The sequence below is a fragment of the Camarhynchus parvulus genome, chromosome 4A (genome assembly GCF_901933205.1).
Source record: "Camarhynchus parvulus chromosome 4A, STF_HiC, whole genome shotgun sequence".
NCBI classification, from domain to species: domain Eukaryota; kingdom Metazoa; phylum Chordata; class Aves; order Passeriformes; family Thraupidae; genus Camarhynchus; species Camarhynchus parvulus.
In genome coordinates this window covers 709,727-930,759 of record NC_044600.1, presented here as the reverse complement: position 1 = coordinate 930,759, position 221,033 = coordinate 709,727, and the positions used below count along the sequence as shown (strand labels likewise).

At 55.3% G+C, this 221,033-nt stretch overlaps 12 protein-coding genes across 18 annotated transcripts; 6 read left to right on the top strand and 6 right to left on the bottom strand.

Moving 5' to 3' along the window:
* Positions 1-18,715: 18,715 nt before the first annotated feature.
* Positions 18,716-27,781, top strand: TNMD (tenomodulin). The gene is made up of 7 exons (XM_030967734.1): positions 18,716-18,805; positions 18,926-19,060; positions 22,541-22,681; positions 23,476-23,577; positions 25,276-25,429; positions 26,633-26,805; positions 27,165-27,781. The coding sequence occupies exons 1-7, from the start codon at positions 18,758-18,760 to the stop codon at positions 27,372-27,374; spliced, it is 963 nt and encodes a 320-aa protein (XP_030823594.1). The 5' UTR covers positions 18,716-18,757; the 3' UTR covers positions 27,375-27,781.
* A 2,119-nt stretch (positions 27,782-29,900) lies between these two features.
* TSPAN6 (tetraspanin 6) lies at positions 29,901-37,230 on the bottom strand. Its single transcript, XM_030967878.1, has 9 exons — positions 37,129-37,230; positions 35,905-36,006; positions 35,622-35,810; positions 35,264-35,338; positions 33,907-34,005; positions 33,446-33,601; positions 32,729-32,812; positions 30,927-31,026; positions 29,901-30,546 (listed from the first exon to the last, which is right to left on the bottom strand). Exons 2-8 carry the CDS (start codon positions 35,989-35,991, stop codon positions 30,958-30,960), a joined length of 759 nt encoding a protein of 252 aa, XP_030823738.1. The 5' UTR covers positions 35,992-36,006; positions 37,129-37,230; the 3' UTR covers positions 29,901-30,546; positions 30,927-30,957.
* Positions 37,231-37,349: 119 nt separating this feature from the next.
* Positions 37,350-42,878, top strand: SRPX2 (sushi repeat containing protein X-linked 2). 2 transcript variants are annotated; one of them, XM_030967877.1, is made up of 11 exons: positions 37,350-37,731; positions 37,847-37,959; positions 39,632-39,715; positions 39,802-39,993; positions 40,105-40,281; positions 40,833-40,959; positions 41,047-41,168; positions 41,275-41,454; positions 41,569-41,702; positions 41,772-41,893; positions 42,177-42,878. In XM_030967877.1, exons 1-11 carry the CDS (start codon positions 37,703-37,705, stop codon positions 42,355-42,357), a joined length of 1,461 nt encoding a protein of 486 aa, XP_030823737.1. In that variant the 5' UTR covers positions 37,350-37,702; the 3' UTR covers positions 42,358-42,878. The 2 variants fall into 2 exon arrangements, with proteins under 2 accessions (XP_030823737.1, XP_030823734.1); XM_030967874.1 differs by lacking the exons at positions 37,350-37,731; positions 37,847-37,959 and adding an exon at positions 39,014-39,236.
* A 427-nt stretch (positions 42,879-43,305) lies between these two features.
* On the bottom strand, positions 43,306-50,928 carry SYTL4 (synaptotagmin like 4). Its single transcript, XM_030967580.1, has 18 exons — positions 50,890-50,928; positions 50,069-50,216; positions 49,724-49,939; positions 49,098-49,207; positions 48,814-48,928; positions 48,547-48,653; positions 48,420-48,423; positions 48,195-48,309; positions 47,998-48,088; positions 47,743-47,846; positions 47,551-47,637; positions 47,050-47,228; positions 46,761-46,863; positions 45,760-45,921; positions 45,243-45,348; positions 44,779-44,878; positions 44,338-44,546; positions 43,306-43,567 (listed from the first exon to the last, which is right to left on the bottom strand). Exons 2-18 carry the CDS (start codon positions 50,176-50,178, stop codon positions 43,425-43,427), a joined length of 2,061 nt encoding a protein of 686 aa, XP_030823440.1. The 5' UTR covers positions 50,179-50,216; positions 50,890-50,928; the 3' UTR covers positions 43,306-43,424.
* An 801-nt stretch (positions 50,929-51,729) lies between these two features.
* Positions 51,730-55,355, bottom strand: TRMT12 (tRNA methyltransferase 12 homolog). Its single transcript, XM_030967822.1, has 7 exons — positions 55,050-55,355; positions 54,819-54,966; positions 54,556-54,745; positions 53,657-53,807; positions 53,477-53,586; positions 52,703-52,860; positions 51,730-52,617 (listed from the first exon to the last, which is right to left on the bottom strand). The coding sequence occupies exons 1-7, from the start codon at positions 55,130-55,132 to the stop codon at positions 52,177-52,179; spliced, it is 1,281 nt and encodes a 426-aa protein (XP_030823682.1). The 5' UTR covers positions 55,133-55,355; the 3' UTR covers positions 51,730-52,176.
* A 40-nt stretch (positions 55,356-55,395) lies between these two features.
* CSTF2 (cleavage stimulation factor subunit 2) lies at positions 55,396-62,904 on the top strand. Its single transcript, XM_030967821.1, is given in 16 exon segments — positions 55,396-55,494; positions 55,637-55,715; positions 56,995-57,164; positions 57,636-57,772; positions 57,887-58,006; positions 58,107-58,262; positions 58,377-58,500; positions 58,808-58,870; positions 59,963-60,022; positions 60,632-60,682; positions 60,685-60,772; positions 61,138-61,289; positions 61,586-61,848; positions 62,206-62,331; positions 62,470-62,595; positions 62,721-62,904. Coding segments are annotated over 15 exon segments (1,770 nt in total). The 5' UTR covers positions 55,396-55,436; the 3' UTR covers positions 62,593-62,595; positions 62,721-62,904.
* Positions 62,905-63,580: 676 nt separating this feature from the next.
* NOX1 (NADPH oxidase 1) lies at positions 63,581-69,401 on the bottom strand. Its single transcript, XM_030967554.1, has 13 exons — positions 69,310-69,401; positions 67,016-67,111; positions 66,518-66,628; positions 66,313-66,397; positions 66,095-66,237; positions 65,836-66,017; positions 65,499-65,637; positions 65,319-65,411; positions 64,933-65,159; positions 64,692-64,854; positions 64,459-64,605; positions 64,143-64,267; positions 63,581-63,965 (listed from the first exon to the last, which is right to left on the bottom strand). Exons 1-13 carry the CDS (start codon positions 69,310-69,312, stop codon positions 63,839-63,841), a joined length of 1,641 nt encoding a protein of 546 aa, XP_030823414.1. The 5' UTR covers positions 69,313-69,401; the 3' UTR covers positions 63,581-63,838.
* Positions 69,402-69,528: 127 nt separating this feature from the next.
* XKRX (XK related X-linked) lies at positions 69,529-75,007 on the bottom strand. Its single transcript, XM_030967555.1, has 3 exons — positions 74,700-75,007; positions 72,137-72,396; positions 69,529-70,575 (listed from the first exon to the last, which is right to left on the bottom strand). Exons 1-3 carry the CDS (start codon positions 74,990-74,992, stop codon positions 69,830-69,832), a joined length of 1,299 nt encoding a protein of 432 aa, XP_030823415.1. The 5' UTR covers positions 74,993-75,007; the 3' UTR covers positions 69,529-69,829.
* Positions 75,008-83,334: 8,327 nt separating this feature from the next.
* ARL13A (ADP ribosylation factor like GTPase 13A) lies at positions 83,335-86,999 on the top strand. Its single transcript, XM_030967883.1, has 8 exons — positions 83,335-83,393; positions 84,398-84,468; positions 84,676-84,925; positions 85,198-85,303; positions 85,596-85,760; positions 86,008-86,200; positions 86,509-86,610; positions 86,923-86,999. The coding sequence occupies exons 1-8, from the start codon at positions 83,335-83,337 to the stop codon at positions 86,997-86,999; spliced, it is 1,023 nt and encodes a 340-aa protein (XP_030823743.1).
* An 8,801-nt stretch (positions 87,000-95,800) lies between these two features.
* On the top strand, positions 95,801-149,076 carry ATP11C (ATPase phospholipid transporting 11C). 6 transcript variants are annotated; one of them, XM_030967392.1, is made up of 31 exons: positions 95,801-95,971; positions 113,010-113,129; positions 114,827-114,916; positions 118,031-118,111; positions 119,059-119,166; positions 119,751-119,879; positions 122,166-122,269; positions 122,897-122,947; positions 123,702-123,766; positions 124,305-124,386; positions 124,758-124,908; positions 125,702-125,899; positions 126,739-126,900; positions 126,995-127,152; positions 128,027-128,098; positions 128,955-129,028; positions 129,661-129,764; positions 130,274-130,455; positions 130,988-131,251; positions 131,568-131,742; positions 132,396-132,498; positions 133,757-133,902; positions 134,273-134,332; positions 135,350-135,477; positions 137,750-137,885; positions 139,774-139,839; positions 140,622-140,725; positions 141,903-142,056; positions 143,663-143,728; positions 144,557-144,652; positions 145,773-145,905. In XM_030967392.1, exons 1-30 carry the CDS (start codon positions 95,945-95,947, stop codon positions 144,647-144,649), a joined length of 3,453 nt encoding a protein of 1,150 aa, XP_030823252.1. In that variant the 5' UTR covers positions 95,801-95,944; the 3' UTR covers positions 144,650-144,652; positions 145,773-145,905. The 6 variants fall into 6 exon arrangements, with proteins under 6 accessions (XP_030823252.1, XP_030823254.1, XP_030823251.1 ...); XM_030967394.1 differs by lacking the exon at positions 143,663-143,728 and having other exon boundaries at positions 145,773-149,076; XM_030967391.1 differs by lacking the exon at positions 144,557-144,652 and having other exon boundaries at positions 145,773-149,076.
* A 4,729-nt stretch (positions 149,077-153,805) lies between these two features.
* MCF2 (MCF.2 cell line derived transforming sequence) lies at positions 153,806-206,787 on the top strand. The gene is given in 31 exon segments (XM_030967467.1): positions 153,806-153,936; positions 164,857-164,925; positions 165,419-165,533; positions 171,119-171,209; positions 178,118-178,237; positions 178,943-179,059; positions 179,700-179,849; positions 182,592-182,636; positions 182,638-182,717; positions 183,170-183,284; positions 183,643-183,762; positions 185,598-185,789; positions 187,812-188,003; positions 188,223-188,394; positions 191,875-191,963; positions 192,560-192,648; positions 192,875-192,941; positions 193,549-193,664; positions 193,761-193,830; positions 194,127-194,219; positions 194,542-194,634; positions 195,594-195,719; positions 196,446-196,667; positions 198,357-198,449; positions 198,712-198,790; positions 199,315-199,381; positions 199,770-199,861; positions 199,934-200,046; positions 200,296-200,408; positions 201,821-201,921; positions 206,578-206,787. Coding segments are annotated over 31 exon segments (3,360 nt in total). The 5' UTR covers positions 153,806-153,818; the 3' UTR covers positions 206,619-206,787.
* Positions 206,788-209,326: 2,539 nt separating this feature from the next.
* On the bottom strand, positions 209,327-220,100 carry F9 (coagulation factor IX). Its single transcript, XM_030967716.1, has 8 exons — positions 220,034-220,100; positions 218,506-218,669; positions 218,154-218,178; positions 216,311-216,424; positions 214,008-214,136; positions 212,169-212,425; positions 211,550-211,673; positions 209,327-209,874 (listed from the first exon to the last, which is right to left on the bottom strand). Exons 1-8 carry the CDS (start codon positions 220,098-220,100, stop codon positions 209,327-209,329), a joined length of 1,428 nt encoding a protein of 475 aa, XP_030823576.1.
* Positions 220,101-221,033: the final 933 nt, after the last annotated feature.

The window sequence follows — 221,033 nt, the reverse complement described above, 5'->3', positions numbered from 1 at the left end:
TGCTGAATAATCATGAAGCACATAATGCAGAGCCAGACAGGCAGCCATAATCAGATTTAAAGCCTATATTATAAAAGTGACAGGTGCAGGGCTAATTCTCTGCTCCAACACTGGTGTCAGTCCAGAGGAAGCCCGCTGGACCCACTCCCAATTCACACAGCCTGCCTGGCAGCACAGCGTGGGGAAAGGGGAGAAATAATCGTGGGGAAAGGGGAGAAATAATCAGCTGGGGCTTTCTGAAGGTGCCTGAGGAGCCAGGCAGGCCCGTCCTGTGTGACAAAAGCAGCACAGGGCACAGTGAGGAGCTGGGAGGGAGCTGCCTCTCACCAGGCTGCACGGGGCAAGAGCAAGGCAAGGGCAGCCAGCATCACAGAACGGGGTGGCTTGGAAGGGACCTGAAGGATCTTCTAGTTCCAGACCTTCTCACAGCCAGGGACACCTTCCACCATCCCAGGCTGCTCCAAGCCCTGTCCAAGCTGTCCTTGAACACTCACAGAGATGGGGTATCCATGGCTTCTCTGGGCACCCTGTGCCAGGGCCCCTCCACTCTCACAGGGAAGAATTTCTTTCTAAATATCTAACCTAAATTTACCCTCTGCCAGTGTGAAGCCATTTCCCCTTGCTCTGTCATTCCATGCCCTTGTTCAAATCCCTCTCCAGCTCTCCTGCAGCCCCTTTAGGTACTGCAAGGGGCTCTAAGGCCTCCCTGGACCTGAGGCACGAAGCAAAGAATGCTGCATGGTTCAGGGGGCTGCAATAAGTGATGCAGCCTTTTCCCCCACCTCCCTGGGCTGTGTCCCGCTGGCTGCTGCAGGATCACACAAAAAACTGCAGCTTGCTTGATTCAATCCCATATCCTGCAAGAAAAGATGACCTGAAGGCCTGGAGGGGGCTGCTGCTCACCCCCTGAGTGGCTCCCCACAGTGCAGTAGCTCACCTGCACCTGGCAGCCTGCGGGGAGACACACATTCCAGCCATGCTGGCTAAATATTTCCCATGCAATCAATTCCAGGGTATAAAACCATCAAACAGGATAACCTTGTGATCAAATGGCCAACAGAGAGAAGTGCTTAATATTCCCCACTCCAGGTAATGAGCCGTATTTCCAGCCCGGGCCCCAAACACACATCACGGCGCGCTAACTGCCCTGCGCTCGCCTGCACAACAAGTTCGGCAGAGATTAAAAGCGAGGAGGAGAGGGGAGGGAGGGCAGAAGGCGAAGCTCAGGGAGGCTGGGATGTGTGCCATCGGCACGTGCAGGAGGCGAGACAGGAGCGGCCCCCGGGGCAGGGACAAGGGCAGGAGCGGCCCCCGGGGCAGGGACAAGGGCAGGAGCGGCCCCCGGGGCAGGGACAAGGGCAGGAGCGGCCCCCGGGGCAGGGACAAGGGCAGGAGCGGGAGCGGCCCTCGGGGCAGGGACAAGGGGCAGGAGCGGCCCCCGGGGCAGGGACAAGGGCAGGAGCGGGAGCGGCCCTCGGGGCAGGGACAAGGGCAGGAGCGGCCCCCGGGGCAGGAGGAGGAGCGGGAGCGGCCCCCGGGGCAGGAGCGGCCCCCGGGGCAGGAGGAGGAGCGGGAGCGGCCCCCGGGGCAGGAGCGGCCCCCGGGGCAGGAGGAGGAGCGGGAGCGGCTCCCGGGGCAGAGCTGCAGAGCTGCCCCGCACAGCGCACAGGCCCCGCACAGCGCACAGACCCGCTGCTGGCCCCGCAGGTGAGCGACAGACGGCCCCGGGCTCCGCACGGATGGATTAAGAGGCAGCCAAGCTCTCTGTCCCTGCAGGAGATCCGCCTGCTGGTGAAGGTTATCCCAGGTGATGGGACAATCTCTGCTCTCTGTGCCCTGCTTACAAACAGCACATCTTAATTCAGGCTCCGGGTCCCCGCATGGACAAACAGATTGTGAAGGTCGGGGAATAAAGACACCTGGGGAAAGACAGTGATTTAGTGGAACAGAGCAGTGCAGTGTCTCGAGTCTGAGCGGCTCCGCAGATAACAGAGAGAGCTCAGCCAACTCCGACAGCCGCTCCAGCAACACCCAGCCCATCTTTCAATACACTCATGAACAGAGCTAAATCACTTGTTCTGCATTTCTTTCTGCTTTCCTCTCCCTTTACTCCTGCATGCTACTTAATCTGCGGCTGACCCCATGCAAGGGGTCAGAGACACTTCAATTCTTCCATCTTCCAGCACAAACCATATCCCTGGCACTGGCAGAGCACTGACAGCTCCCAAGCATTCATCTGCCTTCACCCCAGAGCCACGAGGCTCCTTCCCAGCACACCAACAGGCAGGATTCATTTCTGGGATGTGCAGCCTCCTGCTGCAGCACCGAGCGTCAGCTGGGGGCTTTCAGCAGCATTCCTCAGCTGCTGCAATTTGTCCTGGCTCCAGAGCTGCCGACGGAGATCCAGCACCAGCTGAGAAGCAGCCACGGGGCTGAGAGCAGGCTCCAGCTCCATCCCACCACGGTGCCCACATCAGGGAATCTGGCTCTGGCTCCTCCCTGGTTTTGACTTTGGCATTTCAACGCTGCCTGCCCACATCCCACACCTAGCAGCTGGCAGCCAGGCACCAGTCCCGGTGCACTTCCCTCCTCCCTGGCATCCCCGCCACTCTTGCAACTACAGACCCAGGGAAACTGCAGAATGCCCCCATCAAAGCCCCAGCTCTCCCCCAGCACTGCCATGTGGGTCATTTCTACCCATCAAACTGAGATTGGCAGGTTGTGGCTCCCCACCTGCACTGTCTGCAGCGAGCCTGATGTTCCTGCCCCACAGCACAGCTGGGTGAGCAGTGGTGTTTGAGCTGGGGAGGTCAGGGAAAGGGATTCCTCACATAACATTACCTGTGAGAGCAGGCAGGAAAAGCTAGAAAAATGCCTAACAATTGCTGTAATTATGTCCTCTTGAAATGGCTACACGATGTCAGACAAGGGCTGGCATATCTTAGCACAACTGAACCTGAGTGGATGCTGTTCCAAGCCAGTGATTAACAGTCTGCAAGGATTTGTTTTGGCAAGGTGGAAAAAAATGAGTGCAGTGTCTCAAAAAGCTGCCGGATGGAGCAGAGCCCCCCAGCCTGCCTCCAGCACGCTGCAGAGCAAGGCCTTGCTCCTTGTTTGTGGGGTAAGAGCATCCTGGCAGGGAGCAGCTCCTGCTGCTGTCCCAGCACCCCTCGAGCTGCTCCCAGTGCCTGGCACAGCAGGGGAATGCTGAATACAAGGGCAGCGTGCAGGCAGGGGGCTGGCTCTGCCTCCTGCAGCACAGGCATGGGGAGGCAGCCATGTCACCATCCCTGCAGCAGCTGCACCTCCACAACAAAGTCCCTGGGCCTCATTTCCACCAGGAGTGCCCTGACCAAGCCTTCCTTCTGCAGCCCAGGCTGCTCTTCCTCCCCTGGCCCAGCAGGCAGCACTCCCTCATTTGCCCTGGGATGGTGAGACATCCCCATGTGGGCACCCAAAGCAGCAGCAGCTGCTGCTCCAGCAGGGCAAAGGCACAAAGCAGTGTCCCTCGAGGCCACCCAGCTGCCCTGGAGCAGGGGCACGGGGTGCCCAGCCTGGGGAGGATCTGCCCTCTCGCCCCCAGAGCCCTGGGACAAGGTGCCACCACGCCAGCACGGAGCCTGTCCTTCAGAGAAGGACGTGCTAGGGAGGTGGCAGCAGAACCCGTCCAGCATCACTCATCCCTTTGGAAAGGAAGAGGCAGAGCTTGGCTCTCTGTGCCATCAGGTACCAGTCTCTCAGTGTCTGCTGATGCCAACATATCCTGATTGTGAGGCTCAGGATAAAAGTGAGCCCAGCTGGGCCACAAGATATATTGTTTGGATCAGGCTGAGAATCACTTATGCAGTGTTTTATTAACCATAATGGATAGCTGTGCCTGGTGAAATGAGTAATAATCTTGTTTAAGGGCTCGCTCCTGAATCACACAGTGTTGTTGCCAATGCTACAAACTTTCCTCGCTGCTCTGCAGGCCAAATTCTGTCCTGGAGCAAGCAATACCCTGGACAGAAGACCACAAATCAGACAGAAATAGCTTTCTGCCTTTTTTTCATAAGAAATAGAGATAATATGACATGTAGCATCTTCCATCTCCCAGTCCCTCTGATTTTCACACTCCATCTCATCACAGTCCATCAGCAGTGCTATCTTATCCAGCACTTACCCAGCCTGCTGCTCCACATCCAGCTTGGTGTTTCCCTGGCACAGAGCTCTGCCTGGGGTAAATGGTTGGTGGCTAATGGAAGGAAATAGAGGAAAAGATAATTTACATCAGCTAAGCATTCTGTACGCTGTTATTTTGTGATCATCTATAATTTTGATCTATTAACAGTAAAAGGTGCATCTGTTCCCTGGGTTCATCTTGTTTACAGGTGATGTAAACAAGACCCAGGGACGGGTGTGCTTTTTGAGGGAGATTTTGTATTTCTGCAGACAGGAGTCACCCCTGAAAGCCAGGGCGGCGCGTGGGGAGGGACAGCACCCGCCTGATGGAGGAGCTGCCTTTAGAGCAAGACCTGCTGCAGTGTGGGACACCTCAGGAGTGCCACGAGGAGCCAGGAGGGGCAGGGAGACATCACAGCCATCACCCAGCTCTGGGCAAGGAGCAGCAGGAGGGACAGACAGCCAGGCACTGCACAGAGCTGGCACCAGAGACCCAGCCCTGCCACCAAAGGGGGACACTGCAGGGTCCCAGAGGAGGAAAGATTTAGGTCAGATATAAGGAGGAATTTCTTTATTCACAGGGTGGGGAGGCCCTGGCACAGGCTGCCCAGAGAAGCTGTGGCCTCCCCATCCCTGGAATCATCCAAGAGCTGGATGGAAGTGGCTGTGGGCAGCATGCTGCAGGGGAAGGTGTCCCTGCCCATGGCAGGGGGTTGGATGACAGCAGCTTTAAGGTCCTTTCCAACCTTTCGAGCCTTTCTGTGACTCCCTGGCTCTCCACAGCAGCCAGGACCCTCCTGTGGCCGAGCCGTGGCTGCCACCCAGGGCACCGAGCTCTCCTGCAGCCGGGGAACAAAGGACCATTAAAGTTCCGAGGGAAAAGCAGCAATTACAGCGAGAGCCTGCGTCAGAGCTGCGGGTTACACTGCAAACACACCCTTCATGGCAGGGCTAACCATACCTGCCGTCAGCATTTGCCTTCATTAGCCAGCTCGTCAGCTGTTGGAGCCAGGGATGGCCCTGGGTGACAGCTGAGGGTCCCACAGGGGACCCCACCAGCCAGAGACCCTCGCAGGGCACCGCCAGCCAGGGTTATGCTCAGCTCAGAGGGTGCAGGTGGGGCTCAGCTGTCCGTCCCTGTCCGTCTGTCCATGGGGAAGGCCTGAGCAGCCAGCCCGTGACCAGGATCAGATTTCCAGCGCTGAGGAACGGAAAGGCAGCTGGCTGAAATGCCGCTGAGCAGAGCAGGGGTGTCCCCCCACACACCAGGCAGAGCACACAGAGCCAGGAGAGCGCTGCTCAGCCTCGGGGACAGCAAGGCACACCAGCACTCACCAGGTCTTCTGCAGCAAGGGCCATGGCGACCAGCCTCCTTGATGCGAGCAGGTTGCCTGCTGCAGACATCTTTTATGGAAAATCCTTTCCTTGGGATTTTTCCTCCTGAGAAGCTGAGAGGCCTCAGGAACAAAATGTAAACAATGATTATCTGCTGCTGTGGAATTCAACAGGTGCATCTGTGATTGGCCCATCTTGGATGTTTATAATTAATGGCCAATCACAGCCCAGCTGGCTCGGACAGAGAGTCCAAGACACAAACCTTTGTTATCATTCCTTTCTATTCTATTCTTAGCTAGCCTCCTGATGAAACCTTTCCTTCTATTCTTTTAGTATAGTTTTAATGTAATATATATCCTAAAATAATAAATCAAGCCTTCTGAAACCTGGAGTCAGATCCTCATCTCCTCCCTCATCCTGGGACCCCTGTGAACACCATCGCAGTTGCCCACCCCTCCGGGAGCCTCCTTTAAGCTGCTTTCTCCCAAGCCCAGCAGCACAGGCCCTGTCCCCTGCTGCCCTCCCCGAGGGATGTTCCTGCCCACACCAGGCGTGGAACAGTCTCCCTGGGATTGTCAATAAAACCCCATCTCCCTGGGATTGTCAATAAAACCCCATCTCCAGAAGTCACAGCCACCACCAGCAGCTCTGCCCAGCGGGCTCTGGCTGCTCCTGTCATTCCAGCACTGAGAATTTCCTGCCTCTGGGCTCTGCAGAACCTGAGCTGCAATGGACAGAGCTGGTTTAGGTATCCAGCAAATTTGCAGCAAACTGCTTATTGGAAACATTTAGCCCTCTTTCTGTTCATTAACGAAGTTCAAACATACTCTGATTTTCTTCATATTTGCTCATTACTGGGAATTGCAGAGGGATGCTTTAACGGGGACGCTCCAGAGGGGACAGGCTGCCCGTTGTTCCAGCAGCCCCAGCACGTCCCTGCTGAGCCCTGACACGCTCTGCAGGATGGAAACCTGGCAGGGATTCAGGCTCCTTCCAGCGCCCCCAGCCCTCCCTTCCACAGGCTCTGCTGCGAGCAGACTTTGCTCCAGACGCCGAGAGCAATTTGAAAGGGTTTGCAAACAGCAGCATGGCTCTTATTGAAACAAATCTCCACCAGCCTGCGTCACCACGCGAGAGCAGCAGCTCTGGGAGCCATCCCGTGCCCCAGCTGCCTTGGAGCATCCTGGCCACAGGCAGCCTCCTGCCAGCCCTGCCGTGCCACAGGGGAATGAACACCCCATGGCCAAAGTGTTCCCATGGTGGGAGCACCCCAGCCCAGGCAGAGGGCCAAGCACACATTCTCCACCCCCACAACAATTCCTGCCTGGATAACAAAGCTCCAGGAGCATGAGGCTCCCACATGGGCGAGGAAAGGCAGAGCAGGGCCATGAGATATCTCCTTCCCCTGCTGCTTCAGCCCCTGTGACCTGGGCCAGGAGGTCTGGGTGACCCCGGCTGGGGTAATCGGACTGAGAGCTGTGGGTAGGACACAATGCCTTCGTTTATCCCGTAACACCAAGGAGTGTTGGAGCCACTGCCACATCTGCAGACTGCAGAGGGTCTCAGCAGACCCAGCAGAGCTGCCCTGCCCCAGCTGTGGGACCAGCAGCCACCACAGGGACTTCCCAAACGAGGGGCCCACACTGACCAGCAAAAGGGTTTTGTGTGAATGCTCCCAAAGGCCACCAAACCTCCTGCAGGCCGAATATTCCAGACCTGCTGTCACATCCGGGTTACTTCACATATTGTGTTGCACAATCCCAGTTTATTTTGGGAATTACATGGTGATGGATAGCTAGATGGAAGGAAAGGCCATTATATGCTATAAAAAGCTGCAGAGTCTTCCTGACTGCTCTGTGACAAACCATCTGCTTCTCCTGCACCTCCCTTTGTTTATCCTGCTCAGCTCAGCTGAAATTAAAATTGACAAAAGCAATTTCTCCCGATCAAGTTAGGAAGATAAGGAGAGAGGCTGCTGCACGCAGTGCCATAGAAACCTGGGCCACTCCAGCCCTTCCTCCTCCTCCTGCTGCTCCCTGGGCAGCAGCTCAGCCTCGGAGGGAAGTGCCCAGCTGCAGGGGGAGATCCCCCACTCCTGCCAAAGGAGAAACACAGATGGATTCAGCCACGGGAGATCCGTCTCACAAAGGCAGCGCTGAGAAGGAGTTTTGTTTTAGTCCTGCTCCCATCCCCTCCCCTTGGATTCAGGCGCACAAAGTGGCCCCTTTGATTAGAAAAGCACATTTGGATGAGGTTGGAATTATTTCCCCTTCAAGGGAAAGGAAGGGGAGAGGCAACATATTTTCTTGGAGAATATTTCTGGGGCATTTGAGAACCTTCTAGGTTATATTTGCACTGCTAAAGCACTTTTCAGATCAAAGCACTCTGAAAATATGTGTCCAGGCTGCAGACACAGCTGCGGCTCAGCTCTGGCACCAAGCCCCCAGGACTCAGTGGCACAGGCTCTCACAACACACCTGGCAGGGGGGTTCAGAAGCTCCAGGATGGAAGAGAGCCCCTCATCACCCCCTGGCACCTCTCCTCGAAGGGCTGGGGTTCAGCATTGCCCCTTTCAGCCCAGCAGGGTCATCTCCTGGAACCCTTTTGCATCCCCCAGCACTGCTCAGGCAGAAGCCAGAGCCCGAGGCAGGGAGTGCAGCTCTTAAAGGATGAGGGACCTTCATATTTCTACATCCAATTTCTTTAGACACATTAATAGCACGAGGCCTTTTTTCTCTGAGATGCAGGAGCAGCTGCTCAAGTCTCCACTGAATTAAGCTAAGGGCAAGTTTTACGTTTTGAAGAGAGATTTTTTTTGGGTCTGGTATTTTTCTTTCAAACCTGAGAGCAAAGAAAGACATCACAAAAACATCAAGCTGCAAGACATGCCATTTTCCCTGGGCTGGTATAAGTCAGGAATCGCTGAACAAAACCACAGCCCATGTTCCTGACAAATTCCCCAGTGGGCTGGGTAAAGGCTGGAGAAATTCCACCCCAGAAGGTAATTACTTTCTCTTTCTTTTCCTTCCTGAAGGTATTAGAGTTGCAGGAAGGCCTTGCAGCAGAAGCACCTTGGATCACAGGAGCAGCAGCCCGGTGTGTGCTGGAGCTCTCTGCACGGGCTGCAGGTGCCACCCTTTGCAGGGCAGTGCAGCAAAGAGAGGGGACTGTCAGCTGTCACAGCCCTTCTATTAATTAATTCTGCTGGTGGAAACCTCCAGGGCCAAAGAGGAGGCCAGAGAGCACGCTAGTGGGAGCGGGAGCCTCACTGACACAGACTGCACCTTCTGCAGGCCCCCATGGCCACTGTCCCAGCACAGGACACCTGCCTGAGCTCAGCTGAGAGGGAGCAGGGGTGCCCCGGTTCCCAGCCAGCACTGACCTCCTCCTCTATTGCCCTGCACTGCCTGGGAGCACTCACACAGCTGCAGCAGGGCTGCTGGCACTCACTGCCAGCACTTCATCACCGTTCATCCACGGCTTTGATTGCATTACACATCGAGGGGCAGATAATGCCAATAAACCCCTCTGCAGAGGCCACAGCAGGGCCACAGCTAGCACATCAACAGAGCCACTCTGGATTTGCATGGGATGCATTACCCTGGGATCTGCATCTGCTCCTGGGCTTGTCCAGGATAAGCAAGATTAGATCTGGATCAATCCCAGCCTTAGTGGGGCTCAGCAAGATTAGACCACAATCAGCCTAGGTATTGATCCCGTAATTTGTCACTCCTGTGCTTGGGGAAAGCATTTCCCCTGCACAGGACAGAGCCTGCCCTGGCACAGGGGGTGGCAGTGCCAGCCCCGCTGCCCTCGCTGTGCTCGTTGGATGTGCCACTCACTCAGCACTGCCATTGTTCTCTGCGACCATGTGCTTAAAATTCAGCACTGCACTCGTCCCCACATTTACATGGGAACAGGGATTTACTCCAGGACATGTATTTTGAATTAAAACAGTATTTTAAGGGCTGGAGTAAGGATTCACCTGGCTCCTCATTTATCTGCAGCTAATGAATCTCCACCGAGCAGCAGCCCTGGAATGCTCAGGCCAGAGCGTGGCACAGGCAGAGGAGCAGCGTGAAGCCTGGGAGGGAAGGCTGGAGAGAAGGCACACAAAGAGAATGGGGAATGACCCACAGCACCACAGCCTGGCAGCCTGTGCTGGCACCAGCCAGGGCCAGGTGACGTTTTGGTGCCTGGGAAAGGGACCTGACTCCATCCAGACCTTGCTAAGTTCCCCAGGATTTTGAAGGGTTTGATGATTATAATAACTGGTTGGGTTTTTTGTTGGTTTTTTTGTGGGTTTTTTTGCATCAGCTGCTTTTTATGCATCCCTGACTGTAGGAGTTAGAAGGATTCAAAGACTTTCAAACCTTCTGTCAGCTCTGGGGCCCACTGCAAGCAGGGAGGAGAGGGAAGAGCTCTCCTGGCCTCTGAAGTCTGCTTCTCCTCAGGGAGCACTGGGAAGTTATTTCTGCAATATTGCAGCTGGATCAGCCGAGGAGGAGATGACACGAGATGAATGAAATAATCGTGCTCTGTGGGCTGAGCAGGGAGCAGGGCAGGATATTGCCCTGGCAGTGCTCCTGGCAGCCAGCTGAGCAAGGCAGGGAAGCTACAGGCCAAACTTTCTGCCTCCAGCAGCAAAAACTTCTTCTATCTGCACCTTTCCTCTGCCTTGTCCCCTCCTGTGCAAGACAGGGTCATTCCCAGGTGCAGAGACAAGTTACTGTGATCAGGAGCACTGAACCCAGCTTGATTTGTCCAGTGTGACGAGTCCAGTGCTTGGTTTTTATCTACCCAAGCACACACCGCCTAAGGTGTCCCTGTCCTGCTCTTTTGGAAGCGTCACCTGCTAGTGACAAGCATTTTTGTAAGTGTGGCAGGTGGCACCAATAAATCCCTGGGTCCCACTGCTGCCAGGGAGCCCCTGATGGGCCACCTCGTTTGTGGCCCTCTCAACCCCCATTTTCCTTTTCCACACCAGGGTCTTGCTCTGTTGTGTGCTGGGAGTCCCTGGAGGGTTCAGACCCATCTGCAGACTCCAGTTGCTGCAAACAGCCCCTGCGCAGGCTTTTCCCCCTGCTTATCCCAGTAAATATGTTTCACTTAATCCAATTTGCTCTTGCATTGAGTCACATCAAACACAGTGGCTGCCAAGCAAATATTCAAAAAAAGCAGCTCCAGGCCCTTGCTGGTGGTTTGGGAGAGGAGGCTTCGTGTGGGCATCACCCACGGAGAGGGCAAACAGCTCCCTGGGACACAGCTGGGGTCACCAGTGACCAGCAGCGAGTAACATGGGGCAGAAAGGACTAAATCACATTTGTACAGCCTCCTCCAGCGTGTTTCCCTGCATTATTTAAGAGAAAACATGTTCTCTTCTAGTCGTTATTCTTTCCCTTTTGCACTCAATCCCTGCTGTGGGCCAGTGAATTAAATCAAGCGCTCCAAGCCCAGGTTTTGTGAAGCCTCTCTGATCACACTCTGGGTGTAGTGTAGGCCTAGAAAGGCATCCCTGTTCCTGCAGCAGGACAGAGCCAGCCCTGGGCTCAGCAGCCCTGGGCTTGGAGCACTTGATTTAATTCAATGGCCAATCACAGTCCAGCTGTCCAGACTGTCTTGGTCAGTCACAAGCCTTTGTTATCTTTCTTTTTCTATTCTTAGCTAGCCTTCTGATGAAATCCTTTCTTTTAGTATAGTTTTAATATAATATATATCATAAAATAATAAATCAAGCCTTCTGAAACTTGGAGTCAACATTCTCATCTCGTCCATGTTGGGGGTGCCTGCAAAAGTCCCACATCCCCCAGACCCCCCACCCCTGCACCACGCAGGGCCCTGCAGGAGCAGCAGGAGATTTCACTGCAGGGCCCCAGGGGCAGGAAGGGCTGGGGGACAGAGGGCAGCCCCTCCACAGCCGTGCAAAGGCAGGGGGGCTGCTCCCCCTGCTTGGCAGGAGGGGAGCCTGACCCCCAAGGGCACCCATGAGGCTGGAGCAGGCACTAGCATCTCTGTGGATAACCCACCCTGCAGGGCAAAACTGATTTTTTGGAGTTAATCTATTTACAGAGCTGGAGTTGAGCTAGCTTTAGGTGCTGTTTAAGCTGCTTTCCCTGTGCCTCACGTTCAGCATTGGCGTGGTGGGATTAAATCACATGGGGGAGCAGGAGCAGAGGTACAAGCACCTCTGGGTGTCTGAAATCTGCACACCCAGGGCAGGGTCTGAACCTCCTCAGAGCCCTCCATCCTGCCTGCCTAAAGCATCCCCCATGGGGCAGCAGCAAAGGAGCCCCAAAGGCTTCAGGATGCAGCATTGGGGGGTCAGACCCCAGCAGCCTGAGGAGCTGCAGCCCAGCAGGACCCTCAGCACCCTCCAGCAGAGATCCTTCATGCTTTGGAAAAAAGCTTAGCGAGGAGGATTTCTGCTCTCTGTCATTAACCTGACATAATGTCTTTCCTGCTGGCAGCTTTCAGGCTCAGCAGGTTTGTTATAAAATTCATTATCAGATATTGCAATCACAGTCACCTTTATTGGGCTCTGCATTTACAATAATTAGGCCAATAAACACTGATTTATAAAAATGACAAACAGGAACTCCCAGTAAGCAAGAAAAATGTGCTTTCTTTCGCAAGCAGTTTCTCGCAGGGTGAAAAAAAACTTGTAGAAAGGTAGGAACCAATCACTGTAGGTGACAGCAAAGTAAAGCAGATTCTCCTGGGAATTTCCACATCCCAGCCAAGCCATCAGCAGGGACAGAGGCAGGGTCCCTTCCCAAGGGCTGCAGAAGCAGGGAGCAGGGCAGATGCAATGGGAAGAGAAGACCACAGCAGGTGGCACAGAGAGGGGAAGAGCAGGGAGGAGGCAGCAGGAACCAGGAGGGAGAGTGGGCACAAAGCAACAGCAGAGACAGAAATCCAACAGAAGGGAAGAACCTTGGCAGGGAGGGAGGGAAAAAAAGAACCTGCCAGGTATAGCAAGGGGAGAGCAGAGCAGTAGAAGAGAAAGAGCATGAGATGGAGCTTCAGGCCTTAACGTCAAGGAAAGAATGAGGGAGGGAGGTGTTATCTGAGAGAGGGCACTGCAGGTGCTCTCTGCATTGCCAGCCTGCTCCAAAGGCACAGGGGCTGTGCCCAGGGGCACAGAAAGGACAGCCAGCTGGACCCCCAGAGCCTTCCCACGGGCTGGCCAGTGCCCACCTCACTGCCCTGCCCCACAGCTCCCCCCTCCCCTGCGTGCACCAGAACCTCCTCCCACCTGTCTTTCCTACCTTTTTGGTCTGTTCCTCTGGCTGGTGCTCAGCTCCCAGCACACCGGGAGCCTGCAGCCCCACTGTGCCAGCCCAGGGCACCCCCCAAAGCCCATCCCATACATACCCTCCCCGGCAGCTGAGCAGCGTTGGCTCCAAGCACCTCTGCTCATGAGGAACACCTGATGGCCCAGGGAGGAGCTGGGCTGTCAGGAGTGCCCCCACTCCATCCGGGCACCCCAGGGCCCCCAGCTGCCAGGGAACACCCAGAGGGGAGCCAGCATCAGCTGATGGACCCCAAAACCCACGGCGCTACGGAGCCTTCCAGCACTGTGCCCTGTTTGAGGCAGACGTGGGCAATCATGCTGACTTTGTTTCATTTTATTTATTTTATTGATTTTTAAAATAGCTGCTTTTTTCCAAAAGCACCCTGGGGCTGTGAACAGCTTGATGTACATGTGAGAGCAGGGAAAGAGGCAGAGCTGGAGGTGCAGGAAACAGGTGAGGCTGCATGGAGACTCCACAGAGAAGAACCAGGCGAAGCCCTGAGCCTCAGAATCTCAGCAGGAACCTCAGTGCACCCAGGAGACCTGGGGAATTCACCCTCCCTGCACTGGGCTGCAGCTGCCTGTGCTCTCAAAGGACCAGGGAAAATGGTGTTTGAATCATCACTGGGCAATTCATGGTAAAAGCCATCAATGGGAGATTTAATGACATTAAAAGAGAAATTAACTGTGTTAAAATTCTTCAGTTTAATGGATCCTTTCTTGATTAGTAGCATGTGAGAGTAATCTCAGCTCTTTCTTTACTTGCTTTAGAGTAAACAACATTAATGCATGTATCAGGTGACTGTAAAATAGGGCAGGAGACATTGTGGTGCTGCACTGATTCAGTAGGAAATGTTCAATATGTTAAACACTTTAGGTTTGCTCAGCAGTGATAAATGCTGGTTATTCTCCTCACACAATCCCAGAGCAATGCAGTCCCTTTCACCAAAATTTTTCTTCTCCCTGTGGGTTTCCCCCTGCCAAGTTCTCAGTTGAGGTAAGAGACTGGCCTGGCAGCTCCTCAGAAGGGACCCTGGTGCTTCTCCACGTGCTGATGAGTTCATTGCTGGTACCCAGAGCATCCCTGCATCCTGCACAGCACCCCACACCTGCACCCCACATCTCACCCCACACCTGCACCCCACACCTGCACCCCCACATCTCACCCCACACCTGCACCCCACACCTGCACCCCCACAGCTGCACCCCCACATCTCACCCCACACCTGCAGCCCACACCTGCCCCTCTGCAGGTGAGCAGGCCGGCCTCACCCACCTCCTGCCCCTCAGACACAGCCACCACCAAGCTGCCTGCTGCTAACGAGGCAGGCTGGCAATGAACTGCAGCCAGCAGAGCGCTGGCATCGCTCCTGAGCTGGAGCCCAGTGAGAGCCCCGGTGGTTGTGAGGGGCAGATGCTGCAGGGCAGGGCAGGGGAAGACACCAACCCATCGCTCCCAGGGCATCCTCTTCTTGCTCTGCTTTCCTGCACATCCCAGAGGAGCTGCAGACCATTCCTCAACAAGCCCCAAACTATTTTTAATAAAAGGCTTTTCGGTGTGGCACCAACACACACGGAGCTCTCAATTACATTTTAGCTGTCCCAGAAGGAAGCAGCTCTTTATTGGGAAAAGTGACTGAGGCTGGTGCAGGATTATGGGTTTGCTCTTTGCATTACAGGTATTCAAAGCCTGCTGAAAATAAAAACTGCTCAGCACACATCCCATAGCTGAGCTAAGCCTCGTGCATGGGGAAGCATTTCGGGAGAAGTTAAGTGTTTGAAGTAAAACTGTGCAGTCATGTGGTAGAACAGAGACATGAAATTGTCATTTATCAAGATGAAACTGGCATTTGGATAAAATTCTCCGGCGCTGTTAATAACTTCTGTTGACGAGGGAGCTGCGAGAGCAGCGCTGAGGCAGCTGTCCCCAGAGCTCACAGGAGTGGGATTTTTCATGGGCTGTGAGCAAGGCAAGCGTGTGCCTGCTGTAATAACTTTCTGGGCGCCTCTGTCACAACGGCCACCACGAATTTATCTTTTTCTGCTCTCTCCCAAAGCTTTGTCAGTTTTGAGTAATTTGCTGTGAGTAGCAGCTGCTGGAGTGCCACATGGCCACGTGCGCATCCGACATGAACTCCAGCTCCCTGAGCAGTTTTATCATCATGATTAAGTTTCTTAACTTGAATCAAGGATGTCTCTGGAGTTCCCTACAACGATGTGAACTTAAGATAAACAATGAATGATGAATAGGCCAATTACTGAAGCCTCCCTCACTGAAACCCTCGGCTGAGGCTGGCTGATAAGAGGAGGCGCACGTCCTCTCATCTGGCAAATGTGACCAAAGACTGGACAGTTTGAAGTGAAGACAGTCCTGGGTAATCAGGTGCTGGCTAATGAGCACTGTCTTTTATGTGTGATTTTTCCCTTTCTCTCTTTGCTGTCCATAATGCTGGAAGTGGAGAGGAGCCCTCAGCCTGAGCCACGTGCTGCCAGTGCTGCACCACGGTACAAATCCCTGCCCTCGGCCCCACGTGCATCCCAGCACAAGGCACAAAAGCAGCAGCAGGCAGTCGAGGGCTGTCTGGTGGTCCTGCACATCTTCTGGGCTAAGGAAGCCTTTCCTGAGAGACGCACCCAACAGAGGAGCAGCCATTCCCAAAGCAAAGGGATACAGACAGCGCGGCTGAGGATGGAGGGGAACGCACCTTGGAGCAGGGCTGCAGCACTTCAGCCATGCTGTCAGCCAGCATTCAGCATTTTGGGGCTGAAGCTCCAAAAAGAGCAAAGCAAGAGGCATTTCCCCCACTGAGGGATGTGCCAGTGGCAGACAAGGCCAAGGGCTGCAGTGCAGGTGGGCACAGGGGGTCCCTGGGGTGCTGTGGCTCTGTGCTGCTCCTCTGGCCCCATCCAGGAGCAGGTGTCACCACTGCCAGCAGCAAGAGCTGCCTGGCACCACGTGCCACAGCAAATGATATGATTTACTTACTACCTATGGAATTGCCCAATTAATTCACTATCCACATTAATATTATGGCTCATTTTTAACTTTACTGTCTCCATCGTTCCAATTTAGTGCTGCTCAGAGATGCCGCCACTGACCTTAATGGGTTTTTCATTATAACAAAGAGCACGATATTAATCACGAGGGGCTTTCAGCTGGAGGCTGCTGCCCAAGCCCCACTGCTTTGAGGAGCTGCTTTTTAGTGGTTTGGGGACCTGTTTTATTTCTGCCAGGCTGCTCACCCCCGCTCACATCGTGTACAATCCTTTGTGCTGTCCAGGAGGAATTTCTTGGTGTAACATTTCCAGGCACAGAGATTTTATGCGGCAGTCAAGCTACACTGCAGATATGATAGATTTTTCTGGGCAAATTGGAACGCGGAGTAGAAAACTGAAAGGATGCACCAGTCATAGCCAATGAGCCTCTTATTGTCCTGAATAAAAATCAAATGCCTTTTAATCATTTCAAATGTTCTTCTGGGTATCAATTAGTCACACATTAATATCAGTATTGCTTCTCTTCCTCAGCTCACATCAGATTAAATTCTCCCCTGTCATATACACTCGCTCTCATTAGCTTCATGGAAAATTAGTAATTGTTCCCTCTCCATTGGCATTGATGGGAGATCTTCATCAGAACTGCTTTTTATACAGAGGACCTGCTTGTCATCCTAAGGACATTAAGAGGTTTTTCCCCAAAATTATTGTCTTTTCATAAAAAATACTTTTTTTTTTTCACTCTGAAACCCTGAAGTCTGAGCCAGAGCATTAGGGAATGGGGGGAAAAACCCCAACATTTTCACGAGTGTCATCCTGCAGTTTGTGCCCCTCTCTGCATCCCAACCATGTGTCTCCCTGTCAGGATCCAGTGACTGGAGCACAGCCACAGGTGCAGAGGGGGGACACCAGGGGATGCCCAGGGGTTTGCTGCTCTCAGACCCCCAGTGCCAGGCTGGCTGTTCAGAACACTCTGTGTGCAGAGCAGCAGTGGGGAGGGCTCTGATCCTGCTCCCTGCCTGCCGTGGGGCCGGCCATCCCCAGCACTGCCAGTGCTGCGAGGGGCCTGTGATATTTATTGAGCTTTATTAACTCCCAGCCCTGCGAGCTCCTCACCTCTTGCAGCTAATTCAGACACCCGACTCCTGATGGAGTTCCAGTGATTGCCATTAAAAAGCTTGACATTTACCTTACAACAGTAATAAAATAATAATGCCTAATTTGGTTTATGAGTGGTATTTGCAGTGTTTCCTGTGCCTTGAGTGGGGGATATGGTGAAGATCTGCTGATCAATTATGTCTGCTAAGCAGCACTGCTGTAATTCTTTCCTGTAATCAGAACCATCTTTCAGTAGAGCTGCTCCAAAGTTTTCCTCTGAAACTCTAATTTTGACAAGAAAAGAAAATGTTTTCAAATACTTGAGTTTCCAGTGAATAACAAAAGCTTCCGAGATGGAACTTTCTGGTGGGAAGTGGAGACAGACAAGCCTGGTGTCTGCACAGATTTGCTGCATTTAGATTTCCAGAACCCCTCAGATGTTTTCAAAGGCTGCCTGTGATTGCTTTCCATTAAAAAGGGGTTTTTTTCTCTCCTCCAAATAACCTTGTCAGTATGATTCCCTTCTCTTATAGCCATCTCAATTATTAACCCATCCAGTGTGTTTTACACCCCTGCGCTGCTGAGGGGCTCTGGGGTGAGGAGCTCCTGCTGCTCTGGGGCCAGGGAGCCCAAACCCCTTTGCAGGGAGCAGACACACACCAGGGCACACCCCCAGCACACCCACATGCACAGCGCTCTCCCCAGGCTATCCACATTCTCCACTCCTGTCCCTCCAGGGTTTACCCCTGGTTGCAGGCAGCAACATCCCAGTGCTCACAAAGCCAGTGCCAGACCTGCTAAAAGCAATTTCTTTCTCCATTTCTCATCCTGAGCAAAATTCGATGTGGATTTTCTTTTTTCAGTGCAATTTTAATTAGTGCATGATGCACTTTGGGTTTTTATTAGAGTAAACAGCTTGGAAAAAAAGTCCATGCCAGCTCTTCTACACCAGGGAGCCTCATCCTGTTCAGACCAGAAACCTCACGCTGGATTTCTGAAAGCCTTTCTTAAGATGGGTTCATTTCCATGAAGAAACGCTACGATTTCAACAAATGGAAATTTTTGAACGTAGAAAAAAAGGAAAAAAAATTAGTCAGGAAATTCCTGGCTAGGCTGACTTTGGGGTAGGGCTGTGCATGAGGGGGAGAGCTGAGGCCTCACCCCACACACAGCTGCACAGGTGGGCACAGTGCATGGCCAGGCACACCCTGCACAGGTGGGCACAGTGCATGGCCAGGCACACCCTGCTCAGGTGGCTGCACATATTACACACACACACCTGTGTGCACACACTGTCACCTGCCGTGCCCATGCTCCCCTGCCTGCACATATCTGCAACATACTTGTGTCCCCTGCCACCGGTGCCCCCTGCTGTGTCTGTATCCCCTGCCATCCCACATCCCCTGCCATGCTTGTGTCCCCCTGCCATGCCAGTGTCCCCTGCTATATCTGTGTCCCCTGCCATGCCCATGTCCCATGCCATGCTGTGTCCCCTGCCATCCCATGTCCCCTGCCATGCCCGTGTCCCCTGCCATGCAGGGACCCCGCTGGCATCTCCCGGGCTGTTCCCGCTCACTCAAGGACAGTGCAGCAGAGTCGCTGTCCCCAAGCTCATGAGGCGCTGTCAGTCTGGGCACCTCCAGCCGCTGGCACAAGGGCCCAGGCTGGGGCAGCCGCCGAGCCCAGAGAGAAGCGCGGCCCTGGCCGTGTGACAGCCAGCACACCGCGATGCCAGCGGCGCTGGGGACAGCTGTCTGTCCCTGCGTGGGGGTGGCCGTGGCCCTGCCTCCCCCCGCGTGTGCAGCCGGAGGGAGCTCCGTGACTCCACCTCGAGCGGGCTGGCTGCTCGCACACGGAGCGCACGGACAGACCATGGGAGGGACGGCGGGGCGCAGCCCGGAGCGCTGCCGCTTTCTGGACGTGAGTTCAGGGCTGGCCTGGCCCCCCGGTGCCCGCGGGGCCAGCAGGGTCCGAGGCGTGCTGTCCCCTCCTGCTGGGACCCTCGGCACAGCCCGGCCATCGCTGCTCTCTCCTCAACAGGCAGAAGCGGCCAAGCCGCGGGAGAAGAGCTGCCCCCGGTACCAGCTCTGCGGACTGCTCTTCAGCCTGCTGCTCCTCTCCCTTATCCTGATATTTTTTGGTGTCAGATACCTCTGGAACCCAGCACCCAGAAAAGTAAGTAAAAACTCTTTGATCCGGCGTTTCGGAGCGTTGCTTCCCCAGACAGAGCTGTCCCCTTCCCCTTGGCTCGCTGAAACTTTTAACAACTCTCCAAAACCCAGGCAACTTCACAAAATGCATTTTCTCAGACCACAGGTATTCATGGGACTTTTAAAAATCTTTGTATTATTCATAACTAGCTTTTACTTTGTGCAGGCTGGTTTTTTCCCCCGTCACCGCGCTCTTTCCCCAGTTGACAATTACAGGGGATGGGAGCTACGCCATGAAGAGTTAAAGTTTCTCTTATTTCACCGGCAGCAAATTTTATGACAAGTAAGAAAATATTTTCCATTTCATTTCAATTATCTTGCCAGAAACCGGTGGAAAAGTCATTATGCCACCGCATAAAGAGGAGAGAAAGCCAGGACGCAGCGGTGATTGATTGTCATGGATTATATTTCTTACTTTAATGTGTCTGCAATGTGAGGGACGGTGAGACGGATTAGCTTCTGCAGGAGCCTCTGCTAACAGGATTGGGCTCCTTTATTCCCAGCTGCAGCCCAGCACTGCTGTGAGTGCCATGTCGGGGCGGCAGCAGGGCTGTGCCTCCCCAGCCGTCTCTGCCCGCTGCTGCCCAGCATCCTGACAGTGCTGCCCAAACCCTTTCATCCCACACCCCAAGGGAATCGTTTCACCTTGAAACCCGCAGCCTGCCTGCTGCCCCTCATCCTCCCTTCCTTCGAATTTCCATGCTCATCCAGGAGGCCCCGCTTTGCGCCCCATCACCAGTGGGCTTTGCTGGCTCTCAAGAACATCTCTAAATTCCTGTGCACAGCCAAGGCAGCCTCTTTCCCACACTGGCATCTCCAGTGCTCCCTGCACTGTCCTGGAGCTGCTCCAGCCGGGCCAGGCCGCCCTCCTGCCGGGCAGAGGAAGCACCCTGCTCACTGGAAACTTTATCTTCTTATCAGCAAATAGAAATAAATACCCCCTGAAATAAAAGAAAAAACAATAAAAGCCATATGTTCCTCCAGAATCCTGCCAAGACGATTATAAAGTCTCTACTGTTCCTAGAAAAACAGGGGTCATGCCAGCCATGAGAGGAAGAGGCTGTTAACCCCTGGAGGGGCGGTTTTCTCCAAGCAGGCAGTGCAGAGACAATGCCACAGCCTCAGGAGGGACATCCAGAGCCCTGGGTGTCCTCACTAGGGGAGGCTGCAGTCCATGCAGCACCCCCCAACACCTGATGGGCAGGGAAGCAGGTGCGAGGTCAGGAGAAAGCAGAGCTGTTCCTGCAGCAGAGATGCACACAGCCACTCCCAGAGCCCAGCACTGCCCCATCCCTGTGGCCATGGGGCTTCTCCAGCTGGCCCAGGAGTCCTCAGGACAAACAGGCTGGAGGGGGCTGGAAGTTGGTAATGCTCAAAGATATCAGCCAAGGGGAATTAAACTCTTTAAAGAACATGAAACCCTTCAAGCTTCCTTCATGTAACTGGAGAGTGGAAAAAAACTTGAAAGAAGAGTTGCTCCTCTGAGGGGTGGCCTTGGACACGGCTCTGCCCTCTGCACAGCAGCCTCCTCGCCAGCCAGCACAGCTGATGATTCAGCTAACGAGGGGCTCATCACAGCCTCGCAGAGGGACATATTTCAACCGTTCACCAGCAAGTGTCATTTTTAGCCCTATAAAACATCTCATAGCTCTCTGAGCAGCACAGAGCTGGCAAAGCCCAAGTGGGTTAGCTGGCTGCTGTGCTGGCCAAAGTCATTCTCTGTCAATGGAGAGGCACTTGAAGGTAAGGTGCCACCCGGGATCCTGCCCTCCTTGAAATGATTTATGGCACTGTGTGCATTTTGTCAGTCAAAACCAGCAGCCTTCCACCCATTTTAGGCTTCAGACTGTTTTACCATATCATGAAATCCATGGAGAGCTGTATATCTTTACAAAGTCTTCCTGCAGACCATCAGGAGATGTCCGTGGCTGCCAAGGCACACATCACTCCTCTAACCTTTGAGCAGGGGTGAATGTTCCCATCAGTTCCTGTCTGCACAGGCAGTTCTGCACCCAGGTGGGTGCCAAACAGGGGATGCCAATGCTGGGAGCACTGCTCAGAGGCTCTGAACCCCCGAGGGGAGAATGTGCAGGAGCCAGGGGACTGTGAACGGGGGTTTGGGCTGGCACTAAGGGCTGAGCTCCTGCCCCTCACCAGTGCGGCCAGCATGCTCCTGCCCTGGTTTATGGCCATGCCGTGGGATGAACGGGGCTCTCCCATCACTGTGTCTCCATCTCCTGCCCTGGTTCATGGCCGTGCCATGGGATGAACGGGGCTCTCCCATCACTGTGTCTCCATCTCCTGCCCTGGTTCATGGCCATGCCGTGGGATGAACAGGGCTCTCCCATCGCTGTGTCTCCATCTCCTGCCCTGGTTTATGGCCATGCCGTGGGATGAACAGGGCTCTCCCATCGCTGTGTCTCCATCTCCTGCCCTGGTTCATGGCCGTGCCATGGGATGAACAGGGCTCTCCCATCACTGTGTCTCCATCTCCTGCCCTGGTTCATGGCCATGCCATGGGATGAACGGGGCTCTCCCATCACTGTGTCTCCATCTCTGCTCCCTGCCCCACGGCCTTGAGGGGATTTGCAGAATCCCTTTTACTTCCACGCGGCACTGTTCGATCTGGGAAACGAGGCTCCCCAGGGCCAGCAGGATTGTTTTTGTGCTTCAAAGAGCGTCTGCCACTACTCATCCTGGAAGGGTCAGGCATCCGCAGGGACCGAGGGCTGCCGGAGTGTGAGCGGGAGAGGGAGAGCGCTGCTGCTGCTGCTGCTGCCAGTGCTGCTGCTGCCAGTGCTGCTCCCCGGGGATGGGCCCGCCGGGAAGCCGGCTGCTAACGCCCCGGAGCTCTGCAGCAGCCCTCGAGGAGGTCTTTGATCCGCAGGCAATCCTTGATCTCCTCCAGGCAGAGAGAGGCTCTTCCCTCTGCCTTTCAGGAGAAACAGAAGGCACAGAGATGGAGCGAGTAAGCTGGGGAGGACGCGGTGCAGCAGGTGAGCCAGGGACACCGTGATGGAGCAAAGCAGCCAGGGATGCAGGGTGCAACAAGCAGACCAGGCAGAAGGGAAAGTAAAGTACCTGTGGATTCAGGAATTCAGTCCAGCCTGGGCTCTAACCAGGCTCACGCCACAGAAAGCACCAGCAAAGGCTGAGCTGGGGCAAAGCTCCTGCTGCAGGTGTGTGAGGAGCATCTCCTCCCAGGTTTGACACACATTACCCCTTGTCCTGACTGCGGCCTGCCCTTTCACCCAGCCCAGGCTCCTGCCTGGGAGCTGCCTCCCCTCGTGCTGTCCTGGCGATTGCTCTGGCTCACAGCTGGGCTTCAGGGAGCAGCCAGAGCCATGGCAGGGTCCCCAGCAGTGCTGGTCACACACCCAGCACAGCCTGTTCACCCACTGGACAGCCTGTGAAACCAGACCCCTGTATGACTTTGGCCTCCCAGGTTTATGACATGGAGCACACGTTCTTCAGCAATGGTGAGAAGAAGAAGATTGTGATGGAGATTGACCCCCTGGCCAGGACAGAGACCTTCAGCAGCGGGAATGGCAGTGAGGAGATCCTGGAGATCCATGATTTCAAAAACGTGAGTGTGGCAGCTTGTCCCTGAGACCCTGCAGTCCTGCAGCAGGACTGATGGGTCCTGCAGGACACGGTGAAGCCCCTGGAGCAAGTCCCAGGACTATTTATTCCTGCATCAGGGACAGCAAGACCCAGACACACTGGGGATGCTCTTAAAGGAAAGGAGATGTGCTATCTACATGAGCTTCCACCTGTATTTAATAGTGGCGTGGTTCACTTCCAATGAAATACATCTTGGAAGGCAGAGCTAGTTATTGGATTTACCCTTGGAAAGGAAGGCAATGATCATCAGTCTATCTGAGCCCAGTGCATTTGTCTGTCTGGAGAGCATTAAAACCTCATGACACTGAAGAAGGCTCTCTATGAAACCTAATTAAAATTTGTAGGGAAATACCCTGTGCAGTGACATATGGCAAAATTTTGAGCTAATAACCTAGCAGGAACTGGGGGCTGAATGTTCATATAACCATAACGGTCAGATGCTATTCTGCATATTTTTATTTATTATAATGAGAGCTCATGATAGTTATCAGGAGAAGAGGAGCAGAGTAAAATTTTACGACTACTTGCCTTAAAATATTTGTAAAAAGCCCAGTTCTCCCAAACCATAAGATGCAATATCCCTGATGAGAACCTGTTAGTACATCTTAGCACCGCTGCTGAACGGAACTGGCACAAAAATAGCAACAGGAGAAATATGACTAAACCTTCCTCCTCCAGCTGTACCCTGCCTCCAGTGGGTTATTCATCCTCCTCTCTGCCCTGACTGCTTTTTGGGTGTTTGCTTTGATCCTGTAGGGAATAACCGGCATCTTCTTTGTGGGACTTCAAAAATGTTTCATCAAAAGTCAGACCAAAGTCTTGCCTGAGACGACAGAGGCCAAGATCCCTGAGCTTGAGGTAGGTGAATAGAGCGGGGCTCCCCTCTGCCCTGTGGAACCCACTGCTCTCCCTGGCACTGGGGCTGCCATTCCTGCCACCTTCCCAGAGATGTGCAATAAAGAAATAATGAGTTGTGATCGCTTCATAAACTGATCTTATTTCAGAGGATTGCTTATGAAAACAAGTGAAAAGAGACGGGATTAGAAAGCAACAGACAAAAGCCTCTCAGCACAATACCAGAGATCAAGAACAATAATCCTGTTGTAGTCAAAAGGTCGTAAGGCAGCTCAGGATTAGCAGGCACCAAAAAGTCAATCAAATTGTTTTCTCCAAGATTTGAGCCTCATGTTTTCAAACAGAATGAGGCAGAAATAAGGGATTTAAAAGAGCAGCCATGTTTAAGAAATGCAAATTGAGAAAATTCTTGGCATGCAGACCTGAGAGGTGGGAAGCACCAGGCTGGGGCCATTTCCTTGTCCTGCATGGACCTCTGTCCCACTGATGTGCCTGATTGCTTCCTGCACCCGTTTAACTGCCCTGCATGCTGCTGCAAGGAGCCTTGCATGCTGCATGGAAAAGAGTGTGGGCTCCATGATCGACCCCCTCCCTGACAGTGTGACCTGCAGTGACAGCTCAGTCCCGTGACAGCAGTGCTCCTTTGTCCCTGTCCCTGTCCCCAGGCCCTGGTGGTGGCACAGCCCTCCTGCCTCCCCATTTGCAGATTGAATCCCCCCAGGGAAGCTGCTGCAGATAAAACGCCAGCAGGACACGTGTTTGAAATGAAGCGTGGGCAGAAACATTTCCCTGAATCATGACCCAAATTCCCAGACACCGATTCTTTGATTATGCCCTAAGAAGCTCATAGATCTTTCCAGCTACCGTCGTAAAAGGGATATAACTTCCCAGGCTTTAGCAGAACATTGCCCCGGGTAGGGAGCTGAGATGTAAAACCCAGTGAGATAAATGCAGATTTAAGCTCCAGTCATGTCTTCTTGGAGCCTGCACGCTGCCAGGTCCTGCAGGCAGCACCTCCCTGACCCCGCAGTTTCCACCAGAGACTCCAAAAATGACCCAGACTGGGTCAGGTTGTGTTGGCTCCTTCCTGTGACTTCCCAAAGCCGTAAGGAAAAACTCTATAAAAGAGATATACAGCTCTAGATGTCTTCTGGAGAGAAAAACGCTTTTTGCCAGCTTGCTCTGTGGGCTACCACCACCGACACAGACAACGCTGCCTTGGCAAGGAGCTCAGCGCAGACCCATCCCATAATCTTTATATATCTCCCTCCCTAAGTGCCTGCCAAAACACACCATGGACTAATGCAACGGCAGAGACATGCGGTATAAATTACAGAACACAGCCGTGCAAAGAATTTCTGTGAGGAGTAAATTAAAGTGTTCGATCAAAAAATCAGCAGCAGAAGGAGAGAGGAATTAAATCCTAGGAGCAAAGTAGAGCAGAGGTGGTTTTATCTTGTGTTTTAAATGACTAAGGGGGCTCCAGAAGGTTCTTCCAGATAGTGGGGACTGGGCTGGAAAAGGGTCTTGGGTGATGAACTAAGAGAGAGGAGGGCAGGGTGGTGAGGGCTGTTGGGGTGTTGTGTGTGCATCCCATGAGCACCACGAGCCAAGGCAGGTGAGTCCAGCTGCTCTCTGGGAGGGCAGAGGTGGGAACAGGGGGTCTCACCACACCAGGATAATGTCTTGCTCTTCTTCCAGGGACAGGAAATCACCACCACCTACTTTGAGCAGTCTGTGGTCTGGGTGCCTGGGGAAAAGCCCATTCAGAACAAGGAGTTCCTGAGGAGCTCCAAAATTTTTGACATCTGCAAAAATGTGACCATCTTCTGGATCCACCCCACGCCAATAGCAGGTACAAGGAGCCATCTCCTCCCCAAGGGGCTCATGAGCCCTCTCACTGGGAGCAGCCCTGTCACACACCTGTGGCCTCTGCCGTGTCCCCCTCTGTGCCATGCTGGGAACCCACTTTCACAGCCTCGTGTACCTCTCAGGCATGAACACCGTGTTGCCCATGAGCACAGGAGATCCTGGCCAATGTAATAGCAGGGGCTGAAGATTCTCTCTACAAAGCACTTGTTTCTGCCAGCTCCCCGCCGCCCTGCACTTTGCAGAGTGGCCACCCTCCTCATAACAAGGGGGAAAAAAAATAATCCCTTGTACCTGCAAAGAAAGCAGCGCTGCTGGAAACTGGGACGCCTAAATCCTTGTCACCACATGAACATCAGAGTGTGAGCAGACATCTGCATCTAAATCACACGGCGGGGTTGCCACCTCCAGCTGCTCACTACACAGCCCTCGCAGAGGTTGTGGCCTCTGAGATGTGCTGCTGTAATTACCTGCTCTCTCTAACCCACTTCCAGCCGAATGAGGCAGTTTAAAAATCCCTGCTGAGCAAACTCCCTCTGCTCTGCAGCCCCGGAGGCACATGGCATCCTCTCAGGTACTGGCCAGCTCACCTGTGCTCTGCAGGGCAGGTGGGCACCAGAGCTCCCTGGTGCAGAGGGAGGCTGGTGTCCCCGACTGCTGTCCCCTTTCTGCTTCCTTGTCCCTGCTCTTAGACCCACCTGCAGCAGTGTCCTGGCTCAGTGGGTCCAGCTGGGCCACCAAGGTGCATCCAAAGCCTTTGCCAGGACAGCGGTGCCCCAAGGCTTGTCCGGCACCTTCCCTAGCAAAGGAAATTATCGCTGCTGTGGTTCTTTCCTAAGCTAAGAGAACTGAAACTGGGCATAATCTGCCCCAAATCAGGTTGCTTTGATGAGGCTCTACAAACCCACCCCCCAGCAGCAGAGCCCAGCAGGAGGATGTGCTTCTGCACACCCACAGCCCCACGCAGGAGATGCCAGCAACACCCAAGGGCATGGGGATGGAACGGGCCATTGTCTCCCTCAGCCCTGCCCCAGGCTGGGTGAGGGCAGGAGGCAATGGAGCACTGGCTTGCAGTGGTGGGCTTTTCGTGTACCCTGGCACCAAATTCTGGTAGTGACATTCATTCTTGCTGCTGCATTTGTCCCCTGCTCCCTGGTTATTGACAGCAACATTTGGACTCTCCCTGTAGCTCCTGAGCTGGCCAACCTTGAAGGGGCAGAAGAAGAAGAGCCTGAGCTGCAGATGGACAGCCAGAGTTGGCTGGACGAGGGGAACGAACACGAGCTGGAGGAGGACACACGGGCGGGGCCCAAGCGTCGGGCACGGCAGCTCACCGAGGAGGAGCTGCCTGTCAACGACTACGTGAGTGAGAGAATTCCACCCTGGGCTGCCCTGCCCTACGTGAGTGAGGGACCCACCCTGGGCTGCCCTGCCTGAGTGAGGGACCCACCCTGGGCTGCCCTGCCCTACATTAGTGAGGGACCCACCCTGGGCTGCCCTGCCTGAGTGAGAGACCCACCCTGGGCTGCCCTGCCCACCGTGTGCCTCAGCTTGTGCTCCTTGGGATGATGATGCCCTGTGAATGCCCTGGGGGTGTCTCCATGGCCCCGGGGAGCTCTGCTCCTCCCCTGGGGTGCCCAGAGTGCCCTCCCAGGCTGTCCTGTCCCGCTCCCGGGTGCCTCAGCCACGCAGCCCCCTCTGACTGCGTCTCTTGCCGGCAGTCGGAGAACGGGCTGGAGTTCCACCCTCTGTGGGATGAGCGAGGCTACTGCTGCGCCCAGTGCCGCCGTGCCCACCGCTACTGCCGGCGGGTGTGCGAGCCGCTGCTGGGCTACCACCCCTACCCGTACTGCTACCAGGGCGGCAGGGTCATCTGCCGCGTCATCATGCCCTGCAACTGGTGGATCGCGCGGATGCTGGGCAGGGTGTAGCGGGGCCGTGCCCGCTGCCCGCCTCCAGGAGCCCGCTGGCACACCGACAGCGCCGCGGGACACTGCCCGGTGCCCGGTGATCCCGCACCCTGCCTGGCCGGTGATCCCATATCCCTACCCGGCCGGTGCCCGGTGATCCCATATCCCTGCCCGGCCGGTGCCCGGTGTGCCCGCACCCTGCCCGGCCGGTGATCCCATATCCCTGCCCGGCCGGTGCCCGGTGTGCCCGCACCCTGCCCGGCCGGTGATCCCATATCCCTGCCCGGCCGGTGCCCGGTGTGCCCGCAGCCCTGCCCGGCCGCGGCCCCACCCGGGCTGTGACCCCGCACCCGGCGCTGCCCCCGCGGGGCTGCGGGAGCCAGGCTGAGCAGCAAGAGGCGAACAATAAACGTCCTGTATGAGCGATTGCAAAGAGAACGGAAAGTCCTTTGGTGTCAGTCTGGTGCTCAGTGGGTCTGCGAGGGGATCTGATTGCGCGGCTGCCTCCAGGAGCATCCATAGAGGGCCCTGCTGCTGCCGGGGGCTGCAGGAGCTGTGGCAGCACAGGCGCAGGGAGCAGGCACAAGGAGCTCCCCGAGGAACCGAGCAGCCAAAGCCACAGGGAGTCCACTCCACTGAAGGACCCCAGGGGCCACCAGCTGTCCCCAGCCCTGTCACCAACAAATGGGAGAAGCCTGAGCTGCAGGAGGGAAGAAGGAAGTCCTGAGCACTGCAGCTGCCCCGAGCAGGACAGTGCCTGCCACAGGGCTGAAGGCTTTCACCAAAATCCCTGTGCACACTTCTGCCCCCATGACCTTGGGCTCATGCCAAAGCCAGGTCCCAGATTTCATCCCAGGGAGCCAGCTGCTGCTGAGCAGCTCTGACATCCTGCAGGTGTCACCTGGCAAAACCCTCAGTGTCACCAGGGGAGCACGCTGCCATGGCTGGAATGTACAGACAGAGCAGGGAACAGAGACAGGTGCCAGGTGTGGCATCCCCAGGGCTGCCAGAGCCCCCTCACCTGCCCGCAGCTCCCATGGGGATGTGAGCAGGGCAGTTCCCTTCCTCCCTGTTCACAGCTGCACTGACAAAGTGGTTAAAACACTGGGAAAGCCCCACGTGGCATCCCAAGGGACACCAGCCAGCCTTGGGGACACCAAGCCTTGCTGACAAGTGCCCCGAGACATTTCTCCCGCTGAGAGGGGAGGTGCAAACACAGCAGGGGATGTGTGAAACACACCCAGCCACAGCTGCTGAGCAACCAGAGCCCTGGGGCCAGCCTGCAATGCTTCTGTCCCTGCTCAGGGTGTCCAGGCAGGGGACCAGGGTGCGCCCAATGCCTTTGCCAGGACATCCAGAGCACCTCTCCAAATTCAAGTGAGCTGTCTACATCAGTGCTATTTAACCAGGTAAGATCACACCCTCTGATGGCTGCAGTGCTTCTGCTGCCTGTGGGGATGAGCAGGCTTGCACAAGCCTCCAGAACCCATGCTGGTTTTCCTGCAGCTGCCTGGAAACCTCTGGGCTCCCTGTGCCAGCCTCTGCCAGAACCATCCCCATCCATGTGGCATCACCTCCCCTGGGTGCCCAGGAAGGGATCTGCCTGCAGGGGCACAGAGCAGGGCAGGGTCCTTCCCTCTGGGCAGCATTTATGACAGTGGGTTTATCCAAATCCACTCCTGCACCTCACGTGTCCCTGCCCTGTCCCCATCCATGCACTCACTGCCCTCAGCCAGTCTCCAGCCCAGCTCTGACACATTCTGCCTCACCATCCCGAGCCAGGGGGCTCAGCCAGCCAGGAGCTCACACCAGCCTCATTTACTCACCTGGGCTAAAGGCAACACGGGCATGTGGGGCGTTTCCCTGCCTCAGCAGCCAGGCTGGCCCGTACCAGGCCATTGTGGGCTGGGGCAGCTTTGGCCAGAGGGGAGACACTGACAAAGGGCCACCACTGCTGGTGGTGGCTTCACTGCTCTGCTTACACCTGCCTCCTCCCTAGGAGCAGGACAGCAGCCCCACATCCAGCCAGACACAGCTCAGCTCGTTTGAGTTCAGTGCCTGAGACCCAAAAATCCCCCAAGCTTGGCAGAGGGGTGCTTCACTGCTTCACTGCAGCACCAGGCTCACAAAGGCAGAGGCTTGCAGACACAACAGCCCAAAAATGAGCAGTAACAGATGAATTGAAAAGCTAAATGCATGTTTCTTGCCCTGGGGAGCAGCTGGGGCCTGGCACTGCCCTGCTCTTTGCTCCAAGCAGGCCAAGGATGGCTCACACTGGGCTGAAGTTACTCACCCTGCTCCTGGGCTGGGGTGCTCCAGGCCCTCTGCTCCAGCACTGTTACACAACCGCTGTTATGAAGAAAATTCAATTACAGAAGTTATTTGCAGGCAGAAGTGCACCAGTGCACACTGGAGGAATGCAAACTGCCATGGCCAGAGGTTCCTGGCTGGCCCAGAGTGAGCAGATCAGCCCCGGAGGGACTCGCTGCTCTTCAAGCAGAGGCATTTCCAGGATGTGAAAAGAAAAGTCAAGGAGGTTTCATAGAGTAAAATATCTTAATATTTATTGTGTCTCGGGACAAAAAGAATTCTACTCAATACATAAAATGAGTTGAAGCAGCATATAATACTGACAATCAAGTCACAGCTGAATCGGTGCAAGGACACCTACCAAGGTAAAGGCACCAGGAGCTACATCACCAAACCTCACTACAGCTTAAAAGAACCACTACAGCCCGTCCTTACAGAAGTACAACTATAAAAAAGTATATAAAACCCAGGGGAGGGAGGAGACAGCTTGGCAACGACCTTGCTGAGCCAAGGCTTCAGGCAGGCAGGACTGAGGTTAACAGCCCTGTCTCAAGAACAACTGTGTCTGGAGAGTGAGGGGATGTCCAGGGGCTGCCCAAGGCAAGGGGAAGCATCTCTTTCCCAGTGGAGGCACTGAAGGTGAGCACTGGGACACCCAGGAGCACAGCCAGCTCAGCACAGGGTGGCACTCGGGGCTGCAGCCACCACAGCCACAGCAGTTATCATCCCAGCAGTGGCACAGCAGAGCAGTGTCAGGACAAGTCCCTGAGTGCAGCAGGACAGCTGCTGCACTCCTTTCTATGAGCTAGTTGAGAAGAGGATCAGTCAGTTCAAAGCAAGATTTCACAACGTGGCATCCAGAGGCATCCTCCCCAGCCATTCCCTGCAACGCACAGAGAGTGTCAGCAGGCAGGATGGATTTATATGGGTTATACACAGGCTGAAATGGCACGGGGTAAAATGGCACGGGGTAAAACGGCACGGGGTAAAATGGCACGGGATAAAACGGCACGGGGTAAAATGGCACGGGGTAAAATGACAGAATAAAACGGCACGGGATAAAACGGCATGGGGTAAAATGGCACGGGGTAAAATGGCACGGGGTAAAATGACAGAATAAAACGGCACGGGGTAAAACGGCATGGCAGACCTGGTCTTGCAGGTGCCCCCTAACCCTAAACCCCCCAGATGTGGGACCCCCACCCCATGGGTGAGCAGCAGCAGCCAGGGGGCAGAGGCAGCCCCCCAGGCTTACAGACATACCCAGCCACAGGCACAGAGTGCTGGGGGCCAGCTACACCATCTCGTACTGATTGTTGGTGATGTACCGGGACAGGCAGCAGGACAGGATGATGCCAATCAACTGAAAAAGAGAAAAAACAAACCCCATGTGTCAGAGGCAGCCAAACCAGGGAAAGGTGTTTTCAGGAGAAAACCTGACAGATTGATCCAGGGTTTTATGAAATCCAAGGATGGACAGTGGGGTTTACAAACCACAACAAGGGCTGCTGCACCCTGCTTCAGAATCACTGAAAGTGGCTGAAGCACAGGATCCTGGCAGCACCAACTAAACAAGCTCCTCACAAGAGATGCCCCAGGTCCCATCCCATTACAAGTTGCTTTGTGAAGCATTGACTGTTTTATGGTAATTGCAGAGATTACACAGGTACCAGGAGTGTCACAGCCAATTACACAGCCACTGGAGAATGGCAGCACCTCTCCCTGCTGCAAGGACACTGGGGAAGCAAGGCTGCTGCCCTCACATCAGGAAGGTACTGCTATCACACATGCTCTGTTATCACAACACAGCCTCCCAGCACCTGTGCAGACTCCAGGGCCAGATCCTGCACGACTCTGGGCTCCACAAGCCAGGTTAGAGGCACATGAGCACAACAGCTCCCTGTCGGAGGCGTGACCCAGCCAAGCTTGTGGAAGGGGCAATAAAAGCCAGGAACTGGTTACAATGCCCAAGCCTGCCATCAGCTGAGATAATGCTGCAGCTGGAGTGTGTGTGCAGTTCAGCACGGGTGTATCAGGCACATCTCAGTGAGCCCAGCCCAGCCCAGCCCAGCCTGGGAGGAGCGGGGAGAGCAGCGGGCACAGCGGAGCAGCTCCGGCTCTCGGGCTCTCCCGAAGCACTCAGCACCACGAGCTGCAGGCTCCCACCTCTCCCCAGTTCAGTCCATCTGTACAGAAAACACACAGTGACAAGCCCATACAGCTGAGTATCTCACAGGTTCCTGCTCCCCAGCCTGCAGTCCCAGCCAGCAGCACCGTGATGCTCCCACCACAGCCGCTGGGTGCTGGGCCAAGGGAGGCAGAGTCTGAGCCCCTCCGAAGCGAGGGCTGGCTGCTCAGCCCCAGAGCCCGGCAAGCTGGCCCAGCGCAGCTGGAGCAGGGCCAGCTGCACATCCTGCAGCCGTCGGAAAGGCCTCGGCACCTCGGGAAAGCCCCGGCTGGGGGCAGGGGCCTCCCGCTTCCTGCCGGGATAGAGCTCTGGAGCTGGGGCTGGCCAGCACGCTGCTGCTGCTGCTGCTGCTGCTGCTGCTGCTGCTGCTGCTGCTGCTGCTGCTGCTGCTGCACGATAAAGTGAAGGGGACATTGCAGGAGAGGACACAGGGCAGGGTAGGGTGGTCACCAGCACAAGTGGTGTCACACAGGCACCCACAGCGACCCCACCACACAGGAGCAATGCCAAACACCCCCCAATAACAGTGTGGGTGGGTAGGAAAAGGAAGGGCACAGATCTGATCCCTGCCAACAGCAGGCGCAGAGAGTTCGTCCATCTCTGTTTGTTTTTTCTGGGAGTCTGTTGTTTCAGAGAGGAGACCTTCCCAAATAAAGCTGGGCTCAAGGAAACAGAGCTGGGGCTTCAGCCCTGGGTGTAAGAGACTGGGGCCTGCACAGCAGTCAGGCTGAATCCAAGGGGAATCCACAGAGTGGCTGCTCCTCCCTGACTGAAACCAACCTTTTGTTCACACCAGACTTTGCACTGAAATTAAATCCCTCTGGAGATGTGCTGGCTTCACTCTGCCCTCCACCCGAGCCAGACAAGGGAGATTTACCTGGAAACACGCGATGCCAAAGGAGATTCCGGCCACAACGCTCATCTTGGACTCCATTGTTGACGTTACCAGGAAAAAACAACCCTGCAGAGGAAGCCAAGCAAGCACGTGGATCCAGTGCCTTGCACCCCAGGAGCACAGAGCAGCTCCTGCCCAGAGCACCCACAGCTCCAGGGGAAGACGCTCCTGTGCAGGCAGCAGGGGGGCCCCGGCTGCCCCCTCCTGCCAGGCCTCAGCAAAGCCATTTCCAGTGTCCCAGCCCAGATGCCTTATCAAGGGCAGCACTGCCCTTGGGCTGCTCCCAGCCCGCCAGGTGACTCATCAGAGGAACCCTTGCATCACCAACCATCCCCGTGGATGAGGTCACACGCCCTCAGCACCGGCCCAGGACTTTGCACCCAAGGGAGACGTCAGCACTGCTGAAACAAACTTTACTGGGAAGCTGCTTCCTTACTCACCTGTTCTTCAGAACACACATCCCCAAAGGCCAGAGCTTGGGTCTGGCTGGGCCCTGACCCTGAAGGAAGGAGCGAGGGAACCGCAGACAGAAGGGAGGATTCCATACCCTTACCCACTGCAGGGGCCACTGAACATCAGCATCAATAGGACAGTGCTCCTTTCCAGCCTGCCAGGGACAGACTTGCCCTCCTGCACACACCCATCCCTGCCCTTCCCACCTCTAGAACCAGCAGGAAGATTTTTCTGAGCTTAACTTACGTTCACAAACACTTTCAGCCGGGCCTTGTTTGGGTCTTTCAGATCTTGCTCTGAGCAGTCGTTCTGGTTCTTGCAGCAGCTGCGGGGGATGCCCCTCTGGCTGAAGTACTCAGTCCTCTCCCAGTCAGAATAGTTCTGCACTCCACAGCAGTGCAGCTGGAGTGGGAAGGACATTTGGGGAGCCTGGTCATACCAGGGAACTGACCCCTGCTCCCCCACCACTGCCACGGCTCCCCCCATCTCACCCAGCATCTGCCAAATTCCAAAGCCTGTGATGGGGATGCTGGTGCCACAGAGGCCAGAGGGACTCCCTGGGCCAGGGCAGCATTCCTGCCTGCTGCCAGCCTGGGGCTCTCGCCCATTCCCAGCCCGGGGCCCTCAGTCATCCCCACCTGGGGCTCTCAGCCATCCCCGTGCTGTCCCACCTGGGGCTCTCAGCCATCCCCACCTGGGGCTCTCACCGTTCTCTGGATGGTGTCCACAGCCTCGCTGTGTGGATCTGCAGTCACGTTGTAGTCCTTCAAGGCCAGTTCCAGGTTGCTCTCAAAGCTGGTTTTTATCTGTAGGACAGAGGTGTCAGGGCCGTGCTGTCCCTCCTGCCCTGCCCTGCTGTCCCTCCTGCCCTGCTGTCCCTCCTGCCCTGTCCTGCTGTCCCTCCTGCCCTGCTGTCCCTCCTGCCCTGCTGTCCCTCCTGCCCTGTCCTGCTGTCCCTCCTGCCCTGCTGTCCCTCCTGCCCTGCCCTGCTGTCCCTCCTGCCCTGCTGTCCCTCCTGCCCTGCCCTGCTGTCCCTCCAGCCTCGCCCTGCTGTCCCTCCTGCCCTGCCCTGCTGTCCCTCCTGCCCTGCCCTGCTGTCCCTCCTGCCCTGCCCTGCTGTCCCTCCAGCCTTGCCCTGCTGTCCCTCCTGCCCTGCCCTGCTGTCCCTCCCGCCCTGCCCTGCTGTCCCTCCTGCCCTGCCCTGCTGTCCCTCCCACCCTGCTGTCCCTCCTGCCCTGCCCTGCTGTCCCTCCTGCCCTGCTGTCCCTCCTGCCCTGCCCTGCTGTCCCTCCTGCCCTGTCCTGCTGTCCCTCCTGTCCTGCTGTCCCTCCTGCCCTGCTGTCCCTCCTGCCCTGTCCTGCTGTCCCTCCCCTGCCCTGCCCTGCTGTCCCTCCTGCCCTGTCCTGCTGTCCCTCCTGCCCTGCCCTGCTGTCCCTCCCGCCCTGCTGTCCCTCCTGCCCTGCCCTGCTGTCCCTCCCGCCCTGCCCTGCTGTCCCTCCTGCCCTGTCCTGCTGTCCCTCCTGTCCTGCTGTCCCTCCTGCCCTGCCCTGCCCTGCTGTCCCTCCTGTCCCGCGTTAGTCACCGCTCGGGATGGCAGCAGTGACTCCGGCTGTGGCCAGCAGACATTTCCCAGCACCAGGCAATTAGAGGCTGTATTAGAGGGCAGGCTGGATGCACTGTGGCAGCAGGGAGGCTGTCTGTAATAACAAGGAGCTGCACCAGCTCCCTCCCAAGCAGGCACAGAAACCCTCCCAGGAGCTTTCATTACTGAAATTACTGCAGAAGATAGACCAAAGCCAGAATTACAGTCCAGGGCTACTCTGCCTGTTCTGATGGAGGGACAACGTGCTGTGCTGGACTGACCCTGCACCCAGGCTGCTCCTTCTGGGTCCTTACAGGGACCAAGCTGCTCTTTGTGCTGGTTTAACCCTAGCTTTGCCAAACTAAGCACCGCTGCCAGGCAGGCCCCCTGTGCCTCGGTGACATCTGCGACTGCACTGGGGTAAAAGCATCATCAAACTCACTCTGCAGCACTGGGAGACGGCAGTGGCCACCCAGACTCACCTCGTGCCTGAAGACGAACCCCACGATGGCGGCCACCAGGACGATGAGGAAGATGAGGGACAGGAGCATGGCATACTGCGGGCAGAAAGGATGGGATGGGAGGGGATGGGGCAGGACAGGATGGGATGGGATGGGATGGGATGGGACGGGAGGAGAGGGTGGGACAGTGCAGGAGAGGATGGGGTAGGACAGGAGGGGAGAGTGGAGGAGGAGAGGATGGGGCAGGATAGGAGGGGACGGGGTAGGGTAGGGATGGGACCAGACAGGAATCGGATGGGGTGTTCGGGGATGGATCAGGACGGGTCGGGACGGATCAGGAGAGGAGGGGCTCCATCCCGCCCTGTCCCAGGCCACCCACCAGCTTGAGCATCCAGGTGCTGCCGCGGCAGGTGGCGAAGCAGCCGAAGGTGCCCAGGAGGACAACGACGGTGCCAGCGCCCACCAGCACGAACGGGACATTGGTGGCTTTCTCGTCCAGCAGTGAGAAGTAGACGGCCAGGCTCACCCTACCCCAGATGCCCACGGCCAGCAGCACAATGCCCGACACCTGGTGGGGAGAGGGGAAAGCCGCGGTGGCTCGCGACTATCGCGACAGGGCGGTGCAGCCGCGGCGTGCGGCGGGGGAAGGGGCGGGCGCTCACCCAGAAGACGAAGGTGTAGGTGAGCAGGACGCTCTTGAGGCAGGTGATCACCGGCTTGGTCTGCAGCCGCCGCGACGGGGACGCCATGGCCGACACGGGCGGCTGCGGACGGGCGGGGCGGGGCCTCGCGACACGCCCCGGACACGCCCCGGACACGCCCCGGACACGCCCCGGACACGCCCCGGACACGCCCCCCGCGCGGCCGAGCCCGCCCCCCGCCGGAGGGACCCGAGCGCTCACGGAAACGGCCGAGCTCGCCGGCGGCGCCGTGCTCTGCGCCCCTCCGCCCGCAGAGGGCGCCCCAGCCACCCCTGTCCGGGGCCACCTCCTGTCCTGTGACACCTCTGTCCTGTGACACCCCCTGTCCGGGGCCACCCCCTGTCCCCTGTCACTCCCTGTCCTGTAACATCCCCTACCCACTGTCACCCCCTGTCCCCTGTCACTCCCTGTCCTGTGACACATCTGTCTTGTGACACTGCCTGTCCCGGGCCACCCTCGGTCCTGTAACACCCCCTATCCGTTGTCACCCCCTATCCGGAGCGACCCTCTGTCCTCTGACACCCCCTTGTCTGTTGTCGCCTCCTGCCTGTCCCCTGTCACAACCTGCCCGGTATCATCTGCGGCCTAGCCCGTGCCACCCCGTACCTATCTCTGCTACCTACTGTCCAGTGCCACCCACTGCCTCCCCCGTGTCACCGCCTGCCGGTGTCACCCCATTTGCCTCATGCCACCTCCTACCTGCTTGGCGCCACCCGCTGCCACCTCCCACCTGTCCCATGCCACCCTGTGCCACCCCTTTCCCGACCCATGCCATCATTCCCTGCCTCCCCGGTGCCACCCCCTGCCTGTCCCGTGCCCGTGCCACCTCCTGCGCGGTGCCAGCCAGCGCCAGTCCCTGCTCTCCGGCTGCAGCCCTGCCGCACCCCGTGTCCAGGTGTCCAGCGGGACAGCCATCCCGCCCCGGCACACGGCGCTACCCGCACCCTGGGCTTCCTGCGCTCCGCGGGCTGAGCCCTGCCGGGGGTGTCCCGGGTGTCCCCGGCCTGCGGGGGCTGCGGGGCGCTGCGGGCTCCCCACCCCGGCAGCAGCAGCCCCTCCCGGCTGCCCTCTCCTGCCCGGGACAGGCATTAATTAGCGCGCTCGCAGCCTGGCCGCCACATAATTAATTAGCCCATTGAGAGAGCAGCGCGTCCCCCCCGGGCACGTCCCACGGAGCGCTCCTACCTGTCCGTGCCAGCCGCGAGGGATGCCTCGCTTCTCCCTGCCCCGCGGAGCCCCGGCCCCGGCTCCTGCCCTGTCCGACCCCAGCGGCCCCGGCTCCTGCCCTGCCCTGTCCGACCCCAGCGGCCCCGGCTCCTGCCCTGCCCGACCCCAGCGGCCCTGCCAAAGGCGCTGCGGTCCCTGTGCCTCGGGGGCCGGGCTGCGACAGGGAACAGACCCCAGCTGGAAGCGCTTTTCTCGGCAGCGGGCTCGGAGCCTTCCTTCTGCAGCGGGGTCTCTCCTCCCTCCCTCCCTCCGTCCCTCCCTCTGGCAGGAGGTGGGAAAGGGGACCTGGCTCCTCCGGTTTGGTGCTCGCCCCTGCAGGCCCCGCGTTCCCGGAGCCCGTCAGGGCTGGCACGGGCTCGGCTTGGCTCTCTCCTGTGTCCAAACAGGCTCCTGGCTCTCCTGCTCGCAGAAGAAAGCCTCTTACAACTTTTTAAAGCCCCGGAGAAGCAGGAGGCGCGTCGGAAAACGGGCGATCCTGGGATTTATTATTTTTTACAATCTCATCATTTTGGGCCTGACTCACGGCTTTTGAATGTTTGGGATGGGCAGCCAAGGGGGAAAGTAAGTTTGCTCAGCAGAAGCGGAGCGGCCAGGCAGGAGCGACAGACATCTGTGCGGTGACAAGGCGGCAGAGGGGGCCGTCAGCCTGCCTCCAGCTCCTCTCCATCCTCGGCAGGGCCCGCGGCTGCTCCCGGCCCCAGCACGGCGGGAGGGCTGCCCGGAACGGCATGGCAGCCCCCGTGCTGCTGCTGCTCCTCGCCAGGCTGGTGGCATCCACGTGGCACGAAGGTGAGTGCGGGCTGTGCGGGCACCGCGGGCTCCCGGGGGTGGCGGCGTGCGCGGTTCTGCTCCTGCTGAGGGCTGGGAAGGGATGGAGGGAGCCCGGGAACGGCGATGCCGGGAGAGCATCGGTGCCTGAGGAGCGGGGTGGCTGCGCGGGTGAGCTGTGGGCACGGAGGAACGGAGGGGATGCTGGCAGGCACCCAGCGAGGAGCAGAAAGCCAGCCTGCCTTCCTCACACCCCCGCCCGCGGGAGCGCCGCTTGCCGCTGGCTCCCTGCTCCCGCGGGGCCGCGGATGTGCGCGGGAGCGACCCACGCTCCAGACAGCCCCATGGCTGGGCGAGCGGGTCACGGGCCTTGCTTGGGGGGATTCCCCCTCGCTGCTCCCATCCCCTCCCCGGGCCATGCTGCCAGCACGGCTGGGGATGCTCCTGCCCAGCGCAGCCGGGCTGAGCCGGCCCCAGGTGAGAAGGAAAAGGCAGCACTGGCAGAGGAAGGGAACATCACCATTAAATGGCACATCTGCTGCGGGGACACGCTGCACTCTGTCCCCAGGGCCCCGGCGGGAGTCTTGGCAGCCTCCCCGCAAACAGCTTCGTTCCCCAGGTCACGGATACACCCCCACGGTGCCGTCCCTCCCCTCTGCTCCCCGAGGATCCACGGCAGTGTGAGAGGGCAGCTGGATAAACGCGCTGTGGAACGGGCGGGCCCGTGGGGAGCTGCTCCACAGTAAAGTTCACTTTGGGAAGATCTGTAATGGAGTTTCCTCCCCGTGACGGCGGGGCTGCTGCTCGGACTGGCCCCGGCGGATGTCCCCTTCCCAAAACGGGGCAGGGACGGGGGGACACGGTGCAGGCGCGGCGGGGCTGCCGCCTTTGGGGGTGCCCAGGCCGAGCATCCCCCCGTGGCCAGGGGAGCGCGGTGCGCTGGGCGGGCGGCGAGGAGGGGGCAGCGCCGGCGGGGGCCAGCGGAAACGCGGCGGAAACGTGAGCTCAGTGCTGGGGAATGCCGCGGCCGCCGAGGCACCGAGGGCCGCGAGCAAGGACGGCAGCCTCTCCCCTGCACGGCCCCCTCCCCACGGCGAGCACCGTGCCCATGAAGGCACAGGCCGGCCCGCAAGGATGGCACGGGGCTGTCCTCAGCCCATCCCCGGGCCCTCTGCGCGGCACGGCTGGCCAGGGGCCAGCATCTCCGGCCGAGCCCCTCCAGCAGCTCCATCCTTTCCTGGACCATGGGCACCCCCAGCAGCCCCCGGCCGGGCAGCGGGCTCGCCATCCCTTCCTGGGTGAGGGGACGGGCAGGAAAGGGCAGGTAAAGGCAGGAAAGGGCAAGAAAGAGCAGCTTTCTTCCTTCCCTGGGATGCCCCGTGGCAGTGGCAGTGCCATGGGAGCGGGTGGAAGGGCTGCCCGGCAGCACGAAGCTGGGGGTCGGTGCCAGCCCACTCCGCGCCAGCGCCCGTTTCCTGCCACAACCGCGGCTGCCGCTGCCGCTGTTTAGTCTGCGGCTGGTGCCAGCGCCCTCCGTGCCCCCGGGGACTGGGCTCCCGTCTGCCCGCTTTAACCCTTGACAGCAGCCCCAAGGACAGGCTCTGCCCGGGGCTGGGATCGCTCCTTGGCAGCTGCGGGACGTTTTGCAGCCATGAGCTGCCCTGCAGCCTGCTCGTCTCTTCCTTCCTCCCAGGCTCTGGCTACTACCTGGAGAGTCACACCAACGAAGTGTACGCAGAAGAACCCCCGCCTGAGCCCGCCCTGGATTACCGCCGAGGTAACAGCCCCCAACCCATTCTCTGCGTCCTCGTGGGGAAACCGAGGCACGGCAGATTGCTCCGTCAGCTCCCTGCTCTCCCGCAGTGCCCCAGTGGTGCGCCACGCTCAGCATCCACCGCGGAGAGGCCACCTGCTACTCGCCGCGGGGCAGCTCGTACCGCAGCAGCCTGGGGACACGCTGCGAGCTGAGCTGCGCCCGCGGCTACCGCCTGCTGGGTCCCAGCGCCGTGCGGTGCCTGCCCAGCCGCCACTGGTCGGGGATGGCGTACTGCCGACGTGAGTGTCCCCGGCCCTGCCCTGCCCTACCCACACGGCCGGCCCTGGGGGCTCTGCCCACCCGCACGGCCGGCAGCCGCTGCCCTGCCCTCTCTGCTCTCTCCATCCCAGAAATCCGGTGCCACGTGCTGCCCGCGGTGCTGCGGGGCTCCTACGTGTGCTCCGCAGGCGTGCAGATGGATTCCCGCTGCGACTACACCTGCCAGCCCGGCTACCAGCTGGAGGGCGACCGGAGCCGCATCTGCATGGAGGATGGGCGCTGGAGCGGCAGCGAGCCAGTCTGTGTAGGTAAATTCTCCCCCTGTGGAGGTGATTTCTGACCCTGTGGAGGTGAATTCTGACCCTGTGGAGGTGAATTCTCCCCCTGTGGAGGTGAATTCTGACCCTGTGGAGGTGAATTCTGACCCTGTGGAGGTGAATTCTCCCCCTGTAGAGGTCAATTCTCACCCTGTGTAGGTGAATTCTGACCCTGTGTAGGTGAATTCTCCCCGTGTAGGTGAATTCTGACCCTGTGTAGGTGAATTCTGACCCTGTGTAGGTGAATTCTTCCCCGCGCTGCTGGGCATGCAGGGGCTCATCACCCGCGCCTGGGGTGCCTGCAGGTGTCACCCCACGGCCAACCCGGGCATTTCCTGCGCCTCCCTCCCTCGGGACCCCTGTCCCTGTCCCCGCAGTGCCAATAGCCCCGAAGCACAGGCACCAGCCCGGGATTGGGGCACTCAGCGCTGCTTTTACAGCAGCTCGGGTGGCTCCGAGGTGCCTGGGGTGGTTCAACACCGCTCTCACGGCTCAGCCAAGGCACCCACAAGTCCCACGAATCCCTCTCCTCCCTCTGGCAGATCTGGAGCCTCCCAAGATCCGCTGTCCAGACTCCCGGGAGCGCATAGCAGAGCCGGGCAAGCTGACAGCCACCGTGTACTGGGACCCTCCCCGCGTGAGGGACTCTGCTGACGGAGTCATCAAGAGGTGAGGGCCGAGGTGCTGCGGGCACTGCCAGCGGGGGCTGGGGGCCGTGCCCGGGCTGCCGACGGACAAACCCGTCTGTCGGGTCAGGGTGATGCTGCGGGGCCCGGAGCCCGGCTCGGAGTTCCCCGAAGGAGAGCATGTGATCCGCTACACCGCCCACGACCAGGCTTACAACCGCGCCAGCTGCAAGTTCAGCATCCGCGTCCGCGGTGAGAGCGCTGCCGGGGGCCCTCGCTGCCGGCCCAGCCGCAGCCCGCTCAGCCCTCGCCGCTGGGCACCCAGCACCCAGCCCTCAGGCTCCTTCTCCCTCCGCAGTGAGGCGCTGCCCTGTCCTCAAGCCCCCGCAGAACGGGTACATCTCCTGCACCTCCGACGGCAACAACTACGGCGCCACCTGCGAGTACCTGTGCGACGGGGGCTACGAGCGGCAGGGCACCTCGCTGCGGGTGTGCCAGTCCAGCCAGCACTGGACGGGCTCCCAGCCCCTCTGTGCTCGTAAGTGCCGCGGGCAGGGCAGGACTCGCCCAGAGCCTCGGGGGTGCTGCCCTGTGGGTCCGAGGGGTGACGGGGGGCACCCTGGCACCTCCCCACGCTCGTGTCGTGCCCCAGCCATGCAGATCAACACGGACGTGAGCTCGGCCGCCAGCCTGCTGGATCAGTTCCACGAGAAGCGCCGCCTCTTGGTCATCTCGGCCCCCGACCCCTCGAACCGCTACTACAAGATGCAGATCTCCATGCTGCAGGTGAGCAGAGCCTCCTGCCGCCCCCCGGCCCAGCTGCACACCCGCACCCCCTCACTGCCCCCTCCACAGCAAGCTGCCTGCGGGCTGGACCTGCGGCACGTCACCACCGTGGAGCTGCTGGGGCAGCCCCCGCACGAGCTGGGGCGCATCCGGGAGCACCGGCTGTCCCTGGGCATCATCGAGGAGCTCAGGTAGGACAGGCGGGGCCGTCCTGCACAGCCAGGCGGCTATTCCAGGGGGCGGGGAACGGGAATTCCTCTAGCGATGGCAAAGCATGAGGTGGCAGCTGGGTTCATGAACGGCCCCTTTCTGCTGCACCGGAGGGTTCATGCAGCGGGGCAACCCCTGCAAGTCTGAGTGCAGTGGCGCCAGAGCTTCCCAGAGCTCGCAGCCCCCGCTGCAGGAGGACCTGAGCGTGGCCGCAGGAGGCGGGCAGGCTCGGCCCCCTGAGCAGCGACCCCCTTGCACCTGCAGGCGCTACCTGCACCTCACACGCTCGCACTTCAACGCGGTGCTGCTGGACAAGGCGGGCACGGACCGCGAGCGCTACATCGCCCCGGTCAGCCCCGACGAGCTGTTCGTCTTCATCGACACCTACCTGCTGAGCGAGCGAGAGGCGGCACGGCGGGCACAGAGCGGGGACCCCTGCGAGTGACCCGCCCTGCCCTCCGGGCACGACACCGCCCTCTCTGCTTTCCTAGTCGGCCGCTGTAGAGCAGGAGCAGGGTGCCAGGAGCTCCGGGGAAGGGGAGCCCTCCCTGGCTGCTCCGGCACACAGAACACGGGTGAGCAGGGGCTGTGTGCCAGCAGTGTGTGCCCAGAGCCAGGAGCTGTTTCCAGCTGGGGCATGGCTCAGCCCAGCCAGGACCCTGGTGGGAGACACTGGAGGGCCCCTGCTCCAATCCAGGGCAGGGGGGAACCAGAGGAGAGTGGCAGGGCAGGGAGGGCAGGCCGGCCAGCAGTGTGACAGCCTCGAGCACAGCAGCTTCAGCCTCCCCACAGCTCACCCTGTGCACGGCCTGGACCCAATGCCTCCCACTCTGAAAGCCCTGATTAAAAGCCAATGGCCCCACGCTCAGCAGAGCCCATAGCAGCAGCCAGCGTGCAGTCCACCCTAAAGGGCTTGCCATCTCCCCTGGCACTCACTCCTCTGCCACCACCCACGGGGAACCCTTTCTGGGAACTGCTTTGGCAGTAGAATATTAAGTTGAAATAAATAGATTTGTATAAAAAGTCAGTGCTGGCACATGTGTCACAGAGAGGCCTGGGAAACAAATGTTTCCTGGAGACCACAATCCCCAAACCCCCCAGGCTGACCCCACACAGCTCCATCCATCCATCCAGTGCTGCAGCTGGGGCTGGGCTGTGTATGGGGAACAGGGCGGAGAGGACAAGGAGAGAGCAGACTCTGGGACAGGGTGGGAGGAAAAAGAATGGGAAGAAATAAAAACACAATGACATTTAAAAGCATTTTGCCTGGGGGAGAAGAAGGGAGGGTTCACACGAACTGCAGTTCAGCCTGAAATCTGGTACAAGGCTTATGACAAGAGGAAAATGAAGCTTCAAATGAAGCTAGGCCAAGTAGACTTTCTGCCCAAGCCTGTTTAGAGAAGGTCATGTTTATTAAAGTATAAGAAAAAAGCCCAACACAGGTTTGGCTGCTTTGCCAGGCTGTGCAGTGAGTGTGGCTCCCAACAGCAGCGCCAGCCCTGGTGCCACAGCCTAGGGCCCCAGCCTGGCCATGGTGGAGCGGAGCTGGAGGGTCCCCTCTGCCCAGGAGCCCGGGTACTGGCACATCTTCTGCCACAGGTTCAGCTCCTCGCCCGTGGAGTCCATCCAGTCCACAGCCTGCCCGTTGCTCATGCCTGGGGAAGGGAGGGCACAAGGGACTGCTGGGGCAGCCTGGTGCCCGCAGCACAGCTGCCCAGCAAGGCTGCTGCTGTGCCCGGGGTGTGAGGGGCCCTCACCAGTGCCCACCCCCAGGCTGCTGTGCCCGGGGTGTGAGGGGCCCTCACCAGTGCCCACCCCCAGGCTGCTGTGCCCGGGGTGTGAGGGGCCCTCACCAGTGCCCACCCCCAGGCTGCTGTGCCCAGGATGTGAGGGGCCCTCACCAGTGCCCACCCCCAGGCTGCTGTGCCCGGGGTGTGAGGGGCCCTCACCAGTGCCCGCCCCCAGGCTGCTGTGCCCGGGGTGTGAGGGGCCCTCACCAGTGCCCCCCGGCGGTGGCGCGGGGGGCACCTCCCATGCCCCCCCCAGGCTGCTGTGCCCAGGATGTGAGGGGGCCCTCACCAGTGCCCACCCCCAGGCTGCTGTGCCCAGGATGTGAGGGGCCCTCACCAGTGCCCGCCCCCAGGCTGCTGTGCCCGGGGTGTGAGGGGCCCTCACCAGTGCCCACCCCCAGGCTGCTGTGCCCGGGGTGTGAGGGGCTCTCACCAGTGCCCACCCCCAGGCTGCTGTGCCCGGGGTGTGAGGGGTGCAGCTCTCACCAGTGCCCACCCCCAGGCTGCTGTGCCCAGGGTGTGAGGGGCCCTCACCAGTGCCCGCCCCCAGGCTGCTGTGCCCGGGGTGTGAGGGGCTCTCACCAGTGCCCGCCCCCAGGCTGCTGTGCCCGGGGTGTGAGGGGTGCAGCTCTCACCAGTGCCCACCCCCAGGCGCACTCCCCCCAGGAAGTCGTTGCTGGACAGCGGCTCCCAGTCCCAGACCGTCAGCTCCAGGCACAGGTGCTGCAGCTCCTCGGCCTTGATGCCGTTGTAGACAAAGGTGTGGTTGTAGTGAGGGTTCAGGGTCTTCTTCACCACAGGCGTCTTCCTCTTGGAGGCTTTGTTTTTGTGTGGCAGGAGGTAGCTGGGGGAGCAGCCCTTGGGTTAGCAGCACACGGGCACCTGCCTCCTGCTCGGGGGGCTGGGGCACCCCAGCACCCCAGGACCTGGAGCCCCTTCCTGCCTGTCCTGGCACGGCTCAGCAAGAAGGACATGGCACCCTGCAAGGGGCCTCCTCCAGGTCCCCCAGCAGCTTTGGGAATACAGCCAGGGAGGACAGTGCCCTCCTCGCCCCCTGCCCCAGGACCCTCACTCACCCCTTGACAAAGCTGTCTGAGGTCCCTCCAGACTTGGCTGCTGTCAGGTTCTTGGCTTCTTTGATCCAGACCTGGAGCTCACCACCTTCCCCTGTTTTGCCTAGGAAAAACCCAACACAGTAGAAATTAATCAAATTTCATTTCTAGCACTGCAAACTTCTGGAAAGTGCCTGCTGAGCACCCTTCATCCCAGAGGTAGGTGCAGAGCCTGGACTGGCATCTCCTCTTGCCTTTTCCTGTATTGGCCCTGCCTGCTGAGGGCAAAGGCAGACAAAATTGCTCCATGCAGGGCCCAATGGTCCAGCCCCAGGGAAGTACGGAGATGGTTCAGGCAGCCTGAGGACAGCCAGAGCAGCTTTGCAGAGAAGGCTGCGGTGACACCACCCAAAACCCCCATCCAGAGCCAGCCTGCATGGCCAGGAGCAGACCCTGCAGGGCGCTGATCCCAGAGCTTCAGCACTCACCTTTCCTGCCATTCCCAGCCCCAGGCTGCTTGGCAGATGGGATGTACTTCATGGAGACAACCAGCTCCCCCTTGTACTGGTGGAGACCAGCAGCATCTGCCCCAATCTGCCAAGAGGTGAGAATTACCAACCCCTGCAGAGAAGCCATGGCACACACAGTGACAGCCTGGTGTGCAGCACCTCCCCAGGCTGGGACAAAGGATTTGGCCTCTCCTAGATGTGGCTGAGCTGGCACAATTGCCTGCCAACTCTCCCCAGCATGACCAGTGCAGCCCAGCTCCTCTGGGACCTTATTTTGGCCCAATCACCGGACAAAGAGAGGGAAGCCAGGCTCAAGGCAGAAGGTCTGCCCTTTTTTACTACAACAGCACTGCTGTCTGCATCTAGGTTTTTCATTCCTCCAAATACTGGATTTGGCACAAGCCTTTTGGCAATGCTCGTTTGAGGTCTCCACACCCCTCTGCCCACCGAGGGCTAAACCCCCAGGCAAGGGGGGCTGTGAGCAGCAGGGGCACACCTTGCCATGCAGGGGCAGGAACTCCTCCAGGTGGCTCTCGAAGTTCCAGGCCCCCAGAGGCACCTCTGCCTCCCCCAGGAAGGTGTTGCGGCCGAAGCGGTCGTGGTGCCACACCGAGAACTGCAGCGTCCTCGCCAGCAGCAGGGACTTGCTAATCTCATACTGGGGAGAGAGAGAGAGAGAGAGAGAAAACACTGGTGAGCAGGCAGCACAGGACAGGGCAGGCCTGGCAAACTCCATCAGCTACAGCTCACGAGCATGAGAGGAGACTGAGCAGCAATGGATGTGCGCAGGAGCCTGTTCCTGTTTCCTTCCATGCCTGCCAGAACCTCAGAGTCCCAGGGCAGAGGTGCAGGAGCCTGTGCTCCCCCAGCAGGTGGCCCTTGGAGCCAGGACTCACAGCACCCAGCCATGCCACCAGCAGCAGAGCTCTGCCAGACCACACAGCCTCAGGTGGTCAGAGCACAAGACCTCAGCAAACCTGGCTGTGGGAGCCTGAAAACCAAACCACAGCTCTCACTTCCTGCTGTGCAAGAGTGCCTGGCCTCAGAGGCACACTGCCGGACTCGGGGACAGTCAGCCAGCAGGGATGGTGAAGGGCAGTGCCAAGGTGTTCTGCCCTGGGGCCCAGAACTTATCTCTGCTCCTGTGGCTGCTGCCCTCCCTCCTGCCACTGTAACATGCCTCCAGGGGCCAGGAAGCCCTTGGAAGGAAATATCCAGGGTAAGCAGGATGCCTCTGGCCTGGGAATGCCACAGGAACCAGAGACATGTCCTGTGACACAGTCACACCTGCAGCTGTGCCTCCACCCACCGTGGCACTGGGGCCTGGCAGCACAGCCAGGGCACAGCTGGCAGTGCAGGCATTTTGCAGCTCTCAGGGTGCAGTCTCTGAACACGGGTCCTCTGCAGAGACCCACTGCAGGGTTAGGAGCTCACCCCTCCCCTTGCTTGTTCCAGCAGCATCCCTGAGCAGCTGCAGCCCAGCCCAGCCCCTCTCACCTTCAGCAGCTCGTTGTACAGGGGGTTGATGGTGTTGCGTTTGATGGTCGTCTTGCGCTTCCCTTGCCGGGATTTGTCAGGCAGGAGGTAGGTCTTCACATAGCTGAGGGGAGAACAGGCAGCCCTTCAGCAAGGCCCCCCACAATTCATCCTCCCAGCTCCCCAGGGCAGCCCCAGACCTTCTGCCTCACCAGGACCCTCCCACTTACAGCTCCCATCTCTGGTGGGCACCCACCACCCAGCCGGGCACCCCCAGTGGTGCCAGCAGCCATCGCCCCCTGGCTCTCACGGGTTGGAGCGCTTCCTGCCCTCGTCCCCAAAGGCCAGCTGGCGACACTCCTTCACGTGGATGAACAAGGTCTGCGTCTTCTGCTCGTAGCTCAGGGAGAAGGAGATGCCCCCGGTGACAGCCACGCTGCCGAAGTCGCCAGCCTCGCTGTAAATGCTGACCATGCTCCCCAGTGTGCTCTGCAGGACAAGGCAGGGCTGGGCTGGCACAGCATCACCTGACAGTCCCTCCTCACCCTCAGCAAGGTTATTCCCTGCGCCTCCTCTGCACGGCCCCCCTCACCTCCCCATGGCTGGGGATGGCCATGCAACGCTGCCTGGAAGAGAGCTGAGTCTCTGCATTTGGATTCCTTTCTGGGGCAAGAAGCCCCCACACACAGGCCCTTACCCCTTCCCTCCAGGAGTGCCTGCCCTGCCTCCCTCCCAGCCCAAGCCTTTGGCACTGCCTCTCTCCATCCCTCCTCCCTGAGCAGAGCAGAGCAGGGCCGGGCCCCGGGCTCACCGAGGAGGTGCCGCTGCGCATGCTGCCCCGGGCCACGCGCTGCCGGTGGATCTCCACCAGGTTATCGATGTCCTCCTCCTCCTCCTCCTGCAAGGACAGGGACAAGCCGCCAGTGAGGGGAGCGTTCAGGCACAGCCAGCCGACACCCGGCTCCCCCAGCTGGCAGCCATCCTGTGGCACTCAGGGTCTCACCAGCTCCGTGTTGAGGCCAGGCACTGACTTGCTCCTGTCCCCCAGAGAGCCACCTTCCCCCACCAGGTCCTCGGGGCGCAGGTCGATCACGGACTTGGTGTAGTCTGCATGAGAGGGGGTGAGCAGTGCCACAGAGCAGGATGGGCAGAGCCCAGGGGGCTGCCCCAGGCTCTCCCAGCTGCACTGAAAGCCCTTCCCAGCCCAGGGAGGAGGAGCTGCCCACCCTGGCCGTGTGAGCACCCGCGCATCTCTCACCCGCAGGCCTCACCACCCGCCGGGGGTTCTTCTTGAATATCGTTTCATGCTCGTCCACCAAGGTGCTGCTGCGGGTCCCCCCGGCGGCATCCTGGGCAGGAAGAGTGCCCTCAGAGCCGGGCAGGGCCGGGAGCCCTGTGTGTGCCCAGCCCCACGCCCCAGGACAGGGCTGAGGCTGCCGGAGCAGCGTCACGCACCCGTCCGTCAGAGAACGCCTTCTTGGAGCGCAGAGGGAGGGTCAGGCTGGAGGAAGCAGGTCCTGCTGGCCCAACAACCTGTTTTCCAGGGATGGCTCTCTCCAGGGAGTTCCTCCTGTGGCAGACACAGAAAGGTCTGTCCCAGGCCACAAGCACGGCTGGCAGAGACAGTGCTGACCAGGAAATGCCACTTGAGCTGCCTGCAGCAGCCTGGGAGCAGAGGACCTTCCTGCCCAGGGACAGGCTTCAGCCAGCCTGAGGAGCCAGCTTCCCCTCACTAGACTGAGAAAAACACACTTCAGATGAAGGTCCCATCCTCTGCCAAGGACAACCCAGCCTGGGATCCTCTCACCTGCCCCCACATCAGCAGGACTAGGTCTGTAGCTGTCCAGGCTCATGTTTTCCATGGACTCTGTGTCGCTTTTGCCATCCCGAGGCTCTGAGGCATCTGGAAACAAACTGCAGACAAGCAAAACCACAGGTATGTCCTGTTTGGCAAGGAGGTCGGTCTGAGAGAGCTTCTGTGCCACCGATGATCCACATGGGGCAGCAGATTGCTCTCAAACCTGCAGCAGATGAGAGCTGCTGCTGGAGCACGGGGGACAGCAGGGATTCTTACCTGGACCCCTCCCGGGGTGCAGGGGGGCTCGGCTGCCGGGCTGCAGAGGAGCTCTTAGGCTCACTGAGCTGGGCTTTCTGGAGCAGGGTTTGTCCCACAGTCTCTCTTTTGCTGGCTGGAAGCAGAGAGGCATCAGGAGGAACACTGCTCCAAGCTCACTCATTGAGTGAGCGGGAGCAGGAGGTGCTCCCATTCAGCTCCACGCTGGGCAGAGGTGCACTGGGGGAAGCTGGAGCATCCCAGCAGGCTGGGCTGTGGGAGAGGGCTTTGCTGTGGCAGCCTACCTGCTGGCCTGTGCCGCAGGGACAGCCGCACCATGTCGCTGCCCAGGTGGTTGGCGAAGCGGTTCACCCTCTGGTCATAGAACCAGTCACCCGTTGTCTTCTTCAGCTCACTGCAGGGCAGGCGTGGTGGGGGCAGTCAGGGGCAGGGGGGGCTGTCTGCTGTGCCCCAACCCACCCTCAGTGCTGCCACAACCCAGGAACACAATGGGCAAAATCAGCAGCTGACTGGGCAGGGACCATTCACCGGGCAGCTGACAGGCTCAGCTACATCCTCAGCAAACACGGGAGCAAGCCAAGGTTTGTAGGACAGGGGAGGCCAAACAGGAGGAAACCTGGGATGCTTGAGACACAGGCTGTGCGGGGGGCACAGGGGGATGCTGCAGTCAGCTCAGGGGGTGAAGGAGCAGGACATGAAGGAGACACAAGAGTGAGGTATGACCCATTTCTCCATCACCCAAACATGGGAACCTTCTCCAGGAGTGACAGCAGAGCAAGCTGCCCCGCACTGGGGAGGACCAGCCAGGCTAGGAAAGGCTGGCCATGGGCATCAAGTTGAGGCAACTGAGAGGAGGAAGGGAACAGGAGGGATGTACAGAACATCCCTGCCGCTTGTCCAAGCTACTCACGCCTCCTTGGTGCAGACTTTGCAGTGCCAGGAGCCGCTGGGGCTGTAGGAGCGGCAGTCCCGACACACCAAGTGGTTGCAGCCCCGGCAGGTGTTGGCCTTGGGGCTGAGGCGGCCCAGGCTCTGTTGGCAGCGGGCGCAGGTCCGCTCGCTGTAGCGCTGGCTGCCCCGCTTGGCTCCCCTGCGCCGGATCTCCAGCAGCTCATTCTTCAGGCGCCTGCTCAGAGCCGACACCAGGAGCGGTCAGAGGCACCCGGGGACACCCATCACCCACACTGTCACTCATCGCCCGCTTCCAGAGCAAAGCGGGGAAGCAGCTCCTGCCCAGCTCCGGCCGCGTTCGCACCTGATCCTCCTCTCCTCTGCCTTGCGGAGCTCCTCGTCGCGCTGCAGGACCTGCAGGATCAGATCTCTCTCCACGTCCGACAGGAAGGACAGGTCCACAGCCTCCGACATCGCTCCACCCGGGCTGGCTGGCCCTCACCGGCTGCCAGCTAGGGACGTGCCAGCTGCTGAGGTGCCCCGCGCCCGCTGCCGGGGCTGGACGGGACACCCGGGACAGCGGCCCGCCCGCCGTCCCACCGCCCTGCCCCGGGCCGGGCTCGGGCCGCCTGCCAGCCCCGCCGCCCCGGTGACCTCAGCCGGCTCCGTGGGACCGCGCTGACGCCCAGCACCCGCGGCAGCCCCGGCAGGAAGGAGCCGCCCCGGGCTGCCCCTCCCACGAGCGCGCCGGGGCTCGGAGCTGCCCGAGGAGCCGCCGGCAGCGGGCGCGCACCGGGACCCGCGGGAGGGACCGGATCCGGCTGCAGCGGCGGCACCGGGACGGAGCCGCAGCGCTCGCTCGGGGGCTGCAGCCGCTCCCCGCTCCCGCCCGGCTCGGCGGAACCGGCGGGAGGGACCTCCCCGTCCCCGCAGCCGTGTCCCTCACGGAGGAGGGGGCGGCGGGACCGACCCCAGGCTCCTCTGTCGGGGAAAGGGGGTCCGGGACCGGGAGCACCGCGTTCCCAGCGCGGCCACCGGGGCTGGGAACTGCCCCCGCCCCGGGACACCGCGGCTCGACCCCCGGACCACAGAGGGACCCCTGGCTCCCCCGACTCCCCAGCAGCCGAGGGAACCCCCGATACCCCGCCAGGGGAGCGCCGCCCGACCCCCCGATCCTCCCGGTACCTGCAGCGGCTCCGGCCGGCGCCTCCCGGCAGCGGGAGGGGGAGCCGGGAGGGGAGGGCGGTGCCGGTGCCTTAAAGGAGCCGCGGCGGCCGCACCTGCGGCACCGACGGGGCGGCCCGCGCGGGAGGCGGTGCCCGCTGCCTCAGCCCCTTCCCCACCCGATCACCCCCGGCAGAGCCGCGGCTCCAGCGCCGCGGGCCCTTTCCCCGGTGCCCCATGGCCCTGGCTGGATGGGCGGCCTCTCCCGGAGAGCACAGAGCGCGCCGACACCCGAACTGCGGGGGACCCCCGGCAGCCCCAAGGAGGAGCCCAGGCGCGGCCGCGGTGTCCCCGCCGCAAGGCTCCAGCCGCTGCCCTTGTCCTTGGCGGCAGAGATACGGTCCCCGCAGGGCTCCTCGTCCCTGCCCCCTGCACAGGCACCGGGGACGCCGAGCACACGCGGCTGGCCGAGCCGCGGGGCTCCACCCGAGGGGAGGCGGCGGCTTCTCGCCACGCAGGACAGCGGGGGAGGCCACCTGGGTGCAGCCCCGAGGCAAACGAGAGGACGCGGCTCTGCCCACACTTTCGGCCGCACCCCAGGGATGGGAAGCGATGCGACACCTACACTGGAAAAAACCGCGGAGACATCAAAGGGCCAGCGGGAGCTTCCTCATGGGGCAGGGGTTTGCTCCATTGGGAGTACACAATACATATGTAGAGGGCTTTGGACTAGCAGGCAGACAATGTCACAGAGGCTTTGCTCCCCTCCACACACCACCCTAGGACTCAAAGTCCCCAGGCCAGACCCCCACACTTGCACCAGTGTTCACGTTTTAACCGGACACCAACAAGAAGCGGTGAGAAACATCTTTATTTCTGAAAAAAAATAGGAAGGAAACAAGATGAACAGACTTGCTTCCAATACATTAAAAAAGCATGCTGGTAAATACAAGCACAAAGCTTGTCCCTGACCTGTTGAAATGAACCCAGCAGGAACCCAAGGCTTCTCAGTACTGTGGCTCTCTCCAGTGTGAAAATGGGGCTCAAGGTGTCCAAGACCTGGGCAGCGACTAGCAGAGCCAGGGCAGAACACTGTCACTCTGAGCCCCAGCTTTCTCCATCCTTGCCTGGATCCTGATGGGATCTGCGGTAGGGAGCACAGCCCTGGGTGCCCCGGGCACGGGGAGGCACTGCTGGGCAGTGCTGCCGCCTGAGAACTAGGGGACACAAGGCACATCCAGGCTGGCTGCAGGACACTGCTGCCCACCCTTCCAAGGGAGCTGGAGCCCCAGCCGTGCCTGTGCCCCACTAAACGGGCAGCACAGGCCGGCACTCGAGGTCCAGCACGAGGTGATGCACGTGTGGCGCGTAGGACTTCACCGGCTCGATGTGCAGGACGCTGCTGCGCCACGGCCGCCCGTGCAGCTGTGCCAGCAGCCCCTGGATGCGTGCAGCTGTGCCTTCAGCCCAGCTCTGCCACTCGGGCCTGAGCCTGGCCCCCAGAGTCTCCTCCCCACCGTGCTGTGCCAGGTGCTGTGCCTCTCCCCCGGGGCTGGCTGCCTCTGCAGAGCCCCGCTCAGCCAGCAGCACAGCGCTCTGCGGCAGCGCCGGCCGAGTCTCCACGTTGTGGTGGATGTGGAGAACCCCACCTGTGGCCTTCTTCAGGACGCGGCAGGCCACCGGCCAGCCCTCCTCGGAGCTGGGGATCAGCCCCAGGTTCACCCTGTCCGCCACGTCCCGCAGCTGCAGCTGGGGGCAGAGCGGAGGTGAGGGGATGCCGGCAGTGAGGGGACGCCCGCGGGAGCGGCCCCGCCCGGCCCGGCACCGCGCTCACCTGCCGGCTGTCCCCGCTGTGGATGTGGCAGCGATCCCGCACCCCGTTCAGCACCAGGCTCCTGTGCAGGGCCTCCACGGCGTGGCTGTTCCACTCACAGGCATGGACAAAGGCGGCTCCGGCGTGCACCAGGAACGGCAGTGTGAAATAGCCGATGCCTGCAGGCAGGAGGTGGCAGTGGCCGAGGGCAGGGACCTCCAGAGATCCACGCTCCTCCTTGAGGGCAGGGCAGGATGCACACTGCCACCCTGCCTGCCTCTCCAAGTCTGCTTTGCTCTGGGTTGGGAAAAAGCCCAAACACTGGAAAAATGGAAATTTATCCCTCCCTCTTCTGCAAAAGCAAAATCTGCCTTGAAAAATGTTTAGAGGAGTTTATTTTACCTTCAGTCTTTGGCCATCAGGTTGAGACCTGCCTGGCTCTGCAGAAGTGTCCAGATTACCATTTAGTTTGATTAATCTAAAGCAGTTTTGTGGGTGCCATGTCCTTTCAGTGTGGCACAAATTGGAAGCACTAATTTCCTTAAGCACAAGCAGTGGCAAATCTCTCCCCTGGATCCAAGTGATTCCCCAAAGCAGCTCTAGGCACAGAGCCTGAGCACAGGACATCCTCAGTGTCCAGGGGCTGCAGGGACACAGGCAGGACAGCAGTGCCAGCATAGCTGAAGGGCTCACGGACAAGACAGGAGCTCTAAGCCTGACTATTTTTCATTCCAAGCTGGAAATGACATTTCATGTCTACCTGGATGCCATCAGCACCTCCTCCATCCCCATTACCTGCATAGAGATCCACCACGACCTCCCCGGAGCAGGGCAGTGAGGCCACACGCAGCTTCTCGGTGATGTTTCCCGGGGAGAACATGCACTTGGTCACGTCGAAGGTGTACCTGGAAGACCCGGCCCAGACGGTGAGGGCAGTCCCTTCCCCGCCAGCCGCAGCCCGCAGCTCCTGCCCACCTGATGCCGTTGTCCACGTGCTCCACCCAGCCGTGCTGGCCCAGCAGCAGGGTGACCCTGGGGCTGCGCATCCCGTCCGGCATCACCCGTCCTCGCCTGGCCACCCGCCGGGCCCCCAAAGCCGCGGCGACCGTCTCCCAGAGCGCCGAGCCTGCAACACAGCACGTGGGAGATGTGCACAGTGTGGGCCGGGCCGGGCTGGGGCAGGCTGCCCTGCTGGCCTTACCCAGCCTCTGCCGGGACAGGCAGGCTGCCCTGTTTGCCTTACCCAGCCTCTGCCGGGACAGGCAGGCTGCCCTGTTTGCCTTACCCAGCCTCTCCCGGGACAGGCAGGCTCTGCTGGCCTTACCCAGCCTCTCCCGGGACAGGCAGGCTGCCCTGTTTGCCTTACCCAGCCTCTCCCGGGACAGGCAGGCTCTGCTGGCCTTACCCAGCCTCTCCCGGGACAGGTTTTGCTCTCCTTACCCAGCCTCTGCCGGGACAGGCAGGCTGCCCTGCTCTCCTTACCCAGCCTCTCCCGGGACAGGCAGGCTGCCCTGTTTGCCTTACCCAGCCTCTCCCGGGACAGGCTGCCCTGCTCTCCTTACCCAGCCTCTCCCGGGACAGGCTCTGCTGGCCTTACCCAGCCTCTCCGCTTCAGCCTCTCGGGACTTTTACCCAGCCTCTCGGGACAGCTGCTCCTTACCAGCCTCTCCGGGACAGCTCTGCTGGCCTTACCCAGCCTCTCCCGGGACAGGCTCTGCTGGCCTTACCCAGCCTCTCCCGGGACAGGCTGCCCTGTTTGCCTTACCCAGCCTCTCCCGGGACAGGCTCTGCTCTCCTTACCCAGCCTCTCCCGGGACAGGCAGGCTCTGCTCTCCTTACCCAGCCTCTCCCGGGACAGGTTCTGCTCTCCTTACCCAGCCTCTCCCAGGGCTCAGCCCTGAAGCTGTCCTCGCTCAGCAGCACCAGGTCCCCGTGCCTCTGCCAGGCGTGCGGCACGTCCCGCTGCAGCTCCCCGGACCAGCCGGCCCCCAGCAGCCGCCGCAGCTCCTCCCGCAGCCTCTGGGCCGGCGAGCGCCGGCGGGCGGCCCTGGAGGGGACAGGGTCCTGCGGCAGGGCCGTGCCAAGGGCTGGGCGCCACCGCCGCCCGCGGGGCTCGGGGCTGGGCGGCTGTGCTCACCTGGATCCCGAGCAGCTCACACGGCACCTCCGCGGGCAGGCAGAGCTGGGAGAGCTTCTCCGGCAGCAGCGGCACGGCCACGCGGCCCCCCGGCACCCGCTGCAGCCCGTAGCGCCCGTCCAGGAGCCGCTCCTGTTCCAGACACTGCCTGCACGGCCAGGCGCGCTCAGCCCGCCAGCCCCAGAGCCTCCGGCTGGCCCGGCACAGGGCTGCCATCCCCACTGCTCTCACCTGAGGCGCTGGGCGAACCTCGGCTCTGTGGCCAGCGCGGGGACACCCGTGGGGACAGCCACGGGGACCTCCGTGCCCTCCATCCTGCCGGGCCCCGGGCGGTGTTAGGCTCGCCAGGGGCTGTGCCTCGGGGCCGGTGCCTGAAGCGGCATCCCTGAGGCTGCGGGGCCGCCCGGAGGCTCCCGGTGCCGGGCGATCCCCGAGGCCGCGGCCGCCCCGTCCGGGGGTCCCGGGGAGTCCCGGCACTCCCGCCCCGCTGCCGCCGGTGCCGCGTTTCCCGCCGGAGCGCTTTTTGAAAGCGCCGCTGCCGAGCTGTTGCGGGCGGAAGCGGAAGCGGAAGCGGGGGGGGCGGCTGTGGCGCGGACCGGAAGCGGCGCGGGCGGCGCGATGGCGGGGCTGTCGGTGCGGGACCCCGCCGTGGATCGGTCCCTGCGCTCCGTGTTCGGTGAGGCCGCGGGGCGGGACCGCGACCTGCAAGGGGAAAGGGGCACGGACGGGCAGGGGCAGGCGGGGGGCCGGCGGGTTTCCCCCCTCGCCGTCGGGGCCGGTACCCGCCCGCTGACCGGCGGCACCGTCTGTCTCCGCAGTGGGGAACATCCCGTATGAGGCCACGGAGGAACAGCTGAAGGACATTTTCTCGGAGGTTGGGCCCGTGGTCAGCTTTAGGTGAGAGCGGCCGCAGGCCTCCCCGGGTCCCCGTGCTCGGCGCAGACCGAGCCCCGCGGCCCTGGAACCGTGGAACCGCAAATCCGTAACGTTGGGAAAGGCCTCTAAAACCCTGCAGCCCAACCGTTCCCCCAGCACTGCCCAGCCCACCGTGTCCCCAAATGCACACACACCTTTTGGCCACTTCCAGGGACGGTGGCTCGGCCGCTGCCTCGGGCTGCCTGCTCTGGTGCTTGGCAGCCGCTTTGCCTGACAGCCCGTGTAAACCTCCCGGCCCCCCCCCAGGCTGGCTCCTCACACAGAGCAGCAGCTGCGGGGGCTGTGCCAGCTGTGCTCAGGGCAGAGGGGCCCGGTGGCTGTGCCAGGGTCACCTGGACATGGAGCACGGTGTCCCCAGCACAGCAGGTGGGTGTGGAGCCACCGTGCTGTGGCTGATGGGAGCTCCGTGCTGGTCAGGCTCTGTGCTCCTCACTGCCATCCCTGTGCCTCCCACTGGTGTTTTCCAGGCTGGACACCAGGCCCTGGTGCTCTCAGTTCAGGTTTTGGGAGTTCTGGGAGCAGCCAGTCCTATCCTGTCCCTCGTGGGGTCACGGGAGGCACACAGCTGGCACAGGTGGGCATCCTGCCACCACAGCCTTGGGAGCAGTCGTGTCAGGAGACAGCAGGTCCTTTGGCTTGGGCATGGGCCCAACTGCTGTGTGCCTTGGGGAGCCCTCCCTGTGCTGCCAGCACTGCTGGGGCTCTGTCCCTGTGCCCCCTGAGTTCTCACTGTGCCCCCAGCACTGCTGGGGCTCTGTCCCTGTGTCCCCTGAGCTCTCCCCTTGCTCCCAGCGCTGCTGGGGCTCTGTCCCCCTGAGCTCTGCGGGGCTCTCCCGTGTCCCCTGGAGCTCTGTCCCTGTGTCCCCTGAGCTCTCCCGTGCTCCCAGCGCTGCTGGGGCTCTGTCCCTGTGTCCCCTGAGCTCTCCCCGTGCTCCCAGCGCTGCTGGGGCTCTGTCCCTGTGTCCCCTGAGCTCTCCCCGTGCTCCCAGCGCTGCTGGGGCTCTGTCCCTGTTGGGCTCTCCCGTGCTCCCAGCGCTGCTGGGGCTCTGTCCCTGTGTCCCCTGAGCTCTCCCCGTGCTCCCAGCGCTGCTGGGGCTCTGTCCCTGTGTCCCCTGAGCTCTCCCCGTGCTCCCAGCGCTGCTGGGGCTCTGTCGCCATCTCCCCCCGAGCTGCTGGAGCCGTGGGCACAGCGAGACGCCCACACCACCCTCAGCAGCAGCATGTCTCTGCTCCCTGGCAGGCTGGTGTACGACAGGGAGACGGGCAAGCCCAAGGGCTATGGCTTCTGCGAGTACCAGGACCAGGAGACGGCGCTCAGCGCCATGCGCAACCTCAACGGGCGCGAGTTCAGCGGCAGGGCCCTGCGCGTGGACAACGCCGCCAGCGAGAAGAACAAGGAGGAGCTCAAGAGTGAGTCAGCCAGCATTCTGGGGGCTCCCTCACGCTGGGCCCGGCCTTGGCAGCTGCAGGGCAGGACGGGTCTCTTCTGCCAGGCTGGCCGAGCTGACCTGCTCTGAGAGGGGCTGTGAGTACTGCCCCAGAGGGATGCATGGGCTCAGCTCTGGGATTCCACTCCCAGATGATCACAGAATCACAGAATTACTTAGGTTGGGAAAGGTTTGTAAAGATCATGGTCCAGCCTTTGACCAAACACACTGCATCAACTAGATTGGGACACTAAATGCCACTTCCAGTCTTTACTTAAATGCTTCCAGGAGCAGTGACTCCACAACCTCCCTGAGCAGCCTGTTCCAATACCTAATCACCCCTTCTGGGAAGAAATTCCTCCTAAGGTCTCCCTCATTTTGCTGCCTCCCTTTCCCCCTGGTGGGCTGGTGCTCCCCTCCTGATGAGCCTGTTCCTGTGCTATTCATGTTGCAGGCTTGGGCACAGGTGCACCCATCATAGAGTCACCCTATGGGGACCCTGTCAACCCAGAGGACGCCCCCGAGTCCATCAGCCGGGCTGTGGCCAGCCTGCCCCCCGAGCAGATGTTTGAGCTGATGAAGCAGATGAAGGTGAGTGCAGGAGGGCCGTGCTCCCTGTGTGAGCACAGCTCCTCCCACCACTGCCTGCACCCTCCCACCCATGTCACACCTTGGCAGAGCTCTGATCAGTGCCTGTCTCCTCAGCTGTGTGTCCAGAACAGCCCCCAGGAAGCCAGGAACATGCTGCTCCAGAACCCCCAGCTGGCTTATGCACTGCTGCAGGCCCAGGTGGTCATGAGGATCGTTGACCCGGAGATCGCGCTGGTTTGTCCCTTGTTGCTTGTCCAGGGTTGGGAGGGTATTGGTGGGAGCCTTTGTGGAGTTGCAGTGGAAATGAACTCCTTTCTCCTTCTTTCTCCCCTAGAAAATCCTGCACCGCCAGACCAGTGTTCCTCCTCTGATCCCAGGCAACCAGCAGGCAGTGCCAGGCCCGGGGCCTGGGCCAGGACCAGGGCCTGGGCCAGGGCCCAACGCACAGCTGAACCCCCAGAACACCCCATCATCCCAGCCACAGGCCATAGTAAGAGCCTGCACAACACATGAGCTGTGCAGGAGCAGGGGCAGTGCCAGCTCTCCAGCTGGGGCACGTGCCCGGGTGTCAGGGTGTCCCTGAGACCCAGTGTCTCTCCTGCAGGGCGGGATGCACGTCAACGGCGCTCCTCCTCTGATGCAGCCACCCATGCAGGGGGGAGTGCCTGCCCCAGGACAGATGGCAGCCCCTGTGCAGGGCCCAGGCCCTGGCCCCATGGCTCCAGGAGGTGAGTTTGGGCTGAGCTGCCCCACCGTGAGCGCACGGGTCCTGCAAACACCCTTCTCTGCTTTTCCCCTAACCAGAGGGCTGGGCCCTGTGAGAGCATACGTAATCCTGTGCTGTACATTGTGGTTGTGCTGCTGCCAGAGGCGGGCTGCAAAGTTGGATTATCCCTGGGGGGAGCCAACACCAAGGGAATAAACCTCCAGGTGCTCCCCCAGGGGCTGGGAGCGAGAAGGTATTTGGGACCAAGGAACAGGTTAGTCATGAGGGATGGCTGAGGAGGGGTCTGATCTCTGCCTGTCCCCTCTCAGGTGGGATGCAGCCACAGGTTGGGATGCCAGGTGCAGGGCCAGTCCCCTTGGAGCGTGGACAAGGTAAAACAGACGTGTGTAGTGCTGTGTGTGGTGTGAGCCTGGCTCCAGCGAGCAGTGCTGTGTCCCAGCTGTCTGCAGCCTGGCTGTGCCCAGCCCCGGGGCTGTGCCCGGTTTGTTCACAGAGGCTAAGGCTGTGGTAGCAGCTCCCTGGTTCCCAGGGCTCAGCCCATGCCCAGTTTGGCTCCCAGCTCGTTCTGCACCCTGTTGTGCGGTCGTGCCCTGGCAGCCAGGAGAGCTGCCTGTCCCCACCGACGGGATGTGTCTGTGTTTTCCACCTCTGCGAGCCCATGTCTGTCCCTGTGCTTGTGCGGGCAGGCAGAGCTTGCTCCTCTCTGGTCCTTGTCCTGCTCCTTCTCTGCCTGGGTGCTGGGGAGCAGCTGGTGCGGCCCCGCGTCCTCCCGCGCCGTGCCCAGCAGAGGGAGCTGGGCCTCCGTTTGGCTTGAGGCTTGGCAGGCGCTTCCCGGAGGGTGACGGCTCGGCTTTCCCTCCGCAGGCACGGTCTGTCCGGCCCAGCCCTGGGCCCCGATTCCTTACGGTTCACACGTGTCCATGTGTAGGTTAGTACGGCCCCGGTGTTCTGTTCTCCCAGGAGCAGCACACGCAGACACCTGTCACCGCTGTTGCCTTGACTTCTATCCTAGGCCTTGTTTCAGCAACATGGCAAACCTAGTCTGACATCCTGTGGCCTTAGGGTCAGCTGACTCCCATTTTCTTTGGGGTGGGCACTGTCTTCCTGAAAGCTGTCTGGTAGTTCTTGGCACCCAAAGGGTTTTGGAGAGCAGAAGCTGGTGTGCGTTGTGGGGCCGGCGTGGCCCCATGGAACGCTGTGTCTCTTGGCAGGGTGTCTTCTGTGCCTGCCTCTCTCCCTGAGTGAGGGAAGGACTGTGCCACGCTGCCTGTCCTGCCTGTGCTGACAAAGGGGGTGTGAACAAACAGGCTGATAAAGCCACACTTGGAACATTTTCTCTGTAGGTTTTTCTGGGGACTTCAGGGTGTGTGATCCTGCAGGCAGCACTGTCCCCAGAGCCGGTGCATGCGTGCATACACTATTTACGTGTCTGCTCTTTCCCTCTTTTCCTGCTGCTTGCCCAGGGAACCTGCAGCTCTCGCCCGTGGGACCTGCCAGGCCTGCGTCTATCGAACGCGTTCAAGGTACCCCGGCACCAGCTCCCTCTTCCCGTGGAGCTCCTTGTGGAGTGTGCAGAGAGCAGCTCTCACCCTGCTGTTCTCAGGACCAGGGACTGGCATGTCACTCCTTGTAGCCTGACAGCAGTAAGAGGAGAGGAAGGAGGCAGGATTTCTTCTAGGGCTACAGGAGAGAACAGGCTAGAACCATGCCTGGAGCCTCCAGTGGAAAAGGAGAGCCTGTTTGGAAAGGGCTTTTGCCTCAGATCCAGCCCTCTTTGACACTGTGCTTCCAGGAGCCTTCCAGGTCTTGCTTTGCTCCTGGCCCCACGTCACCGGGTGTTGATGCCCGCACTTGTAGGGATTGCCGTGGGGGCACCGATGCTTGGTTTGGCCCCTGGTGCCATAAGGAACCTTAAATAAAACCCGAAAAGAAAAGGAGAGGAATAGAATTGGCAGCCAGGGAAGGAGCTTTGGTGTGCTCCAGCCTCGTGTGTGGGGCTGTGTCCCCAGCAGACAGCACAGCTCAGGGGAGCAGCGAGGCTGCCCCACACCCGGCCTGAGAGCACCGGGGACAGTCTTGGCACGGCACCGGTCATGCAGATCCTCACGAGCTCTTGTGTGTCTCCCTGGCAGTGCCCATGCCAGACCCGAGGGCCCCTATGCAGCGTGGACCTCTACCTGCTAGTGGCCCGCCACCCGAGGCCTTTTGGGAGATGCCCCGAATGACCCTCGCGGAGGGACCCTGCTCTCAGTCACTGGAGAAGTGGAGCCCAGGTGAGGGGAGAGGGAAGGAGAGGAGCCCTTGGCACTGTCCCCTGCCCAAGGGTAGCCTCTCGCTGAGGACAGGGATGGCACCAGCCTTCCGGGAGTCACTGCTGCCTGGTCGGAGGCCTGTGTGCTGCCAACCGTGGGGGCCGGCCCGTTTCCCCGGGGAAGGGATCTCCCCGGGGTGATGGCAGCTGCCCTGTGGCATGGGGCCACCAGCACCCATCCCTGTGCCAGCCTCACCCTCCTCCCCTGCGGCCGGCTTCGGGGGCAATCCCAGCGCTCTGCCCAGACCGTGCCAAGCCAGTGTCTGATTCACACTCTCTCGCTTTTTCTCCTCCTCCTGCTTTGCTCTCCTCGTCTCTCTGCGTCAGAGGTTACCTTGGGCCGCCCCACCAGGGAGCCCCTATGCACCATATGCCTGGTCATGACAGCCGTGGCCCCCCCCATGAGATGAGGGGGGGACCCATGGGAGAACCCCGACCACTGATGGGAGAGCCGCGGGGGCCCTTGATGGATGCTCGAGGTGAGAGAGGGGGCATGAAATACGGGTGGCTTGGATTGTGCAGGCAGGAAGTCAGAGCGGAGCTGGCTGCCCCGACACAAGGCATAGGAAGGGGGTTTGGGCAGTGAAATGACTGACTCCAGGCGAGGAGGGACGGTCCCAGGGTGCAAGGGACTTTCTCCAGGCATGTCCCCTCTGCCCCCACCCTGCACTTCTTGGGTGTTTGCTGGCCCCCAGACAAAGGAGGCAGCAGGCTCTCTCCCACACTCCTTGCAGCGCTGCTTCCTTCAGGAGCTGACCTTGTGTTTCCTCCGCAGTCGGAAGAGATCCCCGGGGGCTGGAGCCGCGAGGGCTGGAGCCGCGCGTGATGGAAGCGCGGGCACTGGAGGCGCGAGGCCTGGAGCCGCGGGTGCTGGAGCCACGAGTGCTGGAAGCCAGGGCCATGGAGGCCAGGGTCCTGGAGCCCCGGGGCCTGGAGCCCCGAGGGCCTGGTCCCAACCCGCGTGGCCCGATGCCTGGTGGGATACAGGGTCCTGGGCCACTTAACATGGGAGCCAGTGGCCCGCAGGGGCCCCGCCAGGTACACACGGCTCTGCTCAGCCGCTCGGGCACCGACGGCGTCCTGTAGGCTGGGGCTGGGTGGGGGTGTGGCAAGCACCAGGCTTTGGTCACTGAGGGGTCAGGGCATCTGTCCCATTTCCCCAGGCACTGCCCATCAGCTGGGGACAGGACAAGGCTCAGGCCTCTTTCCACCTCTTCCTGAGCCACAGAAAGGAGCACAGGAGTTGGGAGGGGAAAGCACATAAAATGCACTCTCTCTTCGTGCTCAGGCATCTACAAGCAGTCTGTGAGGGCATCCATCTGATCATCTCTTTTACCTTCCTGACTTTGTAGGGCTGAGTCTAGAAACCCCCTAACCCCTGTCTTACTCCCCCAGGTTCCTAACATGGCTGGGGCAGGCATGCAGGGAGGAGGCATACCTGGGGCAGGAGTCCAAGGAGCTGGTCAGCCTGGAGGCTTTAGCCCTGGACAGAGCCAGGTCACCCCCCAGGATCACGAGAAGGTGAGAGAACAAAAGGGAAAGGGTGAGACAGTAGGAGCAGCACTTCCTGTGTGCCTTTCTGTGGCGGGGTCAGCCCCTCCCTGGCTCTGGTATGCTGTGGCTGCTCTGGGCATGTCTCTGACCCCTCTTTCCCCACAGGCAGCACTGATCATGCAGGTCCTGCAGCTGACAGCAGACCAGATCGCCATGCTGCCCCCAGAACAGCGGCAGAGCATCCTCATTCTGAAGGAGCAAATCCAGAAATCCACAGGGGCACCCTGACAGGTGATGTCCTTAACCTGGTCTCACCCTATGCTTGTTCCCCTCCAGTAAAACAGAGCTGCCTAGAATGGGACTCTGCCCTGCTTCCCTCTGTGCCAGGCTCACCCTCCTCTCCTTCTTTCTGGCAGGCACAAGATGGAAATGCCATGTGCCTGGATAGAGGTGATGCTCCATGGCAGCTGCTTCCCATTGCTACCTGAGCTGATGGTGCATTTTAGGAGAGGTTATGTCACCCTCAAGAGGTTTTTTCCTCCAGTTCATCCTTTTTTTTTTTTTCTGTGTATATTTTATGGTGTTTGAAATAAAGTGGGAGGAGGGTTTGAGTAATTCCATGTCCCTGGCTGCCTTGTTTGGTCTCTCATGGAGGCCAGGGTGGGAGTGTTGGGTTCTGGGAGCAGTCCAAACCACTTGCCATCCTCCCTCCTCCCCACACCAGGGCAAGAATTAATAATGGAATTTCTTGTAGTGTGCTGTTTACAGGGGTCTAGGGGAAGGGCAGGACAGAGAGCTTGGCTTTCTATCCCTGCTGGCAGGGCAGGAAGGGCTCTGGATCCAATTGCAGTATCACTTTCCACGCCAGCCTGCGCAGGGAGCGGGGTTTCCCTCTCTGCATACGCTGGAGCAGAACGTGCTGGGAGCTGCAGTGGGAGCTGAGCTGTGTGCTGGGTGCAGGCTGGCTCTGGGGTGGCAGTGAGCCCTTGCAGAGGGGTGTCTGATCCTGCACCCCAGAGGGTTTGCTATCCACCAGCTCTTCTATTGCAGCCCTGCAAGGGGCAGAGCATGGGCTCCTTGTACCTGCACAGCTGAGGCACCACAGAGGCTTTCGTTACAAAGAAAAGGAAGTTTAATTTATTCTTATACAAAAGAGTGTTTAAACCATGAGGGGCACGTTTGGCCCCTGACACCTGCATGGATGGCCATGTCCCATACCCATCCAGTGGTTCTGCCCAACCTGCTGGGCTCCCACGGCTTCCTGCTTCTCCAGCAGCATCACAGAACGTGGCTCTGGTTTCCAGTGAGGGGCTGGGTGGAGCTACAGGCCCACTTGCTCCATGAGGACCCCTTGTACACCAGGACAGGCAGGCAGCAGTCTTTGAACCTGGAGTTTCTCATGGAGACAGAGTACCTTGCTGTGTCCAGCTTGGCTTCAGTGCATGCACAGATGTTTATCCCTGGCCTTGCTTTGGAAAGGCTTGAGGCAGTACAGTCAGGGTCCTGCCCGCTGGGGCACCAGCCTCGCTGCCACTTAAAAGTTTTCCTTGTTGAAGTAGAATTTGACCTTTCTGGGGTCCAGGCTGGAGTGTTGGTGACAAGACTTCTGCAGGCTCTTTGCCAAGGCCTCCGGCCCACAGAGGAACACACCAACCACTGACCTGCAAACAGCACAGGCATGTCAGTGCCAGGGGGCAACTCGGGGAAAAGGGATTGAGAAGCTTTGTGGGCTCCCTGCCCGGGATAGCACCCCTCTCCCAAAGCAGCCCAGTGCTGAGTGCCAGGGTAGAGGGCATGCCTCTGACTCCAGCATCCTGAATTCCCTGCTCAGCTCTCACCTGGGGTGGGCTGCAGCCACCGCTGCAAACTCCGTGTTCCACATGGGCCGCCCAAAGATGGTTTTGTGCCTGAGGCCCGTCACTGTGTCCGTAGCAGTGTCGAAGTGGAGTGCCACGTTGTTGGCCTGGGCAGGCAGGGATGGTGAGAACCCATGAGCCCCCCTCCAGTCCCTCACCACAGAGGAGCATCCATTGCTGATCCCACCAAACACTGTGCCTCGGCTTGGATCCTAAAAGCTGTTGTCATGCTTGCCCTGCCCTTGCTGCCCACCCTGTGTCCCCCTCTTGCAGCCACGCCAGCCTGTGGTTGACTCACAATGCTGGTGTCCCAGCCAGTGAGGAAGAGACGGTAGGTGAGGAAGTCTGCCTTGCCCGACTCAGCCATCTTCTGCTCCAGGGAGCCAAGCAGGTCGTTGAACCAGGCAAAGGCTCCTGTGTCCCGGCACAGCCAGTAGAAATAGATCTGGCATGCAGGGGGAGAGAGATTGCTCAGGGTGGAGCAGAGCCAGAGGAAGAAACCCACAGCTGGTGCCATGGGGCGCTCCGTACCTTCTTGGTCTTGAGGGTCTGGTCACCCTGCTGGAACTTGTACCAGATGGACTTGAGGATGGAGGCGAAGGGGGTGACACCAATGCCTGCTCCAACCAGCATGGCCACCTCGTACTGGAACACATCTTCACTGGCTGTGCCAAAGGGACCATCCACCTCGACCCTGGCCAGAGCAGGGCCTGGGTGAGAGCTACGGCCTCCCCAGATCCCTGGCATGACTGTTGAGCACTGCCCAGCCTACCTGGGCGTTTCCAGCTGGAAAGTGTCGATGAGACGCTCTGTCCAGTCGCCGGCTGCCCGGATGTGGATGGAGAAGAAGTCCTCCTCGGGTGCAGAGGTGAGGGTGAAGGGGTGCCACTCCAGCGCGGATATGGCGGGGCAGTTGACGAAGATGTACTGCCCCACCTCCATGCGGAAGCCCTTCTTCTGCATCTGCAGCTCCAGCACGCGGGCAGGGTGCATGACCACCTGGGGGCACGGGCAGGGCTCAGCCTGGCCCCTGTCCCTAGGAAGGGGCTGTGCCTGTGACCCCTGCCCGCCTCCCCATGGCCACCACGGCGAGGGGCTGTGGCACAGGTGACTCCAAGGGGAGGAGCTGGCAGAGGAGCAGGCTCCTGCACCACCCACCTTTTTGACAACCACCTTCTGCTGAGCACGCCAGACCCGCAGGAGCCGCTCAAAGACATAGAGGATGATGGGGGCAAGAACCCACTTCCAGGACTGTGAGGATGGAGGAGAGCAAAGGATTGGGCAGGGCCAGGGCAAGGGAAGAGCTTCTCCCCCGGAGCCACCCCACCACTGCCCTACCTCGGCAGGGATGCTCCCAAACTCGGGGTCTTTGCAGCAGCTGTGGGTGCAGTTCTGCTCCCGCTGTGTGAGGTACTTGGCGCAGTCATAGGGGTGCACCTCTGCCATGCTCTGCTCCGTCTGCCCACGCACCAGCCCACTGCAGGGAGGTGAGGGATGAGCCCAGGGGCAAGCTCTGCCCCCAGCCAGGGCTGAGCCACACTGTGAGAGGCCAGCTGGGCTAGCCCGCCCTGGGAATGGCAGGTCACAGCCCCACTGGACTGTCACAGCTGCCCCACCAGGGGGGTGTGTGCACTGCCCCTCGCCGTCCTGCCCCGGCAGAGCTGAGGAGCCTTACGCGATGCCGTGGATGACGAGGCCAGCGAAGTAGACGAGGAAGAGGTGGTGTGTGTACCAGAAGAGCTCAAAGTAGTTCCTGCGGATGAACTCGGTGGAGGACGTGACCATGAGGATGAGTGCCAGCGTGATGATCACCCCCGTGAGCCCCGGGATGGTCGTGAAAGCCACGTACTCGACGGTCTGCAGGGGCAGCAGGGAGGGTCAGGGGAGCAGGGGACACGTCATGGCGGGTTGCTGGATGCCAAGGCCACACTCACCGTCTGGCTGGAGTGGATGGGGTTCAGCCACTCGCTGCCCTGCAGGTGCATCTTGGAGAGGACAGCAGCGAGGCTGCCATCAGTGGCTTGTTGGCTCTGGTTGTAGCGCTCCAGGTTGAAGAGGTGGGCGATGGTGTGCACAGCTGGACAGGGCACAGGCAGTCACCACCAGGCAGCTCCCAGTCCCCACTGTCACCCCATCCTAGTCCAGGGGGTACCTGTGAGCAGGGCCAGTGCATAGGCCACCAGCTTGTGGAAGGTGAGGTTGTGGTCCAGCTGCTTCCGCAAGGTCCGCCTGCAGCACTGCAGGGAGAGGCAGCAGGATGGTCAGGATGGGAGAGGGATGTCAGGATGGGACAGGTATGTCAGGATGGGACAGGGATAGGGACAGCCACGCTGGCTGTGCCACCACGGGACACTCACCGAGCAGGTCCCACGGAGGAAGGACAGCAGGTTGCGGCAGACGGGCAGCAGGATCAGCATGCTGTTGAAGTTGAGGCACTTGGCTGATGCTCGAGCCCATGCCAAGGCAGACTGGGGAGGAGAGAGGGGTGAGCACCACTGTCCTGTCGTGCTGTGCCAGGACTGGGTCAGGATGGGGCCAGTCAGTGCTGAGCTGGGCTGGGAACTGGGATGGAGAGGTGCTGGGCTGCCATGGGGACTGGGAGGGGTGAGCTAGGAGAGGACTGGGAGGGGGAGATGCTGGGCTGGGCTGGGATGCTGCTGGGCTGAGAGCAGACAGGGATCAAGACAGGGACTAGCATGGTGCAATGCCAGGCTGTGGAGTGGGACAGAATTATGGTGGACTGGAAGAGAACAGAACATGAAAGGGGTGTGGGATTTGCAGCCCCCACCCCACTGCAGCAGGGCCCAAGGGGCTCCTCTGCCTGGGCAGGCAGGGTGCTGGGGGGAACACCTTACCCCAAGGATGGCCCTGGTGTAGAAATACCGCTCGTCCCGGTCAAAAAACAGAAAGTAGTAGGTGAAGAGGAAGATGTTGATGCCCAGCCAGGCTGCCTGCAGGGGAAAGTCACAGCCTCGTGAGGGACCCTGTCCTGGGAGCCTCCCACGCTGCAGCACTGAGGGCTGGGTGCAGCCAGAGGGTGTCAGGACAGACAGCAGAGAGTATCCATCCTGTTTCCTTGTGAGCTGCCCTGTCACACACAGGGCTGGGACACAGGGTCAAAGGTGGGGAGAGGTGTGGAACCATTGCAGAATTGCTGTGCTGTCACACACTGCCCTGTGCATCACCGCACATGAGGAAGGACGAAAGGCAGGAGCGGCCAACATCCGTGTAACGGGAGGGAAAGCAGATCCAGAGGGTGGTCAGGGCTGTGTGGGAAAGATTCTGGGAGAAGGAAGTTTCACAGGGAGCTGGCTCACCTGGCCCACAGTGCTGCTGTCCCCTGCCTAACCCCACTGCATCCCACACTGCCGCCTCTCACAGCCACTGAATTTTTGCATAGGTCCCAAAAAAAACCCCAAAAAATTACACCCTGCCGTGTATTTGGTTTTTGGCTGGTTTTTTTTTTTTCCTTTTTAAGTAACTTAAAAAATTAAAATAGCCCAACTGTCAGTAAACCCCATGTTCCCATGCATCCACAGCTCCTCACACAGTGCTGAGCAGCTGATGGGTGCTGGCCAGGCAAGCTCTGTTACACCAGAGATGCTGCAGCACAGCAGATGGTCCCTATGGTGCCAACTCCTCACCCTGCCACGAGTTCTCACAGCATCCTCCTCCTCTCACAAGGGGAGAAGAGGCACGTGGCAGGCCCCCACCCAAAGTGGCCAGGCAAAGCAGCAGCATCTTTAAGTTTTCCAGGACCCCCTTTCCCATGAGCTGTGTTTTCCCCAAGACTTCATGTTTCCAGAGCCCATCCCTCCCCTGGCTGCCGGAGTACGTAGGTTGGGGAGCAGAGGGGATGCTTGTCTCTGCCCACAGCCCAGCTCCCCATCTCCCCCATGAGCCCCCAGGGTCCCCCAGCACACCCAGCACCCTGCAGAGCCCCCAGCCCCAGAGACTCACGAGGACAGCAGCTGAGAACCAGTGGTTGACCAGCCAGTTGCCCATGGCGCGCTGTGCCCGCGCCTGCTGCTGCTGCCCGGTTTTATGGAGCAGCAGGAGGTGAGACAGCCCCGGCCCGGGAACGGCACCCGGGGACTTTCCCCTGAGAGCACTTTAAGGAAATGCCGGTGCTTTCAAAGGCTCCTTCCAGGAAGGCAGGGCTGACCCAATTGGCCAACACCAGAACGAGCCCCTTGTGCTGGCCGGGGATGGCCCCTGCTGAGAGATCCCCCGTGCCCCACGGCTGGGTCACACAGGGTGTCTGCCCGCTCCTCCCGGGGTTTTGCAACCTCTGAGGACAAAAACGGCCTTTTTTTGCAAGGCAGGAATTTCCTGGGAAGAAGTTGTGGAGGATCCATCCTGTGCCTGGCTCAACAGCTCTGTTTTCCCTGGCCTCCCTCCCCAGCCTGCACTGCCCACCTTCCAGGGAAACCACCAAAGGAAGAGAAGCCTCCTGGGGTCACGGTGCTGCCCTGGTGCCAGGATCCAGCCCGGGCATCCATTACAGGGCAGGTGATTTAAGACCAAGCACCAGTGGTGCTGCACCTCCATGGGCCCCCAGGGCTGATGAGCATGCTCAGTCCAGCACCCAAACTGAGCTACCCCAAAAATGGGTGCTGGGGTGGGCGGTGTCACACTGCTGGTTTGGGGCCAAGATAGCTGGGTCCCATCAGTACCCATTGCCACTGCTGTGCCAGGCACCCTTCCCCTCCTGCCTGCCCTCCACTGCAGGGCCCCGAGCCCTGGGGTGTCCAGTGCTCCAGCTGGGAACAGCAGCCTGTTCTGGGCCCCTGAGCCTGGAGGAACAGGTCAGACAGGCTTGCTCCTTGCTGGCATGCAGCTCTCTGCTGGCCTGCAGCCACGGCCATGCTGACAGAAGCACAGGACGAGGCCAGCCCCATCCCGCCGTGCTCCTGAACCTCCACAGAGGGGCTCCCCCATCCCCACTTCCCGCTGGCACAGCCCCATTTCCGTGCCTGTCAAGGAGTTTTACGTGGACAGCAGGTGTGTGCACCCGTGCCAGCCCCTGGGACGGTCCCCACCCTCCGTGTGAGTCACTGCCAGCACCCAGACTCGCAGTCACAGCAAAGTTTCTTTACTGCTTACAACAGTCCCAGCGGCACCCGTGGCCCGAGGTCACCGTATGCACCATAGCAGCAGTGGGGGTGTCGGGGCACCCGGGGGCTCTGCACCATGTGGCAGCCAGCTGGCACGGGCAACTGGTTGGGGCACCCCATAAGCCATAGAACTGTCGAATTGTAGAATAGTTTGGGTTGGAAGGGACCTCTAAAGGCCATCTGGTTACACTCCAGAGGTGGGCAGGGACATCTTCAACTAGACCAGGTTGCTCAGAGCCCAGCCAACCTGGCCTTGAATGTTTTCAGGGACGGCACATCCACCATCTCTCTGGGCAACATGTGCCAGTCCCTCACCACTCTCCTTGCGAAAAACTTCCTTATGTCCAATCCAAATCAACCCTCCTTCATGTTCACGAGTGGTCCTGAGCAGGCAAGCACACTCCTGTCCCCCTGGCCCCGAGGGGATGCACTGGGACCTGCTGCCATCGCAGCCCAGGCAGCACTCAGCCTGTGCCACGGGCATCCTCCAGCTGCTGGCACAGCCCTGCGCTGCCCATGCCCAGTCCGAGGCTGGCTGGAGGAGCCGGCTGCTCAGACAATGCTGTGCCTCACGCCGGGCTCCAGGGGCGCCTCGAGGCACAGCGGGGTCCCCGCGGGGCGCCGGCGGCAGCACACGCAGTGCAGGAAGTCAGCCACGTTGTGCCTGAAGAGCTGGCGGCAGGGGTGCAGGTACTGGAAGAAGAGCAGCATGAAGTAGATGCCCAGGCAGTAGCCCAGGAGCAGCTGCAGCACCAGCAGCGCGGTGCAGACGTTCTCATAGACGTCAGTCTTGAAGAAGTACCAGAGGATGACGAGGGCCGTGTTCTCAGCCAGCCGGGCCACGTAGTACACGGCCAGGCGGCCCCAGTTCTGAGACTTGTCGATGAGGTCCCGGTCAGCCAGCTTGAGCTGCACGGCCGACCAGCAGAACATGTTGATGCTGGAGTACAGCAGGGTGAAGGCGCACAGCACCACCACCGTGCCCAGGCGGCTGAAGTTCTTCTCGATGTTGTCGGGCAGGCGGCTGCCGCTGCGCCAGAACTGCACCCAGGGCAAGAAGAAAACCACCAGGAGGTTGGCCAGGGCGATGGGGATGATCCAGTGCTTGAAGACGGTGCTGAAGAGCACGAGGACGGCGATGCGCGTGGAGATCTCCAGGCTGCGCCACAGCACGATGCACAGGAAGGCCAGCGGGCGCAGCTGCACCTTGTAGTCGTCGTACTTGACCTGGATGGCCAGGATGTTGCAGACCAGGGCCCCGTATGTGACTGACACCAGGCAGATGGCCATGAGCACGGCTGCAGAGGGACAGAGCAGGCCAGTCAGGCAGCGCAGGGGTCCAGGCTGTGTCCAGCCTCTCCACTGCCTGGGTGCAGAGTGTGGGGTGACAGCTCCAGGTGGGAAACCTGGGGTGCCAGTCCTGGGTGAGAAGCCCAACACCTGGGCTCACAGCAGAAGGCTCAGTGTGAGCACTGCCGGAACAGCTCAGGCACGGTGGTGACAGCCCCCATGATGAGGCGGCTGCTGGCAGCAGGAGGCTCAGAACCCAAAGGTTCTCCCTACACCAATAAAACACAAGCCTTGGCCAGACCAGAGCCATTTCTGTGCTTGGACCATGCCCCAGCCCCCTGCCCTGTGCAGGAAATGCTGCTCAAGGGTGAGCAGGGCACACTCGGGGCTGCGAGGGCCCCTCTGCCTTCATCCCAGCCAAGAGCTGCAGCACTGTAGCCCCAGAGGCATCCCAAGAGCCAGCCCCATCCGAGGGCTGCAGAGCCAAGGTCGTTTGTAGGGAATGCCAGCAGCTGCTCACATTCAGCACAGCCAGGAATACCATGGAGAGAAATAGAAGAATGCAGCTGGTCCCATCCACGGTGGCTGCCAGCTGCAGGGCTGAGCTGGCACTCCAGCTGCGAGGGAATCACCCAGAACACATCATTTGGTATTTACTTCCTGCATCTACTGCTAGAGCAGCCCTGGCACTCATTCTTCCTGTGCATCTGCAACTCCCCAAAATGCCTCTGCAGAGGGCTGTGGCAAATTAGGGGGTTTCTATGGGGCATCTCCCGTGCTTCCCTTTTCATGCACCTGCTGTGGGCACAGATGAGAAGGTCTGGGCTCCCAGCACTGCTGGGTGAGGGCAGCTCCTTCAGCCAGCACTGTAATTGGAATGGTGCAGGAGCACACCTGCGTGCCCAGCTCAGTGCCAAAATGGGAGTTAAAAGTTTGCTCTGGCATATCCACCCCCAAGCACATAAACATCCTGGGAGCAGGCGAGGGAGCCTTGGAGTGGGAGTGCTGGGCTGGGAGCTCTGGCTGCTGGAAAATGTGCAGAAATAGATACAGTGGGGGGACTTGAGGGAAGCCAGAGCCTGTATCTAGATGGAAAAAAATGAATGGAGACTGGAGCAGGCTAGGACAGGGACCTGACCCTCTTATGAGACTGGCACTGGGTGGATGGCTTGGCTCTGGAGGGCAGATATGAGCACAGGGCTGGGAGCAGAGCCTGGCACCTCAGCCATGCCTGCCCTTTCCCACTGGATGGGAGCAGAGCCTGGCACCTCAGCCATGCCTGCTCTTTCCCACTGGATGGGAGCAGAGCCTGGCACCTCAGCCATGCCTGCCCTTTCCCACTGGATGGGAGCAGAGCCTGGCACCTCAGCCATGCCTGCCCTTTCCCACTTTGCACCACTGCAAGCAGGAAAGCAGAGAGCTGATGAGTGCCCAACATCTGTGGGTCATGCTCCACATTTCAGGGAGCCCAGAGGAAGCTGTGTGCCCAGGACTTTTTGGATTGCCTGGATGTCCCATGAGCACAAGCAGCTGGGGAGCTGCCCCGGTGCCCTGGTGGGGAGCCCTTACCTCGGGCAGCAGGGACGTACTTCTCGAGCACGCTGATGTAGAGCTGCAGGGTGAGCTGCGGCGTGGAGCCCAGGAAGGCCTGGATGACGGCCATGCGCTTGAAGGCGTTGCGGTGCGTGGCCAGGCGCCGCTCCGAGTGCCCCACCTCCTGCTCCAGCTCCAGCTCGTAGCCGTGCCGCAGCCGCCGCTTGCGGGTGATGGTCACGTAGGGCTCCTCCTCCCTTCCCGACCAGCAGTACACCACCAGGGCCTCCACACACCTGTGGGGACACGGCAGCTGTCACCCCAGCCCTGCTGCTGTCCCGCTCCAGCGCCTCCAGCCCAGCTGTGTGGTGCTGCCCAGACCCCACTCCTGAGTGCAGCCCGACTGCTCTGGGCAACTGCCCAAAGTGCTGTGGGCACACCAGGACCGTGGGGATGGCTGTGGCTGCTCCTCTGCTCCAGCATTCAGGGTGATCATGAGCACCAGGGGGGCAACAACTGCTCCAGCGAGCTGCTGGAAGAGGTGCAGCATCCCGGGTACAAAGCAGCGACCCCGCGCAGAGCTGCAGCTGCAGGAAGGTGTTAATCACCCTTGGGCTCTGTTTTCCCAACCGGCAGAAACCTCTTCCTCTGAGCAGAGGCAACAGAAACTCTGAAATATCAGAGCTGAATATCAGAGTTCTCTTTGATCTCTCCTCTTGAGCAGAAGAAGGCTTCCACACTTCCTGCCTGCTGGGGACAGCAGGAAGGAGGGCGCAGGGTGAAGCCGTGCATGGCGTGGGCAGATAAGGGAGAGTTTCCTCAGCCCCTTCTCTGCAGGCCTCGCTGTGGGCAGGGCTGGGACTCTCTGCCCTGCCTGCAGGGACACGGGACCCCCAGCCCCACCACACAGCCATGGGGGTGTGCATGGCCACAGGGGAGCAGCTGGGCTCTGCCTGGGGAGCAGCTGGCTCTGGGACCAACAGGACACCATTGTTCATGGTGCTTATCAGGACAGCACAAATTGCTGTGTACCAAACCCAAGAGGAGGGAGGGCTTAGGATAAATTCTCTCGACAGCACTCATGGCTCATTGCAAACTCTAACAGGAAAACAGTTTCATCCCAAAGGCCCAGCTTGAAGGGGAGTCCCAGCTGGCTCCCCGTGCCCTACCAGACCTTCTCAGCAGGCTGGGCTCCAGCTCCAGCCCGAGCAGCCTGCCCCGGGCAGCCCCAGCTGGCTCCTCCAGCAGCTGGGCAGCACCCAGCCAGCTCAGCCAGCCTCGCTGGGGCGGTGGGAGTCCCAGCACTGCTGGGGGCCAGCACAGGAGGCTCTGAAGTTAAGCCATGGTGACAGGGACACATCTGGTGCGCTGCTTGTTTCCGGTGGCAGAGGAAGTGCGGAGCAGCCGCGGTGGTTTGGGAGCCTGTGGTACAGCGAGGCCAAAGTGTGGTTGCTGGGCTGCCCTTGGGAAGGAGCCTTGGAGATGGTGGCTGTGCCGTGCCTCCTGCATGCCAGGCTGTGCCATGCCTCCTGCGTGCCAGGCTGTGCCATGCCTCCTGCCTGCCATGGCTGTGCCATGCCTCCTGCATGCCAGGCTGTGCCATGCCTCCTGCGTGCCAGGCTGTGCCATGCCTCCTGCCTGCCATGGCTGTGCCATGGCTGTGCCATGCCTCCTCATGCCAGGCTGTGCCCTGCCTCCTGCAGTGCCTCCTCATGGAGCAGGCTGCCCGGGTGATGACAGCCCGGGAGGCACCGCAGCATTCCCAAGGAATGAAGGATCAGCTTGTGCAACATCCATCCACCCCCTCACCGTCCTCCTCCCAGCACAGCCCAGTGCCCCACAGCTCCCATACCAGCCCCAGTCCCGCACCCAGCTCTGCTCCATGTCCCATAACCCCACTGAGTCCCACTCCTGGCCCTATGCAGGACACCCCCAGAATCCCACTATGTGCCCAAGAGCATTGTGCAAAGGTTTGTTGAACTCAGACAGGCCAGGTGCTGTGACCGCTTCCCTGGGGAGCCTGTTTGAGAGCTGCACCACCCTCTCTCTGGGTGTAAAAGCTTTTCCTGATATCTAATGTAAACTTCCCCTTACTCAGCCCCATCTCAGCCCCATACCATGTCAGTATTCACCCCGGAGCACCCGCCGGGGATTCCCACCTGCGCTCCCAGCACAAGCACAGCCAAATGATGGCAAAACCAAGAGCCTGAGTGAATCGCTGGCTACCTCCGGGACCTCGGGCAGAGCTTTCCCAGCAGCTGGGACGCAACAGGCTGGCAGAGCCGCCTCCTGCCCGGAGCGGGCTCCAGCAGCGGGAGCGCCCGCGGCACCAGCGGCGGGCAAGGGGAGCAGCAGAGCCGGGGCGGAGGGACGGGGAGGCGGCAGGAGCGGCTCCGGGCAGGCGGCCGCTGACACACGGACCCGGAGCGCCCGTCCTGCCGGCACCGCTCCCTGCCCTCACCCGCTGCCCGCGCCCCTGCCGGGCTCCGCGCATTGCTGCCGGGGGTGCCGGGGGTACCGGGAGTGCCCGGGGGTGTTCGGGGGTTCCTCGGGGGTTCCCAGGGGTGCCGGGGGTGCCCGGGGTCCCCGCCGCGCTCACCTGATGATGGGCCCGAGCTGCAGCAGGTGCATGAGCAGGACGAGCGGGCGGTCGCGGCTGAGGTCGCGGTGCACGAAGATGAGGGTGAGCTGCACCAGGACGGAGGGGCAGAGCACGAAGAAGACGGTGAGCGCCAGCCAGAAGCGGTCGTCGGAGTGGCCGTAGGAGAGGCAGAGCACGGCGGCCGCCGCCCCCTCGCCGCAGAACAGCGCCGTCGAGAAGACGATGCCGAGCGGCAGCTTCGCCCGCGACGGGGCGGCGGCGGGCGGGCAGCCCCCGCTCGGAGCGTCCATGGCGGCCCCGGCCCGGCCCGGCCCGGCCCGGCCGCTCAGCCCCGCCGCGGCGCCATCCCGGGCTGCAGCGGAGAGAGAGAGAGCCGCGCTGCGGGCGGGACGGCCGGGGCGGGGCTCGCCCGCCGCACCGGGCCCCGACGGCCGGCCCCGATCCGGGACCGCTCCGGAGCGCTCCGGTACCGCCCCGAGCCCCGCGGCACCGGCACCGCACCGGGACCGATCCGGGACCGCTCCGGAGCGCTCCGGTACCGCCCCGAGCCCCGCGGCACCGGCCCTGCACCGGGACCGATCCGGGACCGCTCCGGAGCGCTCCGGTACCGCCCCGAGCCCCGCGGCACCGGCACCGATCCGGGACCGTTCCGGTACCGCTCCGGAGCGCTCCGGTACCGCCCCGAGCCCCGCGGCACCGGCCCTGCACCGGGACCGATCCGGGACCGCTCCGGAGCGCTCCGGTACCGCCCCGAGCCCCGCGGCACCGGCACCGCACCGAGACCGCTCCGGTACCGCCCCGAGCCCCGCGGCACCGGCCCCGCACCGGGACCGATCCGGGACCGCTCCGGAGCGCTTCGGTACCGCTCTGGTACCGCCCCGAGCCCCGCGGCACCGGCCCCGCACCGGGACCGCTCCGGCACAGCCCCGAGCCCTCGGCCCGGGCTGCACCGGCCGGGCATCCCGTCTGGGTCCATACCTCCAGCCCGGGCCCCTCGCCTCCCGGTGCCGCTGCCCCGCCCTGGCCACCACCCTCCTGCTCCGGGACCCCCTCGCTGCTGTGCCCTGTCCCCACCAGGTGTGGAGGTCCCTGCCCCAGCACAGCCCCTCCTGCCCCTCTGCCCCCACACCCCTGTCTCGGACCGGCGCCTTCTGCCGAGGGCTCCCCATCTCTGCAGGGAAGAGCTCCATGGCCAGGACCCAGAGCCCAGAGCCCCCCAGAACCCGCCTCGGGACACCCCCTCCCCAGATACAGCGGGACAATCCCCCTGGTACCCCTTGAGACTTTGGAACCCTCCCCAGGGCCCCCCTGTCAAGTCGACGCCCAGTCAGTTCCTGGAAATTTCCAACACCCCAAGGTGCAGCAGCACATGGAGGGTCCCTCCGGGGCAGAACTGTCAGGTAGCCCCAGGGACACAGGGGTCCCACTGTGGGGCAGGAAGGATGCCAGTGTGGGTGCCAGGCTTGCCTGAATCCACAGCTGCCAGAGAGCTGCCTGCAGCCTGCAGCACCTCAGATCCGGGGCCTGACCCCAGCTCCAGACCCAGAAATTGCACCGCATGGCCCAGAAATGGCACCACATGGCCCTGTGCTCGATGGGCAGCGTGTGGAGGGAGGCTGTTGTCAGGGCAGGAACATTCTGGTATCTGGCAAGACAAGCTGTGTCAGGGACACGCTCCAGGCGCAGTGCCTGGTGTGTGTATGGAGATTTGGGAACGTTGTTACACGGGAGATGTGTCCTGTAGCTTGGATGTTCCTGCCTCCAGCTGTGACCTTGTGCTACAGCTGAGTGAGAGCGCTTTTCCCTTCACCTTCACCCTGGAGATAAAGGGATATGTGGGCTCACTGACAGAGCAAAACCTCCCAGCTCTCAGCCCCCTTCCTCCTGTCTGTCCCCCTTGTTCCCCTGCCCACAGTGGGAACACAAGGCTGGCCGGGCTGTCACCATGGGGTCCCTGCTGTGCCCGGCTCACGCTGCCCCCAGCTCCAGCCCTGCCCACCTTTCCCCAGGAGCGCTGGGGTGGGCACAGGGGGATGAGCACACGCTGAGCACCCACTGCCGGGCAGATCCCTCGGTCAGCCTGGGCACACGCTGCCTGGCTGGGGCACATGGGACAAGGCAAAGAATATTTGACGCTGGTCAGTTTTCCCCAGTTCAGGCAGAGCACAAATTTTTAGGTAACTTGTAAAAGGCTCCCAGTGCTCAGCCCTCAGCCTCTAGGCCAGCTCACAGGGAGGTGCCCACGTTAGGAACAGAGACTCTGCCCGCTCACCTGCCCCACACCAGCCAAAAGCACAAAACTTCCCAAACCACATGCACCAGATTTTCCCCATTTCACCAGGCTGGAAGCATTTCCAGGGCTATCAGGCTTATCAGCAGGAGAGCTGAGAATAAAACTGCCTGAGACTTTGGAGGCCATACCTCCCCCAGCAACAGCTCCCACACAGAAGCAATCCCTGTCCCTGCAGCTGCTCAGAGCTGTTCCTTCCAAGCTGAACAGCTGCTTTGGGAAACCACAAACCCCATGAGCTCATGGGGACTGGCCTGACTGGCAGGGATGGGAGATCTGTGTGTGACCACTCTGCTCTGGTATGACAGTTACATATTTTCAAGCTGTTTTTGGAAAACAGCCTTTCCAAAAAAAAACCTCTGGCAGGGCAGAGGGTGAAGGCAGCAGTGTCCAGGCCGAGTGGTGACGGTGGCCAGCCGGGGTGGGAGCTGTGCACAGGAGCAGCTGTGCCTGGCTGGGTGCTCAGCCAGCGACAACACATCCTGTGGCACTGCCAACTGCACCCACGGCTCTGTGTGAGCAGCAAGAGCAGCATGCCGTTTGTACCATTTATGCAACTTCCACTTATCCAAATTAAAAGCATTCCCCAGGAGTCTGGCAGGTCACCAAGCCCTCAGCTGAGCAATGCCTGGGTTTCGACTCATCATATTTTTAATTTCAGCTTCCCCTGCTTTGTGACGAAATATTTAAGAGCAACTGTTTAAGCAAGCAAGAATTCCAGTCCTGTATCCGTAAGCCCCAGCAGCCACCAGGAGGAATGGAGAGACAAAGCCTCACAGCGTTTTCCACACCAGTTATTATCCCATTTTCTGTCCCAAGCACTGAGCAGCAGGAGCTGTTCCCGCTGTGAGTCACCTCTAGAGCCTGACCCCACCTGTCCTCTGTGCTGTAAACAGCAGACAGACCATAAAAGTGATGTGGGTCACAGATAGCATCAGCCAGAGCTCCTGTCCCACTGCCACTCCCTGTCCCTGCCAGCCCCACACCCACACCTCTGCCTGCCAGCCCAGCACAGCTGGGGCTGCACAGCCACCCTGGGACACCCTGCCACAGAAACTGCCTGAGCCAGGGCTGCACAGCCACCCTGGGACAGCACTCACTGCCACAGAGACACTGCCTGAGCCAGGGCTGCCCCAGGCCAGCATGGCTGGGCCACGCACTGGGACATCCTACCCAGGTGTCCCCTCTCTACAGTGGCTGCACTCTGGAGCAGCAGAGCTGGTGCCTGCTGACTGACTGGCCCTCCCTCTGGAACCTCCCAGATGCAGAACAGCCCCTGGGCTGGTGGATGTGAAGTGGCATGGAATCACAGAATCACAGAATAACAGAATCATGGAATCACAGAATCACAGAATACCAGAATCATGGAATTACAGATTCACAGAATCACAGAATCACAGAATCCCAGAATCTCCTGAGCTGGAAGGGACGCACGAGGATCATTGGGGATGCCCAAGGCACCAGCCTGAGTCTCACTACCACGTGCAAATGTCAATTTTCCTGTCTCCACAAATGCCTGCCCTACCCTGGACAGCATCCCAGCTTCATTAATTTCTTAATCCCAGCCTCCATAATTTTTTTTTTAATCCCAGTGTTCACAGAGCACACCTTGCACCGAGGGCAGTGATGGTGCTGGCTGCCCACTGTGTGAAACCTCAGGGTTTGCTGTGCAGCTTTCCCAGCCCCTTGGATGTGCCAGGGCACTTGTGTGTGGGAGCCTGGGCTGTACGTGGGGTGGGAGCAGCTTCCTCACCGGCTCTCAGTCTCAAAATAACCCTGTCTGCTTTACACATGCCTGCCTGGCGGCTCAGCTCCTGTAAAAGGAGAAGAGAAAATTGTTTGGAAAAGACAGGGAGCTCTCTGAGCCAGGCTCTTAAAGGGCCCAGGTGGGGAGAGCTGCCAGCGTGCTCCCCCAGCTCTCCTCTCTAGGAGCCAGAGCAGACACCACTCCCAGGCTGCTCGTTGGAACATGCCCAGCACTCTGCTGCCTTCCCAAATATAGCCCTGCCCGCGGAGGTGGAGGCAGCAGCAGGGTGTGGGGATGGCCGGGCTGCCTCAGACCTGGGAGCTGCTCAGGACCCCGAGCCCAGCTGGTGCCAGGCAGTGACAGTGGGCACGTGTGGCTGGGCCCCTGGGCTGGGGGAAGTGGCCATCACAAAGTGTCCCCCAGCCTGATGGGTGTGTGAGAAGGGGACACGCTTTTGTCCCCCCAGCGCGGCCACGCTGCCCTCCCGGCAGGGCTGGGAGCTTCCCAGCAATCTGTGAGCTGGGAATTTTTGACTTAGTTTGGAAATAGCTTTGCAAATGACTGGTTTCCACAGCCTAAACTGTTTGGATTTTGCATTGCTTTCACAGCAACTCGGCTGTATTTTTCCCTGCCCCAGCAGTCTGTGGAATAGTTTCTGGTTGGGGAAATATTTATTCCATTTGCTTCATCATGCGGCTGCTTTCAGCACTCCAGCTCCTCATGCAGCCCCACTCTGACCCTGCTGGGAGGGAATCTGGGGTCTGTGCTGAGCACCTCATCCCTCTAAAGCTCCCTGGAGGGTGTGCTGAGCCCACTGGATCCGGGCACGGGCTCAGTGCTGCCGGAGGATGCTCGCAGGCACAGCACAGGCGGCGTCAGCTGCCTCACGCTTCAATTTAACAGGAAAGCAGAGTTACCTTTGGGTGCATTTACAGATCGTTGTGATAATTACACATTTTGAAGTCATGCCTCCTTGGCTACGGTCCCAGCACAGGCAGTGGGTGATGCTGTAACACTAAACCAGGCAGGAAGGGTTAAAATTACCTTTAATTAACTGATTCCCCTGGTCCCTGCTGTAAGAGTATACAGCCCTGGCACAGTGCTAACCCCGCCAGGCTGCGCCTACGTGTGCCCTGGGCATCCTGGCAGCAGGAGGAACGGTTTATACTCTCCTCTCCCCCACGCAGGAAGGCAGCAGGAGCACCAGGATGCTCCCAACAAAACCAGGACAGGAGCCTGGGTAGGGCCTGTGGCCATGGCAGGGGCTCCCAGAGCTGTGGCCCGGGGCAGGGAACAAGGAGGCAGCTCGTCCTGCAGCAGGGAGCAGAGCAAACAGAGCGTCAGATCCCAGCCTCTCCCAGAAATGTGTGTGTGCTCTGGCTGGGGAGCTCCTGCCAGGAACGGGGTGAAAAGCAAACAGCTCCCTGCATGCTTCCTGCCTGCTCCTGCAAAGAGCACTCTGCAGAAACCATGTCCCTTACCCAAAAGAGCTCGGGGAACGGCTGCCCGCAGGGTTTGCATGGCAGTGGGGTGCAAAGCATCCCCTGTCCCCGGTGCCCTGCCAGCAAACCTGCGCGGTGCCCCAGTGCCTCAGCAAGAGGTCTCGGTGTCACAGGCTGTAAATATCCTGCGTTCCCAGCCTGACTGCGGGGCGTGTGCCTGTAATTAGCTCCTGGGATTTGGGAGCTGCTGTGATCCGGGGTTATCGTTAGCCACCAGCGCTGTGCTGGGATTTAAAGGGACAATGTGGCTGTTTGCATACCGGCCAGCTCAGAGCTGTCATATCACACATTAAACAGAGATGAGTCTCCCCTCAAAGCCTGTGTGTGTCCTTGCCCACCACAGGTCCCTTTTTGGGCAGGGTTGATGCGGTTCCAAGCAAAGCAGAACAGCTTGCTAATATTTCAGCCAGGACCTTTTGGTCTCTGCCCTCACCTTGGCTCTGGTGCCAGCTCAGCTCAAGGCTCTCCAGGCTGCAGCAGCCCCTGTTGCTCTGCCCTCCGTGTTCCCTTGCAAACCCTCATTGCCCAGGTCCCAGCTCCCCAGCCATCCCCCAGCCCCGCTGCTTGCCCGGGGTGCCAGGGGGGTTCCCTTTTCCCCATGTGCCCCATGTACTCACGGGCTCTAGTGGAGCCAAGGCAGGGCAGCCCGCCAGCCCGCGGCCATCTGCGCCTCTCCGTGCCGCCTGACTCCCTCTCGTGCGGCTCTCAGCGGGCAGGAGCAGCCCCAGAGCACGTGCTGCCTTCTGGGCAGCGATGCCAGGGCAGCACTGCCCTCCCCGGGGGCTGCTGGCAGCTCTAGAGGGTCCAGCCCGGCCCGGGGCACGGGCTGCTCACAGCTCCGGTGGGGAACATCCTCATTCATCGGCCAAGAGAATCAGTTCTGCCTCAGAGTTTCTCACCTGGCAACAGTCACCAAGGGAACCAGAATGGCTGCGGCTGGTCCCCGCTGGCACCGCCCGGGGAGGCCCAGTGGGCCTGGCAGGGCTGTGTGTGGCTGCACCCTGGGTGGGTGGGTGGGTGGGCACAGGGCCAGCTGCCCACTCCAAACCTGAGCTCAGCCCCAGCAGAGCTCACATCGATGTGGGCTTGGCCCTCGTGCCGCTTCCCTGGAGCTGGGTGTGGGTTTCGCCAGATTTGGGGTGGATTTTGAGGTTTTCTTGGCTGTTGATCCTGGTGTGTGCATTGGGAGGCGTGACCTGGAGCTGCCTCTGGCTCCTGGGGGGTTTTCCTGTCCTCAGCTCCGGTCTCACCAGGGGTTTTGGACGCTTGTTTTAAAAGCAGTGGCACCCCAAGTGTTCAGAGATGTCTGGCAATCCACTGGTGCCAGAGGGAGAGCAGATCCTGCTGCCCCTCAGGGCTGCCTGACACATGGCACTCCCCTATTTATAGCCCCTGTGGTCATGTTATAGCACACTCCTGTCCCTGCTGGGCTGTCCCCTGCAGCGCCACCCCTGAACACAGAGGCAAGAGCTGACACTTGGAGCAGATCATTTCAGCCCTCATACAGCTAATTCTGCAAAAAACATCGCAGCCCCTGCTGGGTGTGCACCTGCCCTGCCCACTGCTCCCCAGTGCAGGCTGCTGGCACAGGGACAGACAAACTGGGAAAGGCCACCAGGATGGGCACAGGGAGGTGCTGCCACTGCCCTGCCATCAGCAGCACAGGGGTGACCAGTCACCCCAAATATGGCACCTGGCTGTGATACCAGAACAGCAACTTCATCAACCATTAACCATGCATGGCTGCCTGCCCATGGCATGGAACTGGGGCCCCTCCCTTGCCCAGGACAGGTGCTGAGCTCCCAGCAGTGTGTGGGGCTGGGGAGAAGGGCTGGGGCTGGAGGGGAGGGCCTGGGGCCGTGCCCATCCTGGGCTGGCACCTCCGGGGCCAGGGCAGTGTCTCAGCATCTTTGGCTCGTGGTCGGTGCCCAGGTGGTCGAGGTGGTGCTGCTGGTGCTGGGTGCTTTGGCACAGCTGATGTGAGGCAGCAGGCTCCCTGTTTGCTCCTGGGCATGGCTCTTGAAGGATCTTTGTCCCCTGGACTCCACTTCCCCCTCCCAGAGCTCCTGCAGCTCGGACATCCCAGTGTGACTTCTCCACACACATCAGTGGCAGCAAGCCAGGGAGGGCAGCTCTGGCTGGGAGAAGAAGCAGGAAACCTGAGAAGCAAGATAAGAGCTTCAGAGATGAAGATCGAGGAGCTGGCCCGTTTTTTCCCTCCACTCTCTGCCCTGTGGTCTGAGGGTCTCCACCACTTCCCTGCTCCCAGCCAGGCTCCTGTTTCCACCCCTGGGAGCACAGGGCCTGCTGCCACTCAGTGCCCTTGCTAGGGCACAAAACCCAGGCAGTGAGCAGTGATGTCCCCAGCCCGGCTCAGAGGGGACCCTGGTGAGCAGCAGAGCTGTGCACACACCCCTGTGAAGGGGCTGCAGACAAACATCCCCTCGGGGAGCAGGCAGGGGGAAGGCAGAGATGCTGCTCCCCAGAGGAGCCCCTGGCTCAGCCCACGTGGCTGTCAGGCAGTGTCCCCACCACAGGGCACGTCCAGCAGCCATGGGGACACGGGGCTGCAGTGGGTGCGTGGGTCAGTGGGGTGGGTGGGTCACCCCAGCAGCCATGGGGACACGGGGCTGCAGTGGGTGCGTGGGTCAGTGCCACCCAGCGTGGCAGTGCCACCACAGCCGTGTCCCTGCAGCCACTGGCCTGGCCCGACCCGCCCGGATTAAGGAGCCTGCAGGAGTAAGTAATTTAAATCCAGATTAGGTTTAAGCAGCTGCTATGCAAAGGGCATGTGAGCAGAGGCTGTGCAGTGGGGATGAGCAGGTGAGAGTCTGAGTGGCACCCCTGACGTGAGGGGCACTGAGAACAGGGTCGGTGCCCATGGGGGATTGCCCAGGACGGGTTTTTCTCCAGGCTTGGCTTGTGCACAGCAGACAGAAGGCAGCAGTGCTGTCCATGGGACAGGGCACTCCGGATGAGATGTTCCCTGCCGTGAAGAGAGAGCCCGGAGGAGGATGAAGCACAGGGACACGCTGGGCTGCTCGCTTCGTGGGTGCTGCAGAGAGGCCACCCCTCCGTGCAGGGCTGCACACCATGTTCCACCTCTTCTCCCACTGCTGGTCGTGGCTGCAGGCCATACAGGAGCCCGTCAGGTAGGTCCCTGTGCCCACTCCGGGGCTCCAGGGGTGACAGTATTTACCCGTGTGTTTTGAGTGTCATCAGGGTGGTGACAGGGGAAGACAGGTACCCAAACTGTCCCCAGACTGCTGAGCAGGGCACACAGGTGTCCTCGCTGCCCCCGCAGCAGGCAGGGAAGCAGGCTGGGCAGGGATGCAATGCAGGGATGGCTCCATGGGGATCCCAGCTCTGCACAGTCAGCAGCTCCCCAGGAAAGCTGGGGAGGATGAACTGAAACACCTGCCTTGTTTGCATGTGTCAGGACACCCAGGCTAATTCCCTGGGACAGCACTGCAAGGAGGTTTATGCTCCTCTCCCTCCAGAGAGGACGCCTTTCCTTCCCTGCTGTAATTCTGCAGGTGGAGCCGTGCCACCTCCACTGCCAGGCAGCCCGCTCTATGTTTAGGGAAGAAAATGGTATTGCAAATAGCTGTAGTGACTTGTCAGTGGCAGAGAAAGTGTTGCCTGTGTGGCTCTGGTGGATCACATTGCTGGAGAGTGGATAGGACTGTTCAGCCACAGGGAAAACACCTGAGTCCAGGCAGAAGCTCATAAAATCATCCTTGCAACCTTTCCCTACCTGTGTGTACTCAAAATGTACTATGTACTGCAAGGAAGGTGTAATCATTGACTGCATATAGGGAAGAATCATGCTGGCCTGTGCATATAATTGCTGAATCCTGTATGCTGTGAAAATTAATCCGTGCCATAGGAAGCACCCAGCAGGCTCTGCAGCGTGGCTGTCCCATGGTGTTGGGGTGGCTCCAGGCACTTGTGCCTGTCCTCACCCTCTCCCTTGCACCAGGGATTGTCCCTGCACTTGTCCACAGCTGAGACAGAGCCCGTGTCACTGTCCTGCCCCTCTCCTGCTGGAATGTAGTGCCATGGGCAGGGTCCCCTGCCTGGGGCCAGCGGTGGTCACTCTCCCCAGGGAGCACAGCCTTTCCTGGGCCGCTCAGCTGCTGCTGTTGCTCCCCAGGAAGGTGACCCTCCTTGTCATGGGGCTGGACAATGCGGGGAAAACCTCCGTCATCGCGGACATAGAGAGAGGTGAGGAGCGGCACGGAGCCAGCCCAGACGGGGGCAGCAGCTCTGTGGTCCTGTGAAACCGAAGGACCAAACCCCTGAGCTCCGGGGCAGTTCTGGGTGCAGGGCCCGGCGTGTCCCGGCGGGAGCGGGGATGTGGCCGGGCAGGGCAGGAGGGGCACAGGCACAGGGGTGCTCCCGTGCCAGCTCTGCGCGCTCTCCCCACCCCAGCGCTGGCCGGGGAGGTGCTGCCCGGGGCGCAGCCCGGCCAGAGCCGCCTGCGGGTGGACAGGTTCGAGGTGACGCTGCGGGACCTGCCCGGCGCTCAGCGCTCCCGCAGCGCCTGGCGCAGCCACTACAGCGAGGCGCACGGGCTGCTCTTCGTGCTGGACTCCGCGGACCTGGCACGGGTGGAGGAGGCCCGCAAGGTGCTGAGCCGCGTCCTGAGCCACCCTGATGTGTCCGGGAAGCCGCTCTTGCTGTAAGATTGGGATGCAAGCTGTGAGCTGGGGGTGAGGGGCGGAGCGGGACCCTGCGGCGGGGGCTGCGGGATGTGCTGCCCCGGGGACATGAGCACCCCAGCAGTGCCTGGGAGATCGGAGCATCCGCGGGGAGGAGGTGAGGTGAGGAGGGGGCTGCGGTGCCGGGTGAGGCTGGGGCAGTGCTCCACCTGAGCCCGGGATAAAGCACACAGCCTCCCGGGCGAGGCGCGGGGCCGAGGCGGCGGTGACGGCCGCTCCTGCCGTGCCCCAGGCTGGCCAACAAGCAGGACGCGCCGGCCGCGCTGCTGCCCTGCGAGCTGATCGAGCGGCTGTGCCTGGAGCGCCTGGTCAACGAGAACCGCTCTCCGTGCCGCATCGTGAGTGCGGGCCCGGCTCCGCTCCTGTTCCCCGTTCCCGCTCCCGTTCCCTCTCCTGTTCCCCGTTCCCTCTCCCGCTGCGCTCCCGCTCCCGTTCCCGCTTCCGTTCCCTCTCCCGTTCCCGTTCCCGCTCCCCATTCCCGCTCCCGCTCCTCGGTCCCGCTCCCTCTCCCGTTCCCTCTCCCGCTCCCGCTCCCTGGTCCCGCTCCCATTCCCGGCTCCGCTCCCGCTCCCGCTCCCTCTCCCGCCCGGCGCTCCCCGCGCTGATCCCCGCTCTCCCGTCCCCCCGCAGGAGCCCTGTGTCGCCAAGCGGGTCCCCCCCGCCGGCCCGGCCCGCAGCACCCTGCAGGGGCTGCGCTGGCTCCTCCCGCGCCGCCGCCGCCGCCCCGGCCCCGCCGGCCGCCGCCCCGGTGCCTGCCGCCCCTCGGGCCGCCCGCGGCCGCCCGCCCGCCCGCAGGTGGGTGCGGGCTCCGAGAGCCTGTCCCGGTCCCTGCTGCCCCCGCGGCGCTCGGCCTCACCCCGCTGTGCTCCTCCCGCAGGGACCGGCCGCTCCCCGGGGAGGATGCTCGGGAGAACGGGGAGCCCCGGGCGGTGCGCCCCGGCTGCCGCCTCCTGCCCCTGGTGAGCGAGGGACGGGTGGGACCGGGATGGACGGGGTGCGAGAGGGGCTCTGCCACTTCTCCTCATCCCCCTTCCCTGCCCAGGAGGAGAGCGCCAAGGGCCCCAGGAGGAGGAAGAGGAAGGTGAAGGTGAAGGTGAAGAAGAAGGGCTTGGGGCAGCCAGGCCCAGCCGAAGAGCCGGAGGGGCCGGGAGTAGGGGCTGCCGGGGGGCTGCTGCTGCCCAACAGAGTCGGGCAGGAGGAGCCCACAGCCAGCGGGACGGCCATCCTACACCCAGGTGAGAGGGGACGGTGGGGGCTGCCAGCCCTGCAGGACCCCAGAGCCACCCCACAGCGAGGTGGCCAGGCCTGGCAATGTGACCAAATATTGCACCACTGGTGGCCGCCACCTCCTTCAGCTCTGCTTGCAGACCAGCTGAGTGCAGAGCCGGGTCACAGGGATCAGAGGGGAAGAGGAGACACTCCACAGGGGATGATGCAATGGAGAACTGCACTCCTGCCACCAGCAGTGCTCTCAGCTGGTTTGGTGACAAAGGCACCCTTGCTCAGGTGTGTGGTGCCTGAAATTTTGTATTTCTCTATTCAGCACAGGGTATGAAAAAGAAAAAAAAGAAGAAACTCAAGAATAAAATCAAGTCACGGGAACCTTCTCTGGAGCAGCAGCGTGAGGAGGTGTCAAGCACCTTTGGTTGGTATTTCTCAGGACAGATTTTGCTGAAAGCATCAGGGGTCTGGCCTGCTGGCAGCCGGCTGTGCGCTGTGCAGGGACACTTGGCCATGGGGGGCTTGGTGTGGGGACACGGGCACAGACAAGTGCTGCTGCAGGGCTGGGGCGCTGCTGTGGGGGCAGATGCTGCTGCCTCTGCTCTGGGGTGGGATGCAGGAAGGCTGCACAAGTGCCTGTGCTGGGGGCTGCGCTGTCCCTGCAGCCCTCACTCAGCACAGGCTGCCAGCCATGGAGCTGGTCCAGCTCAGGGCCTGACTGCCCCCTTGTTCGCAGATTTGTACCGCCGGGCGATGCTGGCTCTGAAGATGAGGCAGGAGCAGAGGAAGCAGCCGTCGGCCATCGCCCCCTGAGCAGGAGGCACCGAGCACGGGCTGTGGTCCCGAGGAGCCGGGCTGCAGGGGCACAGCAGAGCTGTAGGTGCTTGCCCAGGGCTGGCAGAGCTGGGAGATGGGTCCTGGGGCATAAACTGCATCTTTGTCCTCTGAGTGGCTTGAAAACCAGGGATCCACAGGGACGAGCCTAAAGTCCCTTTGTTAGACACCTCTGGCAGCCGGGCTGCAAACCCGAGTGAAAAGGGACCAGCCGGCCCCTTGCTGCCCCCTGTTAGTATTCCCTGGAAGACTCCGTCTGAACCCCGATTGGTCTGTGTGGAGAGGAAGATCCGAGCAAACACCAGGGGAAAGCTTGTCCCTTCTATTGCCCTGTGCCCAGGGAAAGCTTGTCCCTTCTACTGCCCTGTGCCCGGGGAAAGCTTGTCCCTTTTATTGCCCTGTGCCCAGGAAATCTTGTCCCTTCTATTGCCCTGTGCCCAGGGAAAGCTCGTCCCTTCTATTGCCCTGTGCCCAGGGAAAGCTCGTCCCTTCTATTGCCCTGTGCCCAGGAAATCTCGTCCCTTCTATTGCCCTGTGCCCAGGAAATCTTGTCCCTTCTATTGCCCTGTGCCCAGGAAATCTCATCCCTTCTATTGCCCTGTGCCCAGGGAAAGCTCGTCCCTTCTATTGCCCTGTGCCCAGGAAATCTCGTCCCTTCTATTGCCCTGTGCCCAGGAAATCTTGTCCCTTCTATTGCCCTGTGCCCAGGAAAGCTCGTCCCTTCTATTGCCCTGTGCCCAGGAAAGCTCGTCCCTTCTATTGCCCTGTGCCCAGGGAAAGCTGTGTTCGCAGGTCAGGGCTGACCTGGCCCGGCACTCCCTGCCTGCTGCCCAGAACGGTCTCGTTCCCTGCTGGTGATGGAGGGAGGGCAGCCCTGGGCAGTCTGCAGAGGAGCTCCACATCTGGCAGGGCTCAGGACCCGCGTCCCACACTGCAGGAAGGTGATGCCCGTGTTTGTGCACCCTGCAGCCCGTCAGTGAACATTTGCGTTCAAAGGCAGCTGGTGGCAGAGGCTCCATCCCCAGGAGTGTTCCTCCTGACCCTGCCCTCAGCCCTGGAAACACTTCACCTGGAGTCCCGGGTTGGTGTTTTTCTCGTGGCACCTGCAGCAAGCAGCGTTGGAAGCTGGGCTGTGCGTTAGTCACCTCTGCTCCCATGTTACTCATTAACAGGCACTGCCTCTGTGGTCCAGGACAAGGCAAATCAAGGAAGCCCTTCCCTTGGCAGGCCTGGAAAGGGAAAGGAAGAGAAATTGGCTGCTCTGCCGTGCCAGCCTGCCATAAAGCTCTGTCTGACTCTGCCGTGTTCAACCGTTGGTGACTACAGGGGTTATTTGTAAATAAACTGTAAATAGCAGCAGCAGAAGTTCATACTGTCCCTAAATACAGCACTTTCAGTAACTCCTGTCTCAGTCTGGTGGAGTTCCCTGGGGTGTGGGTGCTGGGGGTACAGGGCAAAGTGGGGACCAAAAAGGAGATGGTGGTGAGGGGTACCCTGCCATGGATTTGGGGTTTTTTGGAAAATGCTGGAGGCCAAACGTGCAGGAAGCAGGAAGCCGTGCCTCAGCAGCTGCTCTGGAGAGACACATTTTATATCTCTTGTGCATAGCATCAACAGCACTTTCTACAGGGAGCCAGCTGGGTGACACAGCCCTGCTTTGCATTTCAGCACTTGGATATTATCTAGCACACCCTTCTTCTCCAGTTTCCAGCAAAGCTGACTCAGGAGCACCAGGGTAGGTAAAATATTGTGCCTGGTGCCACCAGCCTGGGCTGTGGCTGCATTGCTGTAAAGTGGTGTGTGAGTTCTGCATTTCTGCAGCTCTTGGTGCTGCTCCCTCAGAGACCCACGTGTGCCAGCAGGGTCACCGGCAGCTCTGTCCACAGCTGGGCCCTTCTGAGCCTGAAGGATGGAGAGAGAGGCCTGCAGGAGAGCCTGGAACATGGGCCCATGTGCTGAGGCTGCTGAGGCTGTCAGCCCCTCTAGTTCCGCCCATGGCCCTGCTGTGCTTTCTCCAGTGTCATTACATTTCACTTTCTGCACGCTGGCTGGGCTTAGCCAGCAGCTACAATTTGTGTTACAGCCCCCCAGAAGAGGATGGGGGTGATGCTGACTCTGAAGCCTCCTCTGAGAGCCCTTGGTTTGCCCCACACACATGGGCAGGGCAGCAGGTTCCCCCTGCAAGCTCTGGTTGGGAGTACAGGCACATCTGCTGCTCTACATCCACTGCTGTGTTAACAAAAACTAAACCCTGTGGCTTTTCCCATATACATTAGAGTTTCCAGGGGAGTGGGAACCGTTGTGGATCTCATCATCATTTCCAGGATTCTGATGGGGACACCCTTTGGGGATCAGCCTTGCTGGCAGCTGCAGTGAGGATGCCCCGCGCCCGAGGGGCAGGGCAGGGAAGGAGAGCCTGCTCCACACATCAGGGGGTGTGGGGTGGCAAACCCACCAGCAACCAGGCCTGACAAAGGAAAACAACTGAAACAAGGGACGGAGATTTGTATGTGTGAAAAACGTGGCAGTTCTTTGTTCTTCACTAACCCAAATTTACAGAAGGAGCCAGCAGCGGTTTTTGAGAGCATCTCAGACACTGGAATGTGGACAGTGATTTAGGGCAGTAAAGGGAATTAGTTACAAGTGATCCAGGTTCATGTGTGTTTGGAAAGGCAAACGGAATGGATCACATCCTGTGGGGTGCCTGCAGGTGACTCTCATTCCCCACTGCAAACCTGTCAATCCCATCACCTGTCCTGGGGCACATAAGCAGCCACACAAAGGGGAGGGGATTCCTGGGCACAGAGCCTGGGGTTTGGGCTGGTGAGGGGCTTTCCCATGGAGCTCTGCCCTCCCTGCTTTGTGAAGAAGGTATAAAAATGAATTAAAATAAATCCCTGAGCCCAGCAGAGCAGCGGCTGTGGGGGAAGGTGAGCAGCCCTTGGCTTTGCTGTGGGAGGCACTGCTGAGGTGTGGGCTCTGACCTGTGTTCCGCTGTTGGCTGAAAGCTGCTGTAGTATGTACAGACCTAAATAAACATATGTAAAGCAGGTAGGTGGATTTTAAACCTTGGAATGGGTGTTAGGGTTGATAAAAGCCTGGGGTGGGTGTTTTTTGTACTTGAGAAGCTGGTTGCTATGTACACTTTCTCCTGCTTGCAGGTCCTACCCTCTGACTAACTTGGGTGGGCTGGGTGCCAGCATGCTCTTGTGGAAGCTTCCTGGTGAAAAAACGAGTGTTGAGAAGTGGCTTGGCTTTTTCAGATGAGTTTCTTTTGGATGTTTTGTTACCTGTTGTAGACCCTCTGTTGTGTTATGCTAAAAATGAGATCTGGAGTGTTTGCTATCATGTGTGCTGAGAAAACAAGGCTGAATTCACTGACAATAACCCCCTAAGCTTCTTTTGATGGCCAGAAGGAGGCTATTCATGCTTTGTAAGGAGGGAGAGGATAAAGGACTGGAAAATGAGAAACTATGAAAACTTTCCCTTTCTAGGTTAAAGGAGCCTTGTTGGAGACATTGATGCTGGCAGAAGGAAGAAGGATATAATCAAATTTATTTAGTAGATAGGTTTGTCTTGGGGCACCAGGAAATGTGCTGGAGTGTGAGGTACATAAATTTGTCACATCATGTACCAAATATATTTGTTGGGTTTCCCCTCCTCTGACAAAGGAAGTCTTGTTTTTAAAAGGGGGAATTTTGTTAACTAAAACTTGTATTCTTTCATAAATTGTCACCCTCTAAGTTGCTGCATATTTGAACAGGTTATTTCACACTATAAGGACAAGGTGCCTCTTGAAGAAGCCCATCAGTGTATTAATTAGGGCTTCTGCTGCAGGATTTCTCTGGATGTGGGATCAAGAGCCAATTTATTAACCAAATTTTTTCATTTGAAAGTCAGCTGCAGCAATCAGAGCTCAGGCCTTGTCTGTAAGAGATCTTTCACCTCCCTAACTGCACTTTCATTTCAGTGCAGCCGAGTTTAGCAAGACTCTACCCAAATACCTGACCCGCATAAATCCTGCCTGCTACCCAAGCTCTCATCTTCTTAGACCTTACACCCCACCTTCCTTGCACAGTGCAGCTCTAGGAGAGGTTTGGGGGGGACTTTGTGGGGTTTTTCTGCGCTTATTTTTTGGGCCAGCCTTGTGTTCGTATATTGCAGGTACAATTGCTGCAGAGACATGCAGCAACCAGCATCTGAGCTCTGTGCTCAGCAAAGAGAGCTGCAGGTGGAGTGATGAACTGATTGAAGATGCACCTGAGGGGTGGAGAAAAGCACGTGCAGGTCCCTTTGTGTGATGGACACTGCGGTGTGGGGTCAGTGCTGAGTCAGTGCTCAGTGCTGGCCCTGAACTTGCCTCTTCCTTCCTTTTCCAGGAAGGCTGGGGAAGGCCCAGGAGAGCTCCCCAGAAGTCCCTGCTGCAGGTTATGGCAGCACAGGGGCAGTCCTGAACCTGAAGCCGATGTTTGGGCACAGGTGTGGGGCAGGACTGGGGAGCTGGTGCTGGGTGCTGTGCCCAGCTGGTGCTGGCCAGCCCTGCAGCTGCAGGGGATGGGATGGGATGGGATGGGCTGCATGCACACCCTCTGCAGACAGCTCCTCCTCCCTCGTGGTGTTTGCCAGAGCGATGCAATCCCTCCTGGAGCACACTCAGCCTCGCTGGTTTTCCCAGGCGGATGGGCACGAGGGGAGCATGGCATGGGCACCCTGCCCTGCTGAGGGGCAGTGAGCACTGCCAGAGGTGGCAGCAGCTCCAGGCCATCGGTAGGACTCAGCAGACACAGAGTTTGGGTGGCTTTGGCTGCTTTCACACAGTGAGCTCCTGGTCCTGCGCCTGCTGGTCGCCCCGTGCTGACAGGGTAGGTTTGGGGGTCTCAGGTGTGCACAGACAAGAATTCTCTGCTGGAATCCGCTGGCAAAAATGCTCTCGTTTCTTATAAAACCTCTTTCCCCAAATCAGTGAAGGATTTGTTCCATTCAGGAGAAGCGAAGGAAAAACTGGTGTCAGCTTCTCCTTGGTATGCCCGTGGTGATCCTGGCACGCTGTGATGAACCTGGGGCTCACAACAGAGCCCTGCCTCTCTCCAGACAAACAATTCCGGTCCCACTGTGCTGGGACCGAGCAGCCCTGAGCATGAGCTCCCCTCCCCAGCTGCAGACGGCCCTGCAGTGGCTGTCAGGGGGTCAGGGTGCCTCACAAGCAGGTGGCACTCAGCAGCGAGTGCCTTCTCCCGGGGCTCCTGCCCGGTGTGAAGACAGCAAGTCAATGGGCAGGTGCTGCCCTGGCAGTAAATTAGCTGCCAACCCACACGCTTGGATTAACGAGACCTACTTGAAGCTAAAGAGAAACCTGTAGCACCCGTCCGGCCGTGGGAAGGACTTGGTGAGAATTAATGAATCTCCATTGACTTCATACGACATCGGATATTATAAAATCCATACGATATTTGAAGACGCGGAAAGCAGATTGCTTGTTTTACTGACAGCGCTTTATCCTCCAACTGGCCACACGATGGCAGAAGAAGCAAACACTGCAATAATAAATGTTTAAAGAAAAAAACCACAACGATGTTAGAGCGCGTCCCGAGGCCGGAGGGAGCCCGGCGCTGCCTGCTGTGGTACCGGCCAGGGACTGAACTCCGACACCCCCATCGCCCAGAACAGCCAAGACAAGGCCAGGAGAAGGATGTTGTGGGAGGATTTAATGGATTCGCCCACGCTGTGAGGCTCTGGGTCGCTCCGTCCATGCCCTGGTTGCGGTCTGCCCAGGCTCGGCTGATGCCCCGGATTGTTTTGTGCTCATTTTTGTGCTAATCGAAGTGGCCATGGACTCCAACCAGGCTGTGTGGCGCTAAATTGCCCCTGGCGGTCCCTGCCATGGGCAGGGCATGCCCGCACTGGCAGGAGTGGGTGCAGGAGCTTCGGGCACAGCTCCGCCCGTGCGCGGCTGGAAAAGGCGCATTAACGCAGATTTCCCTTCTGTAGACCCGTGAGCCGATAGAATTGCCACCAGATCAGCGGTGGAAGCGTGCAGGCGGTTCCAGGCTGTGGAAAAGCCCAGCCAGGGCTGTTTGCTTCCTCTCTGCTGTTTTGCTGAGCTGGGCTTTGCTGCCCCGCAGCCCTGTGTCAGCAGCAGGGGTGGCAGCTGCCCGGGGCTCTCAGTGAAACCCTGCCTGCGGCTCTTCGGGGTCAAGTAAGGAGATGGATGGATGGATCTAAACAATCTGGCTCACTGCAGGACACTGTGGCTCTGCTCTGGCCGAGTTTGGGAGACCAGGCACCCACCTGTGGCTCTTCCCGGCTGTGCTTGCACTTATTTCATCCTGGAGCTCCCTGGAAAAGGGCCTCTGTCCCTGGTGGCAGTGCATTAAAGCTAATTATCTAGTCTTTAATTCTGTATCATAGTCCAAGTCTTGCGTTTTGCTTCTAATCCTAGTAAACTTAACAAAAATTAAAACATCATCATTTCAAACTAAACTGGGTAGGGGCTGCAATTTGTATGGCACAGGAGCTGTAAGGACAAGTGCAGCCGGATGGTTTCTTCTGCTGGTAAGACCAACTCTCCTGATCAATTAATTCAGGTGAAAGCTGAGGAGCAGCTCTACCTGTAGCAATATATTGAGGAGAAGAATAGAGCTGTTTTTCTGTGGGCCAGGTAAGCCAGATTGCCTTGGCCTTTGGAGACATGCAGGGGTCAAACCCCAATGGCTGAGCTCTGGCTGGTCTGTTCAGCACCTACCACAGAGCCCTGCCACAGGAAAAGTGTCTGAGAACAGCTCCCTCTTCCAGCCAACACAAACAGGCTAGAAAAACATCAGGAAAGTACCCAAAAAGCCAGGCAGAAGCTGCAGGGTGGTGTTGGTCTGACTTCAGCGCTCTGTTGCTTTGTGGGGGAGGGAACTCTACAGCCAAACTGGTTAGGCGTTATATAGAGATGTTTAACAATTGCCATTCATTATTTTAAAGTGGCCGGCATTGTTTTCTGGTTTCCTCTGTTGTGGTGTGAGGCCTTTGTGTGGAAAGGTGAGTAAGAGCCCAGCTGCACAGGGAGGGCTGCCCGTGGGATGCAGATCGGTGCTGGCTGTGCCTCACAACGCTGCCCTGCTCTGCAGGGATGTGGAGCCCTCCCTGATCCCTCTGCTTGCTGCCTGGGGAGAGCTGGGGTTAAAAACCCCCAAAGCTCCTGCCTGCCTGACACCTGACTTCTATTTTGGTGCTGGGGCAGGCCTGGATGGATCACACTGTGTGGAACTGCCAGACAGTGGGTGCTTCTGCAGAGCAAATGTGGCTGGGTTTAGCTTTAGTAAATCAATGTGATGCTATTTTCACTTTGGAAATGCAAAGTGAAAAATCTGTGTTTTCCAGGCCTCTGGAAGCTGCCAGCTGCTTTCTAGGCCCAGTTGTGGTGCCACAAGGTGAGTTTGCTCTGTTTCCAGGAAGAAGCTGGCTTTGAAACAGGAGCAATGCAAGCTGCTGGAGTGGCAGTGGCACCTGGGCGCTGGGCTCAAGGAACCTGCCCATCCTGGAGGTGCTCAGAGCTGTCAGCCAGGGACAGCCCAGGGAAACTCCCTGCCCTGATGCAGAGGCTATTGCTCCAGAAAAGGCTGTTTTATTGCCAGGCAATAATGATGTTGAAAACAATAATAAAAACATGTAGGTTTTGTTAGGTTACAGCTCGTCTTTTTCAACTTGATGTTGAAAACATAACAAAAACATATAGATTATGTTAGGTCGCCTGTAGTCTTTTTCAGTTTTGGTGGCTTACATTAATATTCTCATGCTCTGTGCCTGCTCGAGTAGGGAGAAGGTTCCTGGGGGAAGCATTTCAGGTGAGTTTTGCTCCCCCCTTGCCCTGTCCCTGCCCTGGGCTGCACCACCAGGTGAGGGAAGGGTTCTGCCCCTTATTCTGCTCCTGAGATCCCTGCCCTCGGTGCCATGGGGACCTGTTGGAGCGAGTTCAGAGGAGGCCACGAAGATGCTCTAAGAGCTGGAGCATCTCTGCCATGGTGACAGGCTGAGAGCTGGGGGTGTTAGATTGTGGAAGAGAAGGCTCTGAAGAGGCTTTGGAGTCCCTTCCGGTGCCTAAAGTGGGTGCAAGATTGCTGGACAGGGAATTTAATGGGGCATGTAGTTGTAAGGCCGGGGGAATGAGGCTTTGAGCAGGTCACACAAAGAATAACTGAAAAGGGGGCAGGTTTTGATTAATATTAGGAAGAAATTCTTCCCCCGAGTGTGTTCTGGCAGGGGTTGTCCAGAAGAGGTGTGGATGCTCAAGGGCAGGTGTCCGTCCGGGCCGTCCGCTGTCCCCGCGGTCCGGCCGGGCTGTCCCCGCGTGTCCCCTGTCCCCGCGTGTCCCCTGTCCCCGCGGTCCGGCCGGGCTGTCCCTCCCCTGTCCCCGCGTGTCCCCTGTCCCCGCGGTCCGGCCGGGCTGTCCCCGCGTGTCCCCTGTCCCCGCGGTCCGGCCGGGTTGTCCCCGCGTGTGCCCTGTCCCCGCGGTCCGGCCGGGTTGTCCCCGCGTGTGCCCTGTCCCCGCGTGTGCCCTGTCCCCGCGGTCCGGCCGGGCTGTCCCCGCGGTCCGGCCGGGCTGTCCCCGCGGTCCGGCCGGGCTGTCCCCGCGTGTCCCCTGTCCCCCCGCCCCTGTCCCCGGCTGTCCCCGTCCCGCGTGTCCCCGCCCGGGCTCGGTGGCTCCCCCTGGCGGCGGCGGCGGGGCTCGCCCTGCTCCCAGGCTGCTCCGGGGCGGCGGCGGCGCCGCCTCCAGCGCGGCGGGACAAAGCGGGGCCGAGCGGAGCGGGGCCGGGCCGGCGGCATGGAGCGCGGAGCAGAGCGGGGGCCGGCGGCGCGGCCCGCAGCCCCTCTAGGAGCGGAGCCGGACCGGGCCGGGCGATGCGGCGGTGAGCGCGGCGGGGCCGGGCGCCGCCGCGATGCTCCGCCGCAGCCTCAGCCGCCTGGTGAGTGCGGGGCCGGGGCGGCGGGCGGGCAAAGTTCGCTGGTTTTCTCTCTGTGCCGTGTGCTGGGGCCGTTCTCCCGCGCGGCTCCCGCATCCCACTCCCCGCGGGGTCCGCCCGCGGCCCCGGCCCCGCCGCGGCGCCTCCGTCCGACCCTGCGAGCCCTCCAGAAGTTGCCTTTGCTGCCAGAGCCCAAACGTTGTTTTTTCCTCCCAGACCTGTCGGAGGGCGCTTCCCCGGCCGGCAGCGCTCCCCGGACCGCGTGGCTCTTCCTGCCCGGGGCGGGATGCGGCTCTGCCCCCGCCGGCTCCATCCCGATCCCTTCCCGCTGCCACATAGGCTGCTCGGAGATTTCAGCGTGACCTCACTGCTTGGCCTGAGCTCTGTAATTACTCATTTTTTCCTTTTCCGCAGCAAATGTGCGAAAAGCGATGTTTTACCGTCGTTCCGGGCGCTGCTGTTTGTTCAGCAGTGTCATTGATTGCGCAGTGCGTAGTTAGCGAAGTTCCTGGAGTTGGGGCGGTGTGTGTGCTGTGACACAGCCCGAGCACCGTGCCATGGAGCTGGGTGTGCTGTGACACAACCCGAGCACCCTGCGATGGAGCTGGGGCTCTGTGTGTGTGCTGTGACACAGCCCGAGCACCGTGCCATGGAGCTGGGTGTGCTGTGACACAGCCAGGGCACCCTGCGATGGAGCTGGGGCTGTGTGTGTGTGCTGTGACACAGCCCGAGCACCGTGCCATGGAGCTGGGTGTGCTGTGACACAGCCAGGGCACCCTGCGATGGAGCTGGGCAGCTCTGGGCCAAGAGGCTGGAAAGCTGCCCTGGGAATAGGCTGGGCTGGCTGAGCCACAGCCCGAGCACCGTGCGAGGCTCGGGGCCGCGGTCCCGGGGCGCTCCCCGTTACCTGCCGCGGTCCCGGGCTCTGCCCGCCAGGCCCGAGCCGCGCTCTCCTGTTCGCTTTTGCTTTGGAGCGAGATATTTGTGCCCGCTCTTCCAGGCTTGGGGCACAAGGGACTCTGAGTCGCCTTGTTGAGTCTCTGGAGGTAGCTGTGCCTGGGAGGGAAGGGTTTGATTTTTGGGTTGGTTTTCTGTTTGTAGGCGGTGTTTCTGTGCCAGGCTCTGGGTTAGCCCTGTGGAGAACACACCTACCTCAACCATTGTTTTGCAGCCTCAGGGACAGATAGATGAGATGGAAATTCAGTGCTGTGACTCTCTGGCTTTGATACCTTTTGAGTTCAGCTCTGCCCTGAGTGCTTCCTACGCCAGCGGCAGTTTTTGTGCCACTCGTGTCAGAGGCGTTTGTGGTTTGAGGCATCTCCACCGAGTTCCGTGCGAAGCTTTTCTGGGTGGCTGCTTGCTGTGAGTGGGTACGGGAGGTGCCTGCCTGGCTCCTGGACCCAGCACCCTCCTGGCTGGTGAGGAGCAGTCCCTGCCCTGCCCGGGGTCCCACGCAGTCTGTGTCACCTCTGAGTCCCTTGGTGTGGGGAGGGGACGTTCAGTGCTGCTGGGGTGTCATGTCCTCTGAGGTGCAGAGAAACCATCCCTGCACAGCCCGGGTATTTCCAAAGGCTCTGTGCAGGGCCGGGCTGTGGCAGCAGCCCTTTGGAAGGGTAGGTGCTGTTCTGGCTGGACGAGCAGCTCTGTTCAGGGCCCAGGACAGAGAGCCAGGTCAGCTGCAGGGTTGGTGTGGGGTTTAGACACTGTTTGCACCTCCTGGCTTTGCCAGCAGCATTTCAGCAGCAAGGAGCAGTTTATCAGGCTGGTTCAAGTGGTGTGGGTCCCCCCATATCAGCCTTGGCTGATAGAGCAGCTCGTGCTGTGCTGCTGCAGCTCTGCCCTGTCCCAGCCCTGCAGGCTGCCGCGGTAGCCTCGGGCCAGTCCTCTCCCTCCTGCTCCCTGGGAGAGCAGGGCAGCCTGTGCCAGGCTCTGTGAGCCATCCTGAGGTGCTGCCTGGATGGGCAGTGCTGTTCAAGGGATGCTCATCCCGTGGCCGTGGCATTGCGGGAGTTCACTGCAGTTATTAAAGGCTGCAGATTTTCTGGCACTTAGGATCCCACAGGGCTGCTCAGACAACCACTGTAACCTCTCCACTGTGTGGTCTCTGCCTGAGGCTCATAAATACCACCAGATAGTAAAAATCCTGTTTTCAGTTGTAACTCACAGCTTAGGCACAATGGAGGTGACTTGCCCTGTCAGCACGACTGTTTGTGGCTCTGTTTTTCCCTCCTATAAACTCTTATCCTGCATAGGGTATGAAATGGGATGGTAAGAAGAGCAGGAAGGGTTGAGTGGTGCATGTAGGTCTGCACAGCTACCTGGGGGTGCAGACTGATGCTCTCAGAAACAAATTGGATTCTGAACTTTGATTTGCACCACCGAAATAATCCTTGTCAAAGGAAGAGTGGGGCTGGGATCACTGCGGGGAGGTGGGATTGGATTGCCATGGTTAATCCACTTTTAGGAGATACTGTCAACTTGAAATGTAACTTTAATTCTTTTTTGGAAGCAGATTCTAGCACTGGAGTCTTATTTTTAGTCTCCTGCTGCTTGTACGGCTGCTGTGGGAGGGTGCAGGAGTGGGGTGGGGAAGTGGGGGGTGTCTGGGGGAGGTTTGGGGTCACTCTGCTGGCCTGGGCTCCTCAGGGGCTGGGTGAGCACTGTCCACTCCAGCTGGCTGGGCAGTGCTGCTCCCTGTGTCTGCATCACAGACAGTGGGCTTCTTCTCACCTATTGCTCTCCTGTTCTTCGCTGTACCCCGGGGCCACAGCTCTGCCAGGGCTGGGGGCAGTGCCCACTCGGGCTGGGGGAGAGGGAAGGGAGGAATGCAGAAAGAGAACTTACTGATGCCTTAGTTACTTGCACTTTTCCTCCCAGTTTGCCTTTATTTAAGGCCAGTCTGGAAGCGAGCCCTGGCAGCTGTGACGCTGCTCGTGGGGCAGGAAGGCTGGGCTGGTGGGTGAAGCACCCCAGGGTGCTCTCCCTCCTCTTGGGGTGCCTGCTGCTGGCTGAGCCCCTGGGCTGGTGCTCTGTGCTGGGTCTCTCTGCAGTCAGTGCAGCTCCTTGCTCTGGCACTCTCCTGTTTGTGTTCAAACCCAGGATAAGTGAGAAAACAACAAACAGTCTGTAATTGGGAGCAAAATTCTTCTGTTGGGGTGTTTGTGCTGAGTGTAACAATAGGACCTTAGTTGTGTTTTTCCAATTAATTAAATACCTTGGGGCCTGATCCTCTTTGCAGCCCGTGTGCTGGTAAATCCCTGGGCTCCTTGTGAGCTGCTGGCTCTCAGCACGGTGTGCCTGGTGTTGGGAACAAGGTGCCCCTTGGGTGGGTGTGCAGGGCTGTCCCTGGGCTGCACCGTGTGGCTCTGTGCCCTGTCACAGGCTGCGCTGATGTTCCCTTGCTGCTCCTTCCGGGGTCTGCATCCCTCAGTCCTGTGCCAGCAGTGGGTACCCAGCCTGGGCATCCCTCAGTCCTGTGCCAGCAGTGGGTACCCAGCCTGGGCATCCCTCAGTCCTGTGCCAGCAGTGGGTACCCCCAGCCTGGGCATCCCTCAGTCCTGTGCCAGCAGTGGGTACCCAGCCTGGGCATCCCTCAGTCCTGTGCCAGCAGTGGGTACCCAGCCTGGGCATGGGGCCCTGTGGGTCAGATCCTACCTGAAGACACCCACCCCACTGAGACCCATTCAGGTGACTGAAACAAGGACATGGCCCGAAGTCAGTCTTTAGATGGGAAGTAAATTCCCCACTGGCGCTGGGAATAGGTGAGAAGGAGCAGGGCTGGCTGGGGAGAGCCCCTGGGGTGCCCTGGGCACTGTGGGGCTGTCCCTGCCCACTCAGGGGGTGTGGAAGGCGTCCCAGGCTGTGGTGGAGGAAGCTGATTTACATTCCCATCTTTAGGATGTGCAGCAAGTGTGCTCTGTGTGCAAAAATAGACTTTATTACACATCTGTGATTTTCGTTCACACTTGTTTTTTTTCCCATGGAGTGTGAACCAAACATTAGTGTGTGATTGCAGTTCCTATTCTAATAATAAAGATGATTACAGTTAGGAGTTGGAAGCTGTAGGAGTTGTCTTTTCCTCCCAGTCCAGCCCTGTTAGCACCTGGAGAGTGAGGCTGCATGTCAGACACCTGATGCCAGCTTCTGCAGGAAGTGTTTTGCTTTCACTGGTGTGATGAAAACCTGCGAGCAGCAAAGGTTGGGGCTGGGGTGTCTCTGTGACACCAGGTGGCAGTTCTGCTGGGAGAAATCCCGCACTTCAAAAGAGTGTGGATTTCAATGAAGCCACTGAAATTTTCATGAAAGTTGCGGGAATTTTATTTTGTAAGATGTGTTTAGCATGACAGCAGCGTTCCACGTGCTCAGGCAGTTCCCCTGTAGCAGCCACAGGGCAGCCCATGCTTGACCACAGAGAAGTCAAGGGAGGCTCAAATAGGGAAGCTGGGGCTGCAAAAAGCTTAGGGCTGCAAACCCCATTGCTGCCCCTTCCCTGGAGAAGGGGGACACGGGAGTTTGTCAGGTTCTGGGGGACACAGGGGTTTGTGAAATTCCTGTAACGGTTTCCTCTTTAACTGTCTCCGAACTGTAGCCTTATTCCCAGAAATAGCTTGGCCATTTGGCTAAAAATAAATAAAAATCAAACAAAAAGCTGGACCTGGGATAAACAGCTGCATGTGTTCAGTTAAAGTTTGGGAAGTTGGGAATTGCTCCAGGGAGGGCTGGAAAGCACCGGTCAAACATTAATGATAAGTGATGCTTCTAATTAAACCTGGGGCATGCTGAAGCTTTTCTGTGGAGAATAATGAGTCTTGGCTGTATTTTCTTCTTCCCTCCATGCCACTTTTGTGGTATTTTGCTAGGAGTAATGATGATTGTCTGGGCTGTGCAGAAGAGGTTTGGAGCTGAGCTGACTGGAGCTGCAGCTGAAGACATGGCAATTTGCTTTTAATAATAAAATTTGTAAAAGCAAACGGGACATCTATTAATAACAAGCTTTTCAGCCTTGCCTTTAATTTCATCCTGTTGCCTTTGGTTTATGTGTTTCCTTTCTGATTAAAACTGCTGTGTTCTGGCTGTAGCTGTCTCTCGTGGAGAGATTTATTTTTTAAGTGTTAGTTAAGAGCAGAGCTGATGGAGAGCATCCTTGGTGTCTGTAAGTCAGATGAAACCTTCACACCCAAATCAGCTGTCTGCCTGTGATCATGTTTTTAGCAGTGCTGGTTTGGTCCCTGTGAGCATCTTCCTCCCATGGCACCATGCTTGCATCTCTTGTCCCAGGTGTGTAATTCCTGGCATTGTGGGACTGTGCTCCTTGCAAATAGGTAACAAGGACACTGCTGATGATGGTAAGCCATTTCTGATATTATTATTGAAGTGATTGTGCAGTAATCTTGTGTAGTTTGGCTCCCTGCACCTGTTCACAGGCTGGCTCCATGGCCAGCTGCAGCCCCTGCTGCCCTGGTGTACCCAGCACGCTGCACTTTGCTGAGCTCCTTCAATTATCCAACGTGCCACCAGTGCCTTGTTCACTGGGCCTGCCTGAACTGGCCAGTGTTTGATTTGGGCAGTCAGTATTTTGCTTTTTTGCAATAAGCTTGACTCCAAGACTTGATCACGGAGCTGTTCTGTGGAGTGCCTGAGCCCTGCTGTGGGAGGAGGGCCAGGCTGCTGTGTTCTGCAGGGGATGGCAGTGAGTGGCAAACTGCTTTAAAGCTTGATTTACTAACTTGTAGCCTGGGGAAACTGAAACTTGCCTCTTTGAAAAGGTCTCCTCTTTCCTGCCCTCACCCTGGCAGCAGCGGCACGGCTGCTGGGTCAGGAAAAGCCTGTTCTGCCCAAGGCTGCAGTGACTTCAGTAGCTGTGTGAGCATTAAATATACATGCTTGCAATATATGCACATTAAATATGCATTTAAGCACTAAACAGAGATGCATTAAATATATATATTTATTTTTGCTTATGGGCTGTTTCTCAGGCTGGGCCAAACCCCGGGGAGCTGCTGGGCAGTGATTGGCACAGGGCACTGTCCTGATGGCTGCAAAGTGCGTTTGGGTCCTGAGCCCCCCATGGGACAGTGGTGGGGGGAGAGGAGCTGAGGCTCCCTGGTGGCAGGAAAGCTGCTCTGGGCTTTGCTCCTCCTCCCCTCCATCGATTTCTGTGCTCTCACAGGGATGCTCACTGCCACAGGTGCTGTCAGAACCAATGCTCTCTAAAGTGTTTAGCCCCTTGTGCAGCCCCTTCTGCCCGCGCTGTGGGCACCTCCTGCTGGCTCCAGTGGCTTTTGCCCCAAACCTCAGTGGTGTTGTTGGGATGGAATTCCAGCTGAAGCCCAGTGAGTCTAAAAGCACGTCTCCTCTGGCCACCCAGCCTCATTGATAGCGCTTCAGAGACGTTTGTCCTGCCCTCCTTGATGAGAGCTCAGGGCACGGTCCGTTGTTTGTAAAGAGCTGTTTGTTTGCCTCCTGCAGCAGAAGGAGGGGTAGGCTCCTGCAAAGCTGTTCTAGCTGGGTATTTTGCTCTCAAATCAGGCTTTTCTTTTCTATTTCCCATTTTGAACAAGATTGCTGTTAAACTCCATTGTGGCCTTTGCTGAGTAATGCTTTGCTGCAGGCCTTTTGCTCTTGTTTTCAGCTGAATTTCAGGATCTGTAGGTGAAAGGACCCCAGCCTTGTTTTTGGAGGGCTTGGTAATTTTTTGCTTGTGTTTTCAGAGAATCTCTTCTTCTGGCATGTCCTAAAGTATGCTGTGTACCTTAACAAGATCTGTGAGATGATTGAAATGGGAAACAGAGGCATTGCTCACTTGGTCAGTGTAATATGTTTGCACTGTTGTGACAAATTTGCAGACCAGAGGGATCCTCTGTTTCTTGTGCTGTAAAGGACCTAGAAAAGCTGAGTAAGATGTGCAACAGGCAAGGCCAGACAATTTGAAGCGCTTCTTTGGTGCTGCCATCCAAGATCTCTTCAGCAGTAATACAAATTAAATACTGCTTGACTGCAGCGACGCTGTGCTCTGCTGCTGGAGTCTCAATTGGCTTAAGAGGGGAAAAAAATAAAAAAAATAAATCTCACTGCCGGGAAATTAAATGCAGGGAGAAAAAAAAAAATCCACTTTTGTGAGCAGCCCTTCCATCTTTTATTATGATTTCTGTGTAATTCCTCCCCAGCATTCATGCAAAGCCAAGCAGCTGCTATCTGTAGGGACTCAGACTGCACTCAGGGGGCTGAAAGCCAGCCTTGAAATGCAGTATTAATGAATTTTTTTTCTGTTTGCTTTGGGTGGTGTTTTGCATGCCACTTCTGTTTGGTCTGAGTTGTGGAAGGTTTTTATTCTTCTTGTTTTTTCCTCCTTCCTTACAGCTCACCTTTTCTTACACTGTTTGCTCAGGGAGGGAGTGCACTAAAATGAGCTGTGATGCCCTGAGGGCTCTTGTCCTCATATCAGCCAAATTGATATTGTGGAGCACAGAATTTCCATGGGGGAATTGATATTGTGGAGCACAGAATTTCCATGGGAGGATTGATATTGTGGAGCACAGAATTTCCATGGGGGAATTGATATTGTGGAGCACAGAATTTCCATGGGGGAATTGATATTGTGGAGCACAGAATTTCCATGGGAGGATTGATTTGTGGAGCACAGAATTTCCGTGGGGGAATTGATATTGTGGAGCACAGAATTTCCGTGGGGGAATTGATATTGTGGAGCACAGAATTTCCGTGGGGGGGTTTCTCTGGGGCAGTTGACTGGATGGAAGTGGGGCTTCCCAGTTGACAGGTACCACTGCAGTGAGTGCAGGGTGGGCAGCAGGCAGGCAGAGAGGAAGCCTTGGCTGAAGGAGCTGCTGTTGGTGACAGTGAGAGCAGGAAGGCCCTTGTCCTGGTGCCTGGCTAGGGAGGAGACTGATGGGCTGGAGATGGCCGAGTCATCCCCAGGGATGCTCTGCAGCTGCTGCTGCTGGGGTGCAGCACGGGGGAACCCCCAGGCTGCAAGGCTGAGGGTCAGTGACCCTCAGCTCTGTGTGCCTGTGTCTGCAGCTCACCTGGCTGCTCTGCTGGGCGCTGCTCACTCTGCCCTGCTGCCTTCCCCAGCTCTGCTCTGCTGGGCGCTGCTCACTCTGCCCTGCTGCCTTCCCCAGCTCTGCTCTGCTGGGCACTGCTCACTCTGCCCTGCTTCTTCCTTCCCCAGGCTGACCAGAGCAGGAGCCAGAGGATTTCCTGCAGATAAACAGTTCTAGGCCCCATGGTGAGGATTTCTGTCCTGGCTGGGCGGATTTCACCGATCCAGTGTCCTGCTATGGCTGTGCCTGCCAGCCCCAAGGATCAGTCTTTTGCTCACTGTGGTACCCAGAGATGAAAATATTCCCAGTGTGGTCTGGGTCACGTGGAGCTGATTTTGGCTGTGGAGCAAGGGGTGAAGTGGGTGATTTCTATCTCTTTTCCCTCTTATCTCCTGCTGCTTCTGTGGAACCATTTGTCTGTAGTACAGCAAGGGGCAGAGTTAGAAAACCACAGTTTTCATGGGTTTGGGAGTTGAAAAGCTTGATCTGAACCCATGAGTGAGGAGCACGGGAGGTGCTGGGACCTTGGGTACCATCGTGGGGTTGAGGCACCCCGGGATGCTGGGGCAGGACTCTGCAGGATGGACCTGCCCTCCCCTCCCTCCTGGGAGCTGCGTTTGGGGGACAGAACAGCTTCCCTTGGGGCAGGCTTGGTCTGGGTGCCAGCCCTGGTTTCTGGGTGCTGGGGTGAAGCACATCCTGGCAGGGCAGCCTGCAGCCTCTGCCCTGGAGCGTGCTCAGCCAGGCAAGGCTTGCTTCCCAGGGGAAAGGCAAGAAACTGCCCTGGGAAATGGGCTTCTCGCCAGTCAGCTGGCAGCCTGGCTCTGAAATGCTGGGAAAACTTAAAAAGGGGCAAAATGTTTGTAGGCGGCAGAGGTTAGAGTCACGTCTGGCCGAGCTGGGATACATAACACAGTATTTAGGGGTTTTTTGTTTCCATAACTGGAGAGCTCAGGCTTTCAGAGGACCAGAAAACAACAAATTATGGGAAAACCAACAAATTATGGCTCTGCCGGGTGGTGCAAGCACTGACAGTTGCAAACTGGGAGGTGTTTTCCATTTTGCTCTTATTTCAGTTTTTGCCAGGCCAAATCACTGCTCTGGAGAGCTTGCTGCCCTGCTAAAATAGCTGCTGATGAACAGACATATGTGCACAGCTTGAGCCGGGGAGAGGAGGGAGGAAGAGTTTTGAAGACAGGAAGACCTCGTTGTATTTGCTTTGTGACCTCTGCAAAACATTTGGCTCTTACTCAAAGTCCTTTTTCTGTTCTCAAGCCTGAAGTGTTCCTATGAGCCTGGATTTTATATGCTGGTGGCATGCTGGTCGAACTTTTCTTTTGGGCTGCCAAAAATAAAGATCTGCTGCCTGTATTTCAAGATGAGCAATGGTTTCATAACCCTGGCTGCCAGCAGGGCAGGGAAAAGAAGAATTGAGATGCTGAAAACTTCCGAGGGTCGGTGGTTGTGTTTGAGCAGGAGCAACAGATTTTGCACCAGCAGCAGCAGCACTGGAGTGATGCTGCCCCAGCTGATCCCTTCTGGGTTTGGCTTCCTGCATCACTGGTGGAGCTGACTCTGTGCAGAGTGCTGCTGAACAGGAGCTGTGGTTGCAGCCGTTGTGGCATGCTTGCTGGCAAGATGCAGTGCTGCCTGCTTTGAGGGTAGGCTGCCTCCAGAAGGAAAAACAAAATCCCTGCCAAAAAAGGTCTTTTCAGCTGTCACCCCTGTCCACAGCACTCCTCAAGTCCAGGATGGGGCTGGGCTCTCCTTTAAATTTATTACATATGGAAAAAAACTTCTGTATTTCCTCTCTCCACCCTCATGAAGTCTTTCAAGTAGCCTTTTCCCCTGTTCTCTCCACCCAGCCATGTCTCTGTTGGTTGTTATCAGTGGCTCTGTTGGCCAAGTCAGCTTTTGCAGGAAGTGCAGCCTGGCTGGGCTCTGTGTTCCCCAGCCCCTGTCCTTGCTGAAGGTGACCTCCCTCTGCCATAGGGTGAGGCAGCAGCTCTGGGGACCGAGGGACATGGGGTGGGCTCTGGCTGGTGCCCCTCACTTGGCTGCAGTCCCCTGGCTTGAAGGGTGGTGTGCTGTGGTTGTGGCTGTGCTGGGCTCACCCGTACTGCTGTGTCATCCCCAGGGCTGTGTGCTGAGCCCCACCACGTGCTGACTGCTGTAAAAACCCCCCGGCCCTTTTCCCAACGCTCCTCTCCTGCTCTTGCCTTTTCTGTGGGTCTGGGGGCTCTCATGGCTGCCCCCCACCCTGGCTGGAGCTGGCTTGACCCAGCGGTCACTCCTTGGTGGTCGTGCCCTGTCCCTGGCTGAAATACCAGTGGGAGCTCCAGCCTCGGCACAGGAGAAGGGATCCTGGTTTAAATTTCAACCTGCTGTTTTCCCGAGGTCCCAGCCTTGCCATCCTGCCCAGGAGCGAGCAGCAGAGTCCCATCCAGTGGGAAATGAGGTCGGGCAGTGTGTGCCTTCAGCCCTTCCCCTGGGCCTATGAGCTGTCAGTGTTTCAGCTGCACTGCTGGCTGGTTGTGTTCCCAAGGTCTGTGCGTGTTATTGACCCTCTCATGCGGGCACGGGGAGCCTGTGGGGTCGGTTCTGATCCATGGAGCTCTCTCTGTAAATCGGGAGATCTGCTGGAAGATGTGCTCGGTGTGGGTAAGCACAGCCTGAGCTGCTGAATTATTGAGGGTGTTCTCAAAGCATGGCTTGTGTCCTCACAGGAGTGGCTGAGGACAAAGAGTCATAGGAAAATTGGCAAGGAGAAATCTCAATTAAAAATACATCGGCTGGGCAGTGAGGCTGATGGCTGTTTTGGGGAGGTTACCATAAATTTATGGAGGCTTTTTAAAATTGTGGCTGTGTTTTCCTTTGTTCTTCTGAGGCTAAGTGAAACAGGAGCTAGAACAGGCTGTTTTGGGAGGTGCTGTTATCTTTGCAAGCTTTTTTTGTAAATCAGGTCGCCTTCTCTACAACTTTTATGATAAATGGAACAATACAGGAGCAATTAGACTTTAAACTATTCATGAGATTGAAGCCAAGTAATGTGATTTAATCTTTCTTTTGCATCTATTTAATATAAGCTGTGATTTCATTCAAGTGTTTGAGCTTTGTAGTTGTGCTGGTTTAGCAGATGATTTTTTTAAATGCCTGTGGTTTTTATTAGATCTGTCTTCTATGAGTTATTTGTGTTTACGTTGTGGCTTACAGTTATCTTCAGCAAACATGAAAGGAGAAGTTTTTTTTACTAGTTAGTTCTGGTTTTGGTGCTTTCTGGAGCTGTAGTAAATCAAATGCTGGTAGTTTTTTGGTTTTACTTCTGCTGCTGGTTTTTTTCTGGAAACAGGGCCAGAAGGTAGCACAGACACTTGCTTTCCATATGGGGGATATAATTAAAGACTCTGTTTGCAGCTGCCCTAGAAATAGTCCTCTCGAAGTGGCTCCTTGTCAGCAGTGACTGCAGGGCACAGGTTCACCTCTCCCGTTGGACTCGGTCTAAGTCCATTAATTTTTACCCAGGTTTGCTAATTTTTACCCAGGTTTGCTAATTTTTACCCAAGTTTGCAGCTTTTATCCGGTGCCATCTGGGCGCTATGCATGGTGCTGTGCTGGATTCCCAGAGAGTGGGGAGGGGTCCTGAGGAGGGACATAGGTAGGTGGGAGGTTGTGCTGGAGAGGGACATTGCTGTGGGAGGGGGCACAGATGGAAAAAGGGGAAGGGGGCACAAAGGGACAGTTGCCTAAACTCAGGGAATTTGGGGGCTGCTGTGGGCTGCAAATGTAATTGTGCCATCTGTATGTAACGCTCCAGCAGCTTGAAGTCATCAGTATGTTGGGTTATTAGTTGCATCCATGGGCATTTTTACCTTCAAATCATACCTGTTCTTGTCTCCACAAAGAAAAATTTATAGCGGAATGCTAAGCCTCAGGTGACCTTCCCTGGGCACATAGATGGGCTTTCTGAGTTTGGGCAATGTAAGAAAACAGCCATTATCCCCCCTAATGCCTTGATTTCAGAACTGCTGCTTCTGGCAGAACGTGGGCTTTACGGAAGGTGCAGGGATGGGAAGGCTGGGTTGCACCAAAGCATTTTCCAGAGCACATTCATGTGTGAGTTTCTCACTGCAGAGAATGGTGCTGCAGCAGCAGCCCTGTGTGCCATGCTGGGCCGCTGGGCATCTGGACCTGCCCCGGGGCAAAGGCAGGGTGGGCAGCAGCTGCCAGCCTGGGGGATGCTCCTGCCAGGGCAGCCTCCCTTGCCTCACCTTCACCTGCTGGGGTTTGTGTCTGGCTCTCTGGCTGTTGGCTTCAGGAGAAACCTGGTTTGGATGCCCTGCCGAAGGATTGACTCGCTGGTAGGCTTGGTCAGGCACACAGGGAGTGGAACAGGAGCTCTGAACTGAAGCTTGAAGCATTGCAGGAGGCTCCTGCATCTTTGGGGCTGGTCCTCAGGCGGTGCAGACAGGATGGTGGCTCTGCTCAGAAACGCCTCCTTCCCTCCCTCCTCGCAGTTCCTGGTGGCTGCAGGGTCCCCCTGGTGCTGCTGTGATGTCTGCCAGCTGCAGGGAGCTCCTCTGGCTGGCAGGGACAGGTACGGCAGTGGCTCTGTGCTCACCTGCTGCATCCCCACGTCCTCCAGGCTTGGTGGGGGAACACAGGGTGGCTTCCCTGGCACTGTCCCCACACCGTGCCCAGTCTGGCGCTGCTGATCCCTACAGACAGCTCTGCTTCCCCCAGTGCTCACACAAGCACCTCTGGCCCAGGGAGGTGAGAAAGTGCCTAGGAAGGGAATTCAGTTGTTTATTTTTTGAATAATCCTTTTGGCAGGCTTGGCTGTAAACAGCAGGAGAATCTCTGGCTTTTGCTTGCACCCGCTCACTCCAGCACTGTGAACTGTGGGCTGTGTAGGGCCCCACCAGGCAGTAAGGCAGCTGCTTGAATTGCATCCAAGTAATAATTTCTTTTTTTTTTTTTTTGCCATCAGAATGAAAATTTTTCATGAAAGGCAGTCGGAAAAAGTCGTGTAAATCCTCTCCCTGCTAATCTGCATATTTTATAATTTCCCCAAAAGCTTGGCAGTTATTCCCTAAATCTGCCTCTAAGTCTCTGTTGAGAGCTGTTATTAAGACGTAGCAATCTATTAAAGACCCACGAGGGCCGGGCTGGGCTCCTCCGAGGGAGAGCCTTGGGTGGCTGAGCTCAGCCAGCCCCTCCTGCTGCAGCCTGGGCTCTGCTCACCTGCTGGGGCTGCGCAGGATGGGCTGGGAACCTTCCAGCTCCTGCTCTGGGCAGCTGTGACACCGTGGGGAGCTGAATCAGGAATGGGAGTGAAATGCTGTGAGTGCGGGGAGCCTGGTTAGCCCAGGAGGGAGGGCTGGCATGCACCATGGGGTTACAGTGCCACTGTCACCCTGGCACTGCACTCAGTGTGGAGGTGATGCTGCAGGTGAACAACAGGGGGTTGGAGGGTGAAATCCCCCCTAGGAGCTGCTGCTGAACTCGCTGTGGCTTGGTCAGCCCACACAGCACACCTGGATCTGGGCTCTCCTCTGCTCTGAGGCTTCGCATGCACCCCGTGGCTAGTCGGGAGGTCCTAGGGAACGCTTTTGGAGGTCCTAGGGAACGCTTTTGGAGGTCCTAGGGAACGCTTTTGGAGGTCCTAGGGAACGCTTTTGGAGATCCTAGTGAACGCTTTTGGAGATCCTAGTGAACGCTTTTGGAGATCCTAGTGAACGCTTTTGGAGATCCTAGTGAACACTTTTGGAGATCCTAGTGAATACTTTTGGAGATCCTAGTGAACACTTTCCCAGCAGTGCTTTAAGCAGAACTCGGTGGTTTCGGTGCCAGGGTGTGAGTGGCAGACCCTGACCCTGCTCCTCCCCAGCTCCGTGCCAGCGGGCAGGGGAAGCTGTTCCTTCCTCCCTGAGCTGCAGGGATGCTCAGCAGGCACACCTGGCTCCAGAGCCTGCTCAGGGACACAGTGGGACCAGTGTGGGGACGTCTGTCTCAGCTGCACTGCTGTGGCGTGGATGGATGGCTCTGCCTCCTGCTCCTGGGGCTCAGGTTGGGCAGACCGTGGCTGGCACCTCCATAATGCAGCAGGTACATCAGGGAACCTTTTTTGGGTCTGGTTTGTGGTTTGAAGAGGTGCAGTTTGCTGCTGCCGTGGTGCTGGTGTGGCTGGGAGCACGGTGGCATTCCCCAGTCTGGGGGCTGTGTGCCAGCCCTGCCCGGTTTGGGGGCTGGTAGGGGTGCTCACTGCTGGGTGCTGGTGGCTGCTGCTGGCTCTGTCACGGTGCAGGGCCATCGTGTGGGGCATGAGGATCCTCCTGCTCTGAGCATCAGCCACTGGAGCTGTGAGCATGGCTGTGCTGAGAGCGGTCAGCACACCTCCCCAGGTATAGGCATGGTGTAAAAATCCTTCTTTAGTTACAGGTGTGCAGGCATGGGTGGGAAACAGAGGCAGGGAAGAGCTGCTGCTTCCTTTGGGCAGATCCTGCTCCTGGTGCAGCAGGATCCATTCAGTTGTTGCTGCTCCAGGTCCACCGGTTTTAACTTTAAATTTTTTGTTTTGACGCTTTCCCCAGCAGCAGTTAGTCCCAAGCCTTCTGTCTTAGCATGTTTTTCTTCAGAGCACCTTTTCTCTAGCTGGGTTTTGTTTGCACCTTGCAGGGCTGCCTGTGACGAGCCCTTTGGGTGAGGGATGCTGAGCTGGATCCAGGGCACTCCTGGAGCATCCATCTGCAGAGGCTGAGCCCGTGCTGGGCAGCTGACTTGGGACAGGCATTCGGCAGTTCTGACACCTGCTCTGGGGGGGTTTCAAAGCAGGCAAGTGTAGGGTTGAGCATTAGTGTGGCTAAGTGGAGTATGAAGAGTGTCTGCTGGTGTTTCAGCAGCCCTGCTGCCTGATAGTGCCCTCGAGCCATAGACTGTGACCAATGTCTTCCCTGTTCATGTTTTGAAATTTGAGAACTGAACTCTAAGGAAATCTTACCCTGGTGTAATGCCACTCTTTCCCCCTCACCCCTCTTCCCCCATTTGCTCTTAGTGGGCATTTTAATTTCTCTGTGTAATTTTAAGTTCAGCATCACAAAATGCTTCCTGGTGCCCGCCAGGTCTTCTCCCTTGGCTGTGAGCATCTGTGGCAAGGACACTTTGTTAAATGAAAGGGGGAACCTGGACAGAATGAAAAGCTGATTTTTAAACTGTTGCACAGTTCTGTTGTTTTTGAAAATAAAGTTTCCTGGTTCACTGAGAAACTTGGGTGTGCTGGGCTGGCCAGAGCTGGAGGCTGATGGGGACAGAGCTGGAGGCTGATGGGGACAGAGCTGGAGGCTGATGGGGACAGAGCTCACAGCCCCTGAGAGCTGCAGGGACCTGCCTGGCCTCACCCTTGTCACAGGCTGGGAAAGGCTTTAAAAGAAGTTGGAAATGTTGAAGGGTTACATTGGAATAGAGGAGCTCTGGTGCTTTTGGTGCATTCAGGTACCTTGTTCACTATGTGTTAACATCCTCTCTCTGGCTGGGGGGTCTGTCTGTGCTTTGCAGGTGCTGTCACTGCCCGAGGGGTGGCTGGGCTCTGCTGGAGCCCCGTGCTGCTGCTCCCAGGTGCCTTTGGCCTGGTGAGGGGCTGTGCTCGCCTGCAGTCGGCCCTGCTTCCCTGCTGGGGTTATTCTGCTGCAGCTCCCTCATCCTGCTGCTGAGCGCTGGGGCTGTCAGCAGGCCCCCATGACGTGAGGCTGACATTCACTTGTGACATCTCATTCTGCTTTAAATTAGACCCCCAGCAGGCCCAGCTGGCTTCCCAGCACCATGTGTGTCATCTCGAGGAGTTTGTGCTGTGAAGCTGTCTGCTTCATCATTTGTGATTTTAGCTGAGATTTTTAAATAGCAGAAGCAGACCCTTTTGGTTTTTTGAGCTGAGCACTAAATCTGTGTGTGCCAGTGTGGTGGTGAGACATCCTGCATGGGTTTGAGGGTTGGACAGAAGAGTGAGTGTAAGGGAAGGTGCACTTGGCATCTTCCTCATGCAATGAATAAACCCAGAGCTGAAGGATTCTCCAGGTCAGGACTAGGAAGAGATGTATAGATGCTAAATTACATTCCCAATTCCTGTAATCCTTAATTCTCACGCTTGCCTTGAAGTGCTTGATAAAGACACGTTCTCCTTCAAGAAGGAAGAATAACCTGGCACAGGCTGCAGATGCAGGCAGCAGCTGTCCTGCACAGGGCAGCAGTGCAGTGACCTGTCCTGGTGGGGTGCAGGCTGGGCTGTGCTCCTGGGCTGAGGGCTGAGCAAAGGTGTGTTCAGGCTCAGCATGTCCTTGGTTTTGGTAAATGACCTTTGTATTCTCCATCCTCTGTGCTTTGGCTGGGGCAGTGAGGTGAATTTTTGAGTTCCAGCTGCCTTATTTCCAGCGAGCAGTGCAGAGTGCTGAGGAGCTGGAAGCTGTGAATGCAGATATTGGGATTCTTTGGGGCTCACAGCTGTCTCCCTTTGCTGCCTGCAGTGTGCTGGGGAGGAGAAGCTGGTTTTACACAGGTATTTGGGTTCTTTGGGGCTCACAGCTGTCTCTCCCTTTGCCTGCAGTGTGCTGGGGAGGAGAAGCTGGTTTTACACAGGTATTTGGGTTCTTTGGGGCTCACAGCTGTCTCTCCCTTTGCCTGCAGTGTGCTGGGGAGGAGAAGGTGGTTTTACACAGGTATTTGGGTTCTTTGGGGCTCACAGCTGTCTCCCTTTGCTGCCTGCAGTGGGCTGGGGAGGAGAAGCTGTGAATGCAGATGTTTGGGGCTAGCAGCTGTCTCTCCCTTTGCTGCCCGCAGTGTGCTGGGGAGGACAAGCTGGTTTTACACAGGTGTTTGGGTTCTTTGGGGCTCACAGCTGTCTCCCTTTGCCCACAGTGTGCTGGGGAGGACACGCTGGTTTTACACAGGTATTTGGGTTCTTTGGGCTCACAGCTGTCTCTCTTTGCCCACAGTGTGCTGGGGAGGAGAAGCGGGTGGGCACGCGCACCGTGCTGGTCGGGCACCGGCCCGTGGCGGACACCGAGGCGTACGTGGCACAGAAGTTCTGTGACAACAGGATTGTCTCCTCCAAGGTGAGCCCCCTGCCCGCCCAGGGCATCCTCACTCAGCCTGGGTGCTCCCCCTGGTTTGCCCTGGTGCTGGGTTTGCAAACTGGGAGAGCCCGAGTTCCTCAAGGATGGAGGCAAAGGTGCCTCTGCAGGTGGAGCAGCCTGGCACAGCCCTGGCACACAGCTCCAGCTCTCTCTGGGGAATTTCTTTGTCAGTGGGGATGTGGACAAGCTCCTTTCTTGTAGGCTGGATGAGAGCAAAGTGTGTGGACACATTGGTTTTGTGGGGTTGGGGATTTTTTTTTGGTGTGTTTTTTAAAGTTTTCTCGCATCCCCTTTGGGAAGAAAAGACAGGTGTATAATACAGCATGAGATAGCAGCAGCTCAAATTGGCAAAAGGGAGTGGCATTATTTTATAAAGGGACATAAAAGTATGATTCCCTCTTTTTTTTGTTTTATTCTGTGGGATTTTTCTTTCTTGAGATTGGACAAAAATAACCGTGCTCTGTTTATCCCTTTGGATGAAAGGGGGGGAAACTTTCACATGGTATTAATGCAGCTTTTGTTTATGGTGGAAAACTGTGATGACACCCATCTGCCTTCTGCTTCGCTTTTCTCCATGACATTCATGAAGCTATTTCAAAAGATTTGGAGCCAATTCGAGCAAAATATCAAACAAGTGGCATTCCATATTGTCAACACAGCTGGATACGTATGCCAGTGCTCAGCATTGCTGATGCTCAGCATGCACTTAGGCTTCAGTTTCGGTGTACTTGAGCTGCAGAGGGGTTTTTCCCTCTCCTTTGTTTCTTTGTACATCTTGGATCTTATCTGTTTTTGTATGTCAGGGTTTATTTTTGGGAAAAGCTTTCAGTCTGTTTAGCTGGTGTATCATTCCCATTGATGTTTCCCTGGCACGCAGGAGGGGCCTCAGTGAGGACACCTTCCCCCAGCTCAGTTCCCTCACTGACAAATGCCTTGCTTTAGCACTACTTTTAGTTCTTCCTTGATTTATTTTTGAATGTTATGTCCTTGCTCTTTTTTCCTTTTATATTTGCTAGGCCTGGGACCTGTCCAGTCTCTTTTATAATTAGGTGGACATTAGTCTTGAGACTTGACTGTTTGTTTTTTTTATTCCAGACAGACTGAAAGATGGATATGAGACTCATTATTTTCCATGTTGTTCTTAAATTCCACATGCTCCCCAAAGTAAATGATTCAGCAGCCTTCTTAAAATTATAATGAAGCACAACCTAATACTGAAATTGTATGGGCAAGCATGGCTATTTTTTTTCCTTTTTTTTTAACAAAAGCAGCTCTAAGATGATTTTGGGAATTTGGAAAAAATGTATCCACTGTGGGCTATGTTGCAATGAAATCACCTGTGTACAAATGCCTTTTCAGAAGTTGTCTCGCTGTGAGACACCTCTGACTGTTCAGTGCTCCAGCAGAGAGAGCTGGAGCTGGAGTTTGGAGCAGGAATTTGGTGGGATCTCAGCCCCAATTTGGTGGGATCTCAGCCCCAGCTGCCTTGAGGCAGTTGTGGAATTTGGGGGGATCTCCCAGCTGCATTCTGCTGCTGGGTTTGGCTCTGGAGCCCTGCAGGCTGCTCAGGCCCCTGGCTGTGCTTGCCCTGCCGTGTCAGAGCAGAGCTGCTCTCCCCGCCGTGGCTCTGCTCCCTGCCAGCCTGCCTCTGTCTCAGTGCCCCTCTCTCCCCACAGTACACCCTCTGGAACTTCCTGCCCAAGAACCTTTTCGAGCAGTTCCGAAGAATTGCCAACTTCTACTTCCTCATCATCTTCCTCGTGCAGGTAAGAGCTTTGAGGCTGAGCGTGAGTTTGGTTTAGGCTTAACTGATGTTAAACACGGCTTGAACAAGAGCTGAGCTTTAGAACTGCTTGTGCTTATAGAAGTTTGGAGATTTTTAAGTTGGAGGCTGTGTTATAATTCTGCCACACCATCCAAGGCATCAAAATAATTAAAATATCTGTCTGAGGTGGGGTTAGAGTGACTGCTGAAACACTGAAAAACCATCTTAATTCTAACTGTTAAGATCATTCAACTGCTGAAAATGCACTTGATGCTACACAAATAAGATCTGTTTTTTGTCACCATTACTACTTTTGTTTCTTATCTCTATATTTCCCCAAGTGACACGATATTTTATGTCTCAGACATCATGAGTTTCAAGGCAAGCAGGAGAGATAGGATGTACTCAGTAAAATTCAGAAAATGCATAGGATGACTTTTGGAAACTGAAGCTTGAGGAAGTTGCTCTGCATGGGCAAACAGCAAATTTATTACAGGCACAGGGATGAGTGCTGGAATGCTCTGCCTGTGCAGTGAGGGGCTCTGGTTTCCAGTGCCCGGGCTGTGCAGGAGCAGGGAGCCCGAGCCATGGCTGCGTGTGGCTCTCCTGGCAGTGTGACATGAAAGGCCAATTTGCTCTGCCGTCAGCTGGCTTGCCTCCATCTCTTCATTTCGCTGGCGTTGCTCCATTTTGTCAGACCCAATTTGTAATTTGCCTTGAACTGAAGCGATACCCTGGAGTCAGGATGTCCTTTTTGTGTAGCTGGCCACTTAGTGATGTGCTATTACATTTTGTCTATTGACCCTCTGGCTGTGGAGAATGTGGAATATTCCTGATTATAGCCACAAACTGGGCTTGTCCCGCTGCTTGCCCATTTTAGGCACAGGTGAGAGAAGAGCCTGGCTGCTCCTCCTTGCCTTTATTCTGTGAGCACCTCTAAAATCAGGAAGCAGCCCTCGTGGTGAATTAGAGAGCAAACAAACGCAGCTGAGCAGAGCCCAGCCCTGATCCTGGCCTGCGTACAGAGCAGCCCCTGCCCCAGGTGCTTGTCATGCTGAGACATCACCTGCCTCAAAAAGGCACTCGGGGCCACTCTGTTCCTGTGCAGTACCAAGGGTTGTACCTTGGAAAATGCCACCTTTGTCTTGGGTGTTCGTGCTTCTGTTTAAATGTCTGTAAGTTACTGGCGTTGTCCCCCATGAGTGCTGCATGAGGAGTGAGGTGTCACAGTGCTGGAGGAATTGCCTGGGGCACCTGCCCTGCCTGTTGTGAAACATTTAATCAAACCTTCTGTTTCTCTGTGGCTGCAGGTCCAGCTCTCTGTGAGACAGAGAAGGTGCATTCAGCATAAAACACTGCCCACAAACAGTACAAACCTCTTTGGTTCATCTGTTGCAGCTCTCTCAGGAACCTGCAGGGAATCCCCTGGCAGAAGGGGCTGGCCTGGAGTGAGCACAGCCCAAGTGTGTTTGTAGGCAGACCAAGCTGGTGGCAATAAGCTGTTCTAGGAACCTGCAGAGAGTCTCTTTGAGGAGGAAAGTGGAGATAACTTTTGGAGTGTGGTCCTTAGTGTCCTAAGGAATCTCCTAAGCAGAAACTATTAAGTAACAAGAGGACTTTGTCCCTTTTAAGTGGATTTAAATTAAGTTTTTGAAGTCCTAAACCAGTCCAAAAATAGTTTCAGGGGAGTCCGCCTTTCTCCTGGCTTGTTGCTTGTGTGTCCCTCAGCTTTTCATCAGCCACAAAGGGGAAGAGTGGAGAGTGGTGTCCAGCCACACAGGAAGTCCAAACTCTAAATACATATATGAGTTATTCCAGGCATTTAATCTGATATTGTGCTCCTATATCTGTGTGGACAAATTGTGCTTTTTAATATAAATACCTACAACTATAGCTTGTCCAGTGCAGGGAGCTCTCCTGCTGGGCAGCAGGAGGTCCTCCACTTTGCCCTTCTCAGCAGAAAGCCAAAGTTCTTCTTGGATTCCCAAGGCCTGTCCAGTTTTTGCAGGATAACTTTTGGCTAACGGGCCTAAGCTCCATGGTACTGCCCTGGTGAGTGGCCATCACATGTGCTGTGTGCAGTGTCTGTGTGACACTTGGCACTGTCCTCACTCAGAGCTGTTCCTCCAAAGTGGGGCTTCCACCAGACTTTCTGCTTGGGAACACTTTACACCCATTTGAGTGAGCCAGGGCTTTGTGTGCCTGGAAATACTTTTGGTGTTTATCTTGGTTTACCCTCCTGCTACTTAACTCCTCTGCCATTTATCTGGCTGCTTCTTGTGGTGTCTCTCTTCCACTTCAGAATCTTCTGGCTTTTCTCTCTGGGTTCCGTAGGGCAGGGTAATATTGCAGTGCACAGCATTTCATAGTCAAAAATGTCCATGTAGCTGACAAGAGGAGTCCTGTCCTTAACACAGCTTTTCCCAGGCAGCCTGGAACAATAAATATCCAAATGCTGCTGTTATGTGAGCGTGCTGGGGAAGCACAAACAAGAGACAGAGTCCCTTTGTGGGGACACAAAGCCTTTCTGCTGAGCTCCCCTGTCCCTTTCATCAGAGCCACTGGTGCTCCCAGTCTCTCGGGAGCAGCAGGGAAATGACCAGGTTGTGGTGTATGGGGAAGGTGGGAAGTGCTCCCTGCCCCTTAGGAACCTGCCCTGCCATTCCTACTCTTTGGGCCACGTCAGAGGAGCAGCAGTTTCCCACAGCCTGGAGGTTTCACTGGTGATCAGAGGTTTGGTCTGTACTTGGTGCTGGCTGCAGTGAGCTCAGCGAGGAGCCAGCTGTGCCCAGGGCCCCTCTGCAGCCATGGTGCCTCCAGCATGCTCTGAGCTCCAGGCTTGAGAGCTTAAAGACAAAGCCTGGATTTCTGTTTTGCTTAAATATTCATGTTCTGTTCTGCAGTGTATTTCATAGGTAATTTGGGCTGAGGGCTGTTATTTTTAGCCTCCCAATGTCAGTGGTTCAAGATGACTGGTCCTGCTCTTCCTTCCCTTTCTCCTCTGCTAGGCTCTGACCTGCCCTCGGGGGGATAGCCCCCTTTCCCCCATAACCAAAGGTTTGCCTTTATCTGCTGCCTGACACCCATGGCTCAGCAGTCCGTTTTTCTCCTGCAGGTGATAGTGGACACCCCAACCAGCCCGGTGACCAGTGGCCTCCCGCTCTTCTTTGTCATCACTGTCACAGCTATCAAACAGGTACAGCTGGCACGGTGCGGGGAGATGCTCTTTGGGGCAGGTACAGAAACAGAAGCACCACCGTGTGCTGGTAGGTTTGATGCCTCCTCTTAGAGGGTGAGACAGGCACTGGTGCTTTTCAGGAGAGGCTGCACTTAGGGTGTGGGGTCGGTGTCTCCTGTTCTGGCAATGGAAAGCATCCCTGTGCTGTTGAAAGCAGGCCACGAGGGTCAGTGAAGCTTTCTGCTGTAGGTCTGGTGTTGCATGAATGTTTTTCCTCTTCTTGGAAACACTCCCCGAGTCCTTGCAGAGACGTGCTCCAAATACACCCACGCTCTGCTCCCGTGGTGCTAGGTGGGAAGGACAGGTTCTGCTCACCACTCAGCTGGTCCTGGAAACGTGTACTGCTCATCTCCTTGCGGTGCTGAAAGACCTTTTGCCTCCCATCACAGGCACACGTGCCATTTAAAATTTCCTGAGTGAATAATAAAAAAAGGAGTTTCATCTACGGGGGCTGGAAAGGGAGAGCTAGAATAAAATCTCTCTGCTTCAGATCTCAATGCTCATTCCTCCTGTGAAGGCTGAGGAGGAAGAGTCTCCTCCTGCGTTACCATAGGAAGGAGTTGCAGGCTGCTGAGTGTATTATTCATATTGTCAGTCTGTTCTTACCACAGCTGAGAATAATGGAAATGTGTTACAGTAGTTTAGCTGCTTGTTGCATGCCCCGCATATAGATTATTTTTGTGTTATTTTAATCTGTTCTGAATCTGTCAAATATGCATATGGAGGTTTTCTAAATGAATTGATTCAGTCTGAGCTACTCTGGTTGATGTTTTGTCAGGCATGAAGGAGGTCTGAGGACGGTTGCCTTATTCATTGTTTCCATGTGTCCCTGTGATCCTCACTCCTCCTTTTCATTAGTTTACTCACTTTGTAAGGGGTTTGTGCTGCCTGTGTCTGTGCCTTAGGGGTACGAGGACTGGCTGAGGCACAGAGCTGACAACGAGGTGAACAAAAGCAACGTCTTTGTTGTGGAAAATGCAAAGCAAGTGCGGAAGGAGAGTGAAAAAATCAAGGTAACTGTTAACTGAGAGCCTGCATGTGGCTCTCACTGCGGCTGATGGGAACACAGCTGTGTGCTGAGGGCACAGGGCAGGGGAGGAGGGCTGTCCTGGGTCAGAGCTGCCCCAGCTTGCTCACTTTCAGCTGAGATGCTCCAGAGCTGTTCCCAGTGAAGGAGTGAAGCTGCCTTTGATTTCTTTTGAAAAGCTGTCTCACAAAAGCTGTACCGGGGATGACAGGTGACACATCTGTCAGCATTTTGCACTTCTCCAGGACAGGCAGTCCTCTTCTATTTCCTACTCTCCCAAGGACACCAGGAAAGTACACTTGGCTTTGATGTTAATTTATCACACCGCACTTCAGGCAAGTACAGTCTCTTGCTCCATCAGGGTTTAGCAGAGGAATAAACACTGGCTGTGCCCTGTGGGTGCTCTGAGTCAGTGCAGGGCTGGATCACCCATCAGGCTCTGGAGTGATGGTCAGGGATCTGTGCCCCTCCTGGACCCCAGCTCGCCTCCTAGGCTTTGAGAGAAGCTGAATCATACTCACCTAAAAACAACCGAGAGGGCTCTTCATGTGGGTGTTTCCTTTCTCCTAGGTTGGGGACATAGTAGAAGTGAAAGCAGATGAGACCTTCCCCTGTGACCTGATATTTCTGGCCTCCAGCAGCACTGATGGCACCTGCTATGTCACCACAGCGAGCCTTGACGGCGAGTCCAACTTCAAGGTCAGGGGCTGGCTGGGGCAGCTGGTGCTGGGTACCTGGGCACTGCCCTGCTTGTGTGGCTGGGCTGTGCTGGCCTGGAGGCTGCTGCCATGGAGCCCACCCCTGTGGCTGCTTGGCTCTTGGGCAGCTCCTGCTCTTGTGTGCCTCCAGTGAGTCAGCAGTGAGCCCTGGGGCATGGCTTGTGCTCTGTTTGTCTCCAGGGGCTGTTTCTGCTGGCCCTTGGCCAGTCCAGCCCTGCTGCCCACCACAGGCAGCGTCTCTGTGCTCCCTGCTGCAGCCACACTGGGGCCCTGCTGTGTCAGGGGAGCAGTGCCTGCAGCTCTCCAGCCCCTTTCCAGGCCCTGCCAACACTCCTGGTACTTACCAAAAGGGACTTCTTTGAGGCAACATGTCCAGATTCATCTGGGGAATTTTTTACCAGTGTGAGAAAAGCATCACTTCTGGGATTTTCCTTCCCTTTCCCTGGAGCAAGCAGTGAAACTTAATACTAGTCCTGCTCAGGATGAGTATCTCCAGCTTATTTTCTTTCTTTCTCTATGTCCCCTTCTCTAAACTAAGGAAAGAAGCAACAACAAAGAGCTTATATATGTCAGAAGACATGAACGTTTGGTTTTACTTGAGTTTGATAAATATTTGTATAAGTATAATACAGACTATAATAATATTATAACAATATAATAAGTATATGATAAATATACAGATACTAGCAGCTGCAGCAGTAGGACTGGAAGATACTTTACCATGACATGATTGATTCCAGCACACTCTGAAGTCAGTGGGAATGCCACTGTGGATCTGATGTGCTGTTCTGGGATTTGTGGCTCGTCTCCATGGGTTTGCTGGTGCTGGATAACCTCAGTGGGAGCTGGTGGCACCGTGCTGGTTCCACTAGTTGGAGGAGGAGTTGGAGCTTTGAAGTGGCTTGAGGCTGAAAATAGCTAACCATGTTAAAAGGCTATTGCTTATTTGTGTCAGGTGTGATATATGCATGAGTTCACATTACTTTTGCACAGTCTTGGCTCTTACTAACTTGTGAGTTGGAGATGTGATGCTGAGTTTCTATATCAAGCACTGTGGTGGTTTTTTCTTGGTTGGTGGATTCCTGTAGGTGACTGGGAGCTGTCTCCTGTTTCATGAGGAGGTGAAGATGAGTTTGAAGGGGGAGAGGGAATAGAAAAGCCAGCTCTGTTTGGGGAAACAGATCTAACATTAGGAACCAGGGTTTGCTGCAAGAGAGGTGAGGGAAGCACATTTGGGTAATCACCAAACCTCATCTGCAGGGGTATCTGCTGCCTTCCTGCTGGGGATTTTTCTGGTATTTGGAGTATGTCAGGTTGGGCTATGGGAAAGGTGCCTGATGAGCGAAACTTGAATAGAAATGTAAAAGAGATTTTGCCAGGGCTCTGTCTTTGAAGCGCAAATCTTTGGCCATACGTTAGCTAACAGAACATGTGTTTTCTAAATGCACTAAAGGATGTAAAGATCCTGGAATTGATTGGGAGGTGGCTTTGAAGTATCACTCAGTAATTGCACAGTGTCTGCTGATGGGAGCATTGCAAACTCCCACAAGGGCTGGCTTTGGGCACTGCAGGAGCAGTTCTGACAAAAGCTGTGATGTGTCCGTGTGTGCTGGGGAGGCAGGCAGGTCAGCAGAGCACACGGAGGAGGGGATGTCTCACGCCATGGCTGCAGTGTGTGTAACTCCTGGGCTGCGCAGGGAAGGGATGCGCACGTCAGGAGCGGAGGAAGCGCTTTAATGAATTTGTTTATGAAGATGGATTGAGGCAGCCTGCCGTGAGCCCGCCGTGACTTGGAGCTCTGAGCAGCTCCTATAAATAGAGCCTGAAAGGCAGCGAGCAGATCCTTTGTGGGCTTTTCAGTTAATTATGAGAGATGAACCTTTGCAGCAGCAGCTGCTAAAAATAGCTGGGAGTGTGCCAGGGCTCTGCCTGGTCCCTGCTGCTGGAGCTGCCGTGTGCTCACCGTCAGGAGCCAGGGCAGGTGGTCAGCTCCTCCTTCACGGGGCCACCTGCAGCCTCCCCTCCGCCCCAGCCAGGGCAGGTCCCCTGGGAAGAGCCAAGGATGCTCTGCTTTTGGTGGATGCCTTGCTGAGACACCCAGCAGCTGCTTGCTGCTGTGGTTTCTCTCAGCACTGGTGACTTCATTCCTTCTCTGAGAGATGCTTCAGCTGCTTGGTGGGAGCGTGGTGAGGGCTCTGGGGAGCTGAGTGATGGGGTGGGATTGCTGCTGGGGCCCGTGGTGACCCTGCCTGTGCTCCTGTGGCAGACTCACTACGCCGTGCGGGACACCACCGTGCTCTGCACTGACGAAGCCATCGACACCCTCACGGCCACCATCGAGTGTGAGCAGCCCCAGCCCGACCTCTACAAGTGAGTCTGGCCCTCCTGCCTCCTCCCCTGCCTGTGCTGCCCTGCAGCTGCCTGGGGTCATCCCCGGCAGACACCTCAGCACCATCACTCGGGGCATCTGCAGCTCAGCAAAGCACAGTTCATCTCCTTTGTGGCAGAGACCAAAAGGTGGCTCACTGGTAAACTGCTGGGCCTCCTTGTATGAGCATGGCAAAGTCTTCAAAGCTCAGTGTCTTTGCAGAAACGCCTCCCCTGTGCAGCTGTTTTTGTGGTACAATGAGCTGGTTTTTGTCAGCTCAGCAGCAGGGATGATCCCTGTACCTGTTCTTAGGCCGCTCTTACCTTCCCAGTAAGGTGCATTGGGCTGAATGACTTCCAGGAGTCAGTTCTCTATGTTTTTAGATCCCTAGAGAGGTTTTCTGGTGTGTTGCAGTCTGTAATGGGGCTGTGCTGGGCTGTGTGAGCACCCCTGAGCACAGGGACTGTGTGGCTTCTCCCTGTCCTGAGCACAGCCCCCCTCTGAAGCATTAAACTCTCAAATTCGCTTGTTTCTGGATTTGCTTCCATTTCCTGTCAGTGACTTTTCTTTGTTAGTTTGTAGTGTCTATAATGTGTCTGTAATGCAAGTTTCTTGTATTTTTATCACAGATTTGTTGGAAGGATTATCATCTATGGAAGTAACCAAGATCCTGTAGCCAGGTTGGTCCTGTAGCTGCCTGTTGGCCCTCCTCAGAGGGGCTGGGCATCTACAGAGAATTTCAGAGATCTGAGCTTGTCCTGCCATCATTTGGGAATTTTTTTTCTTTAACCGTTCCAAAGACTTAATTCTAAAAGGAGACCTCCCTTCTGCCATCCTGTGGTTTGTTTGAGCCCCTTTTGGGGGAGCAGTGCAGGACCACCTGGTAATGTCCTGCCCTGCTGATGGGGCACAAATTTATCAGGCAATGGCAAAGTATTGTCATTGGAAGGTAAGTAAGAACTCAAACATCAATCAGAGCGTTCCATGGAAAGAATGAGCAGGTGATGTTCATAAGCCATCCAAAACACTGGCTCTCAGAGCATGCTGGATGGGTTTTGTGCCCTGGTGGGACTGTTCATACCCTGGGAGCAGCAGAGAAACTGGGGGTTTCAAAGAGAAATAAAAACACAATGGGGCTGCCAGCGTTGACTGACTGGGCTGGAACGGACAGGGTCTGATGATTTTAACATTGCATTTTTGTATAAATCCCCCAATAAGGGTGGAATCTTGCGTCAGGGGTAGTATTTGTAAGATGAAATGGAAATGTAATTACATAAAGAGGAAAACTTGGGCAAGGCCCCAGTTTAACATACAAATCATGTAATCAGACGTAAGGAAACTTTGTTTATCTTTGTGTTCTATTTCTAATTTTAATTTATAAAGTACCTTGGATGTTCTTTGAGTGATGTAATGTTATATTTCTTTTATGTTTAGGTCTTTGGGTCCTGAAAACCTGTTGTTGAAAGGTGCTACCCTCAAAAATACCAAGAAGATTTATGGTGAAGTTATTTTTGTTTGTTTATTTAAATCGTTCTGATAAGTAATGACAAATGTAGATGTTCCCTACTGAATCTGGAGAGGGAACATACTTCTCTGCAGCTTGTCTACCTGGGCTGTACAGTTTCCATGCAAGCTGGTTGCAAAGTGGCCAGGTGAAATTAGGGGGCACTGATTCCATGTGCAGGGCTGCCCAGGTGTGTTAATTCACCAGAGCAAGCTTTCCTTTTGCCTGGGACACGAAGAGCTGTGCCCAGATCCTCTCTGGAAGCTGACACAGGTGGTGGAGGTGGGGGCTGTGGTGGGAGGCTGCTGCTTCTCCTGGCTCTGTGTGCTCCATGGGCTCCTGCTCGTGCTCTGGGATGCGGCAGTGGCGCTCCTTGGCAGCCTCGGAGCTTTCTGGGGCTGAGCAGCCCTTGGGTGATGCCTCCTCCTCCAGCTGGGACGGGGTTTGCTGTAAGCACCGGTGCCCCGATGGCCCAGTGCCAGTGGCTCCCTGCAGGCTCCTGTCCCTTATGAGCCCTGCTTTGGTTCCTGCAGGAGTTGCAGTCTATACTGGCATGGAGACAAAAATGGCTCTCAACTACCAAGGGAAATCTCAGAAACGCTCTGCAGTAGAGAAGTGAGTATTTGTGTTCAGGAAAAAGTCAGTGAAACCTGTTGGGTTTGGGTTTGTTTTTAATGGATGGCTTGTACAGAAGGAATCCCCTAATCACTGCCTTTTGTTTCAGATGCTCTCTGATTGCATAGAAAAATCTGGGTATTTGATAAGGCATGTCTTGCAAGAAGCAGCATCATTTAGTAGCTTTTTTATTTAAAAGCAAAATTAAGAAATGTTTAAATATATGAACTTGACCTTGAATATCAGCAGTGTCAAAAGCAAATGTTTGGTAATTCTCTTCTTGAAAGTGGGGAAGTCTTGTTCTTGTCTATTTACATGTTTTTCTCTATAAAAATAGCTGCAAGAATTTAAAAAAGAAACCTGTTTTTCAGATCCATCAACGCTTTCTTGATAGTGTATTTATGCATCTTATTGGGCAAGGCCACTGTGTGCACAACTCTGAAATATGTCTGGCAGAGTAATCCATTTAATGATGAGCCTTGGTACAACGAAAAGACTAAAAAAGAGAGGGACACGTTCAAGGTGAGTGGATTTGTATTTCAGCACCTCCTCCAGCTTTACTTACTCTGGCTGTTTAGTTTAATCTGATAGTGCCTGCTGCCAGCCCTGGGAGTCCTGTTTGCTCACACAAAGTGCTGTTGTTTCCTTTGGTCTCTCCTGCTGTTTGTGCTTCTTTTGTGCCTCTCTCGTGCTTGTGCACAGTGATGTTTGTGTGGAACAGGGGCAGAGCATAAATAAATACTGTATAATATAGAAACACAGCTGATGTAACCTGGGTCCTTATCTGAACTCGAGATATCTTTCAGCTCTGAATAGGTAAACCTAAATTGAGGCCATGTCAACCAGTTTGTTAAACTTGCCCAGACGTGGGCAGTCAAGCCTGAGAGTGAGTGTGAGTGTGCAGGGATCTTCACTGGATGGGTTATTGAGTTGATGGGTTATGTACAGGGATGTCACTGCACACTGGTACCCCTGCCACAGCCTGACTGGTCTCAAGCCACCTGCTCCGTTTCTCTGGTTACCTGGGGTCAGGATGAGCCTGTAGCTGTGTATTCTTGAGAGGAGTATGCTTATGGAACACTGTTTTGGTCACTGTGGAGCAGTGAGATGTACTGCTGTTCCTGCAGAAGACAGTGGGATTTTCTGTGCCAAAGGAAATGGAATTTAGCTCTGTATCTCAGCTGTATTCATTTTCATGTTGTTTTTTCCTATTTAACCTTCTCTGAGAAGCTGTTTAGAATCCCTGAGGTGTTGCTGCAAACTGCCCCTGTGCCCTGAGAGCCGCCAGCTGCATCTTCTCCTCTTCCCTGCGCAGGTCCTGCGGATGTTCACGGACTTCCTGTCGTTCATGGTCCTCTTCAATTTCATTATCCCTGTCTCCATGTACGTTACAGTGGAGATGCAGAAGTTCTTGGGCTCCTTCTTCATCTCCTGGGACAAGGAGATGTATGATGAAGAAATCCAGGAGGGAGCACTGGTGAACACCTCGGACCTGAATGAAGAGCTGGGGCAGGTCAGGTCGTGCTGTGCTTGCAGGATCTGTCGGGATGCGAGTGGGGATGAAAGTGCCCTCCCTGCGGGGAGCCCTTGCTGTGGCAATCCCTGGCAGTCCCCTGGGCCACAGCTTCACCCAGGGCTGTGGTGGCACTTTCCATGGGATGTGATTCCACTGGCTCTCAGATGAGGTTATAAATAGTGCATGAAAGAGCAGGAACTGGGTCTCGCCAATTGTTTCCATTTTGGGGAAGATCAGGCGCAGCGCTCTGCGTGTCCGGGTGCTTTGCTTTCACTGCTTCAATTAAAAATTAAAAACCCTCTGTCTCTGTGAGGATTAGTGAAGATGTCTGCCCAGTCATCTCCCTGGGCGTGCAGAGCACGTGCTGTGCTCAGGCTTCCCTTCCTGATCTGCAGCAGGAGACATGAGTGCAGGGCATCTGAGTGCCTCCTGCTTTTGATTTTGCTTTAAAAACAAGAATAAAAATACACTTGGAGTAGCAATTAGCTAATTGAAATACAGCTCCAAGATGAAAATCCCCAAAGGAGGCGGCAGACCTGCAGCAGCAGTTCTGCAAGCACTAGGGCTATAGCAGAGGACCCAGGAAATGAATGAGGGGAAAGTGAAGAGCCTGGAGACAGATTGTAAGTCTTCAGAAGCTGCCTCCTGCCACCTATGCAGCAGGCTGAGAAACAAAGGAGCAGAGCTGCAGAGGGGTGCAGAGGGCACCTGTGTCTGTTTGCAGTCGGGTTGGGATAGCCAGGTGCCCTCCACAGTGGCACAGATGCCCTGAGATGCCCCAGGCTCTGTTCTGGGGGCTCCTTGCCCAGCCCTGTGGCAGCTGCCTGGTGTTGCAGGTGGAGTACGTGTTCACAGACAAGACAGGCACCCTGACAGAGAACAGCATGGAGTTCATCGAGTGCTGCATTGATGGGCACAAGTACAAGGACTGCATGGCAGAGGTGGATGGCTTCTCCCAGCCTGATGGACCCCTCAAGTACTATGGCAAGGCTGAGAAGGTAAGGGATATGTGTGATGGCTGTAGGGCTTTGGTGGCAGCTCCTGGCTGGGTGTTCAGCTGGTGACAGCCCTCCCTCCCTGTGTCCTGCCCAGAGCCGTGAGGAGCTGTTCCTGAGAGCCCTGTGCCTGTGCCACACGGTTCAGATCAAGGAGGCAGACCAGGTGGATGGGCTGGTGGCACACCCAGAACGCAAATGCACCTACATCTCCTCCTCCCCAGATGAAATCGCTCTGGTGAAAGGCGCAGAAAAGTAAGGATGTGAAGATGTTGGCTCTTTCATTCCCTCTCTCTGGTGGGAAGGAGGGAGGTGTGGGTGATCTGGAGATGACAGATCCCTTTCCACGATCTCTCTGGGAAGCATGTTGTGATAGCATTGCTGAGCCTGCAGTGCTGTGAGCCTGTGGGTTCGAGTGAGCTCTGTGGTGAAGGGATGCTCTGTAAAGGATCTTCCCTGGGAGCCCATGGTTCACGTTCACTGAGAGAGCCCCAAGGTGCTGCAGTGCCCAGCTGTGGCAGGGGCATCTTTGCTGGAGCCCACGTGGCCTTGTGCTTTAATGCCCTAGAAACAGAGACCAGTTGCCATGTGCATATTGCCGTGAAACTTTTTCCTTGCCGTGCAGTGGCAAAATAATAGGATGGTTGCTGCTGTCAATTCCACATTTGAGTCCTGCCAGAGATGCTCGAGGGCAGGCTGGGTGGGGCTTGGAGCAGCCTCTGGAGAAAGGTGTCCCTGCCCCTGGCAGGGGTTTGGGACTGGGTGATCTCTCCAGCCCAAACCCTTCAGTGATTCTGTGCTCTTGCCAGCCCCTCGGTTTACATGGAGGCTGTTGCAGCTGTGTGCACTTGCTCGTGGCTTGTAAAGCTGCCAGAGAGCCAGTGGAGCGTGTCCAGAGGCTCTGTGTGTCTGTGTGCTCCAGTGCCCAGGCTCTCCAGGGGATGGGAGCAGTGCCAGGACATCACAGCAGGATGTCTCTGCATGGAGCACACAAACATCCAGCCCTGCTCCTCCGCTCGGGCTCTCGAGCTCTCCTCTGCAGCGCAGGGGGTGAAACGAGAGCATTGTTAGGTGTGATATGTGCCAATGGGTGTTTTCAATGCTCTTCTGTCCTTTTGTTTATTGACAGGTATGGTTTCACTTTTCTAGGACTTGAAAACAATTTCATGAAAATACGAAACCAAAAGAATGAAACTGAGATGTAAGTGCTGCTGGGGCTGCTCTTCTGCTCCACTCCCACCCAGCTGATGGAGTTTGACCTTGCCAGGCTGACCAGAGCTGTTCCTTGAGGGCAGCCAGACCGTGCTGACCTGCCCCAAGACTCCTGTCCCGTTTACAAAGCACAGCACATCAAGGCATAGGCAAAAAGAGTCACTGGCAAAAATCCACGGGTGGTTTTCTGATGTCTAAATTCGGGTCCCTCAAGAGTCTGCAGTCCTTTGTGTGTATCCTTCATCTGCACCAGCTTGTGCAGGTGGCTCCTGGGATTCACGAGGTGGCTGCTGACCTTATGGGCCGTGCCTGGGGCTCACAGCAGGACACTGTGAGCCTAAACTCGTGACACAGCTCCATTCCTTGTAACCTTTTCTTCCCCTCCCAAGCTGAAAATAGTTAGATTTTTACCCTGTGCTCACAGCTTGGTGGACATCTGTGAGTCACTGACCCAATCCCTGCAGTCCCTGAGAACTTGCCTTCACAAGCAAGTTTCACTTCTTCCCTCATGAAGAAACTTCTTATTTAACTGTGAGACTCAGTGTAACTGCTTGTGGCACGTGGTGCCCCATTCCCTGCTGAGCCCCTGCCCAGCCTGGGGGCTTGGTGCCCTGGTGGGTACCCACACCCTCAGTCCCATGCTCAGAGCACCACAGGATTACTGCAGTTTGGGTTTTTCCCTCCATTTTCTTGTGCAGTAGCTGTAAAATTCATTCCCAGGTGGCTGATGCCACTTTGTAGGGTGTATTGATTTCTGCAGCTCATTGTTAGTGATTTTCTGTCTCCAGCAGTTATTTTTCTATTTTTCCTTTACTGAGTCAAAGCTTTTTTCCCTTTCTCTAAAGGTACCAACTCCTGCACGTGTTGAACTTCGACCCTGTCCGGCGCCGCATGAGTGTCATTGTGAGAACCAGCACAGGTACAGACACAGAGCCTCTGTGGGCTCTGAACCTGTGTGCACAGCTGTGAAACACATCCTCCTCCTTCCTGTCACCCACACAGCCTGAGCTCCTAGGTCTGACTCGGCTCTGTCCTGGGACTGGCTGCTGCAGAGTTAATTTGCCTTCATGGCAGCTCTTTGGGACAACAGCAGATCGGGGGATGAGCACAGTGACCCATGGAGAGCTCCCTGCCTGCCGTGTTGCAGGCTGGAACAGGCACAGGGAGGACGTGAGAATGTCCCCTGGGCGGGATGGGGTTTCATGGGAATAACAGACAACAATTCAGAGGTCACCATCCTTCTCAAGTGTCAGTCCTGCAAGGTTTGAGATGCTGCTCTTACCCTCCCTGGAAAGCTTGCCAAGGCTTACAGATACAGTGTCCAGCCTGATGCAGAAAACTTGCTCAGAGGCAGGTAGGGACATGCAGGGCCTCAGCCAGAGGAGTTTCACAGGCTGGTCCAAGGCCATTTTTGGTAGGCAGTTGGGTTTCTGGCAGTTCCCTCTTTAGTCCTCCCAGATTTCCTCCCTCTGCATCACTTGCTTGCTGTTGGCATTGTTAACTCCTTCTGCAGCTTGTGAGTGCTATAAACTGTTTATCATTTGCTTTTAGGAAAGTTGCTTCTCTTCTGTAAAGGAGCAGACTCCTCTATTTTTCCGAGGGTGCAGCAAGAAGAAATCCAGCAAACAAAAGTCCACGTGGACCGCAATGCCATGGTGAGCACACGGGTGGAATTTGGCTGGCTCCTGGGGTCAGGAAGGCCTTGTTCCAAACATAGGGATGTGACTTTGCTTTGGAGTGAAGTGTTGAAAATGTGAGTGTCACTTCACATTGTTTTGATGTCAGGTTTCTTTCCTTTTCTGTTTGGTTGGCTTCCACCTTGATTTGATATACTTATATGGTCTCCATCACAGTTTGTCCAAGCATCTCCCAGGCAAGTTAAAAATAGAAGTAACATCAGCAGCCTGGTCCCAGTGTGGTGGCACCCAGTGCTGCTCTCCCTGCTGGCTGCATGCTCCCAGTCCTGCTCCTTCTCTTGGTTTCTTTCTGCACATAAGAAGCAGAACCACAATTACTCTGTACAAACACAGAAAATTGCTCTTTTGACACAAGCCAACAAATCATCCTTGTCCAGTACTGCCAGAAGCAGTTATGGTAGACAAAAGCACCAACCCTAAAGCAAGGAGCTGTAAAAAATCTTTGTTTTCTTTCCCTCCCCTGCCAGGATGGCTACCGAACGCTCTGTGTGGCCTTCAAGGAGCTGACTGAAAAGGAGTATGACAAAATTGACAGGCAGCTCAACGAAGCCAAGATGGCTCTGCAGGACAGGGAGGAGAAGATGGCCAAGGTTTTTGATGACACAGAGGCAGACATGCACCTGATTGGGGCTACTGCTGTAGAAGACAGGTAAGGAGGTGACTGTGGTGCCTGTGGTTCCTCTGTGACGTGGCCTTGTGGCCGGGACTCGCTGTGGTGGAGCTGAACAGCCAGGGACATGCTGGCAGTGTCCAGGACAATTAATTACACCATGGCACAACCCATTTCACAGTGCCCTACTTGCTTAAATTGGCTGGTGTAGTAGGAATTGGGATTTATTAATGAAACTACAGAAATACTTGCACTTCTGGAGAGTGAATTAAGCACACAGCATTAATTTGCACATCAAAACAAATTCAATTCCACATTCAGTTATAGTAACTGCAAGTGTAAATTAAACTCTTACTGCGAGGCCTAAGAGTCAAGGGTATAAAGCAGCGATTTCTCTTTTTGTCTGCAAATAAAAATTGGGTATTGCTGACTTGTAATCCTTATTCCTGTGGCAGTGGTCTCCCCAGCATGGGAAAAGTCAATTTATGTCTCTTGAGCTGGTGTTTTTGGGTGCAGAACCAGGCTCGGGGCTGTGTGACAAGGTGAAGTGATGCTTTGCTTCTGCTGGCAGGCTGCAGGAGCAGCTGGCAGAGACCATTGAAGCCCTGCACGCAGCTGGCATGAAGGTCTGGGTGCTGACAGGAGACAAGATGGAGACGGCCAAGTCCACCTGCTACGCCTGCAGGCTGTTCCAGACCAGCACGGAGCTGCTGGAGCTGACGGCCAGGACGGTGGGCGAGAGCGACAGGAAGGAGGATCGGCTCCATGAGCTGCTGCTGGAGTACCACAAAAAGCTGATCCAGGACCTGCCCAAAACCAGGGGCGGCCTGAAGAGGTGAGTGAGCACAGGACCCAGCCGTGCCCGTTTCAGATGCAGAGGTAGGACCATGCTGGGGCCCTGGAGACTGGGTACTTGCAGACACTGTGAGTGGTTCCTTTGCTTTGCTCATCAGCTCTGCGATTAGTTGGCTTTGAACTTCATTGCACTGTTCCTTTAGTGAGGGCATGTGCTAAGCCTAAGCTTTTTAAAATTGCTAAGCCCCAAAAAATGGATGGGAAGAGGATTAACCCAAAGCCAGGGGGTTTTTTCAACCAGCAGCTAGGTTGAGTTAGTCTGATGAAGTTTCAAACGTGTTCCTTGTTGTGCCCAGAAGCTGGACGTTGAGTCAGGAGTATGGACTGATTATAGATGGCTCCACGCTGTCGCTGATACTCAACCCCTCTCAGGACTGTGGCTCCAGCAATTACAAAAGCATATTCCTGCAGATCTGCCTGAAGTGCACTGCAGTGCTCTGCTGCCGGATGGCTCCTCTGCAGAAAGCACAGGTATTTATTTACCTCTCGCTGTGACACACGCTGAATTCATCAGCTGGGACTTCACCTGAGCAGGTTAGGCAGTCCTAACCAAGCAGGACTTCTCCAGGCTGTGTGTAAGCCTCATCTGAGCTTCAGAGCAGGATGAAAATGCACCGTTCTTTCAAATCTGAATGCAAACCCTTTGTGTAATATGCTGGCAGGAACCCATAAACCCAGGCCAATTAGAAATAAACAAAACCTCCCAGTTTGCTCTTTTTTTTTTTCCTTGCCAAATTTGTCAAGTGGAGTTGGTGACTTCCTCACTGCAGCAGATGATGTCCCAGCCTGATAAGTGATGTGTTTCTGCTCCCTGGGGTGCGTGACAGAGCCCACCCTTGGGAGAGCAGGGTCTGGCACAAGGGAAGAGCAGGATGTTGCTGCTGGGGTTTGTTTTTAAATCCTGTCCTTCAGCCCTGCCCAGCTGGGTTGGGCTTTTGCTCTGGTTGTGACCGCACAGCAAGTAAAGAGGGCTTTTATTAACCTGAGCTCTCCAGGTGTTATAGTGCTGCTGTAAAAGCCTGATTGCTTGTCCTGGGGGGAGCAGTGGGAAGGTCTCTGGAGGCTTTTTCACTGAATTTTGGGTTCTGCTGCTGTTTTTTGATTTTTTTTTTTCAATCTTTTAGATTGTGCGAATGGTGAAGAACACAAAAGGAAGCCCGATAACCCTGTCGATAGGGGATGGTGCAAATGATGTCAGCATGATTCTGGAAGCACATGTTGGAATAGGTAAGAGTCCCTGGAACACCCATCTCACAGCCCAGACCTGTCTGCTCTGGCTGGGGCTCCCCTCTGAGGTGCAGTTGTGTTTCTGATTGAACGTGGCTAAACCAATCCCACTGAAAAATGTGGCGACTCTGCTCTTGCTTTCCTTGGAGGCAGAGTTTAACTCCAGATTAATGCTTGAGATCACAGAATCGTGGAATAGTGTGGGTTGGAAGGGGCCTTTAAAGGGTCCAACCCCTGTAGTGAGCAGGGAGATCTGCAGCTCCATCCAGTTCCTCAGAGCTGTGTACAGCCTGACCTTGAATGTTCCCAGGAATGGGGCACCCACAGCCTCTCTGGGCAGCCTGTGCCAATGTTTTACCATCCCCAGTGTGGAAGAGAGAGGTGAGATTCTCATCTGCTGCTCACCTGTGCTGGCACCATTCTCTGTGTCAGTGATACGCTGCAGGTTATGTTCCAAATCTCTGTGACCAAAGTGGTGGTGGTGATTGCTTGGGGCTCAGGGAGAAGGGGCACAAGCGGCAAACAGACGGTGATTAGTGACAGGACCAGACTCCAGTGCCAGCTGGTGGCAGCAGCTCAGCACAGCACCCACAGGGCTTTGTGGGGCTGGTGCCCGGGTGTGTTGTGCCCGCGCTGTCCCTGTTGTGCCCGCGCTGTCCCTGTTGTGCCCGCGCTGTCCCTGTTGTGCCCGCGCTGTCCCTGTGACTGACAGCAGCTGGAGACTCCTCCTGTCTGCAGGCTGGTGTCTGAAATTCGGGAGCCTCCTGTAGTACCACTGAGGAAGGGTCAGTGGGAGAGGAAAGGCACATTCTACATTTGGGGCTGTTGGAAATGCTGTGGTGCCCTCTAATGCAGGGAATCCAGTGCAGTCCATCTGGATGTGGCTTTTGTGAGCAGAACAGCTCTGGGGATGTCTCAGGAGGCTGAGCAGCTGCAGGGGAATAACTGAGCTGTGAGAGAGGCAGGCCAGCCCAGGGGAGCCAATTCCTTATCGTCCATCAGGTTTGCCTAGGCACCCTTCACCAGGCTCTTACAGGAAATCACAGAGCAGCCTAAATATAGCTTAAAAGCTCCAGAGGCAGGTCTGAGTGTTGTGGAGCCAAAGCCACGCCAAGTACTCATGTTTGGTCTCCTGGGGCTCTCAGGAGGGAAGCTCAGCCTTTGTCCCTTTGAGGCACTGAGTGATGTGAGCAAACCCAGGGGCAGCATCCAGGTTCCAGCCCTTTGGCATTAACCCTTGCCGTGCTTCTGTCTGCAGGGATAAAGGGCAAAGAAGGACGCCAGGCCTCCAGAAACAGCGACTATGCTGTGCCAAAGTTTAAACACTTAAGAAAACTGCTACTAGCACATGGGCATTTATATTATGTGAGAATAGCACACCTTGTACAGTATTTCTTCTATAAGGTAAGGGGCAGTGTGCAGCTGATCTCTTTGTTTATCCTGTGCATTTCTTTGGCAATAGAATAAATCAATAAACAGGAAAAACATGTGGGGGATATTCTGTAGCTCTGTTTTCCCTCCCTGGGACAGGCTGTGTCTGCCATGTGCCTGTCCATTGCAAACAGTGCTTCCAGGGCAATGTGAGCATTCTTCTAGTGTCTCCTGCAGATACTAACTGCTCACAGGATTGCTTTTGTGCTTGATTGAACAAGTGCCCTGCCTTGTCTGATGTTGTAATGTCAGACACCAATGTCTGATAACAGGAAAAACTGCTTGGGTGTAGACTGAGAAGTCAAGTGCTTCCCTGCTGACCATTTGTCTTTTGTTTTCCCAGAACCTTTGCTTCATTTTACCACAGTTTTTATACCAGTTCTTTTGTGGATTCTCACAGCAGGTAACTTCCACTAATTTGTCTATGAAGGCAGGATAAAAAGCAAGTGGCAGAATGAGGCCTCCTAGCAGAGACGTGGCTTTTGGCATCCTGTCCCTTCCCCACCTTGCTCCAGAGGACAGTAGGAGCTGGCCTTGTTGCTCAGCACCAAATCTGGAACATAATATTTTGAGGCCATAACTGAAAAGAAAGGAATCTGCTTTCTTTCCTTTCCCATCCACCAGCCATAAACACAGGTGGACACCTTCCTGAAGTAGTGAGAGAAGGGTTTGGCTGGTTTGTCAGCACCTGATTTTGCTACTTCTGCTTTTCTTACAAGAACAAGTTTTGAATGGTTTCCTGATCTCATCTCCTCTGCTGCATTTCACTGCATTAAAAATGTCACTCAGAAGTAAGAATGGTTCATTCTTTTATGTCTTTTAAAAAAAGACACACAATGAGTGTTACCAGAGCTTTGTTTAATCCAGGTAAACATCAGAGGGGCAGATCCATGTGTGAGTGGGTTCAAGTGCTTGGAGACAAGAGCTTTGGCTTTCATGTCAACTTAAGGGGCTTTTGTGTCTATTTGGGCTCAAAAGTAACAGGAAGAGTCAATGGTGAGAGAGAATTCTCTGCTTGTTTTGGCAGAAACACTTGCCTTTTTTTAAAAAAAGAAGCTCTAGTTCCTTTAAAACAGTCTAGTCTTTAGAGAGCCACAGGAGGCATCAGATGTATTAATAGAAAGGGCAGCACAGGAGCAGCAAGAGGAAAGCTGTGATAGGGGCTGTTCAGTCATGTTTTTTGGGGGATAAGCTGGAGATGAGACCAGCCAGTTACAAAACTTCCTGTCAGTGGGGGCAGGTTCCTGGGCACTGCAGGTGCCTTGTTCCCCTTGCACTGCATGCAGCACAGCTCCATCCAGTGAGGCTGTGCTGGGTGACAGAGGGGTGGATCTGTAGGAGCTGGTAATTTATGGTTTCATTTCTTTGTGGAGAGGCCTTTTCCTGTCTGTCTCATGTAACCCTTTGTTCCTCCTCGAAGCCGCTGTATGATGCTGCTTATCTGACCATGTACAACATCTGCTTCACGTCGCTGCCTATCCTGGCTTACAGCCTCCTGGAGCAGCACATCAGCATTGACACTCTGACCTCGGACCCTCAGCTCTACATGTGAGTACTGCTGGGCTGGACAGGCCTCTGCACACCTCTGGTACCCAGGGTTTGGGTTTTCTGGGTGCAGGAGGGTGAGCAGGTGCCCCTGTCCTGTGTCAGGGATGGCATCACCACCAAGTGCAGAAAAAGCCATTTCTGTCCCTCCAGCTCAGCTGTTCCTGCAGTCAAGCTGAGCAGCCTTGTGTTTACTGCCTATTGCTGCTTGTTTATGCTCTCTGACAGTGTCTGGTCTAGCAAACTGCACTGCTGTATCTCTGCGAAGGGTAAACTGTAGGTGGAATTCATCCAGAAGAGAAATGGAGCTGTGAGTGTGGCCGGACCATTCCTTCACGTTACCTTTGAGCCCAGCACGTGATGGAGCGTGCAATGCAGGCAGGGGAGGTGCAGCCTTCAGGAGGAAAACAGATCCATTCATTTTCAGGGAGATGAATGTTTCTGAAGCCCAGCTCAGGCAGGTGGTTTCTCAGCCTGTCTAAATGGATGTGGTCCCCCAGGCTTCCCCTCCACAGGCCAGGTCCCTTATCAGACCCCAGGGAGCTCTGCTCATCAATCCACACTCTGTGTTCTGCCATGTTGCCGGGAAAAGGACAGCTTAGACCGTCTCCCTCTGCTTTGCTTGTTTTCTCTCCTTGGTTGCAGCAGGGAGAGGCTCCAGTCTTGCCCAGGAACAGAGATGCTTTCCATCTTCCTCCCAGCCCTGCGCACACACGTGCTTGGGGCAGCCTTTCAGCAGAGACTAAGGAGGGTGTTTTCTGGAGGAAGCCCCTCTCCGTGCATCCCTGTTGCCAGCTCCCCAGCCTGGCAGTCAGCTCAGCCCTGGGGCAGAAGCCAGGTCAGGGCTGCTTTGGGCAGTGGCCCGTGCCAGCCCTGGCACTGGTGTGATGCTCCTCAGCAGTGGAGGAGCCGTGTGTGCTCGAGCCAAGGGTGATCTCTGTGCAGACAGCAAAGGGAATTATCAGGTGCCTGAAATACTGTGTGAGCATTGCCTTAGGTATAGAAACAGCAGTGAATGCAGCAAGAGCTGTAAGGCTGGGAAGGGGCTTGGGTGGTTTGAAGTGAACACTCAGAGCCATGATTGATTAGAGCTCTGTATTCCCTCACTCCGTGGCAAAATGCCGCCGTCTGGATTTTTAAATAGCTTGGTAATTGAATATTGTGCGACAGAGAGCAGGAACTGCAGGCCCCTGTGCCTTCCCCTGGTGGGCTCTGTGCTCTCTGGGGTCTGTGTGTGCAGGGGAACAGCCGTGGCTGGAATGTTCATGACTGTGCATGTGCTGCTGGGTGCAGAGCGCCCGCTGCGCTGCTGCTGGAGGGAGTGCTGAGCTGCTGCAGTGCAGATCCTGACTCTGGAAAAAGCTGTTTACCACCAGCCCTGCAGGGCAGAAATGGGAATGCAAAGCAGAGCTCGCAGGGAGGAAGCTGCTTGTGTTTTCTCTCCTTGCAGTACCCCACACTTCCAGTCTGGTTTATCCTTGCTCGTTTCTCAGACCCAAGTTGTGACACGTTAGAATGTGGGCACAGCATCATCCTGTGTGTGTTCCAATAGGATCTCATTTCAGAAACTGCAGTTACAGGGGCCCAGCACCACGCAGGTTTGCAGAGTGCCTCTTGCTGAAAGTGGATGTATTGCTTTAGGAGTTAAGGAGAATAATGCAGAAAAGGTGGGGAGCTTTGTTCATAGCCCATCCATTTGCTTGTGCTGCCTCCATGCCAGATCTCATCCTGTATTCAGCCAAGAGCCTCCTGCTACAACCCCTGTGATAAAAACACCCACCATACAATTCAGGAGGTTATTTTCAGCCTGTGCAGAAAAACACCACTTCAGGGAACAGGACTTGCAGAGCTTTTCTCAAAAAAGGACTTTGTGCTTTCAACAAAAAGAAGGAAACAAACCGTGGATTTCATGCATCCCATACAGCTGCTCTTTAGCCTTACCCTGCTTTTAAAATTTAGCAGAAAATGTCAGATACCATGGGCAGCACAGGGGCTGCAGGAGAAGTTTAGGACATCCTCTATTCACTTTGTGCTTTTTTCATCCAAGTTTTACCTAGAGAAGAAAGACAAAACAATTCATATGCTGAACCTCTTGTGATTTCTCATGATGTGCAGCTGATATTGGAAGTGTTCTTTGTGTCCTGACAGGTGTTTCTGTGGTTTCCCCTTGGCTCCTCCTGCAAGGGCTTGCTCCAGGCGCCCAGCCCTGCCTGAGGGAGCTCTGCAGCACTGCCTGACCTGCTGCTGATGGTGCTGTTACTCCATCTCTTGGCAGGAAGGTGTCAGACAATGCCATGCTGCAGTGGAGGCCCTTCCTGTACTGGACCTTTCTGGGCGCCTTTGAAGGACTCGTGTTTTTCTTTGGGGTTTACTTTCTTTTCCAAAACTCATCCTTGGAAGATAACGGCAAGGTAATGGCCCCAAAAGAGAGGGAGATGAGTGTTTGTGTTGTGTGCTGCCTCTGATGTGCTGGCAGGGAATATCTGCTTGAGCTGTGCACTGTGTCTCCAGTCTTGTCCAACAGTGGAGCCTTGCTTATGGTGTGATCCTGCAGCAAATGCTTGAAATAAAACATTTCCAGATCGCCATGGAAACGGGGCAGAGCTGGTTACACTCACTAGGTAAAAGGACTAGTCTCACACACAGCCCTGTTCAGCGCAGTGGGCTCTGCACAGTGCTCTCCCCTCCTCTGTGTGACCCCAGGCACTGGCCCAGGGCAGGGCAGTGTCTGTCCTTCCCACCAGGGACAGCCCAAAATTCACTGTGTGCTGGGCTGGTTGTGAGCAGCTGAACCTCGATGAGATGGTGCTCCTTAGGGCTGCCTGTGTGCTGGGCCTGCCTGGGGCTCTGCTTTCAGCCTCTTTGCCCCGGCCAGGGCTGGGCTGGCCTTTGCTCCTGTTCTGGAGCCAGCACAAGTCCCCAGCGCTGGTGGCAGCGGGACGTTGTCCCCAGCGCTGGTGGCAGCGGGACGTTGTCCCCAGCGCTGGTGGCAGCAGGACGTTGTCCCCACTGCTGGTGGCAGCGGGACGTTGTCCCCAGCGCTGGTGGCAGCGGGACGTTGTCCCCAGCGCTGGTGGCAGCAGGACGTTGTCCCAGCTGCTTGCTCGTGCCTCTGCTGTGGGGAGGAGCACTTGCATTGCTATGGGAGCTGCTGGGGTTAATTTGCACAGGAAGAGGAGGAAAAAAGATGGAGGGCTTTTTTATTTTTCCTTTTTTTCTCATTTTTTCTTATTTTGCTGGTTAACTGAGTACAGAGCAAAGCATTAGTGTAGGACAGCTGCTCAGATGGCCTGAGTGGTTTCAGGACCCTTTCCCCAAGGGAATGTGCAGCATGTTATTAGGTCTTGGCTGATAGGAAACCTCTTTACACCATCACTTGTGGCCCTTGAAAACACCAAAACTCTTTTTAGTGGCTAACACTTGAAGAAAAGCTGATGAAATGTATGTGTGTATATCCATACACTGCATCAATGCCAGCATTTCTGGCCCCAGCTATGTGCAGCCAAGCCCCTGTATTGTCAGATCAGTGCTCTGCTGTATCTGTAGCCATTCTGGTTGGATTGGAAGGAAACATGAAGCACTGATGTGTTCTGCAAATGCCTTCAGGCGTCAAATCTATGTGGCACTACAATGAGATCTGTGGTTATGTCCTGTTCTGTAAACACTTATGCCTGTAAGAACTGCTACCAGCAATTGTTCATAATATCCATGTATGTTTGATTGACTCTTTTTTCACTCCTATTGACTTTAATTTTTTTGCATTTTTTGGAAACTTTTACATTTCACTTTCTGTTTTAATGTATGCATTCAGAACTTGACAGCCTTTGGTAAGCATCTCTCCCATTCATTGCCATCACTGGATTTATAGACAGTATCTGCTTTCCTTTGTGTGCATAGTCCCTAGCTCCCACAAACCAACCAGCTGGGACAGCACAGTACCCACTGGTGCCTTCTGCGAGGGGACTGCAGAGACATGATGAGGATGATGATGGGTGTGATGAGAAAGCAGAATCTGAGTAAATTGCCAAGAAACCCTGAGCTGCAGGTGGCGCAGTGACTTGTGTCCTCATTGACATTGCTGTTAGTAGGAGGCTGTCCCTGTCACATCCCAGCTCTGTCACCTGTCTGTGTGTGGCACTGCATGGCTCAGGGTGGCGCGTGCCGGGAGCTGCCCCAATGTCCCTGTCCCGTGGCTCTGTGGCTCTGTCCCTGCCCTCCCCTGCTCCCTGCTTGCCCCTGTCCCTGCGCTGTGCCTCCCCAGAGGGCCAGGACGCCGTGGCAGTGCCGTGTGTTTTGCAGGTGTTTGGGAACTGGACCTTTGGGACGATTGTCTTCACCGTGCTGGTGTTCACCGTCACTCTCAAGGTCAGCACCCCCCTTCCCTTTCAGGCACTCCCTGCAGGCCTTTCCAAGGCTGGTGTGCACTGTGAAATCATGGGCTGAATGTGCTCAAGGTGAACTGTCTGAGTATTTCCCACCACACTTAAATCTTCTCCTGTAGAGGCAGAACCTGCTTACTTTCCTTTGTGTAGTCTGTGATATTTAAGTGTGCGTTCTGTTTGAATTATTTTTCTATTTTTCCCCTCTTTTGAGGACTCCAGTTGGTTATGGTTGACTCTTCCCCACGCTTTCACCTCTTGATGTTCAGTTCCAGCAAGAGGAGAGGAGCAATAGAGAATTTGGGTTTGTCCACCTTGTTTCAGACAAGGCTGAGTGCCAAAGTGATCACAAAAGAACATGTGTCAAATAACAATAGCAAATCTATTTTGTTTCATGGAGCTTTCCAGAACAAACTGTTTGCATAAGACCTTACAAAAGGTCTTTTGTGTTTGGTTCAGGACAGCAGGTGGTGACAAGAGGCAATTACAGTCCCTGTAACCTTTAGATGTTTCTTTCCTGTAGGATCAGGGGTTGCATCAAATTTACTCCATTTAAAAGTGTCAGTTACAATTAGAATGCCACTGTTTCCCTGCTACCATTGTGCCAGACTGTGGACATTGGAAATGTTTTTCCTGGTGCCCATATGCACAGAGGTGGCTGTTTAGAGAACCTTCAAGGTTAATGTGAAACCAGTCTGAAATGTCACATAAATCCAATGCAATGCACTGTGCACCTAAAGCCTGTTTTGTCTCTCTTTGTTCCCACAGCTAGCGTTAGATACCCGATTCTGGACGTGGATGAACCACTTTGTGATTTGGGGCTCCCTTGCTTTCTATGTGTTTTTCTCATTCTTTTGGGGAGGAGTCATTTGGCAAGTATCGTTTTCTTCCCCCTGCCCTCTGTCAGGGCAGTGCCCAGTGCTGGCTCTGGCAGTGCAGCACCCCCTCCTTTTCTGCTGCTTGAGGCTCTTGTCTTTATTGGGAGGTTCTAGAGTAAACCTTTTAGGGTCTGTTTGTGCATGTGGAGGAGAGAGACAAAGAACTTGTGCTGGAAAGAAACAGAAGGAACAGGTGAGGCAGGTGCAGAGCAAGGGGACCTGGCCCTCTGGGACAGAGGGAAAAATAAGCAGGAGAAAGCCAGGTCCTGGTGTTGAAATGATGGATCTGAGTAGGAGAAATTCTCATTGATTTGAGTGCACCCAGGACTGTAGGTTTAATGTGTTGCAAAAGCAGGCAGGTATTAGTACATTTTAAACATCTCAGTTTTGTATTTCCTGTGCTGCAGTAAATGTTCAGTGGACACTCGCAGCATCTCTGTTTTACACCTTTGCTTTGCCATGGGATATTGGCTCGGTCCCTGATCCAGCAACCTGCTAACAAGGATGTGGAACAGATTTCATTATTTTGTGTGGGGGTCACAAGCTTTAGCTCTTCAGTTAACTCTTGCTGACCAGCAGATCCAGATGTGCAATCTAGCCACGTCTCTATGCTCAGTGTGAGTTTTCTACTGAAAACTCTTTCTACTGTTTAACTTGCATAGCTCAATATTTTTCACCTAACAGTAAGCAAAACCAGGATCCTTGTCATTAGTTATTGATGAGGTGTTTTTCACAAGCAGCTGTTGGTTGCTCTCCCTCATCAAGGAAAGGAGGAAGGGGCAAATAACCTGTTGTGATTGAGAGACTCTGGATTTCCACTATCAAACCAAACCAGAAGCTATAGCAAAGCCTGACACTGAAATAAAATGACCTGGTTTGTGATGAGGTGAATTATTTACCAGTGATGGTGGCTAAATTCAAACCCCTTCCCACCCTGAAAAGAAACACACGTGGAAGATGCAAAATGGATCATGACACTCTTCCAGAAATAGTGCAGCTGGAGGCAGGAGATGTGTTAGGGGAGGGATGGACAGTGTGTTTCTGTGCTGTATCCATCTCTGTCTGAAAGGGAGGCAGAACTGCTAATAGCTTTACCTGAAGTCTCCTTTGAGTCTGATCTTCTTGGAAAACCAATGTTAACCAGAATTTATTTCTATCCTTTCTTTTTCAGGCCTTTCTTGAAGCAGCAAAGAATGTATTTTGTATTTGCTCATATGCTGACTTCTGTTTCCACATGGCTGGCAATAATTCTCCTGATCTTTATCAGCCTTTTCCCAGAAATTCTTCTAATAGTTTTAAAAAATATAAAAGAGAAAAATCATCAGGTAAGGAACGAGGTGATGTATCACACTGTGTTTTTGGGAAGACTGTTCTCACCCTTAGGCACCAGATGAACCTTTAACAATACCACGTACCACTCACGTCTCAAGGAAGGCTTTCTAGAGCCTTGTCTTGCTCTTTCACATGTCAGAAAGGTCAAGAAGTTATTCTAAAAATACTGCCTAGCTCTGCAGCAGGGAGAGAGTCAACCTGTGCCTTCCCCGGGTGGGAGTGTGGTGTCTCCTAGGGAAGAGCATAACCCTTGTCCAGCCTGAACTGACCACCAAACACACTTTATCTTGTCCTGAGACAACTGCTTGTTTTCATGTCAGCAAAGCAGGCTGCTCCCCTGGCTGTGTCCCCAGGTGCTGTGCAGTGGGAGCAGGGTCAGGTCTGGTCACACCTGGGGTTTTTCTGTGCCAGGGCTGCACAGCTGGAGGGACATGGGCTGGGCTCAGTCAGGTAACCCCCAGCCCTGGTCATTGAAGGGGTCACAGGAAGGTTTGGGTTGGAAGGCTCCCTAAAATCACCCGGTTCCAGCCCCCTGCCAGGGCAGGGATGCCATTCCCTAGATCAGGCTGCCCAGGGCCCCATCCTGCCTGGCCTTGGACGCTCCCAGGGATGGGGCATCACTGAAGGTGAAAGCAGGAGAGCTGGTCAGAGAGCTGTGGTTGTGTTTTGTGAGGATCCATGTAACTTCCATTTGGGTATGATTTAATAGTTTCTAGCTGGACACCCCTGTTGAATAGGCTGGGAGTGAGTTGTTCTCAGCTGCAGGCATAGGAGAGCTTGGGGACAGTGGCCTGGAAGGGTGACCTGGGGATTTCTGAGCCCCAGCTCAGCTCACCTGGGAGGTGACCCATTTTTGCCTTCAGCTGCTGAGCAAAGATCTGTCCCCTCTTGCAATTCTTACTTTCAAGGGTGCTTTTTATTCATGTAACAAAGGCTCTTGTGAAATCACTTAGCAAAGCAAAGTGAGTGTCAACTAGAAAAGTCTCTTCAGATGTGCATCCCAAGCTAAACACAGGCTGAGCCATATTTAAATGTACATTTTGAGTAAGAGCTTTATTGTAAGTGCCTGAAGGAGGTACCAGCTCTGGATATCTGTGCCAGCCATCAGACACCAGAGTCAGCTGCCTGATTGGTAAAGGCATCTAGGACCAGGTTTCAAACCAAAACCCTTGTTAAGAATCCTGACCTTAATATTGAAATAAAATAAAGATCAGTGTCCCAAGGGAAGCATACAGTGAAAAACAAAATTAGGGACATTTGTGTAGGAGCCTGAACCACAGCTGGGTGGCCAAGGGTCCCTTCTGGAAGGGGAGGACAGACTTAGGCCAGGTTGTTGGGCATTTGCCCTTGATCCCAGTCAGGGACAGGGTTTCACCCCCAGTTTCCTATAACACAGCACATCAGCTCTGCTCAGCCTTTATTAAATTTTCTGTGTGGTAATGTGGTGGTTGTTTTTATTTTGTTTTGGTTCTGTTTGTTTTTTTAACTGCAAGGCGCATTTGTGTTTTCCTTGGTTTCTGCCTTTCTCTTTCTTGTACTGCAATTTTTCTGTCTTTTGTGCTGTTGTGAACTAGGTAACGAAGCGCCTTCCTTCCTCAGGAACATCCACTATCTTCATGCTTTCTCAAACTTCCAGCAATCACAGCTTTTCTTGGAGTGAATAAGGTGATTTCCTTTCTGAGTCGCAATGTGTTGCTTGCTCAACTGCTTTTTTCTTCCTTCTAATGCCTAGCTCCTGAAAACCCACCCTTAGATGTGCTCACACAGCAGAACCTCGCTTTCCCCCACCTTTGCCTTAATTTAAATCTTCTGCTTACATATTTCATCTGTCTCTTGCCCTTGGGTCTCTTGCTGCCCCTCAGGTGGGTGAGCTGGTCGTGCTCAGGGTGTCCAGGTGAGGTGGACACAAAGCTGGTTACACTCTCCTTCCTTGCTGTAGTTTTGTCTTGGCGGACCAGACAGGAGTGGGACGAGGTGGAGTTGATGTTGGTTGTCCTCTGGGTGAATTGTCAAAGGGCTCAGGCTTGTCTGGCCTGGGAGGAGCTTCCCCAGTCCATGCCATTGTCAGTGCTGCTGCTGTTCTTTGTGTGGGTGATGAAGCCACAGCCCTCAAGCCCCACATCAAGGGGTGCTCCTGGACCTGCTGACCGTGGGGCTGGCAGGGTCACCCGCAGCAAAGCACCCCGATTGCACGTCCCTGGTGCCTGGGTTCACTGCAGCTCTCCACCATTACTGGCTGCTCTAAAATACCAGTTGTGTGGAGATCAGAGATGTCTTCTGCCCCCTAGAAGCACCTGCAGCGTGAATCTCCAAACACTGTGAGGAGCGGGGCAGTTTCTGAGCACCTGCCATGCCTGTGGCACTGCAGACCCAGCAGTGCTGTCACGGTGTGTTGCCCCATCCTCTGTGGAACGGGGGAGCTGTGAGAGGGGCTGTGTGACCCAGCGGGCTCAGGGCTCGTGTGCTATGTGTCTCTTTGCCTCGCTGTTGCAGAGCAGCAGGAAGGCACCTGATTCATTGTCGGCCAGACCTTCTGTCAGACCTCTTCTTTTAAGAACATTCTCAGATGAGTCTAATGTGTTGTAACAGGTACCCTGTCCTGAGGATTGGGATGGTTTTAAAGGCATTGATTAACCAAATGTAACCCCCTCCAAATCAATTAAACCATGGTTCTTGTAATCCTCTTGGCTCTCGGTGTGGGGCACCTGTCCTTGTGGAATGGAGATGCAATGCTTGGGATGCATTTTAATTTGGGGATGTTGTACTATACAGCTTCTTCAGAATCCCATGTCTGTACAGATCATTTCAAGTATTTGGCAATATGTAAACAAATCTTTCAATCTAACTGCTACTTCAGTCTGATATTAGCACAAAATTTAATGTGAGAGTCCAGCCTGAATTGTGCTAACACTTGTAATAAAAGCTGATACGTTTACAGAGAAGGATGGAAATCTCAGTTGTTAAAATGATTCCAGTATTGCATCTGAATGGTACCAAAATCCCTTTCTCTAGGGTGCATGCTGTTCTGTCAGATAGAAATAAGTATGTTTTAATTCATCTGCACAGATGGGAACTAAACACATGTACTTGTCTGTGTGTGTCAGCACATGGGACGTGTCTCGGTGTCCGTGTGTCTGCACACACACAGAGCATCCTCCTACGAGTTGATTTTAAACTCTGTAGTTAGCCAATAGCAGAATAAAAACAATAAAAGTGCCTAATTGAATTCACAATTCTGCATTAGGGGAGATGTTATGTGCGGTGAGCTGCAAACATAAGCCTGCAGTCTATGACCCTCTCGCACCTCTGTGCCCACAGCTGCTGCTGAAGCAATCAGATTTGTGGGCATGGCAGGGCCAGCAGCCAGCCTTGCCAGCCTCCGTGCAGCCAGGCCTTCCCACTGACGTTAGGTGGTGCTCTCCACCACCACATTCTGGTGCAGACTGCTGTGGAGGCGGCTGGACCAGCACAGGGGCTGCAGGGCACAGTGGGGCAGATGCCACTTTAAGACTTCATGCAGCATTTTGCAAATTGTGAAAATTTATTTGTCATCTGATTACTTGGTTGTGAATGATATTTGGCACTTTTATCATGGGCTAATCATTCTTCTCCTTTATATATATACTTTTTTTATAACCCAGGGAAAGGTTTATGGCTTTGGGAATGTAACAGTTGCAATACATGTTTGTTTTCCTTCTGATTTTTGCAGGCTGGCCCCTTTGATCTGCCTGTGTTAGTGTCATACAAACGTATAGAGAATGGTTATGTGAAGGCTGAAGATGCTGTTACTCATTTGGCAGAAAGATATCCTCTCAGGATACCTTAAAGTGCTCCACACAAACATTGTCATGCTGTAGGAAACCCATGGTTTTAACCTGGCAGTGACCTTTGATAGTACCAAGGACTGCAAGCAGCCGTGCTGGGAGAGCAGCCAGGGCACTGGCCCCACGTTAGTCTTTGGTCTTGAGGCTTCCCTGCCCTCCCAGAAAAACCAGTTCTGCCAAATCCTACATCACTGGAGGCTGAGACAGCATCGTTAGGAGTTCACCCCAAACAGCACGGATCAAAGTGCAAGAGTGCAGTGCCAGCCCCATCCCACGCGGGGCTTCTGTGCCCGCTGCAGATCTGCCCGAGAGCAGCAGGGCTGCTCAAGCTCCTGCTCTGCCTGACCAAAGAAGTAGCACAGACTTCAACCCCGTAACATTCCCCTGCAGCCCCCCGAAGGCGCTGGGAAGAGGCTGCTGCCCTCACAGGAGGTGGATGCAGCCCTGGAGCCCCTCTCCTGGTGCTGGGGCTGTGCTGCCTCGGCTGGCTGCTGCCCCCTCCCAGCCACAGGTTCCCAGATGGACACTGCAGGATCAATGAAAATCCGGGAGAAATCTTTGCCCTTCTCTCCTCCAGGTGGAGCTGGAACAGTCTGTGGTCTGTCCACAGCAGTGGTGTCCCTGTGAAGACCTGCAGTGCTGGAAGTGCCAGAGCATCCTCCCCCAGCCGGTTTGCTGCTGGGTTTATTCCTGCTGGAGAGCGAAGAAAAGGTTGTTCTGTGGCTGTTTGTGATGGAAAGAAGCTTTGTGGGGGAGAAAGGAATCCCAGAAGCTGGGCTGTGCCAGGCTGTGAGCCCCAGTGCCCAGGCTCCTCTGCTGTGCTTACATTACTGCACTGTGCACTGGCTCCAACACTTTAAAGGGTGAGGGACAGTGTGGGCCTTGGCTGATCCCAGGGACATGGGCTGTGCCTGTCAACCCGCAGGTGTATGAAACTGCATCTTGAGTTATTTGCACTAAGAAAAAAGAAGACAGTTTAAAATTCAATACATGAACCTGATTTCATTTTACATTTTGTTTTTTAAATTGGCATGTTCTTTTCAAATCTACCTGTACCATGGTAGTAGGAACTTTCCTCTTTAGGTTCTGCACAGCAAAGGTGAGATGCCTGACTCTCAATATTTTTTTTCTCTCTGATACTTCATGTGTGGCAAGAGCAGCTTCTTTTGTTGTGTTAAGTCACGAGCAGTGGCAGAGCAGGCTGTGTGCCCCTGCTGGGTGGTGTGGCAGTCCTGCCTCGTGCTGATGTCCCCCAGAGGAGCAGCTGGGAGAAGCTTGGGGGCTCCTTTCAGAAGCAGCAAGCTCTGCACTGCTGCTGAGTTTGGCTCCTGCTCGCTCAGCTTTGTGTCAACAGAACAATTTGGGACAGACAGAACATTCCCCTCACCAAATTTTGTGGAACTGCAGACTGTTAATTGTTGGAAGAGTCGAGCTTTGCTCTCTGGCTGCCATGCCTGCGGTTCGTCTGCGGCTGGTGTGGATCAGCTGCTGGCAAATCCTCTCATGCATCCTGCAGACGTTGGATGGCCTTACCTGAGTGGGAGAGGGGAGTGCACAGTCCCTGGGGCTGCTGTGCCCTCGCCCAGCACGGGAGGGGACGGACGGACAGGAGCACTGTATCATACACTCTGCACCGGCCTCAGCACGAGCGGCGTCCGCGCTCGGCTCCTGCTGCATGCAGGGCAGGAGCTGCACTGCCAGCATGTGCCCGTGGGCAAAGCTCTCATTTCCTGCTTCTGTTTGGTTTTCCCATTCTCCCAGCTCATTTCACAGACCTGAAACTCAACTTGCAGACCTTGTCCCGTGCTCAGCTTTCCTTGCAGAAATGTGGTGCCTACAGATCAAGTACGTGATGGATACAATGAAGATGTGCTCTATATGCCAAATCTAACCATTCTCCTTAAATACACGGTTGCTGACTTGTGTTTACATAACCTCTGAAAAATGGGCACGAAAATGCCTAATTCCTGTGATTCAGAACCATTCCAAGCCCGAATGGTCCCAAGCTTGACACCTTGCTTCTCAGTTTGTTTTGTGTCATGCTCTACTCCAGGGGTCAGTCTGTTCCCCTGGGATCCATGGTGGTGTCAGTGGGAGCAGTGGAACCTGACATGTGTGTGAACTGTTCAAATTGTCACGTAACCAGGATAATTTTGCTGCCTGTCTCAAGACAGAGCCTTCTGAGAACCAAATCTTTCTCTTGGCCTTTCCAAGTGTCCTGTCTCCAGCTGGAACAAGCCATTGCAATAGCTGTACGTTCAAACCCAAGGCGTGCGGGGTGGAATTAATGTGGAATGTCCTCAATACAGCTCTTTTGGGGAAAATGCAGTGTTTCTTGGGCTTGGATCTTCAGGTAGTGCACTGGTGTAGGGCTGGGTGCCAGGACAGCCAGGCTGCCCTGGTCCTGCAGGAGAGCTGATCCTCGTCACTCAGCAGTGACAAAACCAGAATTCTGGTGGTTGTGGGTGACTCAGGGCAAACAGGAGCCCCTTCTGAGGCTAGAGAGGGGCAGAAGTGCTCATCAGGGCTGTGAGGTGTGAGGCAGCAGGGCTGGAGGGGCAGCAGTGGGACAGGGATGCTGTGCTGGGTTCCCTGGTGCCCTCAGGTACACTAAAGGTCAGTACAGGCTTTTCGGTGGAGAAACTTGAAGGAAAAAAGGCTGGGGTTTTCTCATCATAATTTGTTGAGGTTTTATCACTGACTAGTGACACTGAAAGATAAGGAAAGTAATTAAGATTCCCTCTAAAACTCTTATGTGATAACAGTGGAGCTTGGTGTAGTCATAGCGACTTTTCAAAAACTAATCCTAATCATTATGAGAATATTATAAATGACTTGGAATTGCATAAAAGCTTCAAATTGAATTTGTATACACACAGTTGAAAAACTTTCCTAATACTGCACCATTTATCCAATTTCCCAGCTATAAATTTTTTTAAAAAACCATGTAGTGTATAGAAAATGTAAATTATATACAGGCAATGAGCAGATACATTTTCAGCTTCTTGCAAAGAAAAAGGACTGCAACCTTACATTTTTTTCACTTAAATGCAATTTTATACATTTATGTTGCTTTATATCAAGGAAATTGAATGTGAATGTTACCTTTTATGAATGCAACTTGCTCTTTTTTCATTACAGAAACTTTTGTTTGAAGTAATCAATAAACTTTGGTATGTTGTTCTGATTAATATATATTTGTTGTCTCTCTGATCTCCTTGGATACTCCTAGGGGTAGTTGATTTTGTGGCTTTTTCCAGGGCAGGACTAGGGGCACAAGCAGCATTTTCACAGTGGGATAGGTGCCAGCAAGGCCATGCTTGGTTGTCTGACGTGGAGCAGCGTTTGCCTAAGGAAACACTGCTTGCTTCTCATACATTTTTATTTTTCCAGCAGTGTATTAGCAGTTGTGGGTATCAGCTGCTGCACATAGCTGGCCTGTGTGCTCTCAGCTAATTTCCCTCAAAATGGATGTTTAATTGTGAAAGTGAGTCCTGTGAATTAAGTGAATAAATTGATTTAACTTTCTAGGATAGGTGAACCCAGGGCTTCAGCTGACATTTAGGAACTGATGTAGGTCCATGTGCCTGATTTCCAATCACAAAGTGTTTTCCTTGCTGCTGTTTTGGTTCTTGGTTCTGTGTCATGGCTGCCTGTAAGAAGTAATTTTTAGTTCAAAGCCTCAAAATACACAAATGAGGTTTGCAAAGTGCCTGGTGCTGGTGAGGTTCAGGCCCAATATTTGCATTGATGAAATTCCAACAGCACAAGGAAACTGCTAAAGCACGACTCACGGTGTTTGTATAATGCACAAGAAATATATAGGCGTAACTTTCATTTTAAGGACACGGGTCTGTTTCAAGCTGAAGTGTTTGTAAGGAGAAACTGACAGTTTGAAAAATTCTGTTTGGGCTGCTTGGATGCCTGCAGCTCCCATCAGGCACCGCAGGACAGATGGCTGAGCTATTTAAAACAAACTAACCTTTCCTGAGTACTATTGGAAACCAGATACACGCATTGAGAGTCTGAATAGTGATAGTGAAAATGTCTGCAGGGTGGAGAGGGTCTCGCTCTGAGCTGGCTGGCCAGGCTGGCAGGACAGGAGCTGTGAATGGGAGCGATGGGAGCTGACCGCAGGTCACCAGTGCTTCAGAAAGCACCAAAATTAGCGTTTCAGACACCCGTGCAGCCCTTCTGGTTAGAAAGGAGAAGCAGTGTCGTGCTGTGAGGTGATTTTTAACAAGGACAGCAGTTGTTTGAAGGTCGGGCTGTGGCGTGTGAGGGCTCTTGGCACGTGGAGGGGTCACGGTGTCCCTGTCCCTCTGTCCCCTGCAGCTGGTGCAGGACATGCAGCAGCAGCGTTCTCACTGCTGGCATGGGGCTTTGCTTTACGTTCTCACACGTCTGGATAACCTGCTAAGCTGGAAAATAGGCAGTGGCCTGGAGAAAGGGCGTGTGTGTGCACCTGTGAGTGTTCCTTTCCAAAAGCAGGAGCTGTGACAACAAAGAAGGCAGCTCTGACTGACACAGGGGAAGGTGGGAGTGGGGGAACAGAGTGGAGCCCTTTGTTTTTATTTCACATTCAAGTAAAGGACATAAAATTCCTCCTCCTGATTAAACCTGGGCAGGTGTGGCTGGTTTCAGCGGGGCCAGGATTTCTGCCAGGCTATGGAGGGTCTGCTCAGCCTGGGCCAGCTTGGGAAGAGCCTCAGTGGGCAGTGCCCCTGCAGTGGGTGATGCTGCAGTCTGCACAAGAAATCCTCCTAAAACCCCTGCTCATGAAAACCAGCCCGAGGTTAATTACTCTTCTGCACAAGTGGTTTGCTGTGGCTGTGCTTTCTCCAGAGCTGAGCAATTCCCTTGGACATCACTTTGACTCTAACCTGTGTTTAGCCAGCTCTGTTTTTCCAGCTCTCAGCACTTGACTGAACAGGTATTTTTGAAGGGTGATTTCTCAAATCCAAATAATGGCTCCAGTCTCAACCCAACCTTCTAGCCTTAATGTGGGAAAGGGAGAAAAAAGTTTTTTTTTTTTTAATTCAAGAGCTTTAGAATTTTGTGTGAGTGGGTTTTTTCAGCCCCTGATCTGGAATTAATGAAATTAGTTGGAATTCTTCCTACACCTTCTCCCTAAGATTAGATTTAAGGATGAGGCATTGCACCCACATGAAATAAATCTCTGCAAACAGGTGCTGTCAAGATTTTCCACAGCTTTAAAGGGCCCTTGCCCCTCACACACCAGTTTGTATGAGCCGCCCTCAGAGTGCTGAACATTGCTATGGGGCCTGGACAGGAGATCCCTGAAAAAGAAACAGCCAAGTTTCTGGCTGTCATTGTTTCCTTTTTAATCTGTCTCCTTGCTGCTGCTCTCTCAGTTTAGCAGCTCCTGGGCAGGCAGAGGTAACACCTGGCTCTGGAGGAGCCAAGGGCTGCGGGCAGTGTAGAATGGGGGCGGCTGGAGGATGCAGAGTGCCTTGCTGGGACAGCTGGGCATTGGTAGGGAAATGGCCCAAAGTGAGCAGCCAGGGTTCCAAACTGTGAATCTCAGTGGCCATAAGGAGAAGCCACGAGCAATTGCCCCATAAGGGAAAGCCATGAACGATTGTCCCATAAGGGAAAGCCATGAGCAATTGTCCCATAAGGGAAAGCCATGAACGATTGTCCCATAAGGGAAAGCCATGAGCAATTGTCCCATAAGGGAAAGCCATGAGCAGTTGCCCTCCAGTCTGAGCTAGCCCAGCTTTTCCAGCTGTGAGCTGCCCGAGGATGCCTGTGTCAGCTGAGCTGGCTGCAGCAGTGCAGCTCTGGCTGTGCTGGGTTCCTGCAGCAGTGCAGCTCTGGCTGGCTGTGCTGGGTTCCTGCAGCAGTGCAGCTCTGGCTGGCTGTGCAGGGTTCCTGCAGCAGTGCAGCTCTGGCTGTGCGGGATTCCTGCCTGCACTGGGGCCAGCCCAGCCCACTGGGACTCGAGCAGGGGCTGGGCTGCAGAGACCTCATCCGGATCCTGTCTGGATGACATTGCCTTCATCCAGAGAGCAAGAAATGGATTGACTGTGAAACCCTGGGGGTGACAGCTGCATCTTCTCCGGCGTGGCTTCATTCTCCCCAGTCCCTGTGTCAGAGGCGGGTGTGTGGGGCTGAGTCCCAGCCCCAGCAGAGCATCCCCTGCACAGAGCTGGGGCAGAACAGGGGCTTTGAGCACCTGGATGGGTCCCATCCTCCCTGGGCCGGGGCACTTTGGGACAAACAGCATTCCGGTGATAAGAACTCAGCAGGAATGTGGCAAGGCTCTTTCTTGGCTTGTCGCCTTGTGTATCAGACTGATTTTTTCATGAGTACCTGCACAGGAACTGTCCCTGTCACACAAGGAGTGCTTTATGACCAGACCGAAAGTCATCTGTCCAAACTGTTTGGTGGTGAGAACCTGCTGTGTCACCCACGAGGAGCACTGGCTGATTGGGTTGTTTTTCCTTGAAAAATTCTGTGTCAGTGTAAGAAGGACCTACCAAAAGATGCTGGGGTTTATATTACCTCTGTTAGACCATGGCTCTTTAATTAATAGCCCTGACTGCTGAAGTGTTGGAAAAAGGCTGCTATTATAGTAAAGAGCATAATTAAAAGGTTGTTTTGGAAAAACAGGAACATCTACTTCTCCATGCTGCCTCCCTGGGCAGCTCAGGCTCCTGAGAGAATGAGCTGGCATCGTTGGAGCCTCAGCATCAGGAAAAGTGAGACTGATGGGTCAGCCCCGTGCTGTGCTCGGAGCTCTGGCCAGCACTGGCTGTGGTACAGTTTAATGTAGTGCTCATAAATTGTTCAAGGAATTTGCTAGAATGCTGCTTGCAGAGGATGGAAATGCCTTTTTTTTTCTCCTACAGAAGTGGTGTAAGGCAGGGAGTAAATGCAGCTGCAGGGTGGTTTGCTGGGGGGCACTGGGTATAGTGGTGAATTAAAGAAAAAAAGGAATAAAAGGGAAAGGAGGAGAGAAAGGAAAGGAAGGGGAAAAGGGAGAGGAAGGAAGAATGGGGGAGAAGGAAGAAAGCAAAAGAGGGAACGGAAGGAAATACTGGAAAAAAGACTAAAAAGAAGGGGCAAAAGAGGAAAAATAGGGGAATGGAAAAAAAGGGGGAAGGGGGAAAAGAAAAAGAGAAAAAAGGGAAAAGGGAGGAGAAAGGGGGGAAGGGACTAAACTAAAGCAATAGAAAAAAAGGGCGAAAGGAAAAAAGGGGAAAAGAGAAAAAGAAATAAAGAGGAAAAAAAGGGGGGAAAAGAGGTAAGGGCGGAAGAGGGAAAAAACGGCAGAAAAGGGAAACAAACAACCAAATAAACAAACAAACCAGAAAGGAAAAAGCGGGGGAAGAAGCTAAAAAAAAGGGAAAGAAATGCCCGGGGGCGGCGGTGCCGGGGCGGTGCCGGTGCCGGGGCGGTGCCGGAGGCGGGGCGGTGCCGGTACCGGTACTGGGGGCAGTGCCAGTACCTGACCGGGGCGGTGCCAGGGCGGAGGCGGTGCCAGTGCCGGTCCCGGGGCGGTGCCGGGCGCGGACAGAGGCGGTGCCGGTGCCGGTACCGGGGTGGTGTCAGTACCGGACCGGTCCCGGGGCGGTGCCAGGGCGGAGGCGGTGCCAGTGCCGGTCCCGGGGCGGTGCCGGGCGCGGACAGAGGCGGTGCCGGTGCCGGTACCGGGGTGGTGTCAGTACCGGACCGGTCCCGGGGCGGTACCAGGGCGGAGGCGGTGCCAGTACCGGTCCCGGGGCGGTGCCAGTACCGGTCCCGGGGCGGTGCCAGGGGCGGTGCCAGTACCGGTCCCGGGGCGGTGCCAGGGGCGGTGCCAGTGCCGGTCCCGGGGCGGTGCCGGGGCGGGCAGAGGCGGCGGCCCCGCCCGGCGGGCCCGGGGCGCGGAGCGGGCGCTGCGGGCGGGGAGCGCTGCCCGCGGCATGGCCCTGGCCCCGGCCCCGGCCCCGGGCGGGCCCCCGCCGGGCAGCACCTCGGCGGGGGACATGGAGCGCTACTACCGCCTGCTCCGCGCCGCCGCGCTGCTGGAGGCCGCCGCCGGTGAGTGCGGGCGGCCGGGCCGCGGGGCTCGCAGCTGTCCGGGCGGCGGGGGGACAGCGGCTCTCCCGGACACCGCGGGGCAGCGGCACCGCGGGCGGGTGCGCCGGGGGTGCCCCGTGCCTCCCGCCCTATCCCTTCCCGGGGCCGGTGCCGGGCGCGTTCTGCGCGCTCGGTGCCGCTGCCCGCGGGAGCCTCGGCAGCGTCCGTCGCTCGCGGGTGGCCGAGGGTTCGAGATACCGTTCTGTTATTCATTCACGGACGGCACGGTGGGTGCGAACGGCCCCAGGGGCTCAGCAGAGACTTGGCTCTGCGCTGCCGGAGGTCCCGGTGTCACCGGGTGCGTGCCCGGAGTGCCCGAAGTGCGCGGGGTGCCCGGAGTGTCCGGTGTCCCCGAGTGCGTGTCCGGAGTGCCCGGGGTGCTCGAAGTGCCCGGGGTGCCCGGTGCGGGCGGCAGGCGCTGCCGGGGCACGGGGATGGATGTTCCCCAGTGCGAGCCCCGGCGCGGCTCCCGCGCCACAGCTGAAGAACTCTTCCCGGGGAAGCTGTAGCTCCGCTCTGGCCGTGGCTGCCCGTCCCGGGTGGAAGCGGGGGAGCAGGAGATAGGTGTGTGTGAGGTGTGCTCCTCTGTCAGACCCCTCGGCACCCCCCGTGTCCCGTGTCCCCGAGCACCCCCGAGCGCCCGGCTGTGTCGGGAATGCAGCACTGTACTGAAGCCGCTGTGCTTCTGTGCCCGCACACCCTGAACGTGAGAAGCACATGCAATCTGATCCCTTATCTCAGGCCGTAGCTGCCTCTGCGATGTTTCCTTTGGTGGACGGTGATCTGCTCAGAAATTGTGTGGAGTTCTCACTTTTTCATTATTTTCCTGTTTTCCCAAGGGGAGTTACAGGTGTTTTTGTGGTGAGGGGAGTTACAGGTGTTTTTGCAGCAAGGGGAGTTACAGGTGTTTTTGCGGTGAGGGGAGTTACAGGTGTTTTTGCGGTGAGGGCAGTTACAGGTGTTTTTGCGGTGAGGGCAGTTACAGGTGTTTTTGCGGTGAGGGCAGTTACAGGTGTTTTTGCGGTGAGGGCAGTTACAGGTGTTTTTGCGGTGAGGGCAGTTACAGGTGTTTTTGCGGTGAGGGCAGTTACAGGTGTTTTTGCGGTGAGGGCAGTTACAGGTGTTTTTGCGGTGAGGGCAGTTACAGGTGTTTTTGCGGTGAGGGCAGTTACAGGTGTGTTTGCAGTGAGGGCAGTTACAGGTGTTTTTGTGGTGAGGGGAGTTACAGGTGTGTTTGCGGTGAGGGCAGTTACAGGTGTGTTTGCGGTGAGGGCAGTTACAGGTGTGTTTGCAGTGAGGGCAGTTACAGGTGTTTTTGCGGTGAGGGCAGTTACAGGTGTGTTTGCAGTGAGGGCAGTTACAGGTGTGTTTGCGGTGAGGGCAGTTACAGGTGTGTTTGCGGTGAGGGCAGCAGTTACAGGTGTTTTTGCAGTGAGGGGAGTTACAGGTGTTTTTGCGGTGAGGGCAGTTACAGGTGTTTTTGTGGTGAGGGCAGTTACAGGTGTTTTTGCAGTGAGGGGAGTTACAGGTGTGTTTGCAGTGAGGGCAGTTACAGGTGTTTTTGCAGTGAGGGCAGTTACAGGTGTTTTTGCAGTGAGGGCAGTTACAGGTGTGTTTGCGGTGAGGGCAGTTACAGGTGTGTTTGCGGTGAGGGCAGCAGTTACAGGTGTGTTTTGCGGTGAGGCCTTTTCCGAACCAGGAGGGGAAGGGGCCCTCGGGTGGCTCCAGGCTCACTGGAGGATGCCCACCTTGGCAGGAGTGGGAGCAGGCAGAGCCAGCACTCCTCGTTGGTGTGCAGCTGGTGGAGTGCTTGCAGCTGTGCTGGGCACAGAAAAGACACACTGACCCAAAAAAGGCTCCCTGTCTAGTGCCAGCCTTCTTGACATCTTTGCAAGGCACAGCTGTGGTGCAGGAGGAATCTGCCAGGGGTGGGTCACAGGTGAGGGCTGTACCAACGGCCCAGAGCTGCTGTGTCCGTGTCCCTCTGGGGTGCTGCCGCAGCACCTGCTGCTCTGCCTGCCCTGCCCACCTGACCTGCTCCTCTCCCTGCACCCTGAAATGGGGCAGGTACTGCAGGCAGGGCTGTCATGGTCGGTTAGCAAAGGGTGCTGCTTGAATGGATGTGGTTAAATGCTCCTTGTGCTGCTCTTGGCAGGGAACAGCCCCGCTGCTGGAGCAGGAGCTGGTGCCATGGTTTGCTGCGAGCTGTGCACTGGGAACCAGGTGAGGGCAGGCTGTAGGTTTCTTCTGAGCATGAGCCCTCTCTCCCAGCCGGCTTTTGGCAGATGACCTTTGTGTAATGGTCATACAGAGCCAAAATACCCCCACAAAGGCACATTTGTGTGGTTATAGCTGCAGGATCTGGACCCATGATTTGGCATCCACACAGGTTCTGAAAATAAAATGTTGACAAAGAGGCAAAGTTGAGTAAGGCTCTCCAAATCATGAGATTAAAAATAAATCAGAAGCTTTTTTCCCTTATTGCCAATTTGTGAGCGTTCAGCCTGATCTGGGACCATGTTTTAACCATTTCCCTACATGCAGCAGTACTGGAAACTTGTTGGTTGTTTCTAGTAGAAACCCGTACCTGCCTCAGACTGAGATAAAAGCCAGTAAAAATCCCAAGCCCTTTATGGCCATTCCCATCTCTCAGATGGCTTGGGCTCCCCCAGAGCATGGCAGAACCATGGCAGCCCCCAGCAGCCCTGTGCTGGCATCAGCCAGGCCCTCGGGTGGCCCGCGGAGCAGGAGTAGTCTGGAGCACTCAGTAGTACGTGGGCTGTGCTTCCTCTCCCCACAGCACATTTGCTACAACCACTTCAATGGTTATCATTCATGTACCAGGACAAAAGTGAAGTGACAGCAGGGCTGTGTGGGAGCGCACAACTGAGGTGTAAAACATGGTGAGGGAAAGAAAGAGTTTCCCAGAGAGCTCTCTTTGCCACCGAACGAGAGGATGCTCAGAGACACAGGGTGCCTGGGATGGGGGTTAGAGCTGGGACACTGCCCTGCTTGTGCTGCCGTGGGAGCCTTTGTTAGTGTTGGTTTTGGCAGGTGGGATTGCAGGGGAGTGCTGGAGCCACAGACCAACCACAGGCCAGCCCCAGAGCAGCCCCAGAGCAGCCCCAAGGCTCTGTGCACAGCCATGTGTCGCTGTGACAGGGGCTTTGGGGACATGTGCTGAGCACGGGGCAGGGCCTGCTCAGCCTGCTCTGTGCCAGCCTCCCTCACGCTGGGCAGTGCCAGGCCAGTGGGAAATGGGTGGGCAGGGGAGCTGCAGTGTGAGGCGTGCTGGTGGCAGTGCTGGCTTGTTTTCTGCATGCCTTTTTCCTCCCAGGCCGTGCTGGGCTTGGTTTTAGGGCAGGGATGGGTCAGGATGTCCTGGGCAGAGCTGTTCCCTAGCTCAGCACAGTTATCCTGCTGCTCTGGGGGTGTCTGTCAGGGCAAACAGGGGCTGACACAGCCAGCAAGCACCAGCAGTGTCCTCCCCACCTCCCTTGCCATCGCACAGGCCTGCTCTGCTGCAGGAGCAGCTCAGCTGGGTCTGGAAATGTGCTTTTGCTCAGTGGGGGAATGCCAGAGTTGGGCATTTCCACTTTCAGTTCAGGAAAAATGGTGTTTGCTTTCCCTTGCTTTACAGTAGAGTTTCCAGGTGATGCCATTGGGGGATCCTGGCTGCATAGTTTAGTTCCCTGGCTGTGTCAGCTGTGAAAGAAATTGTTCCAGTGTCCTCAGTGAACTTCATTCCAGCTTCTCCAGGCAGCCAGTGAGGCCCCAGGATTTACTGCTGAAATATCTCCCAGGAGTTGCTTTGTGCTGGAATTTCTCTTTGAAAAATCAGCGTTTGCATGGTGCTGAATGATGATGGGAAAGTTACTGATGTCTGTATATTTTTATTGGGTTTTGGAAGTGTTTTGTGCTGAGTGGCTCTGGTTTAGGGGCTGTCAGGACTGGGAAGATGTGTGGCGGGGGTGCCCTGGTGCTGGTGGGCAAGCACATGGACTGCTCTCTTCAGTAAGGGAGGAGCGACTCAAACTGGAAAAAGGAGAAAACTAAAGTACAGTGGAGCTCCTACATGTTAGCAATGCAGGAAACTAGATTTTCTCAACTCCCACACTGAGGTTGAATCCAAAAGAGGGGGTGTTGGGGATCTTTTATTACATTTCTCGCAACTGACGTGAATTCATGTATGGTGGAGCTTTTATCATTCCCAATTTGTGCTTACTTTGGTGTGATATGAGAGTGGGGTTTCTCTGATTGGACACGAAAACATCACAGCATAGCAGGAGGCAGCAGCTAAGCCTTGGTGCTGCTTAATTTGCTTTTGCTTCACCTTTTCTTAGCAAAGCTTCCCCAGTTTCTCAGCTGCTAAATATAAATTGGAAGAGATTCCCTCCCCACCACCCCCAGGCCCCAAACCTCCACGGTCTCCAGCAGAGGGGATCTTTCAACCTGCCCTGAACATCCTCCTCTTCCTCCTCCTGCTCCCTGGCAGCGTGGCTCAGCCATGGCTCCTGCAGCCCCTGTGCTCACTGCAGCTCCCAGAACTGTGTGGAAGGATGGCATTGCCATGGCTCTGGGATCTTTGCCTGCCTGCACCTTGTCCTTGGCAGCAGTGGCTGCCCAGCAGGATGGGGCTGTGCTGGTTTGGGGTGGCTGCAGCTGTGCCACCCTGTGACCGTGCTCACAGGGGTTTTCAGGTTGAGGGAAGAGACGAGGATCTGACTCCATGTTTCAGAAGGCTGATTTATTATTTTATGATATATATATTACATTACAACTACGCTAAAAAACAGAAGGAAAAGGTTCATCTCAGAAGGCTAGCTAAGCTAAGAATAGGATAGAAAAGAATGGTAACAAAAGGAGCTGTCTCGGATTCTGTTCGAGATAGCTCACCCTTGATTGGCCATTAATTATAAACATCCAAGATGGGCCAATCAAAAATCCACCTGTTGCATTCCACAGCAGCAGATACCCATTGTTTACATTTTGTTCGTGGAGCATCTCAGCTTCTCAGGAGGAAAAATCCTAAAGAAGGATTTTAATGAAAAGATGTCTGCGACACCACCCCAGTGCCCTGGCTGCTCCTGCTGTCCCACTGCAGCTCCTGGGGGCATGGCTGGCACTGGGATGCCCTGCCCCAGGCTGGGGACATGCCTGGCACTGGGATGCCCTGCCCCAGGCTGGGGACATGCCTGGCACTGGGATGCCCTGCCCCAGGCTGGAGGCATGCCTGGCAGTGGAATGCCCTGCCCCAGGCTGGCAGCTGGGCTCTGGAGCCAGAGCCAGGGCTCCGTGCACACCTGGGGGTGGTGGTCCCAGCCCTGTTTGGGCACAGGGCTGGCTCCTGCTGGAGGGTGGGGTTGGGCTGTCCCGTGGGGACAGTCACACTGCCTGGGTGATGGTCCTCAAACCTGAATTGCACCCAGTTAACATTTTCCATTTCTTCCTTCTTTTCCTTTCACAGCACCTTTTTTTTTTTTTTTTTTTTTTTTCCTTTTTCCTCTTATCCTCAGTGTGTCTAAATCTAAGCCTTTTGAAAAGGTCATGGTGGTTTTTCAGGAGCTTTCCTGTTTCTGCTGTGTGGTTTCTGGGTGAGCACAGCCCCAGGCTGGGTGTGGGGGTGTGTCTGCACAGGAGCTCCCATGCACACGAGCCCTGGAAGGCCTCGCAGGAGAGGCACAGCCCTGGGTCAGAAGAGAGAGCCATCTGCTGCTGCTTCCCACGCTGTGTTGGAGCAGGTGCTTGGGGACAAGGGAAGGAAGGAGCTTGGAAATAGAGTGAGCTGTTCCTTAAAAATCCTCCCCAGTCTGAGAAAAGATCATTTAAGGAGTCCTTGAACCTGGGGAGGTGACCAAGCCATCACTCCTAGGGATGGACTAATCCTGGTGGGACTTTCATGTCCTGTGCAGGACTTCAGGCCTTGCAGGGGCCATCCTCCTCAGGATCAGCACATCACATCTCCCAGAAAAACAGCCATTTATGAACCTCATTGCTGACCTTTCCCTCGGCATGAAAGCTGCTTTTGGCTGGCTGTGGGCAGGCAGCAGGTGCTGAGCCAGGGCTGGGGGTGGGCAGGTGAGCCCCTGGCCACAGAGAGGTGGGAGCTGTCCCCAGGGGCTCTGGGGACAAAGACTCTTGCAGCAGTCGCAGGCGTTGAAGCTTTCTGCCATAAATATTTTAATGTGTCTTTTGTGTCACTCACTGGGCACAGGGAATGGCACAGCAGCTGGAATTCCAGGGAATTCCATGGTTCTGCTCGGTGCCCAGGTTAGTCCAGCACCTGCAGCAGGGTTCAGCACTGCCCTTGGTTGGTGCCAGTGTCACACACACAGCCATGGGCACCTGCAGCAGGGCTCAGCACTGCCCTTGGTTGGTGCCAGTGTCACACACACAGCCATGGGCACCTGCAGCAGGGTTCAGCAGGGCTCAGCACTGCCCTGGGTGCCAGTCTGACACAGCCATGGGCACCTGCAGCAGGGCTCAGCAGGGTTCAGCACTGCCCCTGGTTGGTGCCAGTGTGACACACACACAGCCATGGGCACCTGCAGCAGGGCTCAGCACTGCCCTTGGTTGGTGCCAGTGTCACACACACAGCCATGGGCACCTGCAGCAGGGCTCAGCACTGCCCTGGGTGCCAGTGTCACACACACAGCCATGGGCACCTGCAGCAGGGCTCAGCACTGCCCTTGGTTGGTGCCAGTGTCACACACACAGCCATGGGCACCTGCAGCAGGGCTCAGCACTGCCCTGGTTGGTGCCAGTGTCACACACACAGCCATGGGCACCTGCAGCAGGGTTCAGCAGGGTTCAGCACTGCCCTGGGTGCCAGTGTCACACACACAGCCATGGGCACCTGCAGCAGGGTTCAGCACTGCCCTGGGTGCCAGTGTCACACACACAGCCATGGGCACCTGCAGCAGGGTTCAGCACTGCCCTTGGTTGGTGCCAGTGTCACACACACAGCCATGGGCACCTGCAGCAGGGCTCAGCAGGGCTCAGCACTGCCCTGGGTGCCAGTCTGACACAGCCATGGGCACCTGCAGCAGGCTGGGGTCTGCAGGCTCCTCCCTGCCCTTGGCATCAGGGTGCTCATGGCCCTTTGCCAGCCCTGCTGGCACTGCCTGTTCCGTCCCAGGTGGGGACACCATTTGCTCCTGGCCACCCAAGAGTTGGCTCTCACACCCAGGAAGCAGCCCCAGAACCTTGGCTGTCGGTTCTCTGCCCAGAGCAGGTTCCTAAATCACCTTCTGGTGAACAGAGCAGGCCTTGTTGAGGAGCACAGCGAGCTGCTGTGTGCCACACGTGCCATGGCTGTGTCCATCTCCATCAGCCTCGTGCCACCTGTGTGTGCCAGCCCCTCCCAGGGCTGTGTAAACACCTGCTCTGCCTGTGCCCAGCAGTGTGTCCTGTTGTGGGCAGGACAGACAGACAGCAGCCAGGGTGTGTGTCCTGTTGTGGGCAGGACAGACAGACAGCAGCCGGGGTGTGTGTCCTGTTGTGGGCAGGACAGACAGACAGCAGGGAGTAGCAGGATGCTGCTGCAGGTGCCAGCCTGTTGCGGGGCACACAGGTGGGACAGATGCCCAGGAGGAGCTGCCTGGAGCAGTGTGGGGGCAGCTCCTGGGGGCACCAGGAGCAGGAACTTTGGCTCTTTGGCACTTGGCACAGGCTTTGTGTGATGTGTGTGTCCGTGGGCAGTGTGCAGTTCACAGCAGGGCAGGTTGCAGGCACTGTAAGCTGTTTTTTCCCCATTAACTCCCTCTGTGCTCCTTTCTGGACACGGTGTGCAGACAGGGAGCAGCCCCCAGGTGGAAAGCTGCTGCTCCTCACTGACAGCAGAGGTGTCTCCAGGTGGGGTTCCCAGCAGCAGGCAGTGTTTGGGCAGTGTGCAGTGTGAGGCAGCCTGGCAGGTGAGTGACACGCCTGTGACACGCCTGTGACACGCCTGTGACACAGCTGCTGCCTGCAGGGCTGCCGGCCTCTGGGGTTAGCAAAAGGAAAGAAAACAGGAGTTGCAAAGGGCAGAGCACTTGAGGGGTTAATGGAGGGTTAGGAGAGGGCTTTGGGCTGGCACAGGAGCTGTCCCCTCTCTGGGTGTCACTGCACCCTGCACGGCAGCCCCTCCTTGGGGTGCTCACTGAGCATCACCCTCGCTGCATCCGTCCCTGTGCAGGGGCTGGGAAAGGTCCTGCCCTGTGCTCACCAGGGCTGGGGGCAGGACAGCCTCTGCAGGGCTCCTGGCTGAGCCACGCTGCTTCCCTCAGGGGCTGCAGAGCCCTGAACTCCCCCTTTGTCTTTTCCCTGCTTGGCTTCTCACAGCCTCTAAAACTGTCATGGCAACAATCTCCCCTGCCAGGAGCCTCTGGATGCAATAACTGCAGCAACCCTTCATGAATGGCCATTTTAGAACTGTATAAAAGTGACATTACCCTGTTGTGACCATTTCCCATCCAGGTGCTGCTGGTTTTTAGGCAGACCCTGAAACTGGAGGTGGTGCCAGCTGTGGGGACAGCAGTTTGTGAAGTGCTCTGAGATGCTGTGTGGGGAGTTCAGGCTTGGTTTTGTAACAGCTGCTGGTCACAAAGCCTCTTTTTGGCTTGGGAAGAAATGAGTGGACTTTGCTGAATCCCTGCCTTCCTGCCCCCTGTGCCAGGGCTGGCTGTGCTGCTCACGGGGCAGTGCCCTGGGGTTTCTCAGTGCTGTCCCAAGAGTGGCCTTAAATAAAAATCCCCAGTTTGCCACAGAGCATCAGCTGAAGCCTTGTTTGAGGGTCTTTGGTGGCTCCCTGCCTTTCTCTGCCCTTTCTGCAGAGATCAGTATTCGAGGACAGAGGTCTGTTCAGGGTTGACAGCAGCACCCCACTGAAGTGCCTCGGGCACAGCAGCGTGCTCTGGGTTTGGTGCCAGCCCTTGATTTCCCCAGTGTTTGCCCAGGAGGGTTCAGTGGCCAGCACAGGGCGAGTGCCAGGGATGAGCTGCCCAAGGAGTGGCTCTGATCAGGCACAATCAGGCTCTTGTTGTGCCTGGCCTTGCCCAGGGGCAGCATCCTGCTCCTGTGTCCTGTTGGATTGTCCCACAGGATGGGCACGAGCTCCCCCTGCCTCCCTGCGCCTTGGCAGGGCTCTCAGGCAGACAGTGCCTTGTGAAACTTTTAAATTAGGGTTTTTTTGGAAGGTTGACTCCCTCTGTGCAGCCTGTTTGCTGGCCAGCCTCAGTTGCTGGCTCGTCCCTCTGAGGGCAGTGCAGAACCCAGCCCAACCAGCTCGCTGCCACCTGGGGCTGGGGCTGCCCTGGGTGCTCGGCCAGGCCAGGCCAGGCCTGCCTTGGCTGCTGCTGCCTTTGGGGGCAGCCAGGGCTGGGCAGGGAGGGCTCTGGGGCCAGGCCTCACCGCCTGGGGACACAGCAGCCCACGCTGGTTTGTGACAAACACGTGCACAGCACGGGCTTTGCTCTTGTGTTTTACCTGGCACACACGTCTGGTGTCGTCTGGTTCAGGTGTTGGGGCTCATTAAGTTGTTAAATGTGAATTTTATCAGTATGAAACCAGTGACTTGGTGAAAAAAGGAATCAACAAATAGAGAAGAAATCTCTTGCTGCTGCTTGTCCTCAAGCTGGGTGAAGAGGTTGAATGAGAGGCAAATATTTGAAATATCTTTGCAAGACAAACTTCTTTCTCACCAAGACCAGTTCTAGGGCCTGTTAAAATCAAGGATGTTTCTGTAGATGCCAGTGGGGCTGGGGCTCCATGCTCAACAACCAGAAATCCCATTTTTATCTACAGGAGGGGAACCCAGCAGTGTGTGTGGCTGGAAGGGCAGCGAGCAGCCCTGGCTGCGGGCTTGGGGGCAGAGTGACCCCCAGGCACATCTGGGCTGCAGCCCCTGACAGCCACAGCAGGCCTGGGAAAGCTTCAGGTAAAGGAGAAGTGACCAGAAAGCTTTGGAAAAAAGGGGAAATAGAATAAATATTGATTATGCTGGAGTGTGCTGAAGTATGCAGCCTGTCTGATTTGAAACAGCCAGAGATTATTCCCTAGGACCCACTCTGGGAAATAATCAGTGTTTAAAATTTGATTATCAGGAAGCCCAAGGACTTTAATCTGCATAGATGTGCTTCAAAACATTTATTTGCAGGAACAAGGATGTTTGATTTTTAGCTGTCATTCCATTTATAGATAATCCAGAAAAATGTCTGCCAGCTTTAAACTCCTCGTGTGTTTAGTCAGTGTGGTCTTTGTTTCCTTCTCCCAGGGAGAGGTAAAGTTGTGTGTATTGTTCTGATGTGCTTCGTTGCCTCTGAAATGATCCTGGTGCTAAATATGGCATTGATACAGCTCTGCCATGATTTAATTAAGAAGAAATCTATAACTGAACATAAGAACAGCAGCCTCTCCAGGGCTGTGGCCCCGTGCCAGGTGGAAGCATGATTCCAGGAGCTTATTTGTGCACAATTAAGGACGGTCACAGCCTTAGAGCCCAGCCTTGCTCCCAGGGCAGCAGCCTTGCATGCTGCAGCTCCCAGCAGAAGCCTCAGCCCATTGCATTGCCAGGGCTGGGGGCACTGGGGGGCTTGGCAAAACAGGGAGTGGGATTGCTGACTGTGAAATACAAACATTTACATTGGGTATGGATATTGAGGGGAGGGCAGTGCTCCCTTGGTGCATTTAGTGCAATACATTTGTTGCCAACTTGTGGCTTTCACCCTGTTAGAGTCATCAGAAACATGAGAAATAACATCTCTAAGGTCTATATATCCTTTATTACACAATTTCATGGATAGTTTAGGGAAGTTCAAGTTCCACCTTTGGATTAACACATTGATAAACGTGTTTGCTTTGGATTTGTGCTTTATTTTGATTGCTGCTTTTCCCTTTCCCCAGAAACTGCAGTACCCATCTGTGCAAAGGACATCAGTGATGATCTGATGAAAGAGTTTGCTTTCCTGTCTGGTGAGTATGAGAACATCTTCAGGGTCTCTCTCTCCCTGTGGTAATTAAATACTCCAGAGAAAGTTCTTTGCTGTTTGTCAGAGTGATGCTTCCCACAGGCTATTAGCCATCAGGTGGTATCCAGTGCCACTAGAAATGCTGTTAATAAATCATGGAGGCACTTTGGAGCAGCAGATTAGGTTTCTGTCTCGTGCCACTGTAAAATATTCTGGCTGCCAGCACTGCATGCATTACAAGCACTTTGCTGTGAAATGCATTTCTGTAGGTTCCAGAGCAGTGTGCTTGTTTGCCCTTGTATTTCTGATTTCTTCTGCTGTGCTGTTTAAGTACACTCAGTGAATAAAGGAAATGCCTGGTACTGAATGAATTAGTTTCCAGCACCTGCCCTTGTGAGTTGGGCTCAGAGGCACATTTGGCTTTGTTTGGCTCTGAGTGCTCTGAGCTGCTGGTGCCCCTCAGCAGCGCCAGGGCAGCATCCCTGTGTGTTTGGCAGGTGGAAGGGGCAAGGACAAGGCCTGGATCATCACCCTGCCTGACAACGCTGGCTTCAACCAGGTGCCCGAGGAGAGCGTGGCCAGAGTGCTCACCTACCTGACCTCAGTGCCCAGGTAGGAGCTGCGGTGTGCCCTGGGTGGGCAGGGGTGCAGAGTGCTCACCTACCTGACCTCAGTGCCCAGGTAGGAGCTGCGGTGTGCCCTGGGTGGGCAGGGGTGCAGAGTGCTCACCTGCCTGATCTCAGTGCCCAGGTAGGAGCTGCGGTGTGCCCTGGGTGGGCAGGGGTGCAGAGTGCTCACCTGCCTGACCTCAGTGCCCAGGTAGGAGCTGCGGTGTGTCCTGCCTGCCTTGGGCAGGGCTCTGCAGGTACAGCAGGGTGGGGGTGAGGGCTCCCTCAGCTCTCAGAGCAGGACAGGGGTGCCAGCCCTTGGTGTCCAGTGAGGTGTTCTGTGTGCCAGGAACTGCAGGGCAAGGAGTGGGCATCATCCCTGTGGCCTGTCAGCTGGAATGTACCACGCATTTACTTGATGAAGTTTCTAATTAGCAACAAACTTCCCTCAAGCTTTGGCGTGTGTCACTGCTTAAATATACCATGCTGCTGCAAAATAATGTTTTGACGTGTACAAATAGAGAGTCACTGCTGTGGAAAAAGAGAAGTGAAACCAGAGGAAGAGCCTAATTACAGAACAAAGCCTTTGGGGTCCCTGTGACAGCTGACAGCCCAGCAGAGAGCAGCAGCTCCCATTACCTGCCTGTGTGTCAGGGCTGAGCTGCTGACAGTCTGCCTGTGCCTCACATGGGGCTGCAGGCTTGGATTGATGGCCCTCCTCATTCTTGCTGCTGAGCCTGGTCACTCTGTTACCTGGAATCCTTCATTTTCTTGAATAATGCCTGTTTTGGCAGATTCTGTCCTGCAGGGAGAGCAGGCTGACAGCAGCTGGGTGGGAGCTTTCCATCAGCAGCTGCTTTGGAAGAAATGTGGAGTGTTTAGGCACCTCTGTTCAAAAAACAAAAAAAAAAAAAACAACCAAAAAGGAGCCTCTGGTTGCTCTGTCCTCTTTTTGATGGACTCTGAGGCTTCAGGGGCTCCTGGCCCAGCAGGAGCAGGACCCTGCCAGGTGTTTTCATCCTGTGCAGGTAGCCCTGCTCTGTGCAGCTGCACTTCCCAGCTCTGGCTGGTTCTCCAAGGCTTCTCATCCCACCCTGGCATTAGCAGGATGAGCAGTCCTGCTGTCCCTGTAATAGGTCAGACTCAATCAAGAAACTAATGAGAGCTGCAAGCTTGCTGGTGATTCAAACACGTTCAGCATGTTTTTAGTAAAAGCACTTTAATCATCCTGCTCTGCTGCTCCTGCCACCACAGCAGCCTGCCCCAGTGTCTGATCAGCTCAGGAACATGTGCTCCCCAGCACCTGGGGGCTGGAAGGCTCAGGGGACCAGGAAGGCATCACCTGGGGAGGGTGGCAGGTCTGTGCCAGCCCTGGTGCCCTGGGTACACATCCCCCAGCAGCAGCATCACATCGTGGGGCTAGAGTCAGACTTTGGCCAGAAAGCCTCTAAAAGGGGGAAATATTTCCCTGCCAGAGGTATTTCATTTCCTCAGCTGTCAGGGTTGGGTGGCATTTCATTTCCCCATGTATCAGGGTTAGGTGGGTGCACCAGCACCTGCTTACCTGGATGTGCAGGGCGGATCAAAGCCACACAGCCCTGCCAAGGAGCTGCTTGGTGTCCTGCCTCTACAGCCTGGGAACACCTCAGGGCTGTCAGGTTTGTGGTGTTTGGGCAAGCTGAATGGTTTGGAGTATTTTGGGAAGCTGAATTTCACGAGGCACTCTTCTCCTGGAAATCACTGTTAGATAAAGGAGATGGATGCTGGAAGCTGCTCCCGAGTCCTCAGGGCAGGTGCGTTCACAGCAGAGCCAGGAGGAAGGTGACTCTGTAGGCAAGTGAATTTTTGGTATTCCTGGGAACTGCTGCAGGCAGGAGGCAGCTGCAGGAAGTGCTTGTGTGGATGAGCTGGAAGGGAAAATAAGTAATAGGTGCCCATTTCTATTCTGTGCACATCCAGCTCCAAATGCTGCCTGCCTTCAGGCTGGCTGTGCTGGGCAGCACCTGCGGGGGGGGCTGGAAGCAGGGAGGTGTGAGAGATCTGCATTTGCAGAAAAGAGACCTGAGCAGTGAGAAAGCAGCACTTTATCCAGGCTTGGATTGAGGGCTGTGACAGTGTGGTCCTTACAGCAAATACAGATCTTTTCTCTGGGCTGAAAGAATTGATCTCTTCCAAGTTAAGCCAGAATTCCAGTAGAAGCTTAAAAAAACATAAATCAGTTGAAGTCAGTTATGGTATCTGTAAGATTGTTAGTACAACAAACTGACTGAATTACCATTCAAGTAAAACTTGCAAATGGAAAGAATCCCTGTGTGTGTAGCCTTGGTGTGGTGTTACCTTCAGTCCTGTGTGCAGCTCTGGGTGCCACATTTACAAAGGATGTGAAGCTCCTTGGATTGTGCAGAGGGAGCAGGTCTGGAGGGAGGGCGGGAGGAATGTGAGGAGCAGCTGAGGCCTCTGGGCTTGTCCTGTGGAGAGGGAGGCTGGGGGGATGCCCTGCTCTCTGGGCTTCCTGAGGATGTGCAGAGGAGGGGGCTGAGCAGAGGAGGGTGCTGAGCTCTTCCCCGGGCTCCCAGGGGCTGGACGTGTGGGGATGGAGCCAGGGCAGGTTTAGAGCAGACATTGGGAAGCGTTTATTTGCTGAGGGGGTGTCAAACACCAGAACAGGTTCCCTGGAGATGCCATTGATTCCCCACGCTGTCGGTGTTCAGGGGGCATTTGAGCAGTGCCCTGAACACATCTCCTAGCTTTGGTCAGCCTGAAGTGGTCAGACACCTGGACAGGTGATCACTGTGGGTCCCTTCCTACTGAAATGTCGCATCCTATTCTGTCCTCTGCTGGTCTTTGACTCACAGCTTGTTGATATCTGGACAAGCTTTGCCTGTTTGCTGTGGGCTGGAGGTGAGGTGCAGTGGCTCAGAGCAGTGACACAGACAAGTGGCACAGTGGAGGGTGCTGGTGCCTATAAATATCTCTGGATTTCAGCGTTGGGCAGGTCCTGGTGCTCTGATCCCACCAGCAGCAAGGAGTCTCTCAGGGCTGTGCTCAGTCTCACAGCTGCAGGCCCCAGGGTCCAATTTCAAGTCCTGCAAAACATCCCAGGTCTTTATTTTTAGTCTGGTGCATCAAAAAGTGACAAGAAACACCCAGAGAGAAGCAATCCTTGCCCTGGCTCTCTGTCTCCATCTTCCTGCTGCTGGATCCAAACAAAGAGCCCCCAGAGCCTTGGTAGAAGGCATTGATTTATTTTTATTGCCACTCTAAAAGGTACATCACAGCCTGGAAATCTGATAAACTTGCAAGGCCTGGGTTGCAAATGGTCCCAGACTTTCTCCACTGGCCTAGAATAAATGTCAAATTTCTCCCAGTAGGTGTCAAGGCTGTCAGACTGCTGGGAGCTTCCCTTTGTTTCTGTAGGGAGCTGGTAAAAGTCCATTAGCATGCTCAGAGGTGCTCCCTGAGCACAACCTTGTCCTGAGTTAATGACCAGCTTTTCTTAACCTGCACTGCACTACAGTCTGGCTGCCTTTTCTGCATTCGGGGGGGCTGTCTTCAGGTTTTATTATGATAACAGCACTTCTGTGCAAACACGGTTTATTTTCTTCACTTGCGGGCCCTTGGGAAACACCAGGGAAGTTGGGAATTGTTCTTTATAGCTCAGAGACATACCTTTTAAAATTTTAGAGAGTGCTGAAAAACCAAAGGCTTTTATTTTTGCCTCAAACCAAAGGATCCTTTGGCTGCTCCCACCCACCTGGGTCACTTAGCTCATGGTGGGAGTGAACAGAGCTGACAGAAACCTGCAGAGCCGTCTCACATTGCCTAAACCACTCTAAGCAAATAAAGGTTTAGGCTGAAAAGTCAAACTCACCATGCTCACAGCCTCAGACTTTATTCCATGTGTTCTGTGTATGACCCATATGTAAAATCTGATGTTCATTTTCTCTGCTCTTTTCTTCTACACTTCAAAGCCACTGAATGAATTCAAGAGAAACCTTTGCACTTTGGGCGTGAAGTTGCAGATCCATAAGATGTGGCACAGGGAGCTGGGTGCCTCTCCGTGCCTTCAGCCAGCTTTTGTTATGAGTCAGAGGGAATTGCAGTCCTTATCCCTCTGAGCACCACTGCTAATTCCTCTTAAACGTGCTTGTCAGAGTCCTAGCTGCCACAGAGCAGGCAGCAAGATGAGCACTGAATGAAAGCTCCTGCACTGCCTTCAAGTGACTTTTGTTTCTTTCCTGTAGTGAGTTGCCAAGTATTGTCTGCCTTGTGATCCCTCTGAGTAATCCCCGTGCGTTTGCCTTGCCAAGCACAGGAATTAGCAGGGATGATGCTGGCACAGGGCTGTGCCCAGGGCAGCCCCCTGAGCCCTCTGGGGAGCCAGCAGTGTCCTGGGAGCCTCTCCCAGCAGCAGGGCAGGTGCTGTCCCACATGGCTGTCCCACATGGCTGTCCCACATGGCTGTCCTGTGTCAGCATCCACAGGGTAAACACTGCAGCCATTACCTGGCTGTGCTCTGAACACACTCCTGGGGAGGAGGAGGAGGTTCCAGGCTGGCTGTGTGCAAACAGAGCAGCTGTAGCTCAGCTGCTGCTGTGTGCTGCTCCCCCAGGCTGCCAAGGAACGTTTGAATTGCAGCCAGGGCAGCCCTGGGCCCTGCCAGAGCAGGCAGCCCTGGTGCAGCTGGCTGGCCTGGCCGCACTGGGCATCTCAGAGCAGCTCAGAGGGCTTGGGTGTTACAGGGACTCTGTGCTTGCTGAGCCAGCTGGGCTGTGCTGGAAAACGCCTTGGGCCAGTGGCTGCCTCCCTGCAGGACGGGCTGGGGGAGCCACCACAGCTCCCTGTCCCCTCTGCCAGGCTGCCACTGCTCTGCCCTGCCACCCTGGTGTCACCCCTCCTGTCTCCTGCCCGAACAAGGCAGGAGTCCCCTCCTGGCTGCTCTAACCTGGGCAGGGAAGGCAGGGCTTTGGGCCATCAGCTGGGGGAGCCTCTGGCCAGGGCACAGCCCCTCTGCAGGCTCCTTCTCAAGGCCAGTTTGGGTTTCAAGAGCAGTCTGTCTGCTGTCACCACCTCTGACCCAGCCACAGGTGATGCTGAACCCTGGCTAGCACAGTCACAGGGACATTGGGCTGGCAGGGGAGCTGTGGAGATCACAGAGCCTGGGCTGGAAGGGATCTTAAAGATGATCCAAGCCCCCAGCCAGAGCAGCCTCACCTGCAGCAGGTTGTGCTGGAATATCTGGAGATGTGAAAAGCCCCAGGTGGGTTTTTAAAATATCCAGAGAAGGAGATTTCACAATCTCTCCTGGCATGTCCCAGGGCACTGTCACCCTCAGGAGAAAGACATTTTTCCTCATATTCAGATGGAATTCCATGCGTTCAGTTTGTGCCTGTTGCCCCTTGTCCTGTTGCTAAGCTCCACTGGAAAGAGTTTGGGCATTCAGGAAATTTTTTTCAAAGGGAATTTCAAGAACTGCAGAAATACTAAAATGTGGTTTGCATTCTGAGCTCTTGGATTTGGGTTTTTTTTGGGAACAGAGTCACTTTTCTTGGAACGTTATCTGGTTATTGGTATTTTCTTATCTTGCAGTCAGCATGAGTCTGACACTAAATTTATCCTAATCCTGGACAGAAGACTGGACACATGGACATCAGTCAAAACGACTCTCCAAAAAATAGCAGTAAGTCCTCTTTAATGTGGATTGCTTTTAGTCACCCTGCCTTTGGATTGCTTTTAGTCACCCTGCCTTTGTGTATCTCCTTCAGAAAACACTGGGAACCAGAGCAATGGTGCTCCTGCTTCCTCTCTAGGCAGCACTTTGCTTTATGGCCCTGTAATTAATTTTAGTGCATAAATGAGCTGCTTGTGTGTTAATTTGCTTGCTTGATCCATTTCCTGGGGTTTATACTCTTTTGCACTCATTCAAATATGTTTTGTGCCATGTTCTATGCTTTTGATGGGTGGAAAACTTTGCTCCATATATGTTCTTTCTTGACACTGGTTATTAGTTTATCTTACCTAATTGTTGGTGACTGAAAGTTTTAGGTTCTTTAAACAGGCTTCACAAGGATTTGTATGTGGGCATGGATGGAAAAATCTATTTAAAAGTGTATGGATGCATTAATGTGTTTTAAATGATCTGGTACATGCATTAAGCATTGGCAGGTACCTGTTGTGAACACAGCTCCCAAGGGGGGTTGTGCAATTCTGCATTGCTCTGTGTCTGGGAACCAGAGCTTGGATTTACAGCAGAGCGTGCAGCTGTAGGAAAGTCCCATTTATGGGTGTGTGGGGAGCTAGGAGCTAACAGAGAAATCCTTTCCCAGCCACACCGTGCCATGGGGGTGGGTCAGTGCGAGTATTCTGGGTGCATTATTGTTGGGCTTGTTTCTGCTCAGTCACTGAGGGGTTGAAGACATTGGTCCATCTGAGAAGGGATGAAGTGAAGGGAATGTACTGAGGCAGAAAATGCTTGCCTGGTTCTGATAAAGTTAGATTTACGGTATTTTAAATGGTTAATGCTGCTACAGCTGAACTTGGTGTTAAAAATACCTGGCTTTGCTGGCAGTTTGCTGGTCAGCATCCCCTAGGAGGCAGAGAGGGCTCCCTTTTTGCAGTGGGAATGAGATCCCACTAAGAGTATTTTTGGTTCTGATTTTTCTGAATGTTAGAATCTGAACCTGCAAGTGTGGTTACCATACCACCAAAAAAGAAGCAGCATTTAGAAAGTAGTTCTTTAAAGTGATCATCAAAATTCAGTTCTGCTGCCAGCGTTTGAACAGGAGCTCATACCAAGAGCATCCTTTAAGGATGAAGGACTTGCTTTGCATAGTCTGGAAGTGTCAAATGGGAAAAAAATCCTGTCCTAATTTGTAGCTTCTACAGAAGTGTCATTCATTTTGTGTTTAATAAGAAAATGTAATTATTTGAGCAGACACCCTGTTTGTGCCATGTGTCCATGTGGAGAGGTGACTTTGCCTGCAGTGTCAGGGCTGTCCATGCAAAGAGTGGGAGGTGCTCTGTGCAAAGAGGGATGCAGGAAACCTGTGTCCACTAAATCTTAACACTTGGGAATATGATCTTAAAAACGGAGTCAGGTCCTAAATGGCTGTCTCTGTGTCCAGCAGGTGTAAGGACAAAAATTTAAATCATGATTTTTTTCCCAGTCACGCATCATAAGCCCTGATGCAATTAAAAAAAAAAAATCTTTTTTCTGATCTTTGTACAATTTTGGAGTACAGGAGTGCCATGAAGCTGAATTTAAAGCACAGACTGTGTCCTATTTTTTCCAGCATATGTATATGCAAGTGCAGCTCTGCGGTTGTGCATCTGATCTTGAAAATTTTTCTATCACACTGTACAGATTTTTGTTTTAACTCTTTGTGCATGTCGGTAATTGCCTGGGCAGAGCAGGCTAGCAGTGCAGTGGGAAGTGATGCTGGGCAAGCCTCGGGTTTTGGCCAGAGCATCTTTCCTTGGTTGGCCCCAGAACCCAGAGCAGCTGGAAAGGCACCTTGGAGATATCGGCGGGGGGAAAGGGAAGGGTGAGAGCTCCGAGCCGGGAGCCCAATCCGCGCAGCAAAGAGCGGCTGCAGCGTGATTTTTGGCATTCCACCTTAACAGCAAAGCCGGCGCTGGGGAGGAGAGCGGGGCTGCCAGCCGGGAGCCGGCAGGGCTGCTGCCTGCCCGAACCGAACCGAGCCTCTGCGTGCCGGCCCCGGCAGCGGGGAGAGCCGGGCAGCGCTCCGCAGCATCCCCGCAGCATCCCCGCAGCATCCCCGCAGCATCCCCGCAGCATCCCCGCATCCCTGCGGGGCCATGGCGGAGGCGGGCCCGCGGCGGGGCGGGCGGCCCGCCCGGGATGCGGTAAGGCTCCGGGCCCGCCGTGCTGCGGGCACCGGGACACGGGGACAGCGGGGCAGGCCGGGCAGCCGCGGCACGGCCCGCAGCGCTCGGGCTCCGGCGGCGCGGGGGGAGCCAGCGGCGGCACCCTGCGTGCGGGAGCGGCCGGGCGCTGGGTACCGCTGGGTGTCACTGGTACCGCTGGACATCGCGGGTACCGCTGGTACCGCCGGGGGCCGCTGGTAGCGCTGGGTACTGCTGGTACCGCTGGTGCTGCTGGGTATCGCTGGGTACCCCGGGTACTGCCGGCACCGCTGGTACCGCTGGGTACCACTGGGTATCGCTGGGTATCACCTGGTACCACTGGATTCCGCGGGTCGGGCCGGCACCGCTGGGTATCAGTGGGTATCACTGGGTCGGGCCGGCACCGCTGGGTATCAGTGGGTATCACTGGGTCTGGCACCGCTGGGTATCACTGGGTCTGGCACCGCTGGGTATCAATGGGTATCACTGGGTCTGGCACCGCTGGGTATCAATGGGTTCGGCACCGCTGGGTATCAGTGGGTATCACTGGGTTCGGCACCGCTGGGTATCAGTGGGTATCACTGGGTCTGGCACCGCTGGGTATCAATGGGTTCGGCACCGCTGGGTATCAGTGGGCACCCCGGGTCCGGCCGGCACCGCTGCCCGCGGCGCTCCGCCCGCAGCAGGAACGGCTCCGTCATTGCTCCTACAGGCAGGAAAGCCGCGGCACGGAGCGGGCCCCGCACGGATCCGTGCCCGGGGATGCTGACAGCATCCTCGGGTCAGTCATGCAGCCGGCTCGAGTAAAGGTAGCAGAGCACTTGGGAGTTCGGCTCTGGCTCCGGGGGAAGTGAAAGGCTCGGATTAGCAGTGCTGTGTATCCTGGCGTTTTGTTGCATGACTTTTCCTTTAAGGGGCGGCAGGAAGTCAGTAAGTTCAGCACCTGTATAAGGACTCCCGCCTCAGTCTGCAGTGCTCAGAAAGAAACTTACTGCTGGATAATGCTTTGTTTCTTAAAATTTATTTTATTTTTTTTTAATTTCTTGATTTCCAACCTCATGGATGCCCCAGTGAACTGCAGGGAAGAATAGTGTCTGAAAACGGAGTTGCTGAAATTGGCGGAAATGTTAAAATACCACTAAATGTGTCAGAATGAGATATTCAGTTATTAGGCAGTAACTGTGATCCTTTCAGTGCATGTCCTTTCTTGTGCTTTATTAGCCCAGTTTGTCTGCATTGATTAAATCAGGGCTCTCTGTTGGTTCTAGTTAAATGTGCATTTAAAAGTTGCTGAACTGGCCTCAAGGTGTCCGTGTCTGTCCTGGGAAGGGGGATGTGGTGAGCGGGCTGTGGTCAGTGGGACGGTGAACAGCAGTGAAGTGCTGCCAGCTGCCTGATTCAGTGGGACTGTGCTGGGAGCTTTCTGCCTTTCCTGGTGTGCTGCAGAGGCTTTAGAGGGTTCTTCAGGTGTTTTGTTGCATAACCCCAGGCTTATCAAGCGCACAGGATTCTTTTTAGACTTTCAAAGGATAAGATAAAGCATAAGGCAAGATCCTTTATCCTTTTGTCTTTGCTTTCTTTAATATATTGTGGGAAAGGGTTTTTTGCAGCAGTGCTTCCAGTATCATTAGAGATCAGTTTTTAGGAAACTTATCTACACTTCAGCCCTGAGAAAAACTAAAATTGTTACAATGATTTAAAAAGATACAATCCCTACAGGAATGTTATACTGAGGAATTACTGGTCTATGTGGGTTTTTTTTTTTCCCTAACATTTCATCCTTTCCCTTAAGTCTCTAAGAGGGCACAGGACATGGCTTGTTGGTGTCTGTCTTTCTTACAAGCTTATTTCTTGTGTTCATTTTTTCCCATGCTTGGAATACATTAGCTGTCCTTTGCAAAGCTGTCCTTCCTGTTTTGTAAGTAAGTTTTGTAAGTGCCGACCTTGATCCTGTATGTATAAGATCAGCTGAAAAATCCCCAAATGCTTTCTAAACTGAATGGAAATGCAATCATCTGCCCTGGAAACTGAGGGTGAAACTCAGCTGTTTCACTTTTGAGGTGAAATACCAAGGAGCAGGAGGGATACAATGGCGTGTGTGGGGCTGTCCCTGGGGTGCAGGAGGGCAGTGCTGTGGTGTCCTGGTGTGGAACATCCTGCACTCAGAGGTGTCCCTGGGTGCAGGAGGGCAGTGCTGTGTTCTCCTGGTGTGTGTGTGGTGTAGGACACGTTGGCATCTGCACAGATTGGGCGGAGGGCAGTGTTGTGGTGTCCTGGTTGTGTGTGGTGGGACAGTTGGCACCTGCAGCAGAGGTGTCCCTGGGTGCAGGAGGGCAGTGGCTGTGGTGTGTGGTGTGGAACATTCCTGGTTGGCATCCTGCAGCAGAGGTGTCCCTGGGTGCAGGAGGGCAGTGCTGTGGTGTCCTGGTGTGGAACATCCTGCACTCAGAGGTGTCCCTGGGTGCAGGAGGGCAGTGCTGTGGTGTCCTGGTGTGGAACATCCTGCACTCAGAGGTGTCCCTGGGTGCAGGAGGGCAGTGCTGTGGTGTCCTGGTGTGTGTGTGGTGTGGATCAGGTTGGCATCCTGCAGCAGAGGTGTCCCTGGGTGCAGGAGGGCAGTCCCTGGTGTGTGTGCTGTGGCATCCTGCAGCCAGAGGTGTCCAGGGCCATCCCTGCTCCCAGCCAGGCTGGTCCCTGTGAGCTGGGCTTGTCTCCTGCCCCTGCTCCCCCTCCTGCAGCTTTCCTGTCCTGCCCAGGGGCTCCTGGGGCTGACATTCAAAGCCTGCAGGTTTTCCCATGGGCAGCTGGGTTTGGACGCCCAGGCTGTTCCTCCAGGGACATTGCTCTGCACCCAGAGGGTGCCTGTTGAAAAGGGCTTGAAGGAGAGGCCAAAGCTCCAAGTGCAGCAGGGCCAAAGGGACAGGGGATGAAGGGATAATGATGTCAGACCGAGGGAGGATGAATTTCTGGCTGGCTGTTCTCAAAGACATCCCTGCAGCATTTTCCAGGAGAGGGCCAAGGTAGGAGCCCCAGGTTCACAGGGGAGGCATTCTGTGCTGCCCAGGGCTGGAGCAGGAGCACAGCACCAGGGCCTGGAGCCAGCACCAATGTCTCTGTTATTTGGTGGTTTGCTGTTGTTTCCAGGGCCAAGTCTTTGTCCCTGGCAGCACTCTTGTTGACTTCCAAAGGGTATGAGTTTGTCATTTCATTCACAACCTTTCTTTTTCTGCTCGTACCTAAAATAACAGCAGATCAATATATTGGATTTATGTGGCTTATATGATCCTAAAACTCACTGTCCATTTCTCAGGGAAGCTGTGGGCAGTGGAAACCACAACCTGCCCCTTCCTACACAAGAAAACAGAGTAAATGAGTGACAGTGCAGCTCAGGGATGCCAGAGCTCAGGTGTAAATCCTCTTTTAAACAGCACTAATGTATGTTTGTGGGATGATCTTTGTTTTGAGGGCATGGATGAAGTGCCCTGCAGTGCAAAGTACTCAAACATGTTCATTATTCTCACCCTTGGCGTAGAGGTTACTATCATGTTTCATGGAGGAGGATGCTATAAGGAGGAGAGAAATGTGACCTGGCCTGGCAGGATCTCAGAGCAAATCATGTCTTAATTAACTCAAGGCTTTGCATCATGTGCTTATCCATAATTTAATGATGCAACTTCTACTTTCTTAAAAATTCTTTTTCATTCTCAAGAACCCTTTTCACAGATCTATTTAAAAATGCACCTGCTAACCATATGCTTGAAAAAAGGCTCCAGCAGTGTAGACAGGAAATTCCAAATTCTTGCCACAAATTAAATGTTGCTTGGTAATTACCAAGGACAAGACGAGTGTGCTTCATGCAGTTATGGGATGATTAGCAAGTTTGGCAATAAATTTTGCTTCCTCAATCTGTCATTCCTCTCAATGTTCCAGCCCTCTGCTCCCTGCTGAGTTTTAATTTCACTCCCCAAGTTATAATGATGAACAGTATCTGTATTATTAAAGTTTATAACAAGTGTGCCTCCAAGGAGCAGAGCTGACCTCCTGCCTGCTCCAAAGGGAGGTGGGGCTGGACAGCCCTGCTGCAGTTCCATCCCATTTCTCTGAACCATTCCCAGCATCTGAACCTGCTGCAGTTCCATCCCATTTCTCTGAACCATTCCCAGCATCTCCCTCCTGTTGTATTTGCAGGGATGCCCTGTGGCAGGAGGGAATGATGAATCTGACTCCATGTTCTCAGAAGGCTCATTTATTATTTGATGATACTATAATATATTAATGAATACTAAACTAAACTATATTAAAGAATACAGAAAGGATACTTGGGATACTTGCAGAATACTAAAAAGATAATAATGAAAACTCGTGACTCTCTGCAGAGTCCTGACACAGCTTGGCCCTGATTGGCCAAAGAGTGAAAACAACTCACAGCAGAATGCAGTGGAACAATCACCTGTGGGTAAACAGTCTCCAAACACACTCCAAAGGAGCAAAACACAGGACAAGCAAATGAGATAATTGTTGTTTTCCTTTTCCTCTGAGGCTTCTCAGCTTCCCGGGGAAAAATCCTGGGCAAAGGGATTTTTCAGAAAATGGGAACACCCTCCTGTTTTGAAAATAAGAAAACCTCCTAAAACGGAATGATTCCCCCTGTTTTCAGTGCGTTGGGAGCTGCTGCAGGGGCTGCCACTGCCCAGGGTGAGTGCTGTCTGCGTTTCCTTGCAGGCATCCTTCCCAGGGAACCTGCACTTGGTGATGGTCCTGCGGCCCACAGGCTTCTTCCAGCGCACCTTCACCGACATCGGCTTCCGCTTCAGCCAGGAGGATTTCCTGCTCAAGTTACCGGTATGGAGCAGCCTGGGCATGGCTGTGTGTGCTCAGTGTGTGTGTGTGCACTGCCGTGTGTGCTCAGAGCTGTGTGTGTGCTCAGAGCTGTGTGTGTGCTCAGAGCTGTGTGTGCGCTGCTGTGTGTGCTCAGAGCTGTGTGTGTGCTCAGAGCTGTGTGTGCACTGCTGTGTGTGCTCAGAGCTGTGTGTGTGCACTGCGTGTGTGCTCAGAGCGTTGTCAATCTGTGTGTGCTCAGAGCTGTGTGTGTGCTCAGAGCTGTGTGTGCACTGCCGTGTGTGCTCAGAGCTGTGTGTGCACTGCTGTGTGTGCTCAGAGCTGTGTGTGTGCACTGCTGTGTGTGCTAGCTGTGTGTGTGCTCAGAGCTGTGTGTGCTCAGAGCTGTGTGTGCACTGCTGTGTGTGCTCAGAGCTGTGTGTGTGCTCAGAGCTGTGTGTGCACTGCTGTGTGTGCTCAGAGCCTGGGACAGAGCTGTGTTAAGCCATAAGTGTAAGAAGGAAGCCCTGCTCCAGAACAGGATGTAGAGCAGAGTTTGAGGTGCATCAGGGGACAGGTGTGGGGCAGGAGGGTGACACAGAGGTGACACAGGGCCTGTGTGTGTGTGTGCAGGTGGTGATGCTGAGCTCAGTCAGTGTGGGTCAGTGATGGGGTCAGTGTGGGGCAGGAGGGTGACCCAGGGGTGACCCAGGCCCTGTGTGTGTGCAGGTGGTGATGCTGAGCTCGGTCAGTGACCTGCTGACGTACATCGAGGAGCAGCAGCTGACCCCCGAGCTGGGGGGCACCCTGGAGTACTGCCACAGCGAGTGGGTCATCTTCAGGACGGTGAGTGGGGCTGCCACAGCCAGCTGGGGCTCCCTGGGCAAGGTCTGCAGTCAGGCACTGAGCACTGGGGGGCTGAAAGGAGCCCCCAGAGCCACTGCACCTCCTAGATCAAAGGAGCCAAGGGGTGTTAGGCTTTGATGGGTTTGCAGGAGGATTGGCTCCCTCAGGCTCCCATTGAAACTGCTCCCAAAAGATCTGTCTTTTTAAATCTTTATTAGAATTCCCTTAATGGGAGACACCAAATAGGCTTTTTTGTTAATAATGGTTGCTTAATGTGATTAATATCAGAACTGTGTTTGGAAGCGGGGTAATGACACTGCCTACTGCATACTGACCAAGTGCAGAGAATTTCCAGTTAGGTTTGTTTCTTTCCCTTTGCAAGAACTTTCATATTGCCAGGAGTCAGGAGTTGTGCCTTGCTGTGTGTTTTTGTGCTTCCTGTACACTCATTTTCCTGGGATGCTGTGTCCCAGGTGGTGGCAGGTTGGGTTCCCAGTGGGATGTTCTGTCTGTGTGCCTGGACATCCCAGCCATCTCTCAGAGCTGTTGGGCTGCCCTGGCCCAGCCCAGCCCTGGCTCTTGGAGGAGCTGCAGCACCGCGGTGATCCCCGGGCTGATGGCACTCGCTGTGTCCCTGCAGGCCATAGAGAGCTTTGCCCTGACTGTGAAGGACATTGCCCAGATGTTGCAGTGCTTCGGCACGGAGCTGGCGGAGGCGGAGCTGCCCGAGGACATGTTCTGCATCGAGCGCCTGCTGGCCGTGCGCACCGAGAGGTACCGCCAGCTCAAGGTATGGCTCAGACAGGGTACTGCCAGTCACAGGTATGGCCCAGACAGGGGTACTGCCAGCTCAAGGTATGGCTCAGACAGGGGCACTGCCAGCTCAAGGTATGGCTCAGACAGGGGTACTGCCAGCTCAAGGTATGGCCCAGGGCACTGCCAGTCAAGGTATGGCTCAGACAGGGGCACTGCCAGCTCAAGGTATGGCTCAGACAGGGGTACTGCCAGCTCAAGGTATGGCCCAGGGCACTGCCAGTCAAGGTATGGCTCAGACAGGGGCACCGCCAGCTCAAGGTATGGCTCAGACAGGGTACTGCCAGTCACAGGTACTGCCAGTCAAGGTATGGCTCAGACAGGGTACTGCCAGTCACAGGTACTGCCAGCTCAAGGTATGGCTCAGACAGGGGCACTGCCAGCTCAAGGTATGGCTCAGACAGGGTACTGCCGGTCATAGGTACTGCCAGTCAAGGTATGGCTCAGACAGGGTACTGCCAGTCACAGGTACTGCCAGTCAAGGTATGGCTCAGACAGGGTACTGCCAGTCACAGGTACTGCCAGCTCAAGGTATGGCTCAGACAGGGGCACTGCCAGCTCAAGGTATGGCTCAGACAGGGTACTGCCGGTCATAGGTACTGCCAGTCACAGGTATGGCCCAGACAGGGGTACTGCCAGTCACAGCTACTGCCAGCTCAAGGTATGGCTCAGACAGGGGCACTGCCAGTCACAGGTACCGCCACCTCAAGGTAGGCCCAGACAGGGGCACTGCCAGCTCACGGTATGTTCTGTGAGGCTGAAGAATGAGCTCCTTTGCTTTGTGACAGGTCTCATTTACCTGAGTCAAAGAATTGTATCTATTCTAATTTATAATCATTTGTCATTCATGTGACAGCGAGTTCCCAGAAAGCTGCCTCTAAGAAATACTGAAAATGTCATCCAAGTTGTGCTGTGTGTAGGCATAAATGCATGTGTGCATGTTTAGAAAGTATCATTATAGGTACTGTCAATGGGCCTCCATCTCTTTGGAAATGAAGAGAGTAATATGAAATAGCAGCTACATCTATTGGAACATGACTCAGTGGCTCCAGCTTTGTGCTCAGGACAGTGGTCACAGTGCAGGGGCAGATACCAGCTCCACAGGGTGGGTCAGTGTAAAACCAGCCAGCAGCGCCCACTTTATGGAGAAATAAAAGCATCACGTGTTTTCATTTGCGTAGAAAGCACAGCAGCACTCAGTACAAGCCATCTGTTGCTTTTAATTCCTCATCTATTAATTTCAGATATCAAAACCACTCATTGGCTTTTGTCTGAAGTGAGGTCTGTTGGCTTTTTTCTTTCGTTCCTTCTAAGACCATGAAACACAAAAGCAGATGAGAAACTGTGCGCAGATTGTGGTGACAGCAAGACATGGGATCCTTGTCTCTCTCATGACAGCCCCAGGACTGGTACAGTTGATTCCTGAATTCAAATATTTAATAAATTGGAATAATTTATGTAGCTGTGATGCTGAGCAGAAACCGGCATCAAGCACAATGAAAAAATGACAGAAATTAATTAAACAGCGTAACTAAGAAATTAACCCCATTGATATACTGAACAGAAAAGTCAAGTCACCACCTGTTTGACAGTCAGGCCACTTTGCTTTATGGATAATGACAGGGTTTGAATCCAAGGAGGAGCGTGGCTCTCTGCAGAGTGAGGGGTAAGAGGATAAATGACAGCCCCTGCAGTGTAAAACATGCTGCGCCATTTCTCTGCTGAGTCTCCTGCCTGGGCACTGTCAGGAGATGGGTTTTGCCTTGTGTCCATCCTCAGGGTGTTTCAGGGACAGGGCTGGCCCTGCACTCTGGGAGAGGGGAGGTTCCTGCAGCTGTGCCTGCTCCTGGGGCTGATGCTGTGTTTGGGCTCTGTGAGCTCTCTGGGGCAGGCAGACACTGAACCAAGTCTGGGCTTTCTGAATCCTCTCCCTGAAGAGGTTTTGCCATTGTTTCTCTTGCAGTAGAAACCTGGCCATCTCCTGGGAGGGCTCTCACCCCTCCAGGACCTGGCTCTGCAATGGAACCAGACACAGGTCACTCCTTCAGGGCCTCTGCCACAGCTCATCAGCCACATGTGTTTTCTCCCTCCTCATCTCTGCCTTTGGCCTCTTTTAAAATAGTTGACTCAGTGCACATGTTTGCTTTGGGGCTGAGCCCAGCCAGCACAGAGCACCTCAGCTGGTGCTGGTGAGGACCCCAAGGGTTTAAATTTCCCCTAAAAGAGGTTGTATTGGGAGTGTTGGCTTCGTGTGTAGAGGCTGTACTGAGTGCTGCTGTGTGGGCTCAGTCCTGGCTTTGTTCCCCCATGGGATGCTGCTCTTACAACCTCCTCTCCTGACCTTGGTGGAGAAGCAGAGCCTTCAAGCTGTGGAAGATCTTGCTTGAAGACATGAGCTTGTGGGCAGGTGTGTCACACCAGCCCCACTGCTCACCAGGAGAGAGCTGGGGCCGTGCTGGCCTCCTGAGTCATTCTGTGGCCTGCTGTATTCATGTGTGGCACTTCCCACCCAGCCTGGTGGCCCTTCCATGGCTCAGCCTCGTGCAGCTCCAGGGGTCAATTCCATGTGTAGAGGACTGAAACGTCTGCTGGGAGTGCTTTGGTCTGTTGGGTATTGCTGCTGGTTTCACACAGGGAAACTAAGGCAGGAGAAACACAAAATGCCTTATCCTTACCTCACAATAAGCAGCCTGAATGAGAAATGTTTTGTGTTATACAGGAAGAAATCACGGCAGTCACAAAAGAGGGAAAGTTGCTTTTGAGCAGATTTTGAAGAGCCAGACTCAGGGGAATGCAGTCAGGAGCAGCAGCAGGAGAGGCCTGGGGACTGGGAGACGGTGAATCGGTGAGTGCACTGGGTTCCTAAATCCCCTGGCTTTCAGTGGAAACACTCAAATTGTTGAGGTGTGGATGTGTTCTTTAGGTCACCTATCAAAGACAGAGATAGCAGAATTTTGCTCCATCAGATTGCTGGTGGCTTCTCTCATGACTGACTTGCTCTGATCTTTGTCCCCACTGTCATGAGGAGCAGATGCAGGGCTCTCCCTGCCAGGCCCCCAGGATTTACCCAGATAAATGCAGACAGCAACAACTGCCTCACACAGATGTGTGATCACACTGCTCTGCAGCGCTGATTTCATTAAATCTCTCTCTGAGATCATCTCAAGCCACATGTACATGTCTGTTGACTTCTTCTGAGACCTTGGGTCCCTGTGTAAGTGATCTCTAGGTCTTGTCCATCTCTGCTTGTCCCCTGTTTGCAAATTGTCCCAATCTTGTCCTTTTTCTGTGCCCAAGGTTGCTTGGTCAGCTGCGTGAGATGGAGACTGCTTTTGATGGCTTCTGGGAAAAGCACCAGTTAAAAATGGAACAATATTTACAACTCTGGAAGTTTGAGCAAAGTTTTCAAGAGGTAGGATCAGACGTGCTTCCATTGGCAGAAGGGAGAGGTGGAGATCTGGTGGAGAGAAGTTTTTATGCTTTTCTTTTGAGAGTGTTTAATTTATGCTGCTGTTCCTTGGCTGTGGCAGGGCTGGCCAGCTGGGGAGACGGCTGTGCTTCCTTCCTGAGAGCTAATTTAGGTACCACTGCCCTGCAGTCATGTGCGTTCTGCTGATGGAAGCATCTTGGAATTTAGAAATTAGTTCTTGGACACTAGCTGTGTTATTGGATTTAGCAATCTTAGCTCAAGTGTGATTAATTTTGGGCTCAGACTGCTTTCCTGCCTGTGCTTTGTATCCTTTTGCAGCAATTTTCTTCTCTGTGCCCAGGTCAAGAGTGCCATTGAATTTTTAATGGGGCAGCAGGCGGAGCTGCCCGACACCGGCGACAGCGTCCCCCAGGTGAAGCAGAGGCTCAAGGAGCTGGAGCACTTGGATGGCCTGGCTCAGGTGAGATAACATAGCATGGCTCAGGTGAGATAATATGGCTCAGGTGAGATGATAACATGGCTCAGGTGAGATAATATGGCTCAGGTGAGGTGGCCTGGCTCAGGTGAGGTAGCCTGGCTCAGGTGAGATGATAACATGGCTCAGGTGAGATGATAATATGGCTCAGGTGAGATAATATGGCTCAGGTGAGGTGGCCTGGCTCAGGTGAGGTAGCCTGGCTCAGGTGAGATGATAACATGGCTCAGGTGAGATGATAACATGGCTCAGGTGAGATGGCCTTGCACAGAAGCAGCACCCATGAAACACAGGAGCCATGCTCTGTATTTGTGGTAGGTCTTTGTGAAATCACCTGGCTCTGTAATTTGTTGGTGAGTGCTGCACGAAAGAATTGATTTCATGTCTCTGCTCTGAGCAGCAAGGCTGTGATCACTCTGAAAGCCAGAAACAGGCTGTTTAATTATCAGAGTTAAAATAAATTGCTGAGCCGCCGTGAAAATCCGGAACAGATAAATGTCTGAACGTGGGGGAGGCGTGGGATTTAATGAGCTGGAAGAAGAATTATTTGTATTTTAAGTGCTTTAGCTATGCTAAGAGGCAGAAACTTGTTACCAGGCACATGGAGTTGCAAAAAAGTTGTATCCTGCCATGTCTGTGACTTGAACATAACACATGGGTGAAGGCCAAGGGATGCAGGGGAAAGAAGAGTGAAGAGAAATGATTCACAGGAGCCCAGCTAAGGCTGTGACCTTTGCAAGGGGATGTGCTGGGCACCTGGGCCAGGGTCAGCAGAGAAATCCTGAGGGATCTGGGCACAGAAGAGTTCCAAAGAGAGGTCAGAGGCTTGCTGGCCATTTGGAAGAAATGTTTGTGAGAGAGGGAGGAGGATCAAAAAGCCAGGCAGGCAGGGAGCAGCAGCAAAGCCATCCCAGTGGAAAGCCTTCCCAGTTCCTCCCAGCCCTGGAGAAACCAGAACCAGTACACTGACTGAGGTGTGCAGAAAAGCTCCTGTGTTCTTGGCATCAAGATAAACCTTAACTACTGCAGTTCCCTTTGATGAGAGCTGGGATGCTTGGGAGCATGGTGGGCCTGAACTGGAATCAGCTGCAGTTTACTCAGGCTGTGGCTCCTGGAGGGGCAGTGGTGCTCTGCCAGCAGGTGCTCACAGCCTTGCTGCTTTGGTGAAATGCTGTTTTCTGCTTCATCCTCTGTATGGATGGAAAGGTTTTTCTCCCCACCTGGTGGGTACCATTTTATGCTGTGCAAGCCACCCCCGCTGGCTACCCCTAATGGCAGCCATCCCCAAGAGTGGCTGTGTTACAGTAACTTTGAGCCAGGTCTAACAAGCTCTGGGAGGTCTATAACACACCCAAGATAGCTCAGCTACCCTTGGAGGCATAAAAATCAGCAGGATGGCTTCTGTGGCAGTGTTGGAAACAAAAAGGTTTAATAAAAGGTAAAATAACAAACAGAAATACCGAGCCAGGTGCAAGAGGTCCTTGCTCCTGGTAAAACATCTCACAAAAGCCACTCATTTCTTGGTTCTCTTCTTTTCCTACTTAATTGCCATGGGGGGACTTTTTGGCCTTCTGTCCAATTGGCCATCCTTAAGTTTGAGGTGAAGTCCCTCAGGTCCTATGAGGTGTCTTTTCACTAAACAGAGGACAGAAACTTCTGGGCTTATTTCCTTTTAAGGGGACAAAGGATAATTTTGTCACTCCATCAGCAAAGAGCTCACTCCTACCTGGCTGAGCCCCGGTGAGCTGGGAGGGCACGCTGGTGCGTGGGCGCTTGGGCACCATTTCTGCGTGCCAACCTGGGCTCTCCCCTTCCTGCAGGAGCTGATAGGGAAGGCTCAGGTGGTGATCCTGCACGGGCACCAGCTGGCAGCCAACCACCACTACGCCCTGAACCTGATCTGCCAGCAGTGCAACGAGCTGCGGCACCACTGCGACCTCCTGGCTGAGCACGGCAAGCGGAAGCAGCTGCGCCTGCAGAGGACCTTGGAGCTGCACACCCGCCTCCAGCAGGTACAGTTCAGACACAGGGCTCCGAGGAGATGGTTGGTCAGCCTCTCCATGGGGCTAGCCTCTCTTCTTGGCTGGACACATCTGGAATTGCAGCTTTTATTCACAGTTAATGGTAGGGAGGTGTTCCCCGGAGGCTGGAGGAGCCCCTTGGCTGGGGAGTCAGCAAACAGGCACCTCCTGCTGCTGTGAGGGCAGCAGAAAGAGTGGGCATCTCCACAGAGCACCAAGCTCAGCTGCTGTTCTTGGTGGTGCTTTCATGCTACATCCATGTCTTCATTGACTTTGGGGTTTTCCTGCCCAGTGTGACAGAGGTGATGCTCTCACATAACTCCTGCCCCTTTTTCTGAGGGGTTTATTAAGAATGAACATGGCTGAGTGTGAAATGAGGTGACAGATTGGTAGATAGGCACAGCTGCTGTGTGCTAGCATGGAAGTGGAGTCATGTGGCTCCAACGCTCTTTGATATCTTAATCAGCATCAAATATTCATTTAGGGAAATTCAGACTAATTAGGCCAGAAGGCACACGGCTGTAATGTGCTTGAGGCCAATTAAGAGAAACAGTGGATTTTGACCCTGTTTTCCATTTCCCTGTTTTGGGAACTGGGGAGCTCCTTTTTCCTCTCTGTGTGCTCCACTTCAGCCCTGTGCTGGTCTGTGGGACACAGTTCCCTGGCAGCCTCTCAGCTGCAGGGCAGGGGCCTCTCCTGGGCTCCCTGCAGGCCTGGCTGCTGCCTGGGGTCTGGTTTGGAGCACAGCATGGTCCTGCTCTCCATGTCTCCTGTCCTGTTCACAGCACTGGAAATTATCTGTTGTTCTTGGCTGGAGCATCCTCTCAGCCCTGTGCACCCCTGAGTGTGTGAGTGCCAGTGTCACACTCACCTGAGTGTGTGAGTGCCAGTGTCACACACAGCTCAGTGTGTGAGTGCCAGTGTCACACACAGCCCTGAGTGTGTGAGTGCCAGTGTCACACACAGCTCAGTGTGTGAGTGCCAGTGAGTGTCACACACAGCCCGAGTGTGTGAGTGCCAGTGTCACACACACGGGTGGGGAGTGCCAGTGTCACACACAGCTCAGTGTGTGAGTGCCAGTGTCACACACAGCCCTGAGTGTGTGAGTGCCAGTGTCACACACCTGAGTGTGTGAGTGCCAGTGTCACACACAGCCCTGAGTGTGTGAGTGCCAGTGTCACACACAGCTCAGTGTGTGAGTGCCAGTGTCACACTCACCTGAGTGTGTGAGTGCCAGTGTCACACACAGCCCTGAGTGTGTGAGTGCCAGTGTCACACACAGCCCTGAGTGTGTGAGTGCCAGTGTCACACACAGCTGAGTGTGTGAGTGCCAGTGTCACACACAGCCCTGAGTGTGTGAGTGCCAGTGTCACACACAGTGCCAGTGTCACACTCACCTGAGTGTGTGAGTGCCAGTGTCACACACCCCTGAGTGTGTGAGTGCCAGTGTCACACACAGCCCTGAGTGTGTGAGTGCCAGTGTCACACACCCCTGAGTGTGTGAGTGCCAGTGTCACACACAGCTCAGTGTGTGAGTGCCAGTGTCACACACAGCCAGTACACCCTGAGTGTGTGAGTGCCAGTGCACAAGCGCCATGCCCCAGTTCAGTGTCACACACTGAGTGTGTGAGTGCCAGAGCCACACACAACAAGTTTAGAAATCAGGCCAAGCCTGCCAGTTCAGGGTGCACTGAGCCACCTGTAGGCTCCGAAGTGCCCACTTCAGCTCTCCCAGCTGGGGAGATGAACACCTGCTTATCCCTGGGGTCAGCTGTGCACCAGTACCCCCATGGCAGGTGCAGCCCTGATTTTAGCCAGCTACAGCTTGGCTGGGTCTGCTGAGGGCTGCAGTCACCTCACAGAAAAAACCTTTGTGCTTTCTGATGGAGCCCCAGCAAGTGCTGAGCTCTCTGGGAGTGCTGCTGGCTGCACCCAGAGCCACTCAGTGATGTTCTCATGAGAGCCTCGTGCCAGTGGGGTACTGGAGGGTCTCACTCCCTGTGCTGTCCCCAGGCCCTGCAGTGCTGTGATGAAGGTGCCTACCTGCTCGCCAACCAGCAGATGGACAAGTGCCAGTCTAAAGAAGGCGCCCAGAAAGCACTCCAGGACATAGAAAGATTTCTTGAAAGCTCTTCATCCTACTTGAACTATGATCCCCAAGCCCTGCAGGCCGATTTTGAGTCGGTTTTGACACCTGAGCTGAAGGTAAGCAGTTCCCCAGGAGCGAGGAGCAGGGCTGGGGCGTGTGGCAGTGCTGGCACCGTGGCAGCCCTGTGCCAGCTCGGGGTGAGCTGGTGCTGGCTGTGGCTCTCCTGGCTCTCTGCTCTGGGTCAGGGTGAGCTGGTGCTGACTGTGGCACCCTGGCAGCCCTGTACCAGGTCAGGGTGAGCTGATGCTGACTCTGTCTCTCCTGGCTCTCTGCAGGGCCAGCTGCAGGCGGTGCAGGGGAAGCTGGACAGCGTGCGCAGCATGTTTGAGAGCAGGCAGTGCTGCTTCAGGAGGCTGCTGGACAAGCACGTGCGGCCCGTGCAGCTCGTGGCTCCTCGGCCAGAGACCCCACCCCGGGCCAAGTCACCCCTGTTCTCTCCTAAGCACGGTAAAACATCCTGCACTTACGACTTTCAGCTGGTAACTTTGCTGTGAGGCAGGAAGAGAAAGGCTTAGGATGGTTTTGAGAGGCTAACTAAACCTTGCTGGCAGAGATAGAGTTATTGAGAGTGTTGAATACATATCAGGTGATTTATGAACTTCCCAGTGTTTGTGCTCCCATACCTGTGTGAAGGATGAAGTTGGTTCCTTGTTATTTATTTCCACTTCCCACTCAGTGAAAGAAGAGCTGTAAGTAGTGCACACCTCCAGCTACTGGCATCTTGCTGGGCTGGAAACTGGTGAGTTAATACTACAGGGAAAAAGGGCAAGGTTTATCAATTTATTAGCTTGCCTGTTCTCTGTGGCTGTCTTGAGCTGGAACTGACATCACGTTAGACTGATGTTTGCAGAGGAGCTTGGAGAAATGAGGAGCTCAAATCTCATGAACAGAAATGAGCTGGATGCTTAACTCCTTTTGATTCCTTCAGGGTGTCTTCCCTAAATCCCAATTGTGGAATAATTAATGCCCATAAAGTTACAAATTCTCATTGAACTGAGGTCACTGAATGTTCTGCCTTGGTTTTGGTAATGGGATGTGGCAATATGTTAGCTTTAAATGATAACATTAAAACTTTCATCCTTGGCAGCCCTGAGTGTATCAGGCAGAATTGAAAGAGATTCTAAAGTAGCCTCCATGTATTTTCAACCAGGGACTTGCTAAATTATGTCAGAATATTAAATTCAGTGATCTGACTACATAAAAGCAATTAAACATTTGTGTTTTAACAGAAGGTTTTTATGATGAATTAACAAATACTGATTATGGTGAGTTGTAGCAGGTGTCATACAGCAGCAAAAGCAGCTTCAGTTCAGGGAACAAGAAATTGAATGAGAAATGGAAATAGCCAAGTGGAGGGGTGGGAGTGAAGCTGGATGCAATGAGGGAAATTAAGCTCCTCAAGATGCAGGCCAGTGCAGCGAATAAATCCCAGATTTCCTGTTCCCAGGCTGATGCCACCCTCTCCAAAGCACATCACCTTCTGAAGCACTTTCCTCAATCAGTCAAAGCTCTGTCTGCAAACCTAGAGCATTGCCCATTTTACCTAGCACAGTTTTCTAGAAAGAGGAAACGGTCAAAGACAAATTATTGCCCTAAAGAACAGGGTAAGTGGGTGGCCAGCTCTGTGGCTGTTGTGAGAGCACCATCACTCAGCTGGACATTTCCATGCCTTTGTGGGACAGGTGCTTCTGGCAGAGGCACTCAGTCACCTGCAAAGCACAGGTGTGCTGCATTAGTCCTGCTCCTGGAGCAGTGATCAAGTGTGGCAAAGACAAAAGGCTCCTCCTTGGAGAGATCATGACAAGAGAGCTTTTAATGGAGGCTGTTTGATAGCAAACATCAAATTGCTGCAGGGCTGCTGGCCTGGCGGGCAGTGTCAGAGGCACACACTGAGCTCTGCTGGCACTGCTTTGACATGGATGGCGTTTTGTGGTGGGGCTGCAAACCAAACCCGCTCTGAGCACATCATTTTGTCCTCTGTTCCTGTCTTCCTTATGTTTCTATGCCCCATTCCCCCCTCTGTCTCTGTCTGAGGACAGATGCTTCCTCTTTTATCTTTGCCCTGCGTTTGAAGCCTGTCTGAGAAATGTGGTTCTAATTGTGAAACCATTTCTTTTGGGGTGGGGAGGGGAGAAGGGTAAATCTATCCCACCTGAGCCCTCAGGTGTAGTGGGATGTGCAGAAGTGGCAGTGCAGGCTGTGGCAGTGCTGGAGCAGAGCCCCTCTTGCAGGAGGAGCTGGTGCCCATGTCCCATCCCAAATCCATGTGCCCTTCCTGCCAGGGCAGACTCTGAGCAGGACCTCTGGCAAGTCCTCGCCTCTTTTGGGTGCTCCCAGGTGTGGTGGGCCCCACCCCTGCACACCTCGGGTCTGTGTGCAGCAGGCAGGGCTCCCTGGTGACACCTGCAAGGGCAGGCTGTGCTCACCTGAGCCAGGCTGTGCTCACTTGAGCCAGGCTGTGCTCACTTGAGCCAGGCTCTGCTCACCTGAGCCAGGCTGTGCTCACCTGCAAGGCCAGGCTGTGCTCACCTGCAGGCCAGGCTGTGCTCACCTGAGCCAGGCTGTGCTCACCTGAGCCAGGCTGTGCTCACCTGCAAGGGCAGGCTGTGCTCACCTGCAAGGGCAGGCTGTGCTCACTTGAGCCAGGCTCTGCTCACCTGAGCCAGGCTGTGCTCACCTGCAAGGGCAGGCTGTGCTCACCTGAGGCAGGCTGTGCTCACCTGAGGCAGGCTGTGCTCACCTGAGCCAGGCTGTGCTCACCTGAGGCAGGCTCTGCTCACCTGAGGCAGGCTCTGCTCACCTGAGGCAGGCTCTGCTCACCTGAGCCAGGCTCTGCTCACCTGAGCCAGGCTGTGCTCACCTGCAAGGCCAGGCTGTGCTCACCTGAGGCAGGCTGTGCTCACTTGAGCCAGGCTGTGCTCACCTGCAAGGCCAGGCTGTGCTCACCTGCAAGGCCAGGCTGTGCTCACCTGAGGCCAGGCTGTGCTCACCTGAGCCAGGCTGTGCTCACCTGAGCCAGGCTGTGCTCACCTGAGCCAGGCTGTGCTCACCTGCACGACCCTGCGCTTCCCTGCAAGGCCAGGCTGTGCTCACTTGAGCCAGGCTCTGCTCACCTGAGCCAGGCTGTGCTCACCTGCAAGGCCAGGCTGTGCTCACCTGAGCCAGGCTGTGCTCACCTGCAAGGCCAGGCTGTGCTCACCTGGAGCAAGGCCACCGGGCTGTGCTCACCTGAGGCCGGGCTCTGCTCACCTGCAAGGCCAGGCTGTGCTCACCTGAGGCAGGCTGTGCTCACCTGAGCCAGGCTGTGCTCACCTCCCAGCTGCCCCTGGGCTCCCCACACCAGCCTGCACTCAGAGCCCCTCCAGCATCTCCACATTCCCTCACAAAGTATTTGAATGATGTCACACAGCTCACCAAAGAGACTGATGCTTTATTTTGAGCTTCCAGTTTACCTCTGTAGCTCAATTGCAACTTGTAATTATTTACTGACAATATCAATAAATTTGTGGAAGATGGACAAACAGTTTACTACAGCTGAGCATCTTGCCCTACATTCATAAAAGAACTTTCAAACAGTGTCCTAGCAGGGGGTGTTCTTTTTTGTAGTTTATTTGCTTTTATTGGTTTTGCTGTTATCATATGCTCAGGCTCCAGAGACTTTGCTAGGTTTTGATTTCTGTGTTCCCTTAGTGAGCATTTTGTTTTTCCTCAATATTTGTACTTTACGACCATGGGCTGTGCTATGTGGAATCAGCATTGTTTGAGATAAATACCCTTTATTTTGTCGGTTTGCTATTAGCACTAGCTAACTAATTATTTATTCTTAAAGTGTATCCCCTTTTCCTTCCTGACTTACTCGTTTCTGTCTGAAGAATCCCCTTCACCATAGATGTACATTATGTAATTCTGCTTTTTTTTTTATCCAAGGTGTAGATTTTAATTCCAGTTTGAAATTTTCATTTGATCTCTCTCTCCCTGGGAAGAAAACTTCAAGAAAAACTCCAAGTTCTCGCAAGGTAAAAATTATTCATGGAATCTGAGTTAGTTTAATGGAAAAAGGGAAACTGCTCTAAAGATTGAGTGCACTTTGGATTTGGAGATGCTCTCTTTATTTTCTTTTTTCTTTTGCCTTTTAAAAAACTCAAGGTAACCCAAACCCTCATGTATGCATGAGATTTAGTTGGGTTAGTCCAACACCTGAGCTCTGGCTTGACTGATTTTACAATGTCTGGGCACCTATTTCCCGTGTGTTGTTCCCTGAAGTTATTTCTCACATTACAGAGGGGTGTATTAGGAAATATCCTCATGCACAGATATTTCCCCTGTGGGAACTCTTCTCTGCCTCCTCACTAATGAGTTACGTTACCAGTATTTCAGATTCATGTAGCAGAGTAATTTCTGGGAACTTTTGGCTCCCCATTACATGTTATTCCCTTCTGAGGTTTGCTGTCCAGGGGTTCTTACAAGGAAAATCACCTTCCCCAGGGAGCTGCAGCAGGGCTGGGCTCCTGCTGCCCCTGCAGGCCCTGCTGCAGCTCTGAGCTCTGCCCAGTGCATTCCTTTTCCCCCCTTTTTCCCCTTTTCCCCTTTTTTTTTCCCCTTTCCCCCCCAGATCGAGGTGATGCATGACTACCAGGAGAAGAGGAATTCCTTGCAGTACTTCATTTCAGACAGTGAGGACAGCTTGGATGTGCTGAAAGGGTGAGCACTCGCCCCCTTCACACCACCTAAAGGATGTTTGTTCCTGCCCAGTCCATGCCCCATCCCTGTGTTCCTGCAGCCTGACCCAGGTGTCATCTCCTGTGCTTTTACCTCTTGCTTATTAATGGGATCACACAATGGTTTGGGCTCCTTGAACTGCACTGATCACCTGTGTCTATTTTTACAGACATAAAATAATGCACTTGTATTTATTTTTTCATTTTAGCCACGTGATAAATGAGCTCATAGAAACAGAGAGAGTGTATGTGGAGGAGCTGTTCACTGTTCTGATGGTGAGTGGCCTCTGCAGGCTCCCATTGCTGTTCCCTGGTCACTTGTACAAAAGGGCACCTGCCACTGTCAGACTGAGCACAGGCTTCACCAGACTGCCAGGTCCCAGTCCAGTCATAAATGCTCAAGTTTGCTCCTTAGGTTTTCTTTGTTGGAGGCATCTGCAGGAACAGTTGGTGTCAGGATGAGCTTTTCATCTGCAGTGAAGGAGAACCCTTCTGTTTGCACACAAAAGCACTGGTAATTAGCCTCAGCAGTGCCTGTAAAATATACAAAAAGCTGTTTGTCTTGACTGTTCCCTAATTTCCTTTACCTTTAGGAGACAAAAGGAAGCAGCTTGTGTTTTATCCTTGGAGAATCCTGTCTCAATACTGTGAAATCGTGACTGTATGAAGCACATTGCTTTAGAAAGCAGACAATGATTTCTCATGCTGTCATTTTAGACATTACTACTTTATTCGAAAATAACTCTTGCTGATGGCCAAAACAGGGAATAAAAGGGCTATTGCACTTAGAAACAGGGAGATCATATTGGAAGTGTGTTCATGTTCCCTTTTCACCTGCCTCTGGGGAGATGGCAGCTGAGAGTGAGCCCTTTTCCACTGGCAGGGCTACAGAGCAGAGATGGATAACCCAGCCATGCTGATCCTGCTGCCCCCCGTGCTGAGGAACAGGAAGGATGTTCTCTTTGGAAACATGCCCGAGATCTACGACTTCCACAACAAGTATGGGGCTGCTCTCCTCCCTCCCCCAGGCTGATCCCTGCTGGAATACCCACCCTGCTCACTGCTGGTTCTTGTGCCTTCTCCCGTCTCTTGCAGGATTTTCCTGCACAGCCTGGAGAGCTGCCTGGGAGCACCCGAGAGAGTGGGATGCTGTTTCCTGGACAGGGTGGGTGAATCCTTGTCACTTTAAAGCAGACTCCAAGGCCAGGCTTTCTCCTGGCTGCCACACTCTGCAGCACCTCAGCTATGTTGGTGGGCTGAGAGGCTCCTGGCCCTCAGGGCCAGCAGAGATGGCAGAGCCCCAGCTGTGACCCCAGCTGTGCGTTTTCCCCCCAGACTGTCACTTGCAGACGCTAAAGCTGGCAGCAGAGGTGCAAGCACACCCGGTCTGGGTGCTGGCCGGAGCTGCTGGCTGGCAGGATTGGTCCCTGAGGCTGACCTGCCCCGTGGCTTGCCTTGCAGAGGGAGGATTTCCAGATGTATGAGAAGTACTGCCAGAACAAGCCCCGCTCCGAGTCCCTGTGGAGACAGTGCTCCGAGAGCTCCTTCTTCCAGGTGAGCTGCTGCCACCCACCTGGGGCCTGCCCTGTCCTGACAGCCTCCTCACAGCCCACAGTGCTGCCCTTTGCTTGGTGGTGTGTGCAGAGTGCACACAAAATGCTCACTAAAGGAGATGCTGGTGTTTTTTATACCCCAGGAGTACAGGGCAGATCCACTCACTGTTAATTTGCATGTAATGATAATATTTCTTTAGCTGTGGGTACCATTCAACACCTGAACATGAAACCTTTGAAGTCCTCAAACGCCACAGCTGTGCTGTTGGAATATCTACTTACTGATGGTGCAAAACTGACTTGGTCTGGCTTCTGTGTTGCAGGAATGCCAAAGGAAGTTGGAGCACAAGCTGGGGCTGGACTCCTACCTGCTCAAGCCCGTGCAGCGCCTGACCAAGTACCAGCTCCTGCTGAAGGTGTGCCAGGTTCTGCTTCCCAAGGCCATCAGCAGAGAGATTACATTCGTTCTGTTTTTCAGTTAGAGGTGACCTGTAAATCAGCACCAAGCTTTGGATGACATATTGCTTATCTGGGCCTCTCCTGAGGTGCCTTTCAGTGCAGATGAATGCTCACATACCTGAAAAGGGAACAGGTGCTTGTAACAGGCCATTTTTAAGGAGAGGAAGACTCTTTGAAACTGTTCAGAGATGCAGAACTACAGAAGCACTTGTAAGAAAACCGAGCCAGAGATGACCATGAGACTCTGATGGATGAACAAATTGTTGCATCTCTTCTCCTTGGGTGTTGATAGCACCTGTGATCTTTAATGTATTTATTCTTGTGTCCCCCATCTGAGGCAGGGCAGTGCAGTTATTCTCACTGTGTAAGACAGGAGTTACACTTGGGTAGTAGCTTCTGAACCTCCTTCCAGCCTCTTGAATGAGTATCCAATGAGTATATAATGCAGCCGTAGGTAGGCACAGGAGATCTGAAATAAAATCAATTTTATCTCAGTGGTAAAATTCTGTCCTCCATTTACTGACCTGAAGGCTCTGGGTTTTATAAATTCTGTTCCTTGTGCCTGCCAGTCTGAAGACAGTGATCTGCTGCGAGCTCCTTGGAGGGCACGTTGGCACTAATGAACAGCCCCAGCCTCATTTGCCATATCTTACCAGGCAGGAAAACACAGCACAAAGGGATCAGAGTGTGGTGCTGCTCTGTGCTGACTCCATCCTTAAGGAAACATTAAAAATAGGCCGTCCCTCACTGGCCTGTCCACACCTCACACTGACTGTGCTTCAGAGAGAGCCCTTTTTCCAGGGACATGAAAAAAGAAACTCAGTGTAGGTCACTTCTGGGCATTGGAAACTTTGGGCAAGGTTAAAAATCTGTTTTGTTCAAGTGCAAACATGTGCTCTCCCATTTCTATTTTCAGGAGCTGCTAAAGTACAGCACGAGCTGTGATGGAGTTCAGGAACTTCAAGAAGCTCTGGTTGCAATGCTGGATTTGCTGAAGTCAGTCAATGACTCCATGCATCAGATTTCAATCACAGGCTATGATGTGAGTAGCCCTGGGCCCTGAGAGCCCTGGCACAGGGCATGGGGGGTGTGCAGAGTGTGGCCCAGAACAGAACCTGTGCAGGGGGATGGGATCAGGGACAATCACAGGTGACAATCTCCATCTGATTTCAGGGGTTTGGGATATCCTGAGCTGCTCGGTGCCCACACTTTGCCACCTTGTGGTTTTCTAGAGTATTTCCAGCGTGCCCCTCTGTGTTCTCACGGCTGACCTGATAACTCTCCTGGGCTGTTTCTGTAGCATTTCCCATTCAGCATTTAACAAACGACTCTCAGGCTGAGTTTGAACCTTTCCCATTGGAGTGGTTGTATTTCCTGGGGTTTCAGGGAAGCTGCTGATCCCAGGCCTGGCCTCCTGGAGAGTTCCATCTCCTGGTACCTCAGTTCAGGCTCAAATCTCACTTCCCTGTCGCACTAAAGCAGCCAGAGCCCTTGGCATGCTCTTCCCTAGGACCTGGATGGTTTTCTGTTCCTTTTAGTTCTTCCAGTTCCTGCCCTCCTAGGCTGGCTGCAGCCCTGCATGAGAGCTGTGCTCCCCTGGCTCCAGGCCATCATCCCAAAGGTCCCCTGGTCCTCCCAGGAAGAACTGTTCTTAGAGGGACGTGCCTTGGAGCAGAGCTGGCCCTGTGTCCTGGCATTGTTTGGAGACTCCCCTCACGTTTTAATTCACCTCTTTTTCATTCCTTCTTGTCTGTCATGCTCTCCCCAGGGTGACCTGAGCGAACTGGGGAAAGTATTGATGCAGGGATCTTTCAGTGTTTGGGCAGGACACCGAAAAGGGCCCACAAAGATGAAGGATCTGGCCAGGTTCAAGCCCATGCAGAGGCACCTGTTCCTGTATGAGAAAGCCTTGGTCTTCTGCAAGAAGAGAGAGGAGCACGGAGATGGATATGACAAAACCTCATCTTACAGCTTTAAGCACTTTCTGAAAGTAAGGGGTTTTATTTTTGTTATGAACCTTAGGGTGTTTTACACAGCCATGGATACTGCAGAGCAGTAATTCTGCAGAGCCAGGGGGTTTATCTCTGACATGGGCTTTGGTTCCTGCTGCTGAGGGCTGTGGTGCCCCACAGGCATGTGCAGTGATCCAACAGCTGACAGTAAATCCTGGCCAGGGGGAGGAAATGGAATTTAAAATCCACTAACCTGGATGAACAGACCTTAAATCTGTCTCTTCCTGGCACTTGTTCTGGGCATCATCATAGTAGATCATCTGAAATTTCTAATGTCTTGATGCCTGGGCAGTTTTGTAGGAGCCTCTATAAATTGCCAAGGTAAATAAGGTGCACAGATCTGGGAATTGCAGTGGCTGGATGAGGCTCTCTTGGCTGCCCTTCCCACAGCTTTCATCAATTTTAAGTTTTTATAAAATCAAAATGGAGCCTCATCCAGCTTTCTAAAGGGGAAATGGCCTCAAGCTGTGCCAGGGGGGTTCAGCTTGGCTGCGAGGAGTGGGCAGCCCTGGCACAGCTGCCCAGGGCAGGGGGTCCCATCCCTGGAGGGATTTAAAGCCCTGTGGATGTGGCACTTGGGGACAGGGGCAGCGTGGCCTTGGCAGTGCTGGGTTCGTGGTTGGACGCGATGGTCTCGGGGTCTGCTCCAGCCCCAGTGTTTCTGTGCTGTCAGGAGCAGCTTGGTTCCTGCTCCCTGGGGCTGCTCATGCCACTGCAAAGGGGCAGCACCATGAAACAGTTGGAACAGAACATTTGTCCATGGCACCTGTGCTGTAAATCATCCAGGGCTTTCAGACCTGGGCACGCACACATTGTCAGGGAGGAACAGCTCTGGTGAACAGCTGTTATTTCTAAGGGTTTGTTTGTGTTTATAGTGGATTTGTCTGATCCAGTCTGTGTGCATAATTTATGATAGATGATACCTTTATTATTGCATCTGTTCCAAAACATGCAAGTGGGATACTGGAGCTATTTCTGGCCATCCCTTAATCAGTGAATAATTGCCAGCAAACCCTGCTTTGAGGGAGAGGATGGTTCCTGTGCTCTCAGGTATTACAGCAGGTTTCAGCTTCATGGCCTGCTCAGGAGGGAGGGCAGAGCTCTCCTGTTGCTGAAGAGTTTTGTGTCTCTAATCATGGTTTGAGCTTGGTTCAGGTGGGTCACACTGTGCAGTCCTGAAGGATTTGGGCCTTTGGTGTTTCATCCAAACTGTCAGGAGTGGATGGGGATGATGAATAAAGCAGCATTCAGCTGCAAGCCAGACTCGGGGCATCCCAAAAATTAACCCTGCTTTTGGAAAGAAATAATCTGTGTGGATAAATAACATGTATTATAACATGTCAGGTATTTACGAATTTTCATGTGCCAAATCTGAGACATTCTGTGCAGAAAGAGGCAGCTGAGATGATGCTTCACTTGGTTCCACTGGTTCCCAATTGAAGTTCCCAAAGGTCCATTGATTTGTTGTGGAAAGCTCATCCAAAATGCAGCTGATAGAAAGTCAGGAGGAATGCGACAGATAATGACTTCCAGTTGCTACGTCAATTGAAATTGATGCAACATGTTAAATTCAGTGCAGACAGGTTTCACTTGCTGCCAAAGTCTGCATTCCTGGGGAAGAGGGGGCTTTGTGCTGTGTTTAATTTTCTGTTTGTTTGGATTTGCAGATGAATGCAGTTGGGATAACGGAGAATGTGAAAGGAGACCATCGGAAATTTGAGATCTGGTACAGTGGGAGAGAGGAGGTGTATGTGGTGCAGGTTTGTCCCTTCAGAATCTGTGAGAAGAAAATGTCTCATTGATCTTCCTGCTTGTAGTGATAGCTCTACAACTGCCACTGTGCCTTGCCTGGATCTAACGGGAATCATCAATTGTAAAAGATCAAGACTGTTTAAAATTTAGTAGTAGCTTAGGGGAAAAAGGGGATTTCAGATAATTACAGCATAGAAAAGTAAGGTTTTATTCCTACATTATAATGGATGACTCTTAATTCAAAATTCAGACAATTTTCTCTTCTTCCAGGCCCAAACAGTAGATCTGAAGATGGCATGGTTGAATGAAATAAGAAAAATTTTGTTCAAGCAGCAAGAGCTTATAAAAGGTACATTTGCTCAATTTCTCTGTGGCTTTCATTCTGCAGCAGAAGCTTTCCTATTGGCACACTGCTGATCTTCAAGTCCACTAATTCTTTCTGGAGAATTAATTTTTAGAAGCTTGGTAACAAAATGCTGGAGTGAGGCCTTAGATTGCAGGGAAATAACTCACCTTAGAGCAGTAAAAACTGGGTGCTCATGTGAAAATGAATCACAGAAGTACATTTTTTTGGTTGTCATTACCTTGGGCATTATTTCACATTTGTTATCCTAGGTTTAATTCAATAAGATACAAACCAGATGCCTAATTTGAAGCATCTCATGGTCCTCAGGAGCATGCTCAGTGTTGGGTTTGTGCTAACATGCCAATCCCATAATCATAATTAACTCTGTGCTTTGCAAGAGCCCATAGGTCTGTTTACCTCTGAACAGAAGCCACTAGGGCTGTACAGCAGGTCTCATTTTTAAAGCAATGCTTCAAGTGTGACAGCTGCAGTAGAGAACTGGATTGAAGCTGTGTTTGCCCTCGCAGCAGGGGAGAAGCAGCAGCCTGGCTCGTGCTCGGAGCAGCTCCCACTCTCCTCCCAGCTGGGGGACAGGTGAGTGCCATGCCGGGCTGGGCTGGGTGCCCTCCCAGCAGGGGTGTGCTGCTGCTCCCCTTTGGGTGCCCGTGGCCTGGGGACAGGGTCTGCAGGGACGCCCTTGAGCCTGGCAGCTCAGCTGAGCTGCAGCCCCTCTGCAGATGGAGCAGAGCAGAGACAGGGCTCTCATTCAGGGCAGAGGCACTGCGGCAGCTTCCTTCCCCTCCCAAAAAGATTGGGAACTGGGCACTAAGTGCTTAATCTTCACAGAAATGTCCACTGAGAGGTCAAACATACACTGAGGGGTACCAGGATTATTTCTGCCCCCGTTTGACAAACCCTCGTGGGGTTGGTGCTCACTGGGGAAGTAAAGCTGGGGCTGATTCTGTTCTCTTGCCCCCCTCAGGAAGCAGCAGAGAGCCTCCATCAGCTCGGAGGAGAACGACTCGGAGCGCACCAGCCCGGTGCTGCTGTCCCCCCAGAGCAAACCCCACAGAGGTAGGGCCCCTTTTCCCCCCCTTGGGGCCTCTCTGGGGCTGCTGGCCCAGGCTGAGCCCCGGTGTGTTGCAGGCTGGCCAGGAATGTCCCAATCCCTGGAGATCTGCGAGGGGCTGGAGGAGTGGACGGGCCAGCAGGAGCTGTCCAACTGCTCGGACACCGAGGAGGAGGAGGGCACCCAGCTGGTAGGTGATGGGACATCCTGGGGCTCACTCTGCCTGTTCTCCTCACTGATAATACTTGTGTCTTGGCCATGTCGCTCAGAAATTCCACATCTCAGTGTGGACAATGAGAAGATGTCTCAGACAGAGTTTCTTGAATAATTCTGATTCAGGTAGCTGGTAGGGCTCTGCCACGTTCCCTGCAGCAGTCAGACTCACAGCTGCGTGATACACAATGCAGCTAAATAATGCAAGCTTTTCTCTCTACCACAGTCTCCAGGAAAATACAAAGCCCTTGCAGACTGCAAGAGGAGAGGATCAGAGGACCTGCTGGTGAAAAATGGGGATGAAATTCAGCTCTTGCATGAAGATGGTGAGGGACAGTGGTAGGTATTTCAGGATTACTTTGCCTTATCTCTGAAGAGCCTGCAGGGCAGTCCCTTCAAATGTCACTTGCCTGGTGATACACTCATGCAGCTCCTGGCTGAGCCGTAGGCCATTGCAGAAAGCTGGAGAATTCATTCTCCTGCCAAGACTGGATCCATCCCCACTGGCACAGCCTGGGGAAACGAGTCAGGACTCCCCTGGCCTCCCCCTGAGGGTCTCTGCCTCAGCTGGGTTTTCCCAACACCTTCACACCCCTCTTGCCACGCTGTCCCCACTTCAGATGGTTCTTCCCTCTGTCCATCCCGGCTCAGCTGCAGGCTGTGTCCCTCTGGGGTTATTGACAGCCCCAGTGAGTGGCTGCAGGGTGTTTGCCTCCCTCAGACAGCTGTAGGAGTGTTCCCTACGCTGGGGGATGCTGCAGACTGTTTCTGTTGTGTGTAAAGCTGTAAAGGCTCACAAGGGAACACCTCAGGGCTGGGAGCATCCCCTGGGAACCCCCCTGGGCAGGCTGGACCATCCTTGTCTGGGGGCAGCCTGCCCCTCCTGAGACAGATCTTACAGCAATTTGGCTGAAGCTTCTGGCTCTTCCCTTTACAGGGTGATTGTGAGCACCTCTCAGCCAGCCCAGGCTCTCAGCAGAGGGAGCCCAGTGTGCCAAAGTCCTGTTTGGGGTGTGGGAAGGGTGATGTTGGCAGGAACCTGGGTCAGATTTGTGCAGGATGCACAGATGTCAATGCCCTGTGCAGGATTCCTGGCTGAGAGCTACAGCCCCTGCACTTCAAGGGAAGTCAGAACAGGATAAAACAGAATATTTCAATTGCAAGGGATCTGCAAGGATCTGCATTTTGGAAAATTCAGTTTGTTTTTAGCCAAAGCAGATGCAAAGCATCTCAGGTTTGCTGAAGTTCACCTCTCCTTGAGGCTCCAGCCAGTGCCAGTCAGAGATTTCTCACTCCAGGCTTTCTGTTAGCACAAGTTTCACTGCATGAGTGAGACAGAGGGTTGTCACTTACGAGGATGAGTATTTCCAGCTGCCTAAATCTTGGCTTGAATTCACTTACAGTACCCTGACTAAAATCATCCTACCAGTCTAAATGGCAGAGGAGTGAGAAAAATAATTGTCCTTGACTCCTTCAGTAGCCAGTTTCCCTGAGCTGGCATCTCTGGAGGTCTCGGGCAGGAGGACCTGAGAGGGAGTCCTGTTCTTCTCCATTGTCTACAGAGGTGTAAGCTTTTTAATTAGGTTCCTAAATTGAGGTGGGAAGAATGCTTTAAGCACATGGCCAGGTCCTGTTAAAATGCTTCCCTGGTTGGAGCAAACTGCTGCTTGCACTCCAGCTGTGCAGAGCGTGCCTCACCAAACTGCTTTGGGTGGGCTGGCTTCTGTTCCTAATGCTGCTGTCATCCCAAGGTTGGTGAAGAACCTCAACAGAAGGAAAGAAGGCTGGATCCCTGTGCACAGTCTGCAGATTGTAGTCGGGGACTGCAGGTTTCGGAATGCCAAAGTTGCAGGTATTTGATAGCACGCCTAGCAGAAATATCCCATAGCTCAAGCCAGGTCTTTTAAGCCATTTGCATTACACTTGATCTACTAAATCTGGCTGCTTATGCCTCTGCTGGAATAATAGGAAAGCAAGCAGCTATTCCAAAAAGCCTGCAAAAGTAGTAAATTAAGCTTTTTGGTTTGTTTGTTTGTTTAAGACGTTTCTGAGACTTTAGGCACGAGTAAATTAAAACCAAGCATTTAAAAACGTAGATCTCATTGCAAGAGCACTGGGTAGAAGACCGGGGAGAAGAGATGGAGTCTGACCAGGGATTCCAGGACTGTTTTCCTGCTCCCTGCTGTAGCTCACACCCTCCTGTGGGAGCAGGAGGTACCTAAGCCAAATCTCCTCCTGCTGCTGCTAAAGACATCGTGGCCTGACCCCAGCACTCTAAGGCAATACTTCCTCCCTGCTGCCTCTCTCCTGCCCTCACTGCTGCCTGCTGGTTAATGCACCCTTAGAGAAAGTTCATTATAAACAGGTTTCAGCCAAAGGCTTGGAGTCTCCAAACCCAGAGTTCTCATTTTCTAGCTGTAACTGTACATAGCAATAGACAGGGAAGCATAAGAGATGACACAAGAAAATGCCTTAAGAGCAGCCTGTTGCCCTTGCCATGTCACTGCTCCATGTGTTGCCTCATCACCATGCTGTCCTCTGCAAATGGGACCCCAGGGCTGCAGATGGAACAGCTCAGGAAGCCCACACAGACTTAGTCCATTAAAAAAAATAAAATTACTAGCTATAACTGTATGAAGCAAATCTTGCAAGGACATTTCTCTTAAATACTTCTTTCTGTCAGAATCTGTTTTTTTGATGAAGGTGAAGGAAGCCATCTGAAAGGCTCAGAATTCCAGTCAGCTCTTGATGGTTTTTTGGTGTTTTTCAGTGAAATCCTTCCTCTACAGGAAGGTATTTTTTATTCCCTTTGTTGCAGGGCAGTCATATCTCTCAGGTTGAAGGTTTGCTGATTTTCTGTAAGGGGTGGTTTGCTAACCACTGTTCAGAGTTTGCTGGCACCCTGCAGTTATGGCTCCCTTGATCTTCTCTCCATGTATAGCTGCCCCATCTCGCCAGGTCCTGTGCAGAAGGGTTTTCCAGCTGAGAATGCATCTCAAGAAAAGGTGCTGGGAAACTTTGAATCCTGGTTTGCATTGTCAGTGGTCATGTCCCCAAAAACCTAGAGACTGTCAGCCCTGGACTGGTTTACAAAGTTGCTGAGTACAAATTGAGGGGAATTGCACGGGGTGAAACCACAGAAAATGCCTCCTGTGAGTCCCACACCCCTGCCCAGGTGCTCCAGAGCCGTGTCCCAGGCTCTGAGAGCACTGGGGCTCTGTTTTCCCTGTGAAGGTAACTGTTCTGTTTGCTGTTTCTGATGGTGCCTGCAGTCCCAAGGCACGATTCTAACCTTACACACTCCAGGAAATACTGGGGGATGATGTAGGATGTTCTCCTCCTGTTTCCTAGAGCTATTCCTAGAGCTTTTCAGCACTGTGTCCTTACAGCCATAAGCAACTTGCACTCTGAAAATTGATTTTAATGCCGTTCTTCTGCACTCAGCAATTGCCTTCACCCTGGGCTGGTCCCTTCACCCTGCAGCTGGCTCTGGGCTGGGCTGGGCTCTTTGCTGCTGCTTCAGGAGATGGAGCTCTTGCGCCAGTCAGCAGAGGGAGATCAGGCAGGCAGGCAGGCTGGTGGAGCCAGGCAGGGGCAGGAGCAGCCTCAGATCCCTCCTGAGCTGCCTGTGCTGAGATGCTGCTTTGCATGTCAGCAATGTAGACTTGATTAACACCGTGGGACCCCCGGGAGCCTGGGGAGTGCTGGAGTCACTTCAGTGCTGGGGAGAGGCACTTCTGGCATTTGTGGGGGCAGTGCCTGTCTTACTGCTCAGCTCTAGGTTCCTCTAATTAAAACTCTGTGTCCAGTCACAGAATTTCACAGCAGAATTCACACAAATCTGGGGTTTGGGATTTTTTTCAGGGCAAAGCCTTTAGCTGAATAGAATAAATGGTTCCCTTACCTTCACATTTCTCCTTGGATTTATCCTGTGGCCCACCACAGGATGGCTGATACCTGCATGCCCACAGGCTGTTCTCTCCCCTCCTGCTAATTATTCCAGCATTGAGCCACTGCAGATCATCATGATTTCCAGGGAACTCTTTGCTGTGCATTTTAAGTTAGCAGAGGGGTATTTGGTCAATGCTTCACTTCCCAGCTTTGCAAATCCATGGTCCTCTTGTAAATCTTGGCCTGGATATGAGCCATGAGTTCTCTGGGAGGAAGGTGGCTGGCTTGGAGAGCATTTTGGAAATGAGTTTTCCTTCTGGTGTGCCTCCAGCTGTAAGTTCTGAGATTAGTCCTTGCTGCTTTCTTCCAGACAGATTTATTCTCTCTGCTGTGCAAACCTGTGGTGGATTTTTTAATGTGCATGATGAAGGAGCAGTTTTGTATTGCGGGTGGTAACATGCAGAGTCAAAATGAAAAATATTTGGAGAGAACTGTGCTCAGAAAGAGCAATACTCAGAATGTAACTGCTGCTGAGGCTCGCCCATGTGTTGGTTTCAGCTGCCTTGCAGGTGGTCAGGCATTGCCTCGTTAACTGGCTTGGCTTTTCCATGAATTAACACAGAGATGCAAGATTATCTCCTCATTTCAGGGAAGGTTGGGGCTCCAGCATTACAATCCCAGCTCCCTTCTGCACTGGAGCAGCAGACAAAGCATTTCTGCATGTCCCTGGGTGTGCAGAGTGCCAGGGTCACAGTGGGCAGCACTGGCAGGTCTGTGCCAGTGAGGAGGAGGGTCTCACCTCTCAGCTGCACTGCAGCACCAGGAACCAGGTTCCCTTTGAACTCTTTTCCTGCCCAAGACATTCTGGTGATTTAAGGTGGGCACAGGCTCCTGTTCCACATGCCAGACCCTCTCCTCATTTATTTAACATCCTGTTTGCCAAATCCTCTCCCCCACGCCTCAGGGGGATCCCCTGTGCCTGCTCTCCATGCCATAAAGCTGAGCAGAAGTTTCCCCCAATGCCAGTGCTTTGTGGCGGAAGGCACTGAGGAAGGACTGAGCTTGCATGTCCTGTGTCCCTGCTGGGCAGGGCACTGGGATTGTCCTGTGTCCCAGGACAGGGCACTGGGATTGTCCTGTGTCCCTGTTGGATGGGGCACTGGGATTGTCCTATGTCCCTGTTGGACGGGGCACTGGGATTGTCCTGTGTCCCTGTTGCATGGGGCACTGGGATTGTCCTGTGTCCCAGGACAGGGCACTGGGATTGTCCTGTGTCCCTGTTGGATGGGGCACTGGGATTGTCCTATGTCCCTGTTGGACGGGGCACTGGGATTGTCCTGTGCCCTGTTGCATGGGGCACTGGATTGTCTGTGTCCCAACAGGGCACTGGATTGCCTGTGTCCTGTTGCATGGGGCACTGGATTGTCTGTGCCTGTTGGATGGGGCACTGGGATTGTCCTATGTCCCTGTTGGACGGGGCACTGGGATTGTCCTGTGTCCCTGCTGGGCAGGGCACTGGGATTGTCCTGTGTCCCTGTTGGACGGGGCACTGGGATTGTCCTGTGTCCCTGTTGGACGGGGCACTGGGATTGTCCTATGTCCCTGTTGGACAGGGCACTGGGATTGTCTGTGCCCTGTTGCTGCTGAGTGTGCCCTGATGCTGGATGGTGCTTACGCGATTGGCCGTTGCATGATGAGTGTGGTTGATGGGCACTGATGTCCTATGCTGTTGACGCACTGGATTGTCTGTGCCCTGCTGGGCGGGCACTGGGATTGTCTTGTGTCCCTGTTGGACGGGGCACTGGGATTGTCCTGTGTCCCTGTTGGATGGGGCACTGGGATTGTCCTGTGTCCCTGCTGGATGGGGCACTGGGATTGTCCTGTGTCCCTGTTGGGGCACTGGGATTGTCCTGTGTCCCTGTTGGATGGGGCACTGGGATTGTCCTGTGTCCCTGTTGGATGGGGCACTGGGATTGTCCTGTGTCCCTGTTGGATGGGGCACTGGGATTGTCCTGTGCCCCTGGACAATCCCTGGGGATTCTCTGTGCCCCTGCCGCCCTGGACCTGCCTGGCCAGGCTGTTCCTGTCTGTGGCTGGAGCTTTGGCAGGCTGCTGTGGCATGCTGGCTGGAAGGTGCCAGCTGTGCCCACGCTCTGGCTGCAGTGCCACCACAGCTGGCAGCTGCAGCACAGCTCCTTCCCTGCCCCTCACTCCCTTCAGGGACTGCAGCCACAGGCTCTTGTGTCCACACAGGGTTCCTTAGAGGCAATGCTGATTTTTTTTAGCCTTTGAAGCATAAAGCAGAGTCTCTCCTACACCCTGCAGCTCTTTAGTAACCCAGAAACCATCTCCAGCCTGACAAAATAAAGAGCCTAGAGAAGATTTCAGCTGGCCTTGCTGTGATAATGAAGTGATAGGTGATGGAAATGAGTCAAACCCTGTGGTCCTGCCTTAGTCAAGGCTCTCACTGAAGCCAGTGGGAGTTCAGCTTTTAGGGAGAAATGCAGGAGTGCATTTGTTTTTTTTCTGTTATATAAATGTTACATGATTACAGGGAACAATGTCTTTCTTGGAATAAGATGCTTTAATATTAACACCATTCTCCATTACTTTATAGATGCTGCCCTGTGTAACACCAGAAAGTTTAGTTCCCCTTGAATTGAGGGTGAACTAGCAGCATCCCATTTTCGATGCTCTTTGGAAGCTTTCAGCTCAGTGTTACAGAGAAATAGCACAGTAGTTGGAGCTGTCCTGTCCTGTTCATCACATTCACAGACCTCCACAGCCTCATCTGCACTGACTGGGACCAGGGTCCTAAGCAGCTTCTCATGCTCATAAAAGAAGCCATTTTCTGCTCTTTGGTTTCTTTTGCCTGTGGAAATTATGGTATTTTATTCATTTTTCCTGCTGTTTTTCCATGACATACATCATGTTTCATCAGAGAAGTGCACTACAGTTTCCTGACACTTTGTTTAGATGCTTGAAATCTCCTCTGCAGGTTGAAGTAGGTTTTGCCTACTTACTAGCTGACAACTGTTGAAGTTGCAAACAAGAGTTGAGTTTTGGTAAACCAAAAAGAAAAAAAAAAACCAAACCAAGAAGCTGTATGTCCTGCTTAATTGATTTTATGGGTGGATTTTTCTTAAATATCTGCTTCAGCTGTGTGAATGTAATGTTCTGTAAGAGCATCATCTGGCTGACTCCACGTGAGGAAGCAATAACACTAAAGATCCTCTTTTTGCACTTAGGGTCTGACTCCAGCCCACTGCAGTCAGCCTCCCTGATTTCAGTGAGGTCTGGGTCAGGTCAAACTGACACCTCAGGGTTGTCACCAATCACTTAGGGTCCCAAAGCGTCCCAGGGCTGAAACCTGTATCTAGCAAGTGTTGAAGTTTACATTAATGTATGTACCTTTGGAACACGTGCCATAAATCCAAGCTAAATGTCCATGTTTGCACTAAGGATGTTCTTGTGATAAGACTTTTTCAGCATCTTTACCAATAATGTATCTATTGAATTTTTGAGAAGGGAAAAGGAATGTTGAAGACTAATAATTTAATTTTGTGTTTCTTTGTCTAGTTTTGCTTTTGTAGAACATAGGTAGGTACAGGTGGTTTGAACTTTTAAGCAGATGTGTGCAAAGAGCACCTGAGTGTGTGGAGAGCAGGGTTAGTGGTGTGCATGCAGTAGTGAGTTTGCTCTGCCCCAGCCAAAGGAAATGTTCATTCCATGGACTAAAGGGGGACCTTTATGATCTGACTTTCATTTGTGAGCTGGTCCTTAGACAGTCCCAGGTTAAGTCAGAACGTGCTGGGTTTGTTTTGTGCCTGTTTTTGTGTGGAGCAGTTGCTGAGCTGCTGGCTGGGGCTCCCAGCCCCCAGTGGCTGCTCCTCCAGGACTGGGGTGAGCCCTGAGCCCCTCAGAGCCAGGACCAGCTGAGTCTGAGCTGAGCAGCACCAGAGCCAGCACATCCCATGTCCTTCACTGGAGCCACAGTGCAGAGCTGTTCAACCACTGAAGGCTCTGTTCCTCTGCTTCCAAATCAATCACAATGCACTAATGAGGTGGGAAAGTCTTAATTACTGTTGGGGCTCTTTATAGTGGTTACAATTCTTGTGGTAACAATACACATTTTGAGGTACAATGTAAATATTTGTCTGAAACATAGCACACATTGCATATTGAATGATTTTAATCTTTTTTGTCTTCCATAGTTTTAAATCTAAGCTTTTATTAATTTATGAGGTTGATAAGTTCTGCAAATCTGAATGTACAGTCTGAGGTTTTTAACATTTGAAACTTTGCACACATGGTATGTTCCCCTGAGTATGCTGTTGAACTAGGCTCTCCATGTATATGTATAAATTACAGTAGAGAATTTTCTCTGACTGCAAGTTTAAATGAACTATATTGTATATGTACCTGTAAAAATGTGTTAAATCTATATTTAAAGATTAAAAACTTGTTAAATAAATCCATCTGAGAATATGCAATTCTGTTCAAATACACATCTGCTATAATTCTTGAGAAAAAAAAAGTGCTCACAGTGTTGGTTTTATTTAATTTCCTTGGAACAACTTAAAACCTTCTTACATGCATTTTGATTTTAAGGTAAGCAGTGGCAGATGATCCGATTAGTTTCTCGCTGGATTGCAGTGGCAATAAGAGTGGTAGAGGCACCTTAGCACTCATAGTGAAGTCTGAAAGAGCAGCTGCTGACAGCCTGCCCTGGCTCAGGGTGTCCCCAGTGTCCCCTGCCCCCATCCCAGCAGGGTCAGGGTGTCCCCAGTGTCCCCTGGACCCATCCCAGCAGGGTCAGGGTGTCCCCAGTGTCCCCTGCCCCCATCCCAGCAGGGTCAGGGTGTCCCCAGCCTCTCCTCCATGTGAAAACCTCTGTTTGGGAGCACTGTGGCTGCACTGCTGTGCGTGTTCACCTCCCTCATGGGCTCCTGGGGTGCTGCTGGGGCAGCAGTGCCTGCTGGGCTTCCCTTGCCCACACTGCTGTGTGCCAGCTGTGGGCAGTGCTGGTGGCACACTGGCCTGGGACATGTGTGATCCATTCCCCTGCTGATCCACCAACCCCTGCATTCGGGATTTGGGGACTTACACCACCCCAGCAGCACCAGTGCATTCAGAAATGCAGCCGTGGGTCATTAGAGGACTTTTTATTTCCTTATTACCGCATTTTCATTGCATTCTCTCAACTTCAGCCTCCCAAGAGCAGAAGTTATTTCACCTAGAAATGTTTATTGAAATGCCATGGTCTCTCAAAGCCACAGGGATTGCCGTGGTCCCTCTCCACGTCCCCAGTCCATCCTCCAGCGTGGTGCAGCCTCCCCACAGGGCTCAGCGCTCCCTCCCCGGGGTCAGGGGAGCCTCGTGGTTTGCTTGATCCACTTGACGTACTTGGAGACCCTGGTGTAGATGCCGTACTTGCCGGGCAGGGCGCACTCCTCGCCCCAGCTGGTGATGCCCGTGAGGAACCAGGTGCCCTCGATCTCGGTGGTGTAGGGTCCCCCGCTGTCCCCCTCGCACGTGTCCCTGCCCCCGGACGGGAACCCCGCGCAGAACATGTTCTGCAGGATGCTGGTGGAGGTGCTCTTCAGGCAGGTGGGCCGGTCCACAAAGGGCACCCTGAGCACCTGCAGGGTGGTGGCCGCGCGGCCGCGGAACAGCACCTTGCCCCAGCCGCTGACGGTGCCCACGCCCTGCTTCAGGAGAGCGTTGGTGAACTCGCGGCTGCCCAGGCACACCGGCGTCACGTAGCTGTTGAAGGTGAGCGGCTGGTCCAGCTCCAGCAGGGCGATGTCGTTGTGGTACTCGTTGATGGAGGCGTTGTAGGTGGGGTGGGGCAGCAGCCTCACCACCTTGCGCAGCTGCTCCGTGTGGTCATCGCTCCTGACGTCGTGTTCACCTGCACAGACCAGCGGGGCTGGGTGCCCGGGCAGCGCCAGGGACTGTGCCCTGCTGGAGCCAGCCAGTGCCAGTGCCACTCCAGCCCAGCCTGGAGGCTGCAGAGGGCTGTGGCAGCACCAGGGACTGCCCTGCTGGTGCCAACCAGTGCCGGTGCCACTCCAGCCCAGCCTGGAGGCTGCAGAGGGCTGTGGCAGCTCCAGGGACTGTGCCCTGCTGGAGCCAGCCAGTGCCAGTGCCACTCCAGCCCAGCCTGGAGGCTGCAGAGGGCTGTGGCAGCACCAGGGACCGTGCCCTGCTGGAGCCAGCCCCGTGCCACTCCAGCCCAGCTGCAGAGGGCTGAGCCCTCAGGTGCCTCTGAGGCTGTTCTGGCCAGGCTGCTGGCTCCTCGTCAGAGGCACCTGCAGGTTCCCTCCCATCTCAGCCCCCAGCACTACCCAGCTGTGACACCGGGCACACATCATCCAGCCAGGCACCAAAGATGCAGATGCTTTTGCCAGAGTTACCAGCAAAGTGGCTGTTCTGGGGATTTAGCACCCTCAGAGAGAGGTAAGGGGATGTCACCTGTGCAGCAAGGGGAGCAAAACTTGCTGATGAAAAATACTAGTCTAAAATAAATAATGTATTAGTGAAAAGAAACCTTAACCTCCCCTTTCTAAACCCCCAGAGCCACGGGGCAGGATGGGGCGCGGGAGGGCAGCGGTGCCACCGCTGATGCTCACAGGTGCCCCTGAGCCAGCCCGAGGCTCAGCTGCTCACGGCCGCTGCCGTGATGCGGGATGCTCTGATGGCAGTGCCAGCAGCCGCGGGATGCTGCGATCACGGTGCGGGATGCTGCGATCGCGGTATCGGCAGCGGCGGGATGCTCTGATCGCGGTGCGGGCAGCCTGTTACCCCGCCTTGTGTAACAGGTGGGCAGAGGCAGGGCGGCGCTCGGGTGGGTGAAGGGGCAGCACCTGGGGCCGCATCCCCGGCAGGATGAGCAGCATTAAGCGTGGCGTTTGCCGGGCGCCGTCCCGCAGCCCCGGGGCGTTCGGGCCGTGCTGCGGGCTCTCCCCGGCCCGGCCGGGCTCTCCCTGGCCCTGCCGGGCTCTCCCCTGGCCCCGCCGGGCTCTCCAGAACCGGCGGCGCTGAGCAGCAGCTTCGGAGCCAGCCTGAGGTGAGCGGGTGCTGCGGGCTCGGCGAGGGCTTTGTGGGCACAGTGGGAATGGCAGCTCCCTCCCTCCCAGGCTGTTTGTACAGCCCAGACGTGGGGGAGACTTTTGGCTGGCTTTTCTTACGTTAGAGACGCTTGCTATTGCTGGGAACCTGAAAATGTTATTCAGGGATGAAAGTGTTGAAGCTAAGAAATATAGGGGAGGGGAAGGCTTCTTCCAGCGGGCTTTAAAGCTGGCTGGATGAGCCTCTGGCTCAGGTGAGCTCGCCCATGGCCAGGCTGATCTGTGCTCACACTGTGGCTGGGACCAAGGCAGACCCAGCTCACTGCTCCTGCCAGAGGTGGTGGCACCTGCAGGACCAGGCTGGTGAAGTGTCGTAGGTTCAGCTGGGGCCTCTGTGCCCCCAGCAGCTCGAGTCAGACTCCAGAGCAGCTCATGTCCTGCTGCTGCCCCTCGCTGTGGTCAGTGCCCTGTGCTGTGCCTTGTGCCCTGTTCCTCCCCTCGTGCCCAGGTGCTCACCTGCCACAGCAGTGAGGTTGTGGGTGTAGCCTGGCTTCAGGCAGTGTGCTGCTGTCACCAGCCACTTCTCGTTGATGATGGTGGCACCGCAGAAGCCCACGCCTTGGCTGTTCACCAGCAGAACCTGTGGGAGCAGGGCAAATCACACTCTGGGGTTTGTGTGAGCCTGGACCAGTGGAAGGTGGCCCTGGTCACAGCAGGGGTTGGAACTGGCTGATCTTTAAGGTTCCTTCCAACCCAAACTGTTGGGTGATTCTATGATCTGCTGCAACTGATGGAGCCAAAAAATGAATTGCATTGCCCCTTGCAAAACTCCCTTCCCTCAGCCTTCCGCTAGCTTTTGGCACATTCGTGGACTACTGGGCAATCTGTCGGTGTAGCTCGACCCTTTTTGCCCCACTGGGTAAAGCTGCTGTGACTCTGACTTGTGGCTTTCTTTGCCAGAGGAGAGCCCCATGCAGGCAAGTTTTGCTGCTCTGGCATAGAAGTGTGTGTGAAAAGAAGCTGCGCTCCTGTTGGGCCTGAGGCTATTGCCAGGCTAAGCTGAGAGACAGGCTCTGGGTGTGTAGAGGCAGGATGCTCTGTGCTGGGGTCCCAGAAGGTTTGCAAAGGTTGGTACCTGCCAGGGCACCTCTCCCTTCATGCTGTCCGAGCCGCCGACGACGCGCGTGCCCGTCCTGAGCACGGGGGTGATCCTCGAGGGGGCTGCGGTGCTGCTCTCCGTGGCGTTGTCCTGGCCCTCCTCGGGGCCCTCCTCGGGGCCCTCCTCGGCCTCGGGCTCCTCGCCCGTGCTGTTCCAGTGCTCAAAGGTGTTCATGGAGCGGGTCAGCTTCCTCTTGGCCTCGGGAGCCGTGATCCTCCCGCAGGGAAACGGCACTGGGAGAGAACGGTCACACCGGGGCCCACACCGGGGCCCACACCGGGGCCCACACCGGGGCCGGCTGTGTCACACTGGGAGAGCACGGTCACACCGGGGCCCACACCGGGGCCCACACCGGGGCCCACACCGGGGCCCACACCGGGGCCGGCTGTGTCACACCCTACCGCCACCAGAGGGGAGGGAGCAGGGAAATCCTCTCCTCAGCACAGCTGGGGACCAGCTCAGGGCTCTGGGCTGAGCATGGGCACCCTGTACCTGTGCATTGGAGCCCCAGTGTGAGTGATATGGAAACATAGCAAAAGCATTGATTGTTTATGGGCTTTGAAAATGACATCTGAGCAGCTTTAAAAGTGAAAAAAGCTTGTGTGGAGCATCTGTGCCTGATGGGCTGGGGCAGCTGTGCCTGCTCTTGGCAGGATGTGTGCTGCATACGTGGGAATCCTGTGCTGGGCACTTCCAGAGCAGTGACCCCAGAGCAATGAAGAGCCAGCTGGGGCAGGGCAGGAAATAACAGCTGCCAATTGTACAGATAATCCTGCTTGGCACCAAGGTGAGGAAAACATTAATAAACTCTTCCTAGAGTTGTGTATTTCCTCTGTTAGTGAAGAACTCATTGGCAGGCTCGTTTCAGACGAGCTCTTGCCATTGCTCTCCCACGCAGCGTGTGCTGAATTCCTGCTGGTGGTGGCAGTCAAAATAGTAAATAGCACCAGGCATTGTCTTTCATCTGAAAAGCTCTCAGAAGCACTGAGCAAACAAACATTAGTGTAAAATCAGATGTGAGTGTGGCCTACTGAGACTTCATCCTTTATTTTTAAACAGCTCACTTTAGGGACAGGACTCAAGTGTTGAGTGATGGAAAGTGGTACCTGCAGGCTCAGCCTATGAAATGAAGGTTTCAGAGCCAACAAAACAAAGCTTTTGCAGGAAGGACAATCACCCAACCTGAAAGACAATCTTCTTGCTAACTGTAAACCTTTCTGATCCAGTGAAAGTGATACAGCATGTTGGGCAACACAGGATGAGATCCTCTGTTCACAGGATTCCCAGCCCAGGATCCTTCCCAGACTGATTGCTGGCTGCCAGCCCTTTCAGGAGGTCAGTGCTCCCTGGGGCAACTGACAGAGCTGCCCTGTGCAGGTACCTGCACGTCAGCTTGGGTGTGCACCTGCTGCAGGTGCCTGCATGTCAGCTTGGGTGTGCACCTGCTGCAGGTGCCTGCATGTCAGCTTGGGTGTGCAAACCTGCTGCAGCCAGCTGTTGGAAATGTCATAGCATCAAATGGTAAACTGACTTCAGGTGGCAAAATATTTATCTGCTCAATCTCTTCTCTCCAGATGTGCTTCTGGGATGCTCATGCCCAGTTAATTTGCTGTGCTGTGGTGGGTTGGGGCTGCACGTGTCAGTGTGTTTATAGGTATTGTAATGGTCTAGGGGCAGGGTAGAGCTGGGGAGCACAAGGAGAACCAGCTATTCTTTAGCCCTTTGTGAAGTTGCAGCCTCAAGCACTGCACCAAATCCAGGACAAGGCCTTGAAAACTTGAACCCAAATCTCTTAAAAACCGTTTCAAAGCTCACCTGTAGGTTCACAGGACTTTCCATCTTCATGCAGTTTGTAGCCAGGGGCACAGGAGCACACAACCTTCTGTGGGGGCTGATGACTGCAGAAGTGCTTGCAGCCTCCATTTTTAATAGCACAGGTGAAGTCTGAAAGAAATGAAAATGAAACTGTGAGAGCTCTTTTGAAACCCAGCTGGTCAGAGATCTGTTGAGACTGGGGGGTTTGGGCTCAGTAACCCCCGTGGCTGCCCCAGACTGTGGAAAGCAGATGGTGGTTTGCAGGGGGCTGGGGAGGCAGGGCAGTCCCATCCCTGCTCACAGTCCCAGGGCAGTCCCAGGGCAGTCCCATCCGTGCTCCCAGGGCAGGGCAGTGGGCAGGTTGAGGAGCTCACGGAGCCCCCCAGAGCCCTGGCACAGCCTCCAACAGCTGTGTGCTGGCTGAAATCCGGCACCTGACCCTACAGGACTCCTGCAAATATTTGGTGACAAGCCACGTGATTTCCCCACTCTTGTGCTTTTGGCAGTGGGGGAGAACACCCTGTATAGACTGGAACAGCCTGTATAGACTGGAGCAAACCCTGTATAGACTGGAACAGCCTGCATAGACTGGAGCAAACCCTGTATAGACTGGAGCAGCCTGCATAGACTGGAGCAAACCCTGTATAGACTGGAACAGCCTGCATAGACTGGAGCAAACCCTGTATAGACTGGAACAGCCTGCATAGACTGGAACACCCTGTATAGACTGGAGCAGCCTGTATAGACTGGAGCAAACCCTGTATAGACTGGAACAGCCTGTATAGACTGGAGCAGCCTGCATAGACTGGAGCAAACCCTGTATAGACTGGAACAGCCTGCATAGACTGGAGCAAACCCTGTATAGACTGGAGCAAACCCTGCATAGACTGGAGCAGCCTGCATAGACTGGAGCAGCCTGCATAGACTGGAGCGCAGCCTGCATAGACTGGAGCAGCCTGCATAGACTGGAGCAAACCCTGTATAGACTGGAACAGCCTGTATAGACTGGAGCAGCCTGCATAGACTGGAGCAAACCCTGTATAGACTGGAGCAGCCTGCATAGACTGGAGCAAACCCTGTATAGACTGGAACAGCCTGCATAGACTGGAGCAAACCCTGCCCCAGCCCGGCCTGGAGGAGCCCTTCCAGCAGGATGGGTGGATGGGTGATGGAACAGCCCCAGCCCGAGGCAGAGCCAGGTTTCCATCCCCTGCACCCAGCCCAGCCTCACTCCTCTGGCAGCAGCACCTTGGAGCTGGGGAACCACAAACCTGCAGAGGCCCTTGCAATTCCCAGGGAGTTTTCAAATAACTTCACAGCAGATTAACTCCACTCCTACTTCCTCAAGGACACCTCCCTTCCTGTAGCCATTTTAATGCCATCATTTACTATTTTTACAGAGCTCTTCTTCACGCCTCACTTCCAGCTCTATTTTTGCTCCTCACTTCCCCAAGAAATCTGCAATGAGACTGTTTAAATTTGATGCAACTTTGAAATGCTCTTTTTAACGTACACTCCTCTCTTGCCAGAGCAGAAATACAACTAGAAAGAGAATCTTTTATTAGTGCAGTGAGTCTAGCACATTATGTGAGCTGTACAGCCCCTGATTATACTATAAGAGCTGAATATCCCTCTTGCTTAAATTATCAGCTGTTTGGTTTTCATAAACTCCTCAACCCATCAGGAAAATATTTGCCTTTTATTTGCCTCCAGAATCAAGGTTGCTGCTGGTAATTGTAATTATGAATTAAGCAGAGTGCCATTGAGGGGAAGTCAGGATAGTCCTGCTCTGCCCAGCACCTGCTGCTCAGCCTGGCACGAGGAAGGGGAGTGGGAGAGTGGGGGTTCCATGGGGTCTGTGGGAGAGTGGGGGTTCCATGGGGTCTGTGGGGAACTCTGCTCTCAGCAGGTGAGCAGGCTGTCCCTGACTGAGCAGTCCCAGGCAGGTTTGTGCTTCTGGGACACAAAGGAAGGGCTCTGTGTCAACATTTGCCCTGGCAGCCACAGCTGGACAGGAGACCTTGAGCCTGAGTCTCCACTGAGCCCTGCCTAAGAGCAGGTGCCCAGCAGAGGGGGGCTGGCCAGGACCAGAGACAGCCCCTGCTGTCCCCAGGCATGTCCCCCTGCCATGCCCAGCCCCTGCCATCCCCAGGCACGTCCCCAGGCTGTCCCCCTGCCATCCCAGGGCCAGCAGGCTGCATTCACACCTCCCTGCCTCCCAGCACAGCAGGGTGGGTGTCAGCCAGCCCCAGAGGGTGACCCTGCTGATCCCAGGGGTTCCAGCAGAGCAGCCCCACACGTACCTATCTCACAGTTCTTGCCTTCATAGCCAGCTGGGCACCAGCACACGTAGGAGTTGATCTGGTCCTTGCAAATGGCTCCGTTTTTGCACGGGTTGGGTTTGCACTGATCCCCATCTTGGAGAGAGCACAGCAGAGTCAGCAAACACAGGGCTAACACCCACCACAGCCCTGCCAGGGCCAGCACAGCTCCTCCCTGCGCTGGGAACAGCCAGGGCCTGGCAGCTGAGTGCAGCAGCAGGGGGGAGCACAGCAGGGCTCTGTGCCCCGGAGCTGTGTCCCCTGTCCCCTGTGGGTCACCCTGCCCGGCTCAGAGAACCCCTCTGCAGTCACCCTCCTGCAGCATCCCAGCAGGACCTCGTGGCTTGGCCAAACTAGACAAGTGGAGGAGGTCTGCTCCTTCAGGAGTGCTCAGAGTATCCTACTCTGGTTGTTTGAACACTCAGGCTGTTCTGTGAAAGTTTGGGCCTGTCCATGGGGGTGTGGAGACCTGTCTGGTGTCAGGATTGAGAACCTCCCTGTTGCTCTTCCTTTCTCAGTCCTGCACTATTACCTGCTCTAGATTTCTCCCCCTGTGGCAGGGCTTCTATTTTCACAGCTCCAGCTGAGAACCTGCGGCTTTAATGAAAACACTCCTATTGCAAAGTTGGGGATGTACAGCTTGGAGAAGCAAATCAGGGATGTTAAACCATGGGGGGTGCCCTTTGAAGTGTTTGTGCCAAGGCATGGAGAAAGGGCAGGGCTGAGCTGGGTTTGTGCCCTGAGAAGGGGCAGGATAGTGTGTGAGCCCATGGGGCTTTCAGGAAAGGGCTGGAATGCAAAATGCAAACAGGAACAAAATGCTTTGGGCTTGTCTGAGTCCTCTGGGAGCTCTGAGGCAGGGTGAGGATTGCAGCTGGGGCTGGGGGCTGTGCAGGGCTGAGCTCCTGAGAGCTGCACGCTCAACAGCAAAGCAGGCACCCCAGATGACAGAGGAATTGATGGCATTCCTTATTTTTGATAAGCCAATTTGTTACAGTGGCAGGGAAACAAATGCAGTGCTGAGTTTCATCAGTTGTTTTTTCAGAGGACAGTCCTACAATGCAAATGTAATGTTTTTATTTTATAGTCTGGACTGAGTAATCTGAATTATTTAAGGCTTTTTAGTGAGATGTTCTGGGCACTCTGCCAATCTACCAAACAGTTCATTTATTGAAATGTCCTCAAAATTAGTTTCAGATGGTGTAGTGGGCATTGAAATATTTTTGTTAAGGGACCAAGGAGTCGTTGGGGATGGAGGCTGAAAAGGAAGAAGTGGATGTGGAGAGAAAGCAGTGAAGTAAGGGTGTGAATTGCAAACAGCTGTTTGCTATGATCATGTTGAGTCTCCACTTTAATATGGCATTTCTAGGGATTCACGCTGTGCCTGCACAGGGCTGTGCTTTATCTGGAGATCTCTGCTGGAGAACAGAGCATTTGCTGTTTGCTGAAGGGATGTTAATTATTGCTGTGGTATTTTACTCTGTGGCACAGCTGAAACTGGAGCCCAGAGCATGACCTGGGCTCAATGAGATCCAGCACTCTGCCTCAACTGGTTTTGTTCAGTGAGGTTTTTCAAATTTGTTCAGAAAAACCCTGCTTGAACAAATAAAATGCTAAGATATCTTTTTGGTTTTTTTTTTCATTGCCATTTCTGTACCAATGGGACAGACCCAGGCTGGGCACTGCAGGATTTGGAGTGCAGGGCTCTGATGGCTCTGCCCTTACAGCTCCAGGATGCTGGAATACATTTGTTACAGACACATCAGGTCTTTATGCACTGAGACAGGAATATTAAGCATTAGAACATGAAGAAAGCAGCTCTTACCAACGTATGTTTGCCAAAACTGCATCTGCAAAGGGAAAAAAGAAAAAGTTTCCTTTGTTTTCCGATTTCTGGGTGTTGTGTGACTGAAGCAGTACCTGGATGGCTCCAAAGCTCAAGGGAAAGACTCGCAGGGAAACCACCACCTCCAGATCCCAGTGGTGACTGATGAAGCCTTTCAAGCAGCTCCCCAGCCCAAGTGACGGAGCACAGGTGAGAACCTGCCATGCCAGAGGCTGCCCTTGGCCCTGCAGGTTTTCTCCTGGCTGTTCCCTCCTCCTGCCCCTGTGCCCCAGCTGGAGGGAACAAGGTCAGGGTTGGGGTTAGAGTTGGGTTAGAGCATCATGGCACTCACCGTTTTCTCTTCATTCTCAAACACCTCCCGGGCCTCCTCATAGCTGCACTTCTCCTCGATGCACTCCCTCTCCAGGTTGCCAGGGATCACCTCCTCCAGCCGGTTGGAGTTGGCTCTGCGCTGCCTCTGCAGCACCGAGCTGGCCTCTCTGCTGCCCAGGAACACTGCAACGGACAGGGCAGGGCTGGGTCCTCCCTTTCCACATGTGCATCCCCCATTGCCCATGCCAGAGACAGCCCAGCACTGCCACTGCAGACTGAGATTTCTTTATTGCCCCACCTCAGCCCCTCTGGTCCAAAGGATCAAATCTGCAGAGCCAAATGTCAAAATAGTCAATAGAAATGGCTGATGGAAAGAGGGTGATTGGGAGGGCTGAAGTTTGATGCTTGAAATACCCTAAAGCAGCAGGTGTGAGAGTCCCCCATTACAGATGCACAGACTGGAATAAGCTGTTTGAGAGGGGAAAATAATGGGCTTTTTGTGCTGCTGCTTGGTGAGGTCTTGTTTGGCCACAGAGACTGTCCTGCCCTGTGTGCCTGTGAGGCTGTGCTGGCCATTTGCCCCTGCAGAGCTCTGGCCCTTGGGAGCAAGGGGCCATTTCCTCCTCTCCCTCCTCCTCATCCCTGCCCATGGGTACCCTGGGGGCTGGGAACCACCCTCACCCTGAGAATGCACCCCCACACCATCTACCAGCTTCTGAACCACCACCTGAGACAGGGACACAGGTCTCCAGGCAGGTGCTGGCAGGGCACACCTGTGCTGTATTTTATAGGGGATTCACCTGGTGAGTGGTGGCAAAAAGATGAGGTTCTGCTCACTTTTTACTGCTGAGCAAACATTTCGGAAAGAGCCTTTTTTTAACCTGTTTCCAGCTATGTTTAATGAAAGAAGAAAGGGCAGCCTTGCAGGAAACAGAGCTCACACTGGATGTGAAGCAGCCTCTGCTGGAAGTGTTGCTGCTGCAGATAAATCAGCATTCTGCATTACTGTGTGTGATTGCCCACATCCATCAGCTGCTCTCTCCTGTCCCCAGCTCTGGCTGCATCCCACAGCCTTTGTTAAAGCCACACTGGGCTTGCCTTTAAACAACCCTGGCAGTGGCAAATGCAATGAGTGTTTTATGGATGTGAGCACTTGTTTGCTCTCCAGGACAAAGTGATGGCACACAAAGAGCTGTGACTGTCACTCCCCCAGCAGCGCTCTCCCTTTCTCCCCTTCTGTGTGTGCCTTTGAAAATGGCTGAATGGAGCTCTGAAAGCTTAAAGATGCAAAAACCTAAGGAAGAATCCATTCTGAATATTAATCCCTGTGACACATGCCGTATAAAATCAGCACAGAAGCCATTATTTCATTCCCCCAGCAAAGAGCAGAGCTCTGGAGAGGAGCAGAGCAAGGCAGCAGTGCCTCTGAGCTGCTCTCCCCAGCAGTGCCCGAGCTGTCACACCGCAAGTGACAAACTGTCCCTAGCCCGTATCTGTGACACCTGTGCCCAAAGGTGAAGGGGTTGCTCTCTTTGAGATGCACTCACCTGTGTTTCCAGCAGCCAGCCAAGCTCCCAGCAGACATAAGGAGAGCGTGAGGGGGCCCTTTGCCATCTTCTCCCCTGGCCAGGCTCGCTGACAGCGCGAGCAGGGCTGAGCTCGGTCAACGGTTCAAAGGGCAGGAGTTGTTGATTTACTGCTCTGGGCAGCCCTGGGGTTAAGGTGGCCACATGTCCCCGTGCCCAGCACAGGCAGCTCTGCTCTGCCACCCCAGGGCAGGCTGTGCTCCTGGCACGGGGGGCTCACAGCCTGGCTGGGACAGGGGCAGGAACAGGGCTGTGCCCTCTGGACGTGCTGCTCTCTCCAGGCTGCAGCACCACTCACGGCTCTGTGGCCACAGCAGCCCCTGGGTGTTTGGAAGAGCTTCTCCTCGAGCTTATGACCCATAAACTCTGTTCACTTAGTCCAGAAAATGAGGAACATTCCTTTGTGAGGCACAGAGCGCAGACATTTATGGCTCATGGATTTGGGGTTGCCTCTGTGGGCATCACACACCCAGCAGGTGAAGAGGAGATGCTGAATATGAGTTGCAGCCTTGTGAGATCCCTCTTGTCTAGGTGGAAAAAAATCCTTTATCTTCCTGTTCTTGAGCAAACAAAAAGTCCTGAAACCTATAATTCATCTTGTTTCTTCTTGCTCCATTTGAAACGATCTTTATTCATCACTGACAGTAGCTTTTGTTATCAAATTTCTGTGCTTGATAAATTAGTTAGGATGAGGTAATGTGCTGTTGATGTAAATTGAATGCAAAGTGAAGAAGGTAATGATCGCCTCTCATTCTCTGTGCATGTGGAAATGCAAATGTGAGAAAATAAATGGGGCTAAAATGCTGAAACAATACATCTCCTATCAGCAAAGAGGAGTGGGGAGAATGGCTGCCATAACAAAAGATAATTAGAATCTCATTACTGTAAATATTTTACTTTAGAACTTAGGTCCGTCAAATTATTTTAGGTTTATGTTGCATAGTTCTCATGCAATAGTTTT

Coding starts and splice junctions, on each gene's coding strand:
- ATP11C (XM_030967391.1), top strand. CDS start 95,945: ATGCTCCGCCGCAGCCTCAGCCGCCTG. Junction 119,167..119,750: donor AGGAGAGTGAAAAAATCAAG/GTAACTGTTAAC, acceptor CCTTTCTCCTAG/GTTGGGGACATAGTAGAAGT. Junction 135,478..137,749: donor TCGGACCCTCAGCTCTACAT/GTGAGTACTGCT, acceptor ATCTCTTGGCAG/GAAGGTGTCAGACAATGCCA.
- ARL13A (XM_030967883.1), top strand. CDS start 83,335: ATGTTCCACCTCTTCTCCCACTGCTGGTCGTGGCTGCAGGCCATACAG. Junction 85,304..85,595: donor ACCGCTCTCCGTGCCGCATC/GTGAGTGCGGGC, acceptor GTCCCCCCGCAG/GAGCCCTGTGTCGCCAAGCG. Junction 86,201..86,508: donor GACGGCCATCCTACACCCAG/GTGAGAGGGGAC, acceptor TTCTCTATTCAG/CACAGGGTATGAAAAAGAAA.
- XKRX (XM_030967555.1), bottom strand. CDS start 74,992: ATGGACGCTCCGAGCGGGGGCTGCCCGCCCGCCGCCGCCCCGTCGCGG. Junction 72,397..74,699: donor CAGCTCGGGCCCATCATCAG/GTGAGCGCGGCG, acceptor GTGTCCCCACAG/GTGTGTGGAGGCCCTGGTGG. Junction 70,576..72,136: donor GTACGTCCCTGCTGCCCGAG/GTAAGGGCTCCC, acceptor GTCCCTCTGCAG/CCGTGCTCATGGCCATCTGC.
- TRMT12 (XM_030967822.1), bottom strand. CDS start 55,132: ATGGAGGGCACGGAGGTCCCCGTGGCTGTCCCCACGGGTGTCCCCGCG. Junction 54,967..55,049: donor AGGTTCGCCCAGCGCCTCAG/GTGAGAGCAGTG, acceptor CTGGCCGTGCAG/GCAGTGTCTGGAACAGGAGC. Junction 53,587..53,656: donor CACGTGGACAACGGCATCAG/GTGGGCAGGAGC, acceptor CGGGTCTTCCAG/GTACACCTTCGACGTGACCA.
- TSPAN6 (XM_030967878.1), bottom strand. CDS start 35,991: ATGGCGTCCCCGTCGCGGCGGCTGCAGACCAAGCCGGTGATCACCTGC. Junction 35,339..35,621: donor GCACCTGGATGCTCAAGCTG/GTGGGTGGCCTG, acceptor TTCTGCCCGCAG/TATGCCATGCTCCTGTCCCT. Junction 31,027..32,728: donor TTGGCATCGCGTGTTTCCAG/GTAAATCTCCCT, acceptor TCTCTTTTTCAG/TTGATTGGCATCATCCTGTC.
- SRPX2 (XM_030967874.1), top strand. CDS start 39,047: ATGAAGGCACAGGCCGGCCCGCAAGGATGGCACGGGGCTGTCCTCAGC. Junction 39,994..40,104: donor GGGGATGGCGTACTGCCGAC/GTGAGTGTCCCC, acceptor TCTCCATCCCAG/AAATCCGGTGCCACGTGCTG. Junction 41,169..41,274: donor GTTCAGCATCCGCGTCCGCG/GTGAGAGCGCTG, acceptor CTCCCTCCGCAG/TGAGGCGCTGCCCTGTCCTC.
- SYTL4 (XM_030967580.1), bottom strand. CDS start 50,178: ATGTCGGAGGCTGTGGACCTGTCCTTCCTGTCGGACGTGGAGAGAGAT. Junction 48,929..49,097: donor CCTGCGGCACAGGCCAGCAG/GTAGGCTGCCAC, acceptor CTCTGCTTCCAG/CCAGCAAAAGAGAGACTGTG. Junction 45,349..45,759: donor TCCTGCCCCTGCATGGCAAG/GTGTGCCCCTGC, acceptor ACCTCTTGGCAG/ATTGGGGCAGATGCTGCTGG.
- TNMD (XM_030967734.1), top strand. CDS start 18,758: ATGGGAGGGACGGCGGGGCGCAGCCCGGAGCGCTGCCGCTTTCTGGAC. Junction 22,682..23,475: donor AGATCCATGATTTCAAAAAC/GTGAGTGTGGCA, acceptor TTGATCCTGTAG/GGAATAACCGGCATCTTCTT. Junction 23,578..25,275: donor CCAAGATCCCTGAGCTTGAG/GTAGGTGAATAG, acceptor CTCTTCTTCCAG/GGACAGGAAATCACCACCAC.
- F9 (XM_030967716.1), bottom strand. CDS start 220,100: ATGGCAAAGGGCCCCCTCACGCTCTCCTTATGTCTGCTGGGAGCTTGG. Junction 211,674..212,168: donor AGGGAGAGGTGCCCTGGCAG/GTACCAACCTTT, acceptor CTGCTCCCACAG/GTTCTGCTGGTGAACAGCCA. Junction 209,875..211,549: donor CAACCTCACTGCTGTGGCAG/GTGAGCACCTGG, acceptor TGGTCTGTGCAG/GTGAACACGACGTCAGGAGC.
- NOX1 (XM_030967554.1), bottom strand. Junction 66,629..67,015: donor ACACCAGGGCCATCCTTGGG/GTAAGGTGTTCC, acceptor TCTCCTCCCCAG/TCTGCCTTGGCATGGGCTCG. Junction 66,238..66,312: donor TGCACTGGCCCTGCTCACAG/GTACCCCCTGGA, acceptor TGCCCTGTCCAG/CTGTGCACACCATCGCCCAC.